We start from the raw sequence: 245,403 nt of genomic DNA on the forward strand, positions 1-245,403 counted from the left end.
AACAGAAAAATAAATAAAAGCAAGCATCGAGATCAAACTCGTCGAACCAAACAGGTCTCCAAACAGAAAGGAGCGAAAACAGGGCGCGCCATCTATCGGTCTTCTTTCCAACGAATTCCCGCGACGACGGAGTAGCCACGCGTGCACTTATCGCTCTAATCCCCACCCCCGTTCTCGGCCCTTCCGCCTCCCTTAGCCTTGACGCCGTGCCCGGCCTTCCCCCCCCTTTCGGCCTCGACACCTCTCCCGGCCCTTTCGCAGTCGTCGGCCTAGCCCCCGCACTCGGCAATTCCGGCTCGCTCGGCCTTAATCCACGCTCGGCCCTTCCGCGAGACCCGGCCGAACTGGTAGTGACCCGAGGGGGTAAACGCTGTTCGTTTTTCTTTAATTTTTTTCTGGGACTTCTATTGCGTGGGGTGAAAAACGAACGCGTGTTTCATAGGTCATTAACGTCAGGGATCCGTTTTAAGCGGTATTTGCGCAAAGTACAAAAATTGTTGCATCGCTCCTTTAAGCAGTGCAGCTTCTTTAGTGGTCAGGATAGACTCTTTTCTGTCTGTTTTATTATATTGTCACGGATGCTTGCTCCAGTCCTATTTTCTATCAATATTTACTATTCTGGAAAGTTCCATAGGCCATGCTCAGCTGTCATTGTATGTTCTGGTGGAGGTGCTGGGCACTTTACCCATAGCCCTTCACTCTGTGTGTACACTGGCGGCTCCTCAGCCGAGTTGCCCGATAACAAGACACGGGTGGCACATTATCCCGAGTCTTAAACCCCCGGCGAGCCGTGAATCAAGTAATATCCCGAGCCCGGCAGAAAAACCGCAAGACCGAGCGAGTACCACAAAAACAAAACTCGGAAATACACCACGAAGAACTTGAAATCTAAGCCAGTTGCTGCTACCAGCAAAAACCACCGAAATTAGGTCTTTTGCCAGAAAAAACCGAAGCTGACTAAGCCAACAATGACAAACCTGTAACAGCAAACCACGTCCGCTCCCGCCATCGTTTGCATGCCCGTCGCACCTCGCACTCTGATGCCCTTTCATGCAAGGTGCATAAGACGTCGAGGGCTGGATTGAACAATATGACCGTGTCGCCCGCCACAGCGGGTAGATGGACAAACAGCTCCTGCATAACCTATACTTCTCGGGGAAGAAACTGCAAGGCACTGGTTTCAGAACCACGAATCCTCCTTAACGTCGTGGGAAGTTTGCAAGATCGAGCTGAAATGCACGTTCATCTGCCAACATTGACGAGACAAAGCCGAATTCCTGATTCTGTCCAGGACACGGCCCCAACGAAAGCGTCACCACCCTCGTGGAGGATGTTTTGCTCCTGATCAAGCCCCCACGCCAACCCTGATGCTACAGAAGACAAGAAGCTAAGAATTCCATGTTCCTCATGTGAAAGACAACACCTTCAGCAGCCTTGTCCGCAACCCCACGACAACAGTCGAAGGGTTCATATTAATGAAGCTTCCGACATTGAATGTACACTGCACGCCCGAGCATGTCACTATCAACAACTCCCCAGCGTTGCGACACTCGAGTCGTCCAGCTGCAACTTTGACGCCAGCTCCCCAGGCATCCGTGAGATCATTCACAATGGTGTCCGGGAGGAGATAAGGAGCTAGTTCCTGCCATCAGTTGCCCGGCTTTTATTGTGATCGCCGAGATTGTTTCAGAAGAAGTTAGACAAGCATTTCAACTGAAGACTTCTTCGAGCGAAGCGGCATCAGACAAAACGAGGGCGACTTATGCCACAAAGTCACAACGACCACCATTGGCTACCTGTTACTATTCAATGCCAATTCAACGAGACACCCCAACGCCAAAGCATTCCCGACATCGGGAAGAACCAGTGTAGGTCCGCACTGAACAAAGTACACCGAGGAAAACGGAGGTACTGCGAATGGCCGGCCGAAAACCACTCTGCTACCACTGCATGAGGCCGACCATGTCTACTGGAGGTGCCCGTACTAATGAATTGGCCTGCAAGGGTTCGTGCCGAACGACCCTTGAACACGTCTCGACGAGCGTCCGGGGAAGATTGAGGATTATCTTCGGCGGTCTTTGTCCCTGGTACCGACATTGCCCCGAAGCTCGTGATCTACTTAATCTAGACGGGAGGTAAGCACGACAAAGCAGGTGTGCGGCAAAGCAAGGAGAGTTGATCTGGTGTCGGTTGTCGCCCAAGGACAATACCTAATAATTTGCTGACACTAATTATCTGTGTCCACGCCACGAAGCATACAATTTCCAACTTTGAGGGAGAATGCCGCTCAGTGACCTTAATAAATAGAATGGTTGGTTGCTCTCAAATGTTCACTGCAAGCCTCACGAGACTTCACTTTGCCACATTACGTTTCTTCTCCATCTCCATTACGAAATGGAAGTGAAATGGCTTGAATAGCAAACATTGTTGCCAGCTATCAAGTCAACGGTATAGCAAATGGCACAGCCACATGACCAATACATGCCCGAACTTGCTGCATTGATGCAGACAACTACCAGGAAAATTTCGCGGATTAGAAGCCAGCCCTGCAGCTTCAGTGCATCAGATGTCAGTGTGCGCACATGACATATGATTACAAGACGGCATCAGTCGGTCAAAGTTGCTACTCGACCAAACTGAACACCGACGTGACAGGAGCGTCATCCCACAACAAGGTCCACAGGTATTACGACTGAACGCATGACAGGAGACTGTCGCAGAAAGAACTCGTTCTGGAACCATTAACTAAGAATCAATAATAATGTAATCCAGTGGAAATAAACATATTTGATAGACTAACCAGATAAACCTATTTCCGCTTGCCCCTACGCCTTGAGAGTTTATACACAAAGAATTGTGCTCACCACACGCGCAGGTCCTTTTGAGGACACTTGCATCTCTGACCCTTCAATATGAATTAATGGGACATACCAGACTGGCAGACTTGTTGCATTGGGCTGCACTCATTCCACTTCTCCTGAACACACTTCTGAGCATATACTTTAATCCTATGTGTTGATGCATTGTTATATAGCAGGACACTTCCTATACGTATGACACAATAGACCCTTTGCAGAACCTCATCAAGCAACACAACTGTTAACATCTTTTTCGGCATAAAGCACACAAATGGGCCCCAGTTCACGTCGAATGCAAATGCAGCATCCGAGTCCACTAGGCGCTGAGCCGAGTTCACAGTGATGGCGGACATAACACTCTTGTCGAACAAATGACCAAAGTATGAAAGCCTGGGGTAATTAGAGTAGTAGCTACTGTAATTCGTGTTATTACAATTTAGCAAACAGTAAAGGCTACAGTCTCGGTGAGCCAATATGCACGTTGGAGAGAGGCACATGACAACATGTCATTTAGAGTGCTCGTCTGCACAGATTTGTCACACACCTTCGCTCTGTCTCTTTGATTGGTTCGAGGGGGCTGTGGCGGTTGCCCTTTTCCAGGTTACAATGGTACGAAGTATAGGCAACCCACACTTTTAAGAAAAGGCTATTGAGGAGACCGAAAGGAATGGTCAACATTTTTCAACAAGACTGCTCTTCAGGCAAGGGATGAACACAAATATGAATCATCTTATCCAGGTAATTAGAACAAGTAAATAATTGACCGACTAATACAATGCACTCTTGATGAAAAAATGTATTGCTGCAATAAATCCCACGAAAGAGAAAAAGGTGTAGTTCATCTATGCATACACCAAAACAGTTGTTCTTATTGCAAGTCGAATAGCTTTGAAGCAGGTGCCTACAACGATTTATTCATCTCCACACTCAATAAAACGTCATACTCGTGGCTGAAAATAAGTATGCACTTCGCACTCACCAAAAAAGGAAGAAAAGCTATCGAATGTAGAATCGTCGATTAGCACAAAGGGTTAAAGATCGCAGGAGCTTCCTTGCTAAAAGTTGCTATGGTTATTCGGTGACGCAGGCCTGAAACAACTTCTCCTAGGCCCTAACGCGACGAATATCTTTCGCGTCGATTCTCAGACATTCCAACGTTCAAACAAAGCTAAGAGAATGCGAAAGTTTTATGCTAAAACCACTCAAGGTTCTATCGATCCTTGAACAGATCCCGAATCCGAGCACCGGTACGGCGATACGGCTGATGCTGTCTCACAGTTGTTAATATCCAGATGATCCAGAGCGATCTTGCGCAAAAAGGGTATAAAGTCTCATTCCTTCATACTTTCACATTATACCTTTGTCAGCGAGCACGAAAAAGCCCGAAATTGTCGGAAAGCCGCTGCACATCACGGCTGCCGCGCACCGAACAAGCTCCCATCCACCAGCTCTGGGCGCTGCCATCTTACCTGCGACGTCACGGCTCTTGTGAGGTCACGTGACGAGTGGTCACATTTGCGTAAAACATGGCGGCAACCGGGGGGGGTGCCACTTCCGAACTTCCGGTTTATCACTCTAAGCCCCTCTACCTCGTTGGTGAAAACATTGTTTTGCCGTCGCCTTGCCAATAGAAGACACTTAGCCTATAAGCGTAACTGTCACACATTATCGTTTTGCCTCCCCCTTATTTTTTTACTAGTTACAGGTTGAAACGTTTTAGTATTTTTTCGTCGCCCATAACGGATACGTCTATGAAATGTCTGGGGACGAGAGTACACAGAAAAGGTCTATAGAGGAGGCTATATACTATATAGAGGAGGCTATGGACTGGATTAAAGCTCGATTCAGACTGGGAGTTTAAGTTGCAACCACCGCTGCTTTTTATATGTATGTGGGCGGGAAATCAAACAAAATTTGTATGCATCCGGGTTCTCAATCATCTATCGAATCTGGTCCCACCGCAAGTGTGAACACAGCGCATTGTTTGATTCACACGGTGCAAGTCACGGGAATCAAGTAAGCTCGTTCTGGGTTACATGATCGGGCTTGTAGCCTTGGCTTCGGTTACATCTAAAGTGAAACGAAGTATAGCACATGGCTGATTCGTTTAAAAGTATAAAGGGTCTCTATACTCACTTTGTTGATTGAGAGACCTGCGTCGAAGCTAAGCTAGTCTGGATCCGCTCTGGCATTTTTTGTCCCAAAGTTGTTGTTATCGGGAGTTTCTGCAACTCACCCAAAAAGGGGAATGAGCCATCTATCTGAGTGGATCCTCATTGAACCCATTACGAGAGCGAGCAGCCGGCTTCGAGCGTCTTTGTGTGCACGAGCTCTCATGCTATGCCAGTGGCCTTCAAGACAACATGCTTGCGCTTGAAGTATCTGCTTCACTAGCATTAATGTTAAAACGAAGCTTATCCGCTGCTTGAGCGGGCATCACCACCGTTGCTTCGAGTTCTTCGGCAGCAGCTTTGCATCAATCCCATCGTACACGCTATGGGGGCATTTTGTACTGCGTGGTGGAGTTCCAAACATATGGTTTTCTCACAATAGGTCGAGTATAAAATAAATGCTTCACAAAAGATGAAAGACTGAAATGAGGTGATTTCTGAAGATTGTGTAACCCTTCCGGATAAATGCTCTGTCGGGGCCTTTAGGAACGTTCTAGGTTCCGTACGCTTTGTGAACGCACGCAACGCCCCGGCGTTCCGTTCACCTCGCGTGCGTAACGCCTGATCGTCGGAGTCGAGTTTTTGCGCGCCGAGTCCTGACCTCAGAGGCGGTTTGCTGATGAATGCGAGTGTCTGTCCCGGCGACTAAAATCTATACAGAAGGGATTTTCTGGTCCCATATTACCGACTTCATGACAACAACATACCTTTGTATGCATTACCAAAAAAAAAAAAAAAAAAAAAAAAATGAGCGACATACGTTACTCATTCCTCGCAAATAAAAGGAACGGGTTACCGACCTACGTTGCGTTAAAATAATAGGAACGCGTTAGTGTTGTGGTCCTGGCTAAGTTAGTTGCAACACTTTATTAATGACAGAAAATTAACGACGAGTAACCTGCTCGGCTACATTACAACCTAGCCCAACGACGACATTGCAGATTGTTCTCTTCATCCGGGCGCCGGCCCAACGTTGCCAGTCTGAAAGGATTGTCAGACCAGAAAGGAACACCAGTCAAACACCACATTCCCCCACACTTATTTGTAAGACCGCTCCCCAGTTCCAGTTCACACGTTCGGCGAGTAGCGCTCTGGTAGACGGCGCACTCTTCCTGGGTAGCGATGTATTGGAGTCACCGGTGTTTGCCCCACGGTGCTGGCCGCCAGCTTGAGTGGTTGCAGCTGGTCCTGTTGCCAGCTGCACTGGGCTTGATGGGCCTGAAGGCGGAGGCGAAGCATCGACTCTGCCCTCCTGCAAGGGAAATGGCACCTCTTGTACCTCTTCCTCTTGGTCTGTGTCATGCCGGATGTGGTCCTGATGACGGCGCCAGATGGCCACACCATGATCAAGCTGTACCTTCAGCTTGTAAGAGGCTGGTCCACTTCTGGCCAGTATGGTGGCCTTCAACCATTTGTTCCCTGGTCGAAAATTCAACACTCGCACTTGGTCGTTGACGTGGAACACTCGTGCCCGGCACCTTCTTTGTGTCGTCTGACGGAACTGATGTCTTGCCACCCTGGCGTCTATGGCCGGTTTAACAACATCCAACTTCGTGCGGAGGCATCTCCCCAACAACAAAACAGCTGGTGGTTCCCCCGTTGTTGAATGAGGAATGTTGCGATAGTTCAACAGGAACTTGTTCAACGTTTGTTGTAGAGACTCGGTGTTCACTCTTTTGCGTAAAGCAGCCTTGAGGGTTTGCACGAACCTTTCGGCCAGTCCGTTAGTGCTCGGGTGATACGGTGCTGTCAACACATGGCGCGTGCCAATGCTTTTCATGAAATCTTCAAATTCCTGTGATGTAAACTGTGTGCCATTGTCTGAAATAAATGTCTCCGGACTTCCAAAACTTTGCAAACAGTTCTTGCAGCTTTTCAATCATGCTACCCGACGTTGTTGACTGCATTACGAAAACCTCCGGCCACTTAGAGTGAGCGTCCACGGCCACTTACAGCATTTTGCCTCTGAAGGGCCCCGCGTAGTCGATGTAGACACGCTGCCACGGCTTCGTAGGCCACGCCCAAGGGTGCAAGGGGGCCTGCGTTGGCCGGTTACGCTGCTGCTGACACTGCTTACAGGCTTTCACGTAGTTTTCAGCATCGGTGTCCACCGCTGGCCACCAGAAGTAACTCCTAGCTAGCTCTTTAGCACGTACAACACCTGGGGTGCTGTACAAGAAAGGGCACTTGGCAGGCTCCATTTTCAGTGTTCGTGCGTATGGCGCGTGATTTGCTCGCTTTTCGAAGCGACGAACGTGCGCGTTCTGGACTGTGATTTAACACGTGTGGACTGTGATTTTTGTAAACAGTGGAAACGTCTATATGCTTCGCGGGGAGAACGATGTCATGCTAAAAGAAGCATGCCATTGGTTGTACTTGCGAAAAGATGACTTCCACAGCCCTCCCACCGCACTGAAGGGCTAAGGGGTTCACGGAGTCAAGTTTGTGTCCCGACTTTCACCCCCCAGATGCGACGCTATGATATGTTACGAAAGATCGTTGAGTAAAACACCAGTATTGCCCGAGGCATTCAAAACGGTTTATTGTGTGCACAAGCATACATCAATTCCAGGCAAGCCGGCTGGTTCTCTTCTATGGAAGGACTCCAAACATTTAAATACTGCCAACGTATAGTTGAGCATGTCTTGAAATGTCAAAACTGCAGTCGCCAAGTGGTACGAAAACATAGCCATCTCCTCCTGCAGCCGCTTGTTATACGTCAGGGGTGCTATGTTGCGCTTTTTGCACTCCCAGGAGACTAGGAAGAGGGAAGTGACGTCAACGACACAGCAAACGCAGATTGGGTGTTGATTTCGTTTTCTTCTGTCAACATCCAATCTGCATTTGCTGAGTCGTTGACGTCACTTCCCTCTCCCTAGTCTCCTGGGAGTGCAAAAAGCGCAACATAGCCCCCCTGGGTGTCCCTCGTGGATCTCCTCCAGGAGCAGATGTCGCAGTTTTTCCGGCACGACGACTCTTAGTCCCAGCAAAAGGCAGCCTTGATATGCCGATAGGTCTGTGCTACGCTGGAAAAACGGCTTCAGTGCAAGATCTGCCATGTACGAGGGCCAACCTTTCAGGACATATTCCAACAATCTACTGAGCAGAGGGTCTCGGACAGTTACGAGGGCCAACCTTTCAGGGAAAGCAACCGCAGTGAGCGAAAAGACTCCTCTTCGTCAGCTTCTTCTGCAAGTGCGTTCACAGGCAGTCTCGAAAAACAATCCGCTTCCGCATTTTCGGCTGAGCGCTTGTATACCAGGGAGTAATTGTATGCCGATAGTGCTACTGCCCACCTTTGCAGTCTAGCTGCCGCAAGTGTAGGAATACCAGTCTTTGGTCCAAGAATGGTTTGAAGTGGCTTATGGTCTGTCACGAGACAGAACTTGCGACCGTTGAGATAAAAGTGGAACTTCTTCACTCCGAAGAGCAAAGCCAAGGCTTCTTTCTCCAGCTGACTATAAGCTTATTCAGCTGAAGTGAGGGTACGTGATGCGTATGCCACCGGTCGAGCAGTTCCATCTTTCGCAGTACCGCCCCTACGCCGTAGGACGATGCATCACATGCCAGCTGCAATGGTGCCTTTGGGTCGTAGTGCGCAAGTACCCTCGAAGAGGCAAGCAGCTCCTTGACTTTCTTGAACGCTTCGTTACACGTCTGGTCCCAAGACCACTGAACATTCTGGTGTAGCAGCCTGTAGAGGGGGGTCACTACAGTTGCTAGCTGCGGGACGAACTTGCCGTAATAGCTTACGGCTCCCAGAAGTGATCTCAGCTGCTGCACGTCTTCAGGCGCTGGTGCATCCATGATAGCAGCCACCTTCTCATCGGACGTGCGAATTCCTTCACGGCTTATCACATGCCCCAAGTACACGAGCTGGTCTTGGAAGAACACAGACTTTTCGCGCTTGATGCGAACACCCCACTCAGCGAACCTCTTGAACACCTCCCCCAGGCTTTTAAAGTGCTCCTCTTGAGTCTTGCCCGTGATTAGCACATCGTCCAAGTAGCAAGTAACTCCAGGGATGCCCTTCAGCATGTTGTCCATGATTCGTTGAAAGGCGGCAGGCGCCGACGCAATTCCAAATGGCAGCCGGTTCATCAGGTACAAGCCCTGGTGCGTTGTAATTGTCAGCAATTTCCGTGCGTCCTCGTTCATGACAACCTGCAGATAAGCTCTGTTTAGGTCAACTTTGGAAAAACTTTGACCACCAGCCAGCCCTGCGAAAAGTTCATCCACCCTTGGCAAGGGGTACCGTTCGACGTCCAAGACCTGGTTCACTGTTGTTTTATAATCTCCACACAATCTTATGGAGCCATCCTTTTTGGGCACGGGCACAACTGGAGTTGCGAGCTCGCTGCTAATGGTAGGTGTGATGACACCCATGACCTCTAGCTTCGTCAGTTCTTCCTCCACGGCTGGCAGTAATGCAAAGGGAACGCTTCTCGCTTTCAGGAACTTGGGCTGGCTTCCTTCTTTTAGAAATAGCCTTGCCTCTTCTCCAGAGATCTTCCCCAATTCGTCTAAGAAGACTTCCTGATGCTTGTGCAGAATCTCCTGCAACTTGTCTACAGGCGTCTGTCCCCTCTCGTTTCCATGAAGCCTGTTGATGCCAGCCACTTCCTTCCAGTCGAGCTGTAGCTGTTGCAACCACTTTCGTCCAAGTAAGTAGTAGTGGTCCGACCTCGTCCAACACATACAATGGCAGAAGCTGTGTTTGCCCGTTGTGTGAGACCTCAACGTCGATAACGCCACATGGCTGAACCGTTTCTCCGGTGTACGTCTGCAGCCGAAGTGACGTCTGTCTCAGGTTCGTGTGACCAATCTTTTCGTGGCACTGCCGCTTTGAAATCACAGACACTGCTGCTCCTGTATCCAGCTCCATTGTCAACGGAGTTTCCTGTACCAGAACTTCCACCCTAAGTGGCTGATCTGAAGCTGCCTTCATGCTTTTGACAGCAGCCTCTCCTGCTCGGCCTTCCACCGAGAACGACTTGAGCGATCTTTTCTTCCCTCGCGAGCTTTCTTTTTCACGGGACGAGCGACAGACGCGCTGAATGTGCGCTGCCTTTTTGCACTGAAAGCAGACCGCCTCTTTCTGAGGGCAAGCACTCGCAATATGCTTGGTTGAACCGCACCGATAACAGGTCCCTCCTCTCGTTTTGGTATCCTTTTTGTAGCTTCGCAACTTGTGGACGCCGGCACCGTCGACCTGTGTGCCGCTGGCACTGGATCCATGCATCTCGGAGGCACTCTTTATAGCTGCATCCAGCGCTGTAGCTCGGTCAACTGCTTTCTGGAACGTTAGTGTCTTGTCCTCCGCGAAGAGCGCTCGTTGAATGTCCACACGCCGCAAGCCGCACACAAAACGGTCGCGTAGCGACTCGTCCAAGAATGTGCCAAAGTCGCATGTCTCGGCGAGCTTCCGCAAACGCAGCGACGAACTGCGCTATAGTCTCTCCTTCTTCCTGCCCGCGGCGATGAGAGCTTGTCCACTCCGCGGAGTGGACAAGCTCTCATCGCCGCGGGCAGGAAGAAGGAGAGACTATAGCGCAGTTCGTCGCTGCGTTTGCGGAAGCTCGCCGAGAGCTTAGAGCTATTAGAGAGCTATTACCAGTAACGAAGTCACTAGCAGAGTTGACACAGTTGCTGTGAGACCACCTAGAACCAAAACCCTCTATTATCGCGCGCGATAATAGAGGGTTTTGGTTCTAGGTGGTCTCACAGCAACTGTGTCAACTCTGCTAGTGACTTCGTTACTGGTAATACGGGATCTGTCAACGACTTGAGAAGATTGTATGTCGTAGGCTCAATTAGGCTTAAGAAGGCGTCAACCTTGTCGGCATCCGGAACATGGTTCACCTTGAGAAACGACGTCAGTCTCTCCTCGTACGCAGACCAGGAACCCAGTGACGAGTCGAAATGCTCCACTTGCCCAATCTTGGACATTGTTTCCTCGTTGTTGGCTGCGTCGTTCAGCTCCACAGTGGCTTCGGTTGTCGCCGTCAACCCCCTCGGCGTCGCGCTACTTCTCCAGGACTCTCGTCTTGCGGTTCGTCAGTCGACGTCGAACCATCCTCGTCGCCACTTTGTGTTGTGGCCCTGGTAAAGTTACCCACATTGGTAGGTGCAACACTTTATTAATGACAGAAAATTAATGACGAGTAACCTGCTCGGCTACATTACAACCTAGCCCAACGACGACATTCCAGAATGTTCTCGTCATCCGGGTGCCGGCCCAAAGTTGCCAGTCTGACAGGGTTGTCAGACCAGAAAGGAACATCAGTCAAACACCACAGTTAGCGTTACCGTCACTGATAAAAATAACGCACGTTACTTTTTTAATTATGAATTAACACGTTTTACTGTTTTGACGGTACAGGTATGCATAAGCGCCACATTTCAGACACATAATGTTCATGCATTAAGTGAACATAATTACCTTATCTTTTTTACGGTTTCACCTAAATACTCAGAAGAAAGAACGCAAAAAGCTCCCAACATTTACAACACTTGGCGCCTGAAAACACGAACAAAATTGAAGTGTATTTTTTTAACGTTTTTGAAAAAAAAAGTGAGACGTTTACATTTTTCTATGATGCTGAATTAGAGCGCAGCTCTTGAGGAGGAGAAGGAGAGGGTACGCAGGAGAGAATCACATGTAGCATCAAACGTGACGTCACGAGGGCAAACTTTTCCCGCTAAATTTGGCTGGAAATTGTTCCGCTAAATCTAGCGGGAAAATTTTGCCGCTTAATTTAGTGAAAAAATTTCTCTCCACACTTAGCGGTCATACCAACTCGCTCAAGCTTCAACTTTATCAAGTGAAATTATTGCCTTTTGAATTACTTTGACCCAATCTCAAAAGGCCCCAAACACCTAGCCGTCGAAATGCGCTGCCTTTACAACTTAACACTAAACAACATCACTATCAGGCGAGAGCGAACTGTGCGCATTCTCGCACTATTCATAGACGAGGACGGCAGAGCCGGGACATGGCTAAGTAGGGTTAAGAAGAAAGGCACCCAAATCATTCACTTGATACGACGAGCCACGAACCGCAAGTGGGGAAAGGGCGAAAAAGAAACCTGACAGCTGGTCCAGGCCCTCTTCTTCTCACAGGTGCTCTACGGATAGAACTACTACTACCCGACACAGCGCCAACCAGACACCGTCGAGAACTTTAGCAAGGAAGCGATACGGCTTATTACGGGCCTTCCCAAGCAAACCTGGCTACAGGACCTATACGCTCGTGGAAATATCAACAAGCTCGAGGATGTAGCTGAACAACTCATGTCTGTACCGCTCACTCGGTTGTTGGGTACCAAGGCAGGCCAGACCATGCATTCTCCAAGAGATCGGGCGCCTACCATCGCCCGCACCAAAACCTCCGCCGCTGCCACCACCACCCTGGGAAAGGCACGTCACCTTAACAGCTGACGCTCCCTTACCACAACGCATGGATGCCGACCATCCAGAGCGACGAGCATAACATGTCAGGGCGCTCAAGCGGCACGTTGACGCCCTGGACCCATGACGGCATGTCGTTTACTACACGGACGCTGCTAGCGGCCTCGCTCCTGCCCAGGGAGCACCCGCAACGTCGACTGCGTGGGTTAACATTACGCACGCCGAGTTGTGGTACCAGCGGCTCCCCACCGGAGTGGGCATTAAGGGCGCCGAGTTAGAAGCCATTGTACAAGCCGCCCATCATGCTGAACTCAAACACTCAGAAACATCAACCACAAACATCACCATCTACACAGACTCGCAAGTGGCCTACTCGGAGTGCCGCCACGCATCCAAGTCGACCAGCGACCGCGTGCACAAATTCTGCGGCATCGCGTCCCGCCTGCATACCAACAACCACACTCGACTCCTGTCGCCTGGGTACCCGCCCACTCGGGTATTCGGGGAAACGAATGGGCCATAACGAGGCGCGTGCAGCACTGAGCTAACCTTCCGCGCCAATCGGACCCACCATCTACAGCGGGCCCCATTTCGATTCTTCGCAACCCGACGACAGCCAGCCGGACCTCACTGAAAGAGCCGCGCTCGTCAAGCTGGAGAGAAAAAAAAAATACTTCACAACCGGTGTGCTGCGGCCTCCCTTTTCAACAGGCACAACAGAATGATACCGCTTATGCCAGCAGAAGTGAGCCATAAGACCCAGACTCTCGTCCACCGTACCGCCACAAACACCCTTCTGCTGCTGGCTCTGCGCAACCGCATATTTCAAGATGACCCGCAGCAGGGCTACTGTACAGCATGCAACACCCTTGCAACGACGTAGCACGTTATCTAGGAGTGCCCTAAGCACACTGCTGCTCGCTTCGAGGCCTTGGCTGACATCCCGGTAGCAGACCAACCTAACACCTTTCAGGACTGGGTGATCCCACAAGACAAGCCGCCGCCTACAGTGCGGCTCCTGTGGAATCAGCTCTGCCGCTTCTTCTACGCGGACAGCGGACCAGTGGGGCTCTTGCCCCGATGGCCATCGGTGACCTGCAAACTCCCTTCAATAATCCAATCGCACGGTTGCGGTTTGGAGTGTTTGGCGACGTTTTGCAGCGCTCCATAGTGAAACGGCCGTCGGCCGCTCTCATGCGCAACTGTGTGTATGTTTTTTGCCGCTGCGGATGCTTTAAAGCAAGAGCAGCCATGTCTGGCATTAAATAAAGACGTTTTTTAACTCAACACAACCCACGCTCACTCTGAAATCGTGATGCAGAAACTCTGAATTTCAGCCCCGCAAGCCGTTCAAACATTTTCTGTACGTTCTGTACTTTCGTAGCACACCTTCCACATTCAAAATATCGTTGCCATTTTTAGTTCGTCGGGCTCATTGTTTCAAGCAGGTTCATATTTCATAAAATATATAACGACAATTTCAGTCTAAGAACTGAACTAACCAGAAAGCAGATATAAACATCCTTTCGCCTCGAATGCGGTAGCAGAGTAGGCATACCTGTTTGTAATACAAACTTTCTTTATAGAAAACTTATCTGGAAATTACTTTTGCGAATGGGACCGCCTTCCACCACACAATATCCGTATTAGAATTTTGTTGTTGTTCAAGGAAGCACTGACAAGTTATTAAACATGTCTTCAGTGATAATAACCTTTAGATATGTCTACACTTCCATTCTTTATTTATTTTTTATTTTATTTTTGGGGGGGATGCTTTGCGTTTAGAATGTTGTGGGGGTTGCGTACCTTTTACGTCTGGTGAACGGTGCTGAAAGGGGAATCCGATGCCCATTCCACCGCGCGGCCGACGGCCACCAGCGAGGGTGATCGCCGCGCCGGGTTCGCCAACGTCATGCTAACAACATTGAACCCAGGTATCCAACAGCGTTTATTGGGAAACAGGGGTTCCGAAGAAGACAATGCGGTCAAGCGAGCCGTGGACACATAGTGCGCTCTGCGCTCGCCCACCTGAGAGCCAAAGGGGTAATTTCGAGCAGAGTCATCGCCGGTTGGCCGAGTTCACGCCGCTACCCGTCGTCGCAGGAGTTTGGGCCACAGCTCTCGGCAGACAGACGTCCACTCAGAGGAGTTGATGCCGACTGTCCGAGCCAGGGGAATCGCCAACGTTGAGTCATCGCCTGCCGGACGAGCTAACGCCACGGCTCGACCCGACAGCCGGAGTCCAATCCGGGACTCCTCGACCAGACGTCCGTCCACTCGGAGGAGGGAAAGCCCGACTCTTTCGCGCAATGTTGCTGGTCCCCCGAAAACGGGAGACGCGCGGAGAAGTGCGAGAGGGCAGGCCCAACATGGTGACGTACTCTTCCCTACACGATACAGAACGAGCAAGCTCGAACCCAGACGGCTCCGGCCGGATCGTCCGTGGCTTACGCCTTCTTGGGGGAGGGAAAGCAGTGGCTCTTACAATGCAGAGTAATTAAATCAATACATTAACAGGTAAGTGGTTTCGTGAGATAGACAGAAAGCCGTGTCACAATGCACTAATATACTGACAGCTACAGGAGTATACAAATAATTACTTATAACTAATTACCCACATAGGAGGAGGTATACAAACATTCAACCTACCATACTTTGATCTCAAATTAGTTTTTAGCGTTTTCTTCTACAGCAAGGGAAGGTTTTGTAGACTTGCGGCTTACCTTTAAAATTACCGCGTGCCGAAACTCGTAAACTGCACCGAGGCTCCGTTTGTTTGTATCAAAGGGCTCCGCCGTAATTTTCTTTTGAGACTGATGGTACCACGGAGTAACGTCATTATACGTTAAATCATGGATTTCCGGGGGATCGGTGGCCGAGTGAGCTAGCACACACTAACGTCCCTAGATGAACGCTATGCGATATGGCGACGAGTCCTCCTTCCCCGCCTTCCTCCCCTCGCTCCTGTCCTCGGCTTGCCCGCCGGTCCGCCATATTCTTCAAAACTCGCCCACCATGGCTGAGCTCGACGTCTTCCGGGTTACTCCGGCGGGTCAGATCACGTGACAATCCAGACAGAACAACGTTGGACGCGGGTAGGTTCTCGAACGCCAGGGGACAAAACCGTTGCTCAAGAGTGAGGTCGAGTCGAATCCGCTATGTTCTTCCTAACTCGCCTACCATGACTGTGCTTTTTCCGAGTTACCCCTGAGGGTCATGTCACGTGACGATCCGGATAGAATAACTCTGGACGCAATTAGGTTTTCAAACGCGAAGGTAGCAGCCCGTTATTCGAGAGTGAGGTCGAGTCAAATCCGCCATGTTCTTCCTAACCGGAAACGGAACGCGGGCTCTGACCAATGGGAGACCGCGTCGGGACATCGATCGCGGTTGCTACTTAGCAAAGAGTTAATTGAGGAACTTTAGGGCACACCAGTTTGGAGTACGTGGAGCGAGAGCTCGCTCTGTATAACCCAGGGATCCTGGGTTCAATCCCCATACCCGCCCGTTTCGATCTGGGTAAACATCGTACCGGCGTGTGATCGTGTTTCCCTACTGAGGGATGCACGTTAAAAACCACAGGCGAGCGGTCGTACTGCACTGGCTAAATTGCTCATAAACACCTGAGATCCCACACGCCTATTGGAGTTGACTGAATTCCGACTGTATAAACATACACACAATACATAGATTTAAAGTGCTCCAGGAGCGCTCCGGGAACCAATAATTACTAAAGTTTTGCACATGTCCGAAATGGCGCTGTGCTCTCTCCTCACACATAACGACGACACGATGTTTTGATTCTTTTTGTGTTTTTACTTTTCCTACCCGTCGAGCTGCATTGTGAGGTTTAGAGAACCTAGCTTGGGGGAGACATACTAGCTTTTGCAGTGACAAATTCAGCTTGGAGTAGACGGAAACAGATCAATATTTGGGAAACCAAGGGACGGCGTTAAATTTCCCAGGCACCCATAGGAAAAACCCACCTGGAGCGCGTGGCCGAAACGGCGGCGTTGGCGGGCACTACTCGCGACTTAGGCAACCGACACGAGGGAAAGCTGTCTTGGATTTGATTCTATGCAGTTATCCTGGTGTTGTATCCGAGGTCTCTATACTTCCCGGCATAAGTGATCACTGCGCGGTTGTTGGTAAGCTCTTGGAGCCCGGAACGCGAAAGCAAACGGAGTGTTCACGGAAAGTGTTTTCGTACGACAAAGGTAATTACGGCGCGATCGATGCAGAGCTCGGATCCTATATTTTTATAGATTTCGTCATCTATCAGAGAGCAGTGACGTCAAAAATATATGCCGTGCTTTTAGAAATAAAGTACTAGAGATGGTGGAGGTGTATATTCCTTCGTAACAAATTAGGAAGCGTAAAAAAAGATAAACCTAGGTTTAATGTAGAAATTCGCAGGCTTATAGGTAGAGCGAGACGTGCTTACAAAAAGCTTTCTAAAAGTTGGTCAGTCCAAGCTGAGCAAAAGTACAGAGATCAATAAGCTTCTCAAATTGCAAATAAAACTAAACAAAAAAGTGTTATTTGACAAGTTTAACGAAAATCTAAAGAAAAACTCTAAAGAATTCTGGAAGTTTGTTAACGCGAACAGAAAGGAAGACACTTCTGTTCCTGCGTTGACAGTTGATGGTTGTACAGTGGTGTCTGATAACGCGAAGGTTGAATGCTTTAACTCGTATTTTAAGTAGGTATTTCTGGAAGACTCTCCGCATCTAGTATCTCCAGTGGCTTACCAAACACAACAAAGCGTAATACCTAGCATTACAATTTACATGAACGGTATCGTCAAGTTGCTGCGCGGAATTAATGCAACCAAGGCCGTCGGACCTGATAGCATTTCCCCTGTTATTTTGATTAAGTGCAGTAAATCTATAGCGCGTTATCTTTTTGCAATATTCAGTGAATCTTTAAAGACGGGAATGGTTCCAATGGATTGGAAGATGGCAAACGTCACACAAGTCTTTAAAACGGGATCTAAAGCCAGTGTTGAAAATTTTCGCCCTATTTCATTAACATCAATCTCATATAAGTTGTTTGAACACATTATTTATAGTAACCTCTGCTCGTTCCTCGATTCAATACACTTCTTTTCCCCCTCACAGCATGGTTTTCGAAGTGGCTACTCTTGCAACACCCAGGTGGTAGAATTTTATCATCATACATTCAGATCACTAGACAGCAGGAAATATGTCGACTGCGTGTTCTTAGACTTTTGAAAGGCATTTGACACGGTCCCACATCAGTTATTATTGTATAAAGTGGCTTTGCTAAACATAGATCCAAACGTCCTGAACTGGATATGAAATTATTTAAAAGGTCGAGAGGCAGCCTGTTGTCCTAAACAACACAATATCAACATCAACTCGGGTTACGTCGGGTTTGCCACAAGGGAGTGTCTTAGGGCCTTGAGTTTTTCTCATATATATAAATGACATCACCGAAAATATACAGTCACATATTAAACTGTTCGCCGATGACTGCGTATTATACAGGGCAATAAACCTGTCAGACGACCTTACCATATTACAAACCGACATAAATATGTTATCTTATTGGTGCAATCAATGGAAAATGAGCCTAAATTTAAGTAAATGCCAACATATTCGTTTCTCGAGAAGTAAGCTGCACGATTCTCAAAGCTACCTAATCAACGGGACCGTTTTATGTACTGTATTCGAGTATGCTTACCTAGGAGTGCTATTTGCGGATTCCCTAAAATGGAAGCTATATTGAATGTACAATCGGAAAGGCTAGTAAAATGTTTTATTGTATTTGCCGAAATTTTAGAGCGGCGTCACGAAACGTTAAACCCTTTATTTATTTATTTTTTTGGTAAGAACGATCCTTGATTACGCGTGCGTTGTCTGGGACCTTTATATCACGACTTCGTTATCAATAAACTAGAGAAAATTCAAAATCAGGCCGCGCCTTTTGTACTCAACGACTATGACCCTTATGCTAGTGTTACAGATATGAAAGCTATGCTGGGATGGGAAACACTCGAATGTAGAAGCAAAAAACCAAGACTAAAATTCTTCCAGCGTGTCTTTCACAACAAAACAGGAATTGATAAAGCCACCTATCTAACGGAGCCATCATATGTCTCTTCACGTTATGATCATTTTAAAAAGGTTGCTGTTCCCGGTTACTGACAGTTTTGCTAATTCATTCTTTGCCAGAACCGCTAGAGAGTGGAACGACCTCCCGGAAGATATTGTGTCTATTGATGCCAATCACGTTTTCTTTCTCCACTTGTCATGATGCTTTCTTAAACCCCCCTACAATAATGCCCACAGGGCGATGTAGGTACAATGTAAATAAAATAAAAAAAAATAAAATTTTATTTCACTCTGAGGAAAGGAACGAGGGTGCTTCGTCAGTGTGCGTCGATTGAGTTCGGCTAAACTATCAAGTTTTGGTCCCCCCTGAACGACGTGGAACATAGCCTCCTATATACTGACAAAGCCTGGCAGATCGCCACGAGAAACGGCCGCCGAAATGGAAAAAAGTGGAGCGGCAGACAAACGAATGAGAGGATGATGATGATGATTTTATGGCTGTTCCCTTTGAAGCGGGCGGTTTGAATAGAAATCAGACCTAGCCGAATAAAAACGGAGAGAAAAAAAATTGCACTACTGTTGCATTCTTCGCCACCAGTCCTCCAGCCTCCTTTTAGTCCTCTCGACTGCGTCGCTGCACTTCCAGCTGGGCTGCAGTGCCACTGCAGCGCGATTTAAGTCCGCACTGGGCCAGCACACAGCATCCCTGTCTGTGTCCCCAACTCGGAAGCCGAGGGCTTCTGCCAGAAATTGTTCGTGTGAATGTGCCTCGTCTAGATGCAGCCCGTTGTCTGGCGCCTGGCCCCAATCCACCGGGTGTCTTGGTACGAGACTTGGGCAGGAGAGCACAATATGCTTGATAGTTTCCTCGGTTTCGCCACATGCCCGGCATGATGTTGATTGTACCTGTTGGTCAAAACGCTGCCTGTACACTAGCGTTCTTAGCCCTCCCGCACGTGCTTCAAAAAGCAGGCGGCTGCCCAGGCTATTATCATACAGGGTTGTCTCTGTCGATATTTCATTTTTCCAGCGGTGGTACATTTGCAGGGTTGACTTTGAGCGGGCCGCCTCAGACCACTGCACAGCCTCTTCCTCGCGCACTCTCTTCCGCACCTCCAGTTCCCACTTTTGCTCTGTAGTGGCAGCCACGGGCACAGTAAAGAAGCCATATTTCTTTTCCAGCTGGTACATTCGCTTTCTCCACTTCGTCTGTATCCCTGTCAGGTGTATGTACACAAATAGTCGTTTGGCCCAACGTCCTCGGTCCATGAGTCGCAGACGCCCGTCGTAGCCGATCTTGCTAGCTGCTTCTCTGGCTTCAAACGATGACCATCCAAGATCTCCTTGGACAGCTTCGTTCGCCACCATGCCATGGCAGCCTAGGGCCTGCCTCCCAACTTCGCGTTGCCGGCGCTCCAGAATGTCCCTCACGTCTCCAGGAATGCACACAACAGCATTAGCAAACGTTAGGCCATGGACCATGGCTGCTTTCCAGAGTTCCCTTGTAACCAGAAATCGATTGCAGCTCCATAGGTTACGCTTGCGAAGGACACTGGTGTTTCGCACGGCCGTCTTTCTGAGGTGGAGATGGTGTTCCGCTAGGTATTCTGGCTTATTTGTGAGTAGAATACCCAGGTACTTATAGGTGCCTTGCAGGGGGATTCGTTCGCCCTTCAGCACGCAGTGATCAATACGCGGATCTTCAGGTCCGGCTAGTTGCACGACTGCCGACTTTTTGCTGTTGAAGCGAAGGCAGCGCGCATCCGCCTCTTCTACACAAATGACTAAAAGCTGCTGTAGTGACTCTACACTTTCCGCTGTAAGTACGATGTCATCCGCAAAGGTGAGACCTGGTAGCGTCCAGTTCACTGGCTCTCCTTTTTCTAAATGGGTGAAAGAGAATCCTACCCCCGACTGGAGCAAGCGCCTCTCTAGCCCCGACAAATAGAGGATATATAAGAGAGGAGAAAGCGGACAGCCTTGTCGTAGACCTCTTGTTACAGTCACTTGCTCCGATTAGGCACCATTCATCTCTGTTGTCACCGCGTTGCCCGAATACAGACATCGGACCAGGGCCAACCACTGCCGTGGCATGTCTAACTGTTCTAGGTGCTGGAGCAATAACTCGTGAGGTACACTGTCGTAAGCTTTCGCAATGTCAAGGAAGCAGCACAGGAGTTTTCTTCCTTCCTTGCGGGCGACCTCAATACACTGGGTGATCGTAAAAATGTTGTCCTCCAGTCGGCGACCCCGACAGAAGCCTCCCTGCAGCTTCGTTAACACCCCATTCTCCTCTGCCCATGCTGCCATGTAATCTTTCACTATATGTGCGAAGGCTTTGTAGATGGTGGAAGTCACTGTAAGTGGCCGATAGTCCTGAAGATGTTGTCGGTTGCCTCCCTTCTTAGGGACCAAGACAACCCGACCAAGCCTCCAGTCTTGGGGCATGGGTTCTGAGCCACTGAAGATTGCACTGAAGATCTCTGCCATCTGCTGCCTTGTCTTCGTTCCCATCGATTTAAGAACCGAAGCCGGAATCCCGTCCAGGCCCGGAGACGTAGACGTCTTCAAATGCGCGAAGGCCCGTAAGACTGTCACCCACCCGATGACCTCCTCCTGCGAGTGTTCTGCTGTGTGTAGCGTCGGTTGAGAGGATGTATCCTCTTTGGTGGTAAAGTTCTCCCTCAGGTAATCCGAGAGGTGGGTGCCAAGGTTGCTAGGTTCCTCCCCTGTGCTTTCGTCAATAATGGCTGCTTCCTGGTCTCTACCATCCAACGTTCCGAGGTAGGCCCAGAACTTCCTCGGTGCGTCCCTGCCGCTGCATCTAATGTCCCGGACAGTAGCCAGATCCGCAGTCCTTATCTTCTCTTGGACCAACTGTTTAGCACTGTTTTTCAGTACTTGATAACTGTGCCATTTTTTGTCAATCTCGTGTGTCTCTCCTGTACGGAGCGCCATTCGGTGATGCAGGTTAGCCTCCTGCCGGGCATGGATGGCTGCCTTGACCTCACCATCCCACCATCTCTTACGTCGCCTGCGTCCAGCGAGCCTTTTTGGTACGTGTCGCTTAATCAGGTCTTTAAGCACTGTGATGTAGGCTTGATATCCAGTCGCCTGTTTCCTGCTTTCACTGTTCTCAAATGTCTCCATGATAGTCGCCACTGTCCGCCTGCTCAAATAAGTTCGCCGTGGGCGTTGATATTGTTCCTGTGTCTTTTTCCAAGTGGCCTTGCTGAAGTCTAGCCTGAGGCGATTATGATCACTGCCAAGGCTGTGCTCGCCGCCCTCGTCTACCAAAACTCGAGCAATGCTTTTCCCGAGACGGTGAGACGCCAAAGGATAATCAATACAGGTTTTGCTTCCTCGAGCGCACCATGTGAACTGTCCCTCACATGTTGCCCGCAGGTTGAGTACCTCAAGTTGCAGCTCTTCCGCTAGCCATAGGAGCCGCCGCCCATTACTGTCCTCCCACCCGTCCAACTCACCAAGATGGCCGTTGAAATCTCCCATGATCAAAATATTCTTACCGACGCCGAGGGCCTTCGCATCACTGGCAATACATGTCACACTCGCTTGGTTCTCATCCTCCCGCGCACTTCCCACAGCAAGATAAACCACGCACACTGCCACTGGATACTGTAACAGTTCTCCTGTTACCCAGATGTGGTCTTGGCAGGTCTTGTTTTCCCTCTGCCAGGATGCCGAGCTGCGGCATAGGATTCCTACTCCCCCACCTTTTCGCTGACCTTCCTGCCGGTTGCACCCGGTCCACTGCCAGTCCGGGTGAATAGGCGGTTCCTCAAGGTCACGAAGGTGTGTCTCTGCAACCCCAAAAAGCACGATGCTCTCAGTGTCCATTGCTTGATAGAGCTCCTGCCATTTCTGTTCCCGTCTTGCTCCCTGGAGGTTGAGAAACCCAACTCTTTCCGTCACCGTGTTTTGGTGCTTCCGCCGTCTTCTCCTCACAACTCGGCCCTTCACTACATCACCGTCGTTACAGCGTCTGGGTTGTCTTACTCCTGTCCGGTGGTCTCCAGCTGCCTCCGAACAGTCTGTGCCACCATGGCCTGTATCCATGGGGGTGGGTCCAGTGGATAGCACCCTGGTATACTCGAGTTGGGCACAAACGGGTATAGTCCCATATTCATTTGCCGTGGGTTCGGCATCGCCACCCATGGTGGCTCCATGCAAGTTGATGGTGGCATTTGTCTGAGATGGAGGCACGTCGGTACCGGGACCGCTGAGGAGAGCCACGTAATTGGCGCCCCGCTGCAGCGAGACGCGGAAACACACTTCTCCCGAGTGAACAAGTGTGTTTCGGTTCCACGCCGCTGCAAAAGAAATACGCTGACGTCCAGGTTCCCCGAGAAATGGCTCTTTGATGCTCTGCACTACCAGATCCTCGCGCTCCCAATCTCCGACCGGGCACTCTATGACTCCGTCGTTGAACTGCCAGGCTTTGTGAGTATAGAGGAGGCTATGTATGGAACTGTATGCACAACGCGCGTCGCTACCTTACCAGCCACCGGATTGTCACGCGCTCCGAGTCGACCTTTGATGTTGGTGGAGACTCTACATCCATGTATGTACTTGGGCAGTGTTTCATGTCTGGTCACGTGCGTCAAAAATTTATTTATCAGCATAAACAAAGACAGAAAACACAGCGGGATCGGTTGATAAATAATTTAGTAATTGCTTAATTACAAACTTTACACAAAAATACTCTCGTACAGTAAACCACGAAAACCCATATAGACAACAACAAAACAGAAAAGAACAACAGGAAGAGTCCCAAAATCAGCCCGAAATGCAGCTCTCATTTTAGATTCTGTGCAACTGTTTCTCTGCATCGCATCCCTGGGCTCCCGGCCCCTCTTTAAGTTCTGGGACAGTATGGGGAGGTATCACTGTCCAGGAAGACTTTAAAGCGGCCGATGCGGTTCTTCCTGCCTACAGCGTGTGTAGTTGAATTGGACAACGAAAGAACTCGCCTAAATCTAGAGTCCTTGGGAAAAGCGAGAACCTCACGTTAAGGTCTCTCGTTCTGGTAACTTTATTACAGTTTGATATCAAGTTTTACTATTGCCAAACAACGAAAGGATCGAACAAAATTCACCATCACACGGCACAAATGACCAGCAGGTGGTTTCTGGTCATTAACAAAACCCCAGAACTAGTGGTGTCTTTTGGAAGCATCAAAAGGTGGAGCTCACGAAGCACTAGATGCCTTGGGTTTGCTCAAAATGTGTTGAGAAGTTATTCGCAGATGGCGCTACGGTTTTACATGAATTAAAGTGTTACTCTGTTCGCTAATTTCAGCTCTTCTTAGCACGTTAGAAACCCAACTAATTGCCCCCGATGAAGGTGGTAAAATAGTAACAATATTTTAAAAAATGCCCCGCACGCATTATCACGACAAGGAAATTGTGGTTGTGCTGAGATTTTTTTTTTTATGTGGTTAAAGTCGTCGCCTTAGTAGCGAGGACATACTGGAGGTAAACGAACATAAAAAAATCTTATAACTTAAAAATGCTTTCAAATGAAGCTAGCAATTATAGTCACTGAGATCTTGGGAAGGGAAGGGCGTGGTTAATTTTGTTCCTGCTTTCTTGCTACGTGATTGGTCCTTCGACGTTCTTATTGGCGGATGCAACAATCCCATTGACTGCGGGTCAATCACCACAGGACTCGCCACGCCCTACCTTTCCCAGCCTGTCAGTGACTAGGCAAGGTTGTGTGCTCTGTAACGTTTTATAATGTAAAACGGCTGATTGGCCACTTGGCCGTTTTCTGTCCGTCAGTCCGTCCCTCCGTGCATTTCCCGCTAAATCTAGCGGGGAAAGTGGCGTCACATAGCCTATACACCTTGCGGAGATTGACGGCACGTGACATATACGTCAACTTAGTTTCCAAGCTAAATTTAGCGGAAAAAAATTCACGTATTGTGTACAAAAACAACAATTCACTTTCTCTGCTAAATTTAACAGGAAAGTGGCGTCACGTGACCTATGCCCTGATTCAGTTACCCGGAAAATTTAGCGGGAAAATTCTCGTCTCGTTATCCAGCCACAAATCAAGGTCATATGATACATTTCATGTATTGTAGAACTTCGAAGGTCAAAGGCCGTTTCCAGTTTTTCACTTTTATATACGTTTTTTTGTTTACTCTCGTCTCCGTCACTCGGTAGACGTATCTGGCGTGGGTGACGAATTAAAGATTAAAACATTTCAACCTTAAAAGTAAAAAAATAAAAAAATAAAAAATAAAAAATGAATAAATGATACAGGGGTGAGGCAAAGTGTTTTCTATTCACGTGCTGACGACAAAGCAATGTTTTCGCTCATACTGCAATGAGAGATAGGAGCACATTGGGGGGGGGGGGGGGGGGGGGGAAATGTATGACTAGGCCATAACGTTTCCGGTGTTTATTTACAGAAGAAAAACAATCGGCGGATGTTTGTTTGGTGTTTAATTCGTCAAATATTCATGTATATCGGTGATTTGTTTCGGACGCACTCTTGAAACGGTGTATATTTGGTGGAAAAAAAATGTAGTGAAAAACGTAAAATTTATGTGTAAAAGGAAACGGTTTTTGTGGAAAACAAATGACTCTACTAGCTGAAGCATAAAGGTTTTACACACGCGTCTTTTTTTTCGGTTTTAACTAATTTTGTATTTTGACAAAAACTTTTTAATCTGTGTTTTTTTTAATTTTGTGCTTTTGACACCGACGGATGTTCTTCTCATTTTTCAATTACAACAGGAAAGCATACGGCCTAGCCATAACCCCGAAAGAATTCCACAAAGAATGTTAGGCTGCTCGTGACACTAGGAATTAAGGGTTACTGCTGACTTAATAAAACGCGCACTCAGTAAGCGTCTTTCGTAAGAGTTACCTGCTACACAATAACTCTTTCGCGACTTTGAGCTGTCGTGGCTGCATTGCTTGGTTGTCATGGTATATCGCACTCCTATCGACCTATGCCCCTACAATATAATCAAATGTGAGGCTCATTAACATAATAAGGCTTGCCTACACTGGAAGAATTTACGTGGAGACGCAAAAAGAAAGTTACCTTTACAACCAAGCGACATAACAGTTTTATTTTCATTTTGCCTCGCAGATGCATGTCGACGTAAGCCCCATGAAAAAAAGTCAAACGTTTTCTTATGCTGTACAATGTAAACAGGGCTTAATACGAAACACACTTCTTGCGGCGTGCCCACTTGCCCAAAGAGGTACGCTAAGCTTCATCTGATATCGCAGACGACAAGTGTCTGTTGGTCTGTTTTCATGTTACTTTTAATTACAAGTAAAAACCCGTATACGTTCGTCTTGTGTACCGGGCCCTCGTCCTCTTGAATGTCTAATCAAAGGTGGTCCACTCTGAGAAGCCTTCCGCGTTGTTCGTCACGGTAACCTTACACCATAGCTTAGGATACCTTCTGGAAGCTAGTTCTCGGATTATTTTGACAACAACAGACGCTTAATCGGTAACAGATTACGAAGAGAGAAAACAAAAACACGTTTGACAGTGCATATTGTCTGGAAGTGAACAAAAGTTGGCAACTGTGACCGGAAGGGGGGTGCGACAGGAAGTGCATGCTGTTTTCTACAGAGTTGAAGTGCAATCTCCCCATTATCACCTACAGTTTGCAAACAACTAAGTTTTGATTCACGATCGGTTCTTCATCTAACTTTACTCGGCAAGAGAGCTCGCGAATTCACGAATGGGAAATAACAAGTGCCAAAAGGTCGGAATTTCGTAGTAAATAAGCTCCATGCATGAGCGGCACATATCTCAGAGTAATTTTGTGGTTGATTTTGTCTAAACGTGAAGATTTTGAGACCTTATACCGCTGCACAGGGCACTTCACTAAAAGTGCACAACGTACTGGCGTACCCGCGCACCGCCAGCAGCTACGACTCAGTCTGGCTTACACGTGCTCTTTCAGAATGTGGGAACGACATGCCAACCGGACGAGGCCAAACCAAATTGGTAAGCCTACACATTTTCTATACGTTGATTCACCGCAGGCACAGAGGCAGGACGAACGCCGGCACATTGCACTTTTGGCGATGAGGGATCGGCTCGTAGCCTCGGCGGCGCTCTGACCTGATGTGAAACATAAAATCGTTGTTTATGCAAGTGAGGCCTGCTGTGTTGTAAAAATAATAACTGCCGCACACTCCTTTCTTTAAACTGCAGCAGACTATGGCTGATGAAACCCTATTACAGTTTTACCAGTCATCTTTCTGATTGAAAGTAGAAAGGTTGCAAGACATCTTGACTACAGGTAAAATACGTAGGCCATAGGATAAAAACCAAACCCACAAAACGCGCGAAATATTTTACATTGTACTTGTTAACCTGATTGCGTTCGCTTTTTGTAAGCTCGCGTGTTGTTGCTTCCGCACCACAGACTGACAGGTCGTCCGGTCCCGAAATGCGGTATACTATCGTGTGTTTGTGTACCGCAACTCGCTGGCGCAATAGTCTACGAGAGTGAAAAAGAACAGTAAAAATAAGGTTAACTAAAAGAGAAAGAGTGATAACAAAAAAACTATAGAAGATAGGAAATGAAGAGGAAAAGAAGATAAGGAGATATTAAACATCAGCTTCTAGATAACAAAAGCCATACTGCAGGACTTGTTAGGACACCTGCCGGATGCCCGCATAGAGCAAATATTTGGCGCGAGTGTAACGTCAGCGTTTGGCTGGAACTTGCGGTCATTCAATAAAAAGAGCAGCAAAGACACCTAAGACTGCTTACGTGTAGGAAGGCGAAAGCATTCGTGCACACAGCGCATGGCTACAAGCAGCGCGCCACGTCTTCCTGTCGCAGACGGCGCTCCGGCTGTGACGTCACGCTCCCCCACTGCGCAGGCGTGGCGAACGCCGCCGGCTTCACGACAGTTTCCGTGACAAAGCATCTGCGTTGCTGTGCTTTTCTCTGTGTTTGATATCTGACGAGCCCTCTTTGACATTGAGCGCACTCGCCAGCTCTTGTGACGAGTAATATGCGTTGCTGCGCTTTTGTGTGTGTTTTATTTCTGAGGCGCGTGCTTGATGACCAATTTTTATGACCATCTTTCGGGGACAACGCCGCCACTTTTTCGCGTAATGGGACAACTAAGGATTTCGCCTTAAATAAACGCTGAAGCAGCACTCGCGCACTGGCCTACAGGAGATGACGTAAAAAATCGAGCACCGCGGATTGGTTATCTATGAGATGTTGGATAAAACGAGGCAGGGAAAAAGAAGGAATAAAGAACAGGGAATAGGGTGGGGAGGTACCAGGCCTGATTTCATCGTCAGCCCGGGGCCCTCGGAGATACCTAATCCATAATTCGGGAATTAAGGAAAGTGGCTATACGACTACTGCTCTCTCTCGCTCCTGCTTTTCTACGGCGCTTTTCATACGCAGGTAAGAAAGAGGTACACCGTTCGTCTCGCGAGGAGAAACGAAGGTGGAATCGGGTTGGTTCAGGTTCCCTATCTGCTTCCTTTCGGCACTCCGCAGTCTCGCTCGCCTTTGTGCTTGCATTTCCACAACAATGGGTTTCACATACACTCGCTTTGGGTCAGCTAGAGTTCCTGTATAGGCTCCCTACGGGAGCCAGAGTTGCGCGTTCATCCCCGTAGCGCCGTCTTTCCTGCACGGCATGTTGATCCTGCTCCTCACGTGACTGAATTCGGCGAATAGCGGCGCCGCGCGTTCAAGGCGCGTGGCGCGCTCAAAAGCAGGGGAACGTACTGTCGGGGCGCGTGCAACGTCTACTTTCCTGCACGGCATTTGATCCGGATCCTCACGTGATCGGAACTCGGCGAATAGCGGCGCGGCGGCACGTGGAAAACAGACGCGCAACTCTGGCTCCCGTAGGGAGCCTATACAGGAACTCTAGGGTCACCAAGCCTCTCGCTCTTGACAAATAATGAGTTAGTTCACCTACATCCTGAGCAATCGTCGGCAAATGAACAAACACCCGGTATGCGTATATGGCTGGCTGCCTCAAAAAACCGAGCGGCCATTATGTGTGCCGTGCGACCGCTTCCCGTGATTCTGGAATTATCGAAAAGGGCGCATTGAGAGCGCTCCATCCAAGCGGCGGCCGTGGCGGCCTGGTCCTTATTTGAGGGTCTGCTTGAAGAAGTCGTCGTGCGGGAGCTGAACGAACTCTTCCGGAAGGTCAGCGGGAGCCCAGTTGGACAGGTCGGTGTCCGGCAGGTCCTTGCAGTTGAGCAGTGGATTCCTAAGGAAAAACATAAAATAGCGTTGGAATATTGCCCCTGACAAATAGCGGTAGACGAGTGTAATAAGCGTTTAGCATGGCCTGCTTGTGGACTGAACATCAGAAACAAGTACCATACAGCCTGTGACGGCGACGGAAGGGCGACAAATCCGAAGTAGCGGGCTAAATAATTGGGGTTGTGTGGGTATTCATACAGCCTGTAGGTGGTCAGCCATTTCAAAGTTGCGACGAGTCACTCGCTGTACATGAGCAATTTAGCCAGTGCAGTACAACCGCGGGCCTGCTGTCTGATACGCGACCGCGCGCCGGTACGATGCTCATCCAGATCGAAACGCTCAGGGGTGGGGATTGAGCCCAGGATCCCTGGGTTCTGGAGCACGAGCTTTCGCTCCACGTGCTCCGAGCTGATGTGCGCTAGACTACTCGGCCACCGATCCCCATACCTTCGGGCTACCTCTGTTTTTGTCTACGTGCTATGTTCCGGAAGCTTCTACGCCAGAACGGTCGATAACAGCCAAGAAACAAAAAAAGTGAAACTTTCGTGAAGAGCAAATATTGTGAAAATAATGAACTGGGGCGGCGGAAAAGTGATGCTGCCGCGTGCTCTGCCAACTCCGCCGGCACCTGGAAACGCACGTGGTTAGTGTCTCGCCCATAACAAGGGCAATCTGAATAGAAACTCAGAGAATGCTCCCTAAAAACAAAACAGCTGCAAAGCAAACTTTCGCTCAAAGTGGTGTCGAGCTGCGATAAACCGAGCAGCGATAAACCGAGGCAAAACAACAACAACAACAACATTAAATTCAAAGTTCGAAGTCAACTCGTCGACTTGTCATGCTCCTAAGGTTGAAGAACACTTCAGAAATGGATCTGTATCATCAACCATGAGATCAGAGCGGAAGCGGAACTGTGAGGTTCACTTACGAGGAGTTGAGCTCGGTTCAACTTTTCACACAGCACCGTTTTCTTACGTTACGTTTAAGTCACCGAAACATTAGTGTCTCGAATGTCGTGTACCAGGCCATCTCCTTGAATTGGGTGCCAGGCTTAATACGAAGCACAGATTTCCCGGTGACTGTTCGTAACGTAACTTAAGAAAACGGGTCTGTGTGAACCAGCCTTGAGTCATGACCTAATCGTATTAACGGCGAGATGTTTTGCTGGCGCCCTCCTATGGTTCCCTCTCTTGACGTCATTACCTCGCGAACAACAAGTGCGATGGTGTTTGTGATGAGCAGGGTGGAAGCTTGAAATCATTGCACTCTGAAACCAACACTGGCAACACCGTCAAAATTTAAGTTCTTCCATTCCTCTCATTTCCGTCGAAGAGAAACCCTTTGCTGACGTCATAGTCAGCCTCTCGGCCAATCGTGGACGGCCGATCACAGCGACGCTTTCGATCGCGCACGTCGCCAATAGACGCTTTCAGGCTGCTGTGCATGGGCGCCGCCATAACCGACCTTCAGCTTTTGTTTCCTATTATTCCGTTCACTTTACTTTATCATTACCACAGCAGGACAGGTTATTGCCATTGTAAGTTTTACTGTGTCCTTCCCCTCGGCATAGGCCTTTGTGGAGGCTCGTGAACCCTCGCTTCAGTGGTTTGGCATCTCGGTAAGTCAAGAGAAGGTCGGCTATGGCGGCTCAATTTGACGCGCGCTGAAAGCGTCTATAGTCGGGGTCACACTGCTGATGCGTCATACAAAAGACAGCCTGCATATAGATTCGAACGCGAGTCATCGCGAGATCTGTGCTTTGAATGCCGCACGGCAATGAGTTCAAGGAGGAAGCTTGGCACACAGCATTCGAACCGAGGATATTGCAGTGACTTGTTGGTGGAGACTGTATTTTGTATGATGCATAAGCAGTGTGACTCCGGCCTTAGGGTCTACGATCATTAGTGGATCAAGCCGGTGGTGCGTTGATTCCCTAGTGATTACGTCTGGGGAGGAATGGCGCACGCCCTTGTTTTGAAAATGGCTCATTCGACGAAGATGACGTCATAAATTCAGTGCGCAGGCCTTGTTTTCTAGGTATGGTGGTGTTGTGTTAAACCTGGATCTGGATGCGAATCTGTTCTTGGCAATCCGCTTGGCATGTTTTTTTATCAATAACCTCAATCGTACTCGTAGCACTCGTGTTTTTCTTGCCCATTTTACTTGACCATTTTAGCTGGCCAATGACCTATTCTGATTAATGATGCGATTAACTACATCCAACTATATTTCGCAAACTCGCCCTCATATTGTAATATAGATACGTAGAACTGCGCGATATCAAGTGGCAATCGCCTGCTTGGTGAATACTTTTTTTTTTTTTTGCTCCTCTTCTGGTTTCGCGCTTTGACCGCGTTCTGACTAGGATAAAACTTTGCAACGGTGTAATTGACTTTCTTCCCGGGGGCGTCCGCGCAAGCGCAAAGCGACTGCCTCGTCGCCACTAACAATCGCTCCGGGGTGCAAAACCTTCGCCTGCGCGCGCTTCTAGAAACTGGACCACCTTTCAGATGGAAGTAGAATTCTGCCGGGGGCTACGTTTACACGACGGCCACGTAGACGTATGCGGCGTACATTCGGCTTTCTAGGCCAAGTGGCGTGGAGCTCAATGCTTAGCCAACTTGGTTTATAAGTGAAACAACTTGTCGGCAACGTATATGAGGACGACTTTCTTTGGTGATGCCACCAAAGCTCTAGCACTATAGCACAGGTGCACTCCTACGCCTACACCAAAGCTATTTTGACGTGCCTCTTCACATTTAGTTAAATCCCATATAATGTTCACGTACTTGACAAACATGTATTCGCGCATCAGGTCGGCGACGTTGAGGTGCTATACAGTTCTCAAGATGCGCAGAGAAGGTAACACCATTATATGTCACTTTGAAGATACCTGCTCCAGTTTTTCGCCTGTCAACTTCTCGAGAAAAAAAAAAAAGAGGTCGGTATGGGAACGTAATAACCTTGACCGAGGTAAAACGTTTCCTGAGAGCAAAGTTTGTTTTCTGCCTAGGAATTTAGGACCGTAAAACTCCATAAGAAACCAAGGTGGAGGCAAACTTGACCTTTTCTGGCCGGAGCCTGGGTATCTTGGCCCTAACAGGTCAAAAAAGTGGCAAAATTAGGCTTCACTTCCGGGTCATTCCATGCCAAAGGAGATGCGGCAATTTGATTTTTTCATATCTGGGATATGTACCAAGAATTAATTTGGATAAAGACGTCTCTGAACTCCAAGAAAATATATTTTGTGCGAAATTAAGTTTTATGTTTGCTTATATCATGCTCTAAATTTCTGAAACTTGCTTAAAACCCACGCAATTAAAAAAAAAAAACTGTAAAAAAAAGTTCGAGTACCAGTCAAATTTAGGTGGGTGCCTAATTACTTAATAATATGCCCAGTCTCAAACACAAAAATACAAAAAGTGGAAGACGCTTTTTTGGGTCCAAAAAGAAGCTCTAGAAAGAAGGGACTTTATGAAATTTCCTTTTTTTTTTTTGTTCAACTTGGATTTAAGTGTTAACTACAGTACTCTTTTTGTTTGTTCTTATAGAACTGATCATTGAATTGCATGGTGATAAATGTTCAGTGTCGTTTCGTTGCGTTTGAATTAAATGACAGTCGCCAACTTATGCAGACACGGCCATATTGAGAGTCAGAAAATGCAATGTGGGGAACGGGTGCCGGGAATTTTTCAAAATAGTGCAAGTTCAATCCATCTCATCCGTTTATTATATCGCTTTCTTTTTCTTTCCTCTGGGCAGGGGTGGGTTCAAAAATACTCCAGTATAGGAGGTTCACTTTTTCTGTGTTGTTGCGAGTTGAAAGAGGAAGTGTCCGTCGTCCCTTTGTCTTAAGTGTGTTATTTTTTCTGTCGTCCTTGTCTTTTAAAGTGTCGGCGAACCAGCGTACGCCTATAAGCGCGAGATCATGAGCTCATTCGCCGATTCTTTATAACAGTTGTTCTCAAGGCCTTTAATGTGTCCATCTGACAGGGGATTTAGAGTGAAATGAACTATAGCACAAAATACTCTATACTTTGTCTCATCGTACGATGGACTAAAGGCCAAAGCCACGGGCCGCCAGGTCCAATCACGTTCCACGCTATACTATGACCCGCAATTAACACTGATTAGGGGTGGACGAATAATGCTCGAATCCAAAAGCGCCGCATCATTTCTATAGCTGCGACGCTGCAGAGAGCCTTTATGTTGTGCTTTTTTGCGACGTAAAATTGTGGAGTCACTCAGTGCTCTTCGATTCGAAGCACTGTCCACCCGTCCCCTCATCAGTGATTGGAGACGCGGGCACCGATACGATTATCGAAGCGAAATACCGCACAATTTCTAGGTAGATCGTGATTGGATCTGGCGGTTCGTAGCTTTGGCCTTTAGTCCATCGTAGGCTGAGACAAAGTATAATAAGCAAAACCGTCAACGTTGTTAATATAAAGCCTGCACCTTTCTATTGGTTGGGGGAAATAAAGCGCCGGATATTCCGGCTTGCCCTAGTACACTCCAAAAATAGTCTGTGCGTCTACTTTCACGCACAACACTCGGAGAGCCAATCAGCACAACTTGTGGAGGCAGCTCAGCGAATGACAATGCCGAAACATATGTTTAGACCAAAAAACGCAGTCTGAGTTGTGACATTAAGCAATGCAAAACGTCACGCTTGCATTGCTTAATGTCACAACTCAGACTGCGTTTTTGGTCTAAACATATGTTTCGGCATCGTCATTCGCTGAGCTGCCTCCATAAGTTGTGCTGATTGACTCTCCAAGTGTTGTGCGTCAAAGTAGACGCACAGACTTTTTTTTAGAGTGTACACTCTAAAAAACGTCTGTGCGTCTACGTTCACGCACAACACTTGGAGAACCAATCAGCGCAACTTACGGAGGCAGCTCAGCGAATGACGATGCCCCGAAACATCTGTTTAGACCAAAAAACGCAGACTGAGTTGTGAAATTAAGCAATGCAAGCATGACGTTTTGCATTGCTTAATGTAACAACTCAGACTGCGTTTTTTGGTCTAAAGATATGTTTTGGCATAGAAATTTCCTGAGCTGCCTCCGTAAGCTTTGCTGATTGGCTCTCCGAGTGTTGTAAGTGAAAGTAGATGCACAGACTTTTTTTAGAGCGCTGATTATGTGAATAACGACGCAGCATAGAATTTTGAATATGAATCAACCTTGATGTAAGTTGAGAACAGGTAAAAAGCACTCAAATTTACAAATTTTTACTTCAGCTGCATGAGGCAAAGGGGTTCGTTGATACTCGTCAGCAAGAATGACCTCGTTTGATTTTTACAGTAGTCTCTGCGGCGACAAACGAACACTCGCTAGGTGCTGGGGTGGCCGGGATACGTGTAACCTTCTGCATTTGTCTGCGAGTTACAAATCTCGCCCCTAGAGTTTATTTTAGGTTAAAATTTCACCTAAAGTTTGTCCTTTATACAAGTAGACCTATCCACGTCTGCTTGGAGAACGCGTTTACTTTTTTCTTTTTCGTTCGTAAAAATTTAACCCTTGAACGGGTTAAAGAATTTAATAACGATAAAAGCATTAATTGTCTAATCAGTAGGTTCATCGATCAATTGCCCAGCACTACTAATTATCCTTTTCATCTGTCGAATTAAAATATATGCAGGTGCATCTTAGATTAGCTTAATGCTATTTTAGCAAGACGCGCACGTTCTAAAAACCGAAGCACCACTTCTTCCTTTGACAACAAAACATTTTTATGAACTATTTTGCGCAGGGCCCGTGAAATGCTAAAAACTTTCTTTTTTTTTTCTCCATGTGACAACGAGTATAAAGTAAGCACGTTTCTTCTGAAATCTGGTAAAAAAAAAAAGGAACGTGCGTAGTCACTATTTGAGCGGGTAACAAGTAACGAGTGCCCATAGTTACTTTGCTTTAGTCGCCGATGGCTTAAGAACGTGGGACGGGGAAACTCTCGAGTTTCTTAACATTGCTCTGCAACCACTGCAACATTAGCCTATAAGAACGGCGAAGAAGTAATCACTAAGCTGGAATTAGAAATATAGGAAGCCACGCCTCAAATTTCTTAAGTCGTCGGTGTCTATAATAGTTACGTGCTGAGTCCAACGTACGATCGTGGATCCGGTTGGATGAGCGCCAGGGGCTGCACGAAGAATCGGTCCGGGTCGTCAGCGTTGGCACAGAACAGCTTGGCAATGCTGAACTTGGCTATTTCCGAGATTTGGGCTGAGCACAAAGAAGCGAAGGGGAACACCAGTTAGAAGGAACTGCAACTCATTTTCACGGTAGAGCTATATCAGGGCCGTTTATGCTGAGGAGGTTCGGCCTTCTTAAAAAAATTTTGACAGCCTGGCAAGCGCAGCAGTGTAGTCTGACATCCCGGGGTCGTCTACTTCCCTCCGCCATTTTGGGGCTTTGACTCATAGGAACTCTGTGCGATTTCTCAGGAATAAAGACGGCAAAGAAGTAACGCTATTTCGTGTTATCGCGAAATTCACTGGTTTTAGCGGGCAACAAGCTCCGCCCATTGGCTGAACTCTCTCAGTATAGACGGCTCTGATCTAAAGTAAACCAGCGTGCCACCTACAGCTTCAAGTTGCTTTAAAGGGGCGATGCAACAATTCTTGAAATTGGCGCAAATACCGCTTTGAACGAATCACTGGCGTTGATAACCTGTGAAACTCTCGTTCGTTTTTTTTTTTCTCAGAAGAAGAAATGAAAACTCAAAAGAAATGAAAAAAAAAAAAAAAAACGAGCAGCGTTTATTCTCTTAATTTGCAGCCAGAACGAGCAACCACGTGATCTAGAATCGATTATATGCAGCTAGTGCCACTAAAGAAGCTAGGCTTATTTAATGGCACTAGCGCAGCACATGTAGTTGTTCTATATGCAGCCAATGGTAATCATAGCCACACGTTGAGGTTGGCAAAGCATATAACACGCGCCGGGTTCCAGACATTGTTATGGTTCGGCTATTGTCGTAATTGCAGCGATTGGACACTGGCCACTACCCGAATGCTTCTTGAGATATCAATTATGACGAGCCCAAACTGAGTGCTCACGCAGGGCTCGGGCCCAACCTATGAGCCGCATTCAACTATCGTCACCGGAGGTACTGCGATCCCCCAGCTACGACATCAAATTAAAAAAAAAAAAAAAAAGATTTTGTTTTGGAAAAGACACTGCAACAAATTAGTCAGTTTGTGGCGTTGCGTGCGGGTAGACTTCGGTCCCACTAGTGTAAGCTCGTGTAAAGTGAAAAAACATTCCAAGCGAATATCGTTGCACGGCTCCTCTAAAGGGATGCCGAACCGAAATCTGGATTCCACAAAGCAAGGCGACAAAAGCGTGCAACGAGATGCTACAAGCATCAAAACATCACTCATACCACGATATATCGAACGAATGACCGTATTTTTCAAAAAAAAGGAGTCGCATTTGACAGATATGTTCACGTTTTGTTTCTCCGAGAAGGAGAGGGAACGGCCTCGCGTCTTCTCCGCCTTGCTACCTTGAGGGGGGCGAAACGAAGAGAGGAGGAAAAGAGATATCTTGACGTCACGCGCCTCGTCGACTTCATTCCCCCCCCCCCCCCCCCCCCCCAATCTCGAACTTTTTTTTTCCAAAAATACGGCCGTCGATTTGAGATATCGTCTTACGAATAGTTTTATAGGGATTGTAGCGTCCCGCCTACAGCTCCTGCATTGTTTTCTGAAATCCAAAGTTCTGTTCAGCATCCTTTAAGCCATTAGTTCTCGAATGAAGGTCCGCGGGTCCTTTGGGGTCCGCGAATAAACTCTAGGGGTCTGCAAAACCCTGCCTCGTTAATCAAGCCCGGCAATAAAAGCTTTTTTTTTTTTTTCCATATCGAGCAGAAATGTTTTAGTTTTGGGTCGAATTTTCCCGTGTGTATGTCAATAAGAAAGGTCTACTTTACAATAGCTCTTTGTTAAATGCATTTAATAAATCATTATTTTATTTAACCTATACCTTTCCCCTCCCCTCACCACGAACGGGGTCCTCCATTATCTCGACCGATCCACAAGGGGCCCGGGAAACATCAAAGGTTGAGAACCACTGCTTTGAAGGGGCACTCAAGTGGTTTTTGGGGAAGCTACTTTTTGGTGCGATGGCGTTAAGGAAGCGTCAATGAATGAGTTCCTTCAGTTTAAAAGGCAGAACCGCCTATTAATCACGCAGGAATAAAATACGTGCGGACTCTTTTCTGTTCCTGCGCCGGCCAATGAAATTATCGTATCTTTGAAAATTTTGGCGGCCTTTGTGAAGTTTCCCTAAAGAAACAAATTTCAGTTCATTTAGATATGTTGTGCATGATAATTTCATAAGACGTAAAATAGTTCTAGTTTAGAATACGCGATACTGCAATTATCGTTTCACAAACAAGGGACTCGGTTTCTCCTTGCCTTCCTCCGCGGGGGGTGAATTTCTCGTTCCCTTGGGATGCGCGAAAGCGAACGTATCATGAGCTCTTTCCCTCCGGGTTTTCGGGAAGCGCGTTCGTCTCTCCCCGTCCTCCCGAGGCGAAAGTCAACGCGGTGACATCGTTTGACATCACGTACCAGAGGTTACGCTGCGATGCAAAACGTTTGTTTGGTTACGGCTTGCCCCAATCGCAAATCGAGGAACGTCCGAAAAGTTCTGCGTTTCGTCGAAATATGAACCTCGGAGAAGCGCGTGGATACGTCGCGCTGGCCGCCAAGACGACACGCAGAACTTGCCCACGACGTCCCGTTTTTGTCACAAACACTTCGACCAAAGTGAGTTCTTCTACGCGGAGGACACGGGTCGTCTTCGTCTTCGTCCTCGGACATGACCGCCTGCTCGTTCTCGGAACCCGAAAAGGACCCCGAAGCGCTGCTATCGTCCACATCGCACGTCGGAATGGCGTCATAGGAAATTATCCCCAGGTCGGCCGTCCGCCGAAGAATTTCAACCTCTAACGGCATAAGGTCCTCGAGCGTAGAGACCTCCGCCATGATCGAAGCTCGAAAAAGCCTCCAATGACAAAAAGGTTCGGCCGGTGCGGCTACCTCGGGATCACTGCGCGACGGAACGTCGTCCAACGCCATTGGCCCGGAGATCATTTTGATATGCGAGCGGTGACCAATGAGAGTGGTTTCGTTTTTGGATGGATCCGAGGTTTGGAGGCCTTCAATTACATTTTTATTAAATAAATAATCACCGTATGACTATGTTTTTTTGGTTTTTAGGGATACTTAGGGCGTCTAAATTCAGTTGTCATCATCAAAACACGAACTCAAAAACCACTTGAGTCTCCTTTAAGATAATGAGGCAGTGCAGCAATATGCTTCGAATTGAATATGTTAATCACTCTACGCAAGTATGTGACACGAGTGTACCATTAAAATATCTGATTGCAAGGCCACTGAGGCAGATTATTTTATTGTTCGGTAATTTGAGTGATAGAAGCGGACTACTTTTTTCTGTTGCTCTTTTGCAAATCTTGGGTGGTCTTGTGCATAATGACGTTGACCTAGTTGATTTGATCAGGTCGTGGTGGCGACAGTGGAATGCGGTTCATCGATTAAATACCTCGACTAAATGGGCACCATCAGTGTTATTTATGTTGCGAGAGTTCGGTAAACTTTCGGAGGTGGTGGCAGTTTAGTAACTGCGGCCGGGAGTCTGTCAACCGGGAATCGGTTGTTTGCGTGAGCCATGGGACCTTGTTTTGATGTTGTACCATGGCCATCTCTAGACCAGATAACAAGCCAAGTTTTGTTATCGCGAGGATCTTCACAGTTCGCGGATAGAAACAATATCAAGTTTTAGTTTAGTTTAGACGAACGCTGTTCAGTGCGGGCGTTGTGGGCACTCTTCCAAACCCTGTTTCAAAGTGGCGATATGGGCTCTGCTACCAACGCATTAATGGCGCTAATAGTCTGACAGTAATATAAATAAATAAATAAATAAATAAATAAAAACACAAAACTGCGATTTGCCAGGAGACCGAACAAGTCGTGTGGACTGGATTCTTCACGTAATCTTTTTCGATCGAACACGGGCCACTGAATGAACGTGAGCCGGAACACACAAAAATTAATTATGTAGTTGCTTTGCCCATGAATTTAGTTCTCAACTTAGCCGCTAAGGACGCATCTTTTTCCCAGAACAGAAAACCCGGATTCATGCTCCTGTCCAATCTCGGCTTGGATAGGAATGCGGAGCGCCAGTTTGTCTGCTTCTTACTCAGGTTTTGCGATGATGTCAGAACGCCAAACTCTTATTGGCTCATTAAAAAAAAAAAAATATTGGGTAGATTCACTTAGCGTTAAGGTCTACCCACTATCCTTCAAATCAAAGCCAATCAGAACTCGGCGTCGTTTCTGACGTCACCGCAGCGCCTGCGCAAGAAGCAGACGACTTGCTCTCACCATAGACCCCCTTCGAGAGTGTGCCCCCTGGTGGGAGCTGCGGAATCCCTGCACAATGGCGGACACAAAAGACACCGCCAGCGTTGGAACCTTGGAAACTCTAATAATGACACTTCGTTTCTAGCTTATGTAGTTTTTGATTCTCACATTCTGTGGTGTCTCTTGTTCCTCCATTGTGCAGTGCTTCAGACAGTTTAGCAATGATCACGTGACTTGTGAACGGAGTGTACTGCCGCGCTCTTACAATAAATCTTGAGAATAGGAGGTTCCTACGCTTTGGGTCCCCAACCAACTTACAGCCTTGCACTGCGCATGCGCAAAACAAAAAGCGCATTGGCTGTGCGGCGCCTTAAGCTGTTCGTGGGGCCCAAAGCGTATGAGCCTCCTATTCCAGAACTTTCTAATATACGGAGCTCGGCACCTGCCCTGCTCTTTTAAAGTCACTGGATCCTCTCCATTCTCGGTAAGCCGATCGAAATTCGGTGGTGGCGGGTAGCTTTATACACACGTTTCTTTTATACCGAGATTTTGCTATCTTCACACCGGCGAAACATGTGCACATCTTCGTATCGCCACTGCATGCCACGTCGGTGCTTGGTGGCGTTGAAAAATAATTCGCCTGTCTCGAAATACGCACAAACAACAACACGAATGTAAGATATCCGTGGAGATGTGCATTATTACGATGTGGATTGCTTGCACAATGCCAAAGACGCTTATAATGGCCAGGAAGGCTTTCGGTAGGATAATGCTGCACGGCGATCTTGGCGTGACTAGGGTGCCTTCATGTGCGCTTTGCTTAGGGTGGTGGCATCTCGCCATTTTGTCACACACTTTTATTTTTATTTTTTTTTTCAGAAGCGCATGAAAGAGCGTGTCCCTGCGCGTGCTTGTGGCGCTGACTGTGCTATGGCGACATTTTGTTTTCGTCAATTTCTTTGTATTTTCCCCGTGAGCGCGTGCTGTCGGCATCAGCTACTACAAAGGGTGGCATCACCCTAAACAGAAGGACATTGAGGCACCCTAGGCGTGACTGGTTCAGAACGACCATTTCTAAGCTTTGAAGATTGAAAGGAACCCACATGGCGATTGCCATGGAAACTGAGACCGATGAACCAATCGCTTTGCGACGTTTGATCGTCTTTATGTTAGTATCTGTTTACGACTGACTTGCAGGCAGGGAAGGCATTTGCGCTACTTTCCTAGGATCCAGTGTCTTTAGCTAATTCCTGTGCGTGGGCATGAACACTGACTGCATAAGACCGCCAAGAGATAGCGTGGCAGCGTGTTCTGGCTGCCATTTTTTTGTTGTTGTCTCCGTTTTGTGGCGGCGAAGTCAAAACTTTCGGCACCTGTTTCTGCACGAGCCTTAATTCTGAGCTCTTTTACCAAATATTGTTTGTTCGCGGTAGGTTATTTTCTGACTTCTTCCGAGTTTCACGGAAGGGCTTCATTCCATTCTGCATAAGATCGGGTATTTTTTACGTATCGAGTTAAGTAAGCAACACGGAACCCGCAAGTGCTGACTTCCAATCTGTTCCAAATAGTCTAAGGAAAAAAAATCTTGCGCTCGCGTAAAATTTTTTTTTTTTTTTTGGGGGGGGGGGGGAGCTTTTTATTATTTTTGCTTGTTCTCCCATATTTGCGTGTGGGGCGTTCTTTTGTTTGGAACAGTACAGAGCGTACGTAAAGGTAGCTGTATTAAACTTTAATTGCTCAAGGAAAGTGCCCCGAAAGCTTGAGATCGTAGAAGTGTGCAAAGAGGCCGTACCATCGCTCAGTGGGTTGACGTTTGGTCCCTTGTCGTGCGTGTAGAAGTACCGGTCACCATACTTGAGGCTGCGGAACTGTCGACCGATGATGCACGCGAATGTCGGCCCGACCAGGGCTCTCGACTCAGCAGGATACTCCATCAGTCCCGCCGTCCACAGGTCCACGTCGTCGGGATGCCTGGATTCCCCAAGATCATGGTCACATCAGAAACACCGGGATTTGTTTGTCATGCCATTATATCGTGCTTAAAAAAACACCTTTACATGTAGCTATATTAGACCATTTCATTGCCACTACAGGAAATATTACTTCCATTTGGTTGGTAAGGAAGAATCACCCGTGTTCTCTTCGAGTTCTTCACTTCAAGACATTGACTAAGTGTTCTGCTGCTGCACAACATGCAACACCATGATGAAAGCGATGAGGGTACTGGTACAACTAGGAAAATAAAACAAAAAAAAAAAAAACACAAAAAACACTGTTTCAACTTTTTTGGGTTTTGGACAACTTCTGAATATAGACATAAAGACACGAAAGCACAGAAGAATTATTTTAATAATACTTGTCTATTTTATATTCTCTAATCTTTCCTGTAAACATTTGTGCCTGGTTTAGTTTTGTTTTGTAATATTCGCTTTGCCTCTTATTTTGTCTAGTTCCTAACCTTCTTTTATTCGCGAAGAAGAAAAATTAGTACAAAGAGCAGGTTGACCTCTCCATGTTTTTAAATAAGCAAGTGCCCCTTTCCCTAGACCGCCTCCATTTCTGCAATAATGCTCAAATGAATTCACCTGGCTGGTACAAGACATGAGTGTAATTAGAACGTTCTAAATCGATACGATTAATCCCAGCGTTTTTGGTTTTACGGAAGTATATGTTTATGTGTGCATATGATAAGGAATTCGTCGTCTCCCAGCGAGTTTTCTTAAGCTTGGGGAATTCGTCCCTCTCATGTTCACTCCGACCGATAAACTAACGACAACTTCTGATTTTAAATCAAACCGTATCAATGCACTGTAGACACGATAAGGCTAGCAATATAATCCAATTTTATGATCTCAAAAGAGAAGGAATCGAGTGACATAAAAAGAAGGTCCGCCTAATAATCCACTTATATACGCTGTGACAGATTTGTGTACACTCTAAAAAACGTCTGTGCGTCTACTTTCACGCACAACACTCGGAGAACCAATCAGTGCAACTTACGGAGGCAGCTCAGCGAAAGACAATGCCGAAACATCTGTTTAGACCAAAAAACGCAGACTGAGGAGTGACATTAAGCAATGTAAGCGTAACGATTTGCATTGCTTAATGTAACAACTCAGACTGCGTTTTTTGGTCTAAACATATGTTTCGGCATCGTCATTCGCTGAGCTGACTCTGTAAGTTGCGCTGATTGGCTCTTTAAGTGTTGTGCGTGAAAGTAGACGCAACGACTTTTTTTAGAGTTTAGCTCCGAGATGGTTGGCAAATAATCTCCTCAATGAAGATGCGTTCTGAAAAATCAAACGTAAAAAAAAAAGAAAAAAAAAAAACATTTTTCTCAGTTAGATATCGCTTCACTGCGAATGGAACAGAATTGGATATTTTATGCTTACAGGTAATATTCTGTCAGAATCCCTTAAATTAGCCAATCAGGTTCACCAAAATTTACCTGTATAGGTTACGCATTAAATGAACGAAGATAATGTGATGACGTAGGTAATTAAAGTTAAAGTCGCGATCTAAAAAAATATGCCTATTCGTCCGTCTACATTTGCGTGACGATGTTTGCGTGCGTTGACTTACAGTTTGCCGGAGCTGTTGCTATATCACCGACTGAAGCAATCAGGCATAAAGAATGCGCCAAGATCCTGCGCTTTTTCCACGCGTGATTGCTTCGGCCGGTGACAGCCAACCCACAAAGACAACGAGAGTCGCGACGATGCACTTTTCATGCAGCTTGATCGTCTCCTTCGAACCGCAGCGTCGGGTATGGTCGGACTTAGAAGTGAAACGGAGATTTGTGAAGACTGTCTACGCAAAAGTAACGCAGGTGTCATTCAAAATTATCCTCATCTCACACCAAAGGAAGCAGTAGTTGGTGGGAAGGGAAGGGTGAGGCGCCGAACAATTAACGGCTTCGCGTGAGGTCATGTGACACCGGAGTGGAACTGGATTAGCCGCGAGTTCGCTCAATAATGGCGGCGTGGAGCCGAAGGAGGAGGGAGGAGCTGAGAGAAGGGAAAAACATGCGTCTCCCTCCATGAATTCCATGATTCATGAGATGAATCGCGTCACTTTTTTGTGGACAGAGGATTTAATTAAGCGCGTGTAACTCGGATACAAAAAAGAAATATTATTATACGGTCCTGAGGTCATTCGATACATTTATTTCCAAAGGTGATGATTTTTCGCGCCTTGCTGTGAAATGAGCTATGTCCTGGCCACATCTTGAGGATCCGTTTATATACCCTTTCGTATGGCACAGACAGAAAAGGCTTATAGATACGATTTAGAAATTAATTATTAATACGAGAGCAGGTGCTACTGGCATTACAAGAAGTGTCGGTTATTGTTTCGACGATGAAACTGCCCACTGCGCAGAAGCCTCCTTCAATACTGATAATAGTTTTGATAACATTGCTAAGCTGCTTCTTCCCGATATCCTTATCTTTTCTCCTCAGCCTATAGGTCCACTAGTCTTGAACATCGATTCAAATTCAGAATTGATCCCTGTGGCACCAATGCCCACCTCGACTGCTTCATAAGCAAAACTTCATCCGAATGGATCAGACTTCCTGGCACCGTGATATCCGTGTTTCGAATGCCGCGTGCCAAGTTTCTCCTTGATCTCGTTGCCATGGGGCATTCTAAGCACGGAGCTTATGATGACTTACGTTTGAATCTGTTTGCAGACTGTCCATGGTATGATGTATAAACGCTTTAAACATACGCCAGACTAAGCCTCCATAGCCGACCTTCTCTTGTTTTACCAAGATCCCTAACCACTGAAGCGAGCGTTTACGAGCCACTACAGAGGCCTATGCTGGGGAGAAGGACAGAGTAACACCTCAAGTGGTAATAATCTTTCCTGCTCTGGTAATTATGAAGTGAAGCGAACAGAATAACAGGAAACAAAAACTGAAGGCCGCTTATGGCGGCGCCCGTGCACAGCTGCCTGAAAGCGTCTATACACGATTGGGAGTCGGGCATCTGGCCGCCGCCATGTCTCTGCTCGTGCGGGCAAGTGCATGCGATTACAAGGGTGATCCAAATGTTACCCAAATGGATCCGAGTTACTCCGGTGGGTCGTGCCACGTGACAACACAAATAGAAAAACGCTGCACGCGGGTAGGTTTCCGAACGCCAAGGTACAAACCCTTACCCTGGAGTAAGAGAGTAAATTTTGGAACACAGCCAAGCTTTTCAAAAGCTGAGTTCACGCGCACGCTGCGCATGCTTGTGCGCACGGGACACCAGTGAGGCGCCATGCTTGCAATAGTCTATAAACAGCGTGACTCCGGCTTTAAGGTTCATACCATCAGTCCATCTGATTTGAACAGCGATAACCAATCATTTTTCATTGATCCTCGACCGCCGGTGTATTTACAAAATTTTTGTACCATACCTTTCTTTCTTATATCCCATTAATTTATCTTTGTTTTTGCCCCCCACCCCTTCTGTGATTCCTCCGGGCCCTGAGAATAATAAAATAAATGAGAAAAAAAATGAGACTTTTACAACGGCTTGTAACGCTGTAACACCGAATTGGAGCGCAGCTCTTGAGGGGGAGGAGGGAAGGCTACTGAGGGGAGGGTATACCCCTCTTCCCTCCTCCTTCCTGCTACTCCTCCTCCCCTCCTCTCTCCTGCTCGCTCTTCCCCCTCCCTCCTCTCCTCCTCCTTCTTCCCCTCCCATCGTCCTCCTCCCCCTTCCTCCTCCTACTCCTCCCCGCGAGGTGCAGCATGGGGAATGTCCCAAAATGCACCGCGCAGGACCCTCGTGACGTCACACGTGACGTCAGGGGGGTCCCGCGCGGTGAATTATGGGACATTTCCCATGATGCACCGCGCGGTTACGTCGACGGTGACGCTGTCAAGCCGGAAATGGGCGCCTAGGAGCTGCGCTCTAAAACAGCTCGTGCGCAGTTGCAGCATATCACTGGCCGGGTATCACCTCACGTCGCACTGCTCACATATTATGCATAAGACACTGTGTTTGCTGCAGACAGGATGAAAGAATCATCGAGGAACGAGCCTCAAGCATGTTTGAAGCATGCTTACTTTATAAATATCCATGCTTAGAAGGTGACCCTCCTTTGTACGATGCATTAGCAGCGTGTCCTCGCTGCAGTCTCCAAAGCGATTCCTTTACAATGTCATTCGTCTCTGAAACTCGCCCCCAATCCCCTCCCCCAAGAAACCTCGAGCTATTGCCGAATAAATGGGAGTCTTACTCGTAGATGCTTTGCAGAAGCTGGATCCTTTCTGGCGGCACGAGTCCCTTGAGTTGTTCGAAAGAGTGCACCTCTCGGCCGAGGCATCGCCGGAGCCAGAAGCCGTATCCGGGAATGCCGTGGTCTCGACCCCGCTGCACGTTCACCGATGCAAGATCCAGGCCGGCCTGGCTGGTCGAGTTCCGGTACAGGTGTTGCCGCACGGAGTCGTCCAGGGCGGGACCCAGGCCGCGGCCCGGCTGCAGGCACAGTCCTCGATGGAACTGCTCCACGGTGCCCTATAGCAGAAGGCAAGAAAAAAAGGAAAAAAGTTTTAGTATTGCGCACGCTGGCAAACGGAAGCACTGTGCGTCTGCGTGATCGTTGCGTGTTCCACACCGCGCGTACGCGGAACCCAAACTACGTCTTGGCTTGGCACATGCATGCGACGACGCGCATGTGCGGCGTAGAATACGCGACGCTAACGCAAACGCAGAACGTTTGCGTTTGTTTCTTGATGCAATGCAAAAGCTCCTTTGTCAGTATAAATGGCTGGTATTGACTTTGCATTGGGCGCCTTTAACTTACACGAGAAATTTCTAACCACAATCCTATGACCCGAACAAGGTCTTTTTGTTTCACTGTCCAGAAAACTATCAATTATTCGCATATACCAGTCACGCTTCTATACGCGGCGTGTATTGACGTCACAACAGGGGTCATTGTAATGGCCCTATAGCTGAACACGCGCCTTCCGTAGGATTCACTGCGCGAAAGTGAATGATCACCAGCATAGTGTAAAAACGTCACGGGCAAGTCACGTATAAAATGCTTGGCATATGATGTCACCGCCCCATCCAGGTGGTCATTCCTATTTGTTTTTGACGAGGAGAACGAATATGGGTGTGCGAAATGAATAATACAGAATGTACGGAACGTGCTAAGCACCAAAGTCACCACAATGGCGATTGAGGTGAGGCCGATGCAAGTTATATGTATACAAAAAGGGGCGACTAGAAACCTGTCAATGAAGGCTGTGGGACCGCTGAAAGACGCTGGACAGAAAATTATTAGCTTCATTCATGAAACGAATGAACATTCTTTCGTATTACTAACACATTGTCCGAGCAAATTGAAGGCCGCGCAATTACTTGTCGGAATAGCAGAAACATGTCGGCACAGAGGTGGGAAGCCAGTTTATTTTTTAATCGTTTTTTATTAGAGAAAAAAAAGCGCGCTTTCTATACAGCGTCGAAGTGTTCTAAAATGCGTCTTTGGCATTTGAAAGCGCAATAAGGGGCGCGCCAATCAGAGGGCAGCTCGCCCCGTCAATGGTGGAGGTCGGAGTGAAACAAACGCACGTAAGCGCGTGTAAAAAATGAGCAAAACAAAAAAAAAAAAACAAAAAAAAACGCACGACGAGCACGAGGAACAGAAAAACTTGCATCCTGTATTAATTTGTGTGCTCTGTTTATAATTTCTGGAGCGACGATATCTTGCCTTTGAGAATATGCAAATCACACAAGTTTAATACTCTACATGATGACCATGAAGCGGAATTTATGGCATTTTGAATTCCTTATACTCTAAAAATGCTTTATCATTCTTTTTTCGGCTCTTGGGTTGCATTTCTTTGCTTTCGTTGCTTCCAATGCTACCCGGTGTGGCACTAATAAAACCAACAAAGCCTACATTATTGACAAGAAAACGTCATACAGGAATATATATATATATATATATATATATATATATATTTTGTGGCTCTAAAGTTTGTTGCAACATTATATCTGCAGAGGAAGGTACGGCATAAAAATAGGGTGAACCAAAACTGGTTTCTTTGCAGCGCTCAAATCTAAGGCAGGAAGCCCTTTTTCCGGTACTTAAAACAAAACACATAGTGTCCCCCCCTCCCCCTCCCCCCAAAAAAAAAGATAAAAAAAGAAAGATAAATAAAAAAAGTACAGAGTTATTATTTTTTCTTTTTAAATAATAAATTACGCTGTGCCGAACGCTTATTCTCCGCCCAAGGGTAGCGCTAAAGTTCCGAACCGGATTCCAAAGTTTTAGCCCGAGCCGATATCGTATTCAAAAGTTACGAGCGATTTTCCAAAAATAACAATTGGAAAGTGGCGACCGACGAAGCGCCAGAAACATAAAACGGTCGAAAATGGGCCCCGCCCTCCGGAACGTTTAGAAAATCACCTACAACTCTCGAATAAAATATCCACTTTGGCCTGAAACTTTGCCATCTGGTTCGCACCTCCATACTTGGTTTCCGCTTAGGTCCGAGCGTGGCCATTGTTATGAGCCGAAAAAGCGCAACGGTATGTCGTCCTTCGCTCTTGATGGGACGAATCGGCGCAGGAGCACTCACAGAAGGACGGCGAACCCCGCTGGTCCTCTCAATTGCGGAGAGCACGCCATGACGGCGTGCCTTTCTCGCCGTTAGATTGGCCCTTCGGCTCATAACGGCGGCAACGCGCTCGGTCGGACCTGAGCTCAAACAAAGTATAGCGCAACCTTTGGGCGAAGATTAAGTGCTCGGCAGTGCGTAGTCTTTTTTTTTTTTTTTTTTCTGCGATGTGTTACCGCTTTGTGGACATCCCGAACAAGCCACATGATTACTCAATCTCACAGTTCGTGAGACAGAAAACAGTGACGAACGGGTGATGAGACTGCAGCTGCGCAGTATGCTTTATTTACAGGACCACCTGTTCGGGGTTATATTCCTCCAGTAAAGATCTGGAGGAATATACCAGGAAGGCTGTCTAGCAAAAACTCAAGTGCTCGCGCCCGCCTTTTATATGTGCATACATACATGTATGTCCGTATAAAAATACGAACGGGCGGCAAAAATATATATTAGTATATCGACATAACAATAGTAAAAATAAAATAAAAAAAGTCGGGTTTACAGTAGCGGAGGTGGCAGCGACGGGCTTCTCGCTGCCACTTCCGCGTTAACGTGCGTTGAAATTAACGAGACTACTTAATCGATTAAATAAATAATTAAAGAGTGGCGATTTATCGGATTAAAAGTTTTAACCGACGCCCAGCCCTACTAATAACTCCCCTGTCTAATGCCTCGGGTCCTAAGGTCATACGAAATCAATAAACAAAAAATCCCAGGGCTCGTAAGCACATCTTACGAGTGTTGAATGCGGAAGCATGGCGGTCGTTCTTCGCGCCGCGGCCGCTTTAGATACTCTCGGTGCCGCGGCCGCTTCTGATGCTCTTGGCGCCCGCGGCCGTTTCTACTTCTCTCGGCGGGGGACACAGCGCCATATGGAGTGTGGGGTGGCGTTCCTTGGAACTATGCCGCGCGCCACCCAATGGGAGCTTATCCATCAGTTCGCTGCCACAGACTACAGGCTTCGCTCCAGAGGCATCCTGCGTTGCCCAGGAGGCGCTGCGAAAAATGACTTGTTAGGACTTGTTTTGGGGTGGTACAAACTTGTGCGGCTCAAACTGCCACACATATAGAAGCGTGCCTGCTCTGGCACGAAGCATGATAACAAGAAAAATAGAAAAAAAAGAAAAATGCTGACTAACGCTAGCACAGGCCAAAGCTAGGACGATAAGAGCGTGAACCAAGAAACGCCGTATCACGCGTCCCAAAGAAGCATGGAGGGGAGGAAAAAAAGAAGAACGACGTCGGGACGGCCAGATGTTCTAACATCACCACTTAGAGATACGAGACGCGTACCCTAGCGGTGGTGGCATGAATCCGGAACTTTCGACTGTCGTGAGGCGTTGAATGTGGCCGATTTCGGACGCCCAAAGGTGTTTTTTCCGTTCTTCTGCACTACACAAAAGGAAAAAAATCACAGCGAAGGCTCCACAATAGTGGGAGTCCCAGCCAGGTGAGCTTGTACTACCCAAAACGAGGGCGCCACAGCTTGTTCAAAGCTTCAGCGCAGGAGGCCAGGTGCCGTTTGGCGCGGCTTCAAAAGCTGATAACGCCGGTTCGCTCTATGGGACAGTTAATACATTCGCATTAATAAACGCGCCCTTCGCTACGCTGTTCTAGTTGCCGGTGAACAATCACCTTGTTGTAGAATTCCTGCACGTTGAAGAAGCGGTCGGAGAGAGAATACGGGGCCACGCCTCCGTGATGGTCCACGAGGCTGAAGTCGTCGATGAGGCCGTGTCCGAAGCGGTACGCGGCCGTCGTGAACTCCACCATGATGCGGGGGTCACGCTTGGGTTCGTACTTGCTGCGCCACACGCCGGTCGGGTGCAGCTCCATGCCGGAGCTCAGACCCAGGGCTGCGCTGTGCAGGGGTCCCAGCATCATGGGGATGAACTCCGAGTAGATCATGTGCTGGTGCTGGGCGATTAGGATGCGCCTGTAAAGGGGGAGTCGTAAAAAGGGTACCGTGTTTTCGGTAGATATCGATAAACCCCGAAGATTAACCTCCTATTCGGTTTCATTAAAACCGGGGAAAATCGAGAGACCCCGAATTCAAACTGCCCTTGAAAATATATGTAAAAAAAAAAAAAGTTTTTTTTTTATAAACAATGCTTCTATCTACGGCGATATTTCGTGTTAACGCGGAACGAATTAACAACCGAACTACATACGACGCTGCGTCTTTGTTCACAACCATACCCGTCATTACGTTTAATTTACACCTGTGTTCAAAATCTTCAGGTACGCGCATTTTACATGGAGGTTGAGAAATCCCCTGCCCGTGTACTAAGCTTTTGAACATGAGCACCAATTAACGCCTATGTTTTTTGACCGAAACAAGAAATTGACGTCTAAGAACAACGAACCTATGAAAAAAATACCCTTTCCCCCATAAGAAAAAGAAAACATTCCCGAATGTAAAGAAAAATAAGCCGTCAAAACAAGAAAGCCTAGTCATAAACAAAACAACAGTATGCTGAACGCCGTCAAGAATGTAAACCTGGATAACGTGGCCAGCCTTCTGTTTAGCCCTCCTTGTTAATATTCCAAATGACCCACATTTAAAACCATTGTTACGGATGGAATAAAATTGGTTGTTTGTGTAAAATGCGAACAGATGAAAATGATTGGATCGCGATAAAGGCTGGTACAACTGTGACCGAGTACGTTGTGATCTATTGTGAGCGCATTCGACGAGACAGCGTGGATATGGTGCCTGGAACGCGTCTCCGACTGGCGTGTTTACCGCGGCCTGGTATTTTTGTTATTAGAAAACATAGAGATAAGACGGTAAGGGAAATTATAGAGGCAGACCTGATAAAAAACTACGGGGATCGATGTGTCAGCGTGGCGTCGATCGATTTGGGCGACAAAGAGACACAGTTCTTGCGATCAGTGGTGTGGCTGGGGATTGATTGAATGGCGCGATGATGCAGAGTATTTATACCCTTGATTTTCTGACGATTAAACCGGTTGAAGTTAGCGCATTGTGTTGTCTCGTTCCTACTCGTCGTCCCTGTCATGAAGCGCTATTATGTTCTCCAAGTTTCAGTACCAACTCGCCCAACAATCCGCGTTACTCATAAAAGTGGTCCCTCGATTTCCGACTGATGACGTCATAGAAGTGTCATGCGGTCGCCGGTTGCGCCCCTGGCGGCGTCCCGACAAGTGTGGTTTATATGGCAGACGCCTGTTCTGCTGTAGGACGCTCTCCACTGTGACAGTTCACGGAAGCTAGGGCAGCCGGAACTTGGGACGCTTGGGACACCGTGAGGACAGCGACACTCGCGTTCGCTCGTGCTTTTTGCCAGCATTTCTACGGCCAACCGCCAGGATCGCGACAGGCAACAGCATGACACTCCGGCTTTTGTGACGTCATTTGTTGCCATTTGGGGACCACTCTTGATGTATGGGCGGGATAGGACGCTAAACACACCAGTCGAAGACGCGATCCAGGCACCATAGCATGGAACACACTGGCACGCTGGCGCCGTCTGCCAGCTTGTCCTGAAACTGCGTACAACTGGCCAAGTTCAGAGCCGTCCGTATATGTGGAGAGTTTGGCCATTCGTTGGGAAGTATAGAAGATAAATGAGGAGGCGCTGTTGGCCGAAAGCGGGCTGGGCGGGTTCCAGGGCGTCTTCACAAGTTCGAATGTGGCCAACCAGAAGCCGGAAATAAAATCCTGGCGGTGGTCGTGTAAAACAAACTTGATAAGTGCGTCGGAGTAACTTTCCGTGACTGAAAATATGGTGCACGGGATGTTTCAATCACGGTCATCCAAAACCACAGTAAAAGAGTGCGACTAGCGGAACGATCGACATAATCCGAGGGCCATGAATCTGCTTTCCAAGCGGTCACACTCTGTCCGAGCAAAACAGTGTTAAGCATCGCATTCGTTTCTTACATTGTTATGCAAGATCATGATCGAAATATCACGTGCACCCAATTTTCAACCACGAAGGGTTACTACACTTCCATTCTTACGCGCTTATTAAAACCAGATACGAACATACACTTTAGATTAAAACAGTTTCTCACTACCACCGCTAGTTGATTCTTTTTGGCTTCTGGTTGGCCAAGAGAGCATGCCACGCCCACTTTCTGCGTCTGGTGCAGGCCCTGGCTTTGCCTGCGCCTCCCATTGACCAAACTCTCTACATATACAGCTCTGGCTACATCCTGTTTGCTCCAGAGGGTACTTCAATATTGACTGAGAGACGATCTGCTGTAGGTCATATACTGAGCATCTGAAACCCCGCTTTTGTACCCGTTGTGGCTTATGTTTGATAATATTAATAATAAAAACAGTTTATTTTTATTTCTTATTACAGGTAATGATGGGGCCGAAAATAAAAGCCGCGATAGAAGGCTTGACAAGCTTTCAGCCCCAGCGACATTCCCTATCGAGCTCATAGAGTAAAACGAAACTTTCCCTCTCCCTTTTCTAGTTGCATTCTTTGTCTTTCGAAAGCTTATAATAAAGATACCACCGAACCATGTTTCCAAAAGAAGGAATTTGAAGCAGAAGTGGTGAACTGAAAAGGTTAGAATATTGTCATCCTTTTATTGTAACCTAAAAAGTAACAGTAAGCTAAGCCCTTTTTTTAAAGCTGTAGAATGTTTTGTTTTTAAAGTTTGAAGTAATTGTAGAAGCCGTGGTTTTTTTTTCAGGTAAAGGTAAATTACTTTTACTCTCAAGTAATAAAGTAATCTAAATTAGTACTTTTTACTCAAGAGTAATAGTAATTGACCACTATTTTCTTTTTAGTAACGCCTACGAGTCTGAACTTCTGAGGGTCTGGGAAGGAACCAATCTTAGAACAAAGCTTACCACAGTACGCTTCTTATGTCACCAGCTTGCTATCTTCTTACGTCAGGAACTAGTGTTGACTCTTTTGTTTTTCCTGGTAAACGAAGTCATGCATTTAGATAAAAAAAATAAAGCCAAGATAATATTGAAGGCGTCTGGATTGCCACTTTTCCTGCCACTTTTTAGATATAGGTCCCGGGGATCAAGACGCAAGACAGAACGAGTTCCGGAACTCCTCTGGGAAGGTAGACTAGAGTGACTCGCCTGGCCTCCTGGAAAACAATCTCGGGCTCCCAGTGCGGGTGCAACCTCCGGAGTTCCTTGGCCAGCCTGTTGTGCTGTCTTGCGTAGAGGATTTGCAGCGACGCGATGCCCGGCTGCTGGTTCACCCGGCCGTCGCCTGCCCGGAAGCAGAACTGATTCGACCTCGGGTCGCTGCAGCCGTCGGCGTCCGGGTTCAGACTCGGCGGCAGGATGCCCTTTGGCATGAGCATGAGCTCGGGATTCGAAGGGTCCCGAAGCGTCCTCAGGACCTCTTCCGACGTCCCGTAGACGATCGAGGCGTCCAGGAAGGCACTCTGCTGGTTCACCAGTCGCCTCTCGTCTGCACAGACAACGCGGTCGGTATACCCAGTGAGTGCTCGCACGTGGTACAACAGACACGGTGCTTACTGCAGACGGGATCACTAGTTTATCTGTGGACGCGCCTCAAGAATGTTTGCAGTATGTTTGCGTCATACATATGAATGCTTTCATTATGTCTGCAGACAGTTTTTAAAAGCTTTTTAACGCTACCCCACTCCCAACAATTTGTCCGTCCGTGTATTTTCCGCTAAATTTAAGGGAGGGGGGTGAGATCACTTTACGCGCCTAACGTCAGGCGGCCTGTACGACAATTTAGTTTTCCCCGCTAAATCTAGCGGGGACTTCAGCTTCCCGCGCTAAATATAACGAGCACATTGACGTCTTGTGGCTTAAAGGGGCTGTGCAATAATTTTCAGACTTTGGCCAATTAACTGCAGAAATTAATCTGCGTCACCTATAAAACGAAAATCAGAAAGCCGTATTTTCTTGCGAACGCTAATTCTTATTAAAAAAAAAATTAAACAAATCGAAGGTTCAAAGTGCGTCTCTCCTTTCCACGTCCTTTCAAGTGACGTAAGTGCCCAAAGGGTTCACGCAGTTTCCCCTTGGGTCCTCTCTTCAAAGACCAGCCGCTTCCTCCGCGATTGACGACTTTTAAAGGATTAAGGCCGTTCACACTCTTGCGACCGAGTAAGACCGGTTTTTAAGCCTCTTGCGATCTCTTAGGACCAGCTCCGCTGTAGCGCGTCCGGCCCTAAGAAGTCGCAAAAGGCTTAGAAACCGGTCTGGTCTCTCTCGGTCTTACTCGGTCGCAAGAGTGTGAACGGCTCTTAAAGGCCCGTTCACACTCTTGCAACCGAGTACGACCGAGAGAGACCAGACCGGTTTTTAAGCCTCTTGCGATCTCTTAGGACCAGCTCCGCTGTAGCGCGTCCGGCCCTAAGAAGTCGCAAAAGGCTTAGAAACCGGTCTGGTCTCTCTCGGTCTTACTCGGTCGCAAGAGTGTGAACGGCGCTTTAGCCTCGTCGAAGGTCGCGGCGAGCGATCGACACAAAGGACGGTTCGCCACGGGGCTGACGGCGAGTGTAGCAGAGGAGGGGGACAGGTTTTGTTGACTTCCGCGTATCTCCCAGAGACGGTGTCATTTTAGTTCCCGTAACCCCGACAGGCAACTGCAGATCAGAAAATGATTCGTTTTTTGCTTTGCGATTATGCAGCAGAATAGCAGTTTTTTGGGGAAAGATGACGTGTTTTTGGCCACTTGGGCTTGCCTAAAAAATATAAAAAATGCAAACTGTTAAGTATTGCAACATTAAAATCATTGCACTGCCCCTTTAAACACCGATTAAGTATCCCCGCTAGACTTTGGAGAAAAATTGATGTCACGTGACCTATACACCAGAGGGGTAGGAACTTGGCCAAGTTGGTGATACATACTAGATAATTAAAAGCGCTAAAAGCACTAAAGACTAGTAGAAGAACGACGACACCACAGAGCGCTCTGTGGTGTACGTCTCACTTCTACCAGTTCTCCGTAATTTTAACGCTTTTAATCCTCTTTTTACACCCAGTTCAGTTGCATCGGTAAATATAGCGGAGAAATTGGCGCCACGTAACCCAAGCGCCAATTCAATTTCTCCGCTGAATTTAGCGGCGAAATCGACGTCACGTGACCCGATGTCGAGTAACCTGTACAATTAAATTTCTCCGCAAAATTTCTTGGCTAAATATGGGAAGCGTGCGACAAGACAGTGGCGTCGCGGTGCGGCTCCCAGCTCAGTCGTTTGGCGGGCACATAAGTTGGATCGGTGCGCCCCCTTTAGGTGTCGCGCGCTTCTTGTAGACACATGAAACACCAATTCCTTACTCCCATTCCTTTCCTATCCTTCTCTCCCCGTCCCTATGTTTTTCTCCCCATCTGTCTTCTTTCCCCACTCACCTCCCCGCACTACCCTCTCTTCCAACCAGACTTGTGCCTATCTCAAATACTCTACTCAAGATACCGTATTTCAAATAATTTTTGAAGTATCTTTGTACCTTGCAAATACTTTATATTGAGAGTATTTGATACCGTATTTTAACTACATTTCTGAGTATCTTGTACTCAATATCTCAAATGCATTTTTAACATTCAGACATGTTCCGAGTTTTTCGGTATGAGGTGGCGTGGGCGTGCACGAACAAACGTGAACGCTCTTTCGAGCAACCAAAGCCTGTTGCTAGCTCCGATAAGCTACGGCGACTTAGATTGAGCTCGTGAAAAGATCGCTTTTGTGCCGATAGTGACTCATATTTCACCCCGAAGTTCGTACAATGAAGGTTTTCCCCTCGCCTTCCCAAAGGCACCTTTCGTTTCCCAAAGTTTCTCCCAAAAAATCCTCAAACGAAAGGTGTGGTTTTACGGAAGTAAAGATCGCCACACTGAGGCACAACCGAGAACGGGAAACAACCCACAAAAGTAATGCACACGTCAGCGTCAAGAAAATAACAAATAGAAGAAAATGAGAAGTGAACTCAAAAAGAAGGCTTTTTTGGGGGGGGCTTGTATTATTGACCCCGCTACGGCAATACCTCAAAGTTTTTTCTTTACTTATTTTTGTTTATGTCGTCAGTCCGATACTTATTGCTCTCGTGAACACTGTCTGTAAGCGATTATCTGACATCGAACCGACGGTACCACTTTCACGAGCGGCTTGATAGCCAAGTGGCACAACTTCCTAAAATAGCTAATGTACATGTAACTGGCTATAAAAAAAATATATCGACGCTTTCTTGGCCCTACTGCAAAAGCTCAGTGTTTTCTTTCTACTTTCTTTTGATACGTACTTTTGCTGTTTATTAAGTTATATCGTACCGCTATCAAGCCCCTCGTAAAATTTGGGGCCGTCAGTTTGACGTCTGTGCGCTGTATATCGAATTAATGTTTTGGTGTGCTTATATGGGTGTAAGACGACACCATTTTTTTAGAGTGTGGGAGGCTGATATACCCCTATTTGGCTGACCCAGATATGGATATATAAAAAATGGGCATAACTGGCCAGATATGCCTTATTTAAACTGATACACATGCTTTATCTGGCTAGATATGCCTAACTTTTTTTATAACCATATCTGTTTCTTTAATATATATAAGTCCAGATATGCCATTTTTGTAAGGCTTGATAAGCAGAGGACATGACAGGAAACCAATTACCAGCAGGATGACTTTTCAAAATGCCAACGAAACGTCCCCCAACGTTGAGTGCCTTTCTGAACGCAACCTACTTGAAGAAGGTGAGACCAGTGCTGTGGCTATTATGTGGGCTCTAATTTGTTATCCAATCACACATTTTCCTATTTCAAGTTCGCTTATAGTCAACTCCCCATATAGGGAATATGGATTGTACTTAAACGATGCGTCTAAGGTGCGCCGCAGAACGTGATATTCAACGAAGTCATTATAACTAAAATGACGTTTTTTGTAACAGAAATATTTTGTAACACGCAGCAATGATAGCCTTCTCCTTATAGCTGGACTGCAGAAAATAACCAAGCGATGATTTTTTTTTTGCAAATTTGTGTTGGCGCGTGCTTAAAAACCAGTCTAGTAAACCAGATTTGCGCAACTGTATAATTGTGTTTGTCACTGACGTCGATACACATTAGGCAATGCGGAAGTATCTTCAGAAGTAATTGAATTACTTTTCTAAGTATTTGTACTCTACTCAAGATACTTTACAGTGAAAGTAACTGGAGTAGTGTTTTAAATACTTTATGAAACAGGTATTCAGTAACTTAACTTAAATACTTTAATGGACTATTTTGTCAAACACTGCTTCCAACTTACCTCTCCCTCCTTCCCTTTCCCTTCTTTACCTTTCTGTTCTCATCCCTTTCCATGCTTCTATGGTACCCTGCCTTTCTCCTCCTACCCCCTCCTTGGTTATGTGACACATCAAATCTGTTTCCCGCTAAATTTGGCGGGGAAATACGTAACGTGACACAAATTTCCTCTCTCCTCCCTCTCTCTATCTCTCTCCTGAATTTCGTGTAAAGCGTCCTCTCGCCCACTCCACTTCTGCCTCCTTCCCCTCCCTGTCGTTCCTTTCCTTCCTACTTCTTTCCCTTTCCCTTTTCCCACACCCTCCCTGCTCACGTGATTCATCGATTTCGTTTCCCACGAAATTGATACAAATATACGTTCTTCACGCCCGGAACTAGTGTTTAACGACGTCTATACAATTAATGCAATCGCTCCTTAAAGACTCAATTTCATGCGTTATAAAACACTGAAGGTAAATTTCGCTGTCAATTTTTTGGATGACCAGTGTGGCACGAACACGGCCTTAGGCCCGCGATACACTACTCCGATCACAAAATATGTTCGCAGGTGGCGCGGTGCCACGAGACGCCATGACACCTACCACGCAGTAACAACGCTGCACCGTAACGGTACTTGCTACCGCTGAATGTAGCGCAAACACTTCCCCGGCAAGTTCAGTGGAAAACCTTCCCCGCTAAATGTAGCGGGAAATGAACCTACGCTCCTGTACTCGTCTTGTGACCATGCCGTTACATACGTCCGTGAGGTTACGCATGTCCGTGACGTTACACATGTTCGTGACGGTCCGTACAAGTTCGTGTCGTTTCATCTGTCTGTGACGTTACCCCCCGCAACTCGTTCATGTCGTTACTTTTTGTTTTCGTCATACTCTTAAGATCCTATAAAAGTATTTTTACGTTAAGAGCGATCAGACTAAATTGTGGCGGTGACGATGGTTGCAAAGCAAATAAAGCGAGACGAACTGGTTAAAGACAATAATTATAACCCTGGAAGCGAGAAGAAGGATCACGATTTATGGCGCGCTGTCCATTGTATTGCGGCACTCCTGCAATATAATGCATACAGATAAAAGACTAGAATGCATATTTAAGCTGTAGTAGACACCTAGAAATTAAAGCCCCTCCTCATAAGTTGAGTACGACGCTACGAAAACCCGGGGCGCGATAATTTATGGTCCGCAAAATGCTTTATTTACGACGCTCTTTGTACAATGGAACAACACGCCCGCGCCCGTGCCTTCCCCAAGGTTGCACATAAGTCTTGAGTACCGACTTGGATAACGTAGACAAGGCCGCGAAAGGGCGCTTTTTGTTTCGCAACGTGTCTCGGCTGCACGAACCCAGCACAGTTGCGAGGACCTGCGACAGCTACAATTAAGCACATGCCTTTGGAGGATTGACACCTTACGACAGTATCTCCGAAACAATGTGTCGCGCCTCCAAGAGGGGGTTGCAACAGATGCAGCGTTGACACCCAAGCGGCTTGGGAAATTAAATAGGAAAGGCCAACTTCGCTTTCCTGCAAAAATGTCAAAAAAAAAAAGAAATAAAAGCACAATTGCAGAGTAATGTTGAGTTGTATCTGAGAGTAGCGGTATACAAACTCCGGTCTCGTTTAGAGAAAATGCATTAGCGAACAAGCTGGCTTTAGCCACAAGGAACAGTCATTCCTTTTGGCATCTGTATTTGCCTTCGGAAGTTTTTAACCCTGTTGATTCACTCTGACCATATTAACTGTCAACTAGCATTTTAACGTGAATTTTGCGTGTTGCACACATTATACACATGCATTAGACACGTTACAGACACATATACACATTATGCGCTCAAATGAAGAAGCATGTGACATCTTTAAAAAAACAAATCGAGACGCAATATTAATTTTTTTTTTGTGGGTCGCAGAGTAGCAGTTGTTTGGGAAGCATTGCATTACAATGAAAAACAAAGCGCACCAGTAGGATACTGTTTTCTTTTAAATTAAAGCTACTCGTTGAGGAGAACGATAGAGCACTCTAGAAACCGTGTAATTAGCTCACATTTCGCGAAGTCAAGATGCAAGGGGTTGTCACTCCATGTCTCTGACCATCAAAACGTTAGACCCTTTTGTGCCAGAAAGTAGGATATATAAAAACCGAATCAACATATGGACAGCCTAAATATTTAGTTTTTTTTTGTTTGTTTCAACGTCATTGAAATCACAAATATGCGGGCTGAGAAAGAAAAAGCAAGACATTGCAACCTTAAACAACTAAAACAGTGCAGGAGTGGAAAAACAGAAAAAAGTAACAGCTACGTTCAAAACATTCGCACCTTCTTGTGGCGTAGCGAAAGGAAGGTTTTCCCACCTATCACAAGTTCCGCCATTCAAGATGGTGAAGACCGAGTGGAAAAGGTCTATACACCATCACAGTGTTCACAAACAAGCCCGCTTTGCCCACACCACACTGCGCGCGCGCAGAAACCAAACTCGGGAGGAGGGAAGCGTCTGCGCATGAGCAGTACCGACAGCAGCGCCACCGCTGCGGTGTGACGTGAGTGAGTTGAGTTAGTCTATAGACGCCGCGTGCAACTCACGGAAGCCGGAGCAGTCGGTGCACGACGAAGATCGCACCACGTTGAGGCAGCGGATGCCCAAGGGCACGAAGAACGGATCGTCGGGGGACAGCTTGATGGGGAAGCAGGCCGGGGACGCCTTGTCCCCGCAACACTGGAGCAGGGTGCCGTTGGCTGCACAGGCGAAAAATCACAAAATCCCTCCATTGAAATTACGGTGTCTGTTTATCTCGTAACAGTAAGTGAGGAAATTAAATTCCGGTTAGAATAATATCACCTTGGAGCCTGAATTATGATCGAGTGCAGATTAGTTGAGTGAGTTGAATGCGTTAGTGCCGCTTAATCATCCAAGCTGCCGAGCTGACAGTTCGGCTACTTAATAGATCGGTGGATGTTAATGGCTGTATTCTTTATAACGGGTGGTAAGTAGTAATGTCACGGGAACGGCCTAAAGATGTGAAATTTATACTTTGAGTTCTAAGAGAGTCGGCTTTTAAAGTGACACCGTCGACAGTGTCAAGATGTTTTTCACTCAATTAAGAACACCGTTTTTCATGTTTGATGCACGGATCGATGCATCTTCTGCTCGCCAAGGTCGATTAGCGTTTTGAAAACCGGTAAAAAACATACGCCAAAAAAAAAAAAAGAAAGACGTTAACAATTCCCTGTAATGCCGAATTAGAGCTCAGCTCTTGAGGAGGAGGAGGGGAGGGTACGGAAGGGACGGTATGCCCCTCCTCCTCATCCGTACCCTCTTCTCCTTTTTCCTCGTCTACTCTTCCCGTGCTCCTTGCCTCCTCCCAGTCTTCCTCCTCCTCCTATCCTCCTCCCTTTTCCTCCTCCTCTTTCTCCCCATTCTTCAACCTCCTCCTCCCTCACGCTCGGTACATTATGGGAAACGTCCCATAATGCAACGCGCGCGTCACCGCTGTGCATTATGGGACGCTTCCCACAATACACCGCGTAGTTACGCCGAAGGCGACGGCGACGCCGACGCCGCTCATACCGGAAACGGGCGCCTAACAGTTGCGCTCTAAAACAAGAGGAATTCAGCGGTAGGTAGCCAAAATTTGGAAGTCTTATTGTGCACTTTTATATAAAATAATCTGGCGGCTTCAAATACTGGGAATTTATGATGTACCCATCGTTCCGACGCTAAAAGGATGCTTTGCAAAATCAGTATGTAAACTTTAAGGTTTATTTTAACCTCCCCCCCCCCCCCCCCTTTACCTCCATCCTCCGGTCACCCAAAAGAATAAAAACTGCGGTCATTTTAATATCGGGCATGCAGAACAGTTACGCACAAAGAAAGGCGTTTCATTAACAATAAAATGTCGCTATCCTTTTTTTCTTTTCTATAGTTGTCTGTGTTTTCGAAGTGCTTATGTCTTAAATTTTAGAATGTGCATTGTCACCCCTAGTGACCTACTTAATAAAATCATCAGTTGGGACTTCGCTCGGGTGCAGACGCTCATGGACACAGCATGCACATAAGCTGCCGTTCACGTTTTCCTGTGTTTTTTTTTTGTTTTTTTTTGCCGAACGAGTAATATGTTGCAGCTGAAAATTGGAAGCAGAATCGCACCATCTGAGATGGGATTTGGCTACGTGAGCCTAAAAGCACCGCTGTTAAACTGTGTTTCACTTTAAAAGGGCCTTGAAAGAGGAAAGAGCAAAGCTAAACGCTGTTTTGAATGGAACGCCGATCAGTGGCAAGCAGGAGTGTTTAGTAACGTTAGGCTCATAACGTTATGCTCATGGCGTCGGTATTACGTACGACATTGATATCTAGAGAAGAGACTGCCTGAAAAAGTGTGCTTGACTGTTTCCGCTGCTTTCGGGCGCTTGATTATCGCTCAGATCTTCGCCTGAAGCAATATTAGAGAGTTTTAGTAGACCATTCCAATGACTCCGATAACGATACCTGTAACTCCGTCGCCACTTTTGCGCATGCATTCTATCGTTATCCGGTATTGTTATGAAGAATACCGGAGATATTGGAAGAATATACTAAAACCATTCATTCAACCGGCGGCTTGTCTAAATCTTCATTCCAGTACGGGAATCTCTGTTTTTAGTAAGGTACAACCAATGGGTGCGTTTTCCACACGCTTCGTCGGCGTCCGCATCACTCCACATCAGAAGTGAAAAGGGTGACCAACCCCGCAGGGACTTGCGCCACCACGCGTCGGTCGGGAGCTGCCAACGTTACTAGAGCCACTCAGTTGGGAAACTGCCATAGAGCCTGCTCTGGAAAAGTAGCGCCGATCCTTACCCCAGTATCGAGCTAATGGCGATCGCAACGCTGCGATTTCCCCCGTAGCGGCCACTCCGTGAACTGCACGGCTGCACTTACTGGTTCCGTGAAGACACGGAAGGGCCGGTGGCGCCATTTCGCAGGGCCATCTTGCAGCAGCCATATAAAGCAACTTTCATGTTTCAACTCGTCGCTAAGGGTGTCGCTGTTATGGTATTTAGCTCGGACTCGGTGGACGCCAACGGCCCAGGTTTCAAGGGCGAGTTTTTTTAACTGAGTGTTTTAGTAACGTTGGGAGCTGCGTAGTGCTGCCAGGTCGACTAGGCACTGTAACCACCTGGTTACAGTGCATTGACTCCGCGCAAAGAAGGGTTTTTTAAACTTGTAAATCTTTCGTTTTAATTTTATGGTAAAGAATATTACTATATATCCCAAAAACACTCGTATAGACGCTTTAATCTAGCGCCAGGCTAGAGCCCCATTGCCGACCTTTTCTTGTCTTGCTGAGATGCCGAGCCTCCACAAAGGCATTTGCTGGGGAGAAGGATACAGTATAATCTAAAATGGCAGTAACCTGTCTCGCTTTGGTGACGATGGAGTGAAGCGAACATAATATGAGGAAACAAAAACTTAGGTCGGTTACGGAGGTGCTCAAGCACTGCTGCTGGAAAGCGTCTATAGCTTGCTGCTGCTGCTGCAAAGAACTTGGCTCGGATGTTCCAGAGGGTCCTCTGGAACATCCGAGCCAAGTTCTTTGCAGCAGCAGCAGCAAGCTATAGACGCTTTCCAGCAGCAGTGCTTGAGCACCTCCGAGCCAAGACTCGGATGATCCAGAGGCACCCTCTGGAACATCCGAGCCATGTCCCGTTAGGGGGGGTATCGGAACCCGGTCTTACTTCCGCGCCAAGTGACTTTGATTGGGTTCTGCCTGGCACGCCTCTTCTGGGGCTATTTGCTGGTGAATTCAGGTATCTTTTTTCGAGGTTTCAATGACCGAAAGAGAGATTTTCTAATAACGGGACCGGCTCAGAGGGCAGGAAGTACCTAGGCTTTTGTCCGTTCCGCTGAGCAGACCTAAATCTTCCGTGTTGTGTCTTATTTCTGTTCTGTTTATCACGATCATCTTAGAAACAACTTCACATAAACATTTCTAAGCACACAAATGAAATTCGTTTCATCAACATTTCAACCCTGTTCACCATTTTTCTGTTCAGAAAATCGAACTTGAATAATCGAAACGAGGACGAAAGATTAGAAGCCATTTGTTTGTCTCGGCGTCAGCTATTTTGTGCTGCAAAGTCAAGTCTGGTGTAGCTTCCACAGTGCTATAATGCAGTTAAGGCTACTTGTAGGGGTGCGTGCGAATGAGATGGAAGACAAAGCCACGTCCTTTCGCAGCAGTGCTGAGCTGCTGCGTGAGGAAGCGAGGCTATATTGCGTTTTCACTATAAGTGTGAGCGTAGCAGAAGCTACAAGAGCGAGCCCAGGCCTTTCAGCCATCTTGCCAAGCACGCAAGCTCGTGCAGCTAGTGCAAGCACTGTTCAGGGACACATGTTTCCACTTGTAGCATAGGCTGCGTCTGGACTTGAGCTGAAACTATGTTTAGCCGAGAACGTTGCTTAAAAGAGTTGATTGGAGCATGTTTTTATAGGTACGTTGCCCCCATGAAGCCGTTGATGCGACCAGAAGATCCCGGCTGCGGGGGATTTTAGCCGCGGAAAAGATACCCCCTTTTGTTTTTAGCAAATCATCCCTGGCGTGGACGCCAAAATATTCCCGAGATAGACATCGGCGGCTCGCGCGCGTCGTGTTGTTGCAAGTGGTCCTGATAGACGCGCCCCGACGCCGACGCAGATGAGGCGCCTGAAAACGCCTCATGTAGATGGGGCTTTAAAAGCTACAAAGGTTACTCGCGCTAATCCAATGTCCTTCTAGTTTCGTCCCTCTATTGGTCTACGCCAACTGCAAAATAAAAAAAAATGGTGCACGGATTTTTAAGCTTTGCTTTCTATTTTCGTTCTAATTCGACCATTTAGTTTTCTAACCATAATTTTACAGCATTACTTGAGTGTCGTACAGTGGTTCAAGAGCAAATTTTGCAGGTTTAGAATAGTTAGAAACGCGTTGGGGGGGGGGGGGGGGGCGGCGTAACTTCATGTTGTGCCTCAGCGAAGGCTACAATATGCAAGTACACTTCACGAATTCTCGCGCAGCAAGAGCAACCACAAAAGCAATGAGCTCACCCTTCTTTCCATCGCTTTTGCTATGCATCAAGGCGGAACGAAGCTTAGTTGCGTATATCTATCTCTTTCTGGCAAAACGTTTTAATTGTGTTGTGTGTATGTTTATACAGCCGGAATTTAGTGAGCCGCAATAAGCATCTGGTGTCTCAGCTGTAGATGAGCAATTTAGCCAGTGCAGTACAACTCCTAGCTTGGGGTCTTTAACGTGCACCACGCAGTAGTACGCGACCGCACGCCGGTACAGTGCTTATCCAGATCGAAACGGGCAAAGGCTGGGATTGAATCCATGATCCCTGGATTCTGTAGCGCGAGCTTTCGCTCCACGTGCACCTAGCTGGTGTCTTCTGGGCAGATTTGATTGTTAAATTTGAGGAGAATTCGGGTTGTCTTTATATTTGCAGTCTAAAGCCTGGTTCAGACAGTTGCGTTTGACTGCGTTTGACTGTGTTGCGGCAGCGAGAAATCAGGACATCGCTGCTGTTTCTATCGCGTGACAAGATGATTCCTTGAATTGGATTCCACGCTTCATACGAAGCACAGATGTGCCGGTGACTCGCTTTCGGTTTTCGGCGCAACGCAGTCAAACGCACTCAAGCGCAAGTGTCTGAACTGGCCTTTAGAGGACCACCGTGCATGCTAAAGCCGGAGTCACACTGCTTGTACGTCATACAAAAGACAATCTGCATACGAATTCGAACGCGAGTCACCGCAAGATCCGTGTTCCCAATGCCGCATGGCAATGTGTTCAAGGAGGGAACTTGGCGCGCGGAGTTCGAACCACATATATTGCGGTGACTCGGGTTTTCAAACTGTTTGTTGTATGATGTATGACCAGTGTGAAGCGGGTTTCACACGCAGCGGTTTTGGCCCTAAAGTGGCGCGAATTCTGCCGTCGCGGCGCTCTGGCCAGCACCAGCGGTTGAGCGGCACGAGCGCCGCGACGGCAGAAATCTCGCCGGGCCAAAATCGGCTGCATGTGAAACACGCTTAACTCCGGCTTCAGGGACGTAAACTGAGGAACTTGTGTAAGATTGACGTTCCGCATTTCGCTGACCTTGACGGGTGGCCTCCATCCAGCCTTCCTATCACAACAGATTCAACAGTGGGAAGTCAGCCTGCCTAGAATATTTTCTCCTTCGTCTACGTAGCCTGGCTGTACGGTGTGCAAGCTCGTCTGCTTCTTGAGCACCTGGTACCTTTTCTTTACTAGCCAAACGGGCCAACATGATTTTTCCTTCCCGAGACCTCAACCAATGACGTCATAGCGCGTTTCCTGCGCATGCTCCATGTCACCCTCTGCTTGGCGTGCCCCTGGCGTTCTGAGGCCCCAAAGACGCATTTCGGAACACTGGCGCTCGCCATATGGTTTCCGGTAGGAGTGTGTGAATAATGAAGCGAATAGCGCAGGGTCGTCCCTAGCTTTAATAGTGCAAGGGGAGGCGGTGTGTCCTGGGGGTTCCCTACTACTGTGAAGGCTATGAATTACGCCGCTCTATTTGACTCGAAGGTCTATACTTCATTTAAATTTAAATTTGACCGCGGTCAACTCCAGGATCCGAGCGTGAAAAGTACATCGTCTCGGGGCTCGTGGTCTTTGTGGGTGTGCTATTTCTGGCTAACACAACGACACACAAAGAAAACACACAAAAAAGCAATCAGGATCATTACGCATTTGCTGTGCGCGATTGATGTAGTCGATAATAGCGAACGGACAAATGCAATGGGAGCCGTGACAATGGACTTTTGGTGCTGTTTTGTTGGCTCAAACGAACTATAGCGTGGGCTGCGGTCGGGCTTGAGATAGAACTGAGGATAATCGCACACCTCTAATTTAAAGATGTAGACAGTTACGGTAAACAAAAGGAAGCTTTCTTGCTTCCTTCTGACACGATCACAAACCAACGACAAAAAGGAAATGAAGCGTTAACGTACCTCCTCGGGAATCGGGGCTGAGGGACATGTCGTGGTCAACAATCTGTCCGTAGGCCATGAACAGGTGCGATGCGTACCTCTTGTACGAAGGGTCGGGAGGCGAAGTCCTCATGGCGATAGACACTAGCCGGGAGTTGGGGAGCTTGTTGCCAGACTTTCCACGGGTTCGCGGTGCGGAGACACCTGGAACGGAACGGACCTCTTCCGCATAAAGACGATAGCCGAAGGCGAATGCGTAAAATTACTTCACATGATACAATAAGGGTGTCGAAACTACACTGTTAGCAAGTCCCGTGTATTTGGCGAATATTTGGGGTGAAAAACACGCTATTTACACAAATTACCATAAATTTACACTATGAGTAACGGATAATTCGTTCAGAAATCATGCGAGGTTGTAAAAAACGTGTTTTGGTTCGGTCAGACACGCATAACCGTGTAGCCGACCTCGATAACACGCATCGCCCCCGGCGACGACCGCGGCATTGCCGGCTATCGAAGCACCGGAATGCTTGGGGACACACTTGGAAAGGACCGTCGAGACAAATGCCGCGGAAAGAAACATGTCTCGGAGACAGATATGCACCAAAAGCAATTGCGCCATGTCGCACGACGTCGGCGAAACTCACGCTTACCGTGCTCGCCGCCATTTTCTGGTCGATGGCAATGCGGCTTCCCTCATGTCGCCCATGTTTGTATTTAGTTTAGGGGTCCTGATAACAGTTTCTTAGACACCACAAATAAAGTCATGGGTCTAATTATTCGTTCCAAACAGTTAAAATGGATATAAAAAGCGTGTCCTCGATGTGAACACGTGACATTGCAGTTGGTTTCGTTTTTGCTTCAACCTTCAACTGCAAGCGATCTGGCCACGGCGCAAGCGCAACGCCGATGTACGCTGGAAGCAAGCCGGTTGGCATTCGTTGTTTTTGTTTGACCGGAGAAAATCTGACAAGTACGCATGGCGCCGCTACTGTTTTGATTTGACGGGACGCGAGAAGCTTCGCGCTTCGGAGTTTGCGAGCACATAGTGAAGACGTGACCGGAGAAGTGCCCCTGTGATGTCCCTGGAAGACGGAGAGTAGCATTCGTAATCGTCGTGTGTGCTTTGAAAGCGAAGGGAGTCACAGGGTCCACGAGTTCGCAACCACAAGCCAAGGTTCACGACAGCGCGGCGTTGACTTCGGCGATCTCGTTCTGTTCGGTGCAACTCGGCGATGCGAAAAAGAGCTGAAACATTCGTCGTGTGTGGTGCGGTGCTTTGTATTCCGGGTCTGTTTGAACCACGCTTTTAACACGGAGCGCAAATTGTTTGTTGCGTGGTGGAGGTTCAACGGGTACAGTCCCGTCGTCGTCAGCTGATCCGGTCCAGCTGGTCCGGGAGGACGCAGCGAGCGTTTTTAAAAGTAAATCTTCCTTCGTTCCGTTTCAAACTGTGGAAGTATCCCGACACATACCGTGAGTAAGAAGCAGCGGGCGTTTTCAACAAAATTACGTTGTTTTAATTGAATAATGGACTCCGGATTGTTGTCTTAAATCTGCCGTTTTTTTTTGCTTCGTGTTGGACTGCGTTTGCATAGCGACGCACACCGCTCGAGTAGATGATTCGGTCCTGCAACGAGTTTGTTGCGCCAATCATGCGGCGTGAATAAATTAGGGCAAGGTTTCCTACCTGCCCACAGATGCATGTACTGAGACCATTTTTTATGTTGTGAACGTAGTGCTCTTTCTTTATTTTGGAAGACGCGTTGGTGCATTATGGTACAATCACTTGAGAGTTGAGAAATTGGAGACCGAGCAAGCTTTCTCAACTTTGTCTCTTCTGGCACTGCCCTGTTTCAGTTTCAGTAGGCATATCTACTAGCAGGTACAAACTGCTCTAAAGCAGGTAAAAAACGGGAAGCTTAGGACGGTGCGGACTCCGTGTTTCGCGCTTTTCGGAATGTGACAGGGTAAATGCTTTTGTGAGATATGCGGAATATGCAAGCGATTTTGTTATGCCCGTCGTTTGCGTCTCTCCAGCAAAACGAAGAAGATGATTACTACAAAGGCGCAATCACAAGCCAAAATTTAAGATAGCAGTCGTTTGCTTCGGTGATCCGTGTAGCTGTATTTTGCCCTGCTCTCTGTAACACCGTGTCATGACGAAGAGCTGGAACGGTCACGGTTTGTGCTGGCCTCCCGGTTGACAGAAACCCGCGTCGCCCGCATCGGCACCGAGTGCGCTTGGGCTGTTGATGCTCAAGCCTTTCATCCGCGGCTTGTCGCCAGCTAATCCTGCTGCTCAACGGTGAGGAAGCGGCGAGAGTGACCTCGGAAGTGAATGTAAATCCTCGTTCATTCAGTTACCCGGTGTCAAAGTGTGGAAGATGTCCAACGTGTACTGAGGGCGGGAACTACGAGCGTTTTGCCTTGCTTTTATAACCGAAACCAGACCAACGAGATAACTGCCTTGCGTACTCTAAAATGACGGAAGCAATAAGTTTCAACAGGTCGAGTACGTCACCGGGGATGTAGGCGAGACGGTGCACACTGTTTAAACGCTTGCAGTATCCACGAGTGGTACCAGGAAAGCGACGTCAACAGAGAAGGAGCTCGCGATTCAGCATAATGCACTGCTACGGGCCCGTGTATCTTCAAAGTTCGGGGTGGTGGCAGTATAAAAAAAAGACGCATCAGCGCCCCACACCAGTGTTCACGAATAACACCGGTCACAAACTCCCAAGCCCCACCGCTCTTCTCGACACCGACACGACATACGACATAAACTGCATCAAAACGCCCCAAAAGTGAAGGCGTCTGCTCCCGTACTGCAACTGCTGCAACTAGCGGAAGTGAAGTGTTGGGCGGATGTCCAGATGTCCTTCACAAAAACATATAAAAAATGCTTTGCGCAAGGATCATTTTCATTTATTATTGTATACGTAATGACAAAATCCCAATAATTTGTTTTCCTATCTGATTCAAGCTAGTCGGACTGCTCATAACACTGGTCTAGCAAGAAAATAACAAAAATTTGAACTTTTTCATGACCGGTTTAAGATTTATTGTTAACATATCGTTATTTATTGCAACGGACTGACATTATAGATTTTGCCTCCATACTTTTTAAATGCAAACAGGTCTAACACACGGCTGTCCATTGCGCCGTGTTTTGTGTATTCTTCTATACATCTGTAATGGTCAGCGACCAAAGAGCTCACCCGCACATGTCAAGCTTATATGCGCCGCGGGGAGAATTGGATATCGAGTAGGAAGTGTCGGGCGTAGTGTCGGTTGTTGTGTTTGTGTACATGTCGGTGCTGTGTAGCTGTGTGCTATGTAGTCTGCGTTGTATGTAGGGTTGCTGTGTAGTCGTGGTCGTTCGCAGTGTCAACAGACTCGCCTTTTTTTTTAAAAAACAGGCTGCTAGAAATCTCGATAGGTGGCGCAAGTTACCGCCCGATTTTAAATAGTTTGCTCAAGTTATTTATCCATGTAAATTCGGCATTCGTTTTTTTTTTTTTTTTTTTTTTTTTAGCGGTTTGTTGAAGCTATTGATGCCGCCGACCGCCGACAACACACGTACGTACCTTTGCAAGTAGCTACGTCCGCCGCTTGGAGACTTTACTGTGTATAAAAGACATCGAACGAGAACTAACGCGCCCTGTGTGCTTTCAATTCGGCTGAAAGGCGCGCGGCTCGCTGGGCTCATCTCTCGCCTGTTCTCGGCCGCTGGCCACCATGTTTCATAAGGAACACGCTCGAAACGGTTTTGCGGAAGGCAGACACGGTGTGGCGTGTTAAGTTTACACAGCACCTCATGTGTAGACGAAAAACACAGATGACCTCGTGTAAAACCAGCACGTTTCGACGTGTCCGCTATGGGACAACGGTTTACACGTCTGGGCGTGTAATTTTTGCTAACAGTGTACATACCGCAGGTCTTGATGGGACTTTTGGTATCGGGAAAGACTTTAAAAGACTAGGGGAAAACACTGTACGTTATGGACAGCTGGTTGTTCTTGGCGTAGCCAAGTAACGCGAGGTAATCCTACACGAAACACTTTTAGAAAAAGGTGTATTCAATTACGCTTCACAAAAGTTCCCAGTTGGATCGAGAATGAATTTTGTTTTGTATGTAAACAATATGTACAGTCTTTTTTATTACTACAAAGTCAGCACCACTTTCCGTTCGCGAACAGCAAACGAAACAAAGATAGATGTATTTATTTTGACTCTCGTTTTGAGCACCACGCAATTATCAGTGACGAGGCTTTCTATTAACCTACCCTTGCTTGAGTGAGTATGATATATCCGTTGTCATATATACTGCAGAACCAGCGCTTTCACGATGTACGGAAAGTGTAGAGAAACAATACTTACGCACAGAAAACCTCCCGTTTCGGCTCTAACGGCCAATGTGGAATGATGTATAGCACCAATTGATATATAACACGCATGCACCTGGTAACATTTTACATCTGTGAGTCAAGCTGTACGTCCAAGGATCAGAGGGGCCTAAATATGGACGCGATGCGACAGAGTTAGCGCGTAAAATGTTTTGGCGCCTCGCGTTTTACTGAGCCAGGATATTAGCAAATGCACCATTTCATTGCCAAGAAGATGCCTAGAAAATCACACCCCACTACACTACTGATGTTATCAGAGTTTGCCGCTGTCAAAAAGAAGAAAGAAAAACGCCGTAGTTATCTTGTTCTAGCAAAATACTAAGCTCTCTATCGACCTTGCCCATTCAAGACTACACGTATGTTAGCCTCGCGTCGAGAGCTTCTTCAGTTTTCTTGTCAGTTCAGTTTTTACCTACGCATCCTACGTTACTCTACTGCAATTTTCGTACTGCTCATCGATCGTCAAGGCAGTCAGTCCTAATCCACAACCCTCCAGTAGCGTTTCGACCCGGCTCAATCACTTCATAGGATCAAGACTAGCCCCGTAGCACATTCAGTCGAAAATACACGAATCTTCTCCATTACTGAGGTCTTCGACGTCGCTATAGATGGACTACACAAGTAGTTGTTCAAAGTGGTGTAGGAATCTGATTGGTTTGTATCTGTCACCTGCATAATTGCATTAGATCAGGACTGGTAGCGAGCTACTGGCCCCCACCATCAGACATTTCAGACATTATTTGGAATATCGTCAACTATCCCAATATTCGGGTATTCCTTTAAAGACACATACCCTGTGTTGCAGCCTGGTACGCAACAGTGTTTTGGTCACCGTCTGTTAGCCATAACAAAAATAGGCAGGGCCCATTGAGCTCGGCGCAATGACGACAGGCTGCAGCGAAGCTATGGAGGGCTTGTGAAGCCCCCTCGATTTACTTATTCATTCACCTTCTGTTTTCTGTAGTACAGGCTGTCGCTGCTATTCAATTATCGATGGCTCTCCGCCCCGCTATATATACCTCAGCTCCGTATGCTGAATCACTGAGTCACTTTCACCAGCGCGATCGTCACACCTCCCCCTTCTAGCCCATCATATCCAAGCGATAGGCGCACGAGCACTCCCGCACCTTGCACTCCGATCAAAGCTGTACACGCTCACTACTAAGCACTGCTAAAATACGACAGATAATTCTGCGAGAATATTGGGTACGAAATCGAACAATAGAAGGCACTTTATCGAGCTTGTTGTCCCCACAGCCCGGTGTTTACTAACACAGCATCACAAATAACAAAGAACCAAGAGCTCGCGCTTTTTGGTTCTTTTGGTGTTCACCTGGAAAATCGATGGTTAAACGGTTTCATCGACGTTTGAAGAAGCGGTATTAAATGGATCTAGACCTCATTGTCAATGGCTCTAGGAGCATCTTCCACTACAAATCTGAATTTTGTGTGCTTCCCTGAACGAGTACTTGTACTTGAAACCAAGCGTGCATAAACAGCGTTTTCCTCTTCCGCCTTCAGAGAAGCGGAGGCTCTGCAGCAACATAACGAAAAGATTGCACCGAACTGAAGCGCCCTTCGAATTTTGTCGTCCCCGTGAGCGCTACGACCCTGATTTATCATCGTTGCTACGCTAGAAAAGTTTTTGTGAATGAAAGGGAACTCTCGTGCGGTTATCACGATTCACACTTCTCCGTGAGACTTACGGTGGCGAGTAAAATGGAACGCTCCGGTACGTCGGCAACACTGTGTTCCCACGGAAGAATGAGGCATCTGACACTTGCAAGTCTGGAGTGACATCACATTAGGCATGGGAGCGCAGCCATTCATACTTGCGAAATTGAGCATGGAGTTTCGCATAATTATCTGTCGTTGATTACACTATATTGGAGTGTCGTTTAATAGAATAAAAATGGCCCATGTTAGTCATTAGGCTCCCGCCAGGTAACCATCACAAGATCTTAAGTACTTCCGGTTTTCACTGGACAATCCCTTTAAGGTGGGCTTTGTTCATCCTTTTTATGAACTGGAAGTTCCTGGGATGTCCATTGCTGGAGCACCGCCTGGTGGCGTTTGCAAAGGAAAGGGTCTATACTCTAAAAGTTAACATTCACGCGCATGCTGCACGTGGTTACGGCCACGGTTACACCAGCTCGCAAGCAAGTGCGTTCTGCTATACAATAAATCCTTTCCGCAATTCAGTCTGGCCACTTCGATAACTATCATCATCGAAATGTATATCCTCTGTACATGCTAATGGCGGCCTCTTGATGACATGTGAATGAAGAATTTGGTGACGGGTACGTATGCGGCGCCTGAACGTTCCAAACTTTAGTTCGCGGTACAATGTCACTGTGCCGAGACTTAGAATGTTACGCGCTACATATTTGAGGGTATTATGAGAATTCCCGAAATGCTCAGTTTCAGCACGACCCAAAAAACTCATGACAATACAATGTGGTGAATTTTATGGAAAGTTTTACTCAGCTAAGCCCCTTCTTCAGAGCGGTATTTTCTTGACACCATCGAAACTCAAGCAAACAGAGAAAATACTGCACGGCGAAGATCACCGTAACTTTCGTAAATCTGGTGATGATGAATAGGTACTAGGTTTTAACCACCATTGGCGTACACAAATTGAAACTGATATCCGGTCTACAAGATGGCCCTGAATTTGAGGAAGTGTCTATAGACCGACGTTACAGCCGTTGTCATTACGCCACCGCTGCCGCTACGCATCGTGGGATGTGGAGTTTTTCTCCAGGCGCCCCAACCACGCGGAGGGTCTGCACTACAGTGTTGTAAACACAAGCAGAGTACAAGATGGCACGAACTGTCTCGTGCATTGGCGCCTGCCTCTTATGAACTACACTTTTGGCGGTGTCACGGATGCGGGAAACACGTATGCTTAGTCTCAACTTAGCGTGGGCTATTGTTAGTAGCGCATGTTGAAAGCGCGAGCTAGTTGCTTGGAATGAAGCCTCGGCGGCTGCACGAGAGCTCGTGCAGCGAATGCTCCAGTCAAGGTAATCAAGGCTAGCCGCTCGCGCTTGCACAGCCTTCAAAGTTAGTTCTTGCTAAAGTGACACGAAGCATAGTGAGATCGGTCTATTCTGTAGAAAGATGCTTCGTGGTAAAGGTATCGGTGTGCATGCCACAAGCCACATGCTGTATCATGCGCGAGAGTTGCAAGACTCAACTACGGCTGAAAAAGAACACCAGCCGAGCTGGTATGGTTCCCAACACCGCTGAATATGTTTACATTGTGTATTACATAAAGAACGTATAGGGGGGTGCGGACGTGTCTGCCTCGATTAAGCCATCCTTGACACATGGTGCACGTGGTACAAATAAGCAGTGGAAGTTTCTCATTGTGACCTACTACATGTATGTCCCGGCCACTTTTATTAACAGCTATGAAAAATTCAACCAACATGTGCTGAATGCGCCTCTTCAATTCCCTGCGTCTGAAGCCAACTCAAATTGGGTTCGTTCATTCTACCTGCACCTCCTACGCACACAGCATTTGGCGGTACACAAGCAAATTCAATATACGAGTGCAGCCTATCTCAATGAATCACTCACCGGAAGTAGACTGTCCTGGACTTTTCTGCACCGCGCTACAATTTTTTGTGCCGTTGCAGGTAAATCGAGCGCGCGTGTTGAGAAATAAAGACTTGCTCAATGAGGTCTTATGTGCATTATATTAAAGCCGAGATTTCTCTGTGGGGCCCTATTATGACTTCCACCCGCGACATTAGCACAAAGATTTTCCTCGCCGTAATGTCACGAGCTGTTACAGTGGCTAATTATCATCAGTTCCAATGACAACAGCAATGCTGTGTTTACAGAGCACAGTGGAAGATAGGAGCCACCAGATTCTAAAAATAACACTTTCAAAGTTGACTGCCGACTACCAGGCCCCACCCAACCCAACCCAGATGCTTGGTAGTCACCTGGGTTGACCCAGGCGACTACCAGGCGCCAGGGGACTACTAGGTCACAGGCGTTGACCGTCTGGGTCAACCAAGGCGGTCAACGCCTGGGTTGACCACCTGATTGATTGCGAGGGCCTCTTTGCTCGAAGCGCTAACCGCGGCTAAAGTTAGCCGTAGTACCTAGGAGGGGGATTTTGAAATCACGTGACTGGCTCGGTAGGGATGCGGGGAAACATGGCGGTGCCCCGGTGAGTGAGCGCCGCTCGCTTTAAAAATAATATGTCGTTGTAGCTGCATATCAGGCGCGTTCGTCAGCAACGAATGGTGCAGGAGGCTTTCGCTTTGCCTTACCTCACTTAAATCGCAAAGCATGAGCAATGTCCTCACCGCATTTTTAGATAGTCTTTCAATTCTGGCCATTATTAAGCCTAAATGAACGCGATAACTGTCTGCATGGCAACGTCTTTGGAAAGCGGATTGCCTTGACTCAATCGGCCGGGTATTGATAGCACACAAAAGCAGACAGCGTCCTAATAGAACTTTTCTAAATTTCCCAAGCATTAAGGTGCATGCTACGAGTGGAGTTACACGCGTTGCACGTGCTGGCGTCTGCAGTAGTAGTTGTTCTAAAGCAAAAAGTCTAAAACAACTTTTGCCTTGCACGCGCGTTCGTCAAAGCCTTATGATTATTTACTTCGAATCTTTTATAAGAGGAAGGAAGGCTAGCGCGCGCGGATCGTAGAATTATACTTCCAGCGGTTTCCTCGATGCTTGTGTAATTTAGAAAAAGGTCTATTGCGGGGGGGGGGGGGGGGGGACGCTGTCTGCTTTTGTGTGCTATGCTATCAATACCCGGCCGATATTGAGTCACGGCAATCCGTTTTCCAAAGACGGTGCCATGCCGACAATTATCGCGTTCATTTAGGCTTAGGAATGGCCAGAATCGAGAAACTATCTAAAAGATGCAGCGAGGTCATTGCTCATGCTTCGCGATTTAAGTGAGGTAAGGCAAGTCGAAAGCCTTCTGTACCATTCATTGTTGACTAACGCGCCCGATATTGCATATACAACGACATATTAGCTCCAAAGCGAGCGGCGCTCACTCACCGGGGCACCGCCATGATTCCCCGCATCCCTACAGAGCCAGTCACGTGATTTCAAAATTCCTCTCCTAGGTACTGCGGCTAACTTTAGCCCCGGTTAGAGCTTCGAGCAAACGGGCCCAGGTGGTCAAAGGTTGGTTGGCCAACTGTTGACCGCCGACTACAGTGACACTTTTGGTCGCGTGCGTTGCTGATAGCTCCAAAGTGATGGTGATGTGCGCGGCAAAAAGCGTCACCGCGATCGGGTTTCCGGGACTGAACGAACGTCTTAAACGACCAGGTTAAACTATTTTGCATCATTAAAACTTAGGACGAACTTCTGAACGTACTTCTCTGTAAAACATGTTAAGGCTCCGGTATCACGGCGGTCATTAATTGAATGGGCACAAATCAATTTTTAATTTATTAAACAACATCTAAAAATACACACTCAAAAGTAATGTTTCTAGCATGGTCCCTGTTTAGTCATCGATTAATTATTTCATTAGGTAATGATTCATGACATGTTGCCACGTGCCTCTCCGTTTTATCTTCCAAAAACAAAAGAAAATATAGTGTTAATTTGTTTTCTGATTGCTCAATGATGTGCTAAAAGAAATTAAGGGCTGTCCTAAAAAATTGTCTCCGATTTTGTTTCAAAAACATTTTTGGCACAACACGTTTTGTTTAAAAAAAAAACTTCTATAAATAATCATGATATTTTTTTTTCCTGTGTGCACAAACAACCTCGCGGTTTATATTTACCTTAAAACTAAAATATGGGAAACAAAATGTTTTACATCTTCTGCTGATTATTAGTGATTAATAGTTTTAATACTGATTTCGCAACGTAAAATTAGCTTTCTTTTAACATTACCTTTAGCCTTTAACCTTTAGCAAACCGCGTTGCCGTGCTCCGCGCACCGCACAAACGAAGCCTTCGAAGCATGCTTTTAAGCGCGCGCCCGGAGGGATACCGGGACCGCAGGGAGCGCGCTTAAAAGCATGCTTCACAGGCTCCGGTAGTGCATTACGCTTAGCACGGCAACGGTTTGCTAAAGGTCCCTATTAATATAGGATGAGAAAAATTTGAATTACATGGTAATATTTACTTGTTAATTATCTAATTAACTAATTGACCAAATGACTTTATTAGTTATAATGCAATTAAATGCAAAGGTGCAAGCGAGCTGGACAAGAATGACGAAAGTAATCCCTGGAGAAGGGGAACAAGAGGGACAAAGGACAAACATAAATCTCCAAACACAGCTAGGTGACTGGTGAGCGACCGAAAAAATCCGCCTGGTCCGGGTATCGAACCCGGGACCTCTCCATTACAAGTGGAGCGCTCTACCAACTGAGCTAGCCCGGGGTTAGACGTCAGTAGAGCAAACGGGTTTTATCAGCTGCCACCAGTCGAGCACCAACACGGGCGAAGCTTGCAATTTAAGGTTATAATTATAATGCAATTAAATGCAAAGGTGCAAGCGAGCTGTTTTCGGTCGCTCACCAGTCACCTAGCTGTGTTTGGAGATTTATGTTTGTCCTTTGTCCCTCTTGTTCCCCTTCTCCAGGGATTACTTTCGTCATTCTTGTCCAGCTCGCTTGCACCTTTGCATTTAATTGCATTATAATTATAACCTTAAATTGCAAGCTTCGCCCGTGTTGGTGCTCGACTGGTGGCAGCTGATAAAACCCGTTTGCTCTACTGACGTCTAACCCCGGGCTAGCTCAGTTGGTAGAGCGCTCCACTTGTAATGGAGAGGTCCCGGGTTCGATACCCGGACCAGGCGGATTTTTTCGGTCGCTCACCAGTCACCTAGCTGTGTTTGGAGATTTATGTTTGTCCTTTGTCCCTCTTGTTCCCCTTCTCCAGGGATTACTTTCGTCGACTTTATTAGCTTCCCTTGGACCCCCAAGAACACAGAAGATATGTTAACAAAGATTCTTTTGACTATTGGCCTCGAGATCGACCTAGAGGTGGTGCTACTGTCGCGCTATCATCATCATCAAAAGCGGGGATAGAAGCATTGCCGCCCCATAGGCTCTCCACTTTCGCGCGCGAGACGGTGTAGATTCTTGCGTTTATTTTGCCGCATAGTATCGGCGGGAAAACAATTTTAGCGGAAAATGGTGCGGTACCGTTCGGTGCTTCAGTGAATATCGAATTGTGTGACCAGCGTACGACCTAAAGTTAAAAAATCGCTTGTGTGAATGCGTCGTCTGCTCTAGGCAGACGTTGGGAAGCATGAACCACGACAAATGCCTCTCTCTGGCTAAACTGCACTATTTATGTAAAATATTTGTTTCTCTTAAAATAGATGTACCGGCTCAGCAGCATGGGAATCCAACAGAACATTGAATTCCAACCCGGATAACACAATACTGGTACTGTGGGCTGTGCAATCGCAAGTTCTCTGCGTTTTTTCTTTTTAGTTTTTGCAGTAACAAAAATATTTTGCATGAAGAGAAGTTAGTTCTGTTTTAGAAATTACCGTGCTATTGAGTTCCTCTGTAGCCAATGTTTCTATTTACTGTGCCATGGTATGGGTACGTTTATCGTACTCGGAACAATTTCACTACGTTGCGATGAGGAGAGAGCCTCTTCTAGTTACGATTCGCAGACTGTTCGTTGGCAGGACAACTGAAAGAAAACAAAAAACGTGAAACAAACTAATCTAATATATCTGCCGCGAGTGGAACAAAAGAGTGTAACCCAGCGTGCGTGTAATTAGATGCTTTTCTTGGTTTAGTGTGGTTTCATCCACCCGCTTCAATTTCTCAGTGAGTTCTGCGGATGTCAAAAGACTAATATTATAAATATATTGCTAAATAATCTTCTATTCAAACATAATAGACTCAGCAACTCCAACAAACGACCCGCACCACGACAGAGACAGCATCGGCCGCAGCGACACTCTTTTACTGATGTGGGTTAGCGACTCTCACGAGACTTTCCGATCACGCTCCGCCCTCATCGCATATCGGTACTGGGCAGTTCATCCATTAACCTTAAGATTTTCCGAATGATGCTTTAATTGCGATTTTCGTTTTGTTATTCAATCGGAATTTTGTGTAAAAAAAATCAGAAAAAAGTAAAAAAAAAAGATATATATATATATGTGTATATACACCCGGTGTATATATACATATACACCGGGTGTATTTTATTATTCTTACACTTTTGTTTAAAGAAACGTGAAAGCTACACTAATGCGGTTAATTTGTACAGGTGGGCTATACGGCCAGGGGGACATTATGTGGGTGGCTAATCTTTGGGACAAGGCGGCTAATTCTTTAAAATTCGTTAATTGACTTTTTAATTAGTAGAAATCGACATATGGTTCCAAATAGAAACTTGCTGAGCGTCATCCAAAACTCCTAAATCAGTCATTTTTAGAAAGACTTTGAGCGCGTGAGAAGCGTAGTAGTGCACTGAAGTTACCACTGGTGGAGCAGGCACTTGTGGTAACTTTAGTGCGCTACTACGCTCCTCACGCGCTGAAAGTTTTTCTGAAAGGTACTGATTTAGGGGTTTCGGATGACGCTGAGCAAGTTTCTATTTGGAACCATATTTCCATTTCCACTAATTAAAAAGGTAATTAACGAATTTCAATTAATTAGCCGACTCGTTCCAAAGATGAGCCACCCACATATTGTCCGCCTGGCCGTATAACCCACCTGCACAAACCGCATTAGTGTAGCTTTTACGTTTTTTTTAAACAAATGTGTAAGAATAAAAAAAAAAGCATGTATATATATATATAGGGAAGAACATAAAGGACAAGGACGGACAAGAAGTTTTACAAATGGCAGCAAACGTTCTTCCCTTTATTTATATTACCCTTACCAGCACGCTGCCCGTTCCAAGTAAGTAAAAACTTCCTGCTTTAATATTTAAAAATTTTTTCTTTTTCTTTTAGGACACAGGCTTGCAAGGAAAACCATTTTACCCCGCTTGTGATTGTCATCGAGGGTAATTATACTGTTTATATAATAACTTAAAAATTAATTTAATTTAAAAGGCTTCCTATGTTTACATTTCTTTAGGCGTCACAACGTGAAGTTTAAAATGGGAATGCAATATACCATTTATGACTTAGTAAAAATACTAAAAACAATCTGTAGCTTTAACGTCTTTATTATGACTGGAGAATAATCAGTTAACAGATTTATAGCATTATGAGTCTATTAAAGGGTGGCGATCAGTCTGGTTAATTTGCTATTAAACCCCCAGCTCCAATTAAGATTCAAAGTTTTATGAAAGCTATGGATTGTGTGAGATAAAAATATGTAAGACCAAAAGTTCTTCAAACCACATCATTAAAATTACGAAATCATCTGACTTAATATTTATCGCTTTGCTGGACTTCCACGCGTGTGAAACGATACAACACAGAAACAGCAACAAGAACACCAAACATTTATTAAGGAGGACCCAGCTCAGCCGAAAATGGGCTTTCGTCGTCCAGATCTATAATTCTGAACGTGCGCCCGGAGCAGACGACTCATGGCGGTATTTCCGCTTTCGCGTGTTTCCAATTTCGGCCGCACGGTGGCAACATGGTTGGATCTCGAGGCGAATACAGGGTGGTCAATACCCCTGCAAGACCGGCTAATTTAGTGTCACTTGTAGCGAGCACACTTTGCCTCTTGTGTCACTCCTGCGGTGCCACAATGAAACTTTTAGTGCCACTCACCGAAGAACGCACTCGACATCGAGTGTGTTTCATGCACTCACTACGCACGATCCAGGAGTCCAAGTGTGTAGCCTGGTATCAGTGTTTAAGGAGTAAGAAGAAAACCTACTAGAAAACGGTAAAGCTGCTTAAAACGAGTGTATTTTTTAGAGAAGCACCATTAGATATGTCCTTGTTTCATGCCAAAAAAAATCTAATAAATCGCGTAAAAACAAGCGGAAAAATCTAGCTCTCAGCCTCTTCGACGTGCACATAGCACTTGAGTGCGCAGCAACGCTCGTCGCCAATTTTCATTTTTCAAAGACGAGCCGAAGAGGAACCCCTTGAGCGCGGAACCGCGAACTTCGTATTGCAGTATGGATTCGACCGCCGCACCGCGAACACCGAGTCGCCCACGGGCCGAGCAGGAGACTTTTGCTCTGATGAGACTGTGAGAAGACCACCTGGAAGATCGCCGTGCAAAGGTCTTCCACGTCTGGATCACTCATCACTATTGGAGTAGGCTGAATTGCGAATTGAGGCTTGCCTCGCTGGGGTGGAGTGGCACCGCATGCAGCCATTACTTGGCACCAGCTAATGCATGGGACTCTATGAAAAAAAAAAAAAAAACGAGAAAAAGTGCCGTTTCCCCCTTCTTTAAGTTGTCGGCACTGAAACGTTTTGGCTGCTTTTCGGGAAGCCTGCCAAGTTGCTTGTGCACAAACAATAAAATTGACAGCCCTCACAGTTCTTATAAATAAATGTTTTGTGGTAAAGAGTGGCTCCGCTGGGCGAAAAATGTAGTGCAGCTCAATGAAACGAAACTTACCTACAGTTACCGAGAAGTCGGTGGCGGTTTCGATAAGTTGGGTTTAGCAGACGACAAACTCGAACGCTTTGCTAAGCGGAATTCGTTCGCTCCCGTAAAGCCGCGGTCAAGATTGAACTTTTCTGACATAATTCCTGGGCTTCCCCGAGGACGGTCTTATGGGCCCGGCAAGTTCCTTTCTTTACTCCACTACGAGAGCAAGCTTGACAGCCCAGCCGTAGGTGCTCCGGTACGTTTGATTTTGTTTTTCGGCGTTCGAACGCTTGAAAAATATTGATTCGATCCCCAAACACCCGATGTAATGATCGCAGCAGATAAAAAAAGGCGCGCATTCCAGCACCACGGAGAAGCTTCAGTATTCCTACTTCTGTGTGTTTCTCCCATGTACTTGCATGTATTGCCTGGTGTCTAGCATGCGTTGCCTGTGGTGCCACCGACGTGCTCCTGATCCGCGATCTCGCCGACATCAACAATAGAGTTAAGTGTTGTGATATGATATCTGCTTCGTACGTGTCTCGGTTTGAGATGGCTCAACATATTTATCAAATTGACGTAATGCTTTCTAATTAACGTAATAATGTCTGGTGGCATGTTTTTGATAAGGCTACGATTGAGATTACTGAGAAATATGCGCTTGTGTTTGAATAATTTGCGTGTTTCTTACTCTAGCCATCGTCAATGACATCATCTCCGAGTGACATAAAATGTTGCCGTGTAGCACGAGAGCACTTGAAGTGACATTTGATGCGCTGAAGTGCTCTCGCTTGAAGTGACACTAAATGAGTCCGTCTGACGGGGGCGTAATTTTATTTCCAACGTATAAAAAAGTTGACAGGTAGATGAGTATGTTTATGACGGTTGGCGGGCATTAGATAAACGAATAATCGTCATGCTGAGTAGACCACCTGACTAATGTGTGTTTATTATTTTTTTAATTATTGGTTTTAGGTCATAGTGGATTCGCAGTATTGACGGCAATTGCTATTACTGGCCAAAACAATTAAAGAAATGCGAAATATTGTAGTTTTTTAAAAAAATATTAATCGATTAATTTTCGCTTTTTTTCGTCCGATTTAAAAGTGGCGCGCCAAAAAAGAGCGCCACTTGTGTCGAAGCGCACCCACCAAGGACACGCTGCCAACATAGTGACGTCATGATTGAAGTGAAGACAACACTCTACAAAGTGTCATTATGGGCAGGGTTTGCTAAACGACATTTCTAAACCGGGCGGAAAAGCGCGAAAATGTATAAATCGATATCTAAAAAAAATCGTTTTCGTGAATCCTTTAACTTGGTCTGGCTCTAAAAATAATTGCCGTCAATACTGCAATTCCTACATGACCCTTAAAACCTATCAGTAAAAAGTTAACCAAGATATTTCAGTGAAAAAGTAAACTAATTACTCTGACAATTATCCTCTCATCTAATGTCCGCCGAGCCTGATAAATACACGACAAAAACAAAATTCGTCAACTCCCACCTTTTATTTTTTTAAACTCATGTTTCATTAAGATTTAAAAAAAACCTTGAATAGGTTTTTAATTATTTCAATAAATTAAAAACCGTTTTGTACCCGTCGAATGTTCAGATATACACCTCAACTCTACCTCATGGCAATTAATCAGCGCTCGAAAGTGCGCTGACTGCTGTTACAGCGTTGACGCTGATGCATCGCTGCTTCAGCGCAATGTTATGTTCGAGTCTAAGGCAGGAAAACACGACGGTAATACTAATTTAGGAATAGCAAATTTTCTAAACTTTTTGATAGAGAAGCACCGTTGTACAGTTTTTATCGGGTCAAAAAAAAGAAAAAAAAAAAAGAAAAAGAAGTTCTCTTTGGAGCCGACGTGGTGCGGCAAAGCCTCGATACCGAAGACGAACTAGCTCAATTTGTGTGAAAGTTTCTTGTCGTATTGATCTGTGTGAGGCCATATGTTGCTGAATGTGTTACCGTCACAAGCTAATTTAAGTTGCTGCAAACGCTTAAGATTGATTTAAATAAATTAGAAGATGGAGTCCTTTAAATATTGACGCGCAATTTCGTTACGTTTAAATAAATCAGCAGCGTTTCTGCAATAATAACAAAGCTGCAATGACGGCTAAGTATATTATCTTTATATATTCGTAAAATGTATTTCAAGGTGCGGATTTTGCTATCTTTTGAGAAGGTTTGTTTAAAGTGGCTTGTTGGTAAACATTTTGTGAATGTACCTTATAAAAGCGTTCAGTTGACGTCTTTCGTAGCTTTTTTCACATACAAATATTTTTGTATAATTTTTCTTATTTAGTAGATGTTTTAAACATCTAATAAAATTAATGAAACAAAGCATGACTACGGGCACGCTTCGGTGTGACGTTAACCGCTGTGCAGAGTTCCATAGTGAAACCTCGGCAATGTCCACGCATCGTGCTTCGTAATTTTATATCATGGGGAAAATATAGATACGAGTTCACATATAGCTGGATGTTCCTTCCAGTAACATAACTTTTACGTACATTTTCTTTGCATAAATATATAAACTAAATAGGACACGAACCATCATTGTATTAACTAGCGTGGAGACGCCCAGATTCAAGATATAATGACGCATCTGGGCCCGTTTGCTCGAAGCGCTAACCGCGGCTAAAGTTATCCGCAGTACCTATACTTCATCTCACCCTACGATGGACTAAAAGCAAAAGCTGCGGAGTGCCAGATCCAATCACGAGCCACTTACATATTTTGCGGTATTTCGCTTCGATGCATGTGTTGATTGTCGCGTCTTCGATCACTGATGGGGATGTGCGGACAGTGGCTCGAATCGAATAGCACTGAGTGACACAAGAATTTTACATCGCGAAGAAAGCCACTAAATACAGGCTCTTTGCAGTGTCGAAACCATAGATATGAAGCAGCGTTTTTAAATTCGGTGAATGATTTGTCCACCCCTAATCAATGTTAAGCATGTCATAGTTTAGCGTGAAACGTGATTGGACCTGGCAGCCCATGGCTTTGGCCTTTAGTCCATCGTAGGATGAGGCAAAGTATAGGAGAGGGATTTCGAGGTCGCGTGACTGGCTCGGTAGGGATGCGGGGAAACATGGCGGTGCCCCAGTGAGTGAGCGCCGCTCGCTTTGTAACTAATATGTCGTTGTCGCTGCAATATCGGGCGCGTTAGTCAGCAACGAATAATGCAGGAGTCTTTCGCTTTGCCTTACCTCACTCAAACCGCAAAGTATGGGCAATGACATCGCCGCATTTTTTAGATAGTGTTTAGATTCTGGGCATTCCTAAGCCTAAATGAACGCGATAATTGTCGGCATAGCAATGTCTTTGGAAAGCGGATTGTTGATAGCACACAAAAGCAGACAGCGTCCCGACAGACTTTTTTCTAAATTATCTAAGCATCGCGAGGAGAACGCTTGAAGTGTAATTCTACGGTTCACGCGCGCTGGCCTTCCTCTTATAAAAGATTTGAAGTAAAAAATCATAATAAGGCTTTAACGAACGCGCGTGCAAGGCAAAATTTATTTATACTTTTTGCTTTCGAACGGCTACTACTGCGGACGCCAGCACGTGCGACGCGTGCAACTACAGTCGTAGCATGCACCTCGGTGCTTGGATAATTTAGAAAAAAAGGTCTGTTGGGACGCCGTCTGCTTTTGTGTACTATCAACAATCCGCTTTCCAAAAGACGTTGCTATGCCGACAATTATCGCGTTCATTTAGGCTTAGGAGTGCCCAGAATCGAAACACTATCTAAAAAATGCGGCGATGTCATTGCCCATGCTTTGCGGTTTAAGTGAGGTAAGGCAAAGCGAAAGCCGCCTGCACCATTCGTTGCTGACTAACGCGCCCGATATTGCAACCACAACAACATATTCGTTCCAAAGCGAGCGGCGCTCACTTACTGGGGCACCGCCATGTTTCCCCGCATCCCTACCGAGCCCAGTCACCTGATCTCAAAATCCCTCTCCTAGGTACTGCGGCTATCTTTTGCCGCGGTTAGTGCTTCGAGCAAACGGGCCCTGATGGCCGGTGAAAGTTTTTAATTTTGCTATATTTTATGTGTACACGATGCCGCCGAATGTATAGTGTTTCGATCCGCTAAAACAAATCTCTCTTATTGCGGTGACTTGGACGGACGTCTTTGAGGGAGTCAGTATACGCCGTGTCCTATTGTCAATGGCAACAGGGTCATTATGGGCGCAGTATCGTCGATCTTTGATGAGAGAGGTAACAAATCGAATGAGTGTTTTGTTCAAGGAATTTAGTGCCGAGCCACGCTTAATGGTGAAAACCACACAGGCTGAACCTCTTTATCCATCGACATATCCCAAGTAGCACAATTCGTCGGGCCAAAAAATTTTTTTTTCTGGTTAAGCAATTTAGTCCCTTAAGCATCAAGGAGAAGCCAAAGTAGAGACAAGCTTGCCTTACTTTGACCAAGACCCGGTTATGTTTACCCTAATTCACGAAATTAGTGTTAAAGTGGTCTGTAATTTTCGCGCTTATATCGCCGCACAAGTGCCGGAGTTGGGCTTCTCTTCTCCTTGTTCGGTTTTCATGTGACACGTTTGGGCCTAAATTTCAAAACAAGTGCCAGACGTAGGCTTCACTGCTGGTTCTTCGGTTTATACGTGACATATTTGGCTCAAGTCCGACACTTTGACAGTAGACTCTTTTTTAAAAGCATGCGCCATCTTGTAGCTGCTGTGCCGATTACACGGGCCTGCCATTGTATGGGCACGTTCTCTGAGAATGTATTGGACACGAGTGTTACGTGTCATCATTAGGCTAGGGATCGGATCCAATCACACACTTCGTGCCCAAAAATGGCGACCGCCAATGTTTCTTAATGAGGTTTTCAAAAGGCTCTAGTGCATGGCGAGCCAGAGCAAGGCTATAGACCTTTTCATCGTTTATCACCTGGGCGAAACAATCTGAGTCACTGAGCTGTGGATGCATGTGCAGCGTCTGATCCACCGCACAGCAGAGCAACAGCGGATGCTCAGAAGGCATTCCTCAGCCCAGCAGACAAAGATGGCAAAGCGCAGTAGGCGATTTTTGCAAAGGTCTTTAGAAACGGTCATTAAAGGTACTCGGCACTAACAAACACTTGGACGAAAACCGCATTAGGCCCTTCGGTTTGCCAAGCTTGTGCCAAGTTAGGCCTTTGTTTGGTGTGTATACCTGGGATAATAGCTTGAATACTCAAGTATGAGCGTCTTATTTTCTGCACATAAAGCTCGGAACAAGCGAAAATGACAATGGGGCTGGTAAGGCACAGGCATGTAAAGGACACGCGACGCCGCCCTCCCAGGGTTGGTTGAAACAATGGTTCCCATCGGAGGCCAACCGTGCTATCCCATGTCCCTCAGTCTCTGTAGGGTCACTTCCTGCCTCGAAAAGAATATGCAGATGCAGACGCCAATGATCCCAAACCGCCCGCTTTCCGGAACCGCTTGGTCTTGGGACACGCCCGTTGCTGTTAACGCGATTGCTTTATTTGCGCTACGCTGTGACTCTTTTTTTTTTCTTTTACCCGTAGTGGAGAGCAGGTTGTTGTGGTCTCGGACCTCGATGGGCACCTTGGAGGGTGTCCGGGGTCTGAGACCGGCATAGTTGGGTAGTAATTTAAGTACAGTAATTGAATTACAGTTATTTAAATACTTTCTTGGTAAATTAGTAATTTTATTTAACTACTTTCGGCCAAAGAGGATTGTAATTGCCATTTAGTTATTTTTTAGCGTCAGTAATTGCAAAATTCCAGGATAAACTGAGGGCATGCCAGCCACAGCGCACATGGGTTTCGCGAACGCAAGCGTAGCCGAACACCCGTGGTATTCAACCACACCCCTTCTTTCTTTTTCCTCCTTCCTTTTCCCTTGCCTTTAATTCAATTTTTAATAAAGTTTTCAACAGCAACAACGACAGCCCTTGGCGTTCTGAGAATCGGAAAGCCACTTCATGGGAATTCTGACAGGGCTGAGTGCATGCCCGCGCAATAACCTCAGGGCCAGCGTCTCGAACCACTGGAACATGATCCGAGGCTTTGACCGCGTTGTTCGAGCCCGAGAACGCGGCCACGATGCTCGGTCTAGTTTATGGAATGACGTGCCAGCCGTTTAACGGGAGCTCTTTCTAGCTCCGAGTACCCGCGTGGCCGGGTTTGGTTCGCAACGACCAGCCGTGGGATAGAAATATATCTTTTTTTGTGGCGCAAACGCGCGCTTCAACACGCACCACGAAATAAAAACGAAGTATCAAAAACAAAACGCTGTTACGGCGGCGAGCAAAAATTCGACCATCTCTACACCCGCATTGGAGGTTTCTTTTTTGTGCTCTGAACTGATATCTTCAGCTTCTTTCAGCAGCGGAAGGAAGCTTTGGAAGCAGTATTTGTCATATACACATTTTACGAAACTATTAAACCAGGGCGTTTGAAATTATTGGTCTGATACTGTTCCGCGAGTCGAGGGAAAGGGGGTCAACTCATATTACTAACATTTTGACAGTATGGCCCCTGCAGCGCGTCTCCACGTTACCAGATGATGTCACATTTGTTTAATGCTGTGTCTTGCCGCGATCCTCGCGGTGGCACCGGATTATAGGTGTATGGGACAAACGATTATTCTGCTGCATCTCGTTCTAAGACGGAAACTAAAGCAGACACAAAATGAGACGTCGCCATGACAAAAATCCTCAAGTCTGGTCGCTTTTTTTCCCCAACATTTTTGCAAATAATTTTCAGGATCGCGACTTCCGACACATCGGCTCCTGTGACGTAATTTGTTGCCATGTCGGGACTACGTCTGGTGCACAGGTGTTACTCGTATATACGACGAAAATCGCCCCACTCGAAGACGCGTTTTAGTCACCATAGGGGAACGGCACTCAGGCATCCGGCCCTTGCATACCCCTTCGCATGTGTTTGTCGATACGCTGCCCTAATGCAAAAATGCTCAAACATGAAAGAAAGGTGCGTTTTCTTACTCTACACATACGAAGTATATTTAATGTCTGTCTAATACGAGTGAGCCATTAGAAAGATCGTGTCTCCATGTCACAGAGGAAATACATCCCTGCGCAGGAGAGCAAGTTCCGTGGTTTTCGTGCTGAGATTTGATAAACGTAGCCTTCCGCCATGCTTGAAACGCACGCCGCTCACCCTCCCGCCCTGAGGTGAAAATATTGTTACCGGACCGGCAAGCATCTCGCAGCCGTAACGTCCCAAATAATAAATAAGAGAGGGTCCACCGAACTGTTCGTCGCCAGTCGTATCCGCAGCGAAGCCACCGATCTTCAAACAATAGGGCGGCCTAATATTTGAAGACTGGTGGCTTCGCTGCGTTTCCATAAGAGTTAAGCCCTTTTCTTTCTTTACATTTTCCTCAAGAAAGTTAGCTCTTTGCAAATTTTATAGAAAAAAAAAATGCACCAACTGTGGGCAACGCTGCACAAAATTGTAGCGCGATAAGTTAAGAAGCCGATTTTTGCTGTCGGTTTAAAGAGCATGAGCGCTGTTTGAGACGCCTAGTATGAAGCAAACACGATTCAATCGCGCGTAACGCGTATTCACAGGTGATTTTGTTATCATGTCTTCAGCGAACAGCCGTGTTTCTTTGCATGATGCATGGACAGTGGGACTGCGGCCCGAGGCTCGTGGTCGCTTTTCAGCGTGGCAGGCACCCATGATCTTTGAACGTTTTGTATTTCATCCAGCCATCCATATGTTGTTGAGATTAGGCACGAACTCGAATGTGTTCGAGGTTACTGCGCGGTGACAGTATCTTTTTCTTTTTTTTGTGATATGCGAATCGCCAATCGTGTTCACTGAAACAGTTTGAAAACCGACATCTAATTACCACTCAGCAGACAATCAGATAGCGGCAGTAGCAGACAACGATTCCAAAGTACCAATGACTAAGCGAGAAGCGTGAACATGATGTGCCACGCTCTGCGCCTCTTAATAATAACTGTAACTAAAAACGCGGAGACAAGAAAAAAAAAAAAAAGGGGGGGGGGGGGGGACAGGACGACAGCGTTTCAATGATTATGCACCACCAGATTGCCTGAGCCGTAACTCTCATTTCAGTATTTTATTATTCTCTCAGTACCTAGAGTGACTTCGATCAATATGCATCTGTCCTTCGGTTCGTTCTTTTTTTTCCATGAACGGTTTTCGCAGCTATCCGTGTTCCCACCATGTTTATAAACACGAAGTTGTCACATATGGTCCTATGGTTTGATTAAAATAAAAAAAAAATATTAAAACCACGGAGAGCAGTCGATGATTTCCCAGAACACCTTCCCGTCCCCAGACTCGTGGTATTTAGAGCCTGCCGCAACGCTATCTCCCGGTTTCGTTTTGTTTGGTAACTTTCGCGATGGGCGGACTTTCACTAAAAGCAGGCGAACAGCGAAGCGGTCTGCTATACTTTCAAAACGTCTGGGCGTTTTGCATGCGGAAGCTCCACTGGAGCGCGCGAGCGTGGAATAGAACTCAGAGAGCGAAACGACCGTGCCCACATGCCGTAAAGGGGGAACAAGCAAACAAACGTCGTGGCGTGGAATCTCCGCTCGAAAGTATTTCCTCGTCATATGCAGATTTCTGTTTTGAACTCAGGTCCATAATTATTTCTTCGTCATATGCAGATTTCTGTTTTGTACTCAAGTCCGTAATTATTTCCTAGATTTAAAATTAATCCCAAAATGGAGACCCGAAACGCAGTTAATTATATTTCGCACATTTCACTCTCAAAATTCAAAGAACAAATATTGCAAAGACGGGGACAAATTAAAAGAAGTCAGACAAACACCACCGCTGACTTAGAACTTAATTTTTTTTCTGGTGCTGACATCGGGTATAAATACATTATGAGTCGGAACCAAACGAGTAAAGCACAAAAAGGGTTTATTTTTCTTCGACTTGTTCGGTTCTTACACACGCAGTATTTATACTTAATAGGAACACCAAGTAAAAATATCATCTTAAAAAAAAAAAAAAAATCTCTTAGGGGTTCATCGGTTTGTCCATATTCTGCACGCTAAAAGTTTATTTTAAGCAACGCCCTAAAAGGCTTTTTTTTTGGGAAAACCTGTAAGAAGTTTTTTTAAGTTCCATTTGATGGGAAAGATTTCTTCATCGCCAAGTTGCCAATAGGGGTCGAGGCGAAGTCGTTTATTAGGGGTTGAAAGAGTTCTTAGTACGTAGAACAACCTTAAAACGAACTTTTTTAAGAGTGCAGTTTTAAGTAAGAGCTGATGTTTGTCTGTTTTCTTTTATATACGTCTCGTTGCGCTGTTTGAATTTTTAATAATAAACCAAATCGTTCCATCGTCTGGTTGCTGCTGTCGCGGTTGCACTGCATTGGCTAAATTGCTCATCTACAGCGAGTGACTCGTCGCAACTTTGGAATGGCTAATCAACCACACGCTGTATAAATATCCACACAACTCCAATTATTGCCGCCGTCGCTCAGGGATGGCGGCAACCTTTCGAGCCTTTCCACTTTGGCTTGCCGGCTTGAGGCCGGCCATTACTTCATTGTTACCATAGTACAGCTCTGCTGGTTTTCCTTCTTCCCCAGAGTGGAAAGGGTGAAAGCTTTTTTTATAAATTATATATTGCCGTCAACTTCTTTCACCACAGTATGCATTAGTCGAACTCCGGTACCACGGTACGAGTCCCCGGTATGCTAAAATCATATTTTGCAGGACTTTTAAAGGTACGGGGTCGCGTATGCGCAGTCGGGCCCACGGTAACGGTAGTACGGTAACGGTTTGCTCAAAGTTCCTAATTGCAAACCGTTACCGTGTACAACGTACCGCACTACAGAGCTTTTGAGACATGATGTCCTCATTGACTCTTGTCGCCGTGAAAGGGGAGCAGCTGATCGCAGCTGGTCTTTGCTTTGAATCCGGGCCGCCGGCCACTCTCATGATAGTTGAATTTGTTCAAGGTCGTCTTCTGGGACAAGACAGGACTTTTCAGGGCGCAGGAAGAAGGCCAGCCGCCGGTGTACTCGCTTCGGGGACGGAGCCGAAGTCGAACCGTCTCGTCTAGCAAAAACCTCTCGCACGCCTTCTAGTCCTCGGATCTCGCCTTCACAAATATTTCCCGGTAACCTTTCTTGGTGTGGCGGAACCTCTGCAGCAATGCAAGCTTCACTCGCTCATACTTTAGCACGACCGTTGGCGACAGCCGCCCCACTACCGTCAGCGTTTTTACAGTGAGACACAAACTCATTAATTTCGCCTATTTCCGCTGCGGTCATCCTATTCCCTTTGCCACGCGCTCAATAGGTAAGACGATACGCGTAGAAGTCGTCCTTTCGCTCGTTGAATTGAGAAATCAGCTTGTGGTGATTAACATGCTGCGTCTGCCTGCTGGTGTCCCCTTCGCTACTCTCACGACTTACTTTTTTCCACCTGTCACCCTGTTTTCTTGCTAGCTAACCTCAGTCGCAGTTCCACCGGTTCTTTGTAAAATATCGCAGACTCCACAACACAATCAAGCCTTGAAGCTTCAAGCTCTCGCGCGCTCTCCTCCCTGGCTCGATTTCTATTCTCACACATCCAGTTCTTCAGCTCGGCCACTTGAAGGCCCAGCTCTCTTCCGGCCGTATTAAATCTACCAGTTCCATTCTGTCTCCCACGACTCCACTGATTCGTACGCGTCTCACCAGTCATCAGGTGTTATTATATAGACAAAGGATACTGTTAAATTTCCACGAGGGAAACATCGAAAGAGAAGACAGCGTTCGCTGGAGCAAGCGGGCTGTTCAATTTCAGATTCACGACATTTGGTTTGAAAACAACGTCGGTAACCCTCACGAAGTTGATGGAGGTGCTGCTGGGTGGAATGTCAAAAGCGCATCACTATATCGATGACTTACTGGTGGCGACCACCTCTTCAGCCGGGGTCACATTGTTCGTACATCACACAAAAGGGAGTCTGAAAACACGAGTCACCGCAGTATCCGTGGTTTGAATGCCGCGTGTCTAGTTTCTCCTTGAATTCACCACCATGCGGCATTCGAAGCACGGATCTCGCGGTGACTCGCGTTCGTTTCTGTGTGCAGACTGTGTTTTGTATAATTTATAAGCAGTGTGACCCCGGCTTTAGGAGTACATGAACACCGAGGAAAATATCCAAGAGGCTTCGCAAGGCCGGTATTACGCTTGAGCCAAAGAAGTGCGAAAATTGCAAGAAATCAGCTTTCTGAGACACAAATTTGGGCTAGGCCAAATATCCCCCAAAACAAAAGATCCTAAGGATAATCCAGGATGAGCCATGACCGAGAACAAAACGACAAATCAAGGCGTTTTTATCAATGATCGAATTCGGGAGATACCCAAATAAGGGGGTTGGCGGTTCCTTTAACAAAGTTGACTCAGAAAAGAAATCGAAGCGAAGTCGAGGGGCACAACGAGCAGGAAGAGGCATTGGCGTCCGCAGACGTTTTTCCAGGAGAGTGCAAGCTTATACCCCCACCCCTTTTCGAGGAATATTGGCGATGTTGGCTATTTTCAGCACGTTTCCACGTTACTCTTTAACTGCTTTCACTGCTGCGCCCTGGATTTGGGCCTACAAACCACTGATCTCTCTGACAATTGCTGGATCGCGCTTCCCGCTCTCGCAAGCGAAGCCACCGGACGGCCATCTTGCATGTCGAAAAATTGCGTTTTTGGAGCACCGCGGAGGCTGGCGGCAGCGTGCTGAAGATACGTTTTCTACTCGTTCGTCAGCATTCACCGAAGAAGTCCTTTAAAACCCTCTATAAGAACATGTGGAAATTTTTACGGGAGCGCAGTGCCACGGGAAAAAGGCACAACGCGTCGAAAGCAAGTTTCGCCGGTCTCGCGGCGCAATCAAAACTTCCTTGGCACTTTTTTTTTTGCCGTTTAAATTTGCGGTTTCTTCAATAGCCAGTGTTGAATTTCCAGATACTAAATAGCATGATGGGAGCAGAGTAATCCATGGTATTCAGAAAACGCAGTTGGTTTGGGTAGCTAAAAAATCGCCGGAGCACCCTTTAACTGGTGTGGGTGAAGGTCCACCCCCCCCCCCCTCGAAATTCCAGGGGGGGGGGGGGGGGGGCAGCTGCCCCACCTTGCACCCCTCTGCGGACGCCGATGGGAAGAGGCGTTCTCTTCGCTGCAAGCGCTGCTACCAAAGCTACCCTTTCCTATGCCTCAAGTCAGCGAAGGAATTTGTACGGCGTCCTAACACGTCGGACTTGTGAGTGGGAGCAGCACACCTCCAGGAAATAGATAATGTACTACATCCGACGGCATACGAAAGTGGAAAGCTGACAAAAGCGGAGAACAACTATTCAACTATCGAAAAATAGTGTATGGCTCTGGTATAAGCCGTTGATATTGTATATATATTTGTATGGTACAAACTTACGCGTTCAAAATAACCACCAGCCTCTTGAATTTCTGAACGAAGCTAAACACACCAATAGCCGTGTTATGCGGTAGAGTATGAAAATGCAGGATTACAACTTCCGTGTGGGGAATATTAATGGGAGCGAAAATGCAGGCGCGGAATATTTGAATCGTATCCAGCGAGGTACAAGCTACACATGAGGATTAATGAGGAGGTACTCTCAAACATGGGGTCATATTTCTCTGTGTGTAGGTGCAGTCTCTGTGTTTGGTTTTGCTGCTTGTGTCACCTTGGTTTTCTTTGCGCCCTCATAAAGTGCAAGATGTTTGGATTAATCAGTCGAAAAATGAACAGTGCGGACATTGTGCGCGAGGAGGTGCATAGTGAAATTAGTATCTTCGTGATGGGCAAACAAAAATAGTCGTTAGTTGTCTATAAAGCAGGAGTTTAGTCCGCCAGAACATGGCGGCATTGTTCCCACTGTAGATAAGCAATTTAGCCAGTGCAGTACGACTGCTAGCATAGGGTCTTTAACGTGCACCACACAGTAGTGATACAGGTCCGCACGTCGGTACGATTCTGCTCCAGATCGAAACGGGCCGGGGTGGGGATCTAACTCAGGATCTCTGGGTTTTGCAGCGCGAACCCTTCGTGATGCGCGTATGCAACAATCAGCAAAGGAAATATGTCTGCAGTGAAAACGCCAAAAAAGAACTACACAAGTTGAACTTCTCAAAGTTTGTGGGGCAGTGTCAGGGTTCAAAGAGGGCGAAGAAAGAAAAGAAGAGCTGAATCTGAGGTCTGTTGCGCGTTAGAGAGGCCTTTTCTAGACGAGACGGTTCGACTTCGGCTTTTTCCGGAAGCGAGTACGAACCTTTCTAAAAAGGGGCTCCTGGCCGGTTCCATTTTGAGCGTTTGTGCGTATGGGGCGTGATTTGCTCGCTTTGCGAACTGACCAACATGCGCGTGCTGGGCTGAGAATTTGTAAATATTGGAGTAGTGTATACCGCCTTTAATAATTCACTGAAATAATTCAGTGGGTGAGCGGTGGGCTGTAACTCACAGGTCGCTGGTTGAAATCCGGCTCGTCGGTGGAATAAACTCGGCGGTGCCGGCAACGGTTGAGAGCAATCATGCAATTCATGACGTCACTGGTTCGCGAAGGACGACCATGATATTTATATGGGAGATTTTCACTAACAGCTGTTGCCGTAGAAGTGCATTAGAATCTTCGAGACATTCTTAAGACAGCAACGTTCACGATGACAGTCTTGCATTACTTTCATTTTCGTCGTTTACAGCATATATAATCCGACTAAGACGTTATAGTGAGTGTTTCACCAATAGAAGAAAGTCGATAGCAGAAACTCTTTTTGTCGGGCACGGCGCCAATAACCTGCAATCTAGATGGAAGGTTATACTTATATCCCACGGAAATGATAACCGTCAGGACCATTAACAACACAGGACGGAAGTTTCATCAAATATGATGTAGACCACAAAGAAGACCACAAAAAAATTGCCACTTTCGATAGTCATTGTGGTAAATGTAGTGGTAACACAGAATGTGATACAATGTCGAGCTAAATGCGATAGCTGCACCGCCGTTCCTGGCACTGCAGCAGTCCCGGCAGCGCAACTCGGCGAGACAGAACTTGACAGAGAAGATGAAAGACTAGCGCCGCGCTTCGGCAACTTCGTGAACCCCTATCAAGAATACGCACCAAAGTATAAAAAGAAAAAATAAAACGAAAGAGGAGGAAAAGGGCGCGCGCACTTCACGGGAACGCTGAAAGCATGGACAGCTCGTTCGATCTGGATGAGCATCGTACCGGCGTGCGGTCGTGTATCACTATTCACTACACTGCGTGAGCAAAATAAAGACCCCAGGTTATCAGTCGTACTGCACTGGCGAAATTGCTCATCTACAATGTAAACGAGTGTCGCCCCATCCTGGCAGACCAACCTTACGCTGTGTAAATCATTACACGTCCAATTTGACTTTTTTGACTCGGAGTCCTCGTTCGTTTGACACTCGCAGACGAGCGCTGTGTCAATGTTTCGGTAGGTACTCGCGTTTTCTGGTTCCGTCACTGGAGTGAAAACCGGAAACAATGAAGTGTCAGCAATATAAAACATATTCTGTGTTAAAAGCCCGGTTATTCTCTAAAACCCACCCTGTGCTACCACCTTATCACAAGAAGGGGGGTTTGCGTGCCAAACCAACGACGGGCATCTGGCAACCACTCTTTTACATTATGTTAATGTGAACAACGAAGTCTAGGAGGAGCGGCAGGCGAAGAAATATTACGTGAGATACTGTGTTTTTTTCCCTAATTCAATCTGCTAACGTTCATACCTATCCCCCATTCCTTCTTACTGCATTAAAAAAAGCGAAACTTAAAAGGAATCTAAATAAAAAGAACTAGGGAAGAAATTGGTCCGGTTAATCGAAAAGAGCATATGAGCATGGGCCATATTAAAAGCATCCCTATTGCTTCCATCAAGAAGAAACACAACAGTAGCAGTACATTCTTCTTTTTTCTTTTTTTAGAGCTCAGGTCTTAGGCGCTTGTTTCCGTGTTTCGCGGCGTCGCCGTCGCCCTCGGAGTAACCGCGCTAAATCTAGCGGGAAAATTGACGTCATGTGACCTGAACAGACATTCAATTGCCCGCTAAATTTAATGAGAAAATTGACGTCACGTAAGCTCAACTGCAATTCAATTCCCTGCTAAATTTAGCGGTGAATTGAACTGGTGTTTTAGGTCACGTAACCTCAATTTTCTACCTAAATTTAGCTGGAGGAGGACGAGAGAGGAGGAGGGGATGCGGAGAGGGCACGGAGGAGGAGGAGAAGGGGTAAACCCTCCCCTCCGTACCTTCCCCTCCTCAAAAGCTGCGCTCTAATTTCGCATTACAGAGATTTGTAAACGTCTTTCATTTTTTTTTTTTGCATGGTACTTGCACTGCTTGCTTGTTTGTTTGTGTTGCTATTCATAGAAAAAGGCGAATAGCCGAGAATGGTGTGGGACTCCTTTACAGGGCAAGTCGCTATCGGATGGGAAAACCGAGGGTGGTTTAAAGTAGGGGTGCGCAAATAGTGGTCTGTACCGAATAGCACGGCTTCATTGCTAACTTTCACAGTGCAAGTAAAAGGCAGGACGACAGCTCTTCTTCGCAGAGTTGAAGCTCGGAATCACCCTGCGCTATAGGATCTGAAGTATTGTCCGCACACTCTTACCTAGAAGCAGGGTGTCGAACCGAAATGTTTTTCGTTCCGGTTTTCGTTCCGGTTCAGGGAAAACGGTTCAGCTCCGTTTCAACTCCGGAGGGAAACAATAAAGGTTCAAACCGGTTCGAACCGGTTCGTACTCAAATGCTACGAAAACAATTGACGGCAGCAAACGATAAAATATGCATATTTTAAAAAGTGTTACATATAAAAGCAAAGGCTCACATTACTGTGTGGAACGAATGAGCTAGTGCTGGGGCACCTCGGGACGTGGGTCAAAGCGCAGTTGAATGTCAGGCAGCTGACCGAAGAATGCACATGCGGCGAAAGACGGCCATTCTGAGACGATAGAATGAACTTCAGTGCAGAAAAGGCTCGCTGCACGCTGACCTGTTTCGCAGGCACTCCCAGGGCTACTTGCGCCAATGCGTAGAGTTCCGGATGGTGTTCAATTCTCTCCTCCCAAAACTGTAACACGTTACACTCTCAAGAAGAAATGGTCTAAGAGGGTGTATCGTTGCACCTTTTGTCCGACATAATACAACCCAAATTTTCATTTCGACGTACAGAGCCCTATAGTCGAACGGACGGCCTCAAAGTTTACGAGGGGCTTGATAACGGTGCGATATAACTTTTTAAAAAGCTAAAGTACGTATCAAAGACCACAGAAAGAAAACACCGAGTTTCTACAGTAGGGGCAAGAAAACCCCGATCATTTTTTTTTGTAGTCAGTAACACATACATTAGCTATTTTAATAAGTTGTACCACACGTCTATCAAGCCCCTCGTAAAATTTGGGGCCGTCTGTTCGACTGTAGGGCGCCGTATGTTGAATTGAAGTTTGGGGGTGTATTATATGGGACAAAGGGTGTAACGATACACCCTCTTACACCCTTTTTTCTTGAGAGTGTAGCGTCCCTTGAAAGCCGCGGCTCCTTGTCTAGCAATGCTCAGAAGAGCTGTGCGCCTTGATGCTTGTGTTTTTGAGGAGAAAACGTCTTGGTCCTTGTAGTCTCTGCTACCAGATATCGAAGCTGTTTTGCTGCTTTCTGTAGCTGTAAGTGTTGATTGAATCCCCCCTCCCCTTCCCGGTGCTAGACTTTAATTTCGGGCACATTATTAAATCCGCTGAGTTATCTTGAAAGCAGATTAGATGCGCCACAGAATGGCCACTAGTGCAAGTTGTAAAATATCCATCGGCCTTTGTATCGCTTTCTTATCCGATCAGTTGTACAATGAAATCAAGTCATTTAAAGTAAATTGCACGAGCTCAACAAAATTGAGGACAAGAAACACTAAACATAGCTTAAACTGAGCGCCAAAAAAACAAAAAAACAAGGACAGAGAGAGGTACAGACAACACTAGGCGTGTTGTCTATACCTCTTTTTTTTTTTGTTGCGTTTAGTATAAGGTGAAAAACCAACCAGCCCAACTCACTGTTTTGCCACCAAACAGGCGCAGGAGTTGGTCACTTTTGCTGGCGTACGAATGGGGTATGTCCTAGCGTTATATTTACTTTGATGAGGCATTTCCGGTCCCCAAGGAAAGGTTGGCACGAATGTGGGCATTTGTTAAAGAAATACATAAGACCAGAAATCCCGGAAAATTTATAGCTACTGTGCCCATTTCGTTTGAGTTCTCGAGGCGAACTTTACAAATTATAAAGACGACCGTTATGGGAAAACCTGATAATGAAACGTTCCCCTGTCATTTTTTTTTTTTGCGCTTTTTGACTTTTCACATGAACGAAACACCGCAAAAAGAACTGATCAGTTTTGTCCAGGAACGAAACAAGATTTATTTCGGTCCAATTCAACTCCGGTTCGCGCGAAAATATTTTTTGTCTTTAATTTTTTAGTTTATTTTTCAGGTTACTCTGTTTTTCGCCACGAAGTTTTCATGCAACCTGACTTCGGGTATGAACCGAAAACCGCATAGAAAACATATCGGTTCCGATCCGGAGTGAAATAAATTATTTCGTTCCAGGTCAACTGCGGTTCGCGCGAAAATAACGTGTTTTTTTTTTTTCGGTTTTCGGTTCACGGTTTGGGTTCGGTTCAATAACCTGCCCAGAAGTGATAGAGTGGAAATTTACTGGGCAGCTCTTCGGGCCTTATATTATTGCCAAGTGAATTTTGGTTAGAGGCATAGTCACAAAACAACTTACACTGTCAACGGTGTATAGTTTAGTTAAAGCTATCGCGACAGGCTTGCAGGCTCTACCTTACATTAGGCCGGCGCTCAGAAAAACCACTCGTAAGAATTCTTTCGGTACTTTATGTTCGATTCTGCTCCCTTATTTAAGCACGTATCAGCATGTTTCTCTCGCGGACGACAGAGTAAAACCAACGTAGAGAAAAACACATGAAAAAAAATTCCAGGCGCATCTATCAGCAAATAAACCTGACAGTACGCCCTACCTATGGTAATAGAGTGATTCCACAATCGAGCAGGCACCTGCCTGCTCAGTCGTGTTAATATTCATTTAGTTGTCTTCTTCAATAAGATTCGAATACTATAAACACGATGGAGGTTTCTTTATGTAGGCTGCAGAAATGGCGTTTCGAATACTCTCATGCCTGTTGATGTAGGCACATGCGATGTAAGAGTACTTTGAAATACAAAAACTAAAATCCCGCAACTTTTTAGTGGCAGTTGGAAATGGGCTAAAACACTTAATGTTTATTTCTCGGGAGTGTTAAGAAGCGATACGACTTATTATAATAGTTAGAAGGCATTGCGAATAAGGTACGTTTCTTAACAAAACGTTTCCTTCAAATATGAGGCCTCGAGAAGATATATGTTCAAGTTATTATATTAACAACAAATGCCTGTATCAAAAAAAAAAAAAAATGTGTTCTTCCGTTATGCTGGACGAATGCAGCGTATTTTACTGGTTCAGTTTTTAGAAGAACATACAGCGTCTTGAAATGTGGTTGCTTGTGGTTATTGCGTACAGGCCAGACTGACTACAGGTGGTACAAGCCACGGTACGGTCCAAAGCGCACTTAGTTGTTTTACTTCATGAGACCATTCGTGTTGATTAGTACAGAACGATCGATAACCTGGAATTTTGTGCGCCCTAGGCAATAGTAGTTACACGAATGCCCGTCTGTATACAAGGACTGTCCAGATTCAATCTGTTAGAGCTGGAAAGTGACCTCATTTTTCCGGGGTTTGCGGTGCTGCCAGCTTATCATCACGGCGGTCGGCAGCGTTGGGACCTAAATTTGCGATCTGCAGTGGTATAATTACACCTCGTATTGCATTCCGCTGGGCCGGTGTCTCAGCGCAGACCTATTTTTTTTATTCGGGCCATAAACGTTTTTAAGCGCTGTCACTCACTATACACTGTAAGCAGTGTCGTTTCCACCCACAAAGCCCCACTCTAGAAAAACCCCAACGCCCACGACCTTTGTCCCAGTGTGAAAAAACGCTGTCCCAAAAAATAAAGCAAAAAAAAAAAAGGAGAAACCCCATTACTGTTAATTTATAAATGAAGCGGAACGCAAAATCGACACGCGTAAAATTTATCGGTAACGGTAGCGGTAGTGGTAACGCGTTGCGTTTATTTCGAGATAACGTAGGTGAGTAACGCGCTCCTCTATTTTGCAAGTAACAAGTAATGTATTTCGTTACTTTTTTTTTTTTTTTTTCAACAGCCAACAACACTGATTGTAAGCAACTTGGAGCACATACTTTCCCACAAGGCCCTCTCTCTCGTGAGGGAGAGACAATGGTTGCGATCTACGGAGGGAGGCGGGAAAGTGACGGGGAAAAATTATGTTTAGACCGAAACGTACATTTCGCGTTGTTACACCGAGCATGATGTTCCACCATGCGCAGTGCTACGGCGCAGACTCTGTTTTTGAGATATATATGTTCAAGCTCGTCATTCGTCGAGCCTCCTCCACATATTGCGGTGACCGCCTTTTCAAGGGGCATTTAGGATACCTAGATACCTAGGCTCTTTTGAGTGTAGGCTGTTGACAACGGCTATACGGCGCGTAAGTTTGCCTGTTCCTTGCGCACCCTCTGAGTTTCTTTACCTCCTAAATGCGTCCACGTGAGTTTGTTTACTCCCGACGTCAGCCAATGACGACGCGAGCTTGGCTGTCATTTTGTTGATCCACCTTTATCGTTTACTTCTGCGTTCAACAAAGAAAAAAAAAAGAACCAGATTTTAAAGCGGTCAACACAACACGGTAGCCTTGACGCTGACCACCCTGAGCTCACAATTTATTCTTCGTGCGATACCGGAACGTTTGAGATAAGAAATGTCCGCTTAAATCGATAGTCGTGCGGTTTCTTAGACGAACGACTTTTGCTCGTTGGACTCGGGCTCGCGTGAGCGCAGACTGCAATGCACGACGCCGTGGATGTCGGGCAGCTACCAAAACGCGGAATATGTTGTGGCGACGGCGACAATGTACCGTGTAAGCAAGGACGCGGAAAAGCGGCTGAGAATAAATTAACGCCGATTGGAGCCAGGGGCTGTCCTTGATCGCCATTCCAACATTCGACCCGTTTTCTGCGTCGTTTTACTTTTTTTTTTTATTTCTTGGGTGGGCCCGTGGGCGTTGCGGAAAGCCTCGCAGGCATTCGGGTCCCCCGTCCCACTAATGAAGCCGGTCAACAAGGCCACCCACCAGCGGCGACCCGCGGGTAGACCAGACGCCGGACGGCGGTCTGCCGCCGGTCATTTCGAGTCACGTGATGTAATTCTATATTTTTTTCTTTGTCTGCATTCCACGCAGGTTTATACTGCCACTTGAGACGAACTTTTGAAAAGGCTGTGGCCTACTCCACACCTCACGCTCTTTCTTTTCGAGAGCCTCGTCGTTGAAATAAGGGCCTCCAAGTGCTTTGGTACAGCTGTGAACTAATAAGTCCAGGCGAACTAAATTCGAACTCATTTCCTCAAATGGCATGAAATGTTTATTTTTATTTTTTGTTGATATATTGAGAGGAATGTCCTTTAGTTTTTTTTCCGCTGGTTTAAGGTATTTAACGCACGCATTATACCTTTGCCGCTCGCTAAACTTTAATGTCAGTTCCTTTAAACTTTAATGGTGTCCATTACACACACACAAAAAAAGAGGCTCAGCAATTTGGCTACACCAAACAGCTTGCGTCATCGCGCTGCGCAAGAGCAGAAGTTCTGCGCATGCGTATTGTGAAAGCCGAAGCTGCTCGGGCTACCCATATCGTTTGTGCCCCTTATTCGAAAACTCTCTATTAAGTGATCGGCGAATCGGCTCGTGATCCACGATTACGAGCGTCGCGTGCATGCGCAACTCTGCACCAGGATATGGGCATGTTAATAAGCGGATCGCTGGGTAATGTAAATTCACGAAACAGGAATTAAACCTTTAGAGTGGTACTAAAATATACCTTGCTGTCATCTTTCAGAAGATAGCTTCAAATTGCAGCACATGAAGCTCGTCAGGGCAGGGTTTCTTGTCGACATTCTTCGATCAGTAATGGGAAGGCTGATTTGCGGGCCTGATCGCCAGTCACCAGCCACAAAAAAGAAAGCACGATTCGCCGTCATTCCTTACGTACACAATTCAGCCCACCGGATAAAATCCATTGCCTCAAAGTTCGTCACAAATGTTGTCTTCTCGTGCCGCATACGTCTTAAACAACTCTGTCAACAAGTGAACAACAACCAGATTCCGATTGGCTGCACTGTTAAACACGAAAAGAAATTCATTTCATGCAAAGCGAAGTCAAACCCTTCCCTCCTGCTGACGAAAACTGAGGTTGAATTTCTAAAATCCGAGATAAGCCCACCACTCTGACTTGCACTTCGCGTTTTCTTATCTTTCCTTCTCTCTCCTTCTCCTCCTGGGTATAGTCGGCTGCTCGCTGTTGAAAGTTTACTCGTCTGCTGCTAGTTGAAAGGTGTGGTTGTGTTATCCCTGTTTTAATTGTTTTATTCTTTCTTCATCGATGTCTTAAACCCAACGCGCTCTTCTCCCAAGTATAAAATATACCCTGTTTAACTTAACGTCCTACCGTAGCCGACGCTGCAATTTGACGGAAACGTTCAATTAGCGTCAAAAGGGCATCTTAGTCCTTTTTGCGTATACGCTATCACCGCCTGGGTCCTGCGATTTTCGTTTGTGTGTGATTGATTGATTGATTGTCCTGGCGGGAGTTTAATTTTGAAGGCTAACATTTCGCCCCGCACGACGTTTTTTTCATCCCGCTCGAATGAAGTGAAGAGTTTTTCTCTATACTTCCGTCGTTATTTTAACTTTAATTAGAGTTCAATATAGAACCGTTACTTTTACTCACTTACATCCATACCTCGGCAAACCTTACTCATGAGGGCCCTCACTCACCCTCACTCACCCTCATCTTCAGGTGAGGTGAGGGTGAGTGAGTTTCTGAACCAGGAAAATTCATGAGTGTGAGGGTGAGTGAGGGCTGTGAGGGCGGTGAGGGCCGTGAGGGCGGTGAGGGCCGTGAGGGCTGTGAGGGCGGTGAGGGCCGTGAGGGCGGTGGGGGCCGTGAGGGCGGTGAGGGCGGTGAGGGTCATGAGTGCGTGAGGGGCGTCAGGGCGGTGAGTGGCGTGAGGGCCATGAGTGCGTGAGTGGTGTGAGGGCGGTGAGTGCGTGAGGGGTGTGAGGGCCATGAGTGGCGTGAGGGCACTGAGTGGCATGAGAGGCGTGAGGGCCCTGAGGGCGGTGAGTGCATGAGGTGTGTGAGGGCCATGAGTGCGTGAGGGCGGTGAGTGCGTGAGGCCCCCTTCAGATCGAGCATCTTTCTCAGCAATTTTGGTGTTAATGGCGGGTTGTTCTCTAGCTTTCCCTAGATCGACATGAATTGCTGAGATCGGTTCCAGCTCGAAATAAGCAAGCAACTCGGAGCAATTCGAATACGTTTGAAGCGGCTGCATCCCGTCAGGGGCGAAAAATTTTCACGTGATACCTCGTGCCGGTGATGATGACACCGAATGACTTGGTTCTGGTTTGAAATTGATCGTTTTTTTTTAAAATAAACTGTTTCAGAAAGGTGCATTAGTATTCTTAACGAGGTTTAAATGCATAAAAACACGTTTATAAAGCGTAATTCTGTCTAAATAGTGCAAGAAAAAATAAAATTTTATGATGACGATGGCAAATTGCAGCAATTGCATGGTTGCTGCGTGTGATCGCGGGCGGCCCGCGTTGCTGGTGTTGCGCCGTAAAGTTTCTGGGCGAAATTGCCCCATCTGAAGCTGGCCTGAGTGGCTTGAGGGCCATGAGTGCCTGAGGGGCGTGAGGGCCGCATGGGCGGTGAGGGGCGTGAGGGCGGTGAGAGGCGTGAGGGCGGTGAGTGGCGTGAGGGCGGTGAGTGGCGTGAGGGCCGTGAGGGCGGTGAGGGCCGTGAGGGCGGTGAGTGGCGTGAGGGCGGTGAGGGCCGTGAGGGCGGTGAGTGGCGTGAGGGCTATGAGTGCGTGAGGGCCGTGAGGGCGGTGAGGGCCGTGAGAGCGGTGAGGGCCGTGAGGGCGGTGAGGGCCGTGAGTGGCGTGAGGGCTGTGAGTGCGTGAGGGCCGTGAGGGCGGTGAGGGCCGTGAGGGCGGTGAGGGCCGTGAGGGCGGTGAGTGGCGTGAGGGCTATGAGTGCGTGAGGGCCGTGAGGGCGGTGAGGGCCGTGAGAGCGGTGAGGGCCGTGAGGGCGGTGAGGGCGGTGAGTGGCGTGAGGGCGGTGAGTGTCGTGAGGGCCATGAGTGAGTGAGGGGCATGAGGGCCGTGAGGGCGGTGAGGGCCGTGAGGGGCGTGAGAACCGTGAGGGCGGTGAGTGCGTGAGGGCCGTGAGGTTCAGTGAGGGTGAGTGAAGGGCTGAAGGTGAGTGTGACTGTGAGGGCGAGGGTGAGTGAGGGGCTGAAGGTGAGTGTAGGTGTGAGGGTGAGGGTGAGTGAGGGGCTTAGGTGAGTGTGGCTGTGAGGGTGAGGGTGAGTGAGGGCGACCTAAAATGCCGACCTCTGCTTACATCTTACCCGAAACCATTCAAAAGTGCTTTAGTCGATGGCAGCTCGAAAAAGGAAGGGCGTAGTTTTATTACCTTAGGGCTTCTTGCTACGAGATTTGCTCTATATGTCATTCCGACCGGCCAATGGCGCCCTCCTATGCGCCGAGAACCTGAGGGAGAGGGGGTGACGAGCGCGCGAGGCGTCGTCAGAACACCGAGCTCCGGTTGGGACGATTAGAGGGTAGATGGAAAGCTAGCTGCCTTCGTCTTTAGTGCACTCGTCGAGCGCCTTTGAATGCGAGAGCCAAACGCCCGAGGCCGGCGCTCCGTTGTTCTAGGGCGTTCGGCGAGTGCGGAGGAGACAAAGGATGGCCATTTGTATGCGCTGGACTCGTCGAACGCGTCCGAATGCGAAGGTCGTACGCCGCACGCGGGCGTTCTGCGTTTAAACGCGTTCGACGAGAGCAGTGGAGACAGAGGCGGCTAGCTAGCTTTACGTCTACCATAGCCTCCTCTTTACTGACAAAGCCTGGCGGATCGCCACGAGAAGCGGCCGCTGAAATGGAAAAGGTGGAGCGGCAGGCAACGGACGAGAGGAGAGCCACGTGACTGGCGCCCCGCTGCGGCGAGACGCCAAAACACACTTCTCCCGAGCGGACAAGTGTGTTTCGGGTCCTCGCCCTGTGCGCTGACGTCCGGGTTCTCCGAGAAATGGCTCTTTGATGCTCTGTGCTACCAGATCCTCGCGCTCCAAATCTACGACCGAGCACTCTATGGTTCCTTCGTCGAACTGCCAGGCTTTGTGAGTATAGAGGAGGCTATGCGTCTACCCGCTAATCGTTCCAAGCAGAGCTCGGCATTCTGATGTCCTCGCGCGCTCTCGTTTCCTCCTCTCCCTAAGTTTATGGGCGCATTAGATGCGAATCGATAATAGAATGCGGAGTACAAGTTTGTCTGCTTCTTTTTGCAGAAGTTGTGGTGACTGACGTCAGAACGCCGAGCTCTGATTGGCTCCGATTGGAAAAATAGTGAGTAGACCTCAAAGCAGTTTGCCTTACGGTCTATCCTTCGTCTGGTGACGTCATAAAGACGCCGAGCTCTGATTGGCTCCGATTGAAGGATAGTGGGTAGACCTCAAGGCAGCTTGCTTTCAGGCCTACCCACTGTCCTTCCAATCAGAGCCAATAAGAGCTCGGCGTCTTTATGACGTCACCAGAATTCCTGCAAAAAGCAGCAGACGAACATGGGCTTTGCATATTCTAAACTGACATGCGCTTCTTCAGCTGTCAATAATTAGGTTAAAGTCACACTGCTTACACATCATATAACAGACAGTCGATAAACACTGCCCGAGGCGTGTTCCTTTTTTTTTTTTATGACCGTCCTGTTACATTGGTCGTAAAAAAGCTGCCTGCAGACCTGTTCCAAGCATACATATTCATAGAGGTAATTGTGCTTCGAACATACTCAAGGCACGTCTGCGAAAAAAAAAAAAATGCGATCATGCCTGTGGCGTACATTGTTTCTTTTGTATTCGATATAGTGTAACCGCCGTTTTAGGGGAGTATAATTCAAGCTGACCCGAACGAGCGCACTGACCAAATTGGCCACATACAAAAGGGTTATGAGACAACATATGCGTAGAGCAAGTAGTCTGCCTCTTGCGCAAGAGTTGCAGTGATGTTAGAAAGACTCCGAGTTGTGATTGGCTCTGATTAAAAGATTGTGCGTAGATCTCAAAGCAAGCTGCCTCGAAGTTGACCCACTATCTTTCGTTCAGAACCAAGCAGAGCTCGGTGTTCTGACGTCACCAGAACCCCTGCAAAAGGAGCAGACGAACTTGCGGCCCGCATTGCGAAGCAGACCGACTTTCCGCCTTACAAATACCCAGGCAAAAAGAGTATTGTCACTCGGTAAACTCGAGTCAGAGGCAAAAAAGAAAAAAATGAATATGGAGTAATACGCTTAGATGTTAGGCTTGTTGGTCGAGGCCTTGTTTCGGTCGTCGATTTCTACAAGTCGGTAAAAAAATAGGCGATGTGACAGAAGTTGGGGCAGGGAGCGCAAGTTCGTCCGCTTCTTGCGCGGGGGGTTGGGGTGACGTGAAATGCCGGGGCCCTGATTGGTTCTGATTGAAAGGACGGTGGGTAGACCTCAATGCTAGCTGCCTCGAGGTCTGCCCACTATCATTCCAATCGGAGCCAATCAGAGGTCGGCGTTCTGACGTCACCACAACCCCCGCACAACAAGCAGACGAACTTACGCTCCGCATAATAAAGAAAACTGCCGTCTGGTGGAAACTGGATAAGGAAGCTGCGTGCGATGATAACCTCAGAGCCTAAAAAGGGTTACGCCTCCACAAAAATTAAAAACACGTACAAAACGCAAAAAAAAAAAAGCGAGGCAAACATGTATTAGTCGTCTGATTGCTCACCCAAAAGTGTTCGTGTAACAAAAAGAAGAAATTACTAAAGATTGCTTTAGTTTGTTATGATCGAATTGCTTTTGCGTAGTTGCCGACGTATGGTACAAAAGCAGAGCATAAAATAAAAAAAAAAGAACTGAGAGCGACTGGACCGAGGGGAACCACGAAAGTAAACACTGATTAAAGGCCCTGGTGAATCAACGGCTGCGTTGATATTTTTATGTAAGAAACAAGAAACCATGCAAACGACGTCTATTAAACGCAGGGCGTAATGGGGCCCTGGCGTGCTATTATCGCTTTTAAGTCATTGAGATTGCAGCATCGGCTAATAAGACTGCCGAAAAACGAATCGCGAAGCAAAAAGCGTTGATCCACAAAGCCACGCCCTTCAATTACTAAGATGTAAGGGACCAGAAGTCAGATGTGATAAGCATGTTTACTTCCACGGCGATTGCTGCAGCATAGTAATAATGTTGAGGGCTTGCTCAAGGCGGAATTTTGTTATCTATAACACAGCAGATGGATCTGCGCGAGCTCGGGAACCAAGCATATCGTTTGTACATTGCGTGTCGGATGTCCACCTTGTCTTCAGGAACCACGCAGTTAAAGGGTACTTCCGCGCACCGCAAAAATAACATAAAAAAAAAAAAAAAAACGTGCGCAGACATTTTTGGGGAAAAAAATAAGTTCAATTTTAGGGTGGCAAATATCCTTGTCCCATGCAGCGATGTTCTTCCTTCCAAACAAGTTGGCCTTCTACAATGTATTTATTCTGCAACTTCAAACTATTAGAACGGAATGCATTCGGTCTTCATACTACCCATGAGGGATCATGAAGCCAAAATTTGATTTATAGCATACAAGTCCCTAAGTAAGTCCAGAGCGGATAAAGGTTTAATTTTGTTTCACACATTACTAAGCGAATAGCTTAGCGTTTTACGTTCGAAGGTGACCGGTTAGTCCTGGAACGCAATGATATAGCATACTGACGTCACTCGCTTAGCTAGAAAGCTTTAAGATCTTGGGTTTGTTCCCTTGTAGAGTAAAATGCATTCATTTTTATCTGCAATAGAGTGAACCCATGGATGTAAAGTAATGTAATCATAACCAGCACAGCTCCAGCTCTGCTTTTTTAATTGAACTACCGGGTGTTTTAAATAACGGCCAAGCTCTTTAAACCAACCGCAAAATTCGGTTTCTTAACCATATCGCGTTACGATTTTGTGCAGCGTTGTCCACAGATGGTGCATATTTTTAAAATAAAGTTTGCAAAAAGCGAACTTACCTCAGGAAAAAGTAAAGAAAGAAAAAGGCTTAGCTCCTATGGAAACGCAGCGACGCCACCGGTCTTCAAGCAATACAGCGGTGTTTCTCACGGGAGACAAGAGATGGCGCGAGCGGTCGCAACGCCAACTGCCGTTAACGAACGAGCATACGGCGCCAAGAGCCGGCGTCATTAGCAGACGATATTTCGACTCAAAAGCGGTGCGAGCTTTTTATATCAGTTGCAAATGAATTATTTTATCATCCTTACTAGTAAAACGCATTGGATTGACACATAATCGAAAAAAAAAAAGCTTTGTCGGGATATTCTGACTGTTTTTCGCGGGGTACTGATGTCGTCTGCTTTGAGTTCCTTTTTGTTATCGCGTCTGTCTTTGGTCTTGAGACTGTCGCCGCCTGCGGAACGCGGGCCACTTTTGAGTCGAACAGATCGTCTGCTAATGACGCCGGCTCTCGGCGCCGTATGCTCGTTTGTTGGCGGCAGTTGGCGTCGCGACCGCTTGCTCCATCTCTTGTCTCCTGTGCGAAATGTCGCCGTATCGTTTGAAGACCGGTGGCTTCGCTGCGTTCTTATAGGAGTTAAGCCTTTTTCTTTCTTTACTTTTTCTTCAGATAAAATCGCTCCTTGCAAACTTTACAAAAAGAAAAATCACCTGTGGGCAACGTTGCACGAGTTCGTAGCACGATAGGTTGAGAAACCGAATTTTGCCGTGGATTTAAAGAGCCTGGCCGATATTTTGGGACACCCAGTAGAAACAAGTCACCCGGAGAACTTGAAGAGGTGGGAATAGTGTTTGACAAAAAACTGAGCCACGACATATGCCCGGAGTACGACATGTCGTTGTGTGTGCTAGGTTTAAAAATGCATCTCATTGATGGGTTTCCCGCAGCCGTATTGATGTCAGCGAAGTCTGCTGAGACACCTGGGTAAAACCTGATCATACGTAAGTCATCGGCCAAGTGTCAATTTTGTTTGCATTTTTGACTTTGACTGGAGCATTGCTTTTTGTCAGCCGAAAACAACTCGTCTTCATGGGCAGTTTTTTTTTTGTTTTCCTGGTGCATGCCTACGATTAGTATAGATCTTTGGCAATAAAATAAAAGCGCTTGCAATCTTAGTTTTGAATGCAGTTAAATTATTTTTAAGCAGGTTTGAAGCTTACACCGCCAAACGACACTTAGTTTATTACTGAAAGTTTGGCTACTTAACTAATGTTCATTTCTCATAATAACTACAATAGAGGGACTCAATGTTCCAAAAGTACCGCATTTCATATGGTACGTACGCTTCAACTTGATAGTTGGTCTAATCAAATTTTATTACTGGTTGACGTTTGCCATAAGTAACCCGGGAGATCGAAAAACAACAACAAAACGAAAGAACGAAAAACGTTTACCCAATTCCTACGCAGAAGTTCAGGTATAATAAAAGTTTTACTCTCTGGTTCGATTTAATTGCACGCGGCCGTCAATTTGTTGCCTTTGGTCTCTGCGTCGTCACAATGTTTTCTAGGGAGGTTTGAAAGTTTCTGTGCTCTGAGGCTATGCAGTAGGTTTCTAATAATGACAATGAGGGGTCAATAAGGCCATCTGGAAAGAGATGTTAAAGTTGACCTTGAAACGTGGCTCTATACAGCCGTTTTCATAGATGAGTGGACACTACAAGGCCGTGAGCCGATATTCTTTACCACAGTAAGAAAGCTCCGCCACTACTGACGTGACGCCTTGCGACCAAGGACCAAGGAAATGCGTATAGCGCAATCACACTGCTAGATATTAGACCCCTAAGTTCTCCTCGAAAGGCCTCCAATGAACGCCTTGCCAATATGTTGCGTTCAAGAAAAGAAACAGAAGCAATTAGCCATGGATAACCGAAACCCCTTTTAGCCAAATGCAGTTCGAGAGAACAGACAGATCAGATTCTGATTCGGAATCAATGCGTTGCTACGTAGGTTGGCCTGCCTCATGGTCAATTATCAAAGTGACATTGTAGTTTCTTTTATGACCAGTCGTTGTGACATTGAAGTTTCCATTTGCCTTCTGAAATGGACCTTTTCCACATACCGACGGCACCAGGCGGTGACTGCACGAACTAAAAATCGAGGAAGTGACCTACCTGCGCCACCAATCGATAATGGGAGCTACGCTACCAGTTTCTTCGCTCTCTGAGCAGCGGCGCCTGCCCAACGCGACTTGAAAGAGGGGCATCCGTGGCGTCCACCCAAACGTCGTGTTTTCCTTTCCGTCGACGTTCTTTTTTTGTGTAACACAATTATATATATGCTGCAGTTACGTGTTCTACTCGCTGATATACAGCCTCCTTCCGAATTTCCTCGATTTTTCGTTCCGACTTCCGCCGCTTGGCATCGGGCGCTCGCGCGTGCGCAGAACGCTTCTCGGAAAAGGTCCGTTGAGATTTCTTATACTTGCGCTTACAAAAATCGAAGTTTCTTTCGTATTATGTAAAGGCTTACATAGAAAATATAGGCCCAGTTTTTTCTGCCCGCTTAAACTATGCATTACAAAAAGCTGAAGCTTCGGGTGAACAGGGCGCTAGTTGTGATGATAAATTACGAATGTTTGAGGAGATGACGTTACTTCAATTAATATAGGGTGTAAGTTACCAGGCTCGATTTAAAATGGACCGTAAAAATTGACGCCCGCACGTAGCAATCCAAACTTTCTTTCAAAGGTGTATTTCACAGGTCGGTTTCTCTAGTAAAATTACAAAGCGTAGCTCCCCATCTGTAGAACATAGGGCCAAAAAACTTGCCAAGCTCAGCGGCAGATGGCGACGCAGACGACCGAGTCGAGTAGCTGGGTGCGTTTGGCGCGCGTATTAATAGATGGCGTCGGGAGCAGCGTCCGAGAGTGCAGCCGAACAGTGGAAGGAAACAGACGACACGCAGACGAAATCCGTTGGCAGCAAAAGCGCCGTCGTTATGCAAACACGTTCTTTTTTCCTTTAATTATTTTTATTGTCCGCATTTATTGTTTAACCAAAGGTATATTACAAAAGGTTGTGTTCACTTTAATAAACCATGGTGGTCGCCAGCAATCTCGATAAGTAGATAGCGCCACCTATCAAGACGAGCGCCAAACCCGCCCCGCTACTGGACTCTGTCGTCTGCGTCGCCGCCCTCCGTTGACGCTGGCAAGTTTCTTGACCTTATTTTTTACAGAAAAAGAGAGCTACGCTTTGTAATTTTACGAGAGAAAACCGACCTGTGAATTACACCTTTGACGAAAAATGTAGATTGATACGTGCAGGCATCGATTTCTATGGTCCATTTTAGATCAAACCTGGTGACCTGGGACACTCTATATATCAAGTAGGAAAACAAAACTTTGCTACCAAAAAATGGCATTGTGAGCGCACAAAGCATTTATTTCAGTAAAAAAAAAAAAAAAAAAAAAAAGTTTGTTTGTAGGAAAGGAGATTGTTTTTTGTGCTGTCAAGTTTTGTTCACTGATATAAAAACCACGGGTTTACATAAGGCCATTTGTTTGGTTTGACAAATATTACGCCAAGTAGGAAAACAAAACTTTGCTACCAAAAAATGGCATTGTGAGCGCACAAAGCATTTATTTCAGTCAAAAAAAAGAAAAGAAGTTTGTTTGTAAGAAAGGAGATTGTTTTTTGTGCTGTCAAGTTTTGTTCACTGATATAAAAACCACGGGTTTACATAAGGCCATTTGTTTGGTTTGACAAATATTACGCCTAGGTGGATGTCGCCTCATAGAAAAAAAAATATTTTTGTTTTGTTTTGCCTTTTGTACTAAGTAGCGTCATGTTATAAAACTTTCGCGTTCTATCACCACCTTCAGCGTCGCTTTCACACGGAGTTTCAGTTTTCTGTGATGCGTATAGTCATACGCAAGCAAAAAAAAAGTTTTTTTATTAGGTTGTGTATGCTTTGCATGGCAGTTTTTAATAAAAACATCGCTTCAGACAGACATCATAATTTATTTTGTGACATTTTTGTTCGACATATGATTAGTTTATAATTTCGTCCGAATTTTAATGTTTATACATATGGATGTTATATGTAAAAAAAAAAGCTTTAATGTGTCATTGCTTTTTCCCCGTGATATGCCTTTATGCGATCAGATCTCCTTGTAAATTAGGTATGTGGGGTTAAAGGGTTCTTTTGACTTGCCTTTTTAATATTCAAGGGTCTCTTGTGACGTCATTAGAAAACTGCTACCTCCTTTGAGACATTTTTTCATCATAGTAGAGTTTATCCTAAGGCATATCTTGTGACATCGTAACTTGCGTCGTGACATGCAAATCTCGCATATTAGATTCTTGTATCCAACCTGTAATTGCAATGCTCCAGACTAATCGGGAATTAAACGACACAAACAAATAAAATTGAAACGATTAAGTTCATATCTCTCTCTCTCTCTCTCTCTCTCTATATATATATATATATATATATATATATGTCTCGCTCCTCATTACGAAATGAGGTCAGCGGTCGTTCCACACTGACTGGATTGCGACTCTCAAACGTTAACACGGGTCGCCACATCTCAAGGACAGACCGATCTCGGTGCATGAATATTCGCAACGTCCAGTGTTTGCTATTTTGCCTAAATAGGGCGGGCAGCTTGTAACTATACGGCTAGAAAGCCTAGGTTTAAAGGGGCCCTGCAATCATATTTAAGCCTCTGCCTTTGTTGCGGTTTCCACGTCTTTTGGGGTTCGGGCAAGCCAGAGGGAACGAAGAGAGTAACTAAATGTCAGTTTGTCATATTTTAACCGGACGACGCGGAAACATCCGCCTATGGGGGCGACACACGGCGCCGAAAACGTGTGTTATGTGACGTCTTTGGTCCAGGCCTTACTACTGGTCAGAGCCGCTAAAAGCTTCTTTTTTGTCGAAATAAAAAATATAAGTGGCGCGAACCGTTTAGTTATTTATGACAGTAGTTTTTGTTCAGTATTTTAAATCAGCTAAGAACCAAATTCAGTTTATAAAGTACGGAAATAAGGAATGACCCGTCGACATACCCGCCTCCAAACGATGGAAAAGGCGGCGCATACTAGAAAGGGGTAGTGGCATCAGGCACCGACACGCAGCGAGTGTAGAAAAAACCCGGATGTGCGCGGCGGCGCTGCGGTAGAGGATCCGACCGGTTCCGAGCGTTCCGAAGGCTTTCGGAGCAGGTTTGGCTTGCGGTTTAGCCATTTTGCGGTATGGCAGCACGATGTGGGCTCCCGTTCTAAACTGATCTTTACCCCATGTGTGCAGTCATTTGTGGCCAATGAAGTGTCATGCCGAATTAGTGTTTAATCGCGCAGCAAATGCAATGTGAGCCGCCCTGGTTGCCCGCTTCATACAGCCTATCCAGAACATGCTTCACTGGCGCCCTCTCGAGCCGTTGACACGGAGTGCGGCAGCGTGAGCGCTCGCTGAACTCACTACCCCTGGGGCCCTAAACTCGTGAAACACGAAGTTGGGGCCGAAGTTAACGGAGCGCACCGATTGGAGAATCACGACGATGACTAAGCGTTTTTGTCGCCGACGTCCAATCGCCGCGATCGCGAACTTTCGGCTCCAACTTTGTGTTTGACGAGTTTAGGGACCCAGGGGCCCTAAACTCGTCAAATACAAAGTTGGAGCCGAAAGTTCGCGAAGCACTCCGATTGGACGCTGGCGACAAAAGTGCGAAGTCATCGTCGGAATTATCCAATCGGTGCACTCCCTGAACTTCGGCCACAACTTTGTGTTTGACGAGTTTAGAGCACCTGCTGTAGTTCATGGCTACTCAAGCGACCAAGGCCGTCATGAAGAAGGTTATTGTTTCCTTGTTTTTGTTTCACTACCGTCCTCGCGTGGCGAGGAGGGTAGTGAAAGGCCACGCTGACGCGGCAATGTTTAGAGCGCAGCTCTTAGGCGCCCGTTTCCGGCTTGAGCGGCGTCACCGTCACCGTCGGCGTAACCGTGAGGTCACGTGACCCCCGTGAGGCCACGTGACTCCGGAGACGTCACGTGACTCCCGTGAGGTTACTTTACCCCGGTGATGTCGCGCGACCCCCGTGAGGGCACGAGTTTCACGTGACCTCACGGTTACGCTGACGGCGACGCCGACGCCGCTCAGAGGGAGGAGTAGCAGCCAGAAGGAGGAGGTGAGGCGGAGGGAGGAAGGGTTATACCCTCCCCTCAGTACCATTCTCTCCTCCTCCTCCTCAAAAACTGCGTTCTAACTCGGCGTTACAGGGAGTTGTAAACTGTTTTCATTTTTTCTTTCATGTCTGAGATATCTACGAACAAATTTATTTCTAGACAAAAAGCCTCTGAAGTAAAATAAAAGTATTGTTTCGTAAAAAAATGAAAATTTATTTTTGCTGCTATCATGCTTTAAACTTCTGGAATTTAGATAAAACCCACGTAGGTCATAAAAACACTGTAAAAAAACGATAGCGTACCGCAGAAATTTAGGTGGGCGTCTAATTACTTAATAACATGCCCTATCTTACACTAAAATACGAACACAGGAAGAAGATACTTTATGGGATTTATTTTTAGTAACCTGTACTTGGGCGTTAGCTAAAGTACTTTTTTCTCCGTTTTCTTAAAAGCACATATTTAGTGGCTTGTATAAGATTTTCTATGCCTGGTCCTGTTGCGTTTTGATTAAATGACAAAATCTCCAGTTTATGCAGAAAAGGCCATATTGAGAGCCAGAAAAGGCAATCTGGGAAGCGGTGCCTGGAAAATTCGAAATAGCCAAACGATAAACCCACCTCACCCGTTAAACATATAAAAAAAATTGAAAAGTGCTGTTTGTTGTTCATAAGAAATTATTTTTTAAAGATGAGCCTCTTCGACCATGCCTCCAGGCACCCGCCTTGTAAGTGATGCATGCCGGCATTCACCACCGAGGCATCGACGGTGTGAGACGCCGGCGCGAGGTCTACAACCCTCTCCTGAAAAACACGATTTATTCACTTGATGTGAACGTCATCCCGACATCCATACATTCTTATCCTATTTGCGTTACGTAATTATACTGGCGCCTTAATATTACTCTACTTCTGCCCAGGTAACTGCCGACGAACGCAGGCCTGCATCGTCTGCTTTCCCGAGTTTAGGAAGCGCGTACTGCGGGTCGGCCTCGTCTCTTATATGTCCAAGAATAAAAACAATTCAGTCCGGACAGCTTTTCACCGATGCGAAATGATAACGGCGATGTCGCTTCTCCGTTGAACTTGAATGTGTTTCTAAAGAACATGTAGTGCTGCCAAAAGCAGTGTAATAAAAAAAAAAAAAAGAACACGCGCAAAAAACATTTCACTTTTTGTGGCGGACGCGTCACACCCCCAAGGTCACGTAAATGTGCTGTATTTTAGGCTCCGGAATACAGTGGAGGCCAAGAGAACATGTCAGAAATTCTGAACTCACCAGTGTTTTTAGAGGAAGCGTGTCTGATAAGAAGTGGGAGTTACACGGGTGCCGTCTTCGTCATCTGAGTGTCAGGCTCGACGGGCATTAAATTAGGTAATAACCGTCACGGTAAGTCGGTGTTTTAAAGAAATTGTTGATTAAATTTATAATTAATGGCCTCATGACTTATGATGTAGCTCCAGTATTGGCGCCAACTACTATCGGAGGCTTGCCAATTAACAGAATTTGTGAAAAGGTAATAGTTTCTTAGGTATTTATCGATCATTTTTCGGGTTTTTACTCCCAATTTTAATATTGCGTGCAAAAAGATTGCCACAAGCCCTACCCGCAATGACGGTTAGAAGAGTGACGTAGTCGTTTCCATGACGTCGTCACTATCTCGGCAGCTCGTCATTGGGAATGCGCCAACGAACTTCAGTACATCTTAGTTCTATCAAAATACATTTAAGTTCAATGGGAAATTGACGTCACTGTCCCTTTTGCATCGGTAAAAAGCCAACCGGTGTGAATCGCTTTTATATCTGGATGCATTAATACGAGGTCGACGCGCAGCACGCATTCCCAAACTCGGGAAGCAGACGATGCAGGCCTGCGCTCGTCGGCAGTTACTTGGGCAGAAGTATAGAGTAAAATTAAGACGCCAGTATTGTTACGTAACGTAAAGAGGACACGAATGCATGGATGCCAGGATAACGCCTATATCAAGTGAATAAAGCTTATATAAACTTTGGAGCGTGTTGGTTATTCGACAGAGACGACAGAAAGAATAACACACATCAAACAAATGGACGATGTGCGCTTCTTCTCTCAACTCGCAACAACACAGATACAGCGAATCTCCTAGCGGAGTTTTTTTTTTAACATGGCGCGCTGAAAAATACACCGCTAGGAGATTCACTGTATCTGTAATGTTGCGAGTTCAAAGATGAAGTGTCGGTCGTCCCTTTGTTTTAAGCGTGTTATTCTGTCTGTCGTCTTTGTTGAATAAAGCGTGTTTTCAGGAGAGTGTTGAAGACCTCGCGCCGGCGTCTCACACCGTTGACGCCTTGCTGGCGAACGCCGGCATGCATCGCCTAAGAGGCTGGCGCCTGGAGGCATGGCCGGAAAGGCTCATCTTTAAACAATAATTTCTCAGCAACAACAAAAAGTAGTTTTCTAAATTTTTTTACTATAGACGCTTTCAGCGCGCGCCAGATTGAGCCGCCATAGCCGACCTTCTCTTGTTTTACCGAGATGCCGAGGCACTGAAGCGGGCGCTGACGAGTTTTCACAAGGACCTATGCTGGGGAGAAGGACACAGTAGCACCTGAAGTGGCAATAACCTGTGCTGCTCTGGTAATGATGAAGTGAAGCGAACGGAATAAGCGGGAACAATAACTGAAGGTCGGTTATGGCGGCGCCCATGCACAGCTGCCTGAAAGCGTCTATATGTTTAACAAATGAGGGGAGTTTAAGTTTTGGCTATTTAAAAATTTCGGGTCACCGCTGTCCACGTTGCGTTTTCTGACTCTCAGTGTGGCCTTTTCTGCATACCCTGGAGATTTTGTAATTTAATTCAAACGCAACAAAACGAGGCTTTAAAAATTTAGCACATGCAGTTCAATTATTGGTATTAAGAAAACAGAGTGAAAAGTTATTGTAGCTAACACACAAGTCCAAATTTACTTAAAAAATTAAGAAATCTCATGAAGTCTCTTCCTTTTGGAGCTTCTATTTGGACTAAAAATGTTGTCTTTCAATTTTTGTATTTTAGTGTAAGATAGAGCAAGTTATTAAGTAATTAGGCAGCCGCCTAATTTTTTTTTTTTTTTTTTGTGGTGCGCAATCGTTCTTTACAGTGGTTTTTTTTTTTTTTTTACTACGTGGGCTTTATGCGAGTTTCAGAAAATGAGTAGATGATATAGCATCAAAAATAAAATTCACTTTAAAAAAAAAAATCTTTCTTCGATTTAAGAGACTTCTTTATCCAAATTAATTGTTTCGTACGTAGACCACACAAAAACATTGCCGCGTCTCCTTTGGCATGAAATGACCCAGTAGTGATAGGATGCGAAATAAAGTTAAACAATCTGTAACCGTCGACGGTCACTTCTCATCACTGTTACAAATAAAGTACGGCGTGCCGCAAGGTAGCATTTTGGGTCCGTTGCTTTATAACAATGATCTTGTGAGCATTTACGAAATTGTCTTTTTATGTCTAGTATGGGGGCCGATGACACCAGTGTATTCCTAAGTGACGCTGATGCGGTTGAAATAACAACCAAAGAAAATTTATATTGTCTGATTCTTTTCATGGTCGGAAACAAATGGTATATATAATAATGAAACAAAACCAAAGGCAATGTGATTCAAATCATGTAATAAACATGAACTATAAATGAAACTCCGTCTCCAATTTATTTCCATTGAATTAGTAAAATAACAAAAAAAAACAACATTAGCTATTATATTTTCAGAACATCTATTGTGAGATCAACACACAAACCAAATCGTCAGCAAATTATACAAATTTCGTTGGCGCGCTTGCCAAGGATGGCTTGTCAAGCCATCCTCCCCGAAAAAATAAGAAAAATAAAGCTAAAAATATAATATCCGTTATATAAATCCCAAATGCCTTATTACCATATTTTTAGTGGTATGCCCAGAAATGCAAATCTTAATAAAAACAATAAAAAAACTTTTGCGTTTTATTGGAAACGGTTATTTCTTAGCCCACACAGAAACTCCATTTTCACGGTAGAAAATGATAAATATACATAAATTTTATAAGTACCTTTTGTTAATTTTTTTTATTTTAAATATATACAAATGGATAAACAAAAGGTACTCATAAAATAAATGTAGATTTATTATTTCATAGCGTTAAAATAGAGTTTAAATGTGGGCTAATAATTACACGTTTCCAATAAAACGCAAACTCTTTTTTCATTTGTGGGAAGCGTTTTTTCCTTAGCCCCTGCAGTAACTCTATTTTCACGATACAAAATAATAAATAAACGTAAGTTACATAAATACCTTTTGACTGGTCATTTCGTTTCTCCTTACCTGAAATCATTTGCTTTCTTAAACTGACATCAGGATTAATTAAACATATATACCCAGCATCTCCACCCGCCGCCCCGACGTATGGAAAGTGTTTCCTTTGGAACAAACAACAGTTTCCAGTCTTTAAAACACAATCTGCCGTCATTGCTCAATAAATATTGTATAGATGGCGAGGGTATTTACTCTAAGTCCTAAATAATTTAGTATATATTTTGTATAGCATGCGGTGTAAACATGTGAAACCTTTAACACTCTCATGTATGTTTTCAATTTGTTACCAAAGTCTCTGTAGCTAGTTTGGTATAACCGTAGCCGTCTGCGAAGTGCACGGGGCACGGACCCCGTCAAGTCCACATTCATTGACTGTCCGTTGCTACGGCGTCTGTAACCTAAACAAACGCAAACATCAATATGTGTCTAAAAGTACACAACTAAAAAAAGAAAAAGACGCTTGCAGACGATCGATTCTTTCACCTCGTCGCAGGTGGTTATAAAGAGTATCTTTCTAGGATTTACAAATTTGATTTTAGAAAGTGATAAAAGCTACACTAATTAGGTCCGGGCAGGTGAGTCATAAGGCCAGGAACATAATGTAGGGAACAAATTGCCAGGAGTCGTCTAGTTCGCGAAATATTGTTAATTATCTTTTTAATTCGTAGGAAGAAACATGGTTCGAATTAAAATCTTGCTGAGAGTAATCAAAAACCAATAAACCTATCAATTTTAGAAATAAAGAAAAAAAAAACTTGGAGCTCGTGGGAAGCACGGTGGTACGCTAACGTTACCACTCGTGCTGCAGGAGCAAGGCTACCGATGCGATGAAGCGCACGTGCGGCGTTTTGTTACCGCCAGCCTTGTGCCTGTTGCAAGTGTGGTAACCTTGGTGCACTACTGCGCTTTCCATTCGCTCGAAATATTTAAAAAGAAGTGTTCAGTTATTATTGTTAAAAAAGTGAATTAAAAAAATTGTATTACGTGCCCCCCTGACCATATAACACACCAGAAAAAAATCGCATTAGTGTAGCTTTCACGGCTTGTTTAAAAAAAATCTGTGAAGTTTAAAAAAAAAAAAAAAAACTTTTTAATTCCAAAGGTTGTCCGTAAACCACGTGACCCTGATTGAGCGCTTTGACGTCCGGTCACACATTGTACGGGCAGTGTGAGTTGGGCAAACTTATAATCACGTCATCAAAGACGCCATCAAAGTGGCGTGCGTCAGTGCCCGACAACCGTAATTATCGTTTTGTACGTCTTAGTTCCTCTTCCACACCTGGGTCAATTGGTTCTGTCCTTGAGCTTGCCTATACATTAGGCAATCTTAATTTGCCGATGATTTCGACGGACATTAAAACGCTCAGCTACATTGCTTCTGCAGCCCGAGTCTTGCGTGCTCACAATTAATGGCGACCACTGAAAAATAGAGTAGCATACGTTTTTTTTTTATGAATGGAGGGAAGGTTTATAAGGGCCATTCACTTGACGCCATATTTCAGGGCACTGTTCACATAGAGCATTCTCAGAACGAGCTCACACCCCTAGGCTACTCAAACCGGTAGATCTTGGTGGTTTGGAATTCAGGTTGCAAGGGAACGGTACGGGCTTGTCGTCAGCACGCGCTCAGCAGCCGCAAACTCAGTTATGGTCAGTGAATCTTCCCTATTCGCAATTCCAGCTACGGGGGTCTAAAACAGGTCATGCCATGCCGTGCGCCAGCTCAACGAACAACGCTCGGGTTTTAGCAGACAAGCATTGGAGTCAAGATGGTTTGCCTCGATTTTTATGCACTACGTTTCAGACCTGCCGCAATCAATGTGTTGGAGTAAGGGATGTTTCAGACGCTCGACTTCCTTCGGGGGAAGCGACTGAAGGACTCCACATATGACGGTTCGTTTAAGATTTAAAGAAAAAAAACTTTGATTCTAAACGGTTTTCGGTTCAAGTAACGGTTACGGTTGCAGTCCCTGCTGCCTATATATACTGTCCTTCTACGGCGCTGATGAACGTTGATAAACGCACAATGCCTAGTTCTCGCGGTTGTGTAGGGGGCGTTCAGATCAACCTGGATAGCACGTTGACAACACAGTGTAGAGATAGAACCCCCGGGTCCACATGTAATCACGGAAGTCACGAGAGAAGAGAGAAATCCCGAAAGAACCTGTTACGTCTAGTTTAGTGTTTTCCTGCTGGGTTTCGTCCGTTTTGCAGGATTTCGCGAATACGCGTGTCGCTCCTAAGATGATGGTGCTGTGGAGTCTACACGCTCACCGCATCCAGTATATTCAACCATCTCTCCCCTTCGTCACCTTAAGCTGCCTTCCACGCATCGTTAAGTTAGTTTTGGAACAAAAGCCTATATTTAAAAAGAGCAAGCAAAAAAACGAATCAAAGAAGCCGTTTTCGAACGACGGGCTCATTGGCGAAAAACAGTGTTTAACAATTGCGGCATTTGTAATGGCTAAGAAAGGACAGGCGAGTAATCTTTTGTATTGCTTAATAGCACGGAATTTCCGCTCATATACCATCGCTAAAAGCACTAATAACTTTGTAAGCAAACGCAGGAATGCCGGAACAGCAATCAACATCCCTCCTAGCAAGTAAACATGGCCTTGTTTCGATTGCCGGATGCATTTCGGTTGCGTCATCGAGGTTGAGAGAACGTGCCATGAGTATATAATATGTTTCGAACACAGCGATTTAAATAATTCAAATGTATGTTTTATTCCTAGTTTTTTTTTTTTTTGTTTTGTTCCGCATAATATATTTACTCGCACTAAGTCCCGAGGCTTTAAAAAATATTTAAAATTTCACTTGCATTTCAATTGCCTCATTAATGAAGAGAAAACGTGCTAGGAGTATATAATTAATTGGTTTCGCGCACGACGACTTAAACAATTCGAATTCTTGTTTTAGTCTTCGTTTCTTAGTATGTTGTTCCAGCAAGATATATTTGCTCGCACATATTAATCGAACTTTAAATATTATTCGAAACACATTCTGGTTCCCCCTTCAGTAAGGTGCCGAGCCGGCACCAAGGCAATCACTGTCTTAGCGCGTAACTGTATGATAATTTACAGTTATAACGGGAGTTCATTAGTCATTTAACAATGATCCGAAACTGAAACAAAACCAATTGTTCGTAACCGACACAATATAATGGTTAAGCTTCAAGAATCACAGTGACAAATAATGTATTAAAAAACGGTACCCAAAGCCCAGTCTTGAAAAAATAGCTATGTCTTATCCAGATTTTACAATTTTGTAGGCGAACTTCTAGACTTTTAGATTGTTGTGGACTTGTGCCGAAATAAGTCATGCAATATGCTTAAAAAACAGAGGTATCTTGAATATCATATACAAATTGTTTTTTATTCGACAAAAAAAAAAAAGCAGAGAAAAAATATATACGCCGTTGTCTATTTTTTTTAACGTAAAGTTTGCTCAATATATCTGGCCTAAGAAGTAAGGTGTTTCAAAAGTTTGTTTTATTTTGATGGATTACAAGAAAGTAATGGTAGCAGTAAGCCTTTTTGGCTTACTGCCTTCGTGTCAGACCTAAAAGTACCACGTGTGCGCTGAGACAACGATAATAATCAATTAACATGCAGATATTGATATGTCCGACAATATGCCGGAAGTACGTAACTACCAACCTACTTCAGCTGCTGTCATGATGAATAAATAATGTAGCAGTGACGCGGTTGGAATATAATCGAGGCTCTATCTTTCTTAAGGCTTGGCCCACAGTGGCCGACGTGAGATTTTGGTTTGCGAAAATGAGTTCACGGAAAATCATTCTCATGTAGTGCTCGACCTCAAGTGCAAACCCACGCCACAAATTTAAATGAAAGTTTTGGGGCAGCTCTACGCGAACGCATTCATTGGTGATATGAGATTTTGTTTTGTCATTCTGGTCGCTTGGGTTAACCACTATTGTCTGTGACAGCTTCAGGAAGGCAGGGCGTATTGGGTTACGAGCACTGTATTACCGCTGAGTAATCCTATGAATTTGCATCATTAGCTGATAAGGATGTCAAAGAATGAGTCCAAAAGTAAGAAGCCTGAACAAAATGAGTTTTATATGTAACGGAGCGCGTTGGAGATGAAATACGGAAGACACGAACGAGAATACACTTACAGAGTCAGGGGACAACACACACAGCTATTTCAAATATAGCAAAGGGCATGAATTGATGCCCATTTCACTGGGGCGGCTCATCCTGGTCATTGAATAAAGCAAGATGAAGAAGCAGCTAACTTGGAATAGTGCAACTAAATACGCTGCGCTTCAGAGTAACGACAGTTGCCCATCTTGTGGCTTAAGATCATGGTTGCCAGTTATCTGAACTTTCTCTGAAATCACAAGAAACAGTTTTCCGTCCTCCAGAAATGCTTAAAGAATTCGCGACAGAGCACAGCTATATAGCACGAGCTTCCCAGCACCGAAACCAATGCTGAAAAAGTCGCACTTTTGAATCATGACGATCGGCAGTTGCTTCTGCTCATGGTGGGTCAGAGTCACCACCTGAATGCGTTTCTTCCACCGTGGTCTGCTCCGCACAAGCGCTAAGATGGCGGCGCCCGCAACAATATCGGCAACAGAGTGTCGATACTCTAAGCGTAGCTCATTTAGTGGCCCTAACTTGTAAAAAAATCAACACGAAGGGGCTGAAAAAGAAGAAGAAAAAACCCAAAAAATAAAAACCGTATTAAACAATGAAATGAAAATAAAAATAAGTTAAGAAGAATTTAGGTAAATTAAATAAATTTAAAAGGGCAAAGCATGTTGATTATTAGTGAATTTCACGCGCGAAGAAATCAAATTAAGTGGAGATCAGGAAAAGCGTTACAGCAGGTACACTGTTCTTGGCAAACCGGGCGTTGAAAGTCTATATTTCTCGTCCGCATTTTTCCCTGTGTGCCCATAACTTCGGTTTCACTGAGTCGTGCTATCCCATTGTCGTGCACGACCGAACATGTCATGACTGTGTTCCTCACTGCAATGAAACCGATGTTCTCGGCACACATGGAAAAGTGCGGACGAGAAATTATAGACTTTCAACATCCAGCCTGCCAAGAACAATGTATCTGCGGCAACACTTTCCCCATCCTCCGCTGAACTTGAGTTCCTCGCGCCTGAACTATCCTGATAATCGGCGTGCACTTTCCTTTTACATTCATTTGTTTCAAAATCTTCTTAATTTTTTTTCCATTTTAGTTTTATTGTTTAATTGTTAATTCCTGTTTTTATTTTTTAGGTTTTTGTTCATCCTTTTCAACCCCTTCCTGTTGATTTTCTTTCAAGTTAGCTGCTTCTTCATCTTCCTTTTTTCATAAATCAGGATGAGCCGCCGCAGTGATGTAGGCATCAATACATGTCCTTTGCTATGTGAAAGAGCTGTGTGTGTTGTCCTCTGTCCCTGTAATACTCTAGCTACACTAGCTCTCTTAACTGTCATTAAGTCAAAAACAGTTGACTCAATCGTGGTCGGTCGCAGTTACACTGCGGCGCCAACTGTCATTGAGCCGCTAACGATCATTCAGCTAAACTGAGCTGGCCTACCTCAGTTACCAGATGGAGGTTCGCCCGAATAGAGCTAAAGATGGCGGCGTCCGCCGCATTGCTGACCATGGAGAAGCACTTACTATTGCGAAATATTGGGGAAGGTATGTAGAAAGTATCGTAGCAGCAAATATTGTCGGAAGAGGTATAATTCGGGGCCAGAGCTGCCACTAGACCGATCACGGTACGTCACGGAAGCCAAAGCACGGCGAGGGAAGCCATTGTGATGTCAATGTCGATAAGACTTTCGTTATGTCCCTCTTGCTTTACATCGTGTGAAACGTTATAATTATCGTTTCTTGGCTCTAAAAGAAGGTGTCTTTTTTGTTTGAAACTTTAATAATGTGTGAAAAGTGTGCATATAATTCATTTGAATCCCTTTTATAAAAAAAAATTAATGGGACATTAGTTTTGGTTTTGATTCGGTTTGAACTGTGTCCATTGACGCAAATCTCAGCTGGGATTATTAGACCTATGTACCCTGTAACGCCGGACACCTTAGTTAAGCTCAATGGTCGTTGGGAGGTGCCAACGGTCGTTGGCTTAATGATAGTTGAGAGTCGTATTGTGTTACTAGAGTATTAGTGTATCCTCTTTTGTGGCTTCTGTATAATAAGTTGTCCGTGTCTATTGTACATATTCACGCCCACTCGGATACCGTGGAGCTTATGGTGACTAACGCGAGATTTGTGCCAATTTGTCATCACCAACTTAAGTACCGCAGCATCTGAATGAGAGACGGGTCGGTCAAGGATGGCGGCTGGCGCTTTAAAAGCATCAAATGCAGATTATTTTTGTTTATTTTAATTCTGCAGATATTTTTTTTTTCTAAACAGAAACCGGTAAAGCTTCACCAATATAGCTTGTGCAGGTGAGTTTTATGGTCAGCGGGAAGGCAACTTCGTAAGGCGGCGGCTGTTCTTGCCGGCTTTTATTTATGAAGCAAACTAATGTCTTAAAAATAAACACAGATAACACTGAGTGTTGTTTTGACAACGGAATCGTTGAGTTTCGTTGCGTTTGAATATTATCTTTCGTTCTTCTTAGAAACTATTAAAGCTGTGAATATTATTTTTCCGGGATCTTTTACTTGTAATGAAAACGTAAACTATATTTTATGAAAAGTTTTTTGAAGTGGTTCGGAATTATATATAAAAACCGTTATATTCATTCATGTAAAAGTGAAGTGCGTTGATATTATTTTTTATACATACATTACTTTTACAGCCATCTAGTTTGAGGCATAAGGACAAAATAAAACTTAGCACGACTGCTTTTAGCCTAAAATAATGTATTTCGCATGGTAGAAGAAAGGTCTATCTTTGCATTAGTTCAAAAAACTTAAAAAAACACCAACAAAGATATGGCAATCCATCATTTATTAAACTATTGTGTGATGGCAGTATATAGTACTGCTACAGAACAAGATGATTACTTTTTTCTTAATGTATTGTCAGGTTTGGACAGGAGAAATCCTTCGTGCGTAACTCGACATGGCGAGAATTAGTGTGTTCCCGCTCGCCGCACTAATTGGTGCTTCACGTATTTAATATAGATATTGCCATTATTCTTAATAAACTTGAAAGTGGAAATACAGATATCAATAGGAAATCAAAGTGTGTGCTACGTTTTGTATAAATATACCGGGTGTCTGTGAGGAATCCGAAGCCGGGTTTTCGCAACCCCCAAAATAAACTAGACATTGCAGGGAGCTCAAACTCCGTCAAAACGTAGTCCCAGCCGTTGGAGCAAGATGCCAAACTTTCAGCACCGACCGTCATCTTATTCGAAAGCTAGAAGCGATTTTCTGCAAATTTTCGATGGAAAAATGGCGGCCGACAGAGCTCTCGAATACATAGAGCTCTATGGGCGCCAGAAACCGAAAACGGGCGAAAATGGGCCTCGTTTTCCGATTGAAAATTTCAAGCAATCACTTAAAACTTTTGAATAAGATGACGGTTGGTGCTGAAACTTTGACACCTTGCTTGAACGGCTGGGGCTACGTTCTGAAGGAGTTTGAGCTCTCTGTGATATCTAAAGCCGAGTTCCGATTTCTCACAAAACACCCGATACTTCTAGTATTTTGTTTTGTAAGTCGATTTTTTTTATTGTTTGCTAGTTTTTCATTTCGATCGGGTTGTACACTATCGTATTGCATTGATTCAGTTTTACGTTGAACCCTGTAATGAGGTATAAAATTACAGTTTTTATTTAATATAGTTTTTTTTCTGTCGTTTTCTGCCATAAAGTGCGCGGTCTTTGCAAACTGCAAATTTTCAGCTTTTTGCTTTGTTCCCTCCTTTTGCTTTTGAAGCAAAGAAAATAAGCATTATTATTAGTATTATTTATGACTTTGCACCATTCATAGATCAGCTGTCGCGTTATGGTTTCCCGATTCCGAATCTGGACTTATACAGGGCGAGGGAACTCAACAGAACCTAGAATAATCAAAACCCGTCAACAACCACATCTACCTCCACCTAAGTTGAACACACTCGAATGACGACAGCAAAGAAATTGGGCTCGAGACTTGCGCCAAGCGTTCTTAGAACGCATCAATTCAACACGAGGTCGAGTCAAATACTGACGCGGCATTCCTGCCCTGTTTGTACCTGAGCCCAATCTCACTTTGATGGCTCTGAAATGTCAGTGCGAAGAACGTTACTAGCTCGGTTGCGGATGCCCATGGACGCAGGTTTCATGAGCAGTACCTCGCTCTCCATACTCCGACGGCCCGCCTCCCGTCGTTCGACGCGCCACCCTTTTTAAGAACGGATGATATGGTAAAAAGAGAGTATTCTATGGCATACATATATGTCTTGAAGCACAGCGTTCTGTTGGCGTTTCAGCGTGCTCTATGGAACCCAGTTTTGGAACGAAAATCGAGACGGCGCTTCGAACGACAGGAGGCGGACTGAACGGGGTAAGGGGGTACACCTTATTCAGGGGAGTTTCACAACTGAGCTAATCTGGTAACGTTCTGCACGGGCTTTGATTATTCTCGGAGGTGTTGGGTAAGGTATGCCCACAATGGCGCTTAGAAGATGACGTAGTCGATTCGGTCGCATTGTGACAGTTGCGGGCTGCGGGTCCTTGGTGGATGTGCAGATAGTGAGGAGGTACCGGAAGCGAGTATGTCACACTTTTACACATAATTGTGGAAATGACTTCCGGTGTTTTATTGAGATTAAGTGTTGAAATCAGGCGGCAAAAATGGAATCTCGAGGCCTCATGCCTTTTCCCAAAGCCCCTCTTAAAGTCTCTTGCCTTTCCTCACACTCGTTGAGCGTGTAATAGAGATCGCCGTGAATACTGCAATTGCAATATGACTCTTACAACCAGTAATAAAAATTAAATTACCAAAATTTAATTAAATATTCAAATTATTACGAAGGTTATCCCCCTCCCCTTTAATGTCTGTCTGCGTTCGTTTAGATTTAACAGCTTTTTTCAAGAAAATTTCTACAGTATGAAAATAAACACCCTGTATATAATAAATCTATATGTAAAAATATCCAAAAACAATCTTTGTTAAAATTGGCTGGAATGTGCGCCCATCTCGGGAGTCTCAAACACACACAAAAACGGTTCGTTCTTGTCGGACCACTTTTACTTTCCCACAATGAACCAATATAACTAACCCGTCCTTTCCAAGGTCAGATTCGGTATGAATTACAAGTTGGATGAAGGTTCCATAACAGTATTTAGTTACTTTATTGAAAAACAATAAGAAAGATAACATCAAAGCACCAATAGTGATGGAAAAATTTTCGTTTCATTTTTAATGTTTAATTTAGTTTTTTATATAATTTAATTTTTTAATGTGATTTGTTTAGTTACCATTTAATTATTTAATTATTAGTTATTTATTAATGTTTATTGGCTATTTGGTTTATGGTGTGTACGAATTAAAAATGTTCTCATTAACGGCGAAGGAGCAGAATTTGAAGCTTTGAGGAAGAAATATAGGACTGGAGTTTGCGCTGCCAGTCTGTCTCCTTTTTGTGTGCTTGTGAGTGTGACTGTATATCCGACCTGTTCCATCCAAGCATGAATTACCAACTAGCCCAAGCATCCACATTATCAAACGAAAAACAAATGCCTATACATCCCCTATAGATTTCAAGGTGACGCTACGCTCGCTCAAGGTTCAACCCGACCGTGTCGAGTATTGTTCGGTTTATCTTCTAGGACAATAAACTCTAATCGCAAGGAGAGTGTTGCGATCTGTTTGCTTCTTTCAACCGTGTGCAATGAAGACGTGACTCGACTCGCAAGTGAAACCTAACGGTTTTCACTGATGCCAACACGATACTCGTCACGTCTCCGTTTCGATTCGACGCGATATCCATGTTGATCGCCGTGACGACCGAGGATCCCTGACCTCGATTTTACCGATGCTTTAAAATATCTACGCGACGTTTTTTTTTTTTTTGTTTTTTTTTATTATTGCTTTCCTTTTTGGTGTGCAGCTTTGGCGTGAGCTTTGCCTTTTGAGAGGTTCAGATGTCAATCTCAGGAAGCGTTGAGGAACGAGTTCGATCGTTTTCGGTTACGTCGATAACGGTTTTCTTGATCTAAATTTAATTTGATTGCAGCTAGGACTGTTTCGAACGGAGAGTCCTATCTGTGTGCGTGACTCGCCTCTAGACACTGGCAGCTCTCCGTTTTTTGGGTTCGGGCCGGTTTGTGCGGTCCATTTATATGTGTAAACAAATAAAGTAAATTCACTTGGGCAACAGGTGGCTACGCTTTTGTGTTCATGTGGTTCGTGTAATAGCTTGTATAAATCTATATATAAGAGCGGTCACGCTGTCAGTATTGCCCAAACCGCCGCCTGATCCGCATGCATTCATTTGCAGGTGATTCTTTACGTAGATCAGAAAAAAAAGGTTTAAACTTGCAGCTCGTAGAATTTAATTTTGTCGGCCATGACACCAAGGTCAATTAAAAGTTTAGTCTTATTTATTTGCATTTATCGTTCGCTTAAGTCACCCGCAAGGGATTTTACATCAAGAGAAACTAAACGCCACTAGATAAGTCAGCTTATATCAAAGAAGAATACCGCAAAATAATGGTCTGGTTGTTAAATATGAAACTTGGCGGTGAGTGCCTTTGTGTCCTGTAGATTCCTCGCGGAAATCTGCACCTGCACCTGCACCGGCGAGAATCAAAATATGCTAGTCCTCGGAATCTGTGACTTAAGAAAAATGCGTGGCAGCTTGACGAAATACCGAGTGCTTCAGCGAAGACTCCAAAATCCCTAAAAACACCTGAGGGGGGAAAGGAAGGGGGGGGACTTGAAAAAAAAAAAAAAAAAAAGACATCCTTTACGTAAATAAGCTGCCATCCACGACATACTTTAGAGAGTGTAAAAATAAAAAAAAAAACAATTAGCTAAATAATAGCTTACTGTTTAATATATGGAGATAAACATATGGTTTCAATTAGAAATATGCTGAGCATCATCGAAAACCATTAAATCAGCTCATTTTTGGAACATGCTAAGCCAGGTGCAGCTCGTACGGTACTAAGAAAACAAACAAAAAAAAAACACATTAATTTGAACGAGTTTTTAGGTTTCGTTTGCCTATTGGAGCGCATTTTTGAGCCAGTGGAGCTAATGCCGAGGCGTGCATCGCATGCGTGTCACACTTCCTACCATCCTTCGATGGAGGCGCAACGGTAGCTTCGTGCCTCGGCCAGATAGGGCAGGACCGCTGGTGCAAAGATGCGCTCCGAGAGGAAAGCGGAACCTAGAACCACGTCCAATTTAGCGTTTTTTTAAAGCATTGTAAAAGGGTGGGCCTGTCTTATGAGTTTCTAATATGATTTAATTTTGTTTTTATTGATGATGCTCGCCATAATTTTAATTGGAACCATATGTTTATTATAACAAAAAAAAATGGATAAGTAAACTTTTTTCCATCATTTAGCTAAAATGTATATTTTTTAATATTTCTGAAGGCCGCCGTGGCTGGCAGTTTGTTACCGGAAAGGGTTTGCCTTTTTCTCAATAACCCTATTTTTAGCGATTTTAAAGTTTTCGCTGAAACTCCCGGTTTATCTTTTGCGATGGTATATGATCCCAGGATGCACAGTTATTTGGGCCCAAATTTAAATTTTGTCTCGAAATCTAGGGCCACACAAAGCTCGGAGAGTCTTAGGTATAGTCTACCTTTATCTTGTGTGGCGGGAATCTGGAGAATTATATTTGCACGAACCCGCCAAACAAGTGCCAAAGTTAGGCTTCACCGCTGGTTGTTCAGTTTGCATGTGTCGAATTTGGGCCTAAATTGCCAGACAAGCGCCAGATTCCTGGTTCTTCGGTTCATACGGGGCTACTTTGGCTCAACGTCTGACACTTTGGGAATTACGCAGCGAGCTAGAAAAGAGCCATGGAAACAGAAAAGAAAAGTACTCTGGCATTAACTAAGGCCTTGGACAAATATTGTATTAGGCTCAAGTTAGGTTCCTAGGATTTTGAAGCTTGTGCCAAGTTAGCCGTTCTTCTGGCGTGCTGCCTGGGATAGAAACGGTAATCTAGAGCGGACAAGCGAGACATTCTGCGGCATTCCGCAGAAAAAAAAAAGACTATCAGCGAATGACGATGTCGAAACATGGGTTCTGACCAAAAACGCAGTCTGAGTTGTGTATCGAGCAATGCAAAACGTCACGCTTGCATTGCTTAATGTCACAACTCAGACTGCGTTTCTTTTACAGCGGAGATGGAGCTGTTGAGGGCTAGTTTCCCCAGGATCCTGTCCCCTGCAAAGAAACGAAGACACCGAATTCTGGACACCTACCGCCATCTAGGAGCAACGGTGTCAAGCCATGCATCTGGTTGCAGCCGTCGCTCATAGAAGGCGGTAGCCTTTCCACTCTGGCTTGCCGACTCGCGGCCGGCCATTACTTTCCATTGTACAGCTCCGCTGGACTTCCTTCTTCACCAGAGTGAGAAGGCTGAAAGCATCGTCATTCGCTGAGCTGCCTCCGTAAGTTGCGCTGATTGGCTGTCCGAGTGTTGGTGCGGAAAGTAGACACAGGAGACTTTTTTTAAAGAATTCTCCAAGTCTGTCATAGTTTGATGTAGTACTCATAAGCATGTATTGGACCTGAGAGGCGCATCAGTGTGTCGGAGTAAGCCCAGCTCATCATCTATCGAAAACAAGTGCTACCTCAACATTCGGCAAGGATTTGCGGATCCAATCGCACGGTTTGTGCCCAAAAAATGGCGACTGCCAAGGTTCCTTGACGGAGTTTTGAAAGGGGTCTATATAGTGTGGAAGTTCGTCAGCTCTTTGCGCACCTACCTCGTGCGTTTGTTTGCGCCCCGAACGCGCCCAAATGCTTTCGTCCCCCCCCTCGACCTCAACCTGTCAGCCAGTGCAGACGTCAGGAACTGAACTGCAAAAACACTAATTATAAAAATCGTAACACAAAATGTACTAATTAACCTTTTACTCATTGAAAATAAGCGTATGGCTCCAATTAGAATTTGCTGAGCGTCGTCAAATACTCCTAAATCGGACGATTGTAGGGCGACTCGACGTAAATGGGAACCGCGGGAGCACGCTAAAGTTACGAATCATGCAGCAGGCGCAAGGCCGGCGACGCGAAAACGGGATTGATAAAAATATCATCCGTGTTTCCGCAACGCTGGCCTTGCGTCTGCTGAACGAGTGTGAAATGTAGCGTCGCCCCGCGCTCACCAGGTGCTTAAAATTGGCTTAGAATTGACTGATTTAGGGTTTTCGATGACGCTCAGGATGTTCATTTTTGGAGCCATCGTGTTTATTTTCACAAATCAGAAAGCTAGTTAGTAACTTTTAGATAATTCATTTGATGAGTAGTATGTTTTATGGTTGTTGTTTTTTTTTTTTTTTTTTGCAACCCCAGACGTCGTCGGAACTGGCAATTTATTCCGGGAAAGAGCTGATTTTTTTCTCAACCACACTAGTTTTAGGAGTTCTTGAAAGTCTTCGCAGAAACAGCATAGCTAAACGAACTGTATCTTTTATTTTCTCTTATTTGTAGCATATTCATATTTGAGTAATTTGTTTAACAAATCTTTTTTTGTTCATTTTTGTGTAACATAGTTTTGGTCTGGTCAGCAGGGCTCGCATTGTGTGTTTGTTTTGTTGAATAGACCGATTAGTTCTTGTAGGTGGTTATTGCTCTTGGAAGATGTCTGTATTGTTTACGCTTTTAGCTCTTCAATGCAGTGCATGTTTTGTACGTTGTCGAGTGTCAGAGTTTTTTGTGTTTAATAAATATCGCGTCTTCAACATGACACAGTGCGCACGTACTTGCATTGGTGGTTGTATAAGTTCGGTGTGTGTTCATGTCCATTGATTTATGTTTTATGTATGTTTGAAAGCTGAGGTTCTAACCGGGTCCTGCACACAAAAGTTCTACATATAAGAAGGCCAGAGAATATATATCAGTATTGTTATAGCTTATCCTTCTTTGTAAATGTTTTAGTGCATTCCGGTTATTAAAATTTGCTGCTTTTATATATTGATAAGACAGGGTACTTTGTACACTTCAACCAATTTCTTCGATTTGCCCGACGCTTCGAAGTCGGCTCACCCCTTGTGTGACGCACGTGCGGGCATAGAGGGTTCAATGATGATAATGGTGAGGATAATAAGTTTATCTTCTTCATTTGCCCGGCGCTTGTCATTCCAGCTATAAGGCTGGAATGACAACAAACCTTGGTGAAACTTCGGTCATATGACTGGGCGTGGAATTTACCTGAATATTAATTTACGAAATTAGTGTCCGAACAAGGATATAATTATGTTACCTTAGCTCGTGTCGAAGTGATTACCTGGCGTATGTGCGTTCGGAAATGCTTAGAAACTTGCGATATTTGCAACAAGTACGCAATTGATCTCCAAATGACAGTGTTCCGCAACGAACGGATGATTGAAACCTTGGATATGCCAAGAAAGAAGTCAAGGTGAACATCGTCGTGAAAAGCGTTGACGGGGACTACGCGTTGCAAACAGCAGAACTCTCGGGTGGATAAATGTAGTGGAATTCCAACTTATCGACTTTGATGGAACAAAGATTGAACGCGATTTTCGGAAATCCTTCAACAAAGCAGACGTGCAAGATGGCAACCTTGTTTTTGCGTGGTTTTTTCTTCACCCCGTACATGCACCTTTCCACGACGTTTTTTTTATTATTAAATGACTTAAAAAAATGATTCAACCTTTTTATTTAAAAAATTTTTGCGTCTTACAATTACAGTCTTTGTTACCTCTTCACAACGTTTGACCCTTTATCACTGCTTGTTTATCTACGAGGCTCAAAATAAGCATATGCCTTAATTCATTATTCATGATTTGCATTATATGGGGTGTCCCAAGTTCCCAGGCTCAAGCTAAACTGGACCGTAAAAAACGACCCATGCACGTTGCAATCTAAACTTTTCGTCAAAGATGTGTTTCATAGGTCGGTGTTTCCTTGTAAAATTGCGAAGCGTAGCTCTCTTTCTGTAAAAAAATAGGGCCAAGAAACTTGTCAGGGTCAACGGCGGGTGGCATCACAGATGACGAAGTCGAGTAGCGCGGCGGGTTCGGCACTCGAACTCATAGATGTCGCTACCTTCTTATCGAGACTTGAGTCTCTAAATTAGAGCTTCCTACAAGAAGCGACATTCTGTGAAGCGGCGACTGCGTGACGGGGCAGATTTTAGGAAGCGAATGGTTACGCACAGCAGAGGTTTGAACTGAATGCCGCCATTTTGTTCCAGCGGAATGTGCTTTGTCATTTGTATTGCTTGTCGTTACTTGCAAAATAAGTATCAAGGGACTTTAATTGAGACTCCTCGCGACCACTGTGGTTTATAAAATAAACAAATAAACAATCTTCTTGTAATGTACCTTTGGTTAAAAAACAAATGCGCACAATAAAAGTAAAACTTAAAGGGAAAAGCGCGCTCGCAAAACGACGGCGCTTTTGCTGCCGATGAATTTCGTCTGCGTGTCGTCTGCCTTCTTTCGCTGGTCGGCTGCACCTTCGGACCCTATTCCCGACGCCATCTATCAATACGCGCGCCAAACACACCCCGCAGCGCGACTCAGTCATCTGCGTCGCCATCCGCCGTTGACCCTGGCAAGTTTTTTGGCCCCATGTTTTACAGAAAGAGAGTTAATTGCTTCGTAATTTTACAAGGAAAAACAGACCTGTGAAATACACTTTTGACGAAAAGTTTAGATTGGGACGGTCGGGCGTCGATTTTTACGGTCCATCTTAGATCAAGCCTGGTGACTTGGCACACCCTATATAAATCGTTATATGTGTAACAATGCGCTTTTATCTCCAACATGATTAAAATTTTAGAATATATTTATGTATATTTTAGTCTGAAAATACAAAATACTAAAACCCTAAAGTCGACTATAAAGCGATCATGCTGACCAACAATAAAATGTTATAAATACATTTGGTAACGAACTTGTTTCTAAAAGTTGCTGTTGTCGACACGTGACGGTGGGCTAGCGCACACCAGCTCGGAGCGCATGGAGCGAAAGCTCGCGCTGGAGAACCCAGGGATCCTGTGTTTAATCTCCAACCCTGCCCGTTTCGATCTGGATGAGCATCGTACTGGCGTGCGGTCGTGTATCACCGGTGCGTGGTGCACGTTAAAGACGCGAGGCTAGCAGTCGTACGGCACTGGCTAAATGACTGATCTACAGGTAGGAGACAAGTCGCCCGTTGAGGTAGACTAACCTCCTGCTGTATAAACAACTAACGACACATTTGACTTTTGGCTTTTTGACGAGAAAGAGTTTTGCGTCATCGTTCAGCGAGAATTCGTGTCCAATCACACGCTTCTTGGCCAAGAAATGGCGACCACCACTGTTGCTTGATGGGGTTTCGAAAATTATATATTTCCGCCTTACTGTGCGCTCTGAAAGAAACGGAAAATTAAGGGCCCTCAAAGGGGGGGCTACGCATGAGACCGCTTTTGAGAAATGCCGCAGAAACGGATAATATTTTTGTTTTAAGTCTAAGCATATTGTCAGCCTCATCATTTGTCGATCTCCCTCCGTAGGTTGCAAAGGTTTGGCTCTTCCAATTGCTACGCGGGAAAATAGACGATCGTGATTTTTAAGAGTGCACGGATCCTATGATCAATCTTAGGCCCCGTCCCCGTCGTGATGGACGGACTTTGTACAGGCACGAAGTCGCGTATCACTACAACGTGGTACACCTCAAAGACCACAAACTGCCCGTCGTATTCTACTGACCAGATTGCCCTTATGAAACGACTCGCTAAATTTCGATCAATTTCAATCGCTAAAGTCTCCCTAAATTTCAAGAGTGCTTTACCTCTCTAAGTAAACATATTCTTATGGCCCTTTTCTCATTTATTTACCAAATATATATATATATATATTTTTAAATTTTGAAAAGACCTTGACGTGCGATGTTATTGTAGACACTGTGGAATTTTGAAACTATTAGCCGCTCGCTACTATCTATTAAAATGAAAATCTATTTCGAGCAGCCAACTTCACCGAGTTTCCGATTAACGCAACAACGAGAGGTAATCTTGCCGTGCTACGCTATAATTTCCGGCTATGACAATGCGGTGCTTGGTATTTTATGCACTGGAATTGCCGCCTGGAAACAAACCTCGCCCTACTTCCGGATTACGCCGTGCGTTTCATTTTCCGAGTCGTTCTTTTTTGTTACGTCCTGGATTCAGAAACGCGGGCATTTCCTCGGGCCCGTTGAGTATTTCCGATTCCTCGAAGAGGTCGTGTTACATAATCTCCAGAGCAGAGAATATTGGTGAACAGCCTAGGCTACGGTGTAAAGTAGACCGTGTGACAAATCTGTACTCTCCCTCTTTCTCTCTCTCTCCCTCTCTTTCATTTTATAATTCTTGTTTCTGTTTGTAGCTTCTCAATAGAATTCTGGAAATCATGTGCACTACGATTTTCCTTTTAAAAATATTTTATTGCGTAAGTTTTGTCTAACCCGAATGCTGCAAGGCAATTGTTCAAACGGAACGTTAACGACATGATTCTGTGGTGCCCTCTCATGGTTATAACCGTGACGCCATGACAAGGATTATCAGAACTACGAAAAACACGTTGTTTCTGACACGTAAAATAAGCACGGTGGCATCTTATTTCATTGGGTTTTCAAACCAACCCCATCAAATTCTTATTTCCGCCGATGGAATCGAAGGTATCCCCACTAAAGATGTTTTAGTAAGAGTTTGACAAATCGAAGAAAGTCAACCACATCGAACTTTACTGCCTAGGCTAAGGCTCCACCTGAGCGCAATCCATCGCCATGCTTGTTTCATTGCCACTGAGAGGAATATGCGGGGAATGTTGATTCGCGCGTGTTTGAAGGGTTGAGTTGAAGTCTTCAACCGCAATATTATAGGGGAGTCCTGGAGGATGTTAAGTGCTGCACTTGAAAGTGTACGTTCCTATTTCTGAGGCTATTTTTTCAGCTAATGTCGATTGGTCAGTGGACATGAAACACATTGAATGTTTACTTTCCTAACTTCGCATAGAAATGCATAATTTTGCACGAACAAAAATTATACGAGCAAGCTGGATAGGAAACATCGTACACTGAGATTATGTTTACAGCTACAGCGCTGGTCTGATCCTTGTCACCGGTAAATGAAAAAAGCTTTCTAGGCTACTGATTGGACGTAAAGTTACAGCAATTTGCTGTGCAAAAAAGAAAAAAAAAATATCTACCTACGAAACATTTTCTTTGTTTACCTATTCGCGATTTTGCGGTTCTACGGTATTTGACACGCACGTGCTCCTCCCGAAAGCTTCTTTAATGTCAGAATACGCGAGGCACAAATATCGTTCTAAATTTGCAGAAGTACGTTTTTTTTATTGTTTCCTAACTTTAACAGGCGTTCAACACTCGAGCTTTTATACGATCACATCGCCCACGGGGCTGGGTTCGTTACAGAAAAATTCCCTCTTTCGATTTTGTGTATAGATGATCTGTAGATGTCCTCCTGTTTTATATTTGTCTGCAAATGAAACTTTGTAGTAGACTAAACCGCTCTCTTCACTCGCGTTAGAAAGCGAACTGTCTGCTAATGGTATCGTAGTCACGCTTCAGACTGGAAAATTGTTCAACCGATTTCGGCGTTGCTGAACTGCAACAACTCGAAGATGTGTAAATTGGCTCCAACCAATCAGGGACGTCTAATAGCCGGGATCTTCCTTCCAAAAATAAAACCAGCGCTGCTTGCTGACATAACAAAATCTGAAGTGTTTTTGCGATTCCGAGAAATTTAAGCGTTGTCGGTCATGTTTCATGGTCGCCATTTGGCTGCGATGAATAGCGCGAAAGGATGATATTGAAGGACTTCTTTTGCACATCATCTCCAAGGTTCAGGTTCTGAGCCCTGATAATCTTTGTGTTTCCGCGATTCGTCGCCTGTCGTTTCATGAATCTCTTAGTAGAGGTTTTAGCTCTTTTTACGAGTCTTTGCTGCATTTTAATAACAGTTGTAATTGTGTTGTGTGATTGCTTGGAAAATGGGAAGTGAGTCAGTCGCAATGGGCATGGTGTTTAATGTCTCCGCTGTAATATTCAAGAATCAATATTTGGTTCCCAGGAACGACCATTTCAACCTTGCTACGGGCACACCACCCGAAAAGAAAACACCACGCTACGCACAACTTTTAAAATTATCACAAAACGATTGAAGCAACACTAGGACTGAATCCTAACTTTACAAAGACATCACCTGCAGAATACCAAGACGCAAGTTGAACTGGGGGTTTCTCCAGGAATTGAAATTAGGGGGGGGGGGTAAATATTTAGAGGAGGGGAGGGGGTTAGGAGGGGGGGAGGCTTTGAGAATAGAGGAGTCGTTGCGAATACAGGGGGTGCCTCTAAAAAAACAAGGGGGGTGTACACCATCTCTAGGGGGTGTGTAGGGAAATCACCGAGTTGAACAGTAACCCACGTAAGTGGAAAGGTGAGAACACACCGTCTTATCTAACACAATAAAAAGGAACATCGAAAGCGAGACAAAGAGCACTGTTTTGTCGGTGACTTGCATTGTCATATCACTGTGTGATGTATCCGCCCCACGCATGTGCGCCCTATGTTACCGGTTGGCGCTCTGCCTACAAGCCCGGAGTGCCGCTGCTGTGACCGTTCACTTCATCGTTGTTCGTTCATGACGATTGACCATGTTGTCAATAAAGCAGTAAGCCATGCTGTCCCGGTGTCTGTTTGTACTTCCCACAACTTACCAGACACAACATACTTATTTAGGCCCATATAGTACGCGAAGCAATTTTAGAAATCTTCCTTCATACCCACCAAAGATATCCAAGTTACTAGCATGACCATTGTGTGTGTTCGCCATACGAGGTAGTGGATCATGATTCCTTAGTAAGAATAATAATGAAACTAATAATAATGATAATGATAACGATAACGACGACGATGACGATACCACTGCAGTTTGGGGTTTTTAACGTGCCCGGTGCACCACGTAGTAGTGGTACAGGACCGCACGTTGGTACGATGCTCATCTGAATAGAAACGGGCAATTGAGTTCAGAATCCCTTGGTTCTGCAGCGACAGCTTTCGCTTCACGTGCTCTGAGCTGCGGTGCGTTAACACAATCGGCCACCGATCCCCCCTTGCTACATTTCCAGCTAAGGAAGAAAAAAAGTGAGAAATAGTATGAAGAAAGAAATCACTGCAGAAACCACTATGGTTAGTTGTCTATGAATTGCGATAGCATTCGTCTAGGACAAGCTCAAAGACGACGTCCTAGAGGACAACATCAAAGATGACGTCTAGAAGGACCTCTAGGACGACCTCTGGGGCGATCTCAAGGACAACCTCTAGGACGACCACTAGGACGACCTTAAGAAAGACGGTTAGGACGACGTCAAGAACGATCTCTAGGGCGATCTTAAGGACGGCCTCTATGACGACCTCAAAGGCGAGGTCGAGGATGACCTCCTAAAAGACGACGTCAAAAACGACATCTAGGACGACCTCAAGGACAACCACTTGGGCGATCTCAAGGATAACCTCTAGGACGACCTCAAGGACAACGTCTAGGACGACGTCCTAGAGGACAACTTCAAAGATGACGTCCTAGAGGACAACTTCAAAGATGACGTCTAGGACGACTTTCACGACGAACTCAAGGACGCCGCCCAGGACGACGTCAAGGTCGTCAGGTCCTTTAAAGAGCGAGCGAATGCGAAGGGGTGTGAGAATCTGAACTGAAATAGTCTACTGCGCACACCTACTGCGCATTAGGAGGGCCGAAAGTTTAAGAAATTCGGGGGCGGGGGAGGGGTTGTAAAGTATGCTATTGAATTGAAAACAAACACAAGTGCTGACTCACCGTCGTCGTAGATGGGACCTCCCATGCGCGAGTGGCAGGTGAGGGCCTTTCCCCAAGCGGGCTGGGCCAGGTTATTGCACGAGCCGTCCAGAGACCGGTACCGTCCACGCTGACAGTTATCCGGGTACAGCTTCTGGCACAGGCTCCTCCACTTGTTCACAGGCTGCAGGGCCGTCAGGTCTAGCCGAGACACGGCCCTTTGGACGTCCTCCATGGACGCGTGATACCTAAAAAAAGACGAGCACTCTTTTTAACACACTATGTTGTTGGGTTGGTTTTTATACAAAATGTGCCACGCTCGAGTTGACGAGATTCACCCAACCAAGGCAACATAAGGCATACGCGGATCATAGCAGGCGATTCAAAAGCTTCTTAAAAGAATAAATTTTTTGTTGTCATAATTAATCAAATGTAATCACAATTAGGAGTGATTGATTACAACAAGCGAGATTTACGAAGAGGCTCTGTGACGGCTCTGGTCGGCGCCACTGAACCACAAGAGCCAGAGTTAGGCTTTATTATGGTTATTCGGTTTTCACGTGGCACTTTTGGGCAAATAGTGCCAAACAGGTGCAAGTTACCTAACTTTAGAGTTAGGCTTTATTGTTTGTTAGGCTGATATGTGGCATCTTCGACTAAAGTCTGGTACTTGGGTACTTTTTTAGCAACCCAGAAAAAGCCATCGAAAAGCAATAGACAAATGGAAGAAATTTACTTTGGCATTAACTAACGCCTTAGAGCAAAACCATATTAGGCCCAGGTTCGGCTCCTAGAATAGCCAAACTTGAATAAAGTTTGGCGTTTCTGTGACACGATGCCTAGGGAAAAGAAAATTATACGTAAACTGCTCATGCCGGAGTAGCGAACAGCTCGCTATGTGATAGGCGTGCTGGTTTCTGCAACTTTATGTTTAGTTCAGTAGCTTGTATTATAATTAGCAAAGAGGGAATCCTGGACTGTGTGCTGCCTGCCTAGGAGGCGCTGCCAGCTGTACCTGCGCGGAATTGGTGCTCTTGCACAGGATGCCTGCAATTTTTGCTCGACTCTGCATGACGAGACTACTTTGAAAGTGTACTGGACGAAAATGCACAGTCACCCATTGGTTGGTTTAAAGTGAGCTCCTGTGGTTTTTGGAGCTGCCCACGCCAAACACATCTTCGGTATTTCCAGGCTTTACTCTTTCCGGCATGTGATTAATGATCTCTACATTCAATACAGCTATTGAGAAAACGGGCAGCGAAATTTATGCCACAACCGATATTCAGGTTTTTCTGACATCTCCAGTGGCTTGACGTCACAGGTATAACTTGCAAGTCGAGCAGGCAATAAAAAGAAACATCTCTATTTAGCACGTTTTTCCCTTTTACTTGTGTGAGTTTCCGCAGCAATAACTTCAGATGGTCAAATTCCTTTTAACTTGTCAGAAACAACCTGTACTGCCCGCATGTCACAACATTTCAGGTCATCACTAGAGATTCACACACTCAGACCAAATTTTATCTTTTAATAACGTGACAAACAAGAAATATTATGTCTTGTAATTTGAGTAGCTTGTTTGAATGTGACTATTAATGTCTTGAATCTATTTTGAGAAATATCAGTGGATATCAGAAACTTGTCACTGCTCTCTTTATGCTAATGAATGAGATATTGGTATCATATAATATTCGATCTGAGTAGAAGGTCTGGCCACATTTTTGCTAGTGTTACAGTATAACGATTGGTGCTGAAAAATACTCACATTTCTCAGTAACTACGCTGATTAAAAATCCATATTGAAAAAACAAATAATTCACATTCTTTATATACACTATATAACATTATACATTATAAGCAACTTGTCATGTTATATTTATTTTTCTCGATTAAGAACTCCCAGGTAACTTTAATGTTCTTGCCTTATAGTTTTCTACCACAGTGCCCCGCCAGATGGCACATGGGTGCCGTTGGTTTTTGTTTTTATTTTTTTTGTAAAGCTATAAAATTTTTATTGAACGAATGCAGACAGCAGGCGACAATATTTCGTGCTTTACGCGTAAAAAAACGTGCGTAAGATACTTGAAATTGTCTTTAAGCACTTAGAATTGTAACGTCTACTGATAAAACTACTTTGTCAGTTTTTGTGTGTAGAGATCTTTTATACGGTTTTAAATGGAGTATTGGCCATATGGATGTTTACGTTTATTTCAGTAAGGGACACAAATGATTAATGTGTGGTGTGTATCGGGTCGCAGTATGCATAACACATACTTAAGGCAATAAACCGTATGAACCGTATGTGATAATCAATGTCCCCAAACAAATTCACAAATTGAATCGTCTTGCAACTTGTGACCGAAATTTGATGAACAGGGAGCGCAAAAAATTACACCGAGAATGTCTCAAGTGAACTTAATAACAAGACTCCGGTACAATTTTTTTTTCTAAGAAAGGGAACTTCTTTATTTTGTAAAAACAATGGCATTTCCAATTTTACGATTCGTTATCACGACGAGTTGAAATTCAAGATATCAGAAAGGGGCACGTTGAACCAAATGCAAAAAAAAAGATAATAATAAGTCGGGAATAGAAGTAGAAGATATACGTCCGTGAGGTGGAAATTAGCATGAAAAAATACTGTATTAATTTTGTCTCTAATTATTCCGGAATATATAACACTGTATCGATATGTTCCGCTGGAATTCTTTTTTTTAAGATGAAAACGAGTATAGCCCATGTAATCGGAATGAAACACATAGGTGCAAGCAACGCGAGCTCTCATCGAGGGGACATTTCTTCCACGCATTGCTCAAGATCGCACAAGGGACCAGGAACCTTTAAGGCTTTCACCTCGCGCCTGTAATATCTGCTGTGCTTCAAGCTAAGGCAAAGTAGAGAAAAGTTCCTTTTTTCACAACGGTACGCATAGCGATCGAATCCCGCTGCAAATAGTTCATTACGGCCACAAGCCTGGTTTGTTAAACCTCGGAGCACGCTGTGCCCCGAAGGAGCTCTATACGCATTGCTTCTTTAATGGTAGTTAATTGCACTAGTGATAGACACTTTAAGCGTGCAGACAGTTTTTTACGATGCATCAAAAATATTTTGGCTCGTCGCTTCTGCGCGTTTGTGTTGCACCGCCCCCCACAGTCCATTCTGGTAATCGCCTTCTCCGCACCGCCATTTTTGTCTACCGGGTTCTGAAACGGAGCATATGGAATCGACAGTACGAACCTTGAGTTGCGAGTCAGCGCCGAGTGCGTGTATATTTATTTAGTGTGTCTGTGTTTGTAAGTGTTTCTCTTGTGGTGCGCTGTAACGTTAAATAGCGTGAACTACCAACTCGCCCAGTCAGCAGTCTTATCAGCTTATATTTCTAATACATCGGGCCCGTTTAAGCAGCATCCGGTGATCCTTATCCAGCTGGTCACTTGGTTAGCTATCTGCATCTGCCAAGTACGATCCTATGTGTACAGTACTGCATTCGAGTAAAAATGCTACCCCCTGAAGTCAAATCGCTCCCTGGAGGCTTTGTCCCGTCTGTAGGCCACGTAAAAAGGATTTGCAAAAGCCTTCCAGCTGAATCGCATAGGCAGACAAGGCACTACAAGAACTACCTTTGCGTACAGCTCTAAATAAACGTACCTCACCCGGTTGGAAAAAGGAGATGTCGTGAGCACAGAGCCTTGGTCGATGAGAAGACAGAATACCTCTGCAGACTCATTCTAAGGCACCTCAGACTTAACACAGAGAAGAATGAAAACTTAAGGTGTATTGAAGAACAGATCGATGCTTTTGGTGCCGTTTCCTCTCAGACAGCGTCGGGTCTTTCCCAAAGCCAGTTTTCGAACTTGGTCACCATTTAGCTTCAGTCCACCTTCACTACCTCGGGGGGTGGGGGGGCATACATATCTCCAAAAAAAAGGGTTATGCATAGGATCTAGAATTGCCCCGGTCCTCATTGACCTCTATTTAGCACACTATGACAGGATTCAAAAGGAAAAGTTAGATACGTCAGAAGTAGTGAAAGTGTGTAGGTATGTGGATGATTTCTTAATATTCCTAGATACAGAACGCAACAGCTTTAATACCTTAATGATGGAAGTTATTGCCAGTTTTAGAAATTGTATGGAACCATTGGGAATCACTTATGAACTCCTGGATGCAGCATCATTAAGATTCCCAGACCTCAGACTAGAAGTGTTAGCTCGACATGTATGCTGGCCTTATGAGCCTAGAGGAAAAAACTCGCTCCTCCCATTCCACTCAGCGCACTCCAAACTTGTGAAGAGGGCGTCGTGAGGATGTGTCTAAAAAATTCAATCACCAAATCTTGCACGCACACAATTCAATAGAGCTTCAATGGGCAAGTTGAAAGATTAAAGTACGCAGAATATCCTGATTCGTTATTGACATCAGTGGTTTAAAAACTCCTTAATGAGATCAGGCAAGGTGATAGCGGGAATCGAAACTCCAAGGACAAGCCAAAAAGACTGGTGGCGGTAACATACATGCGTAAGTTCTCTCATAGCCAAGAGGGCAGCGAATAGAGTTAACGTAGATGTAGTCTTTTCAGCCCTAAAAAAGCTCTACAGCATGTGTAAAAATGTAAATTTGACTTCAAATAACACCGTAGGTAGCACCAAGAAGCACATAACAAACTTAGTTCACTGTGTTGAAGGTTTAATTTATTCCTTCCCACTTTCTTTTGGGGGAGTGTACATAGGACAGACTGGTTTGTGTCTGAATGACCGCCTTCGTGAGCATATTAACATCGTCGTCAATGCCAACTTTGGACCTTTGGGACTACACTGTAGGGACTGTGGGTGTTCAGCGCTTTTGAGCAACTGCACTGCGCTGAGAAGGATACCGAATCAGCTTACCAGGGAGATTATTGAGGCAGCAAGTATCGAAGGACACACTGACAAGTGTGTCCAGCAGGCCATCTTTAACTCTCTCACAGAGGGAGCTTGAGTATTTTACCAAAAGGTATCTTAGGCACCAGCAGTGAGAATTCTTTATTATTATTTTTTTAATATAAAAAAAATTTATTGTGTTTTTATTTTTTATTCTTTCTTCATTCATTTGATGTCGTCATCTTGTTTATAGAATATAGAAAAAGAGGAGGTTGTTCTTTGTGCATAGAAGAAGACAATACAAACCATGAGTTGTGAGTCAGCGCCGAGTGAGTGTATATTTATTTAGTGTGTGTGTTTGTGAGTGTTTCTCTCGTGGTGCGGCTGTAACGTTAATCCAACATGAGCTATACGCTCCACGAAATCCCGTGCGTCCACTTTCCCGCACAACACTCGGAGAGCCAATCGCCAGAACGTACGGAGGCAGCTCAGCAAATGACAATGCCGAAACACATGTTTAGACGAAAAACCGTTTGTCTAAGCTGTGACATCAAGCAATGCAAGCGTGACGTTTTGCACTGCTTAATGTCACAACTCAGACTGCGTTTTTTGGTCTAAATATATGTCTCGGCATCGCCATTCGCTGAGCTGCCTCCGTAAGTTGCGGTGATTAGCTCTCCCCGTGGTATGCGGGAAAGTAGACGCACGGGCTTTTTTTTTTTAAAGTGTACCAACTCGCCCAGTCAGCTCTCTTCCGTTGAATATCCGACGCCGTGCATGACTGCACATACCAGGGACTCGGAATATTTTACCCTCGCAATAAGTACCTGGAAATGTGTATACAGCCGTTAAAAAAGCGAGCCTAGCACCATTTCATGGTCGCTCGCATTTCGCTTTGGCGTTTTCCCGCCGCGCGTTACACGACTTTCTCCGCGAAGCGGGCGCAATTCAGCCGCTGCTTCGTTGACAGAAACGCGGGTCGCTCATTGGCGGAAGCCTGGCGTGTCTTTGTTTCGTTATCGGCGAATCTGTTACAGGTGTCGTGCGTTTTTTGTTTTGTTTTGTTGCTGTTGTTTGGGATCATTTGTCACACCCTAATGGCAGTCTCACGCGTTCGACGGGCACGCCTCGAGAACTTTCCTCGCCGGTCTCTGGAATTTTACTATATTATACCTGTTACCGGTTTCCCCGCATCTGCAGTGGCGTTTTGGGATATCGCCGCCGCTATTTAAAGCGAGTAAGAACATTGGCAACAGGTTGTAGGAGACTGTCGTAATTAAATAATATATTCTCCATTTAAAAGGTCACTACCTATTGTCACCGACCGAAGATAGTTGCGATTCTTTGTTCGTGTATATATTTATATATGCATTTACGCGCGCAACAATAATTTGTCGTCGCAAGTTTAGTACGAGTTGAGTACAACAAAAACAGCTCGAGCTCTTGCAGTCGCTTTATTAACGCGGTCGTGAAATTCTTTTTTTTTTTATTATTATTTCCTTCGTACGGAAGAATGAAATGATGCTTCGAAAAATGCTGACGTACCCTTTTGGGCGAATTGAGTTACGCCTCGCAGGTGAGGCTGCAGAATGCAGCTCGTGGTGCAGGGAACTTTCGGTGCACGCCGATGTACCCCATGGTGTGAGACGAGCGTCACAAACTTGCGTTACACCGCTAATGCATCCTACAAGAACACTGTCTACAGGCGTGTTTTCTTCTTCTTTGAATGGCTCTTGTGTCGCATTGGTTATACAAAGATGTCTGCAGTCATGTTAGTAGCAGACGTATATGTCGGACTTCGAACCTGCTTGAGACGTGGCCACAGATAACCCTGTCTTCGTGTCTACTGCGAACACCGTGTTTTTTGTTTTGTTTTTTCTATGATGAATGGGTGGGATGACTGCGTCTTGATATTTTTTGTTTTCTATTGGTTCCCCGACTGGTGGCGTCATGAGTACAGTGCTCTGAAGCTCCTCAATGCGTTTGTGTTTGTCTTGGAAGTGGCGTCGAATGCGCCGGAGTATGAGCATCGTGCTTTGTCGAAATTGACGCTACTTGCGAGGCAAACGCGAGCACACCAAGGGGCTTTACCATGCTGCTTTTCACAGTGACTTAAGAGAATAGGAACAGCGCACTTTTTGTGCGCGATGTTCCCAATTTTTTAAGTCATCAACCAACTCGCCTGCATCGCCACCTTAATTTCACAGCAATCCTGGCGGTGTACGGTGGAGGTGGGTTCGACAGATGTTCCGTAGCTCGTGAGGCAACCTGCCTTTGGACGTGTGCAACGGTGGGTGTACGTATTCTTTGAATGCCGCGGCGACATGAACACATTTTTTAGCTTTCTTTTTTTTTCCCTGCTTTTTGACAGCAAACGGCCAGGATCGCAACATTCAGTAGCGAGGTACCTTCTGCCGTACAGCTTTGTGATGTTTTTAGTGATATCGCGGGAGCGTTGACCGGCGGGCCAGTTAGCGCCGTGTCAGAGAGCGCTGCGGCTTCATAAGCGAGAGTCATTGCAGCGTTGCGAGCACTCGCGCAATCTATTTCATAATAGTTATCGCCGCAGCGCTCCACAATACGGTGCTGGTCGGTTCTCCGGTCGACTCTTTCGTGATAGTGTTAAAACAAGTTCAAAGTTATACTTTGTTGCCACCTAAAAGGTACTTGGACATATGCGTGGTATAGAAGGCTAAACATATAACAGTAACGTCGGGTCGATCTCGGCCATCTTTGCGTCTCCCAAGAGCGGTATCATTCCTTCATCCAGATTGCTGTAAGTTCAGAACGCTAGAGAAATATGAGGAACGTAAAACAGAATTTACATGGGACTCTAAATTGCGATTGTCTTGCCGGCGTTATGTGCTCACGAAAGCGTCGAGTCTGCACCTCGTCAGTACCGTCTTTGTGTGAGGTTTATGGACTTCCGATAGTGTATCGAAGAGACCGCCGAGGCACCACTTATGCTTAAAATGAACCATTGGATTTTTTTGAGCCGCAACAACTGATGCGCTAATATTTGACACGGAGCACTGACCTCTAGAAGTAAAGGTTCTAAATAGCCTCAACACCATGTTCGAGCTTACTGTGTCAAGCAATCTAGATTTTAGATGCAGAAATTGTGGATGAGCCATAAACTGGCGTGCTTACCTTTAATTTCTAAGATATCCTATCGTCACCTAATGCGAGTTTTGTTTCATTAAATAGAGTTCCAAATTAAAATGCAAAACGTTTGTAGACACCATAGTTTAATACGTGTGAATTCTCTGCATAAAGTAAGTTACACTCATACACGCGCACTATAAAATGAAATCCTTCTTGCTCTAGGTATTTATTGACATTCCAATGCATCTACTTGTTCTGGCTCTTCAAAGATTGTTTATAAATGTTTTCCGTTTTGCAACAACAAGGTACAAAGAAATAAACACTAAAATTATAATGGATTCACTTTCTTGTTGTTGATTTTTGTCTCGCATAGTACGTTTATGGTATATTTTTGTACTTCAGTATCAAATTGAGCGTCTGCACGTACGAAGGACAAGGAAGAGTAGTCATAATTTTCGTCCTCAATAAAAAGAAAAGAAAGGGCTTCAGAACGACTGGTCACAAGGTCATAGCTTTCATCTTCACAACAATGCACAATCAGCCATAAAAGATTTGCACACGCGTATTATCTCCACGTACACAACAAGAAACCATCAATAACAATTAAGTACAACAAAGGTTCGCCTGTGAACACGCCCCAATTAACATATAGAGTGTGTTAAGATGTTCATTAACTCTGACTTATTGTTTCCGGTGCGTCAAAAGGAGGAAGTAATCGATTCAAGAATAAAAGAGGGCGGGCCGATGCTCTTTTAACTGGAATAATAATTATCCGTCGAAAACCACTGATAATTCTCTGTCGAAATCGGGGTACGAGAAATAATGGCGTTAATTGTAAACAATAAAAAAGAAATGTCGTTGGTCTAGTCTGTTTGCAAGTTCTGAACAAAAACCAGAAAAACAGCCAGCCTGCCCTAGAATCATATGCATACACCTACATCTCCGTCACAGCTGTCTGCAGGATAAACCGTTCAAAAACGTCTAATTCTTACAAACAGAAATAATGTTACTATTAAATATTGCTATAGATCAGAATCACAAAAGACTGGATCGTCTTGTCATCGAAGCTTGTAGAACCAACCAGTCTAACGAGATTTCTGTTCCTTCTAAAACGCATTGCCATCTCTTGCTTAGACAAGAAAAGCTAAATAGCAGCATAAAAAAAAAGTCTTAAATAAAATGACCTAAATGTATTTGTACAGGAGAGTAGCCGGCTCCGGTCTCAAGTTAGATTATCCTCCGATGCTGTCACGATACTAAAGAAGACTAAAAGCAGGGAATGCCAGCTAAGACGAGAGAGATCTTCGCATGACAATGAAACTCATTTCCCAAGGAGTGCGGCAAACAATGACCTCGGTCAGTCTTTCAAGATGAAAACATTAGAGGGAGAGGGGGCGCTAATTGGCCTCCGATAAGATGTCGCCGTTCTTGTACGCGAACAACTCCCGCCAAAAGTAATGAAACAACAAGACCGATTTGGCAGCAGACCAGAAGTCTACGGTCTGAAAGGAATTAGTGTCAAGAACCATGCCAAGGCCTCGGCATACCGTGGGTCGAACATATTCCATTCCTAATCGAGATAATATCGGTTTTCGAATTTCAAGTTCACCGACACCGGTAAGTCAGTCATAAGCAGATATGCAACCTACATTACTCGGCTAATAAAATTCAGCCTCGCTGGCGCTACGAAGAGGTGAAATTACGGCGAAAGAAACTACAGACAATAACATACGTTCTGTGCTCAATTGCTCGCGTGCATGTAAGGAAAGAGCCCGAACACATAGCTGGCTCGCATTGACGTCACGCCAGCCGCTATTTTGGTTTCCTCGCGCTGCTGAGCGCGTACCTTCTGCGGCACGCATTTTGTGCTACCGAATCTGGTTTTCTCAGCAAGAACAAGTATAGGTGTAATGACCGGCATGATGCGATGACGTCACGAACAAGTAATGGGTTCACCAACACGCGACTCTGACGTCACGGAGCTGCGGTGGCGCTTCTGTCGTCACTGCGCATGAGCAGAAACTTTATTTGACGCTTCAGCCGACGCTTCGTGCGCCCGCGCATTGCCTGCACCGAGTGTGGTCGAACGCTGACTTTTTTTGGAAACATCAGGTCGGTCTATGGCTAACGGCTTGATATAAAGGCCCGTCCCCTCTTGCGACCGGTGTAGACCGAGAGAGACCAGACCGGTTTTTAAGCCTCTTGCAACTTCTTAGGACCAGCTCCGCTGCATCGCATTCGGTCCTTAGAAGTCGCAAGAGGCTTAAAAATCGGTCTGGTCTCTCTCGGTCAAAGTCGGTCGCAAGAGTGTGAACGGGCCTTTACCCTAGCTGTTAAGTTCGGTAGTTCCTCCCTTTGCGCAATGGTTTGCACAACCAAGTTTTATTCTTGAGCAAAGTCGCTGCTAGTGCTATAAGATGAAAAACGAAGTCGTGCATCCTATTACTCATATTTGGAGTAGAGAAAAGTCTACAGATGCGAAGCCGCATCCCTGAAATTGGTAGCGCGATCTAGCTTGTGCGTTGGAACCAGCGTGCAAATATACCACGCCCACAACCTCAGTTGTATTCAATATCACTGGGGAAGATACTTCGTCTTTGCGTTATTTGTGGGCACCATTTAATTTCAATGTGGGCCGGAACAAATCCCGAATAAAGAAACGAATAGGCGTATCATGTTTTAAAAAATAAAATCTGCTGTAGAAGCTCCGGCACCAGCGAACGCCCGTGTCTTCAGTCGTGCTTCTGTTGCGCTTGCGTCGAAGTGTCATCAAAAGTGGAAAGCTGGCTCCCGATGTGGGGCTTCTATTCGCAACTCCAGTGAACTATAGGGGGCGCGCTGGTCACGCAAAATAGCGGACGAAAGAGGTCGTTTTCGTCGTTCAGTACGCGGACCACCATAAATTGCTTGCACTGCAGCGTAAAATCGGTGTTACATATGAAAGCAGAGCGATTTTTCAACAGTAGAAACCTTCTAGTTAATGAGTAGGAATGACACGGCGGAAGCATAAAAAATAATTACTGGAAGCAATATTTGCTTCTGTGCTGCCTCCGCGAACCAAGTAGCGATAGCAGACGACAGAGTTGAAACGACCTCTTCTCCTGAGCCTCTCAGCGCTGCCGCTACGCGGCGTCGATTTCGCCACTTCTGGAAGCGAGAAAAGCACGCGCCATAAGCACGAACGCTAAAATGACACTGGCGAAACTACCTTTCCTGAAATGGTATCTCTGCATTCCGAAGAGAGTTTTAGAATAGGGGGCCTCAAAGTTCGGGTAGGGAACCCCTAAGAAGTAAAGGGGGCCCACGCGGAGAGATACTCACACCACAGGCTTCTAGAACAGGGTTTTCACAACGCAGTTCGACGTTCCTGCGTTTCTCACTTGCATCATCAATGCGCTTAGCAAACAAAAAAAAGACAGAAGCGATAAGTATATATATATATAAAAAAAAACTTTGCTCCGAACAAGCACTTTTCTCGCCTATAGAACAAATAATGGATACGTTTTTTTTTTTTTTAGAAATGCCTGCGCGTCTACTTACCGGCAAAACACTCAAAGAGCCAATATCTGCGACCTACAATATCAGCTCAGCGAATTATGAAGCGGAACATCTGTTTTTGGACCAAAAATGAAGTCTGCGACTCTGCGCTGTGGCATTACGAAGTGCAAGCATGAAGCTTTGCATTGCGTAATGCTACAGCGCAGGCTTCATGTTTAGGTCTAAACGGATCTTTCGCTTCATCATTCGCTGAGCTAATTTCGCAGATCGCAGATATTGGCTCTTTGGGTGTTTTGCGGGTAAGGAGACGCACAGCCATTCTTTAGAGTGAATGCAAAGTGTCATGCTTGCATTGCGTAATGCCACAGCGCAGACTTAATTTTGATGTCTCAACAGATGTTCCTCCTCATACGCTATGGCGGTTTTACCCCTTTGCTTTGCAGATATCAAACATCTGCATGTAGCAAACATTAATACACATTCATAAAGTTGCCGGCCGAAAAGCGAGTTAGCCTCAATGAGCGCAGGCTCAGAACGGGCACGCACTAATCTTTAAGAAGAGCAACAACTTTGCAACGCACGTTGCAAAAGCGCCGTGGAAGTTAATTGCAAGCTCCCGCTGTGCAGGAACAGAACTATGGCCGTCTGTGAATACCACCTTCGGCACAACGACGTGTTTGAACGAGCAGGTAGTCAATAGAGAGTTTTAGTAGAACGTGTCTTCAAGCCGCGCTGTTTGTCCCGGGAGCTCGCGCTGTCACTTCGATGCATGCTCTGAAGCGCGCGCCCGTAGCAGTAGCGTACTTTGAAAACGATCTACTAAACGTTCCTAATAATCTTCGTGCTCGATCGCCGAAAAGCAGTTAAGAACTACGGCCGCTGCATCATAACATTACAAGCAGAAATCATCCGATAAGACCGCTAAAAACGCAGCACAAAAACACGGCGAAAGGAGTGGCGATGCGAACAAGAAACCTGCTTGAAAACGAAGATAGCATCAGGGCACAATGTTGCTTGACAAAAAACAAACTTGATGAATGCCCACTGAAAAGCGGGTGGTAGCATTTTTAATATCGCTTTTAGAGTGGATTGCAGCTTTCCATTAGTGTATTATTTTGGCAATGCTCATATTTAGTCTCTGTTAATCAACATCAGCCATTTACTTCGGATCCGCTCTTGACCGGAGTTACCTTTTAAAGGGCAACTCCGCTTAATTGCAAAAATGTTAGGCTTATATGCGATTCCATTTCCCAAAACACTACTAAACACCCCTACCTCTTCGGATTCGCGAAATGTGGAATATAATTTGTGTAATCTTAATTTAAAGATCAGCAGATACCGAAACCGAAACTTCGGTTGCGTCAGGTAACATTGGTCTCGTGTCGTCAGAGTCATGACCATGTCACGTCGAACCACGTTGTCTTGTGATGTTCGGGGGGGCAAGGTACAGGACATGTGACGCGAACAGGCCGCTTCGAATAGCGTAAACAGTGACGGCCCGGGGGAGAAGGAGAGGGGAGGAGACACAGGAGGAAAATGCGAGCGAGAAACCGGACATGAGAAACAATAGCGAGTTTTAGTAGACCGTGTTTCCCCTCCGCTAAGCCCCTCTGCTACGCGGAACTCTACAGCCAAGGCCATCGGCTCGCAGGCGCAGTGGCGGTTTCTTTGTAGCGGAAAGATAGTGGAGGGGGAACACGGTCTACTAAAACTCCCTAATCTGGGACGGGTCGGGCGTGGGGGGAAGCGAGTCCGAGCGGGAAGGCGCGCCAACAAAAGTGCTGGGGAGCGCGCTGGAGAGAGCGCGGGAAACAAACGCATCAGAGAAACACAACGAAAAGGCCTTCCGCTGCCGTGAGCTCCCAGGCCCCAAAGCCTTGAGAAACCCGGATCGCCTCAACCGCAAAGCCATTCGCTAGCATCAGCGCTTCAAGCCCCAGAACCCTGTAAGCTCGACGAGAGAAACACAACGGCTACCCGCTGGCGTCAGCGCCCCAAACCAATGCCCAAAACCCCGAGCCCTCCGAGCCCTGAGAAACCCGGATCGCCTCAACCGCAAGGCCATTCGCTAGCGTCAGCCTTTCAAGCCCCAGAACCCTGTAAGCTCGACGAGAGAAACACAACGGCTACCCGCTGGCGTCAGCGCCCCAAAACAATGCCCAAAACCCCGAGCCCTCCGAGCCCTGAGAAACCCGGATCGCCTCAACCGCAAGGCCATTCGCTAGCGTCAGCGCTTCAAGCCCCAGAACCCTGTAAGCTCGACGAGAGAAACGCAACGGCTACCCGCTGGCGTCAGCACCCCAAACCAATGCCAGAAACCCCGAGCCCTCCGAGCCCTGAGAAACCCGGATCGCCTCAACCTCAAGGCCATTCTCTAGCGTCAGCGCTTCAAGCCCCAGAACCCAGTAAGCTCGACGAGAGAAACACAACGGCTACCCGCTGGCGTCAGCGCCCCAAACCAATGCCCAAAACCCCGAGCCTTCCGAGCCCTGAGAAACCCGGATCGCCTCAACCTCAAGGCCATTCTCTAGCGTCAGCGCTTGAAGCCCCAGAACCCAGTAAGCTCGACGAGAGAAACACAACGGCTACCCGCTGGCGTCAGCGCCCCAAACCAATGCCCAAAACCCCGAGCCCTCCGAGCCCTGAGAAACCCGGATCGCCTCAACCGCAAGGCCATTCGCTAGCGTCAGCGCTTCAAGCCCCAGAACCCTGTAAGCTCGACGAGAGAAACACAACGGCTACCCGCTGGCGTCAGCGCCCCAAACCAATGCCCAAAACCCCGAGCCCTCCGAGCCCTGAGAAACCCGGATCGCCTCAACCGCAAGGCCATTCGCTAGTGTCAGCGCTTCAAGCCCCAGAACCCTGTAAGCTCGACGAGAGAAACACAACGGCTACCCGCTGGCGTCAGCGCCCCAAACCAATGCCCAAAACCCCGAGCCCTCCGAGCCCTGAGAAACCCGGATCGCCTCAACCGCAAGGCCATTCTCTAGCGTCAGCGCTTCAAGCGCCAGAACCTTGTAAGCTCGACGAGAGAAACACAACGGCTACCCGCTGGCGTCAGCGCCCTAAACCAATGCCCAAAACCCCGAGCCCTCCGAGCGCTGAGAAACCCGGATCGCCTCAACCGCAAGGCCATTCGCCAGCGTCAGCGCTTCAAGCCCCAGAACCCTGTAAGCTCGACGAGAGAAACACAACGGCTACCCGCTGGCGTCAGCGCCCCAAACCAATGTCCAAAACCCCGAGCCCTCCGAGCCCTGAGAAACCCGGATCGCCTCAACCGCAAGGCCATTCGCTAGCGTCAGCGCTTCAAGCACTAGAACCCTGTAAGCTCGACGAGAGAAACACAACGGCTACCCGCTGGCGTCAGCGCCCCAAACCAATGCCCAAAACCCCGAGCCCTCCGAGCCCTGAGAATCCCGGATCGCCTCAACCGCAAGGCCTTTCGCAAGCGTCAGCGCTTCAAGCCCCAGAACCCTGTAAGCTCGACGAGAGAAACACAACGGCTACCCGCTGGCGTCAGCGCCCTCAAACCAATGTCCAAAACCCCGAGCCCTCCGAGCCCTGAGAAACCCGGATCGCCTCAACCGCAAGGCCATTCGCTAGCGTCAGCGCTTCAAGCACTAGAGCCCTGTAAGCTCGACGAGAGAAACACAACGGCTACCCGCTTGCGTCAGCGCCCCAAACCAATGCCCAAAACCCCGAGCCCTCCGAGCCCTGAGAAACCTGGATCGCCTCAACCGCAAGGCCATTCGCTAACGTCAGCGCTTCAAGCCCCAGAACCCTGTAAGCTCGACGAGAGAGACACAACGGCTACCCGCTGGCGTCAGCGCCCCGAACCAATGCCCAAAACCCCGAGCCCTCCGAGCCCTGAGAAACCCGGATCGCCTCAACCTCAAGGCCATTCGCTAGCGTCAGCGCTTCAAGCCCCAGAACCCTGTAAGCTCGACGAAAGAAACATAACGGCTACCCGCTGGCGTCAGAGCCCCAAACCAATGCCCAAAACCCCGAGCCCTCCGAGCCCTGAGAAACCCGGATCGCCTCAACCGCAAGGCCATTCGCTAGCGTCAGCGCTTCAAGCCCCAGAACCCTGTAAGCTCGACGAGAGAAACACAACGGCTACCCGCTGGCGTCAGCGCCCCAAACCAATGCCCAAAACCCCGAGCCCTCCGAGCCCTGAGAAACCCGGATCGCCTCAACCGCAAGGCCATTCTCTAGCGTCAGCGCTTCAAGCCCCAGACCCTGTAAGCTCGACGAGAGAAACACAACAGCTACCCGCTGGCGTCAGCGCCCCAAACCAATGTCCAAAACCCCGAGCCCTCCGATCCCTGAGAGATCCGGATCGCCTCAACCGCAAGGCCATTCGCTAGCGTCAGCGCTTCAAGCACTAGAACCCTGTAAGCTCGACGAGAGAAACACAACGGCTACCCGCTTGCGTCAGCGCCCCAAACCAATGCCCAAAACCCCGAGCCCTCCGAGCCCTGAGAAACCCGGATCGCCTCAACCGCAAGGCCATTCGCTAGCGTCAGCGCTTCAAGCCCCAGAACCCTGTAAGCTCGACGAGAGAAACACAACGGCTACCCGCTGGCGTCAGCGCCCCGAACCAATGCCCAAAACCCCGAGCCCTCCGAGCCCTGAGAAACCCGGATCGCCTCAACCTCAAGGCCATTCGCTAGCGTCAGCGCTTCAAGCCCCAGAACCCTGTAAGCTCGACGAAAGAAACATAACGGCTACCCGCTGGCGTCAGAGCCCCAAACCAATGCCCAAAACCCCGAGCCCTCCGAGCCCTGAGAAACCCGGATCGCCTCAACCGCAAGGCCATTCGCTAGCGTCAGCGCTTCAAGCCCCAGAACCCTGTAAGCTCGACGAGAGAAACACAACGGCTACCCGCTGGCGTCAGCGCCCCAAACCAATGCCCAAAACCCCGAGCCCTCCGAGCCCTGAGAAACCCGGATCGCCTCAACCGCAAGGCCATTCCCTAGCGTCAGCGCTTCAAGCCCCAGACCCTGTAAGCTCGACGAGAGAAACACAACGGCTACCCGCTGGCGTCAGAGCCCCAAACCAATGCCCAAAACCCCGAGCCCTCCGAGCCCTGAGAAACCCGGATCGCCTCAACCGCAAGGCCATTCGCTAGCGTCAGCGCTTCAAGCCCCAGAACCCTGTAAGCTCGACGAGAGAAACACAACGGCTACCCGCTGGCGTCAGAGCCCCAAACCAATGCCCAAAACCCCGAGCCCTCCGAGCCCTGAGAAACCCGGATCGCCTCAACCGCAAGGCCATTCGCTAGCGTCAGCGCTTCAAGCCCCAGAACCCTGTAAGCTCGACGAGAGAAACACAATGGCTACCCGCTGGCGTCAGCGCCCCAAACCAATGCCAGAAACCCCGAGCCCTCCGAGCCCTGAGAAACCCGGATCGCCTCAACCGCAAGGCCATTCGCTAGCGTCAGCGCTTCAAGCCCCAGAACCCTGTAAGCTCCACGAGAGAAACACAACGGCTACCCGCTGGCGTCAGAGCCCCAAACCAATGCCCAAAACCTCGAGCCCTCCGAGTCCTGAGAAACCCGGATCGCCTCAACCGCAAGGCCATTCCCTAGCGTCAGTGCTTCAAGCCCCAGAACCCTGTGAGCCCGACCAGAGAAACACAACGGCCACCCGCTGGCGTCAGCGCCCCAAACCAATGCCCAAACCCCCGAACTCTCCGAGCCCTGAGAAGTCCGGATCACCTCAATCGCAAGGCCACCCGCTAGCGTCAGCGCTCCAAGCCCCTGAACCCTGTGAGCCCCTGAACCCTGTGAGCCCCGGAACTAACTCGCCCACGCACCAGCACAGTGATCGACAGCGCGCGACGCCACCCCTTCAGGACGCTACGACGGTCGGTGAGCTGCGGGCGGCACCAGCACCGACTCCTATTATTATTAAAGAGTAAATATCGTTTTCGCCTCGTTTCTCCTCACCTCAGCGTGGGCCCACCACAGCGCGTCCGTGCCTCCCCTACGGGAATCGTCGCAGTCTCAAAGGTTACGTGATCCCCTATGCGACGGCGGTCGAATGTAGAGCAAAGCGCAAGTGTCGTCTGCTCCGCAATTTTCGCGAATGTAGTTTGCTAAATCATTGCGTGTAAACTTGTGAAAGACACCTCCCGGGCTGGTCAACTGGTAATTCAAGCAGGCAGCAACACAACATAGTGGGCCTATGGATCTTTTGACATTCATCGCAGCTAGGCATCGGGGGATGCGGCCCGCGCTCGTATCGTAAACAAAACGTCCCGCTCAAAGCTAGAGCAGCGTCGAGACGAAATAGACTACTCCCAGCTCTCAGCCCCGAGAAGCGCGCAGGGCAGCGTAAACTAGCGCATCCGTGTTACGGTGATCACATGGACGCCACTGAGCCAACACCGGGAGGAGAAACTCATGACGTTATTCTTCAATTTAGCTCTGAGAAGTAAAAACAAACAAAACCTGAGAATTACGCAGACATGCCTCTGACATAGAGGCTCAATGTTGGCTGCTCCAACTCCGTGGCATTGACTGCGCTGATGATTGCGCCTCACGTCGCACGCTAGAGATTGCAGATTTCGGCGATTTGGCTCTTTTGAAAGTTTGCTGGCCAGTTTAATAAATATATAGACGGAATTAGATCGAAACATTTTACATGTGGTCTTCCTATATGATACTGAAGAGGATTGCATAGTTTTCTAACTATCAAAAATGAAGCGAAGTTTCCCTTTAACGACGCACGCGCCTCGCGCAACCGTTGGAATCCCTGGAAGGATACCAAAGAGCCGTTAATATCTATTCAGGGCTTGAGCCAAGTGAGCGGTATCGGGCCTATACTTAACGCTAAGCTATTGAGTGCGGGCGCGGCGTGAGTTTGACCGCATTTCAAGGGAACATGAATGCACGCTGGCGAAAGCATGATGCTCAAGAGTGAGGTCACTGAGTGACTGGAAACGCCTAATTGCGGACGCGGATATATCTTAAGGCGCCGCCGCACGCGCCTTGCGACACGCCGTCCGCACTCTCGTTGGGCAGCGTAATTGTCTCTGTTTGCAGGCGGCGCGGGCAGCGTGACCTTACCACTTGCTCAACTCACCGATTCCGCCCTCGCCAAAGCGGTGCTCCGCTGAGCCAAACGACGCTTCTTGAGCACCGCATGCTATGGAATGCCCTCGTATTGCAGGGCTCAGAATCGGCGTTGCACGGACGCGCTCGTTTGCATTCTCCTGGGCGCAATGCTGAAGTGTCATATTGACTTCAGCCATGGCAATCGACGTGTGCAATATTTTAGCTCCTCTTAACCATAAAGAGTTCGGATTTTTTTTTTTTTTTTATTTTGCCTGACTAATGATTAGGGCAAATACTTTTCTTGTCTTTATGCACGCTTTTTTCTTTTCTTTTAGAATTTATCTGGTTCACATTCACTGTGCCGACGAGCGCGGTACCGATTGGCGCTCGTCGGCCAATCGCAAGCCGCCTCTCTGAGGAAGATGGCTTGCGATTGAGAAGCGGTTTCCGATTGGCTGACTAGTGTCTATCGTCACTTCGCTGACACCGCTGCTTGGGTATGCCCAACCTTTACTGAGCGGAAAAATACGGTCAGAAAAAGGTATCCCGCCGTTTCATCACGTTTTTATAGGTATATCGGCTTCGCGTGATTGTAATTTTTATTTTTTTATTTTAACATGCTTAGGGTTCGTGAATTCAGATATGAACAAGAAAGAACGATCGCAGAATCTTCTTTATTGCCCCTCTAAAAGCACGTTTCAAATGCTCCGGTAGTGCGATACGCGGAACATTGTAACGGTTTGCTAAAAGTTTGTGGTACGCGGAACACGGGAACGGTTTGCTAAAAGTCACCAATAAAACCATGTTGGCGGTTCATTTCCGAGATTTATCGGTATTCACCAAAAACACGAAACTCTACACAGAAGGGCCTCGTTATCTTCCCAACGCTTGACCGCGTTGTTAGGGATGACTTCGAAACGATGTCACATCTCGACGTCAGCCCCGCAACCTGATCAAACACGGTCGCACACAGCTGTAGAAACACACAGTGACGATGTCCGGAGCACAGGACTCGCTCCGAATATTGACGACCCGATGCGGATGGCTATGGCAAATACCGGTTGCACAACGGGCGAAGCAGAACACGTAACATACCGTACACGCCTCGGGTTATGGAGGTCGAGTGCTCCATTTCTTCGACGTGTTCTAAAGGCAAATTTCGACATTTGCGAGGCTTGCGTTTGCAGAACTGAAAGTCAACTACGACAGGGTCACTCAATCGGACAACAAGGCTTCACGAGCCGCATGACATGCAATCCAAGGAATAGCTGCGGGAAGGACTCATAAGTAATAAAGAAAACACGAGGACCCTCATTGTTCTTCCATCCGTAATTGGTTTGTCGTATGTGGCGTGACCCAAAGCTCCTTGATGTAGCGTGGCCTACCATCTACATATTCCATGTGGCGTAAGAAACACGGTCTTCTCGGTCGCAATGTCATTGAGGTCGTTACGACAGCTACGGTTCCAACTGTCGAAGAAAGAAAAAACTAGAGAGATTATGGAAAAGTGAAATGTTGAGGCTGTACGCCATGGAGATAATTTGCTGCGAACAAGTGACGAATTTTGACATTTTGCATTCCCTCTGCGTGCAACGTCAGAGCAGGGGTTGTTGAGGCCTTGAGTTAAGGCAATTGCGCCGCCGGGAGAGTGTTCTCCGCATATTAGATTAACAAAGTCCAGCCCTCTGTCTGGGCAGAGGCCTCTAGCCGGCTATTCTGCGCTGAGGAAAGGAACAGAAAAGCCTCCTGCGCAAGCTCCCTCCCTACCTTTGGTAACACTTCGGCGTACACGCAGACCAACAGGATGGAAGTTCAAGAATGCGCGCGGAAGGCGGGTTTTGTGGCATTCTTGAAGCGAAGTGCGGGAGTGCATTTTGGATCGGCGCTTTAAGCACTTGTAGCTATGGCTGCATTACCTCAAAAAGTTGTCATCGGGGATGTGGAACTTTAATGAAACAAAGGGGACAAGTTTTAAGGCATATCAAAATCTTAGATTACTCGCGTTGCAAGGTGAAGGTACAGTTACGGAACGAAACATCTTTTCGAAACTAAGATCCTTGTTCTTTTTGATGAGAAGAATGATGCGATTGAAACACTAGATATTAGTCTTTAACAGGCGTGACAAAGGCTTGTAAACTCATCGCTGCACCACGGTGATAACAATTAATGGCCCGTGTGATGGAGCGTAAGCTTATGTTTATATTAAACATGCGGAATAAAGATAGTAATTTTTATAGTGATGAGTAATTTGCGCAACGTTAAGTTAAAAACTTTAACAAAACAACATCCGGCTGGGTTAGGTTACTCAGCAGAGACCCTGCAGCCGTATTTCTTATTGATTTCGTGACCGGTACGTTAACAAAATAAAAACATTTTTACGTATTACACAAAGTTTGTGAAGAACTACGCTCCTCTTTCAGTAACACTAGCAGTGTCCTTGTCTTTCTAGTTATCAGCGAGACTTTAATTTAGCTCATGCCTATTTCATCATAGGTTATCGAAGGAATAAAACTCGTGGTTCTGTTTTTGGTGATGATGATATCTTCCAGTGTTCTATAGTGGACGCAGCCTGAAGCACGCACCATTTATCCCGATCGTATGACGTTAAGAACCGCCTTAGTAAGATGCCATTTTCGTGTGACTGACACCTGCTCAGATTAATCGCTACTTATATTTTGCAAAACTGCTCCTTTGAGGTGTTAATTTTATAACTCTACTGCATGGTTGTTACTGCTACAAGCTTCGGATGGAGCTTGTCTTTTGTGGTGGCATTGTTTTTCATCTCACAGATAAACAAAATTACATCCATAAAAATACCAAGCGACAAGAGCAGTCGGCGATTGCAAAATGGCCTTCTTTCGGAGCTTCTCGCTCTTGCCATATATCGTCAATTTTTTTTTAGTCTCAAGTAGCTTTAATAGTTAGCACGCGAAGTAGAAACTAGAGCCCGTTTAGCATATTATCAAAACATAGAATTACGCCTAATTAGCACCTAGAGTAAATTGAAATAGTATTCGTCTGTCAAGCTCACTGCCTCTGTAATTCATTCCTGAGCTATATGTTTATTTCGTTTCGTCATTCGATATTATCTGTTGGTAACTCCCATCATGCTATCCGGGAATGTAGTCGCGCGTGAGTTTAAGATATGAGCACTGACGGATCTAGTGTGCGAGAACGTTTAGTCTGGGTTCTATGCCGCCTCTCGGAAGTGTTCGGTGCTGTCATAACACTAGGAGCACGACCGTAGTTCCGAAAAATTCTTCATGCATAAGAACGAGCAAGAAAACTGCCTTTGAAGTCATATGGTGGCGTCTTGTTTGTCCTGAAAATCTTCTTAACTCTTAATGTTGGGTATAGTTGGCCCTTGCGCGCGCCTTGGCTGCACTATTTATCAAACTCGAATCTTGAGCGACATTAAATGGTGTAGGTATAATGCCGAGAATTTTCTTGAAACTGTACAACTTACGCTGCTGCATGTAACCCTTTACACTTCTTTCTCAGCGAAGCAATATTTTACATCCTATTTTAACACAGAAACAAGTAGTGCACTTTTTTTCTTATTTTTCGAATCAGTAACGAGTAATGTTGCAGTTAATTTTAATTAGAAAGGCATGCAACGTAAGCCTTGCTTACAATCCGACTTGTACATCACAATAAAAAAGGAAAAAGCAACGGACGGAGGAGACGTTGAAAACAGCAAAGACCTAAATGCGTACACTTGCTGTTAATAAGCAATTTTACTTGAAAAGTAATATTTATACATCTATATTATTTTGACGTAAAGTAGCGCGTTGGCTTTTAATAATCACTAACGAGTAACGTATTTAGTCGCCAGCCAAGGAAGCAAAGAGTCAGAATGTTTTGAAGTCACGCGTTCGAGCGCAGTCACAAGATTTAGTGTTTGAAGTAGCGCGGTAATAATAACGACGTTACTTCCAACGCATTATTAATTTAAGTGACGCACTAGCTTACTAGTTTCAGAATTACTAAGTAGCAAATAATTTTTTTGCTATACTATGGTATCATATATAAAATTAGCTCACCCGTTTCTTGTTATATTCTATTATTTCTTTTTTTTTTTATTGCAGCTTAAAGATAAATTTATTTTAATCCTGTAAACTGCGTAGAGAAATCACATGTCCTACTGTCAAACGTACATCTGTCTTTCTAATGAATTTAGCTTTTTCTGATGGAATTTTGAAGAAAAAGGTTGATCCCATAGAGTCTTAAAAAGTTTTTTTTTGTAAATTTAGTGAAAACATAATAAACAGCTATGAGGTCATTTTGTAAAGTAATATTTTTACAAAGTTAGTACTCGCGGCTTAGCCCTGCGAATAATACAGAAATTTGAATTTACGGAAATTATAACATTCATTAGTTTTTTAAGAGTAACGCTAACGGTATTTTGTTACTTTTACAGGAAAGAAACACATCTCAGTCACGCGTTAAATGTTAACGACGTAGAGAGTAACTCTATTTTACTACATTTTGTTTTCGGTAACGAGCAGAACACTTGCGAGATTACATTTCTCACAGAGAAGCCGGAACTGGTATTCAATGCGCCGAAGCATGTCTCTTTCTTGGAGCTCATAGGGTTTGATCGTGTACTGATCGTACATACGGACAGTTTATTTCAATTGTAACAAGACAACACTTGAACTATTTGGTTCACTGTAAGACTAGAAGCGCCAAAAAGTCGAATAGGACAAAAAATACACAATAAAAGAGGAAAACACTAATCGCGCTATTAAAAGCGACATGTTGATTAGACAGAAGAAGTACTGTTCACTTAGACTCACGCTTGTCTATTGCTATATTTAGCATAAAACGAATATAGGTACAAGTTAGTGTAAGGGCCTTGCTTCGTTTTTGTATCCTATTTTTGTATGCATCTATAGTACCAGAGTACAGGGCGCGAAAGAATTGTCTTGTGCTTACGATGCTTGCCGAGGTAGCACAGTTCTTAGGGCCGAAATTCGGTTTTTATCTGAAGAATTAGGGCTTAAGAAGCTCAAAAAAGCAAAGTTAGAGCCACTTGACCTTTTTTAAACAGAGTCTGGGTATCCTAGCACTAACTCGCTTAAGCGCCAAAGTTAGGCTTCACTGCTTGTAGTGGCTGTCATTTGGCTTTCATTTGGCTTTCACTTGGCTATAATTCGTCTGTCATTCGTCTGTCATTTGGCTGTCCTTATGCATCTCTGAGCATAAAACATGAGACTACTGGCGGATTTATGCTCCGCTGTTGGATCCTAGGCTCATATGTGTTTTTTTTTTTTGTTGTTGTGGTTGTTGTTCATCTCTAGAACTTTGGCAATTATGTGGCGAGCCAGATCAAAGCAATGAAATCGAAAAAAAGGCTCTACCACTAACTAATGCCTTGGAGCAAAACCGCATTAGGCCCAAGTAAGACTGGTACGTTTGCCAAGCTGGTGCCCAGTTAGGCGCTTGTCAGGCGTGCTACATGGGCAGTGGCATAGCCAGGATCTTATTTCGGGGGGGGGGGGGGGGGGGGGTCCAATAACGTGAATCCCCCCCCCCCCCCCCCCATTGCCGAAGCAGGGCGAGCTTGGCGGTACGGACGCTCATGCAAAGATTAGCGAGGCGCTGTTAAGAACAGGTAAAGCTGCATTGTCATTTTTAAAAACGGAGCAGGCTTTATTACAGGAATACGGGCGTGATGGCTCACTGTTCTCCTGCCGTCGTAGTTGCGGCCCACCAACTTTAAAAGCTTCCTCACAGCACACAACTCCCCCAGCTTTTTGAGGTAGCACTGCATTGCCAACGCGTGAAGGCCAGACAAAACACAAGAATAGCTATAGACTTGCGTCTGCTCTGTTCCATGGGCGCCGCCATGATTGTTTGTCTGACGCCTGACGCAATGACAAAGTAAAGGGGAAGGGGGGGCTGCGCATTTTGCGAGACTCCGTTTTTCTTTTTTTAGAAACTTTCCCACATATCGTGGTGCAAGAAGGTCGGAAAGGTATAGGCACGAAGCTCTGAGAACAATACCAAGAGTGATGTAAAGAGCGAAAACCTTGTCTTATGCACAAGCCCTCTCTTCACAACAGCCAGCGCTTGAGATTATTATTTCACATTTTTATCACTGGGGGTTAGGATTTCGGATACTGGTATATAGGGAACCTGTAGTACTGTTTGGTTTGGCGCTATCTAGCGACTGAAGCAAGAAACATTATATATGCCTGGGAGTGGCAGCTGCATTGTTCAAACGTGAGCTATTACTCTGGTGGCGCCGCTATAGCCTAGTGTCTGAAGCAAGAAATACTGGGTAGGCCAGAAAGCCGTGATCTCATAACATTCAAGCACGGCGGAAGCTGCGGCCTGGCGGGCAATCAGGACGGGACTACTTATCACTGGAGTGTGCTTTTACTGCGAAGAAGTATCAGGCTTTCTGCTGCGTCATGCTCCAATATGTGTGCGTTGCGCTCGTATACGTAGCGGATATCGAAGCCTTTGGCACGCAATGGGGGGGCTTATAGTTCACTCTTGCCAAGTTACACCAAGGCAGGGTATAACATTCGGCTCTCACTCTACTGGCGCCACCTGGCTGTTACCGGCAGGCTATATTGTCACAAAAAAATTAAGCAGCAAAAAAGAAAATCTTTACGCAGAAAATTTAGAGCAACCGTCCTTGCACAAACACTAGGGGCCCATATCTAGGTCGAGGGTAATTCTGAACAATCAAAAAACCAAAATCTATTATCTATTAAAGGTTTAACAAATTCGGAATACGAAACAAGATGCCGAAGGAAAGAGTCTGATTTTTGATAGGCCGCTTTATTTTGCAGTATGGTCCAATGGTAACAGCGGCATATCCTCGGGGCGATTAGAAGTCGTCAATCCGAACTTGTCGTTCCGTCACTCGGAGAAAGGACATCACACATCACTCACGAACACGCAAACCACACGCCTATGCGTAGTGAGAATATGAAGGCCCTTCGGAGTTTCTGATGTTCCGTGCAACGAAAAGATTAATCTAATAAGGAATTGCATAAGATGCCACCTCGACATGCAAAGCAGGAAGCAAGACGGATTTCATCGCATCCGTGATCGACCATCGAGACGGGCGTCTCGATGGAGGGAAATTTCACGAAGTGAGGAAAACTTCCAATGGGAAAGAGGGAGAAACGTGAAACGCCCGTCACGTCTGCGCTACAGGCGGTCGCCCTCTGTCCCGAAGCCCTATTCCTAAACGTTCATCGTCTCCTCAAGATCCTAGCGACTCTCGAGTAACAACGGCGGAAGCTAAGCGCTCGTTCATTTCACTACAACGGTTGAAAACATACCTGAGAGCGTCCACTTCGAATAAGCGACTGCTCGGTCTAATGCTTTTGAATGTTCACCGCGACATTGAAGTTCAAGCGGTGGACATCCTGAATATTCTTTGCCGTGAACGCAGGCGGCTGCATGTTAATATGTAGGCGCTTGGCATAAATGAAATTATAAAGAGAGCCTGTAAATTTCTTTCGTAAATAACTAGTCACAGTTACTTTTTTATTCGCGGTAATTTCTAGTCAAAAGCACATAATTCTGATCAGTACACAAGGTGTGCGTGACTGCAGCGCCACCCGATGTTTACAGAACAATTGTTTTTACAACTCATTTAATATTCTTTACATCACTGACAATGTTTTATATTATCAACATGTCTGCGTTTTGTTATGTCCGCTTTAGTTTGATTCAACTATATATTTCAGTGAGGATAGTTTGTTATACTTTGTCTTGAAATCGCCATCCTTCACCCCACAAATGTGCCGAAATATCCGTCTATATTTCAGGGATCAAGTTCCGCATCCCATCAAATAAGCATGAATAAAGAAAGATTGAATATTTTATTTATTTGAGCATTTTCTACCCCACAAACATTCCTCCCGAAAGCCTATAAGGTGCAAGACCGACTGTAAGAGCAGGGTAGCGAGTAGGGCCAATGTGGCCACCGGTGGGGGAGGGGGGGGGGGGGAGGGGGAGTGTCACTCTCCGAACCCCCCCCTCCCCCCCCCCCTCTTCGCCTACGCCACTGTACATGGGTGTCACTCACCATCGCATGAGCAGCTTGAGGGCGCCCTCGAAGCTGCGCTGCGCCTGGTCCAACTGCCGGGCGTCAGGGTGGGCGGGTCGGTTCCTCTGGTGCCTCACGGCAGGGGAGTACCGGACGTCGGTCGAGATAGCTGCATGGCAAGGTGGCGGAGATTGTACAACCACGCGTCTATCGCGTTTAAGAAAACTGGCGTTCTTATGGAAACAGCTTCTTTAAAAGAACATAAGCACATGGTAGGCAAATAATTCAGACACCTTATCGTGGCCTGGTCCTTTTAGAAAAACTTTCGACAAACATTGCTGGCATGCATGGTAAAGACACAGTGTCTTCGCCTAGTCTTACCAGATGTTCTTACAACAAAATCTACTTGTAGGCATACTAAACTCACCTTGACTTTAACTTTTAATATTAGAAGATTTTAGATCGAACACAGCTAGCAAATAGGCTAAAAGCACCTTGTCGTGACCTAGTCCTACTAGATCTTACATCACGCTCCACTAACAGATATGCCAACGACAGCTTATCTTGGCCTAGTTATATTAAAGGTTCTTTCAAGAAACTGTGCTTGCAGCTATGATGGAGACACCTTTTCTCTGCGTACTATTACTAGAGAATCCTTGAAAAAACTCTGCTTGCAAGTATGCTAAACACAATTTGTTGAAATGATGTGTTAGGATTTAGCATCATAGTCTGGCATCAAAAACATGCTTGTGAACAAGTGATCTAACTGACAACCGTTCATGCTATCGAAAAAATATTTCTGCTTCGTTCGCCCCCCCGATGAGGTATGTATATTCACCCAGCGGGGCAGAGGCCATTGGCAACATAATTTGCCTTTGAGCTTAGGCATCTTGGAGTCCAACATTATGTTGTTTTTTTTTGTTTTTTTTTTTCTCATAACTTTACTCTGGAGAATATTATCTAAGATGGACAAAACTGTTTTTGTTATGTCTTAGACCAGATCTTCCTGTTCATCCACCTAGAACGACGTGGACATTACTCATTCATTTAAGTAGACTTTTGTTTATACTTCGTTTCAGCTTCAAGGGACACCGACAGGGTAATTATGCTCGCCAAGGTTTTTATTTGTACATGACATATGAGAGCCCAACTACCCAGAATACGATTTGGAGCTCAAAATTCGTTTTCTTTCCGCTCGAAAGCAGCCGATCGAGAACTAGCCGGTTTGAGTTGCGCTCATTCTCTTCTCCGTTGTCACCTCCCGTTCTTTATGGTTTAGGCACAAACAGCAGGTATGATCAAAGTCGTCGGTCATCGAAGACTCACAATTATGTCTTCCAGGATTTGTTAATAGCGAAACTTCGCGGTTAAAAAATTGATAAAGAACTGTTATATCGAATACGCGAATATTTGTTTCTCCCTAAACAATACGTCGTGCGGAATCCGAATGCGCTGACGTGAGATCAGGAGTTTCCCAAGGATCTGTTCTTGGGCCGCTGTTATTTATGTTGAGTTTGAACAATATCGTCAATGTTATGCCATCTTCAATGCGCCTCTTTGCTGACGACTGCGTTGTTTGTCCAAAAATACGAGAGAGTGATGATATCGACATTCTAGTCATATATAAATGCTATTACTATTTGGTGCAAACTGTGGGAAATAAATATTAATCATCAAAAACAGCTCATATTTATTTTACTAGACGTCTTGTTGAATTCCCCGGTGCTTATACAATTAATAACAAACCTGTCATTGTCGCCTACGAATACAAATATCTTAGGGTATTCTTAAACTCAACCCTAAGTTAGAATTAGCACGTTAATTAAACTGCTTATAAAGCCTCAAGAATGCTTGACCTCACCCTCTCGTAATTTTAGGTGTCTGCCACCTTCTCTAAATGGAAACATTTATTTTCCACATGTTCGCTAAATTTTACCATATGCTTGCACCATGTGAGACCCTTACACAGCTATTCAAAAAAGAAAGTACAAAACCGGGCTGCCCGTTTTGTTTTAAACAATTACGACAGGCGACTTGGTATGTCACGTGCGAAAAGGGACTCAGATGAAGGGAGTTAAGCTCCAGGAGGGAGAGCCTTCGACTCAAAATATATAATAACATATTTCAACGTAGGGCTGGGATTCACAGCAAAAAACACATTCACCAGCCACCTTGCATATCGTAAAGGAAGGACCACATGTAAGGTTAAGCAATTCCGCTGTAAAACTGATGTTTTTATGAACTCATTTTTTCCCTAAAACAATGCGGGATTCTAATGGTTTGCCAGACTCAGTTTTACCATTGTTCCTGTGCTATAAGCGTGTAACCGCGGCGCACGTGCTGCAGACTGGCGCGATGAAGGAAGAGGAAAATAAATGTTCTCGCTCGTGTGCTCAACCTGGCTGGTCGATATCTCGTATTTGTCCGTTCCCACCCCCGGGATAGCCGAACACAACAGTTCCTAACGGTATGTTTTATTTAACACTGACCTCGTAGTGTTTCGTAACCGAATTTTTAAAGAGCCAGAACTTTGTTGTGAGATGGTATTATTGTTGTCTTAGCTTTTGTATAATTATATGTTTCAGTGTCAACGTCCCCCCCCCCCCCCTTTACTGTATATGCCCCAGGGCGCTGTAGCTACCTGAATAAATAAACAAAGAAAAAGTATAATACCGTTTTTTTGTGGCCTCTAAAGAACTGCAAATATGTTGATTGAAAAATGCCTTCTGTGTGCATCCTCTGCGTAATTCCCAACATGGCGTCGTATCGCGGGAGTCGCGTGCTGGATCGCTGAAAGAAGCGGACTAAGCGACGGCGGCGGATGACGGGCGTGGGACCTCTACTTCAGGACTGTTGTTAGCGGTACCGGCGAATTCTGCCTTCCTTCGAAAGATAAACCGTTTACAGATCAAAACAATTAGGATTTATTCCGTAAGGCGCGCCCGACCACCAAGCTGATTCGCAGAAAGACGTCGCCGAGTCGTCGCCCCTTCTCCCGGCTGAAGACATTTCTTGTCTTACGAACACGAATTGGTAGCAGCTTGAAAAACGCGTTAACGTCAAGCACGAAGTGCCTGTCTTTTGCGTGTTTCGTGCGAAATGCAGTGTTGCCAGATGGTCCCATCAAAAACCGCCAAACAACTGGGAGGTATAGACCAAATACAGCCAAAGCCGTAAAAACAATATAGCCCAATATAGCCAAGAATAGAAACAATGATTTTTAAGCCTTATATTTACAATTCCTCACACTCCTACAATACACATTACAATCTCTGTTTCAACCCTCAGATGCACCACCTTTTGTGCACATTATGTTACTTGTGAATTTTTCAAAATAAGCTTCGGAAGGATGAAAATCTGTACAAAACTGGCCCTTCCTTCGTAGGTTTTCAGAGGTACAAAACACACAGAGACAGCTTTATTGTGAAGCCCGTGCGATATGATGATACAGTAAAAGAACAAAATACAGAAGCAGAACAGTCAGAACACTGAGTGTTTCAAATCAGAACCCCAATATCTCAGGTCCTATACCAATATCCCACTCGTCTTTTTTTTTTTGTGAAGAATATTAGTGACAACCATTTATGTTCACGCTATTTCTGATTGTGTTGTCCTTTCTTGGGGTGGGAAACGACTGGAAGGTAGTCAAGTGCTTAGCGGTGAAACTGCAGGCTCCTCATTTTTACAAACTTGGGTGCCTAAGGATTCTCACAATGGGCACCAAGGCAGCATTTGGAGAGTTCAGTCTACGTCCGGGTTGAAGACGCGCTACCGGGCCTGTGGTAATAGTGCAATTTGTTTGGTTTGCTACACTGCGCTGCAGGGAGCCCGCTTGAACTCTGCAAGCATTGCTTCACTGCGCATTGTGAAAACCCCGAAGCTTGTAGAAGTTTGAAGCCTTTCTCCTTCCTCTCTCTCCTCTCGACTAGCCAAAAGAGTAACAATTATTTTTTCGAAACTGATTAAAAAATCGAAAATTAACTAGCCGAATCTAAAAGTTCAGCATCGAACCTGAGGTTCGACAAAAGTTCGCCGCATTCTTAGAAATAGCCCAAAATAGCCACATAACCAACCACAAAATTTTGACGCCAACTGGAAAAAAATGTAGCCCGATTTGGCTATATATAGCCCAATCTGGCAGCACTGGCGAGGTGCGCGTTTTTGGTTTACTTCGCACGGCCAGAAAAACGAAGGAAAACAAATGATAAAAACGTGGTGGGGTGTAGTTACGTGACTTGCCGCAACTCTCTCCCCCTCTACATTTCTGCTCTCTCCGCAGTTCAGTTTTGGTTTCGGTTTCGAACAGTTGCGTTGTTTGACTTTAATAAAAATATGCGTTACGCTCTAATAAAATATTGATTGGGTAGTCTTCTGACACTATATTAAATCGCCTGGGAAGAAATATAATTTTTTTTGTCTCAGTGTTCCTTTAAGTCTAGACGCAGCCGACGCTACGAGCTAATGGCACCAATCAAGCAACGTAACAAGCGCAAGTCAATCGTTTTGTTTTTTTTTCATTTGTGATTGGTTCAGCGATGACAGAGCCCGTAGAGAAACATGACAAACACCATAATGGGTGATTTTCTGCCGTTCCGTCTCAATTCAACGTGAGACAACGTAAGCATTTGGGCAATCTAAGTCTCAAAACGTCAATGAAGCCGAATATGCCTTCAGTGGCGATAGCGAGAAATATTTATTTTTTCTGTCCCGGTTCACTTATTCACGCCCGTGACCAGAGCTATAAGAGTGTCTGAAAATAGATTCCAGCTTAGTTTTCATGGTTTAGGGTAATTGCAGGAAAGAAACTTTTAAGGTTGTGGCTGGCAATGTTCTTTAGTTTTGAAGCCAATTTCAAAACTTTGAATTTACGAGTAGGTTGTAGATCCAATTTTCAACTTTGTTGAAATGGTGACTTAAAATCAGTGGCGGATGCCGTGACCCCCCTCTTGATTTTTGCACGTGTAAAATTTAGGCCTTAAAACATGGGAGAGGGGGAGGGGGTTCCTGAACATATGATACGCTGACCAACACCTGACCCCCCCCCCCCCCCCCCCTCAGGAAATTCCTGCATCCGCCGCTGCTCAAAATTGACATGCACTGTTGGTCGCGGTTAAACGGAAATGGTATAAAATCAATGCTGTGCTTGCCGCGTTCGAATAAAGGCGAATTTACACTGATCGTACTAAGAGGTCCATCGACAGAAGCCTAGGTGAGATGCCCAAGTAGGCCCCCTGCAGGTCCAACGAGGGTAAACCAGGTGGGCTGCCCAAGTCGGGCCGACTAGGGCTCGGGTTGCAAAACCAACGTGGGTCCCCCGTCGGACCCCCTTTAGATCCCACTTTCTGCTACTAGGGTTACGCTTCCATGCGATAGACGTTTTTACAAATACCTCTCCTAGGTGAGCAGCCAAAGTCAGCCAACCAATGCATTCCCTGGATGCTGCGGAGTCCGAAGTTGTAACTAGTATCCTCAAACCGGTCTGGGAAGACCACAGCGGGTCGAAGTTCAAGTCCGACGTCACAACAAATCTGCTTTTAGTACCGACACGTTGGCCTAAAGTGTGTGTCCACACAGCGCGTGGGAAACATTTAGCCATTCACTATCATCGTCGACAATGAACAAGGTCGCTCTCGCCACGACGCTGCGCCAGGACCGCCAAGGAGAAACGAGCATTCTGCGATGTCGGGAAACGATAATTAGTTCGCTGAACATATCTACGGGCACGGCCAGTAGGTACTACTTCTTTTCTGTTGCAGTCGCTACGTCGAATGCAGCTGCAAGATCTGTCTTTCCGGGGAAGTCGACTTCGAGGCCGATGAAACGCGTCACGAAAAGACCCAATTGGCCAAGAAATGAAGGAAACACCTGCATGTTTACTCTGTTCCGTGTTAAGCAGTCTCAAAATGTCGGCGCGTTAAGGGGACCATATAACGACACTGGTCAGGAATGTTTCTCACTTTACACAAGCGTACTGGCCCTAGTGGTCCCGATGTATATTCGCACTTAACGTCACTGATCGAGAGGCTTCTTTATCCCAGTGTAATTTCAATGATATAATCGGATGTTCTCTTTGAGTTTGTCTATCGCAAAACTTGAGACGAAGATGGGGGGATGGCATTACTGGCGTTGCCAACAATGCAATCCCCAGGATCTCGTCATCAAGCTTTCTGATCTCGACGTCGACAATATTTAGAGTCGGCTTATACAGTGGCCACAGGCCTTGCGTGAGAATGCGATTTCTGTTTGTGACAATCAATGCCTCAACATGCATTGCGGTCTGGTGGCTCGTAGCCAATCGTTGTGATGACAGGAAGAGCCGTACCTTAACAATGTTTGGAAGTCGGCTCGTGCCTTGTGCTTTGGCAACCCCAGCGCGTGCCTAGGATAAACACTGGCGGCATATAATTGGTTACAGATCACGTGGCCTCTTGTTCTGGCTGCGAGTTGAGGGTGTGAACGCTGCTCGTGTTTCTCGATTTTCGTTTATGGGACTGCAATTGCGTGAATAAAATTCATTAACGTGACTTCGCGGGTTATAAATGTCAAGGAATGATTCTAATCGGTATGTACTGAAAGTACAAAAATTGTTGAATCGCCGCTTTAACAAACAATTGTGAAGCTGCGCCGACGGGTAGACGCTTTTAAGCAGCTCTGGATGGCGACTTCCTGGAGTAACTTTCACTTTTTATTTCCTTTCATTCGGTTCGGTTCACTTCATTGCTGTTTTCGTGCGACATGTTATTAGCCGTTCAAACACCGCAGTGTAAAAACAATAAAAAAACAGTTAGGTCGCAGGCGAGCTCGTGTAAATTTACCATTTTTTGGACCACCTGAGACTGGGTGGAAGAAACACGACGACGTCTCATTTAGAGACGTCGTCGTGAGACGTCGTCTCTAATTGAGACGTCGTAGTTGAGGCGTCGTCGTGTTTTTTCCACCTAGTCTCAGGTGGTCTAAAAATGGTAAACCGCAGTGTACTTTTCGCTAACGCGTGCTTTGTTCCGCCAACTCGCCATTGACCATTTCCTTATTTTCGCATTGACGTGAGGCAACGGAAAGGTTAGTTGTGGTGGGTAAAATTTGGGGCGCGGGTAAAAAAGCCTATACGTTCAGGTCAATGTGGAGTAAGGCGGATTCGGCGCTTTGCATGCCTGCATCTGTACCATCTAGAGCCCTGCGCGTGACGTCATCATTAGCGGATACCCGACAAGCCCCAAGCGGCATTTGTGGCCAATAGATGTGCACCCGAATGCGCGCCGAACGAAAACACAGCTCTCGTGGCCAATGCGTGATCAAAGTGCGTACCCAAAATATGGCGGCCTCGGAGCAGCAACCGGTGGGCGCGTGCACTTTTCGAACAGGACGCTTGAAAATGTTTTAGAGGTATTGAATGATATGCGCAAAGGGATTATATACGTGCCTGCAATTATACCTGCATATTTGTAGATGTTAAAAATTACAAATAAAAAAGAAAAAAACGTGTTCATGTAAGTTGTGTGGTAGCGTGTCGTTCAGCTTTTTTCTGCTCTGTGGATTACCGTATGTGATCACTTAGCATGTGTGATTATACCTACTTGTAATACCTGCTCTTGCCTCGACCCTTAACCTTTTGAAGATGTTGTGATATAAACTTATTTAAGAATAAGTGTCACGTCGGCTTCGTTGTCTTTGCCTGCGTTAAGCTGGAGGGCCGTTTATAATATAACGTAACGCCAGGGGGCGCATTCTCTTTTCTCTTACCTTTGTTGCCTGGATAACCACTCGCGAAACGAGGATGATCTTGCGTAACGTGGTTTCGTTGCGCTCGGTGTCTGTCGGCACTCGAGTAGAACATCAGCTATTCGCACGAAAGAATACCAGCGCGCGCAAAGCCGAGCAATAAATTGGCTTTTGCGTGACCAAAGCTGAACACCAACGGCTAACGTGATCCTCGTTTCGCGCGTCGAGCATCGTTTCTGCCTTTTGTACTTGGGTGTCACGTTGAGAATTGAATAACTCATTAGCCTCAAAGGCATTCGTATTAGTCTGCTAGCCAATCGCTTTCAACTGATGTTTCTTATGCAACGACTTTAATAACTGACGTCTTTGACGAGGGCACGAATACCGGTCGGTTGTTGCCTGCTAAGGCTGTTCGCAGCAAGTTTTCTTTCTGCTTGCTGCCGTCTTTAAACGCGCGGGTATTCGTCGCATAGGCGGGACAGTATTCGCGTGTTTTCGTGGCATTTCGTTTTGTAATAACGTAAACATCTACGGCTTGTATTGCCATCGAAGCGTGAAACGTGCGCGGTGGCTGAAGCGGTTAAGCTTTTGTGAAGTCGCCCAGGCGTTTCAATTGTAAAAGTTATTTACTCGTAGCTCGTTTTCTGCTTGCCTCTGCTTAGGTTCTGTCGAAAAATCGTTGCGGTATCAGCTCTTGTTCGGTGGAAGTATTTGCGAGGCAACATCAGTATGCTATGGTCACTCCTATTACTGTGGTACACTCGTGAGCGATATGAAGGTGAACAGCCCTCTTCTTGCTTTTGACGCTCCTGCAAGTTTTGGAACAATCTCTGTTCCAAAAGAGGGCTAGAACGCAAAGTTTAGGCCCCAAGCCACGTACCATTTGAGACGTTCAGAGTTAGTATAGCTTTAGGGAGCCGTAAAACAGACATGTAACCAGGTACGGTGTTCACTTTCATATTGCCGGCGGATGTACGTTGCGACGATTTTTCTCCAATGACACCGAGCCATCTCCAAGCTGCTGCACTGCATTCTCTCTGCATCTTAACGACTAAATAAACAAAGTCTGTCTAGTAAAACGGCGCTTTTAAAGTCGTATTTTTTTCTCTTCAAAAAGTTCTGTCCATGACATGTCGCGTCGTGATCAGTCGCACGACAAACCAGTTGAGCAATGATCGCCTCTTGCTGCTCCCCACGAAGACACGTTGGAATGAAGTCACTGCCGTGTTTTGTCATCACCGATTCGTCGGAGAATGTCGTTCCATTCGACTAATAGCGAGATTTGCTCTTTCCTCTCTGGCATACAGCCGATGCCACAAGCGGATGACGGACTATTGTTTCGAGCGCGGAATTACTTGAAGCGTATTAGGCAGGGGGGCGGAGCCTGTACTGCATTCTCAAGTTTTCAAATGTACACACCGTTTTTATTTATAAAAGAAGAAAAGGTAAAATTGCGCTTCGAAGAAGTAAATTATTCCTGAATAACCTAAACGACCACGGAGGACGTTAGGATATGAATACAAAGCACGATAGTTAATTTATTTTCCTAAAAAGTTTCAAATTAACACTTTGAGGTATTCAATCTGATTAGGCACATTTAAATAAAACAATGGAATGTTGCAGCCAAAGATGTGGGCACATTCAAACCTGAGACTGGAATGCTGCTTTTGTGAAAATAAGCCATAACTCTTTTTAGGTTTCAGAAAACTATCGGTGGCTTTGTGATTTATGTTAAAATACAAAAATACCCCGAAAAGGGAAAAGGTAGATCTTGCCAGGTGAGATACAGAGCGTTTTGGCAAGCAACATCGTAAATAGTGTGATTATTGCACCTATTAAACTTTGGAAGCGCTTTAGTATGCTTGATATGTTTGGGCTTAGCAGTCTGTTGCGACCTCTCTGTGTTGTGATTTAATATTACTAATGACTCAGCGTTATCTTAACTATTTTGTGGGGTTCATCTAATTAACATTTTCGTTAGACCTGAACGAGTTTGCAGAATTGATGAATGAAGTGGCGATAAATTTATTAATCAATACATTTGCTCGCTGAACAGCTCTATTTCCTTAACGAGTGCGCTAATTCACTTGTCAGGCGTCGAGCCATATAAACATTCACGGGATTCTACTCTAAAGAAGTCGGTGTGAAAATCTAATCACAACAATTTTCTTGATTGCTGGGATTGGCGGTGATTAAGCTCCAAGAAGTAGTGCACGCGCGCGCACTTAAAGAGATTTATGGACACAACATGAAAATTCAATACAATCAAGTTTATTTCTAAGTTGTATTATAAGCACACTCAACACCCCGAAAAATTTGGCACGTCTATTCTACGCGAGCATGTGAAAGAGCCGATTTTTGAAACCTATACAGAAGGCTTGACCATGAGGATGAAAATTTGTTTCGAGCTTAAACAGCTATTTGTGCTGTGACACAGATCATGACTAAAGCACGTGAAACGCAGTGCTTAGTGCTACAGAGCAAACGGTTATTTGTGAGCTCTCAAAAATATACTAAGCTTCGTCATTCTTTGCATTGGTTGGACTCCATACATTTTAGCGATTGACCCTTGTTAGTGGTTTAGGAAAACCTTGTGCACCCGATTCTTTAATTTGCGGTCATATTGCGGCTTATAAACACCAATAAACGTCGTTTTTTGTTCCACACCAAAATTGTCACCGGAAAACATCAACTGCATGGGGAAAAAATAAACCCCGAAGAAACAGCCTCGGATACGAAGAAAAGTGCAACACCGAAAGCAAGAAACCCTACGCATAATGTGCTCCACGTAAAATTCCATCATTTACGTGGCAGGTTGCGCAAAACCTTGAGCTTCGCCGAGCAGTGCACAGTGTACATTGTAGATAATACATGCGTCTATCGTTGACCTGTATAGCCAGAACCAACTTGCAGCGACAAACTGCTCGGTCAACAATACCTCATTTCGTTGCAACGAACGAAAATCACGAACGCGCTTGAAGAAATTCTTCACGCGTTCGCGTTTCTCTTTTTATTTGATTTGTTTAGGCGGTATCGTGGTTAGTATTATAGCTGCCGCTTAGTTCGTGCTCACGCATGTTACAAGGCTTCTATGTATACTCAGGCGATACAAAAAAAACAAAAAACAAAACAAAAACCATGCGTAACTAGTTCGTCGAACGTGTCTTGCGCGATTATGTCGTGAAAAGAAATAGGCACCGTCGAATCGTGACGCTTTTCGTTTATTTTGTAAGGTAATAGTTATCGCTTATGTTTACGAACGCCCTCTTTCGGGAGGCGGTTGGCTTCTTACAGTGACAAATGCGCAACGATCACTATCGATACGGAGACCCTTAGCTAATATTTCGCTTCAGTCTGAATCACTTTTAAGTAAATATTGTTCGCAAACCATAGCGCGATAATGGTAACAACCGTAAGAAACAAAAATGTGTTTTGGTTACCGTTATATGTAATAAATTCCCCATATGCTGACTTACTTGCAAAACCTAAACCGGTTGGTTGAGAGCCAATCATTGATAGCTACCGAGCGTGTTCAGTAATTAGCTAGGATCCCACAGAAACGGTGTTCGTGCTTCCTTGCGGAGAACTCAGAGAGTCAATCATTACAATCTACGGAGGGGGTCTCGGTGTACACTCTAAAAAACGTCTGTGCGTCTACTTTCCTGTACAACACTTGGAGAGCCAATCACCGCAACTCACGGAGGCAGCTCAGCGAATGACGATGGCGAAACATATGTTTAGACCAAAAAACGCAGTCTGAGTTGTGACATTAAGCAATGCAAGCGTGACGTTTTGCATTGCTTAATGTCACAACTCAGACTGCGTTTTTTGGTCTAAATATATGTTTTGGCATCGTCATTCGCTGAGCTGCCTCCGTGAGATGCGGTGATTGGCTCTCCAAGTGCTGTGCGTGGAACTTTTTTTAGAGTGTATGACTTTTTTTAGAGTGTATGACGAGGAGTTAACTGTGCTTGTCATAAGTCCAGTCGAAGCCAACGCTGCTATCCGACAGAGCCAATCAAGTGTGCCGAAAATGAATTCTCACGGTGCTCGCTTTTCTTTTTTTTTTTTTGCCTTCACCGGCTAAGTTGATTGCGCAACGAAACAAAAATACAAGATCATGACGCATTCAATATGCGTGATTGGTTTAGACGGGGATAGAAAACCCACAAAAATGATGAGCGCTTTGGCGACGCACTTTTGACCCTGTCTGATTGGCCTTAACGGATCCTATAGTGTCGGCTATACACTCTAAAAAAAGCCCGTGCATCCGCTTTCCCGCACAACACTCGGAAAGCCAATCGCGGCAACCTACGAAGGCGGCTCGGCGAATGACGACGGCGAAACATATGTTTAGACCAAAAAACGCAGTATTCTCACACCCTAAGATTTAGCTCTGGTCAAAGTTTTATTTTCCCCTCAGAGAACTGAGCAAATTACGAGGGAACGTAATCTAATTACGAAAACTCGGGGATATCGTAACTGTGTTAAATTTACACCAGCTCGCTTGCCCACCTACTTTTTATTCGCCGAGTATGATAGTTTAGCTACAACTCCAACGGGTGACCTAACTAATTTTAAAGAAAACTGCTTTCTTAAAGCAAGAACGATTGGCTTCAACCTACGTTTCCCATTCGTTCCGGCGCACATCATTTTTTCTTTATTCTTGGCCTATTTTGAGTCTTGTCACTCACTCATTAGTCGCGCTCAAAAATTCTTTGATTTAATCTTCGCGTGCATTGAGCTGAAGTAGACGCCCGGAACTATTATATCGTAGACCTCCACTTTAAAACTGGTTTATAACATGCATGCGTATTGAGAGCGAGACACGGAAATTATAAGTCATGAACAGTCGACTGGAGAAAAGCGCGTGCGGCTACACGCGAATTTGTGCTTTGGCGAAAAACTGTTAACCCCCGAGCACTATGGATGACTTCCTCATTGCTTGCGCACGCTTTCTTTTTTAGTACAGCATGAAAGGTCTAAATAAATTACTATTTTCTGAAGTGAGACCTGAAATGTATGCTGAATAAAAAAAAGGAAGAGGTAATTTTATTGTCAGTAGTGTCTTCACCGTACGTGAAACAATTTGAAGTCGACCATTGCCCTGTCAGAGGCAGACGCAGTTCTAGAGTGCCAGAGATACAATTTCTTGTCGGCGCTCTGACGCACTTTTATGAAGGTCTTAATTTTTTTTATAAATGCTTATATACGACAATGTTTCTTCGCCATAGTAATATTTTGTCCTCGTGCATAGTAGACAAGGTTTTCACCTCCCTCAGTATGAAAAATAATAAATTACATGTTGTTCCACACGTAGATAAACTGGTTCTTGATGCATATCTCCAAGTTCCACTAGAGCGACACACAGAAACCGCCGACACCGACAAGCCTCAAACAAGTGCAGCATGCACGCGAGGCTAACATGGGCAAGGTTGCAGTCACTCGTGCATATACTCTGTTTCGTATGTAGTGCACAACGCTGTCAAAGCTTCTGGTGCGAGCATGGGGCTTGATCTTTCAGAACATTTGCACGTGTTCGTGAGCACGTGCCAACGAAACCATAGATGAAGACACTCTCTCGCGCCAGTAGGTTTGACAGCGTTGTATACTAAAGGCCCGTTCACGCTCTTGCGACCGAGTAGGACCGAGAGAGACCAGACCGGTTGTTAAGCCTCTTGCGACGTCTTAGGACCGTATGCGCTGCAGCGGAGCTGGTCCTAAGACATCGCAAGAGGCTTAAAAACCGGTCCGGTCTCACTCGGTCTTACTCAGTCGCAAGAGTGTGAACGGGCCTTTAGTGTGAAGCGGAGAAAAGACTAAAGTCATTGGATCCTGGGAAAGTAGTGCCAAGCTCCCCCGCAACGTTATTAGATTAGCTCAGTTACGGAACTGCTCATAGACGCTGCATGCACGAACAGTACCCCCCCTCACTCACCACGACTCGCCAAGAGTCGCTCGACGCGCTGCCGGACGGCTGCTTTGGTAACTGCAGCGTATTCTATGGGAATCGGGACGTACAGTGCTAATCACACTTGTCTATAACGCGCGAGCGTGCGGCTTTCTCCGGGGAGCGCTAGACTGGTGGCATTTGCGGAAACCAAGCTAGTCACGTGGCGCAACATGAAACGGCCCGCTCGAGGGGCGTCCTGCCCACTCTATCAGCTTGATAAGCGATACAAGTAAAGTGCTTTATAATATATTCTTGTTTTTTGATGACGACATCGTTGATACGCGTTCATGCTCTAGTGTGTTTATTGTACGAGCAATGATGTTTGTAAAAAGTGTGCGAGCAGCCTTCCGCGTCCGCCGCCAGCTGATAGAGTGGGCAGTACACCCCTCGAGCGGGCCGTTCCATGTTGCGCCACGTGACTAGCTTAGTTTCCGCGAATACCACCAGTCTAGCGCTCCCAGGGGAAAGCCGCACGCTCGCGCGTTATAGACAAGTGTGATTAGCACTGTACGTTTCAACGTTACTAGGACTCTCAGTTGGGAAACTCGCCGTCGAAACGTGGGCCGCTGGCGTCCACCGAGACCGAGCTAAATACGACAACAGCGCCACTCTTTATCATTTGTCTGTACTGTGGTCACCTTGAGCTTTTAGAAAGCATATGTTTTTGCGTAAAAACCAACGAAAAAAAAAAAACTCTTTTTGTAGTAACTTATATTTCTAGTTTAGTACAAAATAAGGGGCACGTGATGTTTTCTAAGATCTTTAGTTTGCAAGGTTTTGCAGCACAATTAACATTGTTTTTATACAACCATGCCTCAGCGGTGATTTCAGGTAGCGCGTCCCGACCTAGGCGCATCTTAAGGGGTATCCACACGAAGGAGAACTCCGCGGACGGATCTCGTGACGTCAACAACCCGGGAAACTCCGTCCCCGGCTCCGCCGCGCGCACTTGCGGAGTTCTCATGCCAAGAGTACGAAGCCTCCGCGCCTCCGCCACGGAGGAGAACGAGAGAACGGCGCCACGAGGCGTCAAAAAGGGATGACGTATGTCTCACGTGATGCGCGCTCCCCGGAGGAAAGGAGCGGATTTCTCCTTCGTGTGGATACCCCTTTAACTTCGGAGGTACTTCGCGGCGCGTCCGCTTGGGAGTCGGGGGTAGCACCCCCTTCCACCGTATCTGTTTCGGCTCGAAAATGGACGATTAAAGTCAAAATAGATGTCACGTGCAGTTTCTCGAGTGGCAGCTGCAGGAGAAATGGCGGCGTTGTGATCGCCATTAGCTCGGTTCTCGAGTACGGATCGAGTTTCCCCATCTGAGTGGTTCTAGTAACGCTGGTACGTTTCGAAACACGGCGTCTAGATGGCGTTTTAGCTCTGCTCTATGGAACACACGGTTATGAAACGAAAATCTAGTTGGCGATTTGTACGACGGCAGGCGGATTTAAGTGAGTGAGGAGCGGTACCCCCTTCCGTTGGAGTTCCACAACTGAGGTAATCTATACTTCGTTTCAGCTTCCGTCCGAGCGCAGCCAAAGGCTGAGGGACGGTTCGCAACTTCGAGAAGAGCATTCCTACGCACCACAAAGTAGTTCACAAAAGTAATTTCTTTTAAAATAACTGTTTTGTGCGTAAAAACTTCACAATGTTCCAGATGTGTACTGCTGGGAATGTTTTTCAACTAAAGGAATCATATCTCTGAAGTTTATGTTTCTATTAATATATGTATATGCGTGTGGTTTAGTGAAAACATGTATATCCGCTGGCAACACGGCTGCAGCGCTCGGTTTTTCTGTGCGATTTCGTTCCCGTAATCGCCGAATCATGTGCTTCGCTACTTTCCTCACCGAGTCGCTTCAAAACGCCCTTTCGCAAAGGCGCATTTGGGCGTCAGGCGCGAGAAGTCGTGACGAATGTCTAATTTCAAATTCGGCAGAAGACTCGACGGCCGCGTCGTACCGCGAATGCGTTGTAAACAAGCAAAGCGTCCGGGCCACTACAATTCAGATGCGCGGCGAAATCAGGGCCCCCTTTACCTGCCGATTACATTGAACGCCGAGAAGCTGGTGGAAAGGACTGCGCCTGGAGCCCTGGTATATCCAAACAAAACAAGGAAACATCAATGGCCGGGTCATCGGGGACTTTGCACCATGTACTTACAACTCAAAACTATGCCGAACATATGGAAAGCTCGGACACAGATGCCAGCGGCCAGCCTACGTACTGACATCCCCTGTGACTAAGTTTCACAACGTGAAAGGGCACTTTTTAAACCGGTAGCAGACGATATTGTTGATACACCCGTAGCAGACGAAATACTCGGCTAGCGCGGGCGGCGCGGCCGACGGGCGGGCAGCGGAGTGATACAAAAGTGCAGGCGAGATCGCGTGACCTATTGCCGGCGTGTGATTGGCTCCGGCCACACGTAGCTTTGGCTGCGCTCGGACGGAAGCTGAAACGAAGTATAGTAACGTTGGCTCCCCGTATGGTCGCCATCTTGGTCCGTGAAAGGAGAAATTTCTCCTTGACCCCTCTGTTCCTTGTGAGCCGATCTAAATTCCCTGGTGACGGGTAGCTTTATGAAAAAGTTTCTTTATACCGAGATTTTGCTATCCACAAACCGGCGAGACGAGCCTACATCTTCGTGCCACCACCACATGCTGTGTCGGTGCTTGAAGGCACTGAAGAATAAGTTCACTGTTTTAAAATACGCAAGAAGAACAATATAATTGTAAGAGATCCGTGTAGATAGGCGCGATTGATAAGTTTATTGCATACACAGTGTCGAAGACGCTTATATTGGCGATGAACCCAGCCAGTGCGATAATGGTCTATGGTGATCTTGGCGCGACTGGTTTAGAACGACCTCCTGGAAGCTTCGAAGATTTGAATGGACCGAAAGGACGAGGTGTTGGTCGTCTGTTACCCGTTTGTGTCGGGTGAGCAGGTAGGGAAGGCAATGGCGCTACTTTCCAAGGATCCAGTGACTTAGCGCACACCAGCTAGGAGCACGTGAAGCGAAAGCTCGCGCTACAGAACCCAGGCATCTTGGGTTCAATCCCCACCCTTGTTCGTTTCGGTCTGGATAAGCATCGTACCGGCGTGCGGTAGAGTATCACCACTGAGCGGTGCACGCTAGCGGTTGTACTGCATTGGCTAAATTGCTCATCTACAGCTGAGACACCAGACGGCCATTGGGGCTGACTAACTTCGTGGAGTATATTTTTGGAGTATAGTTTCGTGGAGTATATTTTTGGCAAAGCTGTCCAGCGGTACGACGATTCATCATACCATACCTTCAACAAGGCTCCGTCCTGAGATTTAAGGAACTTCAGGCTTCGCCTGTTCAAGTAGTTTATTGGCAAACTGCAATATTTAGGGCAGATTAACCTACGCACGAATTAGCTTTTTCTGTGCACGATTAGACTAAGGTTGCTTGTCCCAAGCACTCTGAAAGATGCCCATTCGCCTCTTTTCTCAAGAACAAGGACGGTAATTTGAATGTATGGGTGGAGCAGGTCGGCGAATAACCGCGCCGAAAATATGTTTAGACTAGAAAAGTAATCCTGTTCTGTGACATTGAGCACGACGTTTTATGCGCTTGGTTCATGCTTTGGGTAACATACCAGTCTTCATTATTACGTTGAAACATCATATTTGCATTCTTTTTTGACGAGTTTCTTCCAAAGATTTCAGTTATTAATGCACCAAGTGCTTTGCAGGAAAGTAAAGGGCGTTAAGTTTTCTGGATGGGAGCATTTTCTAAGACAGCAGATTTGTCGACGAGAAATGTGTATAGTGTGAACGAGCGGTTAAAAGACATGAAGCGAACGCCAGTCGTGCTGCTATAGTCATGAACATCTTAAGAAACTCTGGGCATGGCTCCGAGGGGCACTCTTAGTCACAACGCGACTGTCCTTCGCCAGGCACACTTAAGGGCGATTCACACGTTTCCGTCGAGTCACGTCGAGTGCAACTGCGATGGCTTGCGACGTACAGGTTGCTATGGAGACTCTTACGACGACCCAAAGGGGGGGCGCGTTGCAATACGACGCAACGCAGCGCAACGAAGTTAACGCAAATGTGTGAACCAGCCTTTAGCCGTGCATCAGTTAGTCGTAATGCGATTACCCATCGTATTCCCCGCTTGGTCGCGATGTGATTATCCGTCGTATTACACACTTAGCCGTAAAGCGATTATGCGTTCTAGCGACAGTGAATCGTTTTTTTTTTTTTTTTTTTTTTTTGTAGGTGCTTTGATTGGGTAATGCGCAGATTCATTGGCAGCGGATCTATAGCAAGATGCTCGGAGAGATCTGTTACGCCCTATGTTTCTGAAGTTATCAGTGGCTGTAATTTTTGGTGCACACTATGATATGTCGACAGGATTACGAAACATGTTTCTTTGGCTCAGGCAGACTGAAAAACCGAAAAGGATGCTAATATTGGCTTTCATGCGTATCCCCACCCCTCTATTTTCTTCGGTGCTCTGTTACGAAGTGATTTCGTGGCAATATTCGCAATAGGTTTTTTAAACACTCGTCTTGAAGTACATTAGTTTTCATACCGACACAAAATAACAAAAGAAGTTTCCATTGAAAAAGAAAAATATATGCACTTATAAGACCCGACCTCTTAATACCATATGAAACATGACATATTAAATGCATTTTTTCTCGATGATGACCGCACAGGTCAATTTGATATGTGACCATGTTCGCCGAGTACCATACTTTCCTTCTCAAACGGCAGAAAGATGGCACTCTTTTCTTCCGCGTGTTTAGAATAATTTTGCGCTTACCGATATTTAAATTATTTAGGTGCTTTTTCAGCAGAGACAATACCTTTTGTGTCTTAGTGTTAAAGTACATGTATAAGGTAAAGGAGATAGCACAAAACCAGCTAAAATGTGACGTCGTCCTGTCTATTTTTTGTCCCTTCTACGTTTTGATGTTTCTTCTCTAACCGAGTCTCAGGTTAATTTCAACATGGTTAATATTCACGAGCTCGCCGGCACCCTTACGATTTTTTTTTTTTTTTATAAAATGAAGAATTCCTCTAATAACAGTCCTCACTTCTCAGGCTACTCTTGATATGGATCCTTCATATGGCCCTATGGTATATCACCGTATATGGGACGAAGGGGTGCCTATGGTTCTTTTTCAATGGGCCTGTCGCTTCTACTTAAGTTGACAAATGTTATAGAGTTCTACAGTCCCGTCAATTTATCCTTTTATGTACAATCTATATGATGCCCTGCCAGATTGTCTCATCGGAGGACGAATAAACGAATGGCGTTAAACATTATGCAGTTTGGTCCATCAAACTTGACCTGAATTTTACTGAAGCCTTTCGCCTGCAGTGTAATGGAGCCATTCAAAATGGCTTGCTCTGGCATTAAAGCAGACGACAGGCGGTCAAAACAGAGGAGCGACAAGAGGTCAAAAGTGCAACCTTGCTGGTGTCGGAGGAATATCATTAAAACGTTTATCCCGAACATAAAAGAAACAATGACACAACAATGACGAATCATTGAGACGTTTTTTCCTGTCATTTGGCGTTGGCAAGTTTTTGTTTTTGTTATTGTTTTTTTTTTTCTGAGTCAGGCTTTAATTACGTGTCTTGACAGAAGACACCGCGTCAGCGACTCGGTCACGCCAAGTTTCCCATTCCCATACGAACAATAGAACCTTTATTGCGTCCTTCGGAGGGGTTTCAAAATGTCACTGGAAAGAGGTTAACTCGCCCGTTTCCTCGAATTCAATGTGAGGCCCGAGGGACGCAAGGGGAGACACGAATCTACAGGAATAAAACTCAACAATATTTTGTTTTAGCACACACCGTTACGGTAATATTATTGCCGTTGCCACAATCCCTCAAGTACCTCATGAAGCCAAAGGAGAGGAGAATATGGGAGCCTGCGGTGACGACGGAGCGTACCAAGCTGTGATTGGAAGAATAGTGAGTAGCAGGTTTTGACTTTAGGCGTTCGAACGCGTTCGGCGTTCGGTGTTGGAACGCGGCGCTAGAATGCGGTGACGCCGAGAGCCACGCGTCTGCCTCTTTGCGACGACTCTCGATTGCCGCTTGGGGAAAGCCAAGGATCCACTAACGATGGCGTCGTGCGCTGGCCTTGTCTTTTAGGTGGTATCGAACAGAGCCGCGTTCGGCGTTCGAACGCCAGATCCTCGGCGAGGAGCAGACGACGCTCTTGTTGGCTCTGATTGGAGGGAGACAGGGGGTAGGGACAAAGCCGGTTTGCTTTTACAACTACTTACTAACCCCTCCAATCAGAGCTCGCACTCTGACGTCACCACAAGTTCCTCCCCTCCTTCTCTCCACCAGTTTCTCCTCGTAAACTGAGCCGCCGGGCAAAAAACAAAAGAAAGAAATGGGATGAGGATAGTTAATACGAATCTTTATTAAATCGCTCCGATAACTTCGATAAAGATACTCGATAACGATTCTATGAATGCGCAAAGTGTACTAGTGGAATATTGGGTATAGTTATCGGAATAATGATGTAAAACTCCCTTGGGGGCGCCTCGGTTACCTTGCCGTGCTTTGTCGGTCTTGTTCCGTCGCGGCGGTAAAGGTACCTGTGTGACGGTAACGCTACGTTAAAAGGCTAGTGTCACAAGTTGAGCCGATTGAAAATAAGTTATCGGAAATTAAAATAGGGGTTGCTGATTGGTCCGTTAAATACGACCTTACATTGCGAAACTCCCTGCGCGCCAGATTCGCCTTTGAGCACACGATGGACCAGACACTGCTATCGATTTCGTATACATAGACTACGAAACTATAAAGACAGAAAAAGAAAGTGAAAACCCGGCGAAGCTGCTGTTCAATATCGACATATAAGACGAGGCTGGAACAACACACGAAAATGGGTACAATGAGGCAAAAACAACGTTTGCCACGTTGTTTTTGTTTCGCACAAAAAATGTTTGAGACTAAAAATTCGTAAAAATACAGTAAAAAAGTGCACGCTAAAGTGTACCACGTGACGTCACTTTATAAATCGTGCGGTCAAAAGCTTGACTTGGCGCAAAACTATACGTCGATAAATTTACGCGGTTCATTCAATGGGTAAAAGCCTCTCGTCTTTTGATATTGCCAAATTTAGCGTGTCTCCCGTACTCGAAAAATCTCACAAGTGAACATCGAGCGCACTTCGAAACATGCCGCATATTTTGTGGTTCCCGGCTTTGTCTTGAGATTGAGATAATTATTTTTGTTTTCGTCCTTGTCTCGCTAACGTTAACCCGAGCAAGAACAACAATAGCAAAAAATATTAACACTTTGGCTCAAAAGGGTGATTAGATCAGGAACAATGGGCATGAAGTATGGAATGCTTATTACTCACACTCAGAAACACCTTTGCGCAGTACGGGGGATCGGTGGCCGAGTGGGCTAGCCCATATCAGCTCGGAGCACAGGGAGTGAAAGCTCGCGCTGCAGAACCCAGGGATCCTGGACTCAATCCCCACTCATACCCGTTCCAATCTGAATGAGCATCGTACGGGCGTGCGGTCGTGTACCACTACTGCGTGGTGCACGTTAAAGACCCCAAGGCTAGCGGTTGTACTGCACTAGCTAAATTTCTCATCCACAGCGAGTGACTCGTCGCAACTTTGAAATGGCTGACCAAGTACACGCTGTCTAAATATCCACACAACCCCAATAATAGACGCTTTTCAAGTAATAGACGCTTTTCAAAGCGTCTATTACTTGAAAAGCCAGTAATAGACGCTTTTCAAAAGTGCGCGCCGCCTTAGTAGCTGCTGCGCCGACTATACCTGTCCGGCCTTACTTGGGAAGGTACTCTAAGCATGCCTTAGACACGAGGACAGTGTTAGGTAAAGTACATCTAAAAGTATTCGAAGTACAAAGAAAATTAGAGGTCATGTACTCAAAGTAAAGAATCAGGTACTAGGGGTGCAATGTAGTTGAAGTAAAATAATATAAATAAAATGTACTTTCAAAACAAAGTACCAGTACTTTTTTAAACACAATCTTCTATGATGCCCATCATTCCCCTATATATTGTTTTTAGAGCACAGCTCTTAGGCGGCCATTTCGGGGCTGAACGGCGTCGGCGTAACCGCGCGGTGCATTATAGGAAACGTCCCATAATGCACCGCGGTGACGAGCGCGTTGCTTTATGGGACGTTTCCCATAATGCACCGCGCGGGAGGGAGGGGGAGGGAGGAGAAGGGGGAGGAGAGAGGAGGAGAAAGAGGGAGGAGAAGGAGGAGGACGAGGAGGGAGAAAGAGGGAGAGGAGGTGAGGAGCACGGGAGGAGTAGATGAGGAGGAGAGGGTACGGATAAGGAGAAGGGGCATACCGTCCCCTCCTCAAGAGCTGCGCTCTAATTCGGCAGTACAGGGAGTTGTTGTACACGTGTTTCATTTTTTTTTCCTTTTAACTGGTATGCATTGCCACAGGGGTAATCGGAGGTGCATCAATTATTTATCGAAATGGCGGCGACTTTTGTGTAAAGTCAAGGTACTTCAGAGTTGACAAAGCGTAATTATTTTTATACAAATTTAAAGAGACCACATTTGGGGAATGTAATTCGAAGTGGGTATTTGCACTTTCCTCGGAAAGTACAAGGAAATATACTTTAAGCAAGGTACAAGTGCATACTCGGAAAATGTACTTCGAGTAAAGTGCAAATATTTTAAACCTCCTTGAAGCAGTACTTGAAGTACAGTGTACTTAAAGTACTTTCTAACACTGCACGAGGGGCAGCGTCGGCGTTTCGGCGTGAATTCGGATTCAATCAAACGCTTCATACCCAAGAAACGCCAAAGTTTCTCCACGGACTTTTCAAAAATTCCCTATCATGTGACGTGTTCGTTCAAAACGTAGCGCTACCGAAACGAACCCAAAACAATAAATACTGCAAAATTGGTGTCTCGAGTTTGACACTTTTTTTTTTTTTTTGTTACACTTTTTATACACTGTTCCAGCTCCGCGGACTGCGGCGATTGGCAGAACAAACATCTCGTAGGGGACAAGGCCGCGGTACCGTATTTCATACGTCACCCAGCGAAGGCCAATGTGGGAGCAGGTTGGACGAAAGTGCTCTGTCAGCATTCAGCCTGGAGTCGTGTTCGGTGAGTGAAGTCGCGGGTCTCAACCAAAAAAGCAAACGCACGTTACGCCCCCCCCCCCTTCCCCCCCCCTTCCCCACCCCCCCCCCCCCCCAAAAAAAAAGGACATTGATTCCAATAACAATTACTCTGGATTAAAAAAAATTCGATTAGTGTACTTGGTTACTTGCGAAGAAAAGTAATGGGCCGTTACACCGAAGAGTAATTATTACCTTTTACATTACTTCAGACTATCAAAACGACACCTATTTCTGTCCGTCCGAAAACGTGTCGTTTGTATTGTTCGGTGTTGGATTAGGATCATTAACCTATAAGCTACTTATCTTCTTAGTATATCAATATTGGTAAGCTATACTAATGTCGGAAACTTGGTTCCAGAATTTGATGGTTGTAAACTTGTAGAAACAGAGGTCTCCATTAAGAACGGGAGAGGATAACGTTATGGGTACGAGCAATCTTTGTACTTCCATAGTGTGATCAGTTTACTCTCCTAATTATTTCGTAATATATTCAAATTGTTACAAAATTACTCCAAGAAGTAATCGATTACGAGTGATTTGGTTAGTTGTAAGGAGTGAAGTACTATTTTGCGCGGCACACGTTTCAAAGTCTGCTTTCCTTGCTGGACGGAGTCTCGTGGGGTACACCCAAAATCCTCCACAATGACTTTGGTTTCTAAGAGGTGGCGTTTCAGCGCATGTCGTTCGGGACATGTTTTTAGACATTTAGGGAGTGGATATCGGGAGAGCTTGAACGATTGGAATAGCATGCTGCCACCCAGGCCACTTACATTCAGAGCCGTACCTCTAGCGATTATCATATTGGAACAATATAAACACACTGGCAAAGCTTTCTGTCGATCAATTGGTTTTGTCATAATTTTAATAGTCTCATATTTATCAAATTGTAATCATACAAGAGCAAAATTAGTTAAGAAAATTAAGTTTTGGCTGAAATTTCAGAAGGAGAACCTGCTCGATTTATCTTTTTTTTTCGCCTACAATTTCACATGGAGGAAAATCTAACGCAGCCCCAATTAATAAATTGTTGACAATGAACGTTTTATTTTAGATAAACGTAAGATGCATAGAATGATTCTATCACCTCGACCTTGAGTAATTCACTGGGAATCCGTCAAAAAAGACACAATTGTGTGTCAATACGTTTCTTATTTTTTTTCTTAACAGCTAAAATGACAAAAAACGATATGGCTCCTACCGGAAATGAACAATCAGACACACACACACGCACACACACACACACACACACAAACATATATATATATATATATATATATATATATATATATATATATATATATATATATATATATATATATATATATATATATATATATATATGTTTTGATCGATTTGAGAAACAAAACCTGCGATTCAGTAACAAGAACATAATTTTTTTTATTTCGTGTAATATTTTTTTAAACATAACACTTTGTTTAATCACTTACACGATCATTTTCATACTATTGTCGCAAGAACAGGAATACCTTTGTACCTTTAAAAAATCCAGCAAGTTGAGATTGCCCACCGTAACATTAAGGCCTCGATTTGGTTCTTCACTCACGCCTTTAAACTCAACTCCCCAGACTCTTTTTCTTTAAGGACCGGTGCAGCGATACTCAGATAGAATTTTTTTTGTTGTTTTTTTGTTTTAATTTACACGAGCTTACCGGCAGTAATGGGGCACAAGTGCACTCGCACGCAGCGCCATTGATTAAGAAACATTTGCGTTGCGCTGTAATTTCAAGAATGACAGCTTGCGTTTTCTTTCCACCTCTCCTTCGCAAATCATGTTGACGTAGTCTGTAGAACACAATGTCGCCCAGTGGCGATATTTGAATGAAGCTCCTAGATTGGACCCGAGCACTGCGTGACAGCTCGATTTGGGCTAGCGATAATCAATAGCTCAAGTATTCGGGTAGCGGCTCCTTCCCAAACGCTTCAATATCACAATAGCCGAACCCTAACAATGTCTGGAACTCAGCGCCTGTCTTGTGCCTTGCCAACCCCAGTGCGTGGTTATGATAAATATTCGCGGCATATAATCTGATCCAGATCATGTAACCGCTTCTTTTGACTAAAATAAAAAAAAAAAACTGCTCCTTTTTTTTTTTTGCAACTATAATTGCACAAGAAGGAATATCTAACGCGTGTTTCATGGGTTTAAACGTTAGGGATGCATTCTAAGTGGTATTTACGGAAAGCACAAAAATCCTTGCTCCGCCCTTTAAATACTAAAATACAGAGGCGTTGAATCTACTCCGGAGAGGGGGGGGGGGGGGGGGGGGGGGGTGACGTTGTTTCTAACTCTACGGCTTGAATAGGACTTCTATATTACAAAAAAGGTCTCCACGGAAAAAACAAAATCAAATACTTATGTGGCGAGACTCATTTTGAGTTAGGAACCATTCCTGAACATGCATACATTTCAAGACGTCAACACCGAAATGAAAACATGTATCAAAATCGCACCTTACTCGAAATAATTCTCGCCATGCAAATAATACACCAATTGGTTTTTGGGAATAGTTCATTCTGTGGCACATAAGCGTCGTATTCAGGCCCTGAAAAAAGTTTTCCTTGAAAGTTCAGTTTCCATTTAAAACCCGCTCTTAAAGTAAGAAGCCTCAAGAAAGCAGTGAACTATGTGCACTAAACAAATCCACGTCTAACCGGTTTTCGACTCGTTTATAGCGTATATTCGTGTATTTGATCATTGAAAGAGGTCACTTACAAGGGCTAAAACATTTTATAGGTGGGTCAGTTAGACAAGATTGTCTAATAGCGTTGATGGTAGAGCCGAACAGGTTTTGATTGAGATGCGACTGCGTCAGTGCTAGAGGCTGGATGGTATAATTAAGTAAAGAACGGACCTCCCCCTCAGTCAATCTACTACGTCCCGGCTACTTAACTTATGAATACCTGAACAACTTTCTCTCTATACAGATCGCGTGTTGTCTTCGTGTCAGCTGGGCCGAGAAACGGCGTCTAGCGTGCGAGATATATTGTTATACATATTAGAATAAAAATTAACCGCTCGTTTATTTTTTTACCAAGCACGCGGAGAAGCCTTCACAGCTGAAAGGTACCCCATGGAATGGATAACAAGGCGCACGAAATGTTTCTTCTAAAAGCGATGGCGTCTGAACTGCAAAACAGAGCATTTTGTTTAGCGTAGCACGGTGTTCCTAATCTGCCTTGATGTGAAAGTGTTTCCATCCGCTCGATCAGGGTCATGTGGTTCGTGGGCCTCGTTTGCAATGCCAGGTGCGAGAATGAGCCTTCAGGCTTTGATCAGCCTCTCGGCCGGTCATCCTCCTCGCTGCGTGGGAACGCGCGCATGCGCCATGAGCAACCAATTCGCACGAAATCTGTCCGCCATTCAATTCAAAACGCTCTCCGTGGTTTGAGCTTCTTCCTTTCCGAAATCTAGGCTTTCTAGGTTCTGTAAAACCCTTTATTTTCGAGGCCTCTACATTTCACGAATCGGTCAAAAAGGAAGTAATAGCGGCCACTAAATTTCGCGAATTCCAGGCGCCTGAATTGAAGCTCCTTAGGACCAAAATTTTCGCCTGCCCATAATTTTTGCGAACTTTGGATTCGCGACATTTGCGAAACTTAAGGGCTCGCAAACATTAAGGGTCTCACGGTATTCCACTGCAGTTGTTTTGGTCTCCCTCGGGTACACCGAGGGTGACCAAAACAGCTGTGGTTTTGGTCATCGCTGGACTTGGGGGAGTGTCCCTCCACATTTCTAGCTGCACCTCTGGTGGCGTTATGTCGCCTCCAGAAGCTTCTTACGTCCATGCCTGAAACCTACGGATGGCGGTGACTATATGCTCCGGCGGTTTAGTAGTTTGAAAATGGTAAGTGACTCGGTTTTGGATGAAAGGAAACGACCGGGCTATTCGTAGCAAGGACGGCTTGCGCCACCTGGCTGCTACGTCTACAAATTGATGGGCACGCATTGTAATGACTCTTTTTTGAGTTCTATTTCTAATTATTCTCATGTTCGTACGGGGTGCAAAGTATCCATGTAATGCTGTACGCGTGTGCGACATAATATTTTTGGCCGATGTAATCTTGGAGATATACCTGCACGAAAAGTTGATTTTTAATTTCAAGAAAATTTAATATTAAAGGGGCCCTGCAATCATATTTAAGCGTCTACCTTTTATGCGGTTTCCACGTCTCTTGGGGTTCGGGCAAGCCAGCGGGCACGGAAAGAGTAGCTAAATATCACTGCGCCATATTTTAACCGGACGACACGCAAACCTCCTCCACCGACGAGGGCGACCCGCGGTACCGAAAGCGCGCAAGATGTGACGTCTTTGGTCCTGGGCTTACTACTGGTCAGAGCCACTAAAAACTTCTTTTTGGTCCAAATACAAAATGTAAGTTTCGCGAACCGTTTCATTTATGTATAAAAGTAGTTTTTGTTCACTATTATAGATAAAAAAAAAGAAAAAAAAAAGAAATGCAGTTTATAAAGTACGGAAACAAGAAATGACCCGTCAACATAGCCGCCGCCAAGCGGTGGAATAGGCGGCGCATACTAGAAAGGAGTAGTGAGATAAGGCGCCGACACGGAAAAATCCCGGATGTACGCGGTGGCGCTGCAGTCGTGCGGACAGGAGGATCCGGCCGGCTCCGAGCGTTCCGAAGGCCTTCGGCGAGAGGCTTTGTCTTGCGGTTTGGCCGTTTCGAGGTATGGCAGCGCGAAGTGGCTCCCATTCTGAACTGATCTTTACCCCGTGTTTGCTGTCGTTTGTGGCCAATGAAGTGTCATGCCGAATTAGTGTTTAATCGCGCAGCAAACGCAATGAAAGCCGCTTTGGCTGCCCGCTGCATACAGCCTACGCAGAACATGCTTTAGTGGCGCCCTCTGGCGCCGTCGACACGGAGTGCGGCGGCCGTGATAGCTCGATGAGCTCACTATTCCTCCTCTAGTTCACGGCCACTCAAGCCAGGACTTACGACGTCATGAAGGAAGTTATTTTTTGCTTGTTTTTGTAATTCTAAATTGCCTATAACTTTTAAAATAAAGCGAATTTCGCGAAAAAAAAAGTTTCACTAAGTTACTACGTTCAGTGCGCTCAGGTTCGGTGCAAATTAAAAAACAGTAAAAGTCCTTGCAGGGCCCCTTTAAGCCTCAAAGAAGTTTTTTTTTTTTTTTTTTTTTTTTTTTTTTTTTTTTTTAGGCTCTTTGCCTACAAATAACTAAACTTGTAAAAGTTTACAATCTGTTCTTGATGAAAATATTCCTCCTCAATTTTGGATATTGGTTACGAAATGCCTTGTAGTTGGATTAGAGGCCATCATAAAGCGAAGCAACTCACTTTAACTTCTTTAACTAACATTCACGGCCAATTTCACCAACATGAAAGCAACCTTAGCATCACTTATGTAGTCTCTCCGCCGTAAACGTGATTGCCTATGAATTTTTTAGAGTATTTACCGGTCGAGCTTATTTCTACATTAAGATATTGTGGTAAGCTATCATATTTATGGGTTTGCCCCAAGCAAGTATATAATCGTGGCGGACCATGTTTAACGCAAAGATATTCATAATGTTATTCATACCGCGCACGTCAAATGACTGCAACCACCTTCCCGCTCCACAGTCGCCGCTCACTGATGTATTCTATTCAAAGAAGTTTCTATTAGCTATATTCCTATTAACGCGAACAGCGTTAAGAGGGTCGTGTCGCAGAAAAGCCGGCGTCGGCGTCGGTGGCGTTGTGATGGTAAAATCCTGATTCGTCGATAAGGTCCTGACGTCACGCACATGACCTCACGCGGGAATTTCAAACAACCCACAACGATCATCTGAACCGTGACGTCACGCGAGCTTGGAATGAAAGTAATTAAGAAGCATGACTTGTAATCAGAATTCAAGGTCGCCGCAGGTCTCAAATGATTTCACTTTATAAAGTAATTAATTTGCCCTAAAGAAAAATTTAGAAACTTTTAGGCGGGATGCGAACCCACGACCCCTCGGTTGCGAGCCAGACACGCTGCTGACGAAGTGATGTCCGCTGCACTTCCTGCTCACTTGCAGGACGAGCGTGTCAAGCGAATGAGAAGGGGATGCGGACGGGGCCCGATAACTCTATGGCGATCCACTCTTAAAGGCGAAGCTTAAGTGCCCTCCAAGCTGTTTATTCGATGGCCATCTACTTTCTGTGCGTGCACTTCCTTCTGCAGAGTTCTTTGTTGCTTGAAGGTTAAGGAGAGAACTGTAGTAAAGTGAGTTAAAATAAATTGATCACCCTCGTGGAAGTGCAGGACGTCCGAGTTTGCGTTTATGTATCTCATTCGATAGAGTTGAGTGAAATGAACGTTAACTGTCAGTGGGCGTTGCGTTACAATGGATAAGGTTACAGCACATTAAACGCTCGAGGGTGTCTTCATAATATATTCACCGGATATGAAATACGGGCATAGGGAGAAAAATATTATTGTTTTGCAACTCGAATGATTGCTTTTGAACTCCACACTCTTCAAATCTACATTGATCTTGTAGCGTTGAACTTGAGTAACTTTAAAGTATTACGTGTCCGGTCCTAAAGAAAACTTAGTTTTAAGCAACTCCAACCTCTGCAAGGATTTATTTTACTTGCACCGTAAGAGTGAGTGAAATAGCTGACTTTTTGAAGGTGTGAATGAAGGCGCGTAGATAAAAGTATTATGTGGTACCCACTGAGAGTTTTAAATAACTCGACTTCGTAAATCGAAGGTTAAGTTCAGTTTTCTAGTGAAACAAACTATATGAAGGTGAGTAATAAACATGTATTTTTTATTTAATGTTTTATTTATTCTTTAATTTTTATTGGGCAAATTTATATCATTTGTTTCAATAATATGAACTCGGCCTTTTGTTAATAAAGATAACACAACTTCTCGAAACTATTCTAAGTCCTATATAAAATCTGACAAAACCTTACGTGTTCTTATAATACTTGAACGAGTTTGGATAAGTTGTGGTATGTTCATATGACAAATAATTTAATTTTTTTTTTTCCATAGGGAAATCACCCACAAAAACTCGTCGACGCTTGTCTGTCTCATTTGATATTGTTCGGCAGGCATTCATTTTCGCGTCTTTGGAGCTTTGCGCAAAGTGGCTAGAGATATGTCGGAAAAGATCTTTCTCAAATTTCTAACATTTAAACAGTATTTAACCTAGAGCGACGTTTTTCTTCTTTTTTTTTTAACTTTACATCGCAAATTGCTTTAGAAAAATCAGTGTCAAGGATGGTTAAACGACTGTTTAATGTTGATGTAATGAGGGTGAACAATTAAATTAAAGATTAGCCCTTTGGGGTTCTATTTAGATGGATGTCGTGAACCCAGCTTACAGAAATCAAGAAATATGTTCTTTCTTCTAATGAACTACTTGGATGAATTGCTCTTCCATTTCAATTCTGTCTAAAATAGGCGTGATACTTCGTTCTTCTCACACTAAGTTTTGTAAAACAAATCAGAAAAATATAATTTAGTTAGTAAACCATATTGATTGGCTGTCAAAAAGAGCGGTCAGTTGGACAAAATAAAAAAGCACACATGAACTGACTGGTTTCAAACATAATAAACACAATTCCAAGATTGAGGACACAGATTCGGGGACAACACGCACGCACAGTTAGAGACGCCAACAAGCTCGCGCCTGAGCGCGCATATGGAGAAGGGAACTTTTACTGACAGGACTTCGAAGGAATGTTAGTTTGTGCAGTCCGTTTTCCACCGAGTCGGCACATCCACGTTTGCCTAACGTAGAAGTTCAGCAGATAAAATGTACCTTCCATATTCCAGCACGAGTATGTCACGACATGTATACTATAATGCGAACACATTGTTATTTCATGGTCCCCCAAAAGGTCGTGCGTTGGTGCGTAAAAGGCGAGGGTTGGGCTCGTTTAGACGGGCAGGTCGCAGGTCGTTGCGAAGGCACGTCTTTCTCTTTGTGTGAGATGTTTATGGTTGCGCCCTGTTGAATAAGCCGCGTTGCCTTTGCGCCTCTCTCTTTTGTAGTGCGTCCTTTGCTTTTTGCCGCCCCTGGGCTCAGATGATGTCCTTTCACATTCAGAACTTTGTCTATTCGATTAATTGGATTAGCCCTGTATTTGCACCACGATTGCGGTTAAGAACAAACACGAGTTTGTTGATTGCATACATGGCTTTGTTCGTAACGTCATCTCACTCAGCTAGTAGTCCTTTCTACTCATTCTTGCCAATGATAACAACTTTGGAAGTGCGAAATGCATACTGGAAAAAGTATAAATAAAAAAATCAAATTTATTTGTCTTTAATCATATTACTTTTGATCCAAATCACTGTATCAATATAATCGGGCTTCTTAATTAGTAGGTGTCATTTATAACAATAAATATTGATTCATCATTCCGTCTGATTTCTGAAAACAATGCGGAAGAAAGAACTTCTGTAAATTTGAAGTACAGTTTGATTTGCAACTTTTTAATGACCGCACTTCACCATAGTAGAACAAAACTCCTTGATATTTTGAATTGGTAAAAAAACCTTTGCTTGCTTTTTCTTTTGCGGTCAATTTTTTTTTTTATAGGATATAATTTTTTTGTGTGTTAATTTCTCTCGTTTGCGTGCTTATATACTTGCAAGAGTACGTTACGTAGTGACGAACGATGTTAAATGGTAGAAAGAAAGCTCAACGTTCCGATCTGCTAAGACGTACAACGTTTTGTACTTGTGTGCAGCCTGGTATAAATATTTCGTGCTCAATAATTTCCTGATTAACAAAAAAAAAATGAATGCACAAGTAAATAATTAAATTAGAAACAAACGCTTAAACAGAAAATTTATGTGTGACTATTTTTTCGGAAAAGGTTTGATTTAAATCCTTATAAAAAACGGTCTTATTTCAATTCATGGTTTAGATCATGGTTTGAATCACTATTTTAATCACCTTGATTTCTATTCTCTGGCCTATACTTAAGTGTATGCTGCAAAAGGTATACGCTATCTGCTTCAATGGCGCCACAATGCAGCTGATGTGATCTCTCAATGCAAGCCATGTATTGAAATAGCTCGTCGCAAAAATATTAAAACTTGAAGCCCATTTTGGTCATTCCTGGCGAAATGTTTGAAGCCATAGTAACTGAAAAAGTAAGAAACCCAGGGATCGGCAAGTTCCAAGCGCTTTATTACCGAGACCTGCTGTTGGGCTCGTTGGTGGATGGTACTTAGTTAACTTGCATGCCCAAACACAGAGACAAACTCCACCGAGTAGACCAGGACTAGCGCAACATGCAGCTAGTTCTATTCGCGACCGAGCTACTGCGAAAGGCTCTGAAGGAGCAAGAGCAGCATGCTACGAAGGAAGAGAAAAAAAGAACATAAATGACAGGAAAAATCCTTGGCTTGCCAAAATCCCTCTATAAACCAAGATAAGGACTGAGCTTGACTGTTAAACAAAGCAACCCAAGTGTTACTACCACAGTCATTTTCCTTCTTCTTTATAAAAAAACTCTTCTGTCAGCTCTCTCGCTGTCCTGCCTTTACCGTACTGTCCAAGATCCTAAACTGGTGAAGTCGTGGCGCAAACAACCCTACCCCACGATGCATGGGCAAGTGCGCATTTCCTTTTTTTCGCTTGTTTTTGTATAACTTTTACGTGTCTTTCCTCCGTGTTTTACATACAAGTTTACTCAGCATCGTATAAACGGTCTTCAGCCAATAATAATGCGTTATTCGCCTATAAGATCGCAGAAATCCATATTCCGAAGCAAAAAGCATCGAAACAACATTTCAACTACTCCCGCCGTTTCTTAAGATGACAAACCCTACAAGATGCGTACCAGATGTGCGCACCTCATGCCACATGACCGCGTGACTATACTGACACACCGAAGACGTCACTTCCGCGTCGCTTTTTGTGTCGGTTTGTTTTTTCTACTTTATTTTTTGTGTAGCGTAAATTAGACAAGGCTTGCGAGGTTTAGAACCATTCGGATACTATGGCGGACTTTGCTTGCGAGATGACCAGCGGCGGTAATACGCCATGTGCTACACCTATGGCAAAGTTTGAGGCTTTTAAATCAGAGTTGGGTCCCCAAGCCAACTAAACGCGTGTTTTTTAACTATATATAATATATATATACACAAACAAAAATACCACGTGGCCCACGCTAACACCCACACTTTTTGTTTTCCTGTGACAACAAAATCAAAGAAACGGCGCTTCACTTCTTGGTGCGAGGTTGACTAATGTCCCGCTCTAGTTCTCTTCCCGGATAAACTGGAACGGAGCAAAACTATCGATGTGTGTTTGCAATTTTTTCGAAATGTTCCGAATGAGACAAACGTGTTTGGCTTTCGTCCAGTCGCGACCACCAATGTGGATCACGTGAAATCATCCGTCTTCGGCCGTCCAATCAGCTCGGACCATTCATCATTCACTCGTTGATCCCATTCAGTCAGTTCACGGAGGGCGCGGTTCGACCAACTGCTCTTGTCTTTTAGAACGCCCTTTGTTATTCCGTCTTGCTGTTGTTCCTTTCTCTTTTTCTCTTAACCTTTGACGCATTCGCGGATGACGGAATCCAAACAAGACAGACTGGCGTTGTCGACACATTTCGTCGCCCCTGCACACATTCTGACGTTAAAATTTGACCATGTACAAAGCAATCAGCGTAAAAAAAGCAACCGAGCCGCACCAGTCTTATCGCCGCGTCCGCCAAATTTGGCCGGTGACATCACGCCGCAAAATTTGCCGCATTTTGTTCACCCTACCTACAACACTTCCACGTGATCTTCCCCGGAGGACAGAGGCAGCCATACACCATCTCCGGCTCGGTGTCGCTTATACACAGTCCTTCCTTCACCGCATCGGGCAAGCCAGAACATCGGACTGTCCAATGTGTGAATGTGATGAAACCATTGCTCACCTATTGTGCGACTGCAAAACCTACAACGCGGAAAGAGAACACCTCAAGAGTACGTTGGTGCAACTAGACAGCCGACCGTTTTCTGTCATGAAAGTGCTTGGAACCTGGGACAGCCCGCAGAATGCAGCGAGGGCCACAAAAGCTGAGCTTCTGCCTCTAAAGGACGCACGTACTTTATTTGTGATGTAATCTATAGTTTGTGCTCTCGTGTCACTATTTCCTTTTTTTTTTTACATGTTTATTGTTCGATGTCCTTCTATCCTTTCCTTCCTCTTTTAACTCCCCACTACCCCGTCCCTAAAACAGAGTAGCCAACCAGGACTCCAACCTAGGTTAACCTCTCTGTTCTTCTTTTTCCGACTCTCTCTCTCTCTTTCTCTACAAAGGTCATTGTACGAATCCTACGTGCAAGCGTTTTTACCAAGCATCATGAAAGTAGGTTGGGGAGGTTTTACGTGCGCTCCGCAACACTGTTATTGGGAAAACGACATAGGCACATTTTTGTCCTATTTCGAGAGGGTACTGCGGCGCACCAAACTTTGCCACTTAGGCTTGTGCCCCGACCTGAGCTATCCGCGACACAGTGCGCTCTACAAAAAGCCTCTCAATTATTGTTTTCTACAACACGGGAGCAGCAAATTACGGGGAAGCAAAGATTTCCCTAGACCCTCCTAGGGGGGGTTGAGACCTCTCCTAGTTTTCCTGGAAGTTTTCCCCTTGAATCTAAAAAAAAAAAGGAAAAAATAAAATACATTTTTTTTTTTCAGGTTAAGTAGCTAGTGGACTAAAAAGAAACAGTTTTATATTTTATTCAGCCTCGCCTCGCATCGCCTCCCCCCCCCCCCCCCCCCCCGAGCCATTGGGACACCGCCCCCCCCCCCCCCCCCCCCCTTGATATTAGAGTCCTGGGGAAACCCCTGCGGGGAAGAATCGAAGGGTCTCAGCGAATGAAGAAGCTCGGAGTACAACTAGCGCTAAAAAAAGCAATGTGCGCAGTCACAATAAACAAGTGCAGATCATAGTAAATGTTCGTGCACATATTTTTTTTTCTTATCGTTATTGCTTTTGTTATTCACTGGAATCATTCTGCTGTTCGCCGCTATTCGCTGTTTTTGCGTTCTGTAGGAAAGTGAACAATATATTTCCAGTGTGTATTAGTTTTCATGGCAGCTTTTAGATTCTATCAAAAAAAAAAAAAACACGAAAAAAACCAGCGATCACTTTTTTGCGGTAACCGTGCTGCGCATTCTGCGTACACAGGGGATATGCTCCATTCGGTTCAGAATATAGCCTCGAAATGACTCGCGACTTTACTGCATCCCGTGACAACCTTACTGTGTTCGAGCGGGCCCAAGCCACGTGATGTTCAATAGTCACGCATCTGGAACAACTGGGACAGAAAGCTCGTTGAACTGGCTCCCTTTCCGAAGGAAGTAGACCCTTCGCGGAAGACCACAGAGTTTTTTTTCTTTCTGTCCGTAATGTATTTTATATTCATTTCTTCTCTGTACGTGGCCCGTTTATAGCAATTATATAGCAGAATGATTGCACAATCGAACATTTGTAAGCGCGCGTGTCCAGATGTATACACCCCGGGGCGTCGACATGTCCCAGCATTCGCGTTCGATCTCACGATTAGGCACAAAATGCTAGCCACCGAGAGTCGCTTCAATTAATCTTGCCTGGCTGGCTCATTGTTCGTTATCTGGGATTTTGAAAGAAGCCAATGAGCAAACCAAAAATTGCATTTATGTTTGTAAGAAGAAACGTATCAAGTGTTTTTGACTGTATTTAGAGTACTGCACGTGTTGCTTTTTTATGAAGGATAAAAATCGTGGGTTCATGTAAGATAAAACAAAGTATATTCATTAATTTGTCAGGATAGAAAATAAATTTGGATACGTCTGCGGTAGCTACTGACAATTTAAGAAACGTGGGGCAAGGGGAATTTTAAGCACGTTTTTACATTTCCGCAATCGCCTGTGTAGAAATGCTTTATTTATTTATTTTTGTTCTGTTTAATTAGCTGTCTCTTTTCCTAAAAATGGCTGAGAGATTATATTTTTTGTTTTGTTTGCTTTATAGTATAACAATGTTGTCCAGCTTGCACCCCCACCTTGTATAATGCCCGTAAGGGCCATTAAGGTATAATAAATAGTGGTGATGATGATGATGATTATGATGAATTACATTGCGGAATTTGCCGACATAAACACCAGAGGCGAAAAAAGAAGCGAGATAGATGGCGAGACACACCCCGTGCTCTTAAAATGTACGTAGTTAGGAATACAAAATGGAACTTTGAACCCATGAAGTGTCTTCATTAATGTTTGCTGTAATTTAAAATAAATTTGAAATATTTACGTGTTCGTATTATATTTTCTTTGTCTTTATAAAAAAACTGAACACGCAAATTGTTGCTTTGATTTATACTCAGTGAATAAATGATTTTTATAGTAAATAGGCATTTGTTATAACTGCATTTTTTTTGTCGTAAACTATTTCGTCTTTTAGTGACAGAAAGCACTGGATAAAATGTCAGAAAAACTTTGTCTCATAAACACTTTGTGCCATTAAATGAATACAAATCTAGTTTGATTCTTTTGCAAATCTTGGGAATCCCGTGAAATGGCCGATTTTAAAAGAACTTGAAGTTTTTTTAGGAAAGGTCGTGGATGTCTCGTGGGTACGACTTATGTTGCGTTTGGCACGCCCAGGACAACTTAAAGGGATGCTGAACCGAAATTTGAATTTCCCAAACCACGCGGCAAAAGCGTGCAACGGGATGCTGCAAACACCAAAACATCACTCATACAGCGATATCTCGAATGGATGACCGTATTTTTCAAAAAAGGAGGTGCATTTGGCAGGAATGTTGACGTCATGTTTCTCCGAGAAGGAGAGGGAATGGCCTCGCGTCTTGTACGCCTCGCGGTCTTGAGGGAGCGTAGCGAAGAGAAGAGGAAACACGGTATCTTGACGTCACGCGCCTCGTCGGCCCGGTTCAATCGTGACCTCTTTTTCCAAAAATACGGCCGTCCATTCGAGATATCGCCTTGCGAGTAGTGTTGTAGGGATTGTAGCGTCTCGCCAACATCTCCTCCATTGTTTTTTTTTTTAAATCCGAATTTCGGTTCACCATCCCTTTAAGCCGGAGTCACAATGCTTATGCATCCTACAAAAGACAGTCCGGCAGACACGAGTCATAGCAATATCCGTGGTTCGAGTGCCGCCTGCCAGGTTTCCTCCTTGAACTCATTGTCATGCGGCATTCCAAGCACGGATCTCGCCGTGATTCGCGTTCGAATCTATATGCAGACTGTCTTTTGAATGATGGTATAAGCAGTGCGACAACGACCTAAAGCCGGGGTAGCGCTGCTTATATAAATACGCTTATTTTGGCGAGGAACACTTTGAGTACTATGATGTTTCAGGGTGATCTTGGTGCGATTTGTTTAGGACGACCCTCTCGAAGCTTCGAACATTTGAATGGACCGAGATGGCGATTGTCATGGCAACTGAGGCTGATTAGCCAACCGCCTTGCAGGGTTTTGATCGTCTGTATCTTAGTATTTGTTTGCGCCCGGCTAGCAGGCAGGGAAGGCAATGGTGCTACTTTCCCACGATCCGAGGACTTTTGTGTCTTCCAGACTGTCTTTTGTAGGATGTATGATCAGTGTGACCCTGACCTAAAGGGACCATGAAATAACTTTTGAACTTCTTCCTCCTTAGCTTTACTCCTTAGCTCAAAAGTGAAAAAAAAAAAAAAAAAAAAAAAACACGTTGTCGTGACGTGTTTGGGTACCGGATGCGTTGACTCCAGGCTTCGAGCGTGCTTTTTAAGCGCACCATGAAACTTGTTGTTCGCGAGTGGCGATAAAGTGCCGACACTGGGCTCCTAGGCCAAGAATGCCATTTCAAAAAATTCGTCGACGATTTTATTGTTGACAAGCTGATACGTCCGAGTGACGCGGTGCCCGTGTTTATTGCATGAGCTGGGTGGGGCTTGGGTACCGCGGGTGATTTACAGCGGAAAGGCGGGGAGCTGTTGGAGGAAGGAGGTACGAAACAGTCAACTATATTTTCAAAATTTCGCACCTATCGCAGGCGTTTTGGCTTTCTAAACTCGTGCACCAGTTTCCTTTTGGCGCACTACGCAATATCTGATCAGCAAAATTCCAATTTATCACAGCCAAAAAAAATCGTTTCAAGGTGCCTTTAAGACAATATGAGCTGACCCGTTTACATCCCCCACAGCCCTATAATAGTTACATTTGATTTGGCGGACCAAATGAATATAGAACTCGTGTCCAGAGAGCACCTGTCCTAAATATAAGTTTGTATTAAAAAGAAATAAAGAAAGAAAAGACTAGCTTTAGAAACGTTTAAATCCATATCTATAAAACGACCTCCGGCGAGACCATTTCATTTAACCGAGAACTACATTTTCTCGCCCATTACCGGCCTTTCCTATCTCCCGATAAATCGGTCCTTCTTCGCTATCTCTGCTAGCCGCAACACGGACTCCACGAAAACGTCGCCTTTAAAATAAGCTGGCCCCCTTTCTCCGTTCCTTTCCAACCAAACCCCCCTTCCCTTTTTATTAGCGGCTCCCGCGAACACCAGTGAGCTAGATATTTCTTTCTATAAAATAATTAAAATCCACCGGCTGACAAACCGATAATTGAGGTCTGCACGCGCGCAACGCATACGTATGTCGTTGCTGCGGTAGCCGCCACCACCGCTCTTGTTTTTTTTTTCTTCTTTAATATTGGCGCAAACGAGAGCGTTCTGATTGGCAACGTACGCAAATCTAGGCCAGTTCCGCGGGTCCCCCGATAAATCCCTGCCATGGCAACGCGCTCGCCGGCCGAAAAAACCGCGCGCCGCTTCAATAAAACTAATGTTTTTTTTGTGTGTTTTTGTTTTTTTGCCGAGTTTGCGCGAGCATTCTTCCGTCTGTTCCGAACTCTCACGCCATGCTCTATTCACCGTTAAGCAGACACGGCGGAGGACTCGCCTGACCAATCAAACTGAACGCCTTTCGTGACGTCACCTTACCCACTATCTACGCGTGGTTATAGGAAAGGTGGGGGGGGGGGGGGGGGGGGGGGCGTGAGGCATGATCACGTGGCTAAAGATGGACGCGCGACATGCCTAACCAGCACGAATAGCTTCCGCCGCCTAGTCTGTGCCTAGCGGTGATCGGAGTCCAGCTCAGCCGAGTCACGAGAACGCATGCGGCACGCGTCAAACCCGGTCGTTACATCGCGTTCGAGGGCAACGCCGCATTCTTGCACCGACATACTCTGCGTGGACGGCATCTCGCCAAGAGCGTGGGGTGTGTGAGCAACCTTGACCAAGCCGTCGGTCAAGCGGCGCCGAACCGCCCTTTCTATAGATCGCGTACGTGGTAGTGTTGTGGGGTGGGGCAAGTAGGCCACCCTCCCTTTTGGCCGCTCCTTCTTACTAAATATATAAAAACCGACGGAAATGTTGGTACCTACTTTACAATGCTGGCCCTTCAATATCACTTTCTACAATAAAAACAAATGCTCGTAGAGTTTTGGCATCACGATACACTAGCTCAGTCGCGCGTACATACAAAATAATAGATGACACATCTGTGGCATACATATTACAAAATCTGCTATTCCCACCGAGTTCGCTATTTATTATTTATCTCGCTTCAGTTAGGAAGGCCATGGTTAATGTGCAGTCCTCTCTTCTCATTCGCTCCCGATTTAAGTTAGTGTATAGCCACTCATTCTGAAGGGATTTTTTTTCTTATTTATTCGCTTTTTTTAAATGAGGATCATGCAAATGTATATATGGTTATCAATCACTTTCCCGAAAAAAAAAAAAAAGCAGACTAAAAGTACAGGTGAGGCCGTAAGGACGAACACATCTGGTACGCCTCACAAAATTTCGATTCCCCACATACATACCTGAAACTGAGCACGTAAATGTCGTTTTGCAAGATGTTTTACGTCTACTTTTTTTAGAACTCAACTGAGAGGTGGTGAAGTATTAAAAATTAAGCTGAAAAAAGTGGCCGTGCATTGGCCTATGTCCTATACCAGCCTGCTTGTCGTCTACTTACTGGTTTGCGAGATCGCTCCCAAATGGCTTGCTGAACACACAAACTCCGAGAACTCCTAGGAGACCCTATTGAAAAAACCAGCTTAAGCTGGTCCCAGCTTCAAGCTGGGTTATTGCCCCAGCATGCCCAGCTTGGCATGCTGGTCATGCTGGTTGATCTGGTCATACTGGTCATGATGGTTGATCTGGTCCCAGCTTCAAGCTGGGTTATTGCCCCAGCATGCCCAGTTTGGCATGCTGGTCATGCTGTTAAACTGGTCATGCTGGTGAACTTCCCAACCAGTTTAACCTGTTTAAATTAATACACAGAATAAAAAAGCCAAGCTCGTCAGAAAAGCCAACTCGGCATCCAATTTATTATTTTCGTACTTGCGGCAGCCTCACATGAACTCAAATGCTACACATCCTCGGCGCTGACACAGTACTAACCGACGCACAGATTCTCGGTGCAAATTGTCTACAATGTTAATAAAACCAGATTGCTTATCTCTCAACACGAAAAAAATACTAGACACAGGCCAAAAACAGGCAATAGCAGACGAAAATACTACACGGACGAGAGAAGCGAACCTGGGTCCCGCCAGCGATGGGGGCGAAGCGGCAACTTGCGTGGTCGGCAGAGGCGAGGAAATCCGTGTGGCTTGGATGGCATTGGCGATACTCCTCGGCACCGCCGTCATTCTTGGGCACACACACGTTCGAAGACACGAAGCGACGCCGCAGTCGGGACGTCTGACATCTTCCCGCACTGAACGGACTGCCGCTCGCTGTCTTCTCAAAACCCGCTTCGCTTGCACCGTCGTTCAACTAGTCTCCAAACAACGCGCACACAGCCGTCCCTTCGATCTGCCCTCTGCCCAAGCTATCCAAACGCGTCTTCGATTCTCCGTTTCTACCACTCTCTCTCTCTCTCTCTCTTTTCTCGCACACAAAGGTAGCTTGCAGCGCGCCTGACGCGCCCGGTGGCCTACCAAAAACGAGAGGACAAAGAACAGGACGTGGCCTCGTTCCAGCAGCCGACCTTGTCGCGCGCGCTCCCAGCAATGCCAGTTCGGCTATCTCTAGCCGACCTTGGCGTGCGCGCTCCCAGCATGACCAGCTTGACCACCACGATTATTATTTCGACCAGATTCACCAGCTTGTCTCCCAGCATGACCAGCTCGTCTCCCAGCTTGACCACATTGGCTCCATGGAAAACCAGTTTGACCAGTTAAGACCAGACTGGCTCCCAGCTACACCAGATTGAATCTAAAACCAGATTCGAGTGAGACCATGCTGGTTTTTACTTAGACCAGACTGACCAGCTTAAATTCCAGCTTGCCCAGCTTAAACCAGCTTGATTGCCAGCTAAACCAGTTTAATTACCACATTGACCAGTTTGACCACCTTGATTACCAGCTTGACCACCTTAATTACCAGCTTGACCAGTTTGATTTTCATGCTGGTTTTTCCAATAGGGGAGGCTGGCGACGAGCAGGATAATGGCGATAAGTAATAACTTTTACTCAATGCATTGCTGATGACCACCTAGGAGAAAGCTCGCAAACCAGTGTGCAGGCGGCGAACATCCGGTATAGGAAAACAAAAATTAACGGCCACCATTTTTACTCTATTTTTAATGTTTCACCGCATCGAAGTTGTGACTAAAAAAATAGTCATAAAACGTTTTCGCGAAACGTCGTTCGCGTGTCCAGTTTCACGCACATACAATTAGCATTTAAATTGTGCAAGGCGTGTCCCATGTGCTATTCCTTACCGTCTCCCACTGTATACTAAGTCGTTACTTTCATTAAAAAAAAAATACAAATCGGAAAGTGCGCTTACGAGAGATTTATTTTGAAGTTACTAAATGTATATTAAATCCGGCTTTTAGTATCTATGTACATTCATCATAGAAGACAAAATGGGCGGGCGGAAGCAGCCTCCGCAGCCAATAAGGTTGCTGTATTAGTAAACAAAAGCACCAAACAATCAATCACGGAGCAAGAGGTGTGAACATAATAACTGGCATACCCTCTATTCCTTAGTCTGCAGCTTTGTCGTTTTTTATATGATTATTGAACTTAGTTAGAGATCTTCGCCCCTGCGTGGCAGAGACTGCCCGGTGCAGTAATCCGTCATCTGCCCCCCCCCCCCCCCCCCCCCCCCCCCCCCCATTCTAAGCAACCCTCTGGGTATTTTTCTAATTAGATACACAGGTCCTCCGCAGTCTAAATTTAGTTAAGCACGATTCATAATGGCGGCCTTCGCCTTTTTACCCTTGGTTTTCAATGTTTGTTGCTGCGTGATTTTACCATGCGGAAAGCAAGTGAGGGAGATGACAAGATGGGAGTGCGCGCGGGGACGTCGGAACATCGATCTCTGGTTGGAATGATTAGTGGGTAGAGGCAAAGCAAGCTGCCTCTGTCTCCACTGCACTGTTGGAACGTGTTTCAAGGCGCAACGCCGGCGTCCGGCGTTTGACATTCGCGTCCTAACGCGTTTCACGAATGCAGTGGAGACAAATATAGCTTTATGTTCTCGTTGTCTACCCATGTCCATAACCAAATGATCAAGGTTGGTCACTTACTGTCCCTTAGCTTCGAGTCACTACACGTAGACAGACCACCCTGGTTGAGTTAAGGATAAGATTAGGCTGCCAGGCCCATTTGCACCGAAACATAAAAAGCCACTGAAAATGAATCACAGTGGTGTATATCATCTGATCTGAAATTTAGACATTAGTGTTTTTGAAATTATTTACTGTGTCGCGTAATTGAGTTCATCATAGCGTTATTGATTTCTGGGCAGATGGCCCACCTGCGTGAGAGTATTATTGTCTTAAGATGGGGGGCGCGAAGTCATGTTAGAAAGATCTGTCTTTTAAAACACTAAAGTAATGCGTAAATCATTCGCGTTTAAAAAGCTGTAGAAATTGAGTATTCAGTTTGTTCACCACGTAGCAACAAAACACGAAGATGGTCGAACCTGGAAGAAGGAAGTTACAAAGGCATTTCTTGCAATCCTCAGATTGTCTAAGATACGTTCCGCTAAGGGTCTGTGAAGCTAAGCATCCTAACGAAACACCGACTGCCACGTCGAGCCTCTCATACGACTTCTTTTTAAGATGGTTACAAAATTATATGTTCTGTTCTAACACGTCACACGCCTGCCCACACTAACATGCGCATACGCTATTTGAGGCCCATAGTGGGAACTTTTCTTTGCTCAACTGCCTCGCGTTTTCAGCCGGGTGCTGAAGGCTAAAGTTACAAATCGCAGTACAATCAACCGACGGCGAGATTATCCATGTGATTCGTAGCGTAAAGCGCGATCCAAACCAACGCTTCTTTTTGCGCCTGTAGGTCGTGCGGCTGCGGATGTGACGCATTTCGTGGCGTTTTTGCTGTTTCCGGGCGCGCTTTCTGAGTCAGAACCGTGCGCTTCGGTTTGGACGGGCGAAACTTCGGGCGAGCGCGCACGCGCGCACGCAGGCACGAGCGCACAAGCAAAGTGCAACTGCGACAGACTGGCCGGCCAGACGGCGAGAGAAAGAGAGAGAGAGAGAGAGAGAGATCGCGTTGTCACGTTGGAAGAGAATAAAAGGGGGGGGGGGGGGGGGGGGGGAGGAGAGGGCAGCCAGACGGCGAGAAACGCGGAGCCGGAACTAGCTTGCCCTCCACCGATTGGCCGGGACACAGGAGCGCCCTACTACGTCACCGCGCGTTTTTGTGCGCGTTGAGAAAGAAGTTGAAATCAACCAACTTTTTTATGCGCGCCCGGAAGGAGCGAAGAAGCGGCGCGACGTCACAAAAATACGTCACATCCGCAGCCGCACGACCTACAGGCGCAAAAAGAAGCGTTGGTTTGGATCGCGCTTAAGCCGTCAGCAACAACCACGGCTTCTTGCGTCCTGAGGCCAGATAAGCCGCATTCGCCAGCGGCTTGCTTACCGACCTATATCTAAGGCCGTTTTTAATTTGGTTGTCCGTATGCGGCAAATAAGTTGGGTGTCATGGCCGCAGCGAGCATTTAGCTTCCTGCGGCATCGAAAATCAGCTACTTAATGCGGGAAAAACGACGTGCCTCATATTTTTGATGCGCCGCAAAGTCAGCATGGAAATACCACGCGTGCACATTGGGTAATATGAGGCGTCATTGAAAGCATAAACACAAGGACGAACAAAATGATATAACGTTCATGTACGTCCCCGTGTTTATACTTTCAGTAACGCCTGATTGTTCGACTGTAGTTTGTAACGATTACTAAGCAGTCAGTGTAGGAAAAACCGTACCTCGTTTTTTGAACAAACGCCAAGAAACTTCGTTTCGTTTTGTTACGTTACCGGCCAGGTGACAGGTAACACAGATATGCGTAATTTAACAGCTACGCTTTTTTAATTTAGTGCCCTCAGAATGATGGGTGAGGTGCAGGTGCAGTAACTTAGAGTTCGCGGTACAGCTACCAATTTGTCGGATTACTTCGACGATTAATGGCACCTGATACATATCACGAGCGCCGTGCGTTCAAGCCGATGCAATTAGTGTATTTCTAAAATATAGTTAGCAGCCTTCAGTTCAATAAATAGCCCTATTCTGGGGAACTTCATCCTGCCCAATCTCACACCCCGAAAATGAGGTAAGTTCACACTTATGAAGAACACAAGACAACGAATCACTGCGAACACCACCACGGTCCCAGCGGATGATACAGCTCAGAATATGACTAGGCAAACATATTATGTGCAGAGGGAGATTGAGCTTGGAGTTTTACTTTTATGAGCATCGTGAGTCACTGGGGTCCTTTTATTGTACGCAGTGATTGACTCTCTCTGTGCTATAAGGAAAAGTTAACCACGAGACTGTTCTTTTTTTTTTTTTTTACAGTCTGCTGTGTATAGTTTTACTTCATTTCATTTATTTTACCCTTAAATGAACACAGGGGGCTTTACATAGGAAGGGGGCGGGTGCAAAAATTTAACTATACAAATTGACAGCGACATTTATATCCAAAGTCCTAGTGCGTGAAATGCTGTATATGATGAGTGATCGTTCAAATTTGTTTAGAAGGCATTACACAATATTTTAGGAAAAGGAATAAATAATATATGATTATTTTTTTTTCTGCTAAGTTTAACAGAAAACAATTTACATGGTACAAGGGCACGTGGCGACAAATTTTCCCGCTAAATTTAGAGGGAAACTAAATTGGTGTAATAAGTCCCGTGACTTCAGGTGACGTGACATGAAGTTTCCCGCTATATTCAGCGAAGACACTGAATTGATTGTGACATCCTCACATAACATCAATATCCCCGCCGAATTCAGCGGCAAACTGAATTGATGTATAGGTGACAGGACGTCAGTTTTTTCCGCTAAAATTAGAGGGCAAACTGAATTGGTCTAGGTCTTGTGGCATAATTCTTCCCGCTGAATTTAGCGGGAAATCGAATTGTAGTATACGGCACGTGACGTCGATTTTCCCGCTAAATTTAGCGGGGAAGTGCAGGGACGGACAGACCAAATTTTGTTATCACAGGGCTCCTTTAAAAAAAATATTTCAAGCTTTAAAAAACGAGACAACATAAGATGTTTGCTAGGTTACATTTCTAACATATACAACCATGATGTTAAAGGACGTAGAATTTGCGATGTCTGTATGCATCTCATCTGGAGTACCAACACCTGTGTGCTCGGAACTAAAGAATCATCAATAGAAGCCGGATACAGAGCACGCGTATACCACGAGTTCTCGACGCAGATCTGTGACTGATTCTGAACAGCTGACTGTGTACCCTTCGCCGCACACTTTGCGTAGCGGCGAAACAGAGCATAAAAACCGTTTTCCGCGTTCCTGCGCACGCTATCTGCAATGGGGCAGCCGCAATCACGCAAACTCGGCGTGGGTAGCTACACTCATTGCCCATGGCGGGCCGCTAGAATACAAAGAAGCTTGACTTTTGCGTTGTGGGACCTCCCGGCATCGTGCCCAACAACAACGCCTCCGATGTGGAGCGTAAGTGAATCTGTGCTGGACGCCGTAAGTAATCCGGTTAGTTCAAACGGGGAGCTGAATCGAACGGATTAATAGTAGTGACACGTGTTTGTAATACGAGAACTGGGATGCCGACAGCCAGTCCGGTCACACACTTCTTCCTGGATTACAACATCACAACATTAGACTCCATCACGTGCATTCTACACACCAATGTTTTATAGAATATTAAGGATTAAATCGAAAGGCTTGGAAGTTGGCTCAGTTTTATCAAATGTGCCACTACCCATACTTAATTACACATGTGTCATGGGATATGTTTGAAAGCTATTAACCGTGACTGAGGGTATGCGAAACACGCTTGAACGTGTACTATAAAATATTCAGACTAATTTAATTACGCAAAAGCATAAATATAGTACTCAATAAATTAATTAAAATAATAGTATAAATTAATTGCGAAATATTCATACACCCTCAATTGTACTACTAGAGACTACTTTTGGTATGCGCTATGCAGATTTCGGTTCATCCAAAGAGGGAATTTAAGCCTATCATTAGCCGTATTTGGAAGTACGTATATTAACTCTTCGCATGTCACGGAAATGTCTGCGATGTACCTTTAAAGCCTAGCGTGTCCCATGTAAAACGTGCACATGGGGTCTCAACACAATTTAAAAAAAATTCGAGTCTAAATGGCGTGTTATTTTCACTGATCAAAATGGAAGCTTGGGTGTTTTGGTAAGGCATGATGATTAAAATGTAGAGCGCGAACGGACGGCTCAGGAGAAAGAAGTCATTTCAGTGATAACCTGTCCTTCATCATCTCTCCCGTCTGTTTGCGTTGTACGTTTTAATCATTATTTTCACTGAGTTCCTGCAATGAAAGTGCTTACACTTCTACGCTGTCCCAATTCTTCATTTCCTTTCAATGGGAGTAAACAAAAATACGAGAACCTGGAAACAGCTGCTCTCACGAACACAAACCTTCGTGCGAGCTCGCATATATTGTTCCCTTAAACGAGCCCTGCAATCATATTTAATCGTCTACCTTTTTTTGTGCTTTCCAAGTCCCTCGGGGTTCGGGCAAGCCAGTGGGCACGGAGGGAGTAACTTAATATCAGCGCGTCATATTTTAACCGGACGACGCGTAAACCTCCTCCACCTATGAGGGCGACCCGCGGTGCCGAAAGCGCGCGATAGGTGAAGTCTTTGGTCCTGGCCTTACTACTGGTCAGAGCCGCTAAGAGCTTCTTTTTAGTCAAAATACAAAATATCAGTGACGCGAACTGTTTTATTTATGTATAAAAGTAGTTTTTGTTCAGTATTTAAGATCAGAAAAGAAACAAATGCAGTTTAGAAAGTACGGAAACAAGAAGTGACCCGTCGACATACCCGCCATCAAGCGGTGGAAAAGGCAGCGCATACTAGGAAGGTGTAGTGAAATCAGGCACCGCCGAGCGGCGAGCGTAGAAAGGTCCCGGATGTACGCGGCGGCGCTGCGCTCGAGGATCCGACCGGTTCCGAGCGTTCTGAAGGCCTTCGGCGAGAAGGTTTGGCTTACGGTTTGGACGTTTGGCGGTATGGCAGAGCGAATGGGCTCCCGTTCTGAACTGATCTTTACCCCGTGTCTGCTGTTGTTTGTGACCAATGAAGCTTCATGCCAAACTAGTGTTTAATCGCGCAGCAAATGCAGTGCGAGCCGCCCTGGCTGCTTGCTTCACACAGCCTATCCAGAACATGCTTCAGTGGCGCCCTCTCGAGCCATCGACACGGAGTGCGGCAGCCATGGGCGTTTGCTGAGCTCACTACCGCCCCTCTAGTTCACGGCCACTCAAGCGACCAAGGACGTCATGAAGGAGGTTGTTTTTCGCTTGTCTTTGTAATTTTAATTTGCCTATAACTTTTAAAATAAAGCGAAATTCGAGAAACGAAAAGTTTCATTCAGTTACTACGTTCAGTGCGCTCAGGTTCGGTGCCAATTAAAAACCAGTAAAAACAGTCCTTGCAGGGCCCCTTTAAAATATTTTTCTGCGGAAGCGCGGAACGATTTTCTATCCTGCCACCAGCGGCTACCAAAAAAAAAAAATCGCTAATGTGAATAAGATGCTGAAACGTAGCTTTAGAATTCGGTCCAACTTTCATATTTGACTCGAGGAAAACTGGCACGTGTTGTATTGTGTCACCGAGGCGCCACGGCGCGTTTGCTCGGGCAAAGCTCCTCTCAAAGTACCTAATTTCATGTGCTGGGGTAGCTGGTCTTTTTTTTTATTATTATTATTATTTCTTATGTTTACTATCTTTTTACGTATCTAGAAATTTGTAGAGGTTTGACTAGTGAGTCGAATTGTACACTGCGGGTCATCGCTTCTCTTGCTGGTTAGAGTTTAAATCCAAACGAACAGGCAAGCAGTATAAGGATACCAACCACAACAGCGTTGGCGTGAAAACCACATAGTTAGCATCGCGTCATGTATTATGTTGTACTCTCCAGGTCATACTCCGTTCACTCTAAAGCGTGTTTCACATGTAGCGGTTTTGGCCCTAGAGCGGCGCGATTTCTGCCGTCGCGGCGCTCTGGGCAGCACCAGCGGCTGAGCGGCACGAGCGCCGCGACGGCAGAAATCGCGCCGCTCTAGGGCAAAAACCGCTGCATTTGAAACACGCTTTAGGCCGAGTCTAGAAGCTCCGTCTTCAGCGCGAGCTCGCTGGCTTACGCAGTGTTTTGGCTGTGCGTTCCTGCGCGTTCACACTTATCACACTTGTGTTAGCAAGGGCACAAATCTCACACTGAAGACGGAGCTTCTAGTTTCAGCGTAAAGGTCTGTTCACACAGGGGCATTTTTCTACGTCACGTTACATTACGACCGCTTACGTCACGAGTCAGCGGGAAATCCGTGCTTCGAATGAAGTGTGGCGACCGGTTCAAGGAGTAGCTTTGCACGTGAGGTACGAAGCAGAAATGTCCCGGTGACCTCTGACGTAATGCAAGAAATCGTGAGGGAACACCCCGGTGTGAACCGACCTTGAGGGTGAACGGAGTATAGCAGTCGTAGTGCGGAGGAAAAATTCCTCAAAAAGTAATTGGCTGGTTCAAACTGACCCATTTTTTAATGTCAAGTTACGTTACGAAATATTGCGTTGAAGTCACCGGAACCTCTGTGCTTTATATTAAGCGAGGCTACTCGTTCAAGGAGAAAGCATGACACGCGACATTCGAGACACGAATGTTTCGGTGACTTATACGTAACGTAACTTAACGTAAGAAAATGGGGCAGTGTGAATGAGCCTTCAGTCGTTTATACAACGGGAGGGTCGTCTTCCAGAAACATGGCGACATTGTTAGCCACTATAGGTGAGAAAGTTAGCCAGTGCAGTCAAGTCGCTCGCATGGGGTCTTTAACGTGCACCGCGCAGTAGTGGTACGCGACCGCACGCTGGTACGATGCTCATCCAGATCGAAACAGGCAGGGGTGAAGATCAAACCCATGATCCCTGGATTCTGCAGCGAGAGCTTTCGCTCCCCATTCTGCGAGCTGGAGTGTGCTAGCCCACTCGGCCACCGATCCGCCCCAAATCGACGACATGCGAAATTGTTCTGTCGTCTGGCAACACTTTCGGCGCTGCCATCTTTGTTATTTCGAAATTATTCCGCTGTTCGTCGTTTTCGGAGCGTTGTCAGTAACAATCGAGGCCTACTGCTCACCGTCATCGATCTCACCCACGCCTGCGAGCTCAGCGTTAGTATTGTTTTACGCTCCTCCTTGCGCATTTCCATGCTCGTCGCCCCACCGATCGCTGGTTTCTCGCTGTAACCAACGTGGCGGACGAACACCTAAGCTCGAAATTTGATTTTGAGTTGCGGCAAAGGCACGGGCGCGGGCCCCTGGTTTTCGAAAGTGCTTTTCTCTGCTTGAGTGCTCGTGCGAGCGGAGTATTCTTCAGAAATACGCTTTCGCGCTTTTCGCACTTTTCCGGCGCCGAAGCCAACTGGCGAGACGGCGCCACACCAAATGGCGCTGTGCATTTCGCGTAGGGTTTGTTCCTGAACTACAGTGTAAATCACGTCCTGTTGGGCTTTGCCTGAAGAAGAGAAAGACGGATCATTTGCATATTGGCAATGTGGTTGGCAAGAGGCTACCGGCGGCGGTCCGTCTCCGTAACGATCAACTAGCTAGAATCACTGTCGGGATAACAAATATAATTACACTCAATTCAAATATAGTCAATTATATTACTCGAATACTTGACAAAACAGTAATGAAGCGTTGGTTTTTCGATTACTTAAAATTTTCAGAACGACAGATTTTTCTGCCCTTTGGAAGGTGTAGTGTCCATTATTTTATTAGAATCCCCGAAATTATAAACTACTTATCTTCCTAATCTATCATAAAGTTGGTAAGCCATACACTCTAAAAAAAGCCTGTGCGTATTCTTTCCCGCAGAACACTTGGAGAGCCAATCACCGCAAGTTACGGAGACAGCTCAGCGAATGACGATGCCGAAACATATGTTTAAACCAAAAAACGTAGTCTGAGTTGTGACATTAAGCAATGCAAAACGTCACGCTTGCATTGCTTAATGTCACAACTCGGACTGCGTTTTTTGGTCTAAACATATGTTTCGACATCGTCATTCGCTGAGCTGTCTAAGTAAGTTGCGGTGATTGGCACTCCAAGTGTTGTGCGGGAAAGCGGACGCACAGGTTTTTTTAGAGTGTACACCCGTCGGAAACTGGGTTCGAGGATTCGTTGGTAGTAAACTTGTAGAAACAAAGGACGTCATTAAAATGGGAAGGGAGAATAGTAATGGTTACGGGTAATTTTAGTACTTATAAACTTAATCAATTTATTTTCTCGATTACTTCCTAAAGTTGCTAAATTATTTTAAAATGTAAAAAAAAAAAAAAAAAATGAACGAGAGCGATTTGATTAGTTGTAATCAGTACCGCCCAAGTCTTCCTCGGAGGCAGACCGCTCGTACGCTGTCTGTAAACACCCACGCATAATACACTCCCTTCTTGTGTACCGTTCAGTGTTCGTAAATTTCGTTATGCAAAGTCGTTTTGAATCCCAAATGCTGGGTATAGAAGTTTGGATAGCGAATGCTGGTGATGTGCTTCTAGGCTAAGTACAGCGTGGGCGAAATGGATTGAACGCACTTTAAGCTAACGGCATAAATCAATTTCTTACCTTATCGCGCTGGGATCTACTACAGAGGGGCCTGAAGGTAGTAGAAGCTTGCGATAAAATTGTGAAAAGATCGGCTAATCTCCGTAAATAAAAAGAAACTACGTTTTGTATACTTTGCACGTACACTAAAATATTATGCATTACTGTGGTGCTTGTTTGGGCCAAAGGAAACGAAGAATAGGTACGCTAATGTTTTTTTCGACTTCACAATTTTTTTAATCGTTGTAAATTCCCCAGTTGCCCACAACAATTTTCTGATTATTTTGAGATAAAAGCCATAGCGATGATCTTTCCATAGAGAAAGCCAGTTTTTTATTTTCTTTATTTTGACTCCGGTGGTTTCATGTATTCATACCCTCAATTAATGAATGCACAAGCTTTGGGCACCTCCGTAGGAAATCCCATTGCGATAAGTTAAGAATTCAATTTATGCGGTCAGTTTAAATTGCGCTCGATCCATTTCGCCCACGCCGTACATCAAACTGCTCCGAGACTACTTCGTCCATAATGTTGAGGCAAGCGTCTCGTGGGACCTATTTCCGCAACCGCGTATTCCAAATATTCGGATTTTAAGCTCTTGATAGATTGCTCGCTTTCTCCGCATTTTCCTAGTCGGAGTCGCGCGATACCCTCCAACGGTCTTTCCCGTCCTCGTATCCGGTGACCCACCGAATACAATGACAGGTCACGGGCACAATGCACGGGTCACAGTGTCCACTGACCCGTGCATTGTGCCGGGTGAGCACGCGGTGGGAATTTTTTCTTTTTTTTAGAATGTGACGCTTTACTGCTGCACAAAGTATAACAAAAAAATCAGCACGCATTGTGTCTTCTCTATTAAAAAAAGAGCATATGCTCCAACGGGACTCATAGGTATCCTCTAATACGCGGCAATATCAAACGGCAACTTCTCGTATTATGTGCACTTTTCTGAAAACAAATAAAAGCAAACGCGAAGTTAAGTATAGTCTCAGGTAAATTTGATGTTTGGCAGTGGTTCTCTGCCCCATGTTCCTTGTCAGATGGCGCATGAATTATATTATTTCCTTCCATATATTTTATTAGGTTTACGATTACCAATAGTCAAATGAACTAAATAAGGTGCAATAGCACCGACCGTATTTTATGTGTTTTATGGTTATAACGTATAATACGTGTATAAGTTAAAGGGGATTATCCTGAACCAGTTCAAATTGTGAATTACGCTAATAGAAGAACTAATTTGTATATGTTTTTGTATGGATCATATGTGTGGTACGGGGGATTTGGGTCGTGGGGGTGCATATGGTATCTTTCAGTTAGGGTTGTGAATTTGTTTTTTGTTTCAGTATATGTTACATGATTACTGGTCGTTGATCAGAACTTCGAACTCCCCAGTGGGAATTTTTTGTTTGCCTACAGCACTCGATAGAGGGATTGGTGAAAGCTGGTAGTCGACGGCCTTCAAAATGGCTGCCCGTGTGATCGGCTGTTAGATGACTTATAAATTAGTTCATCTTTGCAGGTGGCAGCTGTTTCTTCATTTTAAGAGAAAACAAAAATGCGCATCTGCTTTCGGCTGGTTGTTATTCTCAAACGTTTTTAAATAAAGATCTAAGAACTGTACAAATATGCCGCAAACATGTACAACCGAATATATTCAAGAAAAACCAAGTAAACACAGGAAAAGTAGAAAGATAGTAGAAATAATAAGTGTTGGCAAGTTATGTTAAAACATGCTTATTTTTCGCTATGAGCCGTCTGTGATTTTTTTTTATTAAAAAAAATACATGCAGCATATGTTTCATGTGACGTTTCACATATTACGTTGCACTCATGAAAAAGGAGAATGCCCACTATTCTCAAAAAATATAATGACCTGGGCGTAAAGATGACCATCGACAAACGTCCCAAACTCTTCAACCAAAGCTTTCGCCACAAATGTGCCATGATGTTGCTAGGGAACTTTTCCTCTGAACCAGATGGTTCAGTCAAATACTTTGAATGCCCCATGTGAGGGATGTTTTCAGCCGGCTGAGCCAGCCAATAGATGCGAAGAAGCAATTACACTTCATTTAAAGTTTACTTCTAGCACAGTAACCAGTCTATCAAAATATTGACCGGTAGGGTGATGGGCTCTCACGTCGTTGTGCAAATACCAATGATATTTAATTGAAAATATCGATAGGCGACGATGCCGCTTTATAAGTGATCATGTTTTAAATTTAGAATCCCAGAGCTCACCAGGAAATTCGGCCTTAAGCCTGCTCTGCTGCATACAATGGTCCACTTCGTGACTTCATAATATTGCGAACACGTGTGCTTCAGAAGAATGTAATCCAGAAGAAAAAAAAAACAAAAAACAGGACGTCTTTGTAATTTGTCCACTGAGTATTCACGGTGACGAGGGTGACATTGCGCTTACTTGGATACGGTGCCGACCTGTCGTACTCCGCCCTGGCCACCTCGAAGGCTTCCTGCACCTGCTCCAAGGTAAGGCTGAAGGCTACCGTGGTCAGGTGCTGGTAGTCGACATAGTCACCCTCGCCGCTGTCCACCGCCGTCACCAGACGCACCCCCGCACCCAAACACAGCACCACCCAAAACGCCGCCGACAAGGACTCGAGGTCCCCCGCGAGCCGCATGATGACCGAACCCGTCGAAGCTCGATCCGCTGTGCCGTTTATGGGACGCACGCCGATCTGGACACTCTCGCTCGGCCGTCGGAATGGGAAAAGCCCGCCGGACGTACTCGAACTGGCGCGGTGGTCCGGCAACGCGAAACAGCGCCCGACTGCCCAGAGGCCATACCGCGAGTAAAACGGGCGAGCAGCCCCACGATTTGTCGAGATAAAAACCGGAAATTGGCGACAAGGACGTTAAGGGTAGACCCCCCCCTGCCCAACACCGATAGACAAAAGTCACCCCCACCGGGGCCTGATTAATTGCTGCATTCCGCTGGGATTGTTGTTCTCGGGTTGCGGCGGTACGGACAACGACTAGTCCACGCGACTGTGCAGCCAGCGGGCGGGATGGCGGGCGCGTGCCCGATGAGAAGTACCGGGGAAGGACGGGCAGAAGAGGGGAAGGGGACCGGGGAAGGGACGCGGTCAGCTTCACGACAGCAACAAACAATGCCGGGAGTAGTGGCCGTAAAGGGCGGACTTTTATGCGAATTTTCTTTTTCTTTCGCGGAAGGAAAAGCACGTGGTTTGGAAAAAAAAAAAAAAAAAACTGTTTTAATTCGACTTCTTTTTATTTCTTATTTTTCCTCCATCTCTCTTTCACCAAAATCTGCGTCACGCTAGGTGTGTCGTGGGAAGTAGCTCGCCTATAGTTGCGTGCATTTCCCTTTTCTTTCGCTGATGTTTATGTTTTATTTTTCCTTGGTAGAAAGATAGAAAATAAGCTACAACAAACCAACCGCATGGAAAATGAAAGGCGAGGTCTTTTTCGTTTTATCGGGGGGTCTGTTTTTGGGAAAGGTTTTTGTTTTGCGGGGAGGGTTGAGAGCGGTAAGACACGAGTGGAGATCCTTGGAGCAACGCAATTTTCGAGGTCACCCTCGATGCATATTCTCGTACGCGAGGAAAGGAGCGGACGGAACTAATTTAGCGCGAGATCAAAGGTGCGAAAGGCGGTTTTGGGACCGACTGTTGTTGCCTTACAATCGAAGTCCGTAATTATCACTTTTGTATCTCTCGCCCACTTGGGCACGCTGCCTAATGTCCCATTCTTTCTTTGTCATGCAGAGTAACCGTCTGGGACTTCTTTGAATAACGTTCATCCACCGCGACGAACGAACGAAAGGAATTAAACAATTTACTCTCTGCGTTCGGAGCTCAAACCGTAAAGGAAGAAGGAGAGGGTGTACGAGCGAAAAGAGATTCGAATGAATGGTCGACAATTATAAGCCGAATAAGAAGTAATATATGCGGTTACGAAATCTACAGTTCAAAGAAGACTACAACTAGAACAAAAGCCAGCGCACGTATGCGAGGAACCAACCCGCCCAGTTTCGGTGTCCTTGAGACAATTATTGAGCAGCGTCGAATGCGAACCATTGTTCCTTGTCAGGTCAAGGCCTTTGAAACATTGAAAGTTCGAAGGGTGCACCATCCTGATCGCCGAGGAAAGTTACGTAGGCGCGGTGGAGACAAGAAGACGGCAACCCAAATCTTAAGTTGCCTCTTTCTCACGTCGTTAACATTCCTTCCTAAACATTGTCAGATTGTTAGGCTCTAAAAATTTCCCGCGCGTTTACTGCTACGTAAAGCAACTTGGGCCTGTAATGTATTCCGAGGTTCGGTTGGACCAGGCCTATCAAATTTGCGTTTAGGTGCTACGGTTTTCTCGGAGGCTAAAGTGTGGGTTGTGCTTTTGGGTCAAAACGCCATCCCGCCTTTTTCCTCCAGACATCGATTAAATTGTCCATGTTATTATTCATCGGGGTAGCAGAGTGCGAGCAAGACGCTTTTTTTTTAATGAAAATACATAAAATGCAATGATGCAAATTATCCTCAGGACAAGACGTTATCTGTCCCACTTTTGCATGCCTACTATTTGAAACTCTTTTTTTTTTTACTTTTTCTTATTTCAGTCAAATTTTCACTATGCGAAAACTTCCGACAGCTCTTCTTCCCACTATATCTGTTTCTTTGATGATCTGGCAATGAGAAACCCTCGACGCGCCGTAAATCTTCGAATGCTTTCGGTCGCTTTATCGTACGCTGCCCGACTGTTTGGTGCTTTGTATTGAAGTCAATTATTTTCCAAGGTAGGCAGGCAACCTTGTTACCAAGCGTTGCTGTAAAAAAGAGATGGGATTACTTTAAATTGGAGAGTGGCCAAGTCCCAATTGTCTCATCACAGTGGGCAGCAAAACGATTTATCGATCAAAATGTCTAGCATGACTCCCCACCTTCTTTTTTGTTTGCCTTATTTTTGTACAAAAAAAAAATACATTGATGTCGAAGTCTTCTCAGGAGGAGAAAACTAACCATCTGATACACGACCAAGCATAAATAAGACATAGTCGTTTTTTTTTTTTTATTGCTACGCTAAAAAATTGCAGGGCATTCACAGGAGGTTATCCGGAGGTCTTGAGTGATAATGTCAGAACACTAAACACACTACTTCTCGCGTTCGTTTCATTAGCAATGGGTAGTTTCTCTCGTGCTGGGATGGCAGTCGAAGTTCAGCCAGGGCAGATGTGTGTCTTGGACGCTTGTTTTGGAGCCACTGCGATCGGGACAAAACGGGCGTCAGTTTATGAGACTCGCTTGTAGAGGTGCGCTTTTGTCGGTGATAATAGGGCTAATCAAACTCTGGGAGCTTTAACGTGCATAACACAAATGACAAAAAACTGGCAGCAACCCTTAACTTGAAAGTTCCGTAATTCATGAAATGCCGTATTTAAAGGGGTATCCACCCTGGGGTGTTCTTCGGGGAGGGATGCGCCTGACGTCAGGGATGGGAGGAACCAACGGAACTCCCTCCCCGACTCCAGCATTCCCACGAACGGGGGAAAGGGATGGATGGATGGATGTTAATGGCTACACCCTTTGTAACGGGCGGTAGCTTGCGCCACCTAGCCTAAGTCTACGCATTTAGCGGTCGCATTCTCGACAATCGGGTTGACAAGACTTGGTACGAGCTGACGAGAATAGAAAAATGGACGCGTGCATGAAACGGCGATACACGGTTATGGCAGCAGCGCTGTTAGTCACCGATGACGACCGAACTGATTTCGGCTAAAAAAATCATGAGCCATTCCCCTCTGTAAAGATGGATGACCAGCGAATCTGTTTAGCACACGACACAGACGTGACGCAGAACTTTGAACAAAGGTACCAACATATTTATAGTCTTGAACGGTGGTCATCGTGACGAAAGGTACGCACACACACGTTGAAAACTATCGCCGCCCCGAGGAGCCGGAGGAAACTATAGTCGGTTACAAGTCAAGAAGGTAGGAGAAGCTCCTCCCACAAGTGTGATGCGCCCGTTTCAAATTTCTCCGCAGTCGAAAGAAGAGTTCGCTGGAAACGCTCCTTGTTCCGCTTCAATTGATTCCAACTTGTCTCCGATCCCACTTTTTAAGAAAGCGACCTTTGTATTCATTCGAGAGGGAACCGAGCCCCTGAAAGCAGCCTTTGTATCCATCGGGGGGGAAGCTAATCCCCGAAAGTCGTATTTGTTTCCGTCGGTGGGGGAAAACTCTAATCTCCCTCTCGTGGCTTCCACAATGCTAAGTCGAAGTCGAAAGATAAAGCAAATATGTACAGAAAGGCAAGACCCTCCTCGCGCGTTGGCCGCGACGTCACGGAAACGATGGGACGCTATTGGATGCGGAGGTGGCGGAGGGATATAGGATTCCCTTTGAGGGGCATTTGCCGCTACCTTCTTAACCTGTAACCGACTATAGACACGCGCGACGGGACCGCCGCCCGGCGGAAGAACAGGAAACGGCACGCAAGCGCTTGGAAACAACGACAGAGAGAGGGTGGTGTGAGCCCTCTCTGAGTTTTTGTTGACGCACACCGAAAATCCACGGAACCCTAGCCATAAACAGCTTCGCTGTGAAAAAATAAGATGCTTTTTGCAACCCTAGGGTTATTATAATGTACGCTAGAGGTTCAACTGGCGCTAGTATCTATGTGACTTCCTGGAGGCAAATTGAAGCAGACGGCAACCAGTTTACTTTTGCGGCGCTCCTCCACATTATTTTGGAAAAACTCGCGCGCCATCTGTCTCTTCGCCGCCGGAAAATAACGCGAAACACTTCTGTTATTTGGGTCGTGACGAATAGTATCTACACTTATTCAAATTGTAAAAGTGAAAGTGCTTTAGTTAGCGCACTTTTCTTTATCAGTGAGCGATGTTAAACTTCGCTATACTTCAAACCCAAACCTCTGTTCCACACTGTGCATAAAAACAAGCGACGATTCTAGGTAAAATAACAATCGGAAGCAATATAGAGTGTGTTCAAGGCTCGCCAGCATTCCGGTGACGCTTATCTATTTCAGATATGCATGCCGGTCGTGTCGCTATATGAAACTGACACCGTATTGCGTCTTTACGAATAAATAAAAACATTCAAAACGTAAAGAATAAAGTAAGTGGGCTATGAAAGGTGTCTCCTTTTATTATTTTCTCTGCCGGGCAGCCTTTATCGGGCACTTGTTCTCAAAGATGTTGAGCGTGCGGGTGATGTTTTGAACGTAGAACAAGCATATTCGGACAGAGCGAAAAGAATAATGCGGTGCTTATCAGAAATTGGACTAAATTACGCGGCCTTCAATCGATTTTGATCGTACATGCACAGGGAGCTACTGATCCAGCGTTAGTGCGTAATTCTTGCCAACTCTCTTGGTTTCCAGATGTCCATCGTTCGTTTGGCACGTATATCCCCCATGCTGAAAAGCGCCGACGTCGTGTTTGCGCTGACGATGTCCGACAGCGCACATAAATACATGTATCAAGTCGTTTTAGCATCGTCTCTAATCCAAAATATTTGAAAAAAAAAAACAAAAAAAAAACGTCCTTACTGATTAATTATTTCGTCTGCCTGGCTGAGAAATCTTTCAATGTGCCTAGTACGTACGATTTATTTGAGATATTTGCTTTCATAATCGAGCGCAAGGAGAAGATGCACTCACGTTTCCCCATAGAAATTCATTACGGAAGTCAGTTTTCGTCTGGCTAGCGTACATTATAATAACTCTATGGATGCAACACAATGAAAGTGGAATCCAAAACCAGTTGTTTGAGGAGAGGCTTAAAAACGGCATTGATTAATATCGAAGATTCCTTCGATAGCCTCAGGCGACATGCGCAACAACGCGAGCTGCAACAAGTTATGCGATCCCGATGCCATCGCTGGTGGAATGGACTTTTCGGAGGTGCAATGGAATACAGCGGGGCTTAGGCCGCCGGCGGTGCGCCGCAGAGCGTCGGGTACGGGTGGGCCAGGTGGGTTCATCTTCTTTACTGAGGCATCAGCAGGCTCCCGCCTTAAAGCGGCGTGAACGGGGGGCCCCCTAAATTGAGCAGGAAACCTAATTGCTTAATAGGTCTCGTGATATCAGGTCACTTGAAATCGATTTTTCCGCTAAATCTAGTTGGGAAAGCGAAATAATGGGCTGTCAAGACTGCTTATAACGAAGTCTGTTATAACAAAATAGTGGCTACAGCGAAGCGATCACGACTTTCCATTCCCTTTTGCACTTCGTTAACCGAAGTTGGTTAAAACGAAATAATGGCTACAGCAAAGCGATCATGATTTCCCATTCCCCTTTGCACTTCGTTATAACCAAAGTCGGTTATAACGAAATAGCGGATATAACGAAGTGATTTCCGACTCATGTTGACTTCGCTATAACCTGTCTCGACAATATAGGTTCCGTACCGCGAGATGACGTGTCATCAATTTTTGCGCTACATTTTGAGGGGCTAACCAGGTTGGTGCTTGGGTAACGTGACGTCCATTTCCCCGCTAAATTTAGCGGCAAATGCACGGACGTAAGGACGGAAAATATCTTTCAGGTTGGGGTTTCGTTACAAAGCATGTCATGCTTTTATAAAACGAATGTCCATGGGCTGAACATAATTAAAGCCGCCAGCGGACGGATTGAGGTGACGCTTCCTTAGTCCCAAAATCAAAAGTTCCACGAACTTCCGCATATAGGTGGAGCGGCGCTAACGAAATTGGCCTCGAAACACCGAGGAGGATAATGCTTGACATCGCATTGTGTATAAATGTCATACCAAAATGTCAAGGTGTGCTTATTGACATCTTCAAAGACGCGCGCTTTATGCCTTATCATTAGTTTTCTTTTTACAAAAGCCTTTACTCACTTCCGACAGAATGTCTGTAAAGAATTTAATACAGATGCAAAGATATTCTAAAGAAATTGTATTCTCTATCTTATCCACTGAGTGTGGCTTTTTCGCCGCCTTTTTTGACTGGTTTTATATTTGACTTCATGTATAAAGATTGAAGAGAAATTGAGTAATAAAGATATATATTCAAATAACGTTTGTATCCCCTTTATAGAAACGATTAACACATTTTCCGGAGAAAAGAATAGAATTCTGAAAATTACTTCTAGGATTTTTGCAATACATCTATGGAAACATGCGCTCGCCACTTGCCTTGTGTACAGTTTTCGGTAATATGAAAGACCTACTGGGAGCGCGTGGCCGAGGCGGTGGCTGGCGGGGGCGCTGCGAGCGCTCCGGGCAATTCCATTCTGCTTCGAGGAAAGGGCGCTCACTCGGGCTCAGTTAAAGCGAAACGCGCTTATCAGATTGTGCTGAGACCCGAGTGAGCGTCCTCCCCTCGAAACAGAATGGAATTGTCCGGAGCGCTCGCAGCGCCCCCGCCAGCCACCGCCTCGGCCACGCGCTCCCAGTGGGTCTTTCATATCGCCGGAGACTGTACATGCGTAGACGTCACAAATACTCACACCACATGAGCAATCGTAACCTGGTAATTCAGTGGCTTTGACTGCTCAACCGCAATACATACCTTATACACGTGAAAGGTAATCTTGAATGAGGACCGTCCCAGAAGTTAACAAGGATTATAGGCATATTACCTTCCTCTATCCGAGAAAATTGTGCCGACTGTGGTTTTAAGAGGTTGGTACACTGCATCTCGAACTATAGAGCGGTGCAAGATGTGATCATTATCTGACACAGCCGGAAAAGCAGCCTTCGCAAGCAGGTTCCAAATTGTTGTGGTGTCGCTTCTCCGCACAGGCTCTTATTTCTTTGTCGGGTCTAGCCTATAAATATTCTCTCGAAATATGGCGACAAAAAGTCTATTTGAAATGTTGTGATAAAACGTTTATAGCATTTTAGCGTGTGCATTCTATAGATCTTGGTTAAAAGAAACGTCTGCAGAAAATATATCGAAAACGTTCGATACAATATGTGACTGAATAAAAAGTTGAAGGCGCGTTTGAAACGTAGATAAGATTTCTATCGACTACCCGAAATGCTCCTTGTGAGGGTTAGGCATTCCTATTGAATCATACAAAATCTCAGTGGGCTAGGCCTCGATCCTCGATAATTAAATTCTCGGGGAATTTTCAACGCCCCGCCTTTGCTAAATAGTGAGCGACCAGAGCACAAATAGAGGTTTTTAATTTGGTGACCATATCCTTGATGATAATGATATTATTATTATAATTATTATCATATTGTGGGAATATGCTGGAGCCGATGGGGACCCATTGAGAAAACTACATCAACATAAAAAAACACATGCCCTACATTTTTTTTATTTAATAGAAAGGAGTAAAAAAAAGGAATAAACACAGACGGACATATTTGAGTCGTCTTTCTGCTTTATTCTTTTCGCTAGGTAAATACTTCGACCAACACGTTCGTTTCGAATATTATCGTACAGTTTCCGGCCTAATTAACATAAATTCCCTAATCCATAGACCAGTATGCTGTTTCAGTCAATTAAACCTGAGGTGTTTGAGATGGCGACGTCATCACCCGCTGTAGAAAGAAAAGGGGCCTTCGTCGAACCGTTCTGTGTTACTTACTTACTTCCTCTGTTCTTGGGTGGAGGGAAGAAAATAGACTTGAAACTTGAAGTAGGGTCAGAAATTGTAGATTCGCTCTTCATCACACTGATTGACAGTTGATCCTTGCCCAAAATAAAGTAATATACATCGAAACAAACCTCGAACGTCGAGGAGAAATGCGTAAGTAAACTTCTCTCAAGGCTAAAACAAACAAAATTTATTTGGGTCAAATATCGAATCGAATGGGTATAATCTCGCGGAAAAGTAATATATTTTTCCGCTACAAGCTAAAGACGCATTTTTCTTTCCTTTCGCTTTCAGTCACGCGTATTCTAGATCAGCGAGTGCAGAGTCAGCGGTGTCTGCGCCTCTGGAGGTAGCACCAACTACAGCAACACAACGAAAGCGCGCCTCTGGAGGTGTAGCGGCCCTTCCAGCAACACAACGAAAGATGGCGGTCCGTCCGCGCACCCTTGAGAACCTTCAATCACGGCCGGCCTTGTTAAGGCGTTGACGACTCCTTCGTCGTTTTCCAACCTGTCTTTTGCGGCGTCGTTTAATAAGCAGGCCCAGGCCTCCGCCGCCGGAGGTCGAGGCTTTGGCAGCTGCGACGTGGGCTGACGGTTCGGGCAGCAGGCACGCCAGACGCCCTTCGAGGCACCGGGAACACCCTGAAGGTGTGGCCGCTGAAAGCCTCCCGAGCGATCAGACGCCGTGTCGCCGCATGCTCGGCTGTCTTCGGACATCTTAATCCGGATACTGGTACGGCGTTTTATTCTTTAGTTTTTTTTTTCCAGATTATGTTAAAGGGTTTTGCTAGATTAGCGTAATGTTACGAAAGAGCGTCCCGAAGGAATTCAAGTATGCGTAGGTTGCACGTGGCGGTCATCGCAGCGTGCTTGTGGTCATTTCTACTTGGGTTGGCGGTAAACAATTAACTCGGTGATGCGTATTGTTTACTGCTGAAAGTACGCGCTTCGCAGCTAGGCCACCACAATGACCTCTGGTGTGACGTCAATGCAAGCCACGTATGCTCAGTTTCGTCCATAGGTCTGACAGCAGACGACGCTCCATTCCGATCTAGCCGATCAGACAGCGTCAAAACGGCATCGTCACGGCGATCATGGACTTGGTGGGTAGAACCGGATAAACAAATCATGAGATAAAAAGATGCGTGGGATTGTGGCGCGCATTCGCTATGCGTGAGTTATTTTCGTTAACGAGGTAGAGGGACTTCGAGCGATGAACTGGCAGCTGAAAGGGACCCCCACCCGGCCGGCGCCATGTCGCACATTTTTGACCACTAGACACGTGACCTTATAGTTTGACGTCGATCTTTTTGACAAAGTCGGCGCACAGAGAATTTCTTACTGATATTTAATAACAGTACACCGACGAGATAAGTTACGTTTCGTTTCTTTCAAGTCCAGAATGTGCTTTTATGACAAAAACTCGGGCAACTTCAATATGGCTCCGCTAGGTTCCGTCAGCCGCGGTGCTGTATCTTTTATTTTATTTATTTATTTATTTTTTTAGCGAGGCTAGAGATTTATTGTTTAGGCTAACACGATTGAAAAATAGTTTATCGCGTTTTTATACACCGATCGCAATACAAATCTCGTCCAAGTTTTTCGTAAAAGCGGCAGGATTTTGTGCGGGTCACGTGTCCGAAGGTCGAAATTGTACAACGTGGCAGCACACAAGTGGGGTCACTCTTGCCTGGTGAAAGGGATGCCAGTTTATCGCTCTAAGCCCCTCTACCTCATTGAGTTTAGTCGACGATAGCCAAAGCAGAGTCGCGAAGAGTGCCGTGACGGTGCAGTTTTGGTGGTACTTGGTTAACGTCTTCGGTTCGTAACGTCGGCTGCGGTCGCAGTTAGAGTGAAACCAAAAACAGACACAAATTGCGTCGAGCCATCGTGCACATAAAGTGTGAGGTTTGTGCGCATGTCGCCTGTGTGCGGGATGGGATGGGGCTGATGTGTGCGGGGCTAGCGCAAACTACCCACCTCATGTGTTTGTGTTAGCTCAAAGTATTCTGTGTCCTTCGTTCTTCGTGAGCACGACCAAGCTAGTGTAAAACGTTTTTACTTTATAAACTAACCATTAATAAGTGTCCCCACTCACCTGCGGCGCTTAGCTCAGTCGGTATCGCATCCGGGACCTAAACGCGTGCAATACAAAGTTGGAGCCCAAAGTTTACGGAGCGCGCCGATCGGACGCCGGCCACAAAAGCGCGAAGTGATCGTCATGATAATCCAATGGGCGCTGCGAGAACTTCGGCCCCAACTTTGTGCTCGACGACTTTGGAGCCCTTGCTGGGAATCACTGGGTCCCAAGTTCAACCCTATCGGGCGCATTCTTGCGTTCATGTTTTAGTAAAGGCAGCCATCGGCACATATGCTTCATATAAGTTCAAGCTATGTGGGACAGCCAAACCAGTGGCGTAGGCAGCGGGGAAAGGGAGGTAAAGGGGGGAATTGGACGACGAACGATGTTCGTCGTCCACTTCGTCGCACCCCGTCATAGACTCCAGCGTAGTGGGATCAAAGCAGCGATTGCGGGCAGGAAGTTGAACCGCGAAAGGTTAAAAAAAGGAAAAGCGAATGCTGGGGACACCAAGTGTAAATAAGCATTTATTTTCTACCAAATGTCACACAAAAGTCAGCGCGTCTCTCAAAGCATCCCCCTGCCTGCTTCGACAGATTTGATGCACTCGCGTTTCGCAACTACCTTCCAGTTTGATTTACGTATCGCATAGAGGGGCGCAGATGATCCCTAATTACGCCGTTTACGCGTAATTTACTCCGAATGCACATTCCGAGCTTCAACATTTGTATTATAGCACACTGCTTTTGCATTTAGCATTTGTTATTTCAAGAGGGAACGGCTGCCGGCAAGATGTGTCTCGCATGTGATCATGCATAGCTCATGCACGAGGTCCTCCTGAATTCTAATTAACTCTACCTTTGGTTCGCCATCAATCTGCAAGCTTTGGCTGGCACTCCGTGAAAGCGCGTCCGGCTCGTTAAGGCCTGAGCTTCTCGGGGTATGTGTGGAGCAATCCACCTACAGACTCGCCCAATCAAGACCACCGACATTGTGCACCAAAAAAAAAAAAAAAACACCAAAAAAAAACGGAGGCATCATACTGGCCAGAGAGAACAGCTCACAACACCCACGGCAGATTCAGATCGCAGAAATTACTGTCGCGCACACGCTCCGACTGGCCCGGGCGGCACGCCGATTCCCGATGGAACGATGGGGCGCCCGCGCGAAGGCTAGCTGGGCAGCGCTTAATCAGCTCAATGCGCTAGCAGCGCTAGTGCGTATCTAAGCCGGCTGGTTTGGCTGGTTCCGCCACTGATCTCTATTTTTGAAGGCTAAATCGCGGATCGAGGCTTATCTTGCTGGGATTGAGCGGCACCACCTGCAGCTATCGCTCGACACCAGCTAATGCACGGGACTCTATGGTAGATACACTCTTAGAAAAAAGGGTATGGATAGTCCTCCCTTAGGGGAGGAACGGTCTTGTAACCTATGTTCCTTTAGAAAGGGAGAAACCTTCGTCCCTGAAGCAGGGGAGCAAAGTTCCTCCGTCGCTTGCATCTCAATATGGCGACCCCGAATCGAACAAATCGAGCCCAATAAGGCTTGACGAGGACGCTACGTCTCTTGTACGGGACGAGAGGAGCAGCAATTAAAAGCGTAACACGAGCTTTCCGCGAACTGTGTTTATTTCCGAAGCCAGATTTCCCCCACAGGTACAGAAACTTGCGTTTCGAACGCAGTTACTCAGTCTTCTTGTCGACAGCACTGCGATGTTAAACGGAGACAACCGACACCCAGTTACTTCGCGCACTTTGCGTCTTACCTTTGGTGTTCCTCCAGTCACAATTCCTTCGTCAACCGCACATCACGGAGAAGGGCAAACTCAATCCGCGAAACCAAAATCCGCTCTCGAAAGAACAAACTCGAAGCCGCTGGTTATCGTGTGGCGTGAAACAAAGTTAAATCGCTAGCCACCAGATGGCGGGGTCAAGCAGAGTAATTGCAAGTAGCTAGGCTAAGTGGCGCTAGGTACCGCCCAATTCATGTTCTGCAAAAAATAATTTGATTTCCTCAGGCCACTACTGCACTTGCGGATCCTCTACTATGCACACATTACGCTTATTAGAAGCATCAGGTGAACATACATTGAGCACATATACAGCGCACACAAATATATATACAACGGAACACCACACTAACCTGAACACTACACCCGTGCTCTGCGTTTCTGCCTTTTATACTGGTCGTTTTGAACGGACGGAATTTCTCGGTGACTGAATAAGCAATAAAAAATATTCCCAGCATGTTGATTTTATTCCAGCAATGTCATACCTCTAAGAGTATTTCAAAGGGCTCAGTGGATGAATCTCTTATTAAAAAGCAAACGCTCGATCATGTCGTAATTATTTGAAAGCCAATAAATCAAGCCGCTCCAATGCGGTTCGAAGCCATGAGTTTGTTTCGCCGCACGGCACGTCGTAGCCTATATTTCTATTGTAGTGTTTGTTTTTCTATTTGTGCTGTTCGCGCAAAGCTGCACTTGCCGTCTTAAATTGATCTCTGTAGAGCGGATATTCACTCAGCTGGAAGTGATGCTTCACGGGCTGAGAAATCGCTTTTCGATTAACTTGAATGCAGTCAAAGCCGCGACTTGCGGCAGGCGTTAAGTGTACGGAGCTACGCCGTGGCGAGCCCGAAAACTTCTAGCGCTCATTCCAGCGCGCCACTTGGAGGGCAGTTTTTCCAGGAATCGTAGTATATTTAAACAGCAAAACAAGGGGTAGCTTTTTTTTCTCGATTTTACCTACTATTGTGTTTTAATGCTAAAATTCCACACCGTAAATATACGTACTTTCCGTCACGATTTCGTACTGTTGTCCTTGCCCCCAGAGCGCAATCGCTCTCGGGGACGAGACAGTTCCGACAGTCACATTGACCACGATAGGAGCTTATACTGTTCAGACCAGCGTTCCAACATGACTATCTGCAAGGTTGATCGATTGCGCGTAATCCCTCAAGTGGTATTAAACTTTTTAATGTAAATCGGAATGTCAACCCGCGACACCCCACCCCCTCCGATCACGGCCCGACCAGCGGCATCAATGCCCGACAGTTTACGATCTCATCTTCTTGTTACACCACTGATACGCGAACACACGGTCACATCGGCAATAATTCCAGTCTTCTGTTCACAACAACAACACTGCCATCACGATGTTACAGCTATGTTGCTGACACGCACAAATACAGAACCACGTTGAGCGCCGGTTGCACTCGGCATCGGAAAACAGAACCGAACTCAGCACGGAAGGCATCCAGGCAGCCGGCAGCAAAACCTGCCTATCATGGACGCAGGGCCTGCGGTTTCCATAACGTCGAAAACGTCGACACAGTTCCGCGTGGTTTCGCGACTGTAGTTCCGTGCCGCGCGACTCCCGAGTCCCGCCGCTCAGGAGAGGGCATGGCGTCGGCCGCGTAGCCTCCACAAGCCATGCTCCCTTGACGCCTCGCCTCTTTCTAATTTTCCTCCTTACTCTCCTCACTTACCATGCCAACGTGACCACATCACGTGACCGTAGCTAGCCTTCCTCTTGCTATGGGGTACTAGAACACACCTCAGTCTAGCCTTCTATCTGGTAAAACCTACCGGACGGAGCGCGCGCAAGCCTGCAAGGGGTCCTTCTACAATCAACCATCCATCTCACATGTGACATGTCACGCGCGTCAATCGCCAGAGAGATCCGCGGTCACGCTGGGCACAAAATCGTTTAAACTTTTTATGACTAGGCTTCACCAATATTGCTACGTGCCCCCTCCTATATAGTACTTCTAACTAGGGGTGTCGCGAACTTTTGTCGAACCAGATTTTTTGGTCGAACTTTGGGGGTTCGACTGGGTCGAACCGGTTCGACGAACCTACGACTTTTTACCAGATTCGAACGGTTCGACTTTGTGGACAGTGTGGCCAGACCTTAATACAAGTATGTCTAGGTTTGGAGAATTTTTTTTTTTTATGCAAAGGGTTATTTTATTTTGTGAACAGCTGCAATTGAAAGAAACTAATTCTTTTCACTGAAGAAGTTAATAACTTAAATTTTAGTACTGTATTGACTGAAATAGCGGATCAGCGCTGCACTTAATTCATCTCTTAGCCATTACCATCCAATCCGAAGCCAACTGGCCAGCCTGTCGCGCATGCGCACACGAGTCGAACCTCAATACAAGGTTCGACGAACTTTCCACTAAAAGTTCGAAAAAGTCGAACCTGGTCGACCTCGAACCGCGGCCGGTTCGCGACACCCCTACTTCTAACTAGGGGTGTCGCGAACCGGCCGCGGTTCGAGTTCGACCAGGTTCGACTTTTTCGAACTTTTAGTGAAAAGTTCGGCGAACCTTGTATTGAGGTTCGACTCGTGTGCGCATGCGCGACAGGCTGGCCAGTTGGCTTCGGATTGGATGGTGATGGCTAAGGGGTGAATCAAGGGCAGCGCTGATGGGTTCTTTCAGTTAATTCAGTACAAAAATATAAGTTATTAACTTCTTCAGTGATAAGAATTGATTTATTTTAATTGCAACTGTTCATAAAATAAAATAACCCATTGCATACAAAAAAAAAATTCTCCAAACCTAGATATGCTTGTATCGAGGTCTGGCCACAGTGTCCACAAAGTCGAACCGGTCGAATCTGGTGAAAAGTTCGAAGGTTCGTCGAACCGGTTCGACTCCGTCGAGCCCCGAAAGTTCGACCTAAAAATCCGGTTCGACAAAAGTTCGCGACACCCCTACTTCTAACCTCCTTGCGCCGCTCCCGCAATCCGGAGACGGCCATCCCCCAGTGTACGTGGCGCTGCTGGCACTGCTCCGAAACTTCGCTGTTTCTAGCGGCTTCGTTTGCTCGTTTGATAAAATTAGTGATAAAAACGTCAATGCAACCTAAATGTTCTGCAAGTTTAGACTAGAAAACGGAATTACAGGCGGCCTTCGCTGCCGCTGAAGCTTAATCATCTCAACAGCTATTCATTAAACAACGTGCGCGACCTGCTCGAAAAACGAAACCGAAAGAAGATGAGTCGGGAAGGCGAAAGCTCTCTCTCGTCTGCCCGGAGAAGGAGAAAAACGTTTCGTTCCTCCCCTTTTCTCGTGTCCGCTGGGGGGCGCGACTGTAGAAGGGAGGAAGACGCGACGTTGCTACTTTTTTCCTCCATTTTTTTTTTTAGAGTGTATGGGAAAAACTGCAATTTCTTACCTTTGTATGATGTTCTCGACGATGAAACGTTTATCATGTCTTTGGGGACTTACAGTTCATATTCTGGGGCAAATATGAAAAGCATTACAATAGAAATCTTGTATAAATAAACGTTTGGCATTTGAAGGTCGAGGTTTGCGACTTTGTTGGGCATAAAACGCAATGCGGTTCAATAAGAATGGAGTTGCCGAGAGTCAACGTGGAGTCACTCGTGATCTGGAAGTCATCAGAGCTCACCAGGCGATAAGTTAGACGGCATTTACTGGGAGCATTCGCATCATTTCGAGCGCATGTCCAAAGTACTTTTGGTGCAAGCTTTGAACTGCAGTGAGGGCATCTCTGACGAACTAGAACTCGGAGCGTGTCGTTCATTTTTAAGCGTGTCATTTATTTAGCGGCTGAAGCAACCTACGCTTCCATAGTTGGTGGTGTTCCAGCATATTTGATTCTTTTTAATCGGCATTCGAACGTTTGACAATAAGGAGTATTCCCTGGGCGCCATATTTGTGGGTGCTGTTTAGAGCGCATGCTCAGAACGAGCCCACATTAATAGGCTGCTAAGACCGGCAATCTTGAGGGTGCGTAATGCACGTTACAAAAGAACTGTGGAAGCTCGCCATCTGCACGCGCTCAGCAGTCGCGCACACAGCTATGGCCGCCAGTGAATACTTCCTGTAGCGATTCGACCTACGAACACCAGATATAATGATCGCAGCACACCATAAAAAAATTCGCCTTCGAGTAGCGCCTGCAACCCTCAATACTCCTACTTTTGTGTGTTTCTCCCATAGACTTCAGAGTATTGCCTGGTGTCAAACAATGGTCGCCGTTGGTGCCACCGACAGGGTTCCTATCCTCAACCCAGCCTACTACAATAGATATCAGTGGGCTCCGAAGCTGGGAGGCTGCATGGTGCGTTATTTTTTTTTACATCGGAGCAGTTAAGGGTTAGTTTCCCCAGTAACGAGTCCGTCAACAAACAAATGATGACACTAATCTCTGGACAGCTACCACCATCTATAAGCGACGGCGGCATCCACACAACCGGCTCTCCGGTTGGTTTGCCATTGTCGCTCATAGATGGCGGCAACCCCTCCAGCCTTTCCACTCTAGCTTGCCGACTTGCGGCCGGCCATTACTTCATTCCCACCATAGTTCAGCTTCACTGGTCTTCCTTCACCAAAGTGGAAAGGCTGAAAGTTTTTTGTTTTTTCGTCTTTGTTTTTGTACATGTGAAAGATATTATTTTTCTCGCCCAATAGTACGTTTTTTTTTTTTTTTTTTTTTTTTTTAAAGAGTATAACGACGGTTTACGAAGCAATGCGCTCTACTTATCCTGGATAAAAAAAAAAAAAAATATCACGGCTTTTGGCGACGCTGCCAATCACAAAATGGTTACAGGTGACGTCACTGCCCGCGCGTTTTGAGCACACTGTGTCGCCACCGGACGTTGAGCTGCGTTTGCCTGATATAATTAAAGTATAATGCCCTGATATTTCATGGCTACTACTTGTTCCCCGAGTAGCCCGAACCACTAATGTGGTGATCACATAAATATTTCAGAATTTCAAATGTCATTAGAGGGCCCCTTTAAGTGCTCTCCGCCACCCTTATAGACATTGCAAACCTAAGACACGCACGGTGAAGTTTATTTTGCTCACTTTTCTTGCTTCGCCATTGGTTGCTCGGCGTTCGTATCAGCTAAGGCAGAAATATCATTGGCTACGAAGCGATAATAAAAGGCGCGAAACAAAGCACCCCTGCGTTCTTCAATATGTCCAGCCACAAGGCACTTGAACAAATACTTAAGTGTAAATAAAAGCTAAGTATCCCAGAAAGCAACGCCATAATTGTGCTGCCTGGTGTACTTTGTTTTACCAGTAATACCTAAGATCTACTTACATTTTTATTACAGTAAACACTTACAACACGGAAAAACTACGGTTGCAACCAAAGTTTCCTTGGGTGTTAGATAGAAATTGTTTTTTTTTTAGATATTGTAAACCTACTTCCCGGGTTATGTGCCATAACCGTTTCCGCGTTTCGCGAATTCGTTTGGTAACGAAGTACTGACGTAGAAGTGCTTCCTTGCATGTTCTATCTCCGAGTTGAGACCATGACTTTGAGTGCTTGCAAGCATCATGCCATGCCACTGTTCGTAAACTTAATAATAGCAACATTTTTTATTTTGGTTAAAAGGTGTTCCACCTTATAATTTATTCCTTCCTTTGAACGCGAAACGTTCTTTGGCTAGGCCGTTGGGCATTTCCTGAAGCCCGGATAAAAACGTGGCCTCGAGGCTCGCACTGATTGCTTGACTGGTGGGAGAGAAGGAGTGAGGTGCTCGGCGCTGATTGGTTAACGGGGAGGTCACGTGACCAGGGGTGGAGTGAGGAGGAGAGGCAGGGAAGGAGGAGCGGGTTAGAAAATTCTGAAAGATCACCAGGTTTATCATTTCAGATGTACACATGCCACGCGTTAAATTATCCGATGAAGAGCTGCGTGAACATAGGCGTCTGGCTGAACAGGTTAGACGTGCTGCTAAACGATAATACCGTATTTACTTGAGTAATGGCCGCACTATTTATGAACAAGGCTCTTGCGTTTACCTTCCCACAAAACACATCTACAGCCCATAATGGCGTTGCGCATAAATAACATAGCGAATAACCAGATCGAGAACACGATTTTCCATACAAATGCAATCTTCATAGATGGTATCTTCGCGCGAAGACGTCATATTTGTCCAGTAAACAGCGGGAAAGATGCTGTCGTCGCGGTGATTGGCAATCTGCGTGCTCCGCGGAAAGGCGAACCCCCAGGTTTTCTTCATGAACAGTGAGGATATTACTCGAATAAATACGGTATAAACGTTAATGATGCTAGAACGTCTCACGTATAATACACAATTGCATAGAAATTCGCCTACATAATGGTAATGTAACCTGAAAGTATATCATATTTATGGAATTTTGAAACCCTGCTCCTAGCTCGGTAGGACTCTACGAATTGACGCAGCGTCAGGCGGTCGGCCTATATATATAGGCACGGCGCCCTGGCGGCGTTCCCTTCGCTTCCACGGGAAATTGTGCAATGGAGTCGAGAGGGACCGTCGGCTGGGTTCAAGTCCGTGGGCATACACACTAACCAGGATGCTCTATTAGCCAAGAAAAGGACGGCGACAAACGCTTCTATCACAGAAAAAGTACGTCCATGTCCGCGGGTCAGCGCGGCAACCACTGCCTTGTTGTCGCAGTGGATCAGCGTTCTTGAGGGGGGTGACCAGGAGGGCGAGAAACACCGCCCAAAGTTCTCGCTTGTAGATGCTTACCGGCGTGTTGGTAAGCGCCGCTACGTTGCCTGCGGGGAGGCGGAGTCCGAGGTCGGTGGTGCTGGCATCGGCAAAGGCTTCGTTCACAACACTGTCGGTCACAAACGGCATGGATACGGGCAAGTGGGCAAGCACAAAAGAAAATAAGTCCACCCAGTCAGAAGACACAGGTTGGCCAGTCGCGGCCGCGAGATGAAGGGGACTGAGTACATGATAGTGTGTCCCGTAGAGGGAAAAATAAAAAGTCCAAACGCCGGCAAGACGTTGGTATGTAGCTTCAAAGTCGGGGGGGGGGGGGGGGGGGGGGGGGGGGGGTCCGGAGGACCTGAAGAGTACGCACCAGGTCGCAGTGGCGACCGGGTGTGTGAGCGATGCGCTCTGAGTTGCCGTCAAGAACGGAACCGAAAAAAACAATGGAGGGGGCGGGTTTGAACTTTGAATCGGCCGTGTTCAGACGAAACCCTTAACGGAGTAAATCGTCGATAAGACGACGAGTCTGAAGTTGTAGTAATTGAAAGGACGCATGCGCGAACCAAAGGTTATCTAAATGGGCCCATGCCCATAGGCCGCGAGCGCGAGCTTCTCTTGTGAGAGCTGTGGCTAAGCTCTGCATGTAAAAAAGAGCCGGTCGGATCCCGAAAGGGGAATACAGTGTACTGGAAGTACCTGTCGTCCAAACGAAAGCGGGTTAAGGGACTGGGTCTTAGGATGAAGAGAAAGTGATAAAATCCGTCACGTAAGTCCACCTTGGTGAAGAAAGGACGTCGTGGTAATGGACAAAACGTAAGTGCCCGCGGAAAAGGGGGGGGGGGGGGGGGGGGGGCAAGAGAAATGAAGGGGAAGAAACTCGCAATAACTTACCCTCGTCCTACTCCCAATTCCATTTGCTTGCTCCAATTACCAGTTCCAGTTCATTTGAACGTATTCGATGGTGTGCGATTTCGCCCTGCAATTGCTTTGCTTTCTACTTTGTTACATATTTTGTGCATGCATATTCAGTTAGGTTGAAGTACTCTCGTGGTATTCTTTCTTTGTAATTAACTACATCAATCCATTTCACCCAAACCTACGTCTGTGAAAAAAAAATGAAAACGTTTTATCCCAAACAACAAAAAGGAAAGTTGTCAAAGTTTACAGATAAAAGAGTCATAACTCCAAGAACCTGAACTCTATCAAAACACGAATTTATATAAAAAATAATATAATTGCACTTTGTTTTAAGTGTTTGTAGAAGAGAACGATGTTCTGAGAACACCACCAACACATTTTTCTCCATTTACTTCCGCTGCATCGGATCCATCATTCTACGATTACCGTACTTCCTGGTCTTCCCTTAGCGAAAAGTCGTTCAAAATCAGTACACTCGAAGTGTACTGAAGTATACTAAAAGTGTACTTTCAGTGCGGTCTTTGTACTGATTGTATACTTTAAGTGTACTTAAAGTATACTTCCAGTAAAAATGGCGGTGGACTGAAAGTATACTCGTCCGTACAAAGCATGTAGTAGAATCGTAGTGCCCACGGTAAAAAGTAGTTCAAAATTAGTATACAAGGAGTGCACTCAAGTGTACTAAAGGCTTACTTTCAGTGCTTGCAGTCGGCGTACTCAAATTATAGCAATGAGTATGTATTTATTTATATATATATATATATATATATATATATATATATATATATATAGTGCGATTTTTAACATCAACACACTAAAAACGCGATAGATAGGCCGATGCCGTTTTCACAGAATATTTGTGGGGTTCGGTGGACATTATATGAGTAAATAAACGTCACAGTACGTTGTCTAATTAGCCTTTTTAATTGACAGTGTAATTGACCATGTTGAATTTTCAATTTTAAAGGGGCTATGAATAAACTCTAGCCCAACTGAAACAATTTGCGAAAAGGTGACGAGTTTTGGGTTAGTCATAGCTATGAATAACCCAAAATAATCCGGTGTTTTTGTAATGCAGGTCTCAGCGTACTATACGCTGTTTCAGATATCTGCATCCACAGCAATCAAAAAGACAGGAGGCAAAAGAAACCACGGCTAATAATGGGGACATAAGATCCTCCACCTTGTATGGTCGCATGCAGCGCAAATCAACTTCCGAACCGCGTAAGCGAAGTGATGTTATAATGGAAGCTCGCTCTGAAATTGGCTGGAGAAATCGGCGCCTTTATGCAACAACCTCAAGCTTTCACCGAAAGTGTTTCATGGTGTAGATTTATCTTGCAAAACTCTAAGGACATCTCAATTCACGTGAAAAGAGATTGACAATTGCAACAACGAACAACACCGTCGATCGAGATTTCCGCACTGTAAAAAATCGACGTAAATTTAACGTGTTTTTCCCTCGTCAAAAAAGACGGCACGCTCATTGTTTCAAAACACAAGGTTGCCCTCATTATTTATGTGCCGCGAGAGCCGATCCTTCCAGAAAAGCCGAAATACAAGCGGTGCAAGCATGCGCTGATGAATCAAAATAGCCTTGGCGACAAGGGAGAAATTGCTTGAGATAGTTTCGGTTTTACACTGAAAAATAAAACCGAAAGTTTAGATAAAATCTAAGATAGACTAAACGGTTTGTTAATTTTTTACGAATATAATAAAGTAACATTATTATTATTAATATATTGATTTGCATAGTTTTGTCTTTAAAAAAAAGAAAAAAAGAACAAAAATAAGAGACTTTTGAAAACTGCGCAAGACCATCGTTATTGCAATCAGCTTCCGTTCGGCTGCCGTTGGAGTTCCGGAGAGTTCGAGCATCGCTTCCTTTTTACGTTTTAGCCGTTTTTGCGGATATTTTAGATACCTTACTTACGAATACCGTGTTCAATAATAGGGAGCGATTGCTGAGAGCTGTGAGACACAGCCTCGCAAGTGGCGGATAGTCATGGCCGACTGGTGCAAGCGAAGGTGAGGAAGTTCCTTTTGTTTCTGCGAAGTGCGCCGCTGTTTCAAACTTTGTCTTGTACCGTGTGCTTGCTAAGCTATGCTGGACTCTCACTATGCTCTACCCGGTTTTATTTCGTTATTTGAAAAGAGCGTATCTTCAAAATTTATGGCTCTCTCCGCAGAGTGAGAAAGATTCGCGTGCGGCGGAACCGAGGGCCAGCCGAGGGCCTGTCCTGGGCGCCGTCCCTACAACGGTCGCCCGACGACGCTTTTGCGGAGCGTTCAAGTACAGTCTGACGGCAGTTCAAGCAATCACAGGTCATGCTAGTTCTGAGGTGTGGTTCCAACAGTCTCTCGTCAACGATTTGTTTCATAAAGCGTTAGCGTGAAAAACGTTACAAGAGCTAGCAGCGCGATTTCTTGCCCGTGCTGAATCCTGTGCCGTAGAGATGGACGATCTCTGCCTATGCCGAAGCGGCACGCTTTCCAAGTTTGCGATTTTGTGTTGTGAATAAAGTGAGTTTCTATGTCACGTTTTTTAGTGGCGGCGAAAGCCGCTACAAAAGGCAGAGCAGTTAGAAAAAGAAAAAGCATGAAAAAAATGTTAAAAGGACCTGAATATTCGATGGAGTTGAAAGACTACCAACGTACCAACTCGCCCAGTTATTCTTTGTCAAAGAATAATAGCCAATACTAATATATTAAATAAATGCCAACTTTTAATGGGTTAGAAATTTATAACTGATGCAGTACAGCCCTACCCTGCTCTAGTGCTTTTATGATATCAGATAATGCCTAAATATATAGGATAGTTCATAGCAACCATTTATGTCCGACCCATTATATTGAATATTTTCTCTAAAAGCTCGAAGTTATATAAAAAAGTACTTATCATAAATCAAGCCGCACCACTGAATGTGTAATAGCGTATGACTTGTATGTGTGTTCACAGCAAAAGAAAAGGAGGCATTAAGAAAATGCCAATCATTTTGTTTGCTCTGTGTTAGAGCTTCTTTCAGGTATCAGGTTTTCAGAAACGATATTGCCCGATTTTCCTGCCCTTTTGTCAGGATGAAGTTGTTACTATCTTGCCTTCCTCACATAGTGGTCCTTTGAGCGAATTATGTGATGTTATATCATAGAGTGGCCATAGGCTAATTTTCTCTTCTCTTTTTACGCAGGATGTAATGGCATACCATCATCACAAAGGAGAGTGTACAGTGAGGTAGGCTCGGAAACTTGAATAAAGTGATAAGTAGGATTTTAATTTCTGTCTTATCAATTACGTGAAGAACACTGACCATAATGTTTGTATGCTACACATACATACTTTCAGTTGAAAAATGCAGTGCACCTCTTCTTTATGGCTTTTCTCACACAGTTTCAGAAGACGCCGGTACGTCATTCTCACGAGGAATAGAGCTGCCAAAGATTTCCTCGTTAATTTCCTGACTCATTTTTACGAGTGCATCTCCCGGTGGTGGCGCCTCTGCATTATCATCATCAATTGAGTTGTCAACGGCGTTTCTTAACATTTCACGAGAATGGAGCTGTATAAGATGAAATTTCACAGGTTGGAATACAGCCGTTCAAAAAAACACCTTTGAAAAGTCAGCTTTTTAAATGCAGGCAGCGATTTTTCTGGTCAATTTGAGACCGTGCTTTCTATTCAAAACGCCCGACATACACGGCGTCCCAGATAACTTGCACCATACTTAAGAAACACCGGAGGGCTCTGCAGGAGTGAAATCAACTGTCGTTAGCAAGTGTCTTGAGAAAGTGCACAGATTTTTTTAATGCACCTGGTTATGTAAATAACTAAGATTATTGAGCTAACCTTTCGAATATTCTTTTAAGGGCCAAGATGTTAATTGTAAAGTTGCCGGGCACATTCAAAAACACCCATTTAAAGTGTTTGAAACATAATACGTGTTCGTGCTTTTTTCCGGCCTTCAAAGCACGCACATTCGCGGCGCGCTCGCACGCCGTGATTGGGGAAGCCAGTTGTCACGCGGTATCTTTTTGTATTTCGCGGGCGTTTTTTTGAAGGCTAGGAAAAAGGAGCATGCAAAGCGCACCTTGTTGAAAATGGTTTAATTGGGTGTTAATGCGCTCTACAACTTTCCATTTCACACCTCGGCTTTTAAACGAAGATTTAAAAAGTTAGCTTGTTACTCTTAATTAAGTAAATAGGCGCACTAAAACAATTTCGTGCACTTTCGCAAGAGACTTTCTAACAGCGTACAGTTGGTTTCACTCCCGGAGAACGCTCCGTTTTTTTTTTTTTTTTTTTTTAAGTTTGATAGAAGTTATCTGGGACACTCCGCATATATGTACTGGTAGTGTACATTTAGTACACTAAAAGCATACATGAAGTGTACTAAACGTGCACTTATAGTATGCTAAAAGTACACTCGAGGTGCACTTATGGTATACTACATATGTACTTGGGGTGTACTAAGGGTACACTATTTTGTTACATAAAAGTGTGAAACTAGTACGATTTCAGTACATACCCTAAGTTCACTATTAGTATACTTTCAGTATACTGATTTTGAACGACTTTTCGCTAAGGGTTTCCTCTTTTCGTCCGTCCACGAAACACCTTTTCCCTCCCAGATCAGTGAGGGCGCTGGAAGCACTCGGTTAGAGGCCTGCTCCATTCATTCGCGTAAACTTGATCAATCAAACCGAAAGCCCGTCCGTTACACTCATCATCCCGGCTGTCTTGCGTGTTGACGGCAGTCAGGCGTTACTTTCCGCGGAGGTCTGATTAATGAAATCAATCTATCAAGCGGTAACGATTAACCGATTAAGATTTCTTTAATGGCCTGCCCAGCCCAACTCTCAGCAGCGCTTGTCCAACCCGGCGCGATTGAATAAAAACTCCAACAAATTTAGGGGAAGCAATGCGATATCACGACTTGCGCAAGACCTGCGAACCCTGGTCATTGGTGCGGCCTGGAACGTGCGGATTGCTTTTCAGGGCACGTCGACCAGGCTACTTAAATACTCCGTAATGCCAGAGTGATCCCGATAACCCGCTTTAAAGCGACGCCCCAACAAAACAAAATCGTGTTGTTGTAATAAGGTTAATGATTTTTTATTGTAACAATTACTCATTGCGTCGTTTTGCGTGACCGTCGTTACCGTCTGCAATTGCAGTTCCGACTGGTGTTTTCATAAGGGTTTGTTTTGTATTATTTGTTCAAAAGTTTCAATGCGCTTATATTTCTCTACAACTGGAAAGGCGTATAACCCTGCTCATCTCATTCCCTAAATATAACCTATTTACCTATAATACTAATGTAAGTAATAGAAGATATTGATTACATATTTTATCATCTATACTAGGATAATGACCATTACAGATCGATCTTTCAGCTTTTCTCTTCTTTTTATTTTTTTATATTTCACATGGCATCCGAGAACAAAGTGGGTGAGCGTCATGACGTACAATTAAAACGCGACCTACAAATATTTCCTTTGTCAGGCTAAATTCGTTTTCAAAGCTTGAGAGTACCTTTCGAAGCAAAATGACGGGGACCTACCTGAACAAACTTGATGCTTGAAGAACTCCCGATTGCATCCAGCCAAATGGCTTACAAATTCTTACCTGCGTAGGTATCATCGCTCACTGATCGGCAAAAATATTGTAACTAAAGCACTTTCACTTTTATAATGCTAATAAAGCTACCTTCTATTCGCTTCGACCCAAGTAACAAAGGTGATTCAGTTTATTTTCTGGCGAAGAGACAAACTCCTCGCACTTCTTCCTATAGGAATGTGCAGGAATACCAGAAACGAAGACTGGTTGCTGTCTGCTCAAATTTGACACTGGAAGTCTAGACACGAGCGTTACTTGACCCCCTAGCTTACATTATAATAACCCTATTCAGTGCCCCCTTAAGTGTGTCTCTTCTAGAAACGCCGTGGTGATAATGCGACGGACACAGCTGATATCTCAAAGGTCATCCCATGCTTTCTTTTTTAGAAACAGCTTTATCGTATTACAAGCCAGAGTTCGTTAAATAGCATCTCGGTCGCTCCTATAAACACAACGGGAGAATTCGGTTGCAAGACATCCTTATACAAATCTGCGAAAAAACAACAACAGAGCATATCCCTTTTGAACGGAGTGCCTTGACCTTCTTCCAAGGACTTTATGTTTAAACTACTCTGCATCTTACAGATAACTTCGTGCACGCTTCGTTTGAGGAAGGTCTCCGA

At 45.6% G+C, this 245,403-nt stretch overlaps 1 protein-coding gene across 1 annotated transcript; it reads right to left on the reverse strand.

Annotated features, from left to right (window-relative positions):
• Window positions 1–28,648: 28,648 nt before the first annotated feature.
• On the reverse strand, window positions 28,649–166,471 carry LOC120847701 (chorion peroxidase-like). Its single transcript, XM_040219563.2, has 11 exons — window positions 166,457–166,471; window positions 166,162–166,355; window positions 139,608–139,834; window positions 65,995–66,177; window positions 59,583–59,735; window positions 52,866–53,205; window positions 49,424–49,724; window positions 45,397–45,674; window positions 40,957–41,135; window positions 34,881–34,995; window positions 28,649–28,772 (listed from the first exon to the last, which is right to left on the reverse strand). The coding sequence occupies exons 1-11, from the start codon at window positions 166,469–166,471 to the stop codon at window positions 28,649–28,651; spliced, it is 2,109 nt and encodes a 702-aa protein (XP_040075497.2).
• Window positions 166,472–245,403: the final 78,932 nt, after the last annotated feature.

This window comes from Ixodes scapularis, unplaced genomic scaffold (genome assembly GCF_016920785.2).
Source record: "Ixodes scapularis isolate PalLabHiFi unplaced genomic scaffold, ASM1692078v2 PGA_scaffold8__174_contigs__length_109621045, whole genome shotgun sequence".
Classification (NCBI taxonomy): domain Eukaryota; kingdom Metazoa; phylum Arthropoda; class Arachnida; order Ixodida; family Ixodidae; genus Ixodes; species Ixodes scapularis.

Bases quoted from the DNA above. Each gene is read 5' to 3' on its own strand.
- LOC120847701 (XM_040219563.2), bottom strand. The intron at 53,206-59,582 runs GTGAGTTGCACG...TTGTCTGTGCAG, and splicing joins CACCGACTGCTCCGGCTTCC to ACGAGAGGCGACTGGTGAAC. The intron at 49,725-52,865 runs GCGAGTCACTCT...CCCCCTTTACAG, and splicing joins ATTGTTTTCCAGGAGGCCAG to GCGCATCCTAATCGCCCAGC.